The sequence below is a fragment of the Carcharodon carcharias genome, chromosome 1 (genome assembly GCF_017639515.1).
Source record: "Carcharodon carcharias isolate sCarCar2 chromosome 1, sCarCar2.pri, whole genome shotgun sequence".
In the NCBI taxonomy this organism is placed as follows: Eukaryota; Metazoa; Chordata; class Chondrichthyes; order Lamniformes; family Lamnidae; genus Carcharodon; species Carcharodon carcharias.
The window spans coordinates 22,902,545-23,190,902 of NC_054467.1; the positions used below are offsets into that span (position 1 = coordinate 22,902,545).

At 41.3% G+C, this 288,358-nt stretch overlaps 3 protein-coding genes and 1 long non-coding RNA gene across 12 annotated transcripts; 2 read left to right on the forward strand and 2 right to left on the reverse strand.

The window, feature by feature from the left end:
* Positions 1 to 49,404: 49,404 nt before the first annotated feature.
* On the reverse strand, positions 49,405 to 56,332 carry LOC121278258. The gene is made up of 4 exons (XR_005943086.1): positions 55,846 to 56,332; positions 53,915 to 53,971; positions 51,791 to 52,806; positions 49,405 to 51,591 (listed from the first exon to the last, which is right to left on the reverse strand). It is a non-coding gene; the product is annotated as an uncharacterized LOC121278258 (long non-coding RNA).
* A 482-nt stretch (positions 56,333 to 56,814) lies between these two features.
* On the forward strand, positions 56,815 to 146,932 carry LOC121278232 (uncharacterized protein KIAA0232-like). 3 transcript variants are annotated; one of them, XM_041188464.1, is made up of 11 exons: positions 56,816 to 57,017; positions 58,041 to 58,100; positions 88,519 to 89,021; positions 100,192 to 100,329; positions 116,865 to 116,934; positions 121,287 to 121,371; positions 122,683 to 125,974; positions 129,258 to 129,347; positions 131,235 to 131,343; positions 142,294 to 142,388; positions 144,446 to 146,932. In XM_041188464.1, the coding sequence occupies exons 3-11, from the start codon at positions 88,791 to 88,793 to the stop codon at positions 144,626 to 144,628; spliced, it is 4,293 nt and encodes a 1,430-aa protein (XP_041044398.1). In that variant the 5' UTR covers positions 56,816 to 57,017; positions 58,041 to 58,100; positions 88,519 to 88,790; the 3' UTR covers positions 144,629 to 146,932. The 3 variants fall into 3 exon arrangements, with proteins under 3 accessions (XP_041044404.1, XP_041044398.1, XP_041044389.1); XM_041188470.1 differs by lacking the exon at positions 58,041 to 58,100 and having other exon boundaries at positions 56,815 to 57,017; positions 144,449 to 146,932; XM_041188455.1 differs by lacking the exon at positions 58,041 to 58,100.
* On the reverse strand, positions 77,150 to 78,268 carry LOC121278250 (actin-3-like). The gene has a single exon (XM_041188481.1). It carries the CDS (start codon positions 78,266 to 78,268, stop codon positions 77,150 to 77,152), a length of 1,119 nt encoding a protein of 372 aa, XP_041044415.1.
* Positions 146,933 to 164,999: 18,067 nt separating the features above from the next.
* On the forward strand, positions 165,000 to 241,585 carry LOC121277314 (TBC1 domain family member 14-like). Of its 7 annotated transcripts, none has more exons than XM_041186619.1 (15): positions 165,000 to 165,256; positions 170,261 to 170,987; positions 196,160 to 196,283; positions 207,414 to 207,446; positions 214,874 to 214,992; positions 217,514 to 217,596; positions 218,201 to 218,318; positions 220,183 to 220,289; positions 223,870 to 223,950; positions 224,861 to 224,949; positions 228,426 to 228,497; positions 230,477 to 230,605; positions 234,758 to 234,867; positions 236,665 to 236,923; positions 238,288 to 241,585. In XM_041186619.1, exons 1-15 carry the CDS (start codon positions 165,124 to 165,126, stop codon positions 238,351 to 238,353), a joined length of 2,250 nt encoding a protein of 749 aa, XP_041042553.1. In that variant the 5' UTR covers positions 165,000 to 165,123; the 3' UTR covers positions 238,354 to 241,585. The 7 variants fall into 7 exon arrangements, with proteins under 7 accessions (XP_041042553.1, XP_041042564.1, XP_041042583.1 ...); XM_041186639.1 differs by lacking the exon at positions 165,000 to 165,256 and adding an exon at positions 169,534 to 169,619; XM_041186630.1 differs by lacking the exon at positions 207,414 to 207,446.
* The last annotated feature ends 46,773 nt before the right edge of the window (positions 241,586 to 288,358 follow it).

Genomic DNA, 288,358 nt, shown 5'->3' on the forward strand with positions numbered 1-288,358 from the left:
TTGATCCATAGCCCTTCAGTGAGCTCAAGTGCAACTCCAAGGGTTTTGTTTTAATGTAATTAGGGTTTCTCCCTCTACTACCCCATCAGGTAGTGGGTTCCAGACCCCCACCACCCTCTGGGTGAAAAGAATACTCCTCAATTCACCTCTAATACTTATATGATTACTTTAAATCTATGCCCCTGGTTACTGGCCTCCCAGCTAAAGGAAATAGGTCCTTCCTACCCACTCTACCTAGGACCCTCACAACTTTATATGTGTCAATTAAATCTCCCTTCAGCCTTCTCTGTGCCAAAGAAAACAATCCTAACCTATCTAATTTTTCCTCATAACCAAAATCTTAACATTAATGTTCTATACTGATCAAACATAACCTCCCTGCTCTTATGGTCTAGGCCTGAACTAATAAAGGATTCTGTTTGTGAGTTTATCTGTAAAACTCTCTTCGAGTTCAGCTTTGCTGAGTGGACATTGTAGGGTGGACAGTGCACCCATGCTATCTTTCTCCTGTCGGTTTTGTACACCAACTGAGTAGCTTTGAAATTTGCTTTTTTAGCTGCCCACTTTTTCTTTGCATTCGTGTTTCTGCTTCCATCCTTGGGGGCGAGCTACTGTCTTCCTGGACTGCCTGCCAGTTTTCTCTTCCTTCCCTTCAGTTAATATAGCATCTGTGATGCTTTCCACGAGGCCGTTGGCCATGACTCTTGTTTCTGGGTCGTTCTGTACTGCCATTAGTTCTTTAGCTGATTTCAGCTGATCATCCAGATTTCTGTGTCTAGGGATACTGGCCGGGGGTCGCACATTCCTCGCCGTTTGGGGACTGTTCCCCGTCACCATCTCTGCATCATCCCCTTCTTGTGGAGTTTCCGTTTCCAAAGCACCTTCTGTCAGGCTGCTTTGCGGTGTTGGTACGCTCGTTGTACTCTGCTCTGCTTTCAGGAGACATCTCCTCTTGGAAGCAATCTGCCTATTTGTTTTAAATGTTAGATGGACTGTAATTTGTTTGTTGACGTCTGTACGGCCTTCGTACTGCTTCATTAATTCTCTGAGGAGGTCCATTCCCTCTTTTGTCCATTTATAGTCTCGCCGGCCAGACTTTGCTTGTGGTGGGTGAGTTGCTAATCTTTTTGCCTTTCGTACTTCAGCGTGTTCATGACGCTCGTGCTGGCTGAGCCCAATTTACGATGTGAACTGCATTTCACAGTGTTCGCATGCATAGATCGTACCGGTGAGAGGTGGCCTTACCCCTTTACATTTGTTCAAGTGACAAGCAATGGAATGGTACTCGCCAGATTTTCTGCATTTGGAACATATCATACGAACGTGTTTGATCTGATGTCTCACGGCCATGTGTTTGCAGAACTCACCCACCCTGGAGGGTAGCAGATTGCACTGATTGCATAGCAGCCCATTAACAGGGTATTGGATCTCCACTTCGCTCTGAACGGTTCTGTCGTCACTGGGTGGCAGCACCACAGACTCGACGTAGGTTGGTGGAATACCTGTCTAGTCTTGGGGTTCCACAACCTCATCCTCGTCCAAAGCTAACGATCCCTTGAATTTTTTGTTATAAAAGGTCAGCGTTTTTATGGCTCTCGTGTCATCCCTTTTGCTTAGAGGCTTGACTCCAATACTTTCTCGTGTTGATCGTCGTTCACTACTGGGGGTTGCAGATCTTCCAGTCTGATTTGTTTCACTGGTTCCCAGGAGGGTAGGTAATTGTGTCTATATGGCCTCGAATCCACCTCGGCGGTTTGTGTTGAGGTGGACTTTTTCTCTAGTCCGTTGAACTTGGAACTAGCACTTGCGTAGCGCTTGCAATTTACGCAGTGGCCTGCTACAAAAGGGACAACTGCGGGGACATTTTTTCTCCAGGTCGCTTCCCAACCAGGCCACTCTGACCAACGATGGTCGTTTATTTTTATACGAAATTGCTGGTCTCCGCAGACCACAACTAACACAATGCTCTTTTGAATGTCATTTAGCCAACAAAACCTTTTCTCCCTGTGCCAACTCGGATAACGGTGACATTGTTACCAGCAAGAGGCACGACCGACCCTGTGGATGGCGAGAACACCAAACCACCACAGGTCAAGTAACTACTATCCAGACCGGCTCACTGGTGAGGCCGCCACCGTCAGAGTCATAGTTAACATTCAGGGTTCTGTAGATGTGCACTCCAAGGTCCCTCTGTTCCTCTACACTTCTCAGAACCCTCATATTTATTATGTGTTCCCTTGCCTTGTTTGTCCTCCCCAAATGCATTACCTTACACTTTTCAGATTGACTTCCATTTGCCATTTTCTGCCCATCTGACCAATCCATTGCTATTTTCTTGCTGTATGCTGTTTTTTCCTCACCATCAACCACATGGCAATTTTCACATCATCTGCTTCTTATGAAAATTATTGATATATACTGTGAATTGCAAGGGAACCAGTACTGAGTCCCGCAGAACCCCAATGGAACAGCCTACCAGTCACAAAGACATCCAATGACCATAACACATCCTGCCACTAAGCCGACTTTGGAAGCAACTTGCCACTTTCCCTTGGATCCCATGATCTTTTAACTTTCTGACCAGTCTGCCACATGGAACCTTGTCAAAAGCTTGCTGGAATCCATGTAGACTAAATCAAACATGCTACCCTCATCAATCCTCCTTGTTATCTCAAAAAATTCAATCACTTAGTCAGACACGAGTTTCCCTTAACAAATCTATGCTGACTGTCCTTGATTGATCCACGCCTTTCTAAATGATCGTTTATCCTCTGTCTCAGATTTTTTTCCAATAATTTGCCTATCACTGAGGTTAGGCTGACTGATCTGTAATTACTCAGGCTGTCCTTTATTCTCTTTAGAAACAACAATAAAATGTTAGCAGTTCTCCAGTACTCCGGCACCATGCCAGTAGCTAGAGAGGATTGGAAAATGAAGGAGAGCTTCCATTGTTTCTTCCTGCACTTACCTTTAGCAGTCTGGGATACATTTCATCTGGGCCTGCTTGTATATCCACTTTCAAGGATGCTAAACACTTTAATACTTTCTCTCTCACAATTTTAGTCAGTACAATATTTCACACTCCTCCTCATTAATTACAATGTCAGCTTTGTCCCCCTCTTTTGTGAAAGCACACAAACTATTCATTAAGAACCTCGCCCACTCCTCCCCGTCCGCAAACAAATTACCTTGCTTCATCTCTAATTGGCCCTACTCTTTCCTTGTTATCTTTTTGCTCTTTATGTATTCTTACATTTACTTTGATTTTACTTACCAATAGTTTTTTATTCCCCCTCTTTGCTTTCCTAAATTCCTTTTTTTAATTTCACCCTTACACCTTCTGTATTCCCCTAGGCTTTCTGTACCATTATTCTTTAGGTATCTGATATAAGATTTCTTTTTTACCTATCTTCCTCTGTATGCTCTTTGGCATCTAGATTTGAGAGTCCCACCCTTTTCCTTTGTGGGAAGATATATATTCTGAACCTCCTTATCCCCTCCTTAAATGCTTCCTACTGCTCTGACACTGATCTACTTTCAAGCAGCTCTTTCCAGTCCCCTTTTACCAACTGAATCTCAGCTGAGTAAAATTGCCTTTTCCCCAATTTATATCTTTAATTATTGGTCTTTCTTTATCCTTTTCCATTTCCACTCTAAATCTAACTGATTTATGATCACTACTACTAAAATGCTCTCGCACTGATACCCCTTTGATCTGTCCACATTTATTCCCTGAAACCAAGTCCAGAACTATCCCTTGTTTTGTTGGACTTGCTAGTTTAGCTACAAAAATTCTCCTGCATTAAGGGCAACACTATTTACAGAGCAGATTTCAAACTGGAGACAGGAAACCTTGCTAGACATATAGCAAGGTTTTCACCTTTACTGTCTTTTACATTAAGTATTGTCTGAGTGGAACACAGAAAGGAAAACTGGATGGGGCTAGATGGGGATGAGGGGGAAATGGCACAACTGTTACAGAATCTTTCCTCATTCTAAATGGAAGAAAAATCAGGTGACTTCTTAGGGACATGCAATCCACATTGTTAGATTTTCCTCTTTTTGGGCAGAATTTAATGCCCACCCCCATGGCAAGTTTGGTGGCAGGGCATTTAATCAGATGGGAGGGTATGCAGGTGGGGATCCCACCACCTTCCTGCCTCTGCCCTGATTAAGTCCATCTCACCCTGTTGTCAATTGAGACCCTTAAGTGGGTAATTAATGCCCACTTAAGGGCCTCATCCCACCGCCATTGCTATTCACCCAGAAGCTTGAAAATCAGTCACTGTCGTGGTCGATGCCTGACTGTGGGACCCAGCATTGGGAAGGGGGGTCTACAGGGAACCAACCCCCTGCACTTGCTGCTGATCCCCTCCCTCACAGGACTCCTACCCACGATCCCACTCAACCATGCTCTGGGTCCCTCAGCGATCCTGGGCCTCAGGTGGGTGCATTACTGGCAGCAGCCACCACCTCCTTGTGGCGCACTGAGCAATGAAGAGCTGCTGGCCTCTGAATTGCCAGTAGCTCTCAGCAGGTGGGACTTGCAACCCGGGAGTCCTTGATCCCAGGAAAGGGCCACTGCTCACCAGTTTAACCTGATTGGCACTTAATGTGGCAGGCCTTCTTGAAAAGACGCAATACCAGGCTCTCATTGGCTCTCCAGCCAATGGGAAAGAACCCATCACCGACACTAAGATCCACCCAACATGCCACCCAGGAAGGATTTAATGCCTATGTGATAAAGATGAAAATCTACCACAACCTGTCCATTTACATGCACTTGCCAGCAGAGGTCACCTGTTAGTTTCGAGTGAGACCTGTGACCAATATTGAACTCTTTAACCAAAGATATTAAGTTTAATTGTAAAATCCACAGGGTGAAATCAGCTAACTCAGCACAAACTCGGATTGTACTTGGGACCTTGCTGATCTGTACCAGGAGTTCCTTAGAGTAGTGTCCTATGCACAACCACCTTCAACTGCTTTATTAATGACCATCCTTCTATCATAGGATCAGAAGTGGGGGTGATGATTGCACAATGTTCAGCACCATTCACAACTCCTCAGATCTTGAAGCAGTCCAGGTCCAAATGCAGCAAGACTTGGACAATATCCAGGCTTGGGCTGACAAGTGGCAAGTAACATTCACGCCCCACAAGTGCTGGGCAATGACCACCTCCAACAAGAGAGCATCTAACCATCGCCCTTTGACGTTCAATGACATTACCATCACTGAATCACCCACTATCAACTTCCTGGGGGTTACTATTGACCAGAAACTTAACTGGACTAGCCAAATAAATATTGTGGCAAGAGCAGGTCAGATACTAGGAATCCTGTGGCAAGTAGCTCCTCCTGACTCTCCAAACCCTGTCCACTATCTACAAAGGAGTGTGAAGGAATACTCTCCAATTGCCTGGAAGAGTGCAGCTCCAACAACACTCAAGAAGCTTGACACCATCCAGGATAAAGCAGCCCGCTTGATTGGCACTACATTCACAAACATTCACCCACTCCACCACCGTCGCACAGTGGCAGCTGTATGTACTACCTACAAGACGCACTGCAGGAATCACCAAGCCTCCATAGACAGCACCTTCCAAACCCATGACCACTACCATGTAGAAGTACAAGGGCAGCAGACAGACACCACCACCTGGAAGTACCCCTCTATGTCACTCACCATCCTGACTTAGAAATATATCATTTCTTGACTGTGGCTGAGTCAAAATCCTGGACTCCCTCCCTAATAGCACTGTGTCTACACCACACGGACTGCAGCGGTTCAAGAAGGCAGCTCACCACCACCTTCTCAAGGGCAATTAGAGATGGCTAATAAATGCTGGCCCAGCCAATGACACCCACATCCCATGAATGAATAAAAAAAACCACCCTGTTATTCATTAGACAAATTCATTGAGCAATAGGAAGTGACCCATTCCTCATTTCATCTTCCAAATCAGAGCTTTCCAAATGTCATCCATCATCTGGATTACAGTTGTGCAGTCAATCAAAGCAAATGGAAGGCTTGTAGATATGTAATTATTTGACTAAGAGGTATTGTTTCCTTATACCTTACTGCTTATATGAGATCCTCTCCTGTGTGATACCGAATAACTCAGACAAAAAATTTTTTTCAGTGTGGCAGATATGAAGATTAACTTATTCAGACCAAATCTTTTTCAGTTCTAGCCTCTCTGGTAACCACAGGCCTGAAGTACGTCAAAGTTTACTGTTAAACAATAAAGGCTAGAAATTCCCATCGATTCCATCTGGAGGTAAATCTCGGCTGGGATGAAGGTTTACCCTGCCCTTTGCCTGAGGCTCCAATCCCAACCATGTTCTGGGGCCTTAGGTATTTGCATATATTGGGCAGAGATCTGCACCATTTATAGCAGCTGGGGCATGTGCCTTTGATGTGAGAGAGGGATTTTGCAGCAGTCTTAAACAATACAGGGGACCATTACTGGCAAAGTGAAGAAAGCAGGCAGTTTATTACTAGGTTATTTACTACAAGTTGATCATTCAGCAATCAATTGCTTTGCTGAAGTTAGTATTTTAAAATTGAAATCCCTTGAAGCCCATAGCAGTGCTGGATGGCAGGAGCACAAAGGTGGTCCTTATAACTAGGGCTGCTTCGATGAAAATGAGGGAAAACACACTGTATGATGTATGTCCCTCATTTTCAAGCCATTATAACATGCCCATCTATACAGGGGCAGGCATGTTATGGGCCTGCCTCCATTTTTATGCAGAGCTTTTATGGTCACTTAAAAGGGTGAGGGGGTTACCCACAAATTTTGTCTTTGTTTCACTGTTATATCCCAGTAATTTCAGTGCTTAATACTTTTTGATGTCAGGTTGAAGCAAACCTTTGGCTGTGTGTGCACCACTACAGTATATGGGGGAGAACTTTCCCCATGTCAGGCAGACCGGTCGCCACCTGCAATTGGGTCCGCGCCGCCATTTTGCGCAGGCAGGCCAATTAAGGCCCGCCCAGCGTAGTTCACGACTCCCATGCATAGCGGGAGTGGGCGGGTGGCGGCGGGCACACTCAGACCGCCCGGTCCAATGGCGACCCGGCGGCCTGTATAAATGAAGGCCTTTCCAAGGCTGCTCACAATGGCTGGGAGAAGGGCTCTGCAGAGGGGCAATGTTCGTGACACAGGTCCGAAGGGTAGGCCATCGGGGCAGGCCAGGCCGGAGGGTTGGCTATCGGGGTAGGCCAGTGGGGCAGTGTGCCCCTCGTTTTTCAGACGAGTGCCTAGCTGCCCTCCTGGAGGAGGTGGCAGCGCAGCAGGAGGTCCTTCTTCCGAGGGACGGAAGGCAGAGGCCTCCCCATCTGACCAAACGTGTGTAGGAGGAGGTGGCTGAGGGTGTCAGCTCCCGTGATGTGGTGCGGCACACATGGGTCCAGTGGTCCAGTGCCACAAAATGTTCAATGATCTCCTGCGCTCGGGAAGGATGAGTACCATGTTTCCTCAAGTCACTTAATGCAGTCGTCACCCTTTTCCCCCTAAACCACCCAGCATACCCCCCCCCCCCCCCGCCCCGCCAACTCTGAGTACAGTAACATCATTGAATCCCTCACGACATGGATCCCTCGCTGGGTGTGACAGCAGAGATTGGCCATGCCCAGTTCGCCCTGAGAGGGTTGAGCATGTGTTCTGAATCTGCAGCATGTGAGAGACTGACACCCAGAGTATAGAATGGGGGTGAAAGTCAAGGGTCTGCACCTGGGCAGAGTGCTGGAACTGCAAAGCATGTCAAAGTTAGGGTGCTAAAATGCTGGGAGGGGAGCTTCCAGTTGGCGGGGCACCAATCCATCTTCTGGTGTTTGTGCTCCACGTGCTTGTGCCTCTTTGCTTAGCAAAGTGACACTTTGTGGTGCCACATGTGAAGGAGGCAGCATTTGGGCAAAGGCGGGGGGGCGGGGGGGGTGGGGTCAGCCCTGGCTTGTTTGGGTGAGTGTGCAGCAGCTGTGGGGTGATGAGGAACTGGAGTCCTGCAATGTCCCACTCTGACTGGGTTGGCAGAGATGTAATGGGAATTCGGGTGCAGGCTGGACTAATCAATGCTCCTCTCTCCTTTTCAGGAAAATACTGTGCACAATGCGGGGGAACGAATGCAGACTGGCGGAGGGCAGGCCCAGTTGGCCATTCTAACGGCTTTCGAGCAGCAGGTCATTGATCTTGAGAGGTGCCATGCCTCCAGGTGGTGGTGGTGAGGCTGGGGTGCCACGGGGAGGTATGTTTGGCGAGCAGTCAGGTAACCATGTGTGTCAAAGAAGCCATGGCACTGCTGAATGCTCCTTGATTGAAGTTAACAACATGGATTTACCATTGATTATGGAACGATGAGAGCATAATGATCCGGAGGAACGGCATGCAAGTTGACATTGTCTGCTCTGTAACTAATCAAATGTCCTTTTCCTTCCTTTCAGCATCACCAGAGCAGGGCCAGGAAGAGGAGGCACAGGGCCCACCTCTCACCCCTGAAGCCCCCGAGCAAATGCACTCACCAGCGTCACACCATCTCAGCCAGGCAGGCACCAGCGCAGATACTAGCACCTCGGTGGGAATTAGATCTTCGGCCAGTGTCCCGGAGCACGGCGGTGAGGGCACTTCACACTCGCTTGTGTGAGGTCAGAGACAGAGAGTGCCCAGGGCATGAGGCAGCGAACGCAGGAAGTACAGCAGGGTATGTGGGACGATCTGGTGGAGATAAATGAGGCTATGCGTGACATGATGCCCATGCTGGAGGAGTCCTAGCAAAGCATCACCGATGCAATGAGCCTCATGACTGAGCGCCATGCTTCCTCCATGGAGAGAGTGGTGACTGTTGTGGAGAGGCACCTCCAGGAGAACAATCAGGTCCTCCTGGGGTTGTGCTCAGACCTGCAAGTCCTCACAGCGGCATTGGCCACAGCTGGTCAGTGCCAGTGTGGGAGATGGTTTGGGCAGCAAGTATCCCAGCTCGGTGCCCATCCATCTACGGTGAGCAAGGAGGTCAGAAGTGACCTCATGTTGGTGCAGCAGCTGCCTGTCGTCTCTGCGGGCTCCTCTCAGGGCACTCAGGATGAGAGCAGCAACTCCTCCATCCCTCTGCCAGTGACCACGGCATCCGATGAGACTGTGGAGAATCCAGCTGTAGAACTGGCCGCTACCTCCCAGGTAGGGCCATCAAAGGCTCCACAGGCTTGAGGACGTCCGCCAAGGTCACCGAGGACAGCACAGTGAGCAGGCTGTCTCGAATATCAGTGCCAGCGAGGGGACAGCTAGATGTAGCACCCGTAAGCGTAATTTTAAGGCACCTTAGGCACACTATGGGTTTCTCACTGGTGCTTTTATGTTGGCCCATAGTACTTAGTTGAAGACTTGATGTGATGTTCAACACCATTTTTGTTTTGCTTTATGAATTCACTTTTGTTTGCTCTATAAATTTTGACATGTTGCCATGCCTCAGGGTGATTCCTTACTTATGCATATGTACAGGAAGCCTGATGTTATCTGTGAGTTGTTTGACATTGAGCTTTATTGACAAGGGCCTTAGTTAATGTTATTATCCAGGTTGATTTAGCACTCAGATATCGAGTGTGGAGCCTGCAGCCCTGGCATGTGTTGAAGGTCCATCTGCGAGCTAGCTGAAGGCTCTTTGGGTTAAAGCCTCCTGGGTGTCCCTGCCTCCCTGTAACATGCCCGGTTCAGTGTCTACCCCCTCAGCGTTCTCCTATGCATGCTCATCCTCGGACTCACTGCTGGACTCATTGCGTGCAGCCGGAGCAACTGCATCCATACCCTCCTCGTCCACTGCATCTCCCCTTTCCAGCACCAGATTGTGGAGAGCACAGCATGCAACCACTATCAGTGACACACTATCTGGGGGGGTCCAAGCATTAGAAGCGCATCTTGAGAAGACCGATGGTTCTCTCCATCACAGCCCTTGTGGAGGCGTGACTCCTATTGTACCGCTGCTCAGCCTCTGTTCTTGGATGGTGGAGGGATGTCATGAGCCACCTTTTGAGGGGATAGCCCTTGTCACCCAGCAGCCATCCATCCAGTCGAGCTAGAGCACTGAAGAGCCTCGGCACCTGGGAGCATCTGAGTATGTAAGTGTTGTGGGAGCTGCCTGGGTACCTTGCACAGACTTGTAGAATCAGCATCCTGTGATCACACACTATCTGCACGTTCATGGAGTGGAAGCCCTTCCTGTTGACAAAGGCACTGGACTCACCTGCTGGCGCCTTGATGGGCCTATAGCACACTGGACACGGGGGAAGCCAGCAATCACCACGAAGCCTCTGGCTCACTCTGTCTGACTGGCATCATCCAAGTGGCAGTGGATGAAAGTCAATGCACGCCTGAACAGAGCGCCTGTCACCTGCTTGACACAAATGTGGACAGCTGATTGGGAGACTCCGCAGAGATCACCCACTGCCGCCTGGAAAGAGCCGGAGGCATAGACATTGAGGGCAGCTGTGACCTTTAGAGCCACTGGCATGAGGTGCCCACCCACACAGTTTGCAGAGATCTCAGGGCCTATCATCTGATAGATAGAGGTGACTGTCTCCCTTGAGAGATGGAGCCTCCTTCGGCACTGGACATCAGGCATATTGAGGTAGCTGCTTCATGCCTGTAAACTCTGGCAGCTGGATAGTGGCGTCTTCTGCAACTCCTTCCACCTTGCACTTCCTGTTGGCCCTGCACCCCTTGTGCCTGTGCCTCTCCTCCCAAAGGTGGCACCCCTGGAGGCTATATGTGGACTCCTGGCTTCCTCCCCCTTCTGGCCTTCCATTCCTCCTCAGTGGAGGTGCCTCCAATGGAATGCATAATTCCCATTCCCAGGCTAAGGAAAGGCTTCCTGAGAACTGGAGGCCCTAGAAATGATCTTGACTGTTGAGTCCTGACCAAAGCTTTTACTCCTGTCCTAGCAGCTGGTATGAGTTTTGAAGTCTTCCTGCTCAGTCAGGCAAGTATAAGTTACTTTCACACTTAAATCCCTCAAACATCACATTCGCAACCCCACTCACCCCTCTTATCCCGCCCGTGGTTGAGGTTTATACAAATGCCTCCTGGCCGTTGTGCCCATGTGACATCCTGAAGATAGCACGGGTTGCGAAAAATCAAGATCAATTGCTGCCTCAAGGGCCTTGACTGGCCTGTTAATTGATGGCGGGTGTGCATCTGAACTTATAGCGGCCGCCTTCCCAAATATCGCAATGCGCGCAGTGACGTCGGGACACTGGCCCAACATCACCGCACGTCATTTTACACAAAGGCATGCACACGCCCCCCCACATGCCAACGGGGAAATTCTGGCCCATGAAGAATAGACTTGATGGGATGCTGGCCTTTTCTTGTTTCACACTTTCTCCCGTTGTGACCAGGATGCTGTGAAGATTTTAGCCCTTTCTGTTCTGCAACAGTATTTCTACACCAGAACAAAAAAAAAAAATCTAATTAGAGTGGGAGCTTTCATGGAGCTGGTCCAACTCCACTGCCATGTCTCCACCACGAATATTGTTAAAACTCCTGATATGCATGTGAACATGGTTTCAGACACATTTCTGGTAAATTTATGGTGCCAGTGGCAGACCAGTTCTGAGAAAATTTCTAGCTTAGATCACAGTATTCTGAATATTGTGCACCAAGAATTCAATTCTATAATATGCCTCTTTAGAGGTTTATATAAATCAAATTTTTGGAAAAGCTACTGCATACAGAAAGGCTATGAGGTAAGGCACACATATATATTTTTTTGTTTTTATTGTTGATTGTGAGTTTTTAGCATTCATTTAAAGTTGGCCTAATGTTAGTGCTTACTTTTGCTCCAATTGCATTGGGATATGGGAACAAAAGTAGGCCACTCAAGCCTGTTCTGCCATTTAATGAGATCATGGCTGATCTGCGACCAAACTCCCATGCCCCTTATCCCTCAATATCTTTTGATGACAAAACTATACTAATCTCAAATTTAAAATTTACAATTGATCAAGCCTCAATTACTGTTTGTGGAAGAAGTCCCAAACTTCTACCACCCTTTGTGAGAAGTGTTTCTGAATTTCATTCCCAAAGGTTAGGCTCTAATTTTTAGACTAAGCTCTCTTGTCCCAGAGCAACCAACCAGCTGACATAGCTTTTTTCTATTTACCCAATCTGTTCCCCTTAATACCTTGAAAAGTTTGATCAAATCACCTTTTAACCATCCAAAGTCTACGAAATACGACCCTAATTTGTGTATTCTGTCCTCATAACTTAATCCTTGAAGTGGTTGATAAACAAAAAAAGTTATCTCATAAACCACAATTATTTTGTAGAAGCCCCTCAGTTGAAAAAAGACACTCTAAGTGATCATGCCATAATGTTACCCAAAATATTAGATCCCTCTGTTGTAAGCAGATCGAAGATTAATAGATTAAGCTTTAGGTCTTTAAGATTTATCAATGTCCATAAAATGAATCATATTGTCAGGGATACAAATAAGGTGTTTCAGTCTATCCATCATTCCAAAATAGTATGTGGACAATTCTGCAGACAGAAGGGGAAAAAAAGTAAGAAAGCACCCGCTATTCCTTCCATAGAGAAAGAAAGAAAATTATGAACTTTGGAGATCCAAAATAGGATTAGAAAATTAGAAAGAAAATAAAAGGCTAAGATTTTGGTGATTTCATTCACAGCAGTACTGCTGTTCCTCTGTCATTTCTTTTGTATTATGAGATATGGAGTATCCTGGCTCTTTGGATAATGGATACATTAGTATGATGAGTTGCTTAACCAATGACAAAATTTCAGTGACGTTATTCATTTAAATCAGATGATTGCAGATTAACAGAAAATGTTAGTCAGATTATTCATTACAAAAATGGAAAACTATAGTCTTTAATAATTACAAAAATACTGGAAAAACTCAGCAGGTTTGGCAGCATCTGTGGAGAGGAACACAGTTAACGTTTCGAGTCCGAATGACCCTTCAAAAAAACAAAGTAAAAATAGAAAAGGGGTGAAATATAAACTGGTTTAAATTGGCGGGGGTTGGGGGGGTGTGTAGAGCTGGATAGAGGGCCAGTGATAGGTGAAGATAACCAAAAGATGTCACAGACAAAAGGACAAAGAGGTGTTGATGGTGGTGATATTATCTGAGGAATGTGCTAATTAAGGGTAGAAAGCAGGACGAGCAAAGTACAGATAGCCCTAGTGGGGGTGGGGTGGGGCGAAGGAATCAAAAAAGGCTAAAAGGTAGAGATAAAACAATGCGAAAACAAAAATACCTGGAAAAACTCAGCAGGTCTGGCAGCATCTGTGGAGAGGAACACAGTTAACGTTTCGAGTCCGAATGACCCTTCAACAAAAGTAAGTAAAAATAGAAAAGGGGTGAAATATAAACTGGTTTAAGTTGGTGGGGGTTGGGGGCGGGGGCTAGAGCTGGATAGAGGGCCAGTGATAGGTGAAGATAACCAAAAGATGTCACAGACAAAAGGACAAAGAGGTGTGGATGGTGGTGATATTATCTGAGGAATGTGCTAACTAAGGGTAGAAAGCAGGACAAGCAAAGGACAGATAGCCCTAGTGGGGGTGGGGTGGGGTGAAGGAATCAAAAAAGGCTAAAAGGTAGAGAAAGAACAATGCAAAAACAGAAATACCTGGAAAAACTCAGCAGGTCTGGCAGCATCTGTGGAGAGGAGCACAGTTAATGTTTCGAATCCGCATGACGCTTCAACAGAACTAAGGAAAAATAGAAAAGGAGTGAAATATAAGCTGGTTTAAGGGGGGTGGTGGGGGTGGGGGGGTGGGGGGGGGCGGTTGCGGATGGGACAAGAAGAAATGGATTGAAGGCCAGCGATAGGTGGAGATAACCAAAAGATATCACAAACAAAAGGACTAAAAGGTGTTGAAAGAGGTGATATTATCTAAAGGAATGTGCTAATTAAGGGTAGAAATCAGGACGAGCAAGGTACAGATAGCCCTAGAGGGGGTGGGGTGAAGGAATCGAAAAAGGCTAAAAGGTAGAGATAAAACAATTTTTTATCCATTTCCTTAGACAGTTGAATATCATTTGATAAAACCATTTACATTTTTATCAGTAATTCAGTGTGAGGATCAAATTACAGCACACTTCTATTTAAGAATTGGGCTTCAAAATAGACTCAACTAGGGTTTGCCAGAGCTCATCCATTGAAACCAAGATGTATTGATATTAGAATTGTGCATTAATCTGACTTCAAATTGACTTAGTTTAATGAAATTTAACCTTACAATCACATTTTAAGAATTCAAGGTCCTGAATTTGCATGGGTCCTAATCTTGCCATAATTGCCAAGTTCATGCTCAATGCTACCTTTCAGTGTTAGCCTTATCACAGCTTCCAGGTTTACTTATAAATCAAATAATCTGCATGCAGCAGGTATGTGCAAGCAGCACTTCAGGTATATCTCTAGTGCCCACATGCCTCATAGCCCCAGACACTGGTCTTAACCTGCCCTGAGGAAAGGAGGTTTTTCAGAATAGGATTAGGCTTTAAAAGGCATTCAAGGTAGAACCTGAGTTTATAACACTATAAAAAGATGAATGGAATACTGGATTTTGTGAAAGGATCTGAAATATAAATTGAGGTGTAATGATTAGATTAATTTTAACCCCCAAAATTTGCAGGCTTGGGTCAGGTAAGAGGTCAAGGTGTTTTAACTAAGGCAGGATGAGGCGTGGGCCTGTTCCCAGGAAGCAGGATTGTAATTTAAATATTATAATGAGGCACGCAGCCTCATTTTTATACACCATATCCAAACTTATCTCTGGAAAACCCAGCAGCTACAGGAAGACGAGAACAGCTGGAGGTAAGTGCCTTTCCACATTCTTGCTGGATCCAGTGTACCTGCCTGTGGCAATAGGATGAGCACAGCACAGGTGCACTCAAATACAGCCTGGTATGAGGAAATACAAATACAAGGAATATTGAGGTTATTTTTATTAGAACAAAGATGAATTAAGGTGATCTGATGGAGGTATTTGTTATTACTAATGTTTTCACAGAGGAATTTGATCTGAGTTTAACCTTAAGAATGGAGGTCTGAGTTTCATGGGTACCATCTTTATCAAAAAAATGCTTGGCAAAACTTGTTTTGCCTTGTGTAAAACAATTCATCATAATACTTACACAAGACCTTTGCATGACACAAAAAACACACGCTCTTCTGAGTCATCGACTTCGCCAAAAAATTCCTACGTGTTATTATTAAGGCGGAGCCCTTTTTAAATATGTATCTCAGCCTGGAGATGGATGTCACTTCTCAATTAACAGCTGCTAATATATACAAATAAAATTATTTCTTGCACTTTCACTCTTGCACCCAGCAATGTGGAATTATGCCTTTTTGAAAATATGTATCTATCAACTCCTTCAGATAAAATAAATACTTATCTACATTATTTTTAAATATATAAACTTTATATTTAAAGTAAAGTTGATTTTTTTTGAGAGATGCCAACATATATGCTTACATAAAACATGGAAGGGTACATTTATTAACTAAATAGCGCAAATACATTTCAATTCTCTGAAAATTAACAAATCCACATCTTGAAGTAAAAGCAATCTTCACAAAGGGAAGCAACAAGAATCAGTGACAGTTTCTTCAGGATGGCTTTCAATAGCTAATTATATCTCACTGATTGACAGTAGTTGGCAGCATAAACTGTAATTAAAATGACATTTCAATTATGCTCGTGTGATGAGAATGCTTAAATATTTAAACCAGGCATTGATAGAATTCCAGGAATAGGAGGGGGATTTCTATGAGTAATTATCTGCTTGTAAATATTGCATTTCTCCTCTGACGAAAATAGCATAACATTGGAGGTCAAAAGTACAGTTGCATTATGCAATTTAACCACATTGCTTAAGGAATACTTTGTAAAGAAGGTGGTACAAATATTCAGTGCATCAGCATGCTACAACATGGTTAAAATAAATGAATTATTGCTGGGAATGACACTCCCCTGCCTATTATTTTACTGCAAACATTAACCCGTTTATTTTAAATGAGTTAGCTTGCTCCACCCCTCTCAGTTCATTTAAAATACTCATTCTCTGCCGCCCACCTTAGTATCATGCCAATTTTCTCACCAAGCTATCATTACTGCTTTACTCCTTCAGAGTCTGCACTGAACGACTTCTGATCTCAGTGATTTCAACCTCCATCTCAATTAATTATGTACTCTCTCCACTTACTGCCATCCTATCCTCTCTTAATTTCTCCCTCTATGTAAACTCTCAACCCAGTTCAAAGCCAATCCTTTGACCTTGCTATCTCACTTGGTCTCACTACCCCCATAGTATCTCTAAGGCCATCTCTAGGGTGGCCATCAAAACTGGAAACTGTAATGACATGTTGGGTGTGACGCCATTGCATATGGTGTGACATATGACATTCAGAGGTTTGGCATCATTTAGGAGACAACGGGGAGGGGGGAATAGTATGAAAAGAAACCTGTTTTTTGGAACCCCATTGCATGTAGGCTGCTACAGAGAGAGAAAGGAATGAGCACATGCTCCTGCTGGTGATTTTTACTGAGCTAAGTGAATTGAGGGTCAAAACACTGGACGTGGAGTCTTCCGGCACCAGATAGTGGCCAGACTGGCTAAAAACTGGACTGTCCAGTACAAAATCAGATGTCATGGTCATTTAGCTATTTTTGATCGCTTCCTTATATTAATCTGCATTTTTTCCTGCTTCCCTCCCTTCCTTCTGTATCTACACCTGAAAAAGGCTTTCTCCCAATTCACTTAAAACTCCACTTTAAAACTCCCCAACCATATAACCTTTAGTCCTCCATTTGAGACATGTCTGCAGCTACCAATATGTTCAACCTTAATCCTCATCTTTACTTTTGATGCCTTGTCCCCATTAAACCATTACTCTTTCTCACCCTGGCCATTCTCCCTGGAATTGCCCTTCATCTCTGTTCCTTTAAGTCCAAGGGATGCACACTTGGAAATGGAAGACAATTGGTTTAGTCGTTCATTGCTAGGTCTGGCTGGACTATTATCAGATCCTGCTCTCATCAGAAAAGTCTGCTCAGTATTCCAGAATCATCCTGGAAATCCAAGGTAACCTGTGCTTCTTTTCTCTACTGCAAATTGTCGTATTAAATCCCCTTCCCATGTCTCTCCAATGTCATCTTCAACAATAAGTTCAAGGAGCTCATGGGTTTGTTGGTCACTAAGCCTGAGACTGTAGGCAGTTCTTCAGCAAGAATGCATTTAACTTAAAGGCAACTGGCACTAAAGGGCCAAGCGACTGTACCGCAAATTGACAATCGTCAAAACTGGCCAAGTTTCATATCCCAGGAACCAACGGAACTTTTAACTAAACCTTTGAAACAAACTGGGAGTTGAAACAAAATTATTCAAACAGATACGCAGAGATGATGGATTGACTTAATGAATATGTTATGCAAAAAATAGCTGATGCAATCAGGGTGGGTGAAGGCACTGGTTTTGCAGCATGCTCGCTTATCTTGCAGGGTCCTGACTCTGCTCTCCTCAAATGCTGAGGTTGCTTGATGACAGACTTCTCCATTTAAATCGTTTAAGAGATGTTTTATCCCCACATGATGGGGTCCATTTTACGGGCTCTGAGCTTAGCTTTCAGCATGTCATTGTACCTATTTGAGACCTCCTATGGTCCGGCTTTCCATGTTCAGCTGGATGTACAATACCACCTTTGGTATGGAGGAATCCTCCATGCAAACAATCTGGCCACCCAGCGAAGCTGAGCTCTGATGAGCAAACTCTCGATACGAGATGTGCAGCACCTTGCAAGAACTTCAGTGTTAGGGATTCTGCCCTGCCATTTGAGCCAGGATTTTTCCCTCAACGGGCAGCCTCGGCTAGGGTGGGCGGGAGCAGTCGGGAAGCTGACCGCTGCCCGCGATCAAGGTGGACCATGATTTCATGCTGGCAGGCCAATCAAGGCTCACCCAGGGTGAAATGCATGCTTCAGCGCTCAGCACTGCCTGTCCGGCGGGATGGGGGAGGTGGGTGGAGGAGGTTGAGAGCACAAGTTCATGCATGCATGTGGGTACTTGCTGGAAAAGCTCCTTGAGGCACAGAGCTGCCTCAGGGAGATGAAGAGTTTTGAAAATTAAAAATAAAATGTTTTAAATGCTAAAAACATGTCCCCTATGTGACTCTGCTTGGCCTTTTTGCCTGCCCGCTAACTGTAAAGTTGGATGGGCAGCGAAAAATTTATTTCAATTAGATTGTTAATAGCCTTAATATGCCTGTTAATTGTCGGCGGGCGCGCTGCTGACTCCTGGGCACGGCCGCTGACTGAAATATTGCACGAGTGCGCAATGATGTCTGGATGCTTGCCCGACGTCATTGCACGTCATTTTACGCTTGTTCAGGTAGGGCGCACGTCCACCCAATGAGGAGAAATTTCTGCCCATGTTGTTGCAGATAGATCTTAAGCAGCAAAGGTACGCATCTAGTTGCTTTATGTGACAGAAGGAAAAATTCATTCGCCAACCTGATGATGCTGTTCAGCCCAGAATTATTCCCATCAAAACACTTTTCTATGTTTATGGACTATTTACAAACCCAGGATGTGGAAATAATACAAGATTTAAGATGTTACAATCAAAGGGGGAGTGGGGGTTGCGTCATTCATTGTCAGGCTGTAATTTTTGTACCAAAAAGCGTACGTTTAGGGACCAAGGGAGCAACTTGCAAAGATAACCGCAGGCAGGAGTAATTACCCGCACAGGAACATAGGAACATAGGAGTGGAAGTCGGCCATTCAGCCCAGCGAGGATGCTCCGCCTTTCAGTACGATTATGGCTGATCATTCTCTTCAATGCCTTTTTCCCACACTATCACCATATCCCTTTATGTCATTGGCATTTAGAAATCTGTCAATCTCTGCTTTAAACATACTCGATGACTGATCTTCCACAGCCCACTAGGGTAGAGAACCCCAAAGATTCACAAAACTCTCAGTAAAAAAAAATTGCATTATCTCGGTCCTCAGTGACTTCCTCTTTATTTTGAAATTGTGTCCCCTGGCTGTTGACTCCCTAACCAGGGGAAACATCTTACCTGCATCTACCCAGTCTACCCTTTAAGTATTTTGTAGATTTCAATGAGATCACCTCTCATTCTTTGAAACTCTAGAGAATACAGGCCCAGCTTCCCCAATCTCTCTAAATAGGACAGTCCTGCCATCCGAGGAACAAGTCTGGTGAATCTTCACTGCACTCACTCTATGGCAATAATACCATTCCTAAGATAAGGGGACCAAAATTGCACACAGAATGCCAAGTGTGGTCTATACAATTGAAGTAAGACTTTACTACTCCTGTACTCAAATCCTTTTGTGATAAAGTCTAACATACCATTAGCCTTCCTAATTGCTTGCTGCACCTGCATGTTAGCTTCCAGTGACTTATTGACACCAAGGTCCCTTTGTATATCTACACTTTCTAATTTCTCACCATTTAAGAAATAGACTGCACATCTGTTCCTCTATCAAAGTGGATAACCTCACATTTTTCCACATTATATTCCATCTGCTATGTTCTTGTCCACTCACTAAGTTGTCCAATTCCTCTCGTAGCCGCTTTGCATCTTCCCCACAATGTGCATTCCCATCTAGCTTTGTGTCATCTGGAAAATTGGAAATATTACACTTGGTCTCCACATCCAAATCATTGTTATATTGTGAACAGCTGGGACTCAAGTAGTGATCCTTACGGTAGGTACCCCACTAGTCACAGCCTGCCAATGAGAGAATAACCCATTTATTCATACTCTCTGTTTTCTGCCTATTAACCAATGCTTAATCCATGCCAGTATATCACCACCTATCCCATGTGCTTTAATTTTGCTAACCAACCTCGTGTGGGGGACTTTATCAAAAGGCTTCTGAAAATCCAAGCACACTACATCCACTAAATCCCCTTTAACAATTCTGTTCGTAACCTCATCAAAAAACTCCAACAGGTTTGTCAAACATGATTTCCCATTCCTAAATCCATGTTGACTATACCCAATCAGATCATTATTATCTAAGTGTCCATTTATCCCATCCTTTATAACAGATTCCAGCAATTTCCCTACTACTGATGTAAGGCTAACAGGTCTGTAGTTCCCCTTTTTCTCTCTCCCTCCCTCCTTAAGTAGTCAGGTGACATTTGCTACCTTCCAATCCGCAGGAAGCATTCCAAAATCTTTGGAATTTTGGAAGAAGATTACCAATGCATCCACTGTCACCATAGCTCCCTCTATTAAAACTCTGGGATGTAGAATATCAGGTCCCAGGGAATTATCAACCTTCAGGCCCATTAATTTCTTCAATGCAACCTTCTTATTGATACTAATTTTCTTCAATTCCTTGTTGTCCCTAGTCTCTTGGATCTTTAACACTTGGAGATTTCTTGTACCATCCTCAGTGAAAACAGACACAAAATAATTATTTACCTTCTCTGCCATTTCGCTATTCTCCATTATAAATTCTCCTGACTCTGCCTGTAATGGACCAACATTTTTCTTAACTAAACTTTTGAACCTACAGATAATTTTACAATCTGCTTGTGTTTTTTTTCCCTAGTTTACATTCATATCCTATGCTCCCTTTCTTTATCAGTTTCTTGGTCCTTGTCATGAAGCCATTAATGTATATAATATTTTGGAAAATATTTTTCTTTTAAAATAGAGGTTTAGTCTGCGGGTATGTCTTGATTGGATTAAAGACAGCTAGCCTGGGTGCTTTGATATGTACTAGTTTTGATATGTTAGAGAGATAAGCATGCATTTGCATTTTTTGGATAGAACATTCAAGAAGTGGGGTGAAAACTTGACGCCTTCCTAATAGCTACCAAGCAATATGCATATATTACTAATGAAATTGGTATAATGAATGGGGTTTCATTTTTAAAAGGTAAAGTTCAAAGAGACTGATGAGACAATGAGAACTTGAATTCAATCAGTGGTGGTAGGTATAACTTCAGTAGTTTTCGGGTGTGCAGGCAGAGGTAATGTAAGATCAAAAGGCAGCTGCAAGCCTCCAACTGGCTCCACAGTGAAAGAACCTCATTTTGAATTTGTCAGGTGAAAATTCTTTGCCTGGGTTTTGGTTAAGTCTATGACTTGCTGTTGCCTTAATGGAGATTAGTTTTGGAATTTGTTAAAGTTTTTGATAGTAGTAATTTGTAGCCATGTGTATGTATATTTTTAACCTGTGTAAATTAATAAAACATTTCAATAGTTTAATGTAAAACTGCAAGAACTGATGGTCTGATTCCTGAATTTAGAGTCACATCTCAAACATAACATTTAAAATTATAGGTTAAGACTGTTGTTTAAAGTTTCCCTCTGGGAATTTTAAATAACTCCATTTTACCAACTGCATCGGTCATAACAGTCCTCCTTTGCTGCATTCTAAAATGCTCCCAATGCTCAGGTTTACTACTATTTCTAGCAACTTTATAGGTCTTTTAATCTTATACAATCCTTAAGTTCCCCTGTTAGCCACGGTTGGCTGGCCCTACTCTTTGGGTTTTTGTGCCTTGAAGGAATGTATAATTGCTGTAAACTATGTAATAGTTCTTTAAATTTTATCCATTGCCTGTGTACCATCATATCTTTTAATGTATTTTCCCAATCCACATTAGCCAATTTGCCCCTTACACCTTCATAATTTCCTTTGTTCAAATTTAACACTCAGGCTTCAGATTGAACGACCTCACTTTCAGATAGGACAGACTTCCCAGAGTGATCATCAGGATGAGTACTGTTTGACATTAAGGAGAGTTAAAGGGAACAGCACATGTGGGTTTTGATTGAAAATGAAGGGAGCAGATGCTGATGTTTGTATGTTAACTATGTCAAAAAAAAAATCGTTGAAAGAATATGAAGTTGTGAACCTTGACCATTTTACCCCATCTGGACAGGTTTTGGAGTTAGAATATAAGAGGGAAGTTGTGGATTCACCAATCTACAAGACCATCATCCGATCAGCTATCTCTGTCACTTCCTTTCGCTAACCCACGTGGCTAAATCTCCAAGTCTCCCCGGCCCTATCCCTGAACTTGTTTCTTTCTGTCATTTCTCGTCAGTTCCTCTCCTGTCTTCTTTCATGCTTCCTCTGAGCTTATTTTATTCAGGAGACCCACCTCCTGCTCCCTTGACCTTATTTCTACTGACTACTACTTCCCTACCTGATTCCCATGCTAACTAATATTGTTAACAGTCTGCTCCTCAAATACAGTTACTCTCTCCTACAAATCTACCATCATCACTGTTCTCCTCAAAAAAATAAGCAACCTTTTGGCCCACCTGTCCTTGCAAACTACTACCCCATCTCCAACCTCTGTCTCCTCTCCAAAATCCTTAAACTTGCTGTCACCTCCAAAATTTGTGCCCATCTTGCCTGAAACTTCCAGAAGGTTTCTGCTTCTGCCACAGTACCAAATGGCTCTCATCAAAGTCAAAAATGGCATCCTTTGTGACTGTAACAAAGCTGAAGCTATCCCTACTCATTCTCCACAACCTGTCTCCAGGCTTTGGCATAGATGATCACTCAATACTCCTCCTCCTCATCATCATCCAGCTGGAGGAACTGCATTGTCTGGTTTCATTTTTATCTGTCTAATCATAGCCAGTGTATCACTTGCAATGGCTTCTCTTCCTGCTCCCACTGTTGCTATGGATTTATCCTTGCCCCCTCCTAATTCTAATCTGCATTGCCCCCTGGCATCATCCAAAAACACTTAAGTCCACACAAATGCTGATGACATCCAACTGTACCTCACCATATCTCTCGCAATGCCTCCACTCTCTCCAAATTGTCTGACATCCAGCACTGGATAAGAAATTTGCTCCACTTAAATATTAGGAAGGCCAGAAGTGAATATCTTCAGTACTCAACACAGACTCTGTTCACTGGCCATACTGACTCCATCCCTCATGCTGGCAACTGTCTGAGGCTAAACAGACTTTTTACAAACATAGAGCGGAATCGTCCCAGATTTGCACTAAGTGCAGTAGCGGGCGAGGAAAAGGACGTTTTACCCGCTGGTTGCAATGACAGTTTTTCATGCCTTACCGTCCAAAAACTGTCTCATTAATTATGCATTCCTGGGAAACACACTGTTTAGATGGCAGGTGGGCTCTCATGCACCCATGCCACCGCCTTGCCGCTTCATCATGATGGGTGCCTTATTTAAAGCACAGCCACGTGCACACCTCTCAGTGCTTCCTGCCCAGGATCTCTGGACCCAGGAAGACAAGGCCCCGATAGGCAAGAAGACTGCAGCTCCCCTGATTTAATGGTACGTCTCTGGTGCGCCTTTTGGATGCACTGGAGGCCTGCGTGATGTCCTTCACCCTTACTCTAGGTGAAGACCAGCAAGCAAGGTCACCAATTCAGCATGGGAGGTGGTGGCAGCAGTGGTCGATGTCAATGCCCTGCAAATGAGGACAGGCATCCGATGCCACAACAGGATGAATGGTCTCATCCATTCACCAGGGTAAGTCACTCTTCTCACACTCACAAACCAATCACACATCCACAGGGATCTCACACCTCAAGGGACAACATCACTAACTCTCACACGTGCCCTCACATCTCCATCAGGCCCACATTCTCTCGAGCTCGTGTCCTCATCCTGTCCATGACTCTGCTCACCACACACACATTCCATGCAGTGCCATCTGACCTGTTTATACTCTGTCTGTCTGTTTTTGTGCAGAAGAAACTGGCTTTGAACAGGAGGGAGAGGTCCCAGACTTATGGGGGAGTGGCCCACATTAGGCCCCTCACTCACTTCGAGGAGCGTGCCATCGCATTGACTGGACCGTGCCTGTGCCAACGGTGAGGTCGGTGGCAAACACCCTCATGAGGATCCTGCACCACATTGTCTCTCTGTCTCACTCTCAACACAAATGTGAGTCCTCTCTCTCCTACTTTTGACTCTGCTGCCATGCATGAATTACCTCTACTTTGGTTCACAGGGAACTCTGCCAAGTGACCAACGCCCTCAGCCAGCCAATCCCTCAGCTCCATCCATATCATCACCTCCAGCCAAGAGGACTCCTCCATTGAAGAGCCGGAAATAAGCAACCTCGAATGTCTGTCACAGTGCTTACCGACACCCTTCACCAGAGCAGAGACTCACACCTTGGTGGGACCTAAATGTAGAGCAGGCTCGGGTTCACAATCTGGTGGTCACCGCACGGACACGTATCTGCAGCCGGAGAATGCAGGTTCAGCTGAGCTCTCTGGCTCTCGGAGGACTGCTGGGGAAGAGGCATCTGTGAGGTCCGAGTCAGATGATGAACATCTGTATTTGGCCTTCCAGCTCATCGTGGTGCGCCAGCAGAAGACGGGGGAACTTCATGCAGAGCTGTTAGAAGCCCTAAACAGAGTGGCCCGCGAGTAGGAGGAATGCGTCCGCCTGCTCTCTGATGGAGTGGTGTCCACATGGACATGTATGGAGGTCACCATGGGAAGGATGGCAGATGCCATGGGAACCCTGGTCCAGCAAAACGCGGAGATGTGCACAGATCTGCACTCCATCATGGTAGCCATGGGTGAGTTCCTGCAGCGGCAACACGAGAGAGGAACGGGGCACCTCGATTTCCCTCACAGGTGCTCCTTCCCCATATGGAATCAGGCCGGGGCCCTAGAGCACCTGAAGGGATGAGGAACATCAGCAGCTGGGCACCCCTGGGTCATCCACTCAGGGATCTCAAAGGCCGTCCTCTCCCTCCGAGTCTCCTTTGCTTGTGACCCCCTCAACGTCATCCTCTGTCACCACAGAGGGAGCAGCTGGCCCACAGGAGGACAACCAAAGCAAGCCTGGGCCCCTCAAGGCCTCAACTCTCCAGGGGACATACGCTAAAGTCATCAGAGGCAACAGGATCAACTATTGCACAGGTTGTCTCCACCCTTGCTGTGGTCAGGGCAGCACCTAGGAGTCTAAAGTGTTCAAAAGTTAAGAAATTCTGATCACAGTTGGTTGCATGGGTGAACACATTTTGTCACTTTACAATCTGGAAATATATTCACTTTCACTGAATAATGTGTAATGATGTCTAAGAAAAGCAAAGAGAGAGCATGAAAAGAGGCTGGCAGTGCACATAAAAGGGAATCCTAGGGTCTTCTATAAGTATGTAAATAATAAAAGGGTGATAAAAGAAAGAGTAGGGCTAATAAAGGATAAAAAAGGATACCTGCATATGGAAGCTGGAGAAATGGTGGAGGTGTTGAACGAGTACTTTGCATCTGTCTTTACAAAGGAGGAATTTGCTACCCAGGCCGAGATGCGAGAGGAGGTAACTGGTACACTAGAAGAACTTACAATTGAGAGGAAGGAGGTGTTGGAAAGGCTATCTTTACTTAAAACAGATAAGGTACCAGGACCGGATGAGATGCATCCAAGGGTACTGAGGAAGGTGAGAGTGGAAATTGTAGAGGCACTAGTGATAATCTTCCAGTCTTCCTTAGACACAGGGGAGGTGCCAGAGGACTGGAGAATTACAAATGTTACACCCTTGTTCAAAAAGGGGTGCAAGGATAAAACTGGCAACTACAGACCAGTCAGTTTGACATCTGTGGTAGGGAAGCTTCTGGAAACTATGGTACGGGACAAAATCAATAATCACTAAGACAAGTGCAGTATAATTAAGGAAAGACAGCATGGTTTCATTAAGGGAAAATCATGTTTAACTAACTTGCTGGAGTCTTTTGAGGAGGTAACAGAGAAGGTTGATAAGGGAAATGCCATTGATGTGGTATACATGGATTTTCAAAAGGCATTTGATACAGTGCCACACAACAGACTTGTGAGCAAAATTCTAGGTCATGGAATAAAAGAGAATGTAGACACATGGTTAAGAAATTGGTTCAGTGACAGAAAACAGAGAGTAGTGATAAATGATTGTTTTTCAGATTGGAGGAAGGTTTGTAGTGGAGTTCCCCAGGGGTCAGTGTTGGGACTCTTGCTCCTCCTGATATATATTAGTGACCTAGACTATGGTGTGCAGGACATGATTTCAAAATTTGCAGATGATACAAAGATTGGAAATGTTTTCAACTATGATGGGGATTGGCTTGAACTTCAAAAGGACATCAACATGTTGGTGGATTGGGCAGACAAGTGGCAGATGAAGTTCAATGCAGAAAAGTGTGAGGTGATTCATTTTGGCAGGAAAAATATAGTACGACAGTAATAAAAATAAAGGGAGAACCTCTAAAGGAGGTGCAGGAACAGAGGGGTCTCGGTGAATATGTACAAAGGTCATTGAAGATGGTAGGGCATGTTGAAAGAGCAGTTAATAAAGCATATAGTAGCTTAGGCTTTATTAATAGGGGCATTGAGTACAAGAGTAAGGAGTTTATGTTGAATTTGTATAAGACACCAATAAGGCCTCATCTGGAGCATCGCGTCCAGTTCTTGGAGCCTCATGCAAGCACTCTCCCACACCCCGGATCCTTCTCTCATCACGCTCATCTCAATGTCCTCAGTATTTTCAATGCTGCGGCTGGGGTTCACTTTCAGTTGTCTATCTGAGCTGACCTGCATCTCCGCCTACCCACTGATCTCACTCCCATGCAGCACTTGTTCTCGCCCACCACGACTCGCGTTTCACTTTCAATTTAGCAAGCATGGTACATCTAACATTTTTCTTCAGGTCCCCAATCCTTCCCCCTCCCCCAGTCACCCATTTCCTTTCCCCATCACTGTCGACCCCCCAGCATCTTCTTCCACCTCCCCACCATGACCTACCAGCCACAATCCTTTTCTTTTGGGGATGTCCAGGTGAACGTTCCCTTCCTTCCCGAAAATCCCACCCCCATCCACCTCCCGACCTCCTCCTTTCACCCCCAGGGTCCGTGTTTCCCTCTGATTCCCAGCCAACCAACCTCACCATCCCTTCTATGATACCATCACACTCTCACCCTACCGTCTCATTCTGCCCTTGCTCATTCTCACCATTCCCTCGTACCATGTCCACCCCCAATTTGCTCCCCAGGAGGCAGTCATGGACTTAGTAGAGCCGTCCCTTTCATGTTCACCAGGACATCCCCTCTCCGGACTCCTTCCCCCCTTGGAACTCCTTCCCCTCTTGGAACTCCTTTCTCTCCCTGGGCTCCTTCCCCTCTCCAGGATCCTTCTCCCTACCCCCAAGAACACCTCCCCCAACTTGGAATCCTGCCCCCCCACACACTCCACCCCACCACAGACTACACCCCACCCAATTAGTCCTTCCCCCTTCTTGGTTTCTTCCTCCACCCTTATTTTTTCATCCAGCTTTACTCTTCCACCTTCCCGATACCTTCCTCCACTTTTACTTCTTCCTCCACCTTTACTCCTTCCTTCCCCGGACTGCTTCCCCTCTCTGGACTCCTTCCTCCCAGGATTCCTTTCCCTCTCCAGACTCCTTCCTCCCCCACCCCCAAACTCCTTCCTCCCCCTGTACTCCTTCCCTTCTCTGAACTCCTTCCCTTACACTTTCCTCCCCACTTACACCCACCTTCCCAGTTGCTGTCTTCTCCCCATTAACCTCTCCTCCTCCCATACTCCCTCCCCTCTAACCTCACTCCCCAAGAACTTCATTCCCCCCTCCCAACCTTACCTCTCCTGACATCTTTGTTTCCCCCTCCCAACCTCACCCCTCCCAAAACCTTTGTTCCCCACCTCCCAACCTCAACCGCCCCCCAGATACACCTTGTTCTCCCTTGAACCTAGACCTTCCTCTCCCAGCAGCCCCAGTACATTTTCCTCTGCCAAACACAGCTGAACCTTCTTCTTCACTCCCTCGATGATCATCCATTGTGAGCAGTCCCTCAACGGTGACTTTCCACCTTCCATGAGCTGCTTCACAGTGGAGCCATGTCCATTAAAATCCACCCAACATGTGAGGGATGTTCCTCTAGGGTCCCATTGCTGTGAGGCTCCAGCATTTTCTGCTCCTCAGATGTCTGTGATGTGAGCAAGGCCCTGATGGTAAGCCCCAACTTCTGCAAGTCACACTTGTCAAGATGTGTTCTGCACCAACGTGTTTTCCCGCCAACGTGGGTGAATGATCCAGCTTGGAAGCATGTCAGGAAGATAATAATTTTCATGTTATTGGAATCTATTGCAAAGTAGAATAATAGTGAGGTCTGTGTGTGTGTGTGCATGTGCGTGCCTGCCTGTGTGTGTGCGTATGTGTGTGTGTGTGTGTGTGTGTGACTTAATTGACTAAAAGGCAGCTAGCCTGAAGGCTTTGATGTAACAGAAGATAAGCTAGGTTTGAAATATTAAGTACGTAAACATAGGTGTAAAGGGAACATCTGCGTTTTTAAATAAACCAGGCTAGCTTGAGTTCAAAGGAGGGGGTGAAATGTTTCACTTAGCCAGGAGAAGTTAAGAAACAATGTGTGTTTATTTTTCTCACAGATTATTGGTAAAATTGGTACTTTGATGGATTTCTATTATTAGAGAGGTAAAAGTCCAAAGACATAGGCTGGGATTTTCCGGCTCCGTTGCGGGCGGGACCCACCACAGATGAGGCGGCGCCCCAGCCAGAAGTTCATTGACTTGCAGCGGGACTGGAAGATCACGGCGGCCTTCTTTTTGCTGAATTCAAAGCCCGCATCTCAAAATAAGCACAAATTGCAAATAGTTGTGGCAGCTGTTTCAAGTTTCCCTCCAGGATTTGGGCAGGTTGGCATTTACCATTCACCTGCCACAACAGGAGATGATTCCAGCGAGCTGGTCTTATGATGAGATGCAGATGTATTACAATGAGGTTCCAGACGTCCAATGATTGGAAATGGGGCCCGCCATTGATGGGCATAGTGGACGATTGCAAACTGGTTTCACAACGTTGTGAAACTGAATTTTGGCCTTCTTGCCATAGTGTCCGCTCACACCGCCATACACACCCGACACCAGCAAGCGAGGAAAATTCCACTCATCGTGTCATATCTAGTCCTGAGATGACTTTCCAACCATATATTTTCGCTCTCACCAAGACCACATATTTCCACTTTCACAATATCACCCAACTTTCATCTGCTGTAAAAAACGCTCATCCATGTCTTTGTTACCTCTAGACTTGACTGTTCCAATGTATGTCAGGCCAGTCTCCTACATTCCATCCTCCATAACCTTGAGTCATCTAAAACTCTGCAGATTGCGTCCTAATTTTACACCGAGTCCTGTTCACCCAACACCCATGTGTTTGCTGACCTACATTTGTTCCTAGTTAACTAAAGCTGGGGCAGAGTTGGGTGATGTTGCGATCCTGCAAATGAAGTCAACCCAGAACCTTTGTTAATGCAGTGTAAAGCACAATAATTGTTGAAAAGGCTGGACTTTGATCCTTGATAGGACGAACAATTTAGTGGCAAGTGTTGCTTAAGTTTGTTTTGACAATAGCAGCCCTTCACTAGCCATTTGACGTCCAATGTTCTTCAATGCTGAGCTGACTCCAATCAGACTGGAGTGAAGAATTTTCTGCAACACGATTAAATTTTGTACAACACAGGTTTCGACCTAACCACAACTAGTTTCCATCAGCTTAGTTGTAGCTTCACTGCTTGAAACAGTTATAAAACTATGCTCTAAATCTTCAGTGAGTTGCTTTTCTGTTTTTTTAGTAGAACCTGTGTTCTCAAAAGCATTTTGTGGTCAAAATAAAGCACAAATATATAATTCCATTAAACAGCTGCTGCAGCTTTATTTGTTATATAAAAATATTAATACAAGTAAAATTCAAAAAGCAGTTTACAGCAATGGTGCAGTCCATTTGTGCATTCACAGACATTGTCTAAGAAAAATAAGAAACAAAAGAGAAACAGCTGGGAACACAGGCTGATCAACATCCGAAAGCCAACAATGCTTTTTGTGTAACCCCTCATAACATATGTAAGGGAGGCGAGGAGTGGATCTTAACTCAACCCACGTGGGAACTAGGCTGGTAGCGAGTGAAAATGACAAGTTACTTGCACAACAGAATGCTGTGTAGCTCCTGACTTTTCTCATGTTAATGGAGGCTGCTAGGTAGGCATCGTAGCTGCCCACCCAATTCACATATGCTAATTGGGGTCTGACAGCCATTTTAACTTTGCCTTGAGCGTGGAAGTAACTGCAAATTTGCCACCAGATGAAGGCTGGAGGATCTGGAACCCACCTATCTTATTACTTTTCTTTCTACAACTAAGAGGACATGCTTGGGCAATATTTCACTTTGGGTAAATGCCATTTTAGTAGTTATACTGGAGCAGCTCAGCGAGAGGCAAGCCATTTCTGGAGCACAAGTCTTCAGCGCAACAACCAGGATATTGTTGGGGCCTATAGCCCTTGATGTATTCAGCGTGCTCAGCTGCTTCTTGATTTTACGTGGAGTGAATTGAATTGGTTTCTATAATGGTGGGGACCTTAGGAGAAGGCAGATATGGATTACCCACTCTGTATTCCTGGCTGAAGCTGACTGCAAATGCTTCAGTCTTGTCTTTTGCACTCACATGCTGGACTCGTCCATCATTGATGATAGCAATGTTCATGGAGCCTCCTCCTCCCGCTAGTTGTTTAACAGTCTACCATCATCCCCTGCTGGATGTGGCAGGACTGCAGAGACAAGATCTAATCCATTGGCTGTTGAAATCGCTTAACTCTATCTATGGCACGTTGTTTCCATTACTTAGTATGCATATAGTCCAGTGTTGTAGGTTCACCATATTTTTAGGTACACCTGATGCTGGTCCCAGTGTGCTCTTCTACACTCCTCATTGAGCCAGGGATGGCTTGATGGTAATAGTAGACTAAGGGATATGCTGAGCCATGAGGTTACAGATTGTGGTGGAATATTGTTCAGTTTAGTTTATATTGCCTCTCATTCTTCCCTCCAAAATACATTGCTTCAGACCTCTACATTAAATTTCATTTCCCATGTGCCCCCTGAAGTTGGTACATTTCCAACTTTTAGTGCCATCTACAAACTTTGAAATTATGCCCCTAATACCCAAGTCTGGGACATTCATAGTTATTCAAAAGAGTAGTGATTCTAATACTGACTTCTGGGAGAAAAACACATCTCTCTGCTTTCTGTCGCTTAGCCAATTTTATATCCAGCTGCCACTTCCCCTTTAACCCCATCAACTTCAGGTTTGCTAACAAGTCTATTATTTATCAAACAATGTTTGAAAGTCCATATACATAATATCAACTGCACACCCTCCCTTCCTTCATCAAATAACCCAATCCAAGTTTGTCAGACACAATTTGCCATTAACAAAATCATGCTGATTGCAATTTATTAACCCAGGTTTTTCTGTGACAATTAATTTTGTTCTGGATTATGGTCTCTAGATGTTTCACTGATATTAGGCTGACTGGCCTAGTTACAAGGTTTATCCTTCCTCTTTTTTGAAGAGGGGTGTAATTCCTAGTGTGTGTAATTACCTAAGGATTGGAAAATGGTTTCATTTTTACACACGCATACAGCTAAGTTGTTCTAAATCAGCTCTATTACAAATATGATTCTCGTAAAGGAGCAAGAATATCATATTAGTCCTCATTACCAATGACAGTACGGAGATTTGTAGTGCTCATCGTAGTATAATCCCTAATGGGTCACCTGCTCACCCTTTTATGCGGTTATTAAATCCCTTGGGTTGCTGAACTGCTTGAAGAAAAGGATTAAAAAGGTCACTGTGAATCTGCCGTCTGTTATGTATATTTTCTAATTATCAGTTGTTTAAAGTGACAACCATTTGCATATTGAAATATGAATGTATGTTGCATCTGGAGTTGTTACAATTATTTGAATATTCTATAATGATCTACACTTTTGTACAATTATTAATAATGGATTCTTTGCAAATAGTTCATGCCTCAAATTGTACTCTTTTTAAGTTAAAGTAAGAATTTAGCCCATAATGTCTCTTCCTATGTGGAGTTCTAATCATTGGATTTGGGTGGTTTCGAAGAAAGGTTAGAAGTCATTTATAGATCATGATGTTCAGTTAGCAGGTGCTTTGTGAAATGTTCATTTGCTGACGTTAACATTGGCTTCTGAAACAGTGCGATTGGCATCTAAATTGAAACTAGCCATGGAGTTAAATATGCAGAAAAACAAATGACAAATGATGTATTATTTAATTTACTGTGATCTTTGAAGGTACGGCAATACAGCAACTCTAATGCACTATGCCTTGCTTTTGGAGATGCTCTTCTGTATCTGTGATTCTTCAAATGGTGACTATTGTTATCTCAGCGGTGCCATCATATGGAAGCGCTGATGGAGGCCAATTTTTCTTTACAGGGAGGGGAAAATCAGGGAGCCAATTACTTGGGATCACCCTCTCACGTATCTTGGTAACTGGACATCTTACCCCTAGTTAACTTAGTGTGTGCGGATTTATGCCCCTTTCTCTTGGGCACTGGCTAATGTGTTTCATACACAACCTGTATTTATATAACGCTTTTAACATAAGAGGTCCCAAGGCGATTCACAGGAGCTTTACAAAGCAATATTAAACACTGAATCCCGTAATGTGGCATTAGGGAAGTTGCCCAAAAGCTTGGTCAAAGAGTTAGATTTTAAGAAGCATCTTCAAGGAAGAAAGAGAGGCAGAATGGAATTTTCCCAACCTGCTGGAGGCAGTTTTGGAGACAAAAACGGAAAAAAATTATCTCTGGTTGGGATATCAACTGCTGGCTTTCCAGGGACAGGCTGCACAACCCCTGTGGCTTAGGTGAGAAGTCAATCGAGGTATTCAAGAAGGTAATTACAAGCGAATTTGTGCATGGGTTCCCTCTTTAGCGCAAGTGGTCCACACTGTATTTGCAACCCAGCAGGTTGGAGAATGCAAGTGAACTGTGGGAAGAACTTCCTCAGTGACACTGATGAACTTTGAAGGTTTTGATTAGTTATATTGAAGAGCTCCAGCCATGGCCAGGTGAGAGGCTGCTGTTCGAGCACTTCTTCTGTCAGAAAGTACTTTCACTGCTTTGCAGGTGATTGATGACTGCTTGAGAAGACACTTCACCTGTCCAGCATTTCACCCACCTTCAGCTGCACTTCCCTGCTGCCAGGCTTTGGAGCAGCTTATTCAGCTCCACAATCCACCTCTGCTGAGGGTCAATGGCACGGAGCTCATCACCACCAACAGCAGCAGCTCCCCAGTTGCCTTCTCCTCAGCCACATGTCCTTCCACAGGCCAGGTGGGATGGACACCTGAGATCCCATTCCAAGGAGGGGAGACCCCAAAAAAGGCAGAGTATCAGCTCTCTTGAGATGTGTGAGCACCAGTGCCCCTGGAGGCTCAGGCTCGCACAGCAGGTCGCTGCTGACATCTGTGGTTTCATGCAGCAAGGCCTCATTCCCAGTGAACCAGGTGGGCATACATTGCCTGAGGCTGACAAGTGCCTGTCACACCCGGGTTAGCCCCAATCCTGTATCTCTGCCTCTCATCAAATTGTGTGTTCTCTTCTTCTACAAGGAAAGCAGGGATACAAGAGTGTCAATAATGGTTTGTATGCAGAGAAGGGAAAGACACCATTTGTGCAGGGTGACTTTGAGGCATGGGCACAAGAGGACAATAGGTTGATCGTTATTATGAGCGTTGGCTGCTCAGATGGAGGATATGAGGGACTTGCTGAGAGGAGTGAGTGAAGCTGCAAGGTGTTGACCTGATCAGGAGAAAGATGGGCAATTCAGAATATGCAGATTGGCACCTGAAGGTGTTATGCCACTCACCTTTCTTGGTGCATGGTCTTCAATTTGGAGGAAACACACTTCTCCTGCTGACTTACTCAGCCACTTGGATGCTTCGAAGAAGCTGCCTTCTTCCACCCATCCTTGAGGGCATTCAGCTCAGTGCAGTCCCTCAGGTGGACCCCGGCATCTTCTCTATTCATGTGTGCTTTGCAGCCTGAAAAATCCAAGTGCTGCTGAGCTTTATTGAAACATGCCGCAATCCCTTTCACCAGAAATACTTCCTCTGACTGGATGGTCATGTCATCGCGCCTGCTCTCCCTAATTGGTCGGGGAGCCCAGAGGCGAACTCTTAATTTGTTTGCTCAGGCGAAGAGCATCCAGAAGGTCTGGCTTGCGGCCTGAAAACAGTCTTGCTGTTGCGCCAGAGACTGAGGCGGTAAGATTCTGTCCGTAGAGTCAGAGAGGTTTAAGGAGGGAATTCCAGAGCTTTGTGCCTTCGCAGCTGAAGGCACGGCCACCAACAGTGGAACAATTAAACCACGGGATGCTAAAGAGGCCAGAATTAGATGACTGCAGATATTTCGGAGGTTGTGGAGCTGGAAAATATTACATAGATAGGGAGGGAGAGTCTATGGAGGGATTTGCAAACTGAGGCATTCAAAATCAAGACATTGAGAGCCAATGTCGGTAACCGAGCATAGGGTGATAGGCTGATTAGAATTGGTATGACAGGACAGCAGAGTTTTGGACAATTTCAAGCTTATGGAGTGTAGAATATTGGAGTCCGCTCAGAAGTGCATTAGGATAGTCAATTCTAAAGGTAATAAAGACATGAATGAGGGTTTCTGCAACAGATGAGCTGGGGCAGGGGTGATATTGGGCGAAATAACAGAAATGGAAATAGGCAGTATTAGTGATGGCACGAATATGTTCAGAGCACACTGTTCAGAAAGACAGAAAAAAAGAAATGTTTTATCCCAATATCTTTTAAAATTATAAATAGGCATGTGATAAGTGTATATAATTAAATTTAAAACAAAATTGAAAGATTCATTGAATTTCAGTTTCTTTTAAATGTTTTCACTACCTATAATATAAATTTTGTATATGACAAGTACACTAACTTTACTCCTTGTCACAATCATTCAGTTACACTTCTAAGTGCTGATGTTTATAAGATGTCATGTTTATCTATGTTAATCAATTGGTCAACAGTCACACATCTTCTAAAATATAGAAGCTTGCAAGCCTGCCAAGATGACATGTTGGTACTGCATCTCCCAGTCATATAACACAGATCTGCTCCCATTTTACTTTTCTAAATAAGCTCTCAAAAACAGACTTTGGAATTTAGCCTGTACCCCCACCCAGACTTAACCCCTGCCCATCTGTGGCCTTTCAATTCTGAGCCAAGGCCTACCCACTCTCTGTCCATCTGGTTCCCAGTCCTTAACTGTGGTGATCAGGCCTCAAACATAGCACCTTTGGCCTACCTGTCCAAACTCTTTATAGCCGCCAGCCTGTCTGCCCAGTTTCTAGTCCTTTGTAGTTTCTCAGTGCAATGTTCAGAAATAGGCTCTTGGATTTGTTAGATTTTTAAAACATATTGCAGCAACTAGGCTGGTACACCAAAATCCACTGTGAACGAGTCACAGGACAAAAGAATGGACCCCTGACTCAGTGTGAGCAACTCAACAGGAAATCTGCTATTAATACACTGAAAGTCTTGGGTGCTTTCTGTGTCAGTTACTTCCTCTAACATTGTCCCCATGACAATTTTTTGATATCAGCACTATGAGAACAATGTATCCAACAACTCACCACATCCAGTGCCACAGTAGATCTGTTGAAACACATTTGTGAGAACTGTTCATATAGCTAAAACGGCAAAGCACTCAAACTGCAAAGAATGATACCAAAACATGTTGTATATGTTAAAACTCTAATAATGAACTTCAGCTAAAACTTGAATAAAATACAAATTTCATTTAAATAGTTTGATTAAATATCACCTAGGGCACTTTTCTATAATAACCACAGATGCTGGACACACTCAAAAACACGTAATTTTCCATTATGCAATAAAATTTGAAACTGTAATTACAAAGATTTTTGCTGGGAATTTGCAATGTTATGGAGGTCTGCCAGAACTTCTGTCAGTATTGCCTGCCCTAATGAATTACCTCCAATCTGACAGATTTTCCAGATTCAAAGCAATATAAACATTGTCCTGGGCTTCTGGCGGCATTTCTGCTTTTATTCGAAGCCTGCCTGAAAGAGTCACCAAATGGCTGCAGCAGGTCTTGGGCACCAGCCATGTAGTGTACTTGGTCAGTTATGGAGTGGGCCACGCATTTGCATTTTGTTTTACAATGCCCTCAACCTATGCAAATTGCTACCCTGTGAATAGGGTGAGGAATTTCCATTATTTACATGTGTTTACAATGCATCCACTCATATTTTACAACCTTTGTCACTTCTGTGGAAAAAACTGACCTCAAAGAGAATTTCCTGATCATGCCAGTTGGGGTTATGCCAGAAGGTTGTGCATCTTCAGTAAAAAATTCTGCCCCATTCTCAATGACGGCAGAGCCCAGCACGTCAGTGCAAAAGATGATGCTGAATCATTTGCAAACACCTTTATTGAGAAGTGCTGAGTGGGTGATCCATCTCAGCCTCCTCCTGAGGTCTCCACCATCGTAGATGCCAGTCTTTAGCCAATTCCATTCATTCCAAATGATATCAAGAGATGGCTGCACACTGGATACTGCCAAGATTATGGACCCTGAAAACATCCAAGATGTAGTACTAAAGCCTTGTGCTCCAGAACTAGCCACACCCTAGCCAAACTGTTCCAGTGCAGCTACGACATTGGCATCTACTCGACAATGAGGAAAATTGCCCAAGTATGTCCCACCACAAAAAGCAGGATAAATCCAATCTGGCCAATTACCGCCTCATCAGCCTACTTTCAATCATCAGTAAAGTGATGGAAGGTGTCGTCAAGAGTGCTATCAAGTTGCACTTACTCAGCAAAAGCCTACTCATCTATGCTCAGTCTGAGTTTGAGCAGGGCCTCCTCATTTCAGCCTTGGTCCAAACATGGATGAAAGAGCTGAATTCCAGAGATGAGGCAAGTGTGATTGCCCTTGATATCAAGGCAATACTTGACCAAGTGTGCCATCAAGGGGCCCAAGCAAAATTAAAGTCAATGGGAATCGGGGAAAACTCTCCTCTGATTGGAAGCATAGCACCAAGGAAGATGGTTGTGGTTGTTGGAGGCCAATCTACTCAGCCCCAGGACGTTGCTGTATAAGTTCCTCAGCCTTCAGCTGCTTCCCCAGAACACAAGATCAGAAATGGGGATGTTCACTGATGATTGTAGTGTTTAGTTCCATTCACAATTCCTCACATACTGAAGTGGTCCATGTCTACCTGCAGCAAGATCTGGGCAACCTTAAGGCTTGGGCTGATAAGTGGCAAGTAACATTTGCACCATACAAGTTCCAGGCAATGGCTTTTCCCAACAAGAGAGAATCTATGCATCACCCCTTGGCATCCAATGACTTTATAATGCCCTCCATTATTAACATCCTGGGGGTTAATATTGATCAGAAATTTAACTGAACCAGCCAAATAAGAGCAGGTCAGAAGCTGGGAATTCTGCAGCAAGTAACTCATCTCCTGTCTCCCTAAACCTTTTCACCATCTACAAGGCACAAGTCAGGAATGTCACAGAATACTCTCCACTTGCCTGGATGAGTGCAGCTCCAACAGCACTCAAGAAGTTCAACACCATCCAGGAAAAAGCAGACTGCTTCATCGGCACCCATCAACTGCCTTAAACATCCACCATGGGTGCACAGTGGCAGCAGTTTGTACCATTTACAAGATGTACTGCAGCAACTTGCCAATGGTCCTTCACAGCACCTTCCAAACATAAGACCTCCACACCTAGAAGAACAAGGGCAGCAGACACATGGGACACTACCACCTGCAACTTCCCTTTCAAGTCATATACCATCCTGTCTTGGAACAATATCACAGGTACAATCTTGGAACTCTCTTCCTAGCAGCACTGTGGGCGTACCTACACTAGATGGACTGGAGGGTGGCAGTCCAACTTTACCTTCTCCAGGGTAATTTGGAATGGATAATAAATGCTGGCTTTACCACCAATGCTCACATCCCATGAATGAATTAGAAGTAAAGAGCTTAGAGATATTTTTTTCAAAATTGAAAGTGAACATGGAGGCAAAGTTTTTCTTGAAATTATCTAAAATGTATCGATAAAATGCAAAAAAATGTTCCAAAGGAAATTTACACAATACAATATTCAATGAACAATGCATACATACATCTATAAAATCAGGTGGAAAATTTTGATCGTGGCAAGCACCATGTTAGACATATCTATCGTAAGGGGCTTAGATTAAGAGTTTCAACAAAGAGCAATTGGTGAAACATAGAGCTTGAGTGACCTCAACCTCTGTACCTCTGTGCTGTGTTAGTAGGCACCTCCATTTCTCGGTGCAGAAACCAAGATATATAACAGCCATTTATAGTTCCCCCCCCCCCCCCCCCATCAAGGGTGCTGGTGGGTGTGGGATTCATTAAACAAAGGAACAATACATGACATTTGCAGTGCAGTTTTAAGAAGCTATCCATTACAGTCACATCATACGCCCATAAAGCATATTGGCAGATGGACAGTAATTTAAAAAGCAACATGAAATATGGACACTGTACCTTCACAAAATGGACTCCAGAAAGTCAGGGGATTTCTTTCATGGTTTCTGCACAGACATGTCTGGACATTTTAGGAAGTCACCTAAAATATAAATGGCCTGCCAGGTGTTGCTTGATTACCCCTTCACCATTTCAAAAGGAGAGATTTTAAGTGATAATGGCTGCTAGATTGGCTGCTCCATGAAGACAGAATTTCAAATAAAGTCTTTCAATGAGGATGATTATAGCTGGAATGTTGATGGGGCATCAACATTTCCCCACTGTGAATCAATTACATTGGCTTCAACCCATTTTGTGGACAATGGAATACATTAATACCATCATCACATGATTGTCACTGGCTGGCGAGGAAGCCAAAACCTTGTTAATCCACAAGAGCAGCCCACCAAGGCAGTCTGGGACCAGCACCTCAAAGGGACAGATCTCTCCCAGAAAAGGAAAAAAACCCTGTCTTGAAAAGACTGTCATAGCATGTAGTGAAGAAGGGCTAATTCATTTTACCTGCAAGATTATTTTTTTCTTCACCACAGAGGCTCGACCGCAATTTTGACAGTAAAGCCAGAAACTTCCAACCTCTATTTGTCTTCAAGGAACCAAAGGAGGATCCTTCAGGCCTGCAACATTTTCAAACACCATCTTAAGGACAGTTTAACCAAGTGACCTGTTCCCTTTTACTCTGTTTTACTTTTCTAGTGATCTAAGTGCAGATTACACCTTTGGAAGTCAATTTTTCTTGTGTGTGTGTGTTTGCGTTTTTGTGGAGGGTGGGTATTTATTGCACTTACATTTCAGGTGTTGTGAGAAATAAAAATCTATCCTTTCTTTAGATTTAAACTTACAAAAAAGCCTGTCCATGTCTGTTCTTTAAAGTCACAGCACTCAAGGGACTAAAGCACCCTCTCTCTAAAAATACATCTTGTTGTCAGGCAAGAGGCAAGAAAAAGGGGAAAATTATTCTACGTCACTTCCCATACATAACTGTCAGATAAACTCAAATAAATTTGTATGTCCAACAATAGCCAGTGGAGGGCAACTGTGAACAGCAAAATATACATTAAAAACAGCAAGTACCTTTAAGAGTAAGGACTTAACTTGCAATATATATTTGAAATGGACTTGGATATAACAAGCTCCATTGTACAATGAAGGCACTCAACTATCTTTCTACCATCTTACTCAGACCCACCTCTCTCAAGCCCCTCACTATATTTTGCTGTGAGACTTACTCTCAAAAAACAGTTAGATGACTTAATTTCATCCAATGCAATATTAAGAAGCCACTGTTGTTGGTCCCTGCCACAAATTCCACTCACTTGGCACTGATTCCATTCCTCTCTGTGGTCATTCTATCAGGCTGAACCAAACAGTTTGCAACTTCAGAATCCTGCTCAACCCCAATATTTTCTCCATCACAAAAACCATTTGTTTCCATTTCTAAAATATCAAAAGCCTCCAACTTTACCTCACCTTTCAAAAACCAAAACCCTCATATATGCTTTCATCATCTCCAGACTCAAATCAACCAGCATTTTCCTTATTGGCAGCTTTGATAAATACCAGTTATTCAAAACCCTGCTCCACATACCCTGTATGTTTACTAATCTGACTTGCCTCTCACCCCAGTCCTTGTTGATCTACAATGACTTGTTGATCTACAATGACTTGTTGGCTCCAAGCACCTTAGGTTTAAAATTCTAATTTTTAAATCCCCCCCATGGCCTTAGCCATCTTGTCATCACTCCTTCCTCCAGCCTTAAATCCCTCCTAAACTGTTTTTCTCACATCTCCAATCTCTTTTTCCCATCATTGATAGCACAGCCTTCAGCCTCATGGGTCCTACTGTATGGAAATCCTCTCCTAAACATAAAAATAAAAAACTGCAGATGCTGGAAATCCAAAACAAAAACAGAATTACCTGGAAAAACTCAGCAGGTCTGGCAGCATCGGCGGAGAAGAAAAGAGTTGACGTTTCGAATCCTCATGACCCTTCGACAGAACTAGGTGAATCCCAGGAAAGGTTGAAATATAAGCTGGTTTAAGGTGGTTGGGGGTGGGGTGGTGGTTGGGTGGGGGAAGAGAAGTGGAGGGGGGTGGTGTGGTTGTAGGCAAAAGCAGTGATAGAAGCAGATCATCAAAAGATGTCACAGACGGCAGAACAAAAGAACACATAGGTGTCGAAGTTGGTGATATTATCTAAACGAATGTGCTAATTAAGAATGGATGGTAGGGCACTCAAGGTATAGCTCTAGTGGGGGTGGGGGGAGCATAAAAGATTTAAAAATATTTAAAAATAATGGAAATAGGAGGGAAAAACAAAAATCTATATAATTTATTGGAAAAAAACAAAAGGAAGGGGGAAGAAACAGAGGGGGCGGGGGGGGGGGGGGGTGGTGGGGGTTGGAGGAGGGAGGTCAAGACCTAAAGTTGTTGAATTCAATATTCAGTCCGGAAGGCTGTAAAGTGCCTAGTTGGAAGATGAGGTGTTGTTCCTCCAGTTTGCGTTGGGCTTCACTGGAACAATGTAGCAAGCCAAGGACAGACACGTGGGCAAGAGAGCAGGGTGGAGTGTTGAAATGGCAAGCGACAGGGAGGTTTGGGTCATTCTTGCGGACAGACCGCAGGTGTACTGCAAAGCGGTCGCCCAGTTTACGTTTGGTCTCTCCAATGTAGAGGAGACCGCATTGGGAGCAACGAATGCAGTAGACTAAGTTGGGGGAAATGCAAATGAAACGTTGCTTCACTTGAAAGGAGTGTTTGGGCCCTTGGACGGTGAGGAGAGAGGAAGTGAAGGGGCAGGTGTTACATCTTTTGCATGGGCATGGGGTGGTGCCATAGGTGGGGGTTGGGGAGTAGGGGCTGATGGAGGAGTGGACCAGGGTGTCCTGGAGGGAACGATCCCTATGGAATGCCGACAGTGGGGTTGAAGGGAAGATGTGTTTGGTAGTGGCATCATGCTGGAGTTGGCGGAAATGGCGGAGGATGATCCTTTGAATGCGGAGGCTGGTGGGGTGATAAGTGAGGACAAGGGAGACCCTAACATGTTTCTGGGAGGGAGGAGAAGGCGTGAGGGTGGATGCGCGGGAGATGGGCCGGACATGGTTGAGGGCCGTGTCAACGACCGTGGGTGGAAAACCTCGGTTAAGGAAGAAGGAGGACATGTCAGAGGAACTGTTTTTGAAGGTAGAATCATTGGAACAGATGCGACGGAGGCGAAGGAACTGAGAGAATGGGATGGAGTCCTTACAGGAAGCGGGGTGTGAGGAGCTGTAGTCAAGGTAGCTGTGGGAGTCGGTAGGCTTGTAATGGATATTGGTGGACAGTCTATCACCAGAGATTGAGACAGAGAGGTCAAGGAAGGGAAGGGAAGTGTCAGAGATGGACCACGTGAAAATGATGGAGGGGTGGAGATTGGAAGCAAAATTAATAAATTTTTCCAAGTCCCGACGAGAGCACAAAGCAGCACCGAAGTAATCATCAATGTACCGGAGAAAGAGTTGTGGAAGGGGGCCGGAGTAGGACTGGAACAAGGAATGTTCCACATACCCCATAAAGAGACAGGCATAGCTGGGGCCCATGCGGGTACCCATAGCTACACCTTTTATTTGGAGGAAATGAGAGGAGTTGAAGGAGAAATTGTTCAGTGTGAGAACAAGTTCAGCCAGATGGAGGAGAGTTGTGGTGGATGGGGATTGTTCGGGCCTCTGTTTGAGGAAGAAGCTAAGGGCCCTCAGACCATCCTGGTGGGGGATGGAGGTGTAGAGGGATTGGACGTCCATGGTGAAGAGGAAGCGGTTGGGGCCAGGGAACTGGAAATTGTTGATGTGACGTAAGGTGTCAGAGGAATCACGGATGTAGGTGGGAAGGGACTGGACAAGGGGAGAGAGAAGGGAGTCAAGATAACGAGAGATGAGTTCTGTGCGATAGGAGCAAGCTGACACGATCGATCTACCGGGACAGTTCTGTTTGTGGATTTTGGGTAGGAGGTAGAAGTGGGCCGTCTGAGGTTGGGCGACAATCAGGTTGGAAGCTGTGGGACGAAGATCCCCAGAGGAGATGAGGTCAGTGACAGTCTTGGAAACAATGGCTTGATGTTCAGTGGTGGGGTCATGGTCCAGGAATATCTCCTAAATATATTGTTTTTTAAATTCTTTCATGGGATGTGGGCGTCATTGTCTAGGCCAGCATTTTTATTGCCCAAACCTAATGAGTTTTGAGAAGGTGGTGGTGAGCTGCCTTCTTGAGCCCCTGTAATCCATGTGGTGCAGGTACACTCACAGTGCTGTTAGAGAGGGAGTTCCAGGATTTTGACCTTGCGACAGTGAAGGAACGGTGATATAGTTCCAAGTCAGGGTGGTGTGTGGCTTGGAAGGGGACTTGCAGGTGGTGGTGGTCCCATGCATCTGCTGCCCTTGTCCTTCTATTTGGTAGAGGTCTCGAGTTTAGAAGGTACTGTCGAAGGAGTCTTAGCAAGTTCCTGCAATGCATCTTGTAGAAGGTACACACTGCTACCAATGTGCATCGGTAATGGATTGAGTGGATGTTGGAGGTGTGAATATAGTGCCAATCAGACGGGCTGCTTTGTTTCGGATGGTGTTGAGGTTCTTGAGTGTCAATGAAGCTGCACCCATCCAGGCAAGTGGAGGGTATTGCATCATATTCCTGACTTGTGTCTTGAAGATGATGGACAAGGTTTGGGGTGTGAAGTGATGAGTTACTCTCCACAGAATTCCCAGCCTCTGACCTGCTATTGTAGCCACAGTATTTATATGGCTGGTCTAGTTGAGTTTCTGGTCCGTGGTAACCCCAGGATGTTGATAGTGGGGATTCAGTGATGGTAATGCCATCTCTTTTGGATTCTCTTTTGTTGGAAAGGTCTTTGCCTGGTACTCGTGTGGCAGGAATGTTTCTTGCCATTTATCAGCTCAAACCTGAATGCTGTCCAGGTCTTACTGCAGATGGGCAAGGGCTGCTTCAGTATTTGAGGAGTTGCAAATGGCACTGAACATTGTACAATCGTCAACTAACATCCCCACTTCTGACCTTATGATGGAATGAAGGTCATTGATAAAGCAGCTGAAGATGGTTGGGCCTAGGACACTACCCTGAAGAGCTCCTGCAGTGATGTCCTGCGACTGAGATGATTGACCTCAAACAACCACCTTTGTGCTAGGTACGATTCCAACCAGCAAAGAGTTTTCTCACTGATTCCCATTGACTCCAGTTTTGCTAGGATTCCTTGATGCCACATTCGGTCAACTGCGACCTTAATGTCATGGGCAGTCACTCACACCTCACCTCATGAGTTTAGCTCTTTTGTCCATGTTTGGGCTAAAGCTGTAATGAGGTCATGAGCTGAGTGGCCCTGGCAGAACCCAACCTGAGTGCCAGTGAGCAGGTTGTGCCTGAGTAAGTGCTGCTTGATTGGCACCGTTGATAACACCTTCCATCACTTTGCTGATGTTCGAGAGTAGACTGATGGGGCAATAATTGGCTGGGCTGGATTTGTCCTGCTTTCTGTGGACAGGACATACTTGGGCAGTTTTCCACATTGCCAGGTAGATGCCAGTGTTGTGGCTATACTGGAACAGCTTGGCTAAGTGTGCAGCTAATTCTGAAGTTTTTAGGACTATTGAAGGAATGTTATCAGAAGACTATAGCCTTTGCAGGATCCAGTACATTTAGCCGTTTCTTAATATCTTGTGTTGTAAATCGAATTGGCATCTCTGATGCTAGGGATCTCAGGAGGAGGCCAAGATGGATCATCAACTTGGCACTTCTGGCTGAAGATTGTTGCAAATGCTTCAGTCTTGTCTTTTGCACTGATGTGCTGGGCTCCCCCATCATTGTAGATGGGGATATTTGTGGAGCCTCCTCCTCCAGTGAGTTGTTTAATTGTCCACCACCATTCACGACTGGATGTGGCAGGACTGCAGAGCTTAGATTTGATCCGTTGGTTGTGGGATTACCTAGCTCTGCCCATCGCATGTTGCTTATGCTGTTTGGCATGCAAGTATTCCTGTGTTGTAGCTTCACCAGGTTAACACCTCATTTTCAGTTTTGCCTGGTGCTGCTCCTGGCATGCCCTCCTGCACTCTTCATTGAATCATTGATACCCTGGTTTGATGGTAATGTTAGAATTGGGGATATGCCAGACCATGAGGCTACAGATTGTGGTTGTATACAATTCTGCTGCTGCTGATGACAGCACCTCTTGGATCCCCAGTTTTGAGTTGCTAGATCTGTTCAAAATCTATCCCATTTAGCACAATGATAGGCTGTTGCTTGACTAGAATGGGGGACAGCTCTCCCACTTTTGCCAAAAGCCCCAAGCTGTGACTAAGGAGAACTTTGCAGAGTTGACAGGGCTGAGTTTTCTGTTGTGGTTTCTGGTGGCCAGATCAGTGCTGGGTGATCCATCCTGTTTCATTCCTTTTTGTAGTGGTTTTCATACAACTAGGCCATTTCAGAGTCAACCACATTACTGTGGGTCTAGAGTCACATGTAAGCCAGACCAGGTAAGAATAGCAGGTTTCTTTCTCTAAAGGGCATTAGTGAACCAGATGGGTTTTTAAGAAATTTATTAGCTGCTGTGGTGGGATTTGAACCTGTGACCCACAGCATTAGCCTGAGCCTCTGGATTACTGGTCCAGTGACATTGCCACTATGCTACCACCTCCCCCTCCTTAAAAAAAAATCCTCAAAATCCATCTGTGATAAAAATTTTGGTCCTTTTTTAATACATTTTTCTTTTATTTCCTGTGTCTCTGTGAAGAGTCTTGAAGCTTTTTAAATATATTAATAACACTGTATAAATATATTTGATATGGATTCTTTTCAGTAGCTCCACTCGCAATATGGCTTTTCCTCTGATTTGGGTGAAAATTGGAATACTTTTTGCTCCCCAAGTGCATAGGTCCAAGCACTTGTGTGTTATGTTAACGATCTCTGTGCATATTGGACATTCTGCAGCCACTGGCTCTCAGCATCTTGTCTTCTTGGGAACCAGTGCACAATGCACACAGCATTGTTTGGGGCATCTTTAATGACATTTTTGGCCCCATAATATTTTCCAATTAATCTTTAAACATTATAGATTCTGGCTTGCACATTGATGGTGTCACATGAAAATAAATGCTACACAAAAGTGTCTACTCTCAGGTTGCCTCTAAAGGACAGTTTCGAAACATGAAACAGGACCACAGTTAACTTGAGAAAAACAATTAGGTACTCCTTTAATGACATTTAGGATTTAATTCAATACATTCCACTTCAAAGACCCAATCCCATCATGCTAGCTGCTTCAAGATTGCACGTTTGGGCTTTTTCCACAATACCATTGCAAGAAAAGTAAATGCAACGGCACTTGCAAAAAATAAAGATAATTCAGGATTATCGCCCTTTAACTGTTACTTTTAAAAATTTAAACTTCTTTACATTTCCTCGGTATTGTGTAATCAATTGCCATTTACCTTGTTTTGTACTATGTCCACTGCCCAGTAATAATTTTGGCTGAGATTTTTTTTTTAAATTTCATATTTGCCCTTTATAGTAAACATGTGAGATCTCATATTTTAAGACTGGATATGAATCCACGCCCCAAAGATGAAAATAGAAGCATTTTAATCCATGCATCAACCAGTTTCCAAGCTAAAGTATGCAGAATTTATAACAGAAATCCATCGCATGCCCCAAGGATTTAGCAAACAATAACAAGCTGATTCTTCACTGATCTTCACTAATACTTTGCCAGAGGAAATATTCATGTTTAATGATGCCATATAAATAGCCCTATTGTCTGCAACAATCAGTAATAATGACATTCAAATGACATTGCGTGCACTGGGACAACTGTGCACATGCATGGGACCTGAGGCAACGAGACTGATATTCAGTAACTATATCACAGTGCCAGTGTGTCTGCTATCTGGAGTTAAGCACGGGGCTTTGGTAGAGTTAAGTGCAGGGCTTTGGTAGTAAGGTAGTTTTATATTAAGTGTCACAAGAGCATGAACAACTAACAGAGAAATACATCATCACCAATCATGACATTTAATTTACATACTCCATAACTCAGGCTGTCCTGATGACATGGCAAGATACAAATCATTGTATTCACTACATTCAAGGGGCTTATTTATGTTATTCCAAATTGGCTCTAAGCCAATTCGAACAAACATCACAGAATATAAAAATGAAGATTATTATTCATCTGTCACAAAGACTGCTAAGTCATGCAAGATAGAGAATCCCCTACAAATGTATAGGAGGGGAAGGAATTTCTGTGGATTTCTCCCCAGCGTACAGTCACACCTCAAAGGAAACGACAGTGCAGGAAAGGGGAGAAACATGACTGTTCATCAGCAGGACAGGCTGAACTGAGGGAAAATAGAGGATGTCTTGCAGACACTCGTCCTATCCAATAGCAACAATATACTTTATACCTGTGACGATGAGGAGAAAGGCTATGGGGTGGCAGTAACAATGCTGACCTAGGCACCACAAGCAGAAGGTTGTCCAAAGGTCAGAAAAGCAGAATAGGTACATAGTATAGAAAATTCAAATATTAGGGGATAGCGTGCTTTGCATTCATGAATAAAGGGTCCGGAAGGATGTGTTGTCTCCCTAGTGCCAGGGTAAGGAATATCTCAAAACAGCTGGAAAGGAATTTAGGAGATGAAAGGTCTAGTTGTCCTGGTCCTTGTTAAGAGTGAAATAAGAAACAATGACCCTGAACTTTCTCATTACTTACTGGCATTCCGGTAGTGTAACCTGCAAGTTGCGTGTCAGGACCCCGCAGAAGTCTCAATCCACGCACGTGCCGCTAAAAGCATGCTGCATTCGAACTTGCAATTCAGGATTTTTGACCGCAACAGCACGTTGAAGGACTTCTATTTAAATTGATGTCACAGTGCTAACTTTGCATAGATGCCCTGGTGATAAGGCAAGTATTTCCATGGATTTCTTTATACACTTCCATTGTTGATCTAGGCAAAATACTGTGAATGCTGGAAAAACTCAGCAGGTCTGACAGCATCTGTGGAGAGAAAAACAGAGTTAACGTTTTGAGTCTGTATGACTCTTCAGGTTTGAAGAAGTCACATGGACTTGAAACGTTAACTCTTTCTCCCCACAGATGCTGTCAGACCTGCTGAGTTTTTCCAGCACTTTTTGTTTTTGTTTCATTCTTGGTCTAACTGCAGTAAAGAGAGGCATCAGACATTTTGGAATGATTCTTTAGGTGGGTGAATTTCTTTAAATATTTTTTAAAAATGTTGAAAGTAGTACTAATGTGCAGGAAGTGTAAGAAAGATAGAAATGCTATTCTTTTCACAACCTTTTCATGCAATTTTGCTGTTTGTTCCATTTAAAAGATCCTTTTTTATTTAACAATGTAAGCTTGACTCATAGAAGTGTCCATGTTTCAGCTAAGGTAATTTTATAAAATATGTTTACAATGCATTTTAAGGCAGTGTGTTGCATTTCTGTTCTAAGAATTCCTTTAATGCAATGTTGATCCTTAGAAACCTCTTAAGTAGTTGATGTATGTGAAAAGGAGCTCTGCTTTCAGTTACAATTATGTAATTTGGTTATTTCATATGCTTTAGAAGAATATAATACTTAAAAAGACATATGCAAGCCTTCTGTAAGCTGATTTGAACTTTCTCTCCAACAGGTATTTAAGAATCTAATGCAGATTTCATACTTGATCTGGAGTTATGCTCAACAACTGGTACATCACAATTGCTGCACTGCTTATTAAAACCAATCTACTTTTGTTGAAGGCTCGACGTCGGCAAAGGGACCACGAGAGGAGAGTCAGGCAATATGTCCGCTTGCTGAGAAAGCAAATCAATTACCCCTCCCCACCCCGCCAAAGCAAAGGATTTCAGAGGAGCAGTATGTCAGCAGACTACACTTCAGCAAGGAAACGATGAGAAACCTCTGAAATGTTGAAGGAAGACCTGAAGCCCAAATTGAAATGCCATACACTGCCTCAACACAGTGGGGATGAAACTCAGGACAGTACTGATTTTTTTTTTACATCAGTCTTTTCAACATGGGATTAGTGACATGTGCAACATTTTGCAGAATGCTGTGAGGGCCTGCATTCACCAGACAACTGAGGCAATTTTTCAACGGGCTTCGGAGTTTATTAGTTTTGACATGAACCCTATGACGATGAAGGAGGTCAATCGCATTCTACAAGATTGCTGGTTTCCCAAAAGTGATTGGGGCTGTCGATAGAATGCATATTCCATTGAAGGCACCAATAGATGAGACTGTTTCATTCACCAACAAGAAGGGGTCCCATTCACTGAATGTGATGATAGTGTCTGATGCCCAAATGAGGATCCTCAATGTGAATGCAAACAACCGGGGAAGTGCCCATAGCTCATTCATCCTGGCAAACTCAAAGTTGCACCAAGTCATGATATCACCACCAGTAATTACAGGATGGCTACTGGGTGATAAGGGTTATCCACTGAGAACGTGGTTTAGGACACTATTTCAGACAACCACCAGTGAAGCACAGGAGCAATACAACCATGCATATGTAGCAACATGTCAGGTGGTGGGGAGGACAATTGGACTTCTAAAGTCACATTTTCGATGTCTGGACAGGTTAAGGGGCATGTTACAGTATGCAACTGAGTGTCTCAAAGATTGTTGTAGTATGTTGTGCTTTGCACAACTTTGCCCTCCAACAAGAACTGAACCTTCACCCTGAAGATGACTTGGGGTCTGAAATGGAGGAGCTGGACAATGCAGAGCCTAATGCAGACATGCTTCCTGGAGCACATGAAGAGGCCCAGGCTCCAGCTGCTGCCAGGGCAGCTCAGGATTGCCTGGTAGCTTCTGCTTTTGGGCATTGAACTTTGAAAGTTCACAATATGTCTCTGCCTCCCTTCGCTCGAAAATAAGACAAGAGAACTGTTATGGTAAAGTTAAAACAAAAGTTTCATTTTATTTGTAAAATGTAAAAACATTGAGGTAGTTATTATTCAAAATGTCATACTGCAGCTGCTTAAGTTAAAGGTCACTGTATTGTCAAAAATTTAAGCTTTTGTATTTCTTACATGATTTTTGTGAATGTTTTTCATAAAACTATAAATGTGTAATTACAACATCAAAAACACAACTCTTAAATTGAAGATAACTATAATGGAATAACATAACTCAAACAACTGGAACATTTTTAAATGAATATACTAATAAAGAACACAAACCAAATGTAAAAAAGTTTACAGTCAAGTCAGTGGTCAAAAGCGCAATAAATGAAAAGCAATGAAAAAAACAATGAAAATATCCATCATGAAGAAAAGCGGAGTGGATGAGGTAGAGGAGGCAGTGTCGGAAGTAGAGGGGAGGGACCCTCATGCCTTCTGCTTCATCCCCGTGACGTAACCGCCTGTGTCTAAGGTGCATGCCCAGCAGCTGGATTATCCAAATGGGCCGGCTGCTGGGCAGAAGGTGCAGGTGCTGCAACGTTATTAGTAGCAAATGTCTGTGAACTTAGTGGCTCCAGGACAGAGGGTGCAGCTGCAGGTGTTACAATTTTAGTTTGAGTCTCTGTCAGATTCTGTGCTATTGCATAAGCTCATTCTGCCTGAGAAGTTTGTACATGCTGAGTACTGACCTCAGTCAATCTTTGCAGATGCTGGAAAACATCTGTTAAGGCCTGGTATTGCTGTTGTGAATTGGCCTCACATCTTTCACCCCTCTGTACCAGATCCTGATATAGGCGGTCAAGCAAGAACTCAGCATCTTACTCATCACCTGCATGGGCCACAAGTTGCCTGTGTGGTTGTGGAGTTGGGGGAGATTCTGCTGCCAATACTGCAGTCTCCTTACCTCCTGAATGTTCTGAGTGCCCTCCCTCCATCACAGCAGCCATATTCCCCCTCCCCAACCACCACTAAATTCAGCATCAACACAGGACTTTCCACAGCATCACCTGCAAAGTCTGAAATTTCACCCTCCTGCAAGGCCTCCCCCCCACCCTTGGCTGCAGCTACAATGCTGCATTGCTGCGATGTACTCGCCTTCGTTACATCCTGACCTCTTTCAGTTAAATCTGCTGCTGCACCAAACTCACTTGCTTTGGCGTCTGATATGACTGCAGCATTTGAGACACCAAAATAAGCACAATTAATTTTGGTAACAAATTAACTGCCATCTTGATGGCGTGAGTACTCAGCATTTTTTTTACCTCCGCTTATCCCCACATCTGTTATGCCACTGTTTCTCATGGGTTTGGAGAAACCCATCAGCCTCCATACATGCTCCTCCTGTTCAGTTAGATCCTTAATGTACGGCAGCCACCCTCCAGTCCATGAGCGCTCCCCAGCATTATCAACCAGCTTTATTTAAAGAAATAAATTGAATTTTTTTGCCTAAAAAAACTGATTGTCCTGTGACACATTTTACGACTTCTGGAGGCAGATGAAAGCTTGTACCCAGGGGGACTTTTTGTTCCATTATAACACTTATGATAAAGTCAGAGCCATCTCCAAGGTAACTGCATTTTGCGACACTTCTCAAAGTTAGCAAGGAAATTGCATGGTCTTATCAAGATTGCGTCTCCAAGGCACCTATTTTTTGACACCTCTCAAAAGTTAGCAAAGAAACTGTACTGTCTTATCAATACAGAATGGAACTAGTTCATTGCATCTCCAAGGCAATTAAATTCTTCACACCTCTGTAATGTCTTATCAAGATTGGATATAACTGGTTCAAAGTATTTCCAGGGCAACTACATTTTTGACACCTCAAACTTAGTAGACAGAACAAAAATTTCTGATCCTTCTTAATTTTTTGAAGTCACAAACTGGGATTTTAAGTTTCAGAAATTACTTTATGTATTCAGATACATACAGACCCTGGCTGAATGCATTAAATCATTCAGTTTCTTACAGCACTGATCCACTGTCCTAGGCACAATGCTGTTAGCATTCAGAACTGCTGCAACCTGTTTCAAGCCATGGTCTAAAGTTTCCTTGGAGGCTTAGATTTTCCTTGCCCGAGGATGTACACGCACCTTTCTTCCACCTTATTTAAAATATTCAATTCCTCATCTGTGAAGTTTTGACTCCTCTTCTTCACCACATTGTCACAAGTTGCCCTTTTCTAAATGCAAAGATTAATATTTTTAAGCACGCTACACTTAGTCATTTAACATTAGATTTAAAATAAGAAAAATTAAGTTAACTTATAAATCTTGAATAAAAATTATATCCAATCATTAAAAGAAATGATTACACTTCGAATGAGTTAATAACTGCATTAACAGTTTAAAAGAAATAGCAAAAAAAAAGCTGGGAAATACCTTTAAAATTATGGAGAGTCCTTGGGTTTTCACCTTGTCTCTCTAAAACTCTTGTGTCAAATGCTGCCCTCACAGGGCGTTCCCCACTCTGGTTGTGTCATTGGGGGCGTGGCTTCACCCGAGTTGCCCTTTGCTGGGACCAGTGAGAAGTCCTTCGACGCAGGGCCCAAGCACCTCTCGGGATCGGAATGGTTGGCGTAAATTTGCAGGGCAGGTAAGTACGTATTTTTTTGTTGATTCTGATGACAGTAGGAAGTTACAGCCCAATGTATTCACATTGGAAGGGTCACCAAAAGGATACAGAGGCTTAAAGGGTTAAATTATGAAGGCAGGTTGCATAAGGCTGGTTTGTACTTCAAGTTTTGAAGGTTGACTAAATCAAGCTACTTGATGCAGAGCGACCATTTCCGCTGGTCGGGGAACAAGTGGGCACAATCTTGAAATTGGATCAATTGAAATTTTCAAAACCAAGATCTATATAGTATTGTTAGGTAAGGGTATTAAGGGATTGTAGAAATAAGCAAAGTTCCTTGCAAGGTGTGCAAGTGCATGGTTTCTCAATGCTCAAATGTACTGTGCAGGGAACAAGCCACGTACAATGTTCCCTTTAAGATGTGCATGGCTGCATGTCAATCTTAAAGGGACCACACAGTGCAACAAGCTGCTTGTGCACAGCAAGCAAAAATTATAAGGACACTGGAGCTAAGGCAGGTACAGGTCAGCCATGGTCTAACAGAAAGGCAGTGTAAGCTCAAGGAGCTGAATGGCCAACTCCTGTTCCACAAGGCATAAAATTATGCGATTGCATATTATAATTGTACAATTTACTTTTTCAGCAATAAGCTTAAAAGAATACAATTTAGGATTATTAATACAGTGGGTGTACACAAAGTAGAGCAGAAAAAAACTGGCTGGTCCATCAAATCTGTTTAAACAGTCATGATAAAACTTAGCATCATCATGTCTCATGGGTTGTTCTGACTTGCAGTGATGTAATCTCCTGGAAGAGGCAAAATCTATTGAAAGAAATGTTAGGCTAGTTCGTAAGTTAAAGAAAATCTGGGAAATCTTTTTATGACCCATGTTCCATAGCATCAAATTGACTTTGAGGTTAATACCCAATATCCCATTTTCTTTTTGTACAGTGATATTAGGCACAGTAAGGAACTCCTCCAGCTCTTTCTTGAACTCTTACAGAATATTCACACTTGCCACAGGACCCTGTAACTTGTTCCAAGTGTCAACAACAATTTGCAAAAAGAAAAAAACTCCTGACATTTAACCTACTCATATGTTTGCATAGCGTATAAGCATGACACCTTGTTTTCCTTAATCTATTTCAAATAGTCTGTCCTGACAGAAAAGGGCCTAGTCTAGTGCCAAAAAAAAGCAAAACAATTTAGTCCCTTCATTAAGTTGAACGTTTCAATTAAATCTCCCAGAAGCCCAAGCTTTTCTGGAGTAAAAAGATCCAGCTCTTTAAGCCTATTGTTATAAAAAGAGCTTTTATAAAATGGGATTATTTAACTGGTCCTCCTTGTAAATGTTTTCTAAAATTTACAAATCGCTCACCACGAGCGGACCAGAATTGAACACATTATTTGTGATGAGCCTAGCTAAATTCTTGTACAAGGCCACTATAGCTCTTTGGGTTTTATACTAAATTATCCTCGCTATATATCATGCCACTCTGTTTGCCTGCCCAATAGGTCCCTTTGAGCACCAGTAGTACCAATCTCCAAACAGAACACTCCCATAAAAACGATCCTCTGCAAGAAGGCAACCAATTCCCTATTCAATCCAATATCAATCCTACCAGAGTCTATCTTAATTAAGTAAACTATTATGTAGCCCCTTGTCAAAAGCTTCTTGAAAGTCCAAATTAATGATGTCAACAGGGCTACCTTGCCCCACCAGTCTGGTTACCTTGTCAAATAAATGCAATATTTTCCAGGTAATTCCACCATTAACATAAAACACTGACAAAATATAATTAACAGATACTTTAATGATTATTTTTCAAGAAGAAATACAGCACTTGTTCCCATTTCTGGTTATCTTTGCAGACCCACCATCTTGTAACAATGACAGCTTATAAAACTGAGAGTACATGTTTCTGCTCACCTGCAGTCTGACCAAATTGGTGTGGCACATTGAAGATGTTGTGATCTTGTATAATAACTATATTCAACCAAACAACAGCAGGGAGAAAATAAAACTACATTGAAAACATAGGCAATTGTAAAAAATAATCTGAAATAAGAGTAACCTTGAGATTAAAAGCCAATTTATAAAGGTACTTCCTCTTGTTCCTTTACTTTTATTTGCTGCTGCCAATATGGTTCATGTTATATGATTAGAAACACCGTTTAATTAAAAAAAAACGCATCCCTTTAAGTCTTTGTTAGGAAAAATAAGTAGAAAAATTAAGTGGAAAGATCTATTGTAATTAATTTTAGTCTATTGTTTCTTCACAATACTGCATATTAGAGGCTTCTGAAAATCATGTAATTCCTCGTATGTACAATAACTTATTTTTGCTTTTAATATAAATAGGAAATGTATAATAAGAAACCATGTAACAATTTAAATTTCATTTTCGGCCTGACCTGATGCCTCTTTAATGTCCGAGTGAAAATTACTATTGGATAGCATCATGGGTAGATTGGAATTATTTTAGGTAAATAATTAAAATGCAACAATGCAAGATAACTTTAAATACAAATTGTAACGATGTACAAGTTGCAGGGTAGTCTCGGCAATCTCTCTGCGCTTTTGATGACTTCATGAAATACTAAGAACATATCTCCAAAGCAAACTTTATTGTAGGTGCAGTAATGGTAAATTATTTTCATTATCTGCATTTGGCAATTCAACCTTGTGCATAAATCAAAACTTTTCTCCCATTAACAAAAATATAACCTGTTGCAGCTGTGTACATAAAAGCCTAATTATGTATTTAACCCATGTGGCAGGCAACTATCATCTCTCCTTGGCTTTTGAAAGGGTGCAAAGGAGATTTACTAAAATGGTTCCAGGAATGAAGGATTTTAATGACAAGGGTAAGTTGGAAATGTTGGAGTTGTTTTCCTTGATAGAGGTACACAAGATTATGACAGGTTTGGATAAAGTAGACAAAGGTAAGCAATTGGTACAAGGACGGGAGGACACAGATTTAAGGGCAAGATCTTGCGTGCTGGGGGGGGGGGGAGAAGGGGGGTTGGGAGATGTGAGGAAGAGCTTTTTTAAAAAAAATAGCTTGTGATAAAAGCATAAAAGCAAAAAAAAACTGCAGATGCTGGAAATCCAAAACAAAAACAAAAAATACCTGGAAAAGCTCAGTTCTGACAGCATCTGCGCAGAGGAATACAGTTAACGTTTCGAGTCGGTATGACTCTTCACCGGAACGATGTGGAACTCTTCTGCCGACGACGGCGAATGATTTCAAAAAGGAAACTGGGTGGGCATTCGAGGATATAGACTTAACAGAGATATAAAACAAAAAAACAGAATTACCTGGAAAAAAAAAACTCAGCAGGTCTGGCAGCATCGGCAGAGAAGGAAAGAGTTGCTGCCAGACCTGCTGAGTTTGTTTCCCCCCCCCACCCCCCACCCAAGGTAATTCTGTTTTTGTTTTGGATTTCCAGCATCCGCAGGAGATATAGCGGGGGAAATGGGACCGATCCACAGAGAGCCCACAAGGACTCAATGGCCTCCCTCCCCTGCGCCCTAAAGGCTCCAAGCTTCCAAATGCTGAACTTACTCCTCCCCCCACCCCCCAACTCCCCTCCTTGGTAGGGAACACTTCGACAAAAGCGCATTTCCGAAGAAGCCGAGAGCAGTTTTTAAAAAGAGATAAAAAAAAATCAGACCCAAATGAAAAGAGAGAAAAAAAAAATGTTCACTAGTACCGAGTACCAGTGAGCTCACAATTGCAGCCATAGCAACTCTCACCCATTAACCCGCCTCGCTTTATAGTGCCCCGCTTAACATAAGAAATAAAAGACCGGGACAAAACTCCAGCACGCAAGGTAAGGCCCATCTGCATTACTCACCTCTGCAACACACGTTGCCTGTATCTCGGATACCGCTGACAAATAGTCAGGGGTTTTAAACAGGTCGCTGGTGGGGTTAACTTCATCCCAGGCGCTTCATTCTCTAAGGCTGGCAATCGGCCACCTTTGCTTTATTTTGACGTGCGCCACTCTTAATAAACGCGCACGTTTCAGCGGACTGGCAGCTTCTCCGCCCACCCCCATCCCCACATCTTTGCGACTATTTTATTCGGAGGTGATTGAAAACCAAAATATTAACATTTCTCTCTGTTATGCTCGTGAGAACCTGACGCGTTAATATCGAAGTTTATTACATTCAAGCGCGTGTGGCGCATTTCCACGATTTGTCAAGAATCCCACCGCAAAAGATCTTTCACAACCTCCCGCCCGCGTTATTTTATTGACCGCTGGACAAGTGATGCCCTGAACACATCCGTACTATACACCACAAAAAGAAAGAAAGCGTCCAGTGAGTGAGCGAGCGAGCGACCAACCGACAAAACCAACTGCCGCGCGGCGACCTCCTCCCTCACTGTACAGCCCAGCCCGCGGAGGAAGGCCTGCGGGGAAGGAGGCGTGGTGCGGCCGGGCGCGTGCGGATCTACATTGTCCGGTTTTCCTCCCTGGGCTCCCGGCCGCCTTCAGCCTGCGCGGTGACGTGAACGAGCGGCGGAGTGATCGACTTGCCAGGGAAGGGGGCGGGGAAGGGGGGGGGGGGGGGGGGGGGGGGGGAGAGAGAGAGAGAGAGAGAGAGAGAAAGGGGAGGGGTGGAGGAGGACGGGGGGGTGGGGTTGGGTTGGGTTTGGGTGGGTGGGGGAGGGGGCTAGGCTGGATTGGGCGGTGCTGCGGCGGCGGCGGCGGCCTTGTCGCCTGACTACGTGCTTCCCTTGGCGACGCGGGAGGGGGAGGAGGCCTCTCTCGCGCTCTGTCAGGCTGCGGCTTTCGGCGGCGGCAGCGGGGACAGGGAAAAGAAGGGGGAGGGGGGGGGAAACGTTAATCGAATCACAAGGACAAGCCGAAAGCAAGCGAGCGAGACCGCGGGATAAGGGAAAAAAAAGGCGATCCCTGCTTGCCAACAGCCGGACACACATACACGCACTCAGAGAGAAAGAGAGAGAGATCGGGGCCGCACATCCTCATCCTGCCTCCTTGTAAGAGGGGAAGAAATCAAGGTAACAGCGGAGGCCAGGCCGCCTCAAACTGCTCCTCTCACCGGTTGACGCACCGTTAGGGACGGGGGTGGGGAAAGGTGTGTGGAGAGGAGGAGGAGGAGGAGTGGGGGGGGGGGGGGATCGTACGTTCTATTGTGGCGAAGTTAACCCCGGTTGTGATGGGGGCGTGTTTGTGTTTTTAAATGTCAGCCGGCGGCCTCGAGCTGCGTCAGAGCGGTTTAAAAATTCAAAAAAAAACACCGTTTTAATTCGAGTGACAGGTCGGTCAAGCGTTGGATTTCGATCGCCACCCTGTCCATGGGGGACGCCTGTTTGGGAACGCCAGCGTCTTCTCTTTATGTTTATGTGTCCACACATGCGAATTGTCAGTGAGCGATAATGGTTTATTGGAATAAGAACAAGTGCGTATGTGTTTGATCCTCCCTCCCTCCCTCCTTCTCCCGCTGTGTTTGTCCTTATCCGATGGGGCCTCGCTTGAATTAATGGCTATAGTGACAACCTGACTTGATTGCCCTCCTCGGCCATTGTGACGTATGAGGACAGACGGGACCTTCAGCCAATGGGGAAGTGGGCCGGCCTTCACGTCAGTGCGTCCGCGGCCGCTTCCCGCCAATGGGCTGGGGAAGGGGCGGGTGTTTTTCCTGGTTCAGGTTCGGTGGAGGAGTCACACAGTGAGAAGGTGGGGTGGGGAAGGAGAGTCAGGGTTTATTTCGATCGGTTTAATTCATTCCTAAGTAAAATTTCCGATTGAAACATGCCAGCTTCCACTCCCCAGCCCCCCTCTTTCCTCTTTGCAAACGCCGCGCCGCGTGTGAACTGTATGAATAATGCGTCATGGCCGGCCTTTTAAATCCTCCGTACAGCTCGTAGACTCAGTTAAGCAAAAGGTCAAGTTCAAAAATGAGGGTCGAATGATTTTCTTTGATACATTCGCGTGTTGCCATTTGTAAAGCTCTTTTTTGAATTTTTAAACAGTATTTAAAAAACTGGTTTGTGTGACCTGTTTTTTTTTTTCCATTTAAGCATCCAGTGCGTTTTCCAGCTTGTCACGTTTCTTTGCTATCCACAAGGGTGTTAATACAGGTTGGCATGACCCTTCCTATTCCACATCTCATTTTGTTTTTGTGCCTCAGGCTTATTTATTCAGGTAGCCAACCCAATAAGAGTCCAAGGATAACAGCTAAAACCGAATTTTATTTTCCCGTCAATGCTTAGTATATGGGGAAGGTTAGGTTCATAATCTGGAGTGTTGAGTCGGATTGAGGCTAGTTTTGGGTCCACCTGATGCAGAGTCCGCTGATCATGTTTGCAAACGTTCTGATAAGATCTACGTTTTGGTGTACCAGATAATCTCAATTTCTGTATGAGGAACTGGTGACGTGAGTTCATTGTGATTTCTTTTTTGCAAAAGAATTGGATGCTCTTCCAATTTTCACCTTCACACTTGGGCACTGTCATTATTTTGACATCCCAGCTTTAAAAAGCAAGAACCAAATACCTTATCCTTACCTAGCATTTTTGGATTTTGCATACACAACCTTGTAATTCGGAGTTTAAAAAAAAGCCTCAAATCCTTTAACACAGGTCATTATCCCTGTCTATTTTAACACTATTCCTGGGACACCCTCGATTTTATGGCGATTTTATCAGGATTCTATGGAACGTTTAGGTTTAACTATCCGATCAGATTGTGGTGTTACTTAATGTTCTCACGAGTTTGTAAAGTGAATAGATTTTTCGGCACAAAAGTCCATTTAGCTTCTTTGACCTTTTGTAAGTTTAAAGTCATGTCGTTATGCTTTTGAGGCTCTAGTGGTAACCGAAGATCTAAGTCTAATTAAATTGTTAATGTTCAGTCAAAAAAGCATCAACTGCACGATTATCTCGTTTTATAAATTGTTTGTTCTATTCGATATATGAATGCTATATGGCAGCAAGTTAGAGCTTTACCAGCCTTATTTATAAACTTGTTGGGATATGGGGCGTGGCTGGTGGAGTAAGAGAAACTATGTAAAACCACTCGCTGTAGAGTTACCAAACTTGTTGCTAAACTGCAGCTGCGAATCGCGAAACCATGATGTTGACAATGCATTTCTGTTTCGACGTGATAACACTTGTTCCTTGGTATATCTTTTTATTGTAAAATAATTGAGGGAACCTAAAACGTAGATGTCGGAGTCCTGACAATAGTTGTACTTAGTTAAGGTAAAACACATTTTGAATGTAGGTTTATGAAGTTGTTTGGAAGAATTCTTCTAATTTGCTTGGTTTATTTTTCTTAATTTTTGAAATAATCCAGGATGCAAACTTTTAAAAACCATCCTGGGAGAACCATGATTTTCGTTGCTCTAAATTCTCACTTCCAAGAATAATTGAGTTGGGAGGAAAACAGTAATGTAGGAAAGAACACGAAGGAGTGACTTAACTGCTTAGTGTTGCATAATGTAGTTTCTGTATTGCAGTATCGGGACAGAGGTTTAATTGCTGCATGAATTAAAATCTGTAGTGTGGAATTATGTTAGCGGACAATCTTAAATTGTACAGCATGTTTCTTGGTCTGTCATTTAGAATTTGCTACTGTAAGAAATGCTATGCTTGGCTTGTGCTTAGTTGCCGGTATGGACTGGTTGGGCCGAATGGCCTGCATTTGTGCCGTATATCCAATGTAGTTACTCAAAGTACATTTCTATATACAACGTCATTTTATCATCAGCACTGCAGTTGCCGGGAAGTCTGTGGGAGTTGCCAATAATGCTGCAGATCATGCTCTGGAATCGTTCACTTGTGAATTTTCTGAATAATTTGTTAGTTTGACATTACTGGTTATCGTTTAGATATTTCAGGTAATGAACTTATATTGTTGTACCTTAAGTGATTATGTTCCCCACAGTTTAATTTGCCAGTTGGTTTATTTGGGGTGATTTTCATATATAAAAAACATTTATTTTCTTTCAAAAAACAGGTTAATTGGAGACTGGTATGATATTCTTTGACCACACTTAGAACCTTGAGAAGTGTATTCTTGGGCTTGTGATGCAGAATGCAAAAAAATTCCCTCTTGGTTTGTGCTAGTTTGCTTTATATTCAAGTATTCTGAGAGTGAAAGCTTGTAATTTTCACCAGAAGAGCAAGAGAGTACTATGGGGAGAAAGGAAATCAATGCTTTTATTTTTGGGAAGTGGGGGTAAAGAGGAGCCAAGATTGTCAACCATTATGGACGATTACCAGCTTATTTCCTATGTGATCACAATTCGGGAACTTGAATTTTAAAAAAAATTATTGTACGTATTACGGTCCTGGAGTATTTTGGTGTGTTGCACTGAAATTTGTATTATTTGTAAACCTGTTATTATTTGACCTATTAAAACATTTTTTATTTCGAACAAATGCTAATTTGCACAATTATGACCCACTTCCTTAATGGCCAATTGGTTGCAAGAAAAGATTAAATGATTATAGTTTGAAGTTAGTGCAAGAATGTTGTACAAATAGAGCTGATTGTTATTGGCATGTTTGATGAGGCACAATTGATCTCTCTTCTGAAAAGTTCAGTTTTCAAATTTAGTCTTGAGCTAATTAAGGGGAAAGTCACTACAGCAAATAATCCTATAGCAGTATATAGGATACTGTAGCTTATTTTTATTTGAACTTTAGACTATCTCAGTTTGTCAACATTTGGTTATGCATCAAGTTATATTTTGCCTTCTCACTAAGAGAAATCGAAATGAATGATGAAGGCCAACAGTGCAAGACATCACCAAAGTTAAAAGGAATTAAAGAGAGATGAGCTAAATCAGAATTAGTGAATATGAGATTCCAGGTTTGGATTTCAACCCTGAACAGTAGAAGGAATGAAAAACTCAAGGAGCAGAGTAATTTCACAATTTTTAGGTTTTTGAAAGAACAAATTCAAGTCCGAGACTGCAACAGAAAAGAAGGGGAGGAATTGCTACATGATAATGAGTATTGTTCTCTAGATCAAACATTTTTAGTTCAATAAAGGAGGTTATTCTTTATCTAGTTCTAGGGAATTAAGTGGAGCAAACAGGTAAAGCAAGTTGGAGGAACATTGGCAAAACAGCTATTAAAATGTAATTAGGTTTGAAATAATAGTCAAAAAGGAAAAGAAACAGAAAAGAGAAGCAAAAAGAATGGAAAGCTAAGTGGGTAGGAAGAAGAAAGACTAGCAAGGAACTGAAAAGAGACCTGGGGGGGAAAAATATAACCACACAAAGTAAAAATTAAGTTGAAGAAGTAGGACTGGTTAGAAATACAAAAGGGATGGCAGATAGGGGAGTACATTTTTGTTTTCATGCAGCAAAGCATGATCCTGGGAATTAAACAGTATGCAAGAAGGAAATAGTACTAAAAAAAGTTAGTGAAATTCAAAGTGGAATAAACATTGAACTTTGGTTTAACATCAGCAGCTTTCATTTATGTAGTGCCTTTAATGTAATGAAACATCCGTGGGCACTTCACAGGAACATTATTAAATAAGATATGACACTGAGCCACATAGGAGATATTAGATCAGATGACCAGGGAGGGAATTCTAGAGCTTGGGGCATTGGCAACTGAAAGCATGCCATCATTGATGGAGCAGTTAAAATCGCAGATACTCAGGAGGCAGAATTAAAGGCGTGCAGACATGAGAGTTGTGGGGCTGGAGGAGATTAAGTTGGAGAGCAGATAGGGCTTGATGGGATTTGAAAACAAGGGGGAGAATTTTAAAATTAAGATGTTGCTTGGCCAGGAGTCAATCAGTGATCAAACTTGGTATGTGTTAAGACACAGACAGCAGAGTTATGGGTGACCCCAAGTTTATGGAGGGTAGAATGTGGGAGACCTTTCAGGAATTTGTTGGAATAGTTAAATCTAGAGGTAACAAAAGCATCGATGAGGATTTCAGTTGCAGATGAGCTGAGACAGGGACCATGTTACGGAGGTTGAAATAGGTGGTTTTAGTGATGCCAATATGATGTCAAAATCTAATCCTGAGGTTAACTATGACACCGAGGTGCCAAGCAGACTGGCGTAGTCTCAGACTGTTGTCGGGGAGAAGTATGGAGTCACTAGCTAGGAAATGGAGTTTCGAGCAGGGACCGAAAACAATGGCTTCCATCTTCCCAATATTCAATTGGAAGAAATTTCTGCTCACCTAGTACTCGATGTCGGATAAGCAGTCTGATAGTCTAGCAACAGTGGAGGAGGAGTCAAGAGAGGTGGTGGTGAGGCAAAGCTGGATGTTGTCAGTATACATATGAAAACTAACACTAATTTTGGATGATGTTGCTGAGAGGCAGCATGCTGACAGGAAATAGGGGGTCAAGTATATATTACATTATTGGGGTCACCAGAGGTAAGATGTGGGAGCAGGAAGATAAGCCATTGCGAGCGATTTCCTAACTACAGTTAGATAATAGAACCAGGTGAGAACAGCTCCACCCAAGCATTGAAGAAGAATGATGAGGTCAACTGTGTTCAAGGCTTTAGATAGGCTGAGCAGAATGAAGAGAAAAAGTACATCTTTGTCATATTCACGTAAGATATCATCTGTGACTTTGATATGAGCTTTTTGGTACTGTGGCAGAGGTATATATCTCTGAGGCTGATTGGAGGGATTCAGATATAGAGTTTCAGGAAAGATTTGGGAGGCAACAACAATTCAGCGACTTTGGAGAGGAAAGAGAGGTTGGAGATCTGATGGTGGAGTTATGGTTTGGTTTTTTGAGGAGAGGGGATGAAGGTAGGTTTCAAGGAGAGAGGGATAACACCTAAAGAGAGAGAACTGTTAACAATATCTGCTAACATGTGGACCAAGAAGGGAGGTTGGGTGGTCAGCAGTTTAGTGGGAATATGATCAAGGGAGCAGGAAGTGGATCTCATGGACAAGATGAACTCTGAGAGGGCATGAGGGGAGATAGGAGAGAAACTCGGGGGGGAAAAGTGCAAGTTCAGGGCTAGGATGGGGGCGAGCATTAGAGGAAGTTTAGCTGCTTGGGTGAGTGGAAGGGAGGGACATGGCAGAAGCAACTGATCATCTGGTCTTGATCTTAGTGACCAAGTCCATGACCTGCTTGCATTTATTGTTGGAGGTGAGGGTAGGTGGGACAGGGGAGAGGGGTTGAAGAAGACAGTTTGCAGAGGGGAAAAAAAGCCAGATGTTGTCTTTGCAACCCAGATTGATTCTGAAATAATGACCAGTTTTAGGAGTGCCCAACAGTGTTTTAAGTGACCAGGCTTGGTGATGGATCCTTTGATGGCATATGTAGTTGAGGAAATAGCATAGGCTCTGACCACAATCTTCAGCAAGCAAGATGTGAGTTAATTAAGGACAACAGGCACATATTTATAAATTACAAATTGCACTGAAAAAATTAATCTGGTTCTTTACATAAGTAATGAAGCATGTTGATAAAGAAAATGCAGTGGTTATTGTGCAAATGGATCTTGAAGAGATGGTTTAATCAGGTTGCTTAGGTAGCTTGTTAAAATTAAGATATATCTCTACGTCTCCCTTCAGAATATTAATTCACTCTGAAACAATGGTCTTAGCACCCACAAACTTCTTATGGGTGATTATAATAACATTGTAACTTTGACTGAAATTTGGGTTATAAGTAGCAACACCTTTCCCCTTACTGATCCCTCCACAAACTGCTGTTATGGCATGTGGCCCTTTATTACTAAACAAAACCTTGGTTTTCCCTTTACTCCTTTTGGCATTGTTTCCTCCTTTGAGCACCTCACCACCTTTCCCTCATCCTGATTCCTTTAAATACCCTTTGTGTACTACTTCCCAAGGCCCTGAAATACTCCCATAGTTCATCCATTAGGTTCTACTGAATAACTTATCAGTCATTTGAATCTCATCCCGGCTTTCCTTGCCTGCTTCCCCCTGAATTCATTGCCTACTTGTTCTCCCCAGACACTCCTACCCATATTCATGTCCATCCTTGACCATAGTATCTCCCATGAATTTTCTATACAAATGGTCGTTTGATAGTACAGAACTTGAATATTGCTTGAAAAAAAGTCGACAAAAAAGATCTTCGTTTCAGCAATACTCAAATTCACAGTCTCAATCATTGGCAAGGCTACCTCAGATCATTTTCTTGTATCCTTGACCTCCTTCCATCCCATTTCCTTCTGCATTCCTGCCTGGAAAGAAATCTCTTTCCCTGCACTTCAAACTCTCAACTGTTTAATCTACTTGCTACAATACTTATGCAGTTCTTGTTAATTGGCCCAGCCACTTACTCTCTTACCTCTAGATATCTTTTTCCCCAGCAAAGTGTTTACTGTTTCCCATCCTGTTCATAATCTCCTGGCATGGCCTCCATCTTAATTTCCCTTAAGTCCAAGCGGTATAAGTTTAATCATACCTGGTATGCAACTAGTTTGGCCACGATCGTCCATGACCATGTCAAATCTATAGCTTAACCAAAACTCTGCTGGCCATATTCAATCCCACACCAAGTCCCACTCACCCAATGATTCCTGTCCTTGCTGACCTACTTTGTTTGCCTGTCTCTCAAATCCTCAGTTTTAAATTCCTTATGATTGGTGTTTAAATCACTTCATGGCTATGCTGCTCCCTACCTCCATAACCCACCCCAACCCATGCCAGGGCCATTAAGAGGGTACAGAAGAGATTTATTATGGTGGTGCTGGGAATGAGAGATTTTACTTATGAGGAGAAAGTAAGGAAACTTGGCCTGTTTTAATAGAACAGGGAAAGAAAGTTAATAGCCTGATGGGGGTGTTCAAAGTTGAGTGGGATCTGCTTCTGGCTGGAGCAGAGATCATGGTGTACAAGAGTCTGCGCCCCGTAATATGTCAGGCTCAGTATAGTCTGTGATACTGGTTTTGATTGCTTAAAGGATTCAGGGGAATTTTTCAGATTTTGCCCCTGAATTGGTCTAGGTTTTTAATCTTGTGGTTTTGTCATTCATGGGCGATGGTTTCGGATGGGAGTATCTGTATTGTATCAATAGTATGAGGCAGGCTAGATGAACCAGTTAGCTTTTTTTTCTCATATTGTCTCGCTTGTGAAACAGAAGGACAGACTCCAGAAGCTTGGGCACGTAATCTAACTTGATAATTCAATGCAGTACTGAGGGAATGCTTCATTGTTGGAGATGCCACCTTTGGGTAAAACCTAAATCCAAGCCCTGTCTGCCATTTGAGGTAGGCACAAAGTATCCAGTAATGCCTTTCAAATGAGAGTAGGAACTTCTCCTGATGTCCTGGCCAAAATATTTCTCTCAGCCAACACCACAAAAACAGAGATTATCTGGTCAAATAACTTGTTGTCTGTGGAACTTTGCTTCATACAAACTAGCTGCTGCATTTGGCTATATTACAACATTGACCATACTAGAAGTGCTTTGTTGGCAGTGAAGTATTTTAGTTCATCCTGAGACAGGGGCTATTTAAATACAAGTTCTTGTCAATGATAAAATGTTTCATCACTTGTGTGCCTATAATGCAGAAAACATCATAGGGTATGAGGGAATGTCTGCAGGTCAATAAAACAAAATCAAGACTGTGAACCAACCAGTTAGCACTATTTACCCCGTGATCTAAAACTGCTTTAATTAAACCACGATCGCTCTTTACAAACACTTGCAGTTCTTCAAAAGTAGTTATAAAGCTAACAATCAACAATTGACAACTACCGCAAAAGCAACAAATCAAAATGCTTAAATAGTTTTTTTCCTTGACTTTTCTTGAACAGCTATTTTGCTTCCATATATTTGTAAAACAATTTAACATAACAAACATGAAAACGTAAATAATTTGTAACATATATTCTTTAAATTTAGTCACAGTATTGCCAAACTTTTAAAAACTAACCAATATATTTTATTCACAGGCTTGTTTGATTCTTTGAGTTTTGGTCATTTTATTCAGCTTGCATCTACTCTTCCTAATAATTTTCAGTCTTCAGGTGTGTAAACCGAACATCTAATGATCTCCCATGGGCCATCCAAGCTCTTTTTTTTTAAAAAAAAGTGTTATCTGTGCGTGTTTCACTGTTAAAAGTGGTGCGAGTTATTTGTCCTGTCCTGATAAAGTTGTGTTGTGCGTGTTAAAACTGTGTTAACAGGTTCCACTCACATTTTGAGTGTCAGCAACAACGTAGAACAGAGTGAGGGAACCCAATCCCTGTCCCTCCCAGATGCCAAGCAATCTCATCTGCTTAGTTCTTTAAAATCTCAACTCCCCTTTAATCTCATCCCCAACCTGTCCCATGTGTTTTATTTTCGTGGCAGTCCTTCTCAGGAAGATGCAGGATTCAGCGCTATTTGTAAAGTCACATTTGTCAAGTTCATTTTATTCAGAAATTATCATATAGATGTGCTGCTTGAGAAAGGATTCACCTTCAGTCTCGAGGCAAAGATTATTCACTCTTTTCAAATCATCTCAATTGACACATTGGAATACAATATGAAGCATTCATATTGTTATTGAAGAATTCTAGTTAATGAAGTATTTGGCATCAGGATTTGCAGCTCCACCCCACAAGGTTTCTTTCTCTGAATTTAATGGCAGTATTCCTTAAAAATCGTGAATATTCTTCCATTTCACAAATTATATGATCTGAATTTTCTCTGAATAGGATCTAATGAGACTGATATTACATCATTATGTCTTACCTAATTTAATGCTCCTGTCATTATAGTAGTGCAGTCTCTCTCTCCTCCACAGCCACTCAGGAGATCCATTAATAACACTGGAGATGAGAAAAGTTGTGATGGGAAGAGAGAGAGAGAACGAACTTAGAGGACGTAGATGAGAGAGGGAATTCCTATTAGATGACGTGTTTAGGAATGCAAGAGAGGTGTTAGAATTGCCTTTCCCAATCTATACTGCATTAAATGTACTGTGTCTGCCACATGCTGCTTATTTGGATTTTACCGTTCTGTGACACAGCTATGCTGACAGCTGTGTATTTCTGCCACTAGATAAAAGCTTCAAATGCTGCAGATCCCCATATGTATAACATCACTAATGCATTCTGAAGGAAATTTGCTTAGTCCAAGATCACTGGTATGAGAATAATACTTGGTCTTTAACAGTCGGCTTTATGAATGAATTAAGAAGATACGATTGGAAAAAAAAAGCTGTTGATATAAAATATGAAACAGAGCTTATCGGAGGCAGGCTCAGCAATTGTAGTTAATGGTTTCTCTTTCCAATATTTCCACCTGGGCCTAGATTTGTATAGTGCTGGAATGTAAAAATGCCACTTTTGCAGCAGAGACTAAAGCCCACTTGGTCAAGGGGCTGGAGTTGCATAATGGCTCTAGACCGTTAGGTTTTTAAGATTAGTCTTGCTTGCCCAGTTCCATGAACACTGAAGAGAAAACTCACTATGTAGAAGAATGTTGGAGGTGGATTCCAGTTAGTAGCTGGAATTCAGTGATGTTGGGCAAACCAAATAAGGAACCAGGAGATGCTGATGTCTATGTTTTGTCTTTGAGCTGGTGCTGATACAAAATAATTCAGTATCTGAGAGGGAACTGTTAAAGCAGAATAATGATGAAGTTTGATTGTGTCGGTGAATCTGTTAATGGATGAAATGATAGATCAGTGGTAGGTATTCAAAAAGGAACTTAAGGTGATACAGAACCAGTTGTTACTTCCAAGGGGCAAGAGCACTACTTGGGGGAAAAAAAAACAGGTGTGGATGATAGTAGAGTTAAGAAACAACACAAATCTAACTGAAAAGTATGCAAAAAAGGAGCAGAGATCCTGGCAAATTGGAAAGAACAGCAAAGGATAACAAAATAGATTATAAGTAAATAAAGTATGAAAAGAGGCTTGCAAGTGATACAAAAGTCAACAAACAACTTTTACAGTTACCTAAGGAGAAATAGGGTGAGTGGTTAAGAGCAATGCAGGGCCCCTTCAAAACTAATAACGAGAGTATTGTTGATGGAAATAGGGAAATGGCAGACATGCTGAATAATTGCTTTGTGCCAATACTTGGAGTAGAGCAAGAGTTCAGGATAACGGATATTCCAAGGAAACTTATACTGAATCAGGGACTCAAAGATTAACGTAAGCAAAATAACTAACAAAGGAAATAATAGCACCAAAGAGCAATCCCCAGGACTAAGTGGTTTCCACCCAGGCTTTTAAAAGAAGTAGGTGAGAAAATTGTAGGCACCCCAACTATAATCTTCAAAAGTTCTTTTGATTCAGGCACTGTTCCCTTAGATTGGAAATTTTTTAGGCTATGTGAGAGTGGGAAACCATGGAACTTGATAGACCAGTTAGCCTAACATCTGTTGTTGGGAAATTAATACAGTCTCTAATTATGATGGAGTGACCGAATATCCTAAGCTTTCAGCTGATCGTAAGGTACGTTGTGCCTGACAAATCTGATTTGAATTTTTTGAAGAGGTGACTAAAGTAGTGAACAGGGGAATATTATCTATAGTTGTTTTTTATATAGACTGCCAGAAAGCACTTGATAAAGTCCCTCAGATTGAATTAAAGCTCATGGAATTGAAGATCAATTATTGATTACACCAGCTTTAATCTACGTGAAATGAGTTTGTGCAGCCTCCAACTTGGTTCTAGTCAGCATGGAGGCCAGAGCACAAAACTGTACAGGTTCTCAATCTTGATTTGAGATATGAAGATGTCTGGTGTGGAAAATGGCAACAGATTCATCCTGGTGCAGCAAGGAGTTTTCTTCAGAATTTTGGTTTAGGGACCTTGTTAAGATAGATGAAGAGAGATTTACACCCCATCAAGTTCTTCTGGACCTGACTAAATCATCCATACTTAGTGTTGACATCAGGTGCCAAAAATGGAAAACTTTCATTTTGCAAAAGTTGCTGCTTGTTTAGCATTATTGCCACTAAAAACTAGTTATAAAGACCCAGAAAGGCTCAACAGACATTACTAACATTTTTGCCCATACTTTAATTCCTAATGACTTGGATTCAGAAACTCTAAGCAAACTGGTCAGTTTTGTGATTGGGGGTTGGTCTAGTGTAATTAAACTGTGACACTGGGACAAGGGACACATTTGAAAGCCATGAAAGGTAAATTTAAGAATGGTAGGAAATTTTTGTAAGAGTTTTTGCTGAGACAGTTGGATGTTGTAATGGGGTGACTAAGTTTTTCTGGATGGATGAACAAAAATAGGTCTTCTACTCATTTATCTTGTGATCTAAAACATTGGTGTGTGGATTTGTAGCAGTGTGTTTGTGAATACATAATTAAACTTGCATTCCTGAAATGGCCTTTGTCATGCTGTGAAAGGAAATTTTTAATTCCAACATTAAAAGAATAGATATCTAAATTGTATACAATGGCAACAGTAAATTTTCAATATGTTTCAAATGAGAGAATATGTTGCCAATAAAGGCAACCAGTATTGGATTAAGAACGTAATAATAAAAGTAAATAGGTATTCTGGAGTTTGACATCGTTTTTACCTTTTGGGAGTGTAGCTTTGCGGTCTCGTTCCTCAGGATTGGATATGGTGAGTGATTGATAGTGGTTTGTAAATAACTCGTGAAAGCAGAAAGCTTGTTGGACAATTACTTCCATGATTTGTGCTATACACATCAAGGAAGCTGTGCCTTGTGGTCAGATTGGATTTTTATTACTGTCCTTTTTAAAACATTCTGCAACACTCAGTACAAATTTGATGTAACCATAAAAGAATATGCCAAGTAATTTTTCCAAAAATAATACTTTAAATGATGTTTATAATTTAAATGTTGGCAGTTCAATTCAGATTTTAAATGGTTTAATTGTTCCTGTGCACACGATTGTAGTTTACCATTCTTAGTGCAATTGGGTATAGGTTCTCACAGTGATTGTCACGGGCATCATCAGACAGATGTTTTGAAGGTTAAAGCATACGTGATGGCACTGACTACCATAAGACTAGAGTTATGTGCATTGGATCTAAAGACTAAAAGTTTATTTGCATAGAAAAAGGAACTATTCAATAATTATCTTGTGTTGGATGAGCAACAATTTCCTTAAACTAAATATTGGGAACACCAAGGCCGTTGTCTTTGGTCTCCACCACAAACTCCATTCCCTGGCCACATTTCTATCCCTGTCCCCTGCAACTGTCTAAAGCCAAACCAGACCATTTGCAACCTTCATGTTGTGTTTGACTGAGATAAGCTTTCAACTCCATCATCAAAACTGTCTACTTCCATCTTTGTAACATTGCCCAACGCTGACCCTTCCTCGGCTATTCTGCTGCTGAAACCCTGATCTCTGCCTTTGTTGCCTCTAGACTTGACTATTCCGCTGCTCTCCTGGCTGGCGTTCCATCTTCCACCCTACATAAAATTAAACTCTTTCAAAACTCTGCTACTCTATCTTAACATACAAAGTTCAGTTCACCCATCACCCTGTGTACCCTACATTCGCTTGCAGTCCACAATTTTAAAATGTTTTTCCTTGTTTACTGATCTCTGCGTGGCCTCCTTCCTCTCAATCTCTGTAACCTGCAACAGTTCTACAAGTCTTCAAGATCTCTGCCCTCCTCCAATTCTATTATCTTGTGTATCCAGTATTTTGATTGCCCCACCTTTAAAGACAGTGTTTTTGGTTGTCTAGGCTGCAAGCTCTAACTCCCTCTAACCTCTAACTTCCTTTGCCTCTCCGCTTCTTTCTCCTTTTAAGATGCTCCTTGAAGCCTACCTCTTCGACCAAGCTTTTAGTTATCTGCTGTTATAGCTTCTTCTGTGGCTCAGTGTCAAATTTTGATTAGTGCTGTTGTGAAGCATCTTGGAACATTTTGCTGCATTAAAGTCACTATATAAATGCTGGTAGCAGTAGTAGTAATAGAGATCATTTATTCCAGAGAGGTTTCATTAAGAGGATGTCTTGTTGCTCAGTGGGTAGTTCCTACCTTTGAGCCAGAAGCTCCAGGTTTGAGTCCCATTTCAGGACTTGATGGTCATGGAAGGCGCATTCATAATGCAGCCAAGCAGGTTGATTATCAACATACAAATCCTTCCAATGCACCCATGGCTGGAGGTAAGAGCAGGAGACTGTCTTGGTCAGCCATGCTTGATGCAGAGTGGTGCCTCTCAAACTATAGCCTTTGGTGCAGGCTAGCAACCTGTTCCAGGAAATGCGTGCTTTAGAAAGAGACGCAAGGGTGTGCTTTGTCTGCCTCATGTGTTGTTGAATGCAGAACCTTCTAAGTCTTCCATTGTGATCAATACAATGCTTTGCATTGTAAAAGCTACGGCTGGAGAGTGTTTGTTTGCTCAAATGCAAGTACTTCTCAAAGACTCTTGGGAATTTGTTGGAACTAACCTTAAAATTTCTTGACTATGCTGGATTTTAGAAAAAAGATACTTCATATTTAAGGCTTCTGCCATTTTGATTCCATTTGAAAATCTTTCATTGCAGCCATCACCTCCATCAGTTTGAGTCATAGAGGTCTACAACACAGAAAAAGGCCCTTCGGCCCATCGAGTCTGCGCCAGTCAAACCAGTACCTAACTATTCTAATCACATTTTCTGGCACTAAGCCCATAGCCTTGTATGTCATGACATCACAAGTGCACATCCAAATACTTCTTAAACGTTATGAGGGTTTCTGCCTCTACCACCCTTTCAGGCAGTGAGTCCCAGATTCCTGCCACCCTCTGGGTGAAAAAATTCTTCCTCTCATCCCCTCTAAACCTCCTGCCCCTTACCTTAAATCTATGCCCCCTGGTTATTGATCCCTCCACCAAGGGGAAAAGTTTTTTCCTGTCTACCCTATCCATGTCCCTCATAATTTTATACACCTCAATCATGTCCCCTCTCAATCTTCTCTGCTCCAAGGAAAATAACCCCAGTCTATCCAATCTCTCCTCATAACTAAAATTCTCCAGCCCTGGCAACATCCTGGTAAATCTCCTCTGCACTCTCTCTAGTGCAATCACATCCTTCCTGTAATGCAGATTCCAGAACTGCATGCAATACTCTAATTGTGGTCTAGCCAGCATTTTATACAGTTCCAGCATAACCTCACTGCTCTTATATTCTAGGCCTTGAGAATTTAAATATGACACCAAAGCTATGACATTTGTTTGGGCATTTGAGCTCACACCTGATGCAGCTGGTTCCACAAGCCAAAGCATGTCACTCATTAAGTCCAGTCCAACTGACAGCATCAGTTCCGATCTATGTCATGATGAGCCACCTTTGTCAGTCTATTGCTGATATTTCTTGACTGGCGCTGAATACCTCAGACAAACACAGCACCAACTGCAAAGGCACAGGTGGGTTCCTTTTAGCTTGCATGGCCTAGCACTAGTTGTTCCAATTTGGACCCATAAAAGTGTTACTTGTCATCATCTGGTGCCCAATTCTTCAAATACTAAGAGGCCAAAGACAAGGAAAAGTTTGAAGTTCATTGCTCAGGTATTCAACTGGACCAATAACATTTCAAATTGTTGCAATGTCTTGCACAAAATTTGGATGCATAGCCTCCCACCTGCAAACCTCAGTCCACAGGGCTTTAACATGATGTGTGGTTAGACAGCAATTTGGTTCTTTCAAGTGAGCAATTAGTTGTTTATTCTCCTGTGATAACCAAAAAATTGTCAGATTGCTTGTGGTGCATTTTTGCCAATTAACTTTGAAGGTAATCTGCAAGGGACAGTGATTTTTACAGTTCATTCTTGAGCATCCACTATAGCAGATTAGTGGAGTGATGCACCCCTTTACCAGGCAGTACTGTTTGGACTAGGCAAGCATGAAAAATGTTTTATTTGACAGAACTGCCCAATTATGGAGTCTATTTACCCAACAAGGACATCTCTTCATTCTGAGGCAGGAGTAATAAAACTAAGGGATATTGAATTGCCTGTATAATGATGTACAAAGCATCAAAACGGGGGACTTTGGAGGTAATAATTAGAACAGCAATAAATGCATTTATGCAAATGCTTTCACAGTCCCAAAGTGCTTGACCGGAGTATAATCTGACAATCCAAAGAATTTGACACTGAGCGAAAGAAGAAAAGATTAGGGCAGGTATATAAAATCGTGTTCAAAGAGGTGGATTTTAAAGACTTAAAGGAGGGATGAGAGGCAGAGAGGTTTAAGAGAGAATTCTAAGCTGAAATAATGGCCACTAAAGTGGGGCCAAAGGATGTCAGAGATGTGCACATGTCCAGAATTGGAGGAAGGCAGAGTTCTTGGGTGAGTGGTGGGGCGGGAGGAGGTTACAGAGCCAGAGAAGGCTGATGATATGGATAGATTTGAACACAATCAGAATTTTAAGTTTGGGGTGTTAGTGGGCCAGGAGCCAATGTAGGTCAGTAAGTGCAGGGGTAATGGTGAATGGGACATGGTGTGGCAGAAATATAGGCAACAGAGTTTGGGGGTCAGCTGAGGTATGTGGAGGGTGGAAGATGGGAGACTGGCCAGGAGAATATTGAAATAGTTGAGCCTGGAGTTAACAGAAGTCAGGGTTTTGACAGCAGATGGGCTGAAGCAGGGATAGAGAGGGACGATGTTATGGAGATGGAAGCATTAATGATGGGAAGAATATAGGGCCGGGAGGTCAACTCAGTGTCAAATAAGCAGAGATTGCAAGCAGTCTGAGAGTGGCCATGGACGGGTGTCTAGGGAATGGGTATATGGCCTCGATCTTCCCTTTGTTGAATTAGAACAAAGAAAACTACAGCACAGGAACAGGCTCTTCAGCCCTCCAAGCCTGCTCTGATCATATTGCCCGTCAACTAAAACATTTTGCACTTCCAGGGTCTATATCCCTCTATTGCCATCCTATTCATGTATTTGTCAAGCTGCCTCTTAAACACCATTATCGTACCTGCTTCCACCACCTCCTCTGGCAGCGAATTCCAGACACTCACTACCCTCTGCGTAAAAAAACTTGCCCTGCACATCTCCTCTATAGTTTTCTCCTCTCACCTTAAATCTATGTCCCCTAGTAATTGCCTCTTCCACCCTGGGAAAAAGCTTCTGACGATCTACTCTGTCCATGCCACTCATAATTTTGTAAACTTCTGTCAAGTCGCCCCTCAATCTTCGTCACTCTAATGAGAAAAATCCGAGTTTCTCCAACCTCTCCTTATAGCTAATAATCTCCAGACCAGGCAGCGTCCTGGTAAACTTCCTCTGGACCCTCTCCAATGCCTCCATATCCTTCTGGTAATGTGGCAACCAGAATTGCACGCAATGTTCCAAGTGTGGCCTAACCAAGGTTCTATACAGCTGCAGCATGACTTCCCAGCTCTTATACTCAATACCCCTGCCAATGAAGGCAAGCATGCCATATGCCTTCCTGACTACCATATCCATCTGCGTTGCCACTTTCATTGACCTGTGGATCTGTACACCCAGATCCCTCTGCCCGTCGATGCACTTAAGAGTTCTGCCATTTACTGTATAATTCTTGCCTGTATTAGATCTTTCAAAATGCATTACCTCGCATTTGTCCGGATTAAACTCCATCTGCCATTTCTCCGCCCAAGTCTCCAACCGATCTATATCCCGTTGTACCCTTTGACAATCGTCTTCACTATCTGCAACTCCTCCAACCTTAGTGTCGCCTGCAAACTTACTAATTAGCCCAGTTACATTTTCCTCCAAATCATTTATGTATACTACAAACAGCAAAGGTCCCAGCACTGATCCCTGCAGAACTCCACTAGTCACAGCTCTCCATTCAAAAAAACACCCTTCCACTGCTACCCTCTGCCTTCTATGACCAAGCCAATTCTGTATCCATCTTGCCAGCTCACCTCTGATCCTGTGCGACCTTACCTTCTGTACCAGTCTGCCATGAGGGACCTTGTCAAAGGCCTTACTGAAATCCATGTATATAACACCCATTGCCCTTCCATTGTCGATCAGCTTTGTCACTTCCTCAAAAAACTCGATCAAGTTAGTGAGACACGACCTCCCCTTCACAAAACCATGCTGCCTCTCACTAATACGCCCATTTGCTTCCAAATGGTAGTAAATCCTGTCACGAAGAATCTTCTCCAATAATTTCCCTACCACTGACATAAGGCTCACCGGCCTGTAATTTCCTGGATTATCACTGCTACCCTTCTTAAACAATGGAACAACATTGACCATTCTCCAGTCCTCTGGGACCTCACCCATAGCCAGTGAGGATGCAAAGATTTCTGTCAAGGCCCCAGCAATCTCCTCCCTTGCCTCCCTCAGAACTCTGGGGTAGATCCCATCTGGCCCAGGGGACCTATCCACCTTAATGTTCTTCAAGATGCCTAACACCTTTTTTGATCTCAACGTGATCCAGGCTATCTACACACTCTTCCCTAGACAAATTGACCACTAAGTCCTTCTCTTTGGTGAATAGTGATGAGAAGTACTCATTTAGTATCTCTCCCATTTCTTCTGGCTCCACACACACATTCCCACCTCTGTCCCTGGGTGGGCTTACCCTTTCCCTGGCTACCCTTTTGCTTTTTACAAATGTAAAAAAGGCATTGGGATTTTCCTTAATCCTGGTTGCCAATGATTTTTCATGACCCCTTTTAGCCCTCCTGACTCCTTGCTTAAGTTTCTTCCTACTTTCTTTATATTCTCCACAGGCTTCATCTGTTCCCAGCCTTCTAGCCCATACGAATGCTTCCCTTTTCTCTTTGACTAATCTCGCAATATCCTTTGTTATCCAAGGTTCCTGAAACTTGCCATGCTTATCCTTCATTGGAGAAAATTTCTGCTCGTTCTGTTTAATGTTGGACAAGCAACCTGACAACACAGACAGTGGAGGAGTTCAGAGGTGGTATTTAGACAGTTTGGTTTTGTCAGCATGCGGGTGGAAATTGATGGTGTGTCTTTGGTTGGTGTCACTGAGGGGCAGTGTGTAGATGAGAAATATGAGGAGGCTAAGGATAGATCCATGGTGGAACTGGAGGTAACAGTGCAGGAGTGAGACGACAAGCCATTGCTGGAGGTTTCCTGGCTATGACTGAATAGATATGAATGGAGAGCAGTCCTACTCTGTTAGACAACAGAGGAGAAAAGCTGAAGTAGGATGATGTGATCAACTGTGCCAAATGTTTCAGACAGTTTGGGAAGATTGAGAAGACTGAATGCACCATAGTCACATTATGCCATTAATGACTTTAATTTGACCCATTTCAATGCTGTGGCAGGAGTGGAATGCTGATTGGAGAGGTTCAAACTTAGAGTTGTGAGAGAAATTGGTATGGATTTGGTATGCAGCATCATGTTTCAAGGAATGTCAAATAATAAAGATATTATACAGTTCTATTCTGGTTATCCAGAAAACCAGACAGACATTGATTTCAGTGTATTTCAGAGCACCATCTTATCATTCAGTGATGCCATGAGATTGCAGTGATATGAGGAAGTTGTGAACATTTGAAGAACCCACATTCAGCTTGGATTTGGTATCACCAAAAATGATCTATGGGCTGAAATAGTTGACAGAAAAAAGATAAAGAGCAAGGTTTTTTCACCCAACTCTTTCTGATTCTGAAGTTTTTACAATTTCTTACATTTAATGAAAATTTGGGCCCGAAAAGTTTTCACACTCTGCAAACAATTAATTTTGAAATCATTTGAGTACCTGTTTCTTAAACACACAAAGACAGAAAATTATCACCTTTAGTTTTATCTAATTCATGTTATACCAGTAAATTAACTAAATTAATAATCTTCAGTTTAAATTTGTCTTCCAGCAGGACTATTAATGTTAATGCTGGCAGCTGAGTTCTTAATCAAATATACATTTACAGTGCAAGTTTAATATTAGTACAAAATTATTTCAACTTCACTCTGATGGTAAACTGGCAGTGTAAATTCTGAGTCAAGGACCAATTAATCCTAGAGGGATGTAGAGGTAGACTGTCTGGAAAGGGCACTTTTGCATTGGCTCAGTTTAACACCGTTCCAGTGTGGCATTCTATCTGATTCGCAAATTCCTTAGGGCTGGAGGAGTTGGACCCTTTTAGACGCTCTGTAAACTGCAAGTACAGTCAGATTATGCTCAAATGTAAACTGAATTCCTCGCGTTTGACCATCAAACAAAATTAGCATGGGTTTTGGACAATTTATTAAAGTATTTGATCTTACGCAGTCAAAATTTAATCAAACGGTCACATAAGTAATTCCTAAAAACACCTTTTGTTAATGATAGCTGGCCCATAATCTCTGTAATCATTACTAGTAACCCACATATCCTTAAATGCTGTCAAGCTAGTTAAAATTGAGGCACCCATCCAAACAGAATTATTCCTGTTTGGTGGTGCAATGACTTTAATTGGTAATCCACTGGGAACTTGGAATTTAATCTCCTTCAGCAATCTTTCTTCCAGACCCAGGAAAAGAGTAGAACCACCGGATAGTAATATGTTGCTAAATAGATCTTTCCTCAAGTTTATATCACATCTTAAAATACTGTCGTAAATCAATTTATGAATTCCAGGTTCTTCCAATCCTACAGTGGAAGTTGTAAAGAGTAGTTCTGGTGCTTTGAAGAGCTCCTTTTGGAGTGTGATCAGATTTCCATCAGGAAGTGTATACTCCTGTTGAATGTCATCTGTTTGACTTTTGGTCTCCAGCTGAGGATCAAGAGCAATATAACACAGTGTTTCCTTGATGTTCTCAAAGGTTTCCTTATAGATTGTATTTGGGATGTTTTGTCCGCTTTCCAATAGGAGTCTCCTCATATTTTCAGTGATATCATTTCCAGCCAGTTTAAGTCTTTTGACAGCATCGGGCAGGTAGTAGCCTTCGTAAATGGGTACAGCATCAGTTAATCCAAAGCCACTGTCTAGGACTATTCCTCTAGTCCTTCCTGATGCATAGAGTGCCAAAGTTGCAGGAATAGCCATGTAGATAGCTGGCACATTAAGACATTCAAACATGATTTCTGCCATTTTTTCTCTGTTAAAGAAAGAAGTCAGTGGAGCAGCAGTCATCAAAACTGGCCTCTCTTTTGATTTGATATGAAGTTCAGATGTGTAAACATGCTTCCAAAGCTTCTCCAAAAGTTCCCAGGAGGTTACTATGCCACGTTCAATAGGGTACTTAAGGCACCCACTGCCTCTCTTAGCTAGAGCCTTTTTTCCAAAATAAATTTCTGTGTGTGAGGCTTCACGTGTGTTTCCCTTGACTTTGAAGGTACCTACAATGGATGGTATGACAGATGTTGGAAGGCTGTCACCAACTAACCCGGATTTGCAAAGCCCAGAACCATTATCTATGATTACGTCCGTAATGTCCATCATTTGATGTGCAGAGAATCTTGTCACTTTGAACAACAAGTCTTACTTGCCTCTTCTGGACAAGCAGACACTCTGTAATTGCAACTAGAGCCAAAGACCTTTAGCAGGATAGATCATTGCCATCAAATGACTCGACAATAGGTAGCTATGTGACCAGTGAAAAGAGCCACTTCACAATAACTGACCTTTCAGTGACCTGTGACTCATTGCTACATATATCAAGACAGATCAATAATCTTCATTTTATTATAAGAAAAAATAGACAAGTAAACTACCAGATTCTGATAAGGTGGAAACCCTAGAGTGATGCCAAAGAAGCATCATGAATTGTCAGGCTATTTGTGTTCTCCAGTTAAGTTGAAAATCATTATTCTTTAGCTGGAAACTAGGTAGTTAGTTCAGTGAATCGGATGTCAGTCCTTTCACTTGGGACAGGGACAAAATAACCTGTCTAATTTCAGTTTATAATGCAGCAGAAAGCTTAACCAGTGTTTTTCAGGGAAATGAAACGGTTACAATGATGTAGGCTGAGGTTTTAGATTAAGATTTATTGTATTAGTAGTGTAATTGGAGATTGTAATTTCACAATCAAACAAAGGGATGAAATTAGTTTAATCCTGTCAAATGTGTCTTGAATTTAATTTGTTTTACAATCATCACTGATGGTAGTCCTTCAGAGTTGGTTACTCATAGATTCAAGTATACGCTGGAGTTGCTAAAAAAAAATTAAAGTGTGAAAAGCAGGATGATTTCCAATCGGAACATTTTTTTTATTGTTTCACATGATGTGAGTGTCACTGGATATTATTAATAAAGAGGTAGTACTCAAATTAATTTAATTGAAGTTTGGTAAATCCTCTAGACCTGATGAGCTACATCTCGAGTGCTGAGGGAAGTGATTATACAGTTAGTGGATGCATTGGTGGTTATCTTTCAAAATTATACAGTTTCTGGAAAGGTTCCTGCAGATTGGAAAGAAGCAAATGTAATCCCACTATTTAAGGAGGAAGGGAGAGAGGAAGCAGAGAACTACACCACACCTGTTAGTTTGAAGTCAGTAGTAGGGTAAATGTTAGCATCTATTCCAAAGGATGTGATAACTCGACACTTGGAGAATAATGATATGATTTGGAAGAGTCAACATAGATTAATGAAAGGAGAATCATGCTTGACAAACCTGTTGAAGTTTTTTGAGAATGTTACATTAGCATAGATGTGAACCAGTGAATGTGGTCTATTTGGATTTTCATAAGGCTTTGGATAAGGCCCCACACAAGAGGTTAGTGCACAAAATTAGACCAAGTGGGATTGAGGATAATATGGATTGAGAATTGGTTAACAGACAGAGAACAGAGTTGGAATAAATGGGTCATTCCCAGGATGGTGGCCTGTTACTAGTAAGGAACCGTAAGGATCAGTGCTGGGAACACAGCTGTTCACAATCTATATCAGTGATTCGGATGTGGGCACCAAATGTAATATTTCCATATTTGCTGAATTTACACAAAACTAGGTGGAATGTAAGTTGTGAGGAGGATGCAAGGAGGTTTCAAGGGGACTTGGACAGGCTAAGTGAAGGGGCAGGAACATGGCAGATGGAATATAATGTGAATAAGGGTGAAGTTATCCACTTTGGTAGAAAAAATAGAAAGGCACAATATTTCTTAAATGGTGAGAGGTTGGGAAGTGTTGATGTCCAAAGGGACTTGGGTATCCATGTTCATGAGCCACTAAAAACTAGCGCGTAGGTACAGCAAGTAATTGGGAAGGGAAATGGTATATTTGCCTTCATCGCAAGGGGACTTGAGTACAGGAGTAAAGATGTTTACTGCAATTGTATAGCGCCTTGCTGAGACTGCACCTGGAGTTTTGGTATAGTTTTGGTCTCCGTAGAAAAGAATGATGCACTTACCATCGACGGAGTGCAACAGATGTTCACCAATCTAACCTCTGGGAGTGTCGGCTTGTCTAATGAGGAGATAATGAGGAAGCTGGGCCTGTATTTTCTAGAGTAAGAATGAGAGGTGATCTCATTGAAACTTACAAATTTCTTACAGGGCATGACAGAGTAGATGTAGATAGGATGTTTCCCCTTGTTAGTGAAGCTAGAACCAGAGGACACAGTCTCAGAATGAGGGGCAGGCCCTTAAAGACTGCAATGAGGAGTTGGTGCATTGCATCTTGTAGATGGTACACACTGCTGTCACTTCTGTATTGCTGGTGGAGGGAATGGATGTTGAGAGTGGTGGATGGGACGGCAATCAAGTGGGTTGCCTGGTCCTGGATTGTGTCGAACTTCTTGAGTGATGTTGGAGTTGTACTCATCCAGGCAAATGGAGTGTTTCATCACCCTCCTGACTTATGTCTTGTAGATGGTGGGCAGGCTTTGGAGAGTCAGGAGGTGAGTTACATGCCAAATATGCCAGCCTCAGGCCCTGCTCTTGTAGCCACAGTATTTATGTGGCTAGTTCAGTTCAGTTTCTGGTCAATGGTAACCCCCAGGGTGTTTGATAGTGGGGAGATTCAGTGATGGTAATGGCATTGGATATCAAGAGGAGATGGTTAGATTCTTTCTTGTTGGAGATGCTCATTGCCTGGCACTTGCTTGGCACAAATGTTACTTGCCACTTATCAGCCCAAGCCTGGACATTATCCAGGTCTCGCTGCATATGGACATGGACTGCTTCAGTATCTGAGGAGTTGCGAATGGTCTGAACATTGTGCAATCATCTGCAAATACCTCCACTTCTGACCTTAATATGGTATGAAGGTGATGAAGCAGCTGAAGATGGTTGGGCCTAGGATACCACCCTGAGGAACTCTTCCAGCGATGTCATGAGGCTGAGATGATTGACCTCCAACAACCACAATCACTTTCCTTTGTGCTAGGTATGACTCCAACCAGCAGAGAGTTTTCCCCTTGATTCCCATTAACTTCAGTTTTGCTAGGGCTCCTTGATGCCACAGTCATATGCTGCCTTGCTGCCAAAGGCAATCACACTCACCTCAGGAATCCAGCTCTTTTGTATGCGTTTGCACCAAAACTATAATGAGGTCAGGAGCTGAGTGACCCTGGTGGAACCCAAATTGCATGTCAGTGAGCAGGTTATTTCTAAGTGCCACCTGATAGCACTGTTGATAACCGCTTCCATCACTTTGATGATTGAGTGTAAGCTGATGGGGCAGTAACAGGCCGGGTTGGATTTGACTTGCTTTTTGTGGACAGGACACACTTGGGTAATTTTCCACATTGCCAGTTAGATGCCAGTATTGTAGCTGTACTGGAACAGCTTGGTCAGAGGCGCGGCTAGTTCTGGAGCACAAGTTGAGAGAGACTTGGATGTGCTCGTTCAAGGAGCTCAAAGTTAGCATGCAGGTACAGCAAGTAATTAGGAAGGCAAATGGCATGTTGGCCTTTATTCTAAGGGAATTGGAGTACAGGGGTAAAGAAGTTTTTCCACAATTGTACTGTGTCCCATTTTGGTCTCCATATTTAAGGGAGGATACATTTGCATCAGATACAGTACAGTGAAGGTTCAGTAGATTGTTCCTGGGATGAGAGGGTTATCCTCTGAGAGACTGAGTAAATTGGACCTATATTCTCGAGCGTTTCAAAGAATGAGAAATTATCTCGTGGAAAAATACAAGATTCTGAAGCGGCTACAGGGTAGACACTGGGTGTTTTTTCCCACTGGCTTACATATCTAAAATGCATGGGAAAAGTCTCAGGATAAGGGGATGATAATTTGGGACTGGGATGAGGCGAAATTTCTTTACTCTAAGGCATGTGAATCTTTGGAACTCTCCACCATCTTCGGATGCTCTGAAGTTGAATATATTTAAGGCTGGGATAGACCAAAAAATCTGTCCATCAGGGAATCAAGGGGTATGGGGAGAGGGTGGGAAAGTGGTACTGAAGCCCAAGATCAACCGTGATCATGTTGAATGGCGGAGCAGGCTTAACGTCTATGATTTATCCCTGCTCCTATCTCTTGTGTTGTGCATTCAAGTATTGTTGTATTACTGGTCACTTTCTGGGTAAGCTTTAATCGTGTGTAATAGTGAGGCATTTAAATCTTGGGCATCACAGGCAAGGCTGATCCCGTCCTTGTCCTTTGTTTACATGCACTTTCCAGTAGGGGTCAGATAATCAATGGGATCAGAAATCACAACTGATTTTCTTTGCTTTGCTCAGGGGCCTTAAGATCATTTGTATTGGAGCCAATTGAGCTTCAGTCAGTTAACTCAGATCAGCAAGTCCTTGCATCAATTCTTAGTTTATGCTGTGTAGCTCAGCGACATATGCCTTTACTAATTAAGCCATTGAGAACCTCCACTTGGCAGTGTTAAAGACTGATGTGTATCTTAGCAGCTAAAATGGTTAATGACCCATTGAACATTGTAGATGAGTTACTTTTCTAGGTTGTTGTCAGGTGTTAATGGGAGGACACTGCTGTGAAAAAATAATCTATATATGATGTGATATGATGAGTTAATTGAGTTTGGGCTTTCTATTGGAAAACTTTTGAACGTAGTTTTTACCTAAAAATGATCAGATTTTATCAGCATACTTCTACCTTCAAAATGCAAGGTTGGCGTATAGGTAACCAGAAGGTTTAAAATTAAATTTTATAAGGAGGTGGTGGGAACCTGGGATAAGATATAGGGTAGTTTAAATCAGGTTTTTTAAAAAAGGTGAACCAAAAGTTTGTTAAACACAACACCGAGAATAGAAGGGAGCAAAAGAAAAATCAAGGCAAATTTAAGTAAAATTTGTAGTTTGGAATTAATTTGGTAATCTGTTTGATATTTTAGTAGTTTTGTTACTTAAATAGCACTTTCTTCATCATGGTTCAGTGGCTAATCAAAATTGTTTTGACAAATGAAAGTTTCCCCAGACTTCTTTGGCCTAACGCTCAAATTAGCACATTGAATGCATCATTTGTACGTTGCCTTTGAATGATAGAACTGTAATGCACAACTGCAGAAAGAAAAATCTCTTACACTGTACTGTTATAAATGACGTCTAGAGTTAACACTTCAGTTATGCTGGATTGGTTTTGTTGCATATGTTAATTTGCTTATGTGTATTTTGTGCCATAGTAAGATAAAACGGTGATACTTGCCTCGATCTACAAAATATATTTTTCAAGAACAGCTGGTTGTGATGCATAGGTGTCAGGCATCTGTAGAATTCCATTATTGTGTTTGAGTTTCCAAACCAAAATACTGAGAAATAAGCGGGCATAGTGTTTCTGTTCATCTGATATGGAATGCACACTCTTCCTGTAGGGGAAGTGCAGAGCATACATATGTAGAGCCAAGGATTAGGGAACCAGTTAATTGTGCACATCTAGGACAATCTTTCCCATTGTGGTATTTGGTTTTCAGGATTATTTGGAGGGAGTGGGAAGAATCTTAATTCATAGACACTGATCTATCTATCCCATTACTGAATTAATCAAGTAGGTTTTTAAAAATTCTTTCATGAGTTGTGAGCATCATTGATATGTCCAGTATTTGTTGCCCATCCCTAGTTGCCCTTGAATTGAGTGGCCTGCTAGGCATTCCTGAGAGCAGTTAAGTCAGCCACACTGCTGTGGGTCTGGTGTAATGTGTAAGCCAGACTGGGTAAGGATGGCAGATTTCCTTACCTAAAGGACAGTAGTGGACCAGATGGATTTTTATAACAATCGATGATAGTGTCATAGCTACTTTACTGAGAGACGAGCTTTATATTCCAGATTTATGAATTTAATTTGAATTCCACCAGCTGCCATGGTGGGATTTGAATGCAGATCCCCAAAGTATTAGCCTGGTCCTCTGGATTACTCGTCCAGTGACATTATCTGACATCACCTGAAAATGCTTTACAGCCAGTGAAATATTTTTGAAGTGTAGGCATTGTTGTAATGTAGGAAAAGCAGCTGTCAATTTGCACACAACAAACTTCCACCAACAGCGATGTGAGAATGACCAGAAAAACCTGTTTTTGTAATGTTGATGAAGCGAGAAATATGTACCAGGACATGAGGAATAACTCCCTTGCTCCTCTGCGAAATAGCGCCATGGGATCTTTTTCACCCACCCATCCAATCAGGCAGATAGGGGTCTCGGTTTAACCAAAGAAAACAGCAGGTTTGACAGTGCAGTCCTCCCTCAGTCGTGCACTGGAGTGTCAACCTTGATTTTTGTGCTCAAGCTCTGGAATGGGTCTTGCTGAGTCACAAGGTTCTGGGTTCAAGAGTGCTAGCTAGAAGCCATAAATATTAAATAGTCACTAATTAATCCAATGGGATATTCGGGAAAAACGTCTTTAGATATTGATTAGAATAGGAAAATACTATCATATGGTGTAGTTGCAGGGTCCTACCTTTTTCATTTTATGTATAAAATTCCTAGATTTGCAAATAGATGGAAGGTTGTGCAAGTTTGCTAGGAGATTGTGAGCGATGAAGGAATACAGAAAATCACAAAGACATAAGTAGGTTAAGTAAGCATATAGAGCAATGGCTAATGCAATTTAAAAGCATTGTGTGAAGTCGTACATTCTAGATGCAAGAATGGCAAAGTGGGGGGTTCATGATAGGCGAGACAAAGGCATTTAGGACCCAGTACATAAATATATAAACATTAATTAAGGTGTAAAAAGCCATAAAATTACAATAAAGGATATGAGAAACTTCTTTATATACACAGATGTGTGGCAGTGAAATCCACATCCAGGGTTAGTGGTTGAAGCCACTATAGACATTGGAGATTTGACTGAATAGGTCGATGAAGGAGAAATGGTTGAAGGGGTATAGGAACAATGTGAGTAATGCAATTTGAACTATTTGCTTGTGTAAATGATAAATGCCAACATGAATTGGTTGGGCTGAATGTTGAACTTTTTATATAGCATCAAAGACTGATAGGATGCTAGCCTTCAGTATAAGAGGCATAGATTTTTAAAAGCTAGTTTCTGCAGTAATTACATAGAGCACTGATCATACCTTATTTGGAATAGGAACAATTTAGATACTCCACTTTAGGAAATAAATATTGAATTTGGTCAAAGCCAGGTAACAAATCAGCAAGATGGTACCTGTAAATCAAATGACTTAAATGACTAAACTATGAAACTTGAGTTATATTCTCTATAGATAACACCAACAACCCTTCACAATTTCCTTCCAGGGGATAAACCATTCAGAACAAACCTGGTTTGATCTGGAACAGACTACACACTCTAGAAACGATGCAATTTCAGAAAACAAAGCAAATGTTATTACAAACCGGACATTGTATATACAAAGCTTTTAAATTGGGCTCTGGCATCAATCAAAAACCAAGGTCAAATTGACCAGAAAAGCAGTCAACCAGAGCAACAATACAGTTAGCAGAAGTCTGTCAATAATTCAGGCATGAATATTTTGAGAAAATAAGTAAATGCTAGTTGCTTTACAGAAGTGTAAATGCAACAAAAATATACATTGTTTCAAATTTTTTAACAAAATCTATAATTAATAACATGAAAATAATGCCAGAACAGAGAAGATATTTGCTAAAATTCTGACAACGGAACCAATAGGTGCTGACAAAAGGAAAAAACCTGAAGTATGCTTTTGGCATAAGGTTTCATGGGGCAGAGACAAAAATGGCTCTCAAATGGTGCCAATCTCTTAAAAGAACAATGTATCTATTTCTATTTTCATCACAATACTGATTCAGGGCGTAAGCACAAAAGGAATAGTCTAAGGTGGCTGTTTCAAACATTTGCATTTCTAAGGAGACTAATGTAATTCGTCTCCGCGTTGGGAAGCCTGACTTAATTCTTCTTAAACTTACCCCTACCTAAAACTATAAAGGCTAAAGCAGTTCTCAAGTACCAATGCTACCTGTACGTTTTTAAAATCTCTTATATCATTGCCATGCTTATACCTTGGAAGACAAATTGATTGAGGGATTTAATTAGGGGAGAATCTACTGCCATCTTCTCTCTGCACATCACAGAAATAATAAACTGTTTTAATGAAATAGTTGCAGAGATACCATGCCATTGCTCAGCAAGTCACAGGATATACCATTTGTAATATAGTTTTTTGTAGACAATGGCTAATAACTGACTAATGACAGGAGCATTATGTGGTGTAACACAATACAAAGTGTGGAACTCCCTCTGACAAAAAGTAGTAGATATTAGTTGAATTAATAATTTTAAATCTGAGATTGAGAGATTTTTGCTAGCCAAGGATATTAAGGAATGTAGAACCAAGGCGGGTCAATGGGGTTAGGATACAGATTAGCCATGATGTAATTGAATGGCGGAACAGAAACAAGGTGCCGAATAATCTGCTACTGTTCCTGCACCCCTATGACTAATGTGTCCCAATTTCTCTCCTATTTCTTCTAATAACCTTGGGTAGAAAGTGTTAGGCTTGGAAATTTACCCTGATTGGTCACACGTTTATTTATTATAAATCTGCGATCAATTTCTCTTACTGTTATGCTGAAATTTTATTTTCAGCTACTTGCTTCCTTGATAGAAAAATATAACTTAATTGATTACAAAGCTTTGATAAATCAGAAAGTTGAATTTTTTTGAAAAATTTCAGATGCCAACTTAGCGTGTCAGGAACTCAAGGGGGTAAATTATACAAAAAGCATTCCAACATGAAAAAAGACATATTTTAGAATAAAATAATTGAGTTTACTTGGGCAGTTGTGTTTTCTATGTTTGAAATCTCCAATAATGTTTTCTTCTGGAGTCTTCTCCCTCTTTCAGCCACTTGAGGCTTAAGGTTTTCTTCTTGTCATATGTATTGCTGTGCATGGAGCTTAACCAAAGAGCCAAACACAACTCCCAGCATGCACCATTGTCACACATCACACTGCCTGACAATTGTTGAAATGCAGCTTCAACTTTCTGTACTTCTGAATCTAATGAATATCACTTTTTTTGGTCTGCAAAGTTCATATGCTGCATTATAGATTGCATTGGGTGGTACTTGCAGATGCAGAGTACATCTTATCACTAAGGGTTGACAAGGTGAGTTTTTTCTTGATGGTTGGGGTATGGGGTCAGATAAGGAGGGTGGTTTAAATTACCTGCTGGATATTGGGAGATGGGGCTATCATTTTGTTGACATGGGCTGTAGGAGTTGGGGTCTCGCTTATCAACTAATGGTTTCAAAAGGAAACGGGTACTCTGGTTATTTAAGTGGTACATTTGGTTCATCCTAAACATGTCAAATGCTGTAGTGTCAAGTCACAGAAAGTGGTTAAACGCAGATTGTTGTGGCTATCTTTAGGGAAGGTTTGACTTTTCTCTGCAGGAGAAAGGTATAACATTTTGATCGATGAAGTAAAAAGTCACTGTCTTTTCAACACCCCAAGAGCTGGTTATGTTCTTTTCCGAAAATGTGGGGTAAAATTATTTTCATTTTTAGAATTAAATATTATAATTGTATAATTTCTGCTTTTAGAATGTAGGAATTACAATTCATTTGTCAAAGTGATTAAACAAACTATCCTGTATCTCATACACTTGGTATAAATAGAAAAATATCTGAAGCTCTACAGCAAAGCTTTATGTTGTATTTCTGTTAGAAAAATGACTAGGAGATTCATAATAGTTTATAAAGGAAACAAGTGGCATTTTACATTATGAATCACCAGTGTGTGGTGCACCCATGAATTATATATGTATAGCATTTAAAAAATTGAGCCTTACCACCATAAAAATCAGTTCTGTATATAAACAGCTACCTCATTTGTGCTGCAATTTTTATATAGGTACTGAAACTCTCTCGACTAATTTTGCTTGAGTTGTTACACCTCATAGAGAGAGTAATTTGAATTTGGATCCCAGTGGTGACAGATTGTGTTTTGTTGCCCCTTGCCATATTTTCAATCTCTATCTGGTTATCTATGAATATTTGAACCATGTTGCAGTAAATGGGTTAAATAAAAATCACCAAGTCAAACCTATTTCAGTTCTTTAAGAAAAAAATTCTGAATTCAGCATGAAAAGAATGAAAATCTTTACTTAAAGATTCCAATCTCTAACATTGATGAGATCTGTGTATCTATGGTTTCATTTTATCTATCAGAATTGCTTAAGCTAAAGTAGATCAACTAGAATTTAGTTCAGTTTTGCTGAATTGCAGATAGCGCATGTTAGATTGTATTATCGTTATTTCAATATTGATAGTGGTCCAAAGTTTGAGATTTTAAGAGTAACCCTTGCAAACCCTTATTGTATTTTTCAGGCTCTACTGCAAGTAGCCTTATTGTAACATCATGAAAGGCATCTGAAATTTTGCAAACACAGGAGAGTGTTTTGCTAGTTGAGATCATATTTCATTCACCATTGGTCATGCCAATAGAGTGAGACTTCCATCTATTGACTACTTGCAACTAGTATAAATGGTAGTCCAAGCAGTTGGTCTTCCATTACACCTGGAGTGAGCAGCTCCAGATAATTATTCAATACCTGTAAGGAAAATGCTGCAAGATTTAAGAATGCCGACGACTTAGCTTCATGCATCCAACCTGTGCAGTTGTTGTGGAAGGCCCACCATCTGAGGGATCCCCAAGCTCTTGCCAAGGCCCCACATCTGCTCCTGAAATGTCTCTCTTTCAAGCTTTGGGTCCAGTGCAGACCTGGTTAGGACAAGAGTTGGAGAAATGTGGGATCGATGCCATGATCTACACTCGTTACGTCCTCAGTCTTCTGCTTCATGACAGTTATGACTACGACATGCAGGAACAGGTACGCAGAGTAACTTTGTTTATAATTACAAAATTAGTCATTTTTATTTTAGTCTAGCAAGCAGCTTGTTTAGAGTTCCGTTGATTGTGAAATAAAAGGCTTCTATGATTTAACATTGTTTTCTAAGCTATGATATTGTTAATTAAAAAAAAAAATTAAATATAAAATTGTTGTTTTCTAACCTAAATATTTTTCTGAAAAAACTCTTCAACAAGTATGAGATAATTTACTTGTGTTAGTTGATTGATGGGTTTCTTTATTGTTGACCTCAGTATGCAGAGTTAATGTTACTTTCTTTTGGCTGTCGGATGTCAGGAAGTACTTCTTTGCACAAAAAGCTGTGGAAGTCTTGGAACAAGCTATTGAGCCTAGGTCAACTGAAAATTTCAAAACTGAGATTGATCGATTTTTCTTCAGCAATGGTATTGAAGGATACAGAACCAAGACGATTAGATGGAGTTAAGGTACAGATCAGGCATGATCCTGTTGAATAGCAGAAAAGGCTCAGGCTGAAAGGCTTAATTCTTTTCCTTTAATCCTAAAGTCTAGGAATACAACAAATAGCTTAACAGGCCAAAAACAATAATGTATCTCTGACTTTTGGTTCCTGGTAAACAATAGTATCAATATGATACTATTTTGGCAAGTAGTATTCCATGATGGTTTCCTGGATAATGTGTTTATGACCAACCATTGCAGTCATTAAAATAATTTGGAGAGATCAATGAACCAAGACATTCCATTCAATTCCAAACATCTTACTTGTGGTTTTCATTGGGATGTCTGGGATGAAGGCAAGAATAAGACAGGGAGATGGGCAGGGCTGATTAACATTTATACCTACGAAAGTAATCAAATTTTAGTAAAGGAATATCCTATGATGGATGGGATACTGTTATTTGCCTTCCTAGTGAATACTTCCCTAAGGTATTCATTTAATGATGACAGCAACAATAGCTTGCTTTAATATATTGCCTTTTATGTAAGAATAAAAACCTTGAGGCTTTCAGAGGTGTAAGGGAAAATGAATGCCAAGCCAAATGTGGGTGAGATTTAGGAGAGGTGACCAAAAGCTTGGTCAATAGCTTCAACCCATTTGCACTTGTAAAGCATCTCAATTCTTCTTTGGTAAACCTCTTGCTGTTCTGCTCTAAGTATTTCCTTAATGTTGTGTTTAATCTTCCAGCTGTCTCAATTTTTAAGTTTCTTATTTACCCCTTGGACCATTATAAGCAATTTTTAGTTCCTGATATATTATTCTTAGTGATCTTGCTCACCTTTCTTCGTACAGACTTGTCGAGTTCATTTTTTCTTGCTCACTTTGTATGCTATTCTCAATCTATTTAGGATCATGCTTGTTTAATCATTGATTCCTATTTCTTAGTGTGTAATCATCCTATCTGGTCAATGGTTTTTCCTCAAAAGATATTCTCGTTGTTCATAATTAAGGGAGTAAATTGTCCACTCTTATTCCTTTTGAAGTTGCCCTTTAAAAGTTGCCAATCTGCACATTGGTTTGTGTTAATGCCAGATCACGTATCGTCATGTTATAGTTGCGATCACTAAATTAAGCCTTTTCATCAGTTTGATGTATTTTCTCCAGATCACTTATTATCAAGTTGTATTATCATGTGAGTGCTTCATGTGGCATCCTTAATGAATGCCCAGAAAGTAGCTTTATGTTGCTAGTTCCAATTCTAGACCACTTGGTCATTTTGATCGTTAAAATTCCTCACTGCTATGAACTTCATAATTGCACTTCAGTTTTGCCATCAAAAGATTAACAAAAACTTTTTTTGTTTTGACCTCAACGGTAGTAAAATCTGGGAATTATTTTGCTCCTTTAGTATTATATAAGCTAATTTTCTTGCAAGTTTATTCTGTATCAATGCGGGGAGGTGGGGGGCGGGGGTTGAGAGCAGGGGAGAGCTTTTGTTTTTGTTTTTCATTGTGAAGGTACAACCTGGCTCCTGTGCATGCATTTCTGGGTTTAAAGGAGCCATGTTGGATGCTGGCAAGTAACCCACTCGCTGAAGTTGGGAATTTCATAATTGGATGTGATTGGGTGCTTTTTAGCACAATTATCAACCTTGGAAGATGTTAATGAGCTCTTTTTAAGTAGTTTTTTTTAACTTAATTTTAAATATTACTTGATTAGGATGGGTTTTCTGGGGCTCAAGAAACTGACTGGGAAAAACTGAGGTAAATTTGAGCTGCAGTTCAGGTGGGTATTTAAACTTATCCTTGTTCCATCTGAATTAAAGCTCATATTGCAGATGCTGTCTCAGTTGCTGCTGGTAAATGTTCAGTAGAGGGTTCGTGAGTACAGATTTTTTTTCAACCTTTTGAAGATCTGAAATTGACAAGGTCAGAATGGGAGGTGGCTTGGCTATGTTTGACAATACATACATGGAATGCCATTGCCATTTGTGGCAAAGATCACAAGTTGTGATGGGATCAGCACTTGTGGAGGTAGTGGATGGCATTACCCATACCATGGAATTTAGAGAAGACCCTCCGCTTTCTTGACTCCTCAGTTGCAGAACAATAGTAGGTTGTTGTTGTCCTGTCAGGTGGTGGCAGATATCTGTGATGACAATTGTCAGAATGAGCAGACACACTGATCCTCCACCCTGGCTGGATTCTTCCAAGTAGAGGCTCCCATTGATTGACGATCCAACCACTACCACAGCAACAAGAGTTTTTATTAACTGCAAGGAATATTCTTTTTCGTGCAGTGGGACATGCAGGCCTACATCAGATTTATTGGGAGCTGTCTAGATTCTTTCATACTAGGCAGTCCAACATCTCATTCTGAGCAGATTTGAGGACTGGCTTGTTAGAGGCAAAGGATCTGCCACATCAGACTTAACTCATAACACCAGTGAGTAACCCCACCAATGAGCGCTACAATGAGAGCCACATGACCACCAGGCGTGTCTTTGAGCAAACCGTTAGAATGGTGAATGTGGCCTTAGGTGCTTTGATATGACTAGAGATGTCCTTCACTATTGGCCGCCAGGGTGTCCAGAATGATAGTGGTTCCTGCGTGCTGCACAGTATCTCTCAGCAGAGATAATTGCAGATGAAGGAGAACATTGGGGCTCATCACTCATCTTTCAATGAGCAGACGAACGGGAGGAAAGAAAAGAATGAAGATGGGGCACCCATCCCCCGACCAGCCACTTGCACTGATGCCAGGTATGCCCTAATACACCTACTGTGAAACATAAATGAAATCCTGTGGGTTCACTCCTACCACTCACCACCCACTGCACACTTGCAATGGGTCCTGACACTTATTGCCATCCATCATGAAACAAGTGAAAGTTGAGTTAGCCTTCAGGTTGCAGGGATGGTGAAAATATGGAAGTGGTGCTAATCTATTAACTTAAAGTGGCATTATTTAAAAAAAGGAAATTTAACAACATAGCATTTCATTAAACGCCCATGTTAAAATATCTGGTGAATTATAATTTTTTCAACTTGATGCACAATGTAGGAAAGGAAGGGAAGCATTATGTGTGGCTTCGGTTCAGTTAGAGGTACGTTGCTTAGATCACCGCTCCAGGTTGCCCAGATGGTTAGGTTTACACCTCTTAATTTTTTGAGCCCTTGAAGGCCCTATCATAGACCGCTCCCCATGCATCTGTGCAAGAATAAACTCTGCCATCATAGAATGAGGTAGCATGTTGAGTACTGGATGAAGCAAGGCCAATGAGTTAGAAGTGGGAGTGCTTTGAATGGGATTCCCACTTCCACGTCCCCTTTTGCCATCATCTCTTTCCGAGATTTCTTTCATGCTCTGTGTGTAAACTATTGAACTGTTTTTTTTTAATTTGGAAAATTTAATATTTATTCAAGTGGCTGTAACTCCATTTGCAAAAAGTGAAGCATGTAATTAAAATACAAAGTGATAGCTTTGTTAAAATATTGAGAGCAAAATGAGAAAAGCCAATTTAGTTGGTATATCTTGTCCTGTTTATGTTGGTATCCACGACATGTTTGGACTGTATTCTTTTATTCTAAGCTTCTTAACACATGCAAAATTATTTTCTCACATATTTGAGGGGCAATAGACAGCCTGGTTACAACAGGCCATTTACCTTATGTTGGTGGTGGGAAGCTTGTAGAGTCCATAATGCAGAACAGAATTAATTGACAAGGTAAATCATGTCTGGTAAACTTGATTGCATTCTTCAAAGAAATACCAGAGGGTTAATGCTGTGCTATGAGGACTTTCAAAGATGTTTGATAAAGGGACATGCAAGACTTATAAGCAATGTAAAAGGTCATGGGATGAAATGGGCTGTGACAGTGCGGACACGAAACTAGCTAAGAGACAAAGCAGAGAGAGTTGTGATGAATGGTTGTTTAACAGGCTGAAGGAGGTACTTAGATGTCCCTTTAGGATTGATATTTAGACAAATGCTCTTTTTGATATACATTAATAACTTGGACTTGGGTATCAGGAGTATAATTTTGCAAAACTTGGAAATGTAATAAACAGTGCTGAAATGAGTAATAGATATCAGGAGGGCACAGACAACCTGGTGAAATGATGAAACAAGTGAAATTTACTTCACAGACGTATGGTAGGAAGAATGTGAAGCAATATAAACTAAAAGGCACAATTTTAAATGAGGTGCAGAAACAAATAGCTGGAGCTTCACATAAGTCTTTGACAGTGGCAGATACTTATAGTAAGACAGCACTTATAGTAATATAGCACTTCCAATGTATTAAAACATCCCAAGCTGCTTCACAGGAGCATTATAAAACAAAATATGTCACTGAGCCACATGAGGAGACACTAGATCAGATGGCCAACGCTTGGTCAAGGTGGCAGGTTTTAAAGAACATTTTAAAGGAGGAAAACGAGGTGGAGAGGCATAGGTTCAGATTCCAGAACTTAGGGCTGTGGCAATTGAAGTCATGACCACCAGTTATGGGGTGATTAAAATTGGAGTGCCTGAGGCCAGAATTAAATGAGTGCAGATACCTTGGAAGGTTGTGCAGCTGGAGGAAATTATAAAGGCCAGGGGGGTGAGGCCATGAAGGGCTTTGAAAACAAGGGGGAGAATTTAAAATCAAGACATTGTTAGACCGGAAGCCAATGTAGGCAGGTGAGCGCAGGATAAATAGGGGAATTAGACTTGATGAGAGCTAGAACACGGGCAGCAGAGTTTTGGATGGCTTCAGGTTTACAGAGGGCAGAGTGTGGGAGATCAGCCAGGATTGTGTTGGAATAATCAAGTCTAGAAATAACAAAGGCATAAGCGAAGGGTTCAGTAGCAGCTGAACTGAGATGGGTGAAGCTGGGCAATGTTGTTGAGGCAGAAATAGGTGGTCTTAGTGATGGCACAAATTTGTAGTCAGAAGATCTCGGGGTCAAGTATGACACAAAGATAGCAAACAGTCTGGTATAGCCAGGGAGAAGAAAGGAATTGGTAACTAGGGAACCAAGTTTAGAGTGGGTACTGAAAACAGTGACTTCAGTCTTAACATTTAATTGGAGGAAATTTCTGCTTGTCTAGTGCTGTATGTTAGATATTTGGTAGCAACGGAGAAGTCGAGAGAGGTGGCAGTGAGATAGTGCCGGGTGTCATCAGCATAAATATAAAAACTAATGCATTGCTTCAGGGTTGCTGAGGAGCAGCATGTAGATAAAAAATAGGAAGGAGCTAAGGATAGTACCTTGGGAGACACGAAAGGTAAACTTGGGGGAAGAGGAGCCATTGCAACTGATACTCTGGCTCTGATAAGATGGTTAAGAATGGAAACAGCTAAGAGCTGCCCCACCCATCTAGAAGATAGTGGAAAGGTGTTGAAGGAGGCTGGTGTGGTCACCCATGTCAAAGGCTGCTGATAGAGTGAGAAGCATAAAGAAGGATAGTTTATCTTTGTCACAGTCGGAGAAGGTATCATTTTTGACTTTGGTATGAGCCATTTTGGTACTGTGGCAAGAGAAGAAACCTGACTGGGGGGATTCAAACATTGAAAGGTGGACATGGATTTGGGAAATGACAATATATTCAAGGACTTTGGACAGGAAAGGGAGGTTGGAAATGGGGCAATAGTTTGCAATTACAATGGGGCCAAGGATTGGGCTTTTTTTAAGGAGAGAGCTGATGGTGGCAGATTGAAAGGAGAGAGGGACAACACCTAAAGAAAGAGAACCATTAAAAATATTGATGAACATAGGGGCCAGGAAGGGAAATTGGGTAGCCAGTGACGCAGAAGATGGGTAGTCAGTGGTTTGGTGTGAATAGAGTTGAGAGAGCAGGGGCACAGAATACAAAAGCAAGAAAGCTATGCTAAATCTTTATGTATTATGACTTAGGCCTCAACTCAAATAATGGGTTGAATTCTCATCCTGAGATGGAGGTGGATTTGGCAGGCTTTCTGGAAGAGCTGGAGCACCAAGCAGCATTCAGATTACTCACAACTTCCCACCCTCCGCAATTTTGGTGGAGGCATCTTCTTGAAAGTCATGGCAACCCGCCCAACAGTGGCGCTTCATCAATTAAGGCAGTTAATAAGCCACTTAAAGGCTGATTCAGAACTTTGCGACAATGCACAGGAAGCATGCTGGGCTGGCAGCACCTCTGAGGAGATGAGGGAGCTGCACAGCAGGACCCATCTAGAGAAGTAAGAACCATTCTTGACACTGAATAAATTATGGAATAAGCAGAGAGCAGCTTGTGCATAGGCACACAGTAGCCGTTGCATAAGTCAAACTCGCAGTGTGTTTCAGGTGGAGGCATTGAGGCTTTTGCGGGGAAGTACATCTGCAGAGATCATTAGGGCACAGCAGGTTTCAGACAGCCGTTGCCATGCAACTGGTGGCAAATGAGGCCATCCCTGGATGTGGTACCAAGTAGTGATGAGGACAGCTGCGTCAATGCATGGAGTCCCTTGGTTCAGAGGGAGGCAGAGGTGATGCCTGAGGGGCATGATGGTGCTGCAGCCACCAAAGGGTGTACTGCCAAAGATTCAGTTTCCTGGCCATGTCGGTGAATCAGTATAGTCAGAGGCTGCATCGTTTGAGGCAGGGCGTTACTGTGTGCCTGTGTGGAAGAGGATCTTGGGCATTGCCGGTTGAGCGGCTGCATCTGCCAGCTGCCATGAAAGTGACAGTGGCCTTGAACTACTTTGCCTCTGGTTCGTTAAAGGGGCAGCAGTGGACCTGAGTGGCATCTTACAAGCATCAGAGAGCGAGTATTGGATCAAATTGCCTTCCAGGCTGATGAGGCTACCCAGGCCCAGAGAGCCATGGGCTTGGCAACCATGGCAGGATTTCCTCAGATGTAGGGCGTGACTAGCTGCACCCATGTGGCCATCATGGCCCTGGTGGAGCAGCCAGAGACATTTATCAACATAAAGGGATTCCACTTCCCTAACGTACAGCTGGTGTGCAACCACCAAAAATGTTTTCTGCAGGTATATGCAAAGTTTCCTGACAATTGCCATGATACCTTTGTGAGGCAGCCACAAGAGTTCATGCCACCTGAGAGATTACGTGGATGGTTGCTAGAGGACAAGATTATCCATTTAAGGAATGTCTGCTAACATGTGTTCAACCCCTCAGTGAAGGCACAGAGTCATTACACTGCTACCATCTTAGCACATGGGCATGCCATCAGACTGAGAATGCAGATCCACTGCTTTGAGTATTCAGATGGATTCCATCCAGCATGCTCACTCAAGGGTTTCTGTGCCATCAGTGCAACTAAACACTCATGGCATGTATTCTGTGTATAGCAATATGATGTTCCTACATCCACTCAGCATGATGCCACATATCGTTTTTCATGAGGGTGGCTGCTCTTTCGATGGAGGAGTTCATGTGCTCGTATGCCAGAGACATGCTGAAGGCCCTGCTCGACCTTGGAAAACTCTGATGTTTAGGCAAATCATTTTGACATCTTCTGTTTCTGCTGCAGAAAGACTCACCTTGTATATGACCTCGAGGCTCTGCATCTCTGTCTAGCTGAGCATGGCTGGAACTCCCCCTTCCTTCGAGTGCTTACATCTGCATTTGCCTCCATCACTTCCTCCTGCTCACTCATGAAGTGATGGTTACCTTGTGCCATCCGTTCTAAACTTGTGTGAAACTCCATCAAGGTCAATGTGTCTGCGCTGATGGAGGATGCGCTTGACTGCTGCAATGGTGGTGCCTTGGATGCATTTACCTCCTCTGAACATGTTGCCAATGGCACAGTTTTTTTTTCTTCTTCATTCATGGGACGTGGGCGTCGCAGGCTAGATCAGCATTTACTGTCCATCCCTCATTGCCCTTAAGAAGGAGGTGGTGAGCTGCCTTCTTAAACCAATGCAGTCCCTATAGTGTAGGTGCACCGACAGTGCTGTTAGAGAGGTAGTTCCAGGACTTTGACCCAGTGACAGTGAAGGAACGACAACATATTTCCAAGTCAGGATGGTGAGTGGCTTGGAGGGGAACTTCCAAGTGGTGGAGTTCCCATATATCCACTGCCCTTGTCCTTCTAGATGGTAATGGTCATGGTGAGGAGCCTTGGTGAGTTTCTGCACTGCATCATGTAGGTGGTACACACTACCGCAGTGGGGGAGAGAGTGAATGTTTGTGTTGAAGGGGTGCCAATTATATAGGCTGTTTTGTTGTGGTTAGTGTCAAGCTTCTTGAGTGTTGTTGGAACTACACTCATCTAGGCAAGCGGAGAGTTTTCCATCACACTTCTGACTTGTGCCTTGAAGATGGTGGAAAGGCTTTGGGGAGTAAAGAGATGAGTTACTCACCATAGGATCCCTGGACTCTGATCTACTCTTGTAGCCACAGTATTAATATGGCTAGTCCAGTTCAGTTTCTGTTCAGTGGTAACCCCCCAGGGTATTGATAGTGGGGGATTCAACGACAGTAATGCCATTGAATGTCAAGGGGCGACAATTAGATTCTCCCTTGTTGGAGATGGTCATTGCCTGGCACTTGTGTGGCGTGAATTCAACTTGTGACTTATCAGCCCAAGCTTGGATATTATCCAGGTCTTACTGCATTTGGACATGGACTGCTTCAGTATCTGAGGAGCCATGAGTGGTGCTGAGCATTGCGCAATCATCAGCAAACATCCCCACTTCTGACCTTATGATGGAAGGAAGGTCATTGATGAAGCGGCTGAAGATGGCTGGACCTAGGACACTACCCTGAGGAACTCCTGCAATGATGCCCTGGAACTGAGATGATTGACCTCCAACAACCTCAAACATCTTCCTTTGTGCTAGGTATGACTCCAACCAGTGGAACGTTTTCCCCTGATTTCCATTAATTTCAGTTTTGCTATGGCTCCATGATGCCAACTTGGTCAAATGCTGCCATGTAGTCCATGTGTATAGGACATACCTGGACAATTTTCCACATTGGCGGGTAGACATCAGTATTGTAGCTGTACTAGAACAGCTTGGCTAGGGGCGCGGTGAGTTCTGGAGCACACATTTTCAGTACTATTGCCGGAATGTTGTCAGGGCTCATAGGCTTTGCAGTATCCAGTTCCTTCTGCCATTTCTATGTGATATCAAGAGTAAATTGAATTGGCCGAAGACCTGTGATGCTGGGGACCTCCAGAGGGGGCCAAGATGGATCATCCACTCTGCACTTCTGGCTAAAGATTCTTGCAAATGCTTCAGCCTTATCTTTTGTGCTGATGTGCTGGTCTGCCTCATCATTGAGGATGGGGATATTTGTGATGTCTCCTCTACCAGTGAGTTGTTTAACTGTCCACCACCATTCATGACTGGATGTGGTCCATTGGTTGTGGGATCACTGAACTCTGTCTATTGCATGCTGCTTATGCTGGTTGGCGTGCAAGTTGTCCTGTGTTGTAGCTTCACCAGGTTGACACCTCATTTTTAGGTCATCCTAATGCTGCCCTTGGCATGCCCTCCTGCACTCTTCATTGAACCAGGGTTGATCCCCTGGCTTGGTGGTAATGGTAGAATACTGACCATGCTTGCAAAACTCAGAACATATTGTCCAAAATTAGATGTGATTCTGTGATTGGACATCACTTATTGGACAATCCCGAATATGCCAAGAATTATACTAACTACCAATTTAAGAATATCAGTTGGGGTCGCAATGTGGCTCACTTATGCTTGCTAGAAGCTACATACATTCATATGTAGGGCTGGTCCTCTGCAGGCAAAAGGAATTTGTCCAGGCATTGTGCCTTTTTCAATTAAGCAAAAGCTTGGGGAACAACCATTCCCCATTCCCCAGGGCAACGCCTCAACCAATCAGAGTCCACTTGCTAACCAGTCAGCACCCTTTTTCTCATGCAGGATAAATTGTTCCCTTTGAAATTTGGTATTCTTGTCCTGATGAGTGCAATCCAAAAAGCTTCAACAGCATTTCTCTTTTTTCCGCAATACTCATGTTCTGTACTACCAAGTGACGACTTGAGTTTGATGGAGACTGGAAAAGCTGCGTTATTCTTGAGCAGAAAATGTTCAGGGAGATTGAATAGGTTATTTTTTATATTGTGAAGGGTTGTGATAGACTATATAGGGAGACACTGTTTCCACTGAGAGGATGGTCGATAACGAAAGCATACAGATATTTAGCAAAATAACCAAAGGAGAAATCATCACCAGTACTAGCTACAATGGCAAACCTGTAACAAATAGTGCTTTACTTCAGCTCAAAAATATTACTAATAACACAATTTCTAAATTGTATTCAAAACAAAAACAGAGTTACCTGGAAAAACTCAGCAGGTCTGGCAGCATCGGCGGAGAAGAAAAGAGTTGATGTTTCGAGTCCTCATGACCCTTCAACAGAACTAGGGAAAATTCTAAATTGTATTGTTTGTTTTTCACACTTCAAATAAAAAATACAAAAATTTCAGATACTCATCATTGTGCTTTCTTAAAATCTTGTACAACCATATTGATGTCTTTTTCAGACATGCATCTTGTATTCTGAACAAATTTCTACTGTCTGCTTCAATATCCCTCATAATATGAGTGATGTTATGCAACCGCAGTATCCCATTATTCTGTCCATGCTTAGTGCTCTTTATTAATGGATCGATTTATTGCATTTTACCAAATCCAGTACTCAGTTGAGCTTCACTTTGAATTATGAAGTGGTAATTTTTCTGTAGGCTAATTGTTCCACTCTAATTTTATGAAACAGGAAAATGACATCTTCTTGGGCTGGGAGAAAGGAACCACCAAGAAATGGGGAAGAGGAAAAAGGAAGTGTTCAGATCTGAGTCTTGAGGAAATGAAGAAACAGGCTGCTGTTCAATGTCTGCGTTCTGCTTCTGATGAAGTAAGGAGCATTGCAAATCTGAATTAAACTTTTGAAAATTATATGAAAAAAACTGCTGATTGGGTTTTTTCCCCACTGCTTGCAAATTTCTATAAGCATTTGTGCAAATCAATGTAGCAATGATTTTTTAGGAATAAGATTGGTGTTACTATTGCCACAGTTGTATTAACTTGTGGTTCTTGGTTATTTTCTGCTTTTTAGTTATCAACTAGGGTTGGCAATAAATGCTGGCCCAGCCAGTGAAGCCCATATCCCGTGAATGAATTTTTAAAAATCATAATCAGATAATACAAACATAAATTGTATTGAAGCTTTTCAAAACATTTAAAAAGCAGGTTTCTGAAGCATGATTATGTTGCAAATTTTCTGAATTCTTATATTATTGAGCACTGGTATATTCTTTACACCATCTGAGGAAAACCTCAAGTAAGCTTGATTGGCAAACAGAGAAGCATGAAAGTAGAATTTTTGTGGATTGGTAAGATCATTTGATCAATGTCCCAATATTGTGATCGGACCATTCTTAATCTTTTGACTAAGATAAAAGCAAAATACTGTGGATGCTGGAAATCTGAAACAAAAACAGAAAATGCTGGAAAAACTGCGGATCGAACAGGATCTATGGAGAGAAAAACAATTAACGTTTGGAGTCCGTATGACTTCTTCAGAGCTGAAGAAGAGTCATGAGGACTCGAAACGTCAACTTTGTTTTTCTCTCCACAGATGCTGTTAGATCTGAGTTTTTCCAGCATTTTCTGTTTTTGCTTTTGTTAATCTTTTTGACTGGTTGCTTAGCAGGGGTGTTAAGGCACAGCCGATGGTAAATGCTGAGTTGTTCAAATCCCAAAGGGAAACTTGAAACAACTGCCACAACTTGTTTTGTAATTTGTATAAATTTTGTGGTGTGCCTTGAATTCAGTAGTAAAAGACGACCAAGTCTTATAGGTTTTTACAAAACTAGGATTAAACATTAATTAATAAGAGAAATTATTTTAAACATAGATATACAGATTACTGCTATGATAACTTCTAAATCCCCTACTTATTCTGACTCCCAGTTACACTTTTGTGAAGGCAACAGTAAAACATAGACTTTAAAAGACCCAGACAAGGTGACACACCCTGAACCAGCCAAATTCAAAGTAGATTTTCTTAACTTCAGTTCTTTGAAAGCAGCAGCTTGAGGCGTAGATGTTGAAGGTTTTTAACACTTGTTAGATCTTAAAAGTGCCTACCCTTACACACATCCTTTATACATATATTCGCTCTTTTATACATATTTTCCCCTTTGAATGCAAATTCCCATTGTTTCACTATGTCTTTGGACTTTACCTTTCTGATAATAAAAATCTCTCATAGTACTAAGTTTTACCAGTAATCTTTGGGAAAAGTAAACACACAGTTTCTAAACTTCACCTGGCTGGGGGACACATTTCACCCCTCCTTTGAAAACAATCTAGTCTGGTTTGTTTAAAAATGCAAATGTCTTTTTACACCTTACATTCTAAACTTCCCCCATGTTAACCATGTTTACATCAAAGGCTTCAGACCAGCTGCCTTTAATCCAATTAAGTCTCTCACACATACACAGACACATAACAGACACAGGCACCACTATTTTACAATAAATTCCGATAGCATTGAGAATTATAATTGTATCAGCTCAAAATCATTATATTTCAGTGTTTGATCATCTCTATCCATACTTATCTAATTATGACCACAATAAAAGACAATATGCATTGTTCTTTTTTAAATGCAATTCATTAACAATATATTAACTTATTAAAATATGACATGTATCTGCTATTACATGAAGAAAAGCAGTTTTTTCATGCTTTGATTTAATCTGATTTTTAATGGTGCCCCGACCTGTACTACTCTGCCCACAATTCAAACGGATTAGCCAGCTTGTGTCTGTAGGGCTCATTCGTCTATAATTAAAAAAAACAGAAAATGCTGGAAATGATCAGCAAGTCAGCCAGCATCAATGGAAAGAGCAACATAGTTAATGTTCTAGGTCACTGACCTAGTATCAGCACTGAGTCCTCTCTCTGTCGCTGCTTGATTATTTCCAACATTTTCTGTTTTTATTCAGCTTTCCAGCCTCAGTAATGTTTTGCCTTTGTTTTGGGCTCATTTGTTTGTTGGCCATTTCCAGCATAGAATGGCACTCCTGTGGAATGCTGGCTGGGAGATTGTGGGCCTGTGGTACTTGATTTTAAATCTATTAATTATAGTGAATGGAAAATTTGACACAATGTCAGCAATTTTCCAGCCAGCATTACCCACAGGCGCCTGCAATGCCCAACCTTGGAGTTACCACTTCTATTGCTTCTAAATATTTTCCTACTTTCACCAATGAAAAAAAGCTGTGTAGGTTTTCTCCAAACCCCTCTTTCTGAATGTTGTGATGTCAAAAATTGAAAGCAGTATTTCAACTGTGGTCATGTCAATTGTTCTGTATAAAGTTAGATTAACTTATCAAATGTTTGAAAAATAAATTCTGACACTTAATGAACTTTGTTAATGGCTTCATGTTGACTGGATGGTTTCAGCTAGCTAATGGTACACACCTGGTCCCTTTCCTTCTGCTGGCAAATATCTCTACACCTCTGTCTTTTATATTTCTGTTCCAAAGGCACTACCCTATCTTTATCTACACAAAAGTCTACCTGCTTAATTTGAATCAATCCCTTTTGAATTCACCATGCTTCCTTACATTTGTCTGGCCAAACTACTAATGTGGCATATGTCCTCGTTTTTTTAGCTGATCAACAAATTACACTCACACAGCACTTTTAACATAATAAACAGCCCCAAAGTGCTTCACACTCTCACCCTCCCCTCCTCTTGGTCTTGCTTTCTGTCCCTCACTCCTTTCTCTTGCTCTCGAATCCTGTCTTGTACTTACTACCTTTCACACTTTTCCTAGTACTATCATAACCCCCCTTTCCACTTGTGCTCCCCTGTATCTCCTCTCACACTCCCCTCCTATCTCTGGATCTTCACTTCCCCCCTCTCATTCATTCCGTCTCCTGTTAATCCTTAAATAATTGATCTTTTTCCTATGAGCAGTGGTATAGTGAGTCCAAAAAACACTCATTCCTGAATAGCATGCAATAAAAACAAAATTTAGCAATGTCTCGAAATCACTGGCCTGATAATGCACTGTGCATAACATAACATACAGCCCTAATTATTGTGGAACAATGAATCCTTCGACTTGCTGTTAGCCATGCCATAGGCAATGTGCTAATTTTATTATTAAAATGATTGACCTACTTCCATTATGCGTTTTTATTACTGATCGCTGATCTGAGCATGCGAATAATTAAAACTGCATGCTTAGATCAGCTGAAAATATGTAGTGTAGAGAGTTCGTTGAAGTGCAAGGTTTAGAGAAATCAGGATGGTGTTATTCTTCCCACACCTCAGCTTTGAACAAATAAAAATGCCTCTTCTTTACAAAGCATCTACTAGACTATGATGCAAAACCACATTCAATAGCAATTTCATGATCCCTGTTACAGAAACATGAAAAATCACATTCAAAGGGTTATTCTCTCTGTCTGTCTCTCTCTCTCTCTCTCTCTCTCTCCCGCACCACTCCCCCCCCAACTTAGAGCACCTTTCACATCCTCAGGACATCTCAAAGCACTTCACAGCCAATTAAGCACTTTTGAAAAATAGTTTCTGTTGTAAGGAAACATAACAATCAGTTTGTGTATAGCATTGAGGAAAATGATCAGAAATCTGGTTATGCTAGCATTGAGCAATAAATAAGCGTTGGACAGGACATCCAACAGAACTCCTCTTCTTTGAATAGTTCTATGTCATATTGGCATGGATGGAAGATTGGCCAGTTAACAGGAAACAGAGCATAGCCATAAATGGGTCTTAGTCTGGTTGCCAGGATGTAATGAGTCGTATGCCACAGGGATCAATGCTGGGGCCTCAACTTCTTTCAATTTGTATAAATGATTTGGATGAAGGCACCGAAGGTATGATTGCTAAATTTGTTCATGATACCAAGGTGGGAAAGTAAGTTATGAAGAGGACATTAGGAGGCTACAAGGGGTCATATATATGTTAAGTGAGTGGGCATAGATCTGCCAAATGGAGTACAATGTGGGAAAATGTGAAATTGTCCATTTTGTCAGGAAGAATAAAAAGAAGCATATTATCTAAATGGTGAGAGATTGCAGAGCTCTGAGACGCATAGGGTGTGGGTGTCCTCGTGCATGAATCAGAAAAGGCTAATGTGCAGGTACAGCAAGTAATGAGAAAAGCTTATAGAATGTTATCATTTATTCTGAGGGAAACTGAACGTTAAAGTAGAAAGTACAAGACAGAGGACTCGAGAGCAAGAGAGAGGAGTGAGGGACAGAAAACAAGATCAAGAGGAGGGGAGGGTGAGAGATTGAAGCACTTTGGGACTGTTTATTATGTTAAAGGTGCTTTATGAGTGTAATTTGTTGATCAGCTAAAAAACGAGCACATATGCCCAGTTTGGCCAGACAAATATAAGGAAGCATGGTGAATTCAAAAGGGATTGATTCAAATTAAGCAGATAGACTTTTGTGTAGATAAAGATAGGGTAGTGCCTTTGGAACAGAAATATGAAAGACAGAGGTGTAGAGATATTTGCCAGCAGAAGGAAAGGATCCAGGTGTGTACCATTAGCTAGCTGAAACCATTCAGATACACACCTGGATCCTTTCCTTCTGCTGGCAAATGTCTCTACACCTCTGTCTTTCATATTTCTGTTCCAAAGGCACTACCCTACCTTTATCTACGCTTGTAAGTTAAACTGAAGCACATCAGTTGTACGGGGCACTTGTGAGACCATATCTGAAGTGTTGTGTAGTGTATTGGTCTCTTTATTTAAGGAAGAATGCAGATGCATTAGAAGTAGTTCAGAGAACATTTACTAAACTAACACCAAGAATGGATGGGTTGTCTTATGATAAAAGATTGGACAGGCTTAGCTTGTATCTGCTGGAATTTAGAAGAGTAAGAGTTGACCTGATTGAAACATATAAGATCCTCAGGGGACTTGACAGGGTGGATGTGGAGAGGACATTTCCTCTTGTGGGAGAACCTAGTACTAGGGATCACTGTTTAAAAATAAGGGGCCACCCATTTAAAGCAGACATGAGAAGAATTTTTTTCTCTGATGGCCGAGAGTCTTTGGAACTCACTTCCTCAAAAGACAGTGGAAGTAGAGTCTTTGACGTTTTCAAGGCAGAGGTAGATAGATTCTTGATAACAAGGGGGTGAAGGGTTATTGGGGGTAGGTGGGAGGTTACGGTCAGATCAATAATGATCTTATTAAATGGCAGAGCAGGCTCCAAGGGCCGAGTGGCCTGCTCTTGCTCCTTGCTTGTACGTTTGCACCCACCTGATAAAGCACGGCCTCACCTGAAAGTTAGGATTCTGACTGTGTGTCACTGCCTCAGTATTCCACTGAAGTGTCATTTTAGATTAGGTGTTCCCAAATTGGGGAGGATGCAACAAGGATATAAGGAGGATGCAAGGCTGGCTGATAAAGGGAACTCGCTATGCAACTGCTCATACCTAGACGAGGTGCAACATAAATCTGAATTTCTTGAATTCTAAAGGAAACAGGAGAAATTTAAGTTTAAATTCTTAAAGGTATTAATTCATACTGTCTCGTGGAGTGATCTCTGCACAGCATGGGAGGCTTGTATTCTAATCTAGAAGCAGAAGTTGGACCAATCAAAGCAGTTCTTGCTGGATAATAAATCTGTTCCTTTACACCAGCAGCAGCTCTGCTTGGCTGAACCTCTGCTTATCGAAATCAGGAGCAATTTAAAGGTGAGATTTCCCTGTGTGAGGCTATATCAGTTACTACTTTATTTTTAATTTTAAAGTTGCCCAGTTCCTTTAAAATTTAAAAGAAATTCATATTTTTGTTTGTCGGTCTGCCACAGAAATGTAGGAAGGTGGGAATAAGACTGCGTTGTGTTGCAGCTGCAGGTATCTAATATTATAGTTTGCTGCCAGTCCAGGTGATCCTTACCTGAATTGATATGTTATTTCATATTGAAGTGTTCCGAAGGCCTCAGTGTCCTCTAACTCTTGTGTTCTTTAGCTGGTCTAACTTTGATGATTGGTGTTGGGTAATTGTGAAGGGATGGAGTTATTTTTGAAATGTTAAGTTTCTGGCAGAAGAGAAGGAGGAAATACAATCTTCTATACTTGGGATTTGCATTACAATTCTGATGAAAATTGTCAACCACAGTGTGTTGAAATTCTTGCAGAAGATAACTTGAAACAAGTGAGTTAAATGGTCAATTCAAAAGCAAAATACTGGAAATCTGAAATAAAAACAGAAAATCCTGCAAATACTCAGCCAATCAGGTAGCATCAGTGGAGAGAGAAACAGAGTTAATGTTTTAGATCAATGACCTTTTATTCCATTCTGATGTATTTCCAATATTTTCTGTTTTTATTTAAGCTAAAATGTCACACACAGACCAAACGCCTGTCCTCTGAGATAAATCTAAATAACTCTTTGAACTGTAAGGATATTTGCAGCTAATGAATGAAGTTTGAAAGCTATCTTTTGGTAAAGTTTTGGCATTGCCCTTCAAACTAGAGGAGCAGTGCAGCATGTTTTTGACTAATTATAAATCAACACTGCCATCGTTTCCTGAGCTGGTGTTTTAGGGTTTTTCTAGACTATTTGGCCAACATAATTTATAGGCCTGATGAACTCTAGCTTTTGCAAGTTACAAACTGTAACATTTTTGTCTTTCACAAAAAGTACAGAGCGTTGTCAAAAGCTTTTACTGTGGACCAGGGATGTGGTGAAAGATGTAGCAAATTCTGGACATTGTCTTCTGTTATTGCGGACAGTGTAATGTCAGTCCTAAAAGTTGAAAGATGTAGTTGTGGAGCTTTTGTCTTTGCCTTGCAGAAAACATTAAATACTTTCCTCAGTGAGGCAAATGAATGCAGGATTTTGTCTTGGTTTGAAATTTGGTTTCAGAGAGCTTCAGACCAAAGACCAAGATTGCTGTGAGTTTAAAGTTGAATTTGATCAGTAATACAGGTGATTCTATTTTCAGAGACAATCTTAAAGTCATGACTCTTGATCACTTCTGACTTTCAATTCAAAAAGAGTTCCTAAGTTGTACCAAAGGACCATCGAGATTGTTGTCCACTTGCCTCTGCTTATATCTGTGTTCAGTGCAATTTTTTCCCCGTGTTTGTATCCAGAAAAAGTCTAGAAGCAACTTGAATGTAGAGACTGATTTTCATTTAAAATGCTCTAAAATCAAACCAGGATTCTCTGAACTATACACTAGCAAACTGGCTCATGCTACTCATTGAGGTAAATGCAAGTTATCAAATATTTTGTATTCAAGTTTATTCAATTATATAATTCTGCTGCTGTGCTGTTTTTGGTACTTGCTGTCTTGTTTTAAGCAAGCCAAGATTATAAAAGCCTTTTGCTCTGAACTCTAGCTTCACCCCTACTTCCCCTGTCTGCACTCACCAATGTTTTTTGCCCTCTCCCAAAGGCAACATTTTGGGCCTTTGCTATTGAGCAAGATTTATCCACTCAGCTTCCTTTACCTGCACTGAACAGAAAAACTGTTGCTGATCCACTGTTTAAACCCTCTCTTTCATTGAAGGAGAAAACAACTTTGTGCACTCTAATCCAAGGGAAACCATCCCTGGCCTATTGCCCCCTATTACAGAAAGTAGTTGACTTGGCCCTGGTAACCTGTTTATTTTTCCAGCACTAGTCATTGAAACATGCTTCACCCCTTCCTCCTCCTTGTGCATCTCCTATTCCTCCCTTTTTTTTCTCACTGTCCACTCTTGAATTATTTAGAAGTGAGAGTCTTGTCATTGAATAATCGTTTTACCCCACACCCCAACCCTGGCTCCATGTGCCCTTGTGAGGCTACTCTTCTGCCATTTGATTTCTCCTTTTACAGTATTTCTCATTCACAACCACAGCTGGATGTATTTTCCTTCTTCTGATAGCTGGCTGTTTCATTTCTTCTCCCTCTGCTGATCTGTTTTTTCCTTACCTCTGATCCTCCTCCTTTCTTGCCTTTCCTCTCCCAATGTTTTGTATGATCGTAATCTAACTTTTCACTAAGATTAAAAATAGAGTATGCTGCCCACAGTCCAATGTTTTGCAATAACTTGAATATGCTTTCATGTCACACTAAAGCAGAACTGCAGTTAAGGCTGAAGAATTTGCAACAATCTTCAGCCAGAAGCATCGAGTGGATGATCCATCAGCCTCCTCTGGAGGTCCCCAGCATCACAGGTGCCAGTCTTCGGCAAATTTGTTTCACTCCATGTGATATCAAGAAATGGCTCAAGGCACTGGATACTGCAAAGGCTGTGGGCCCTGACAATACTCTGGCAATAATACTGAGGATCTGTGCTCCAGAACTTGCTGCACCCCAAGCCAAGCTGTTCCAGTACAACCACAACACTGGCATCTACCCGGTATTGTGTGAAATTGTCCGGGTATATCCCATCCACAATAAGCAGGACAAATCCAACCTGGCCAATTACCACCCCATCACTCTGCTCTTGATCATCAGTAAAGAGATAGAAGGGATCGTCAGCAGTGCTATCAAGCGGCATTTGCTTAGAAATAACTTGCTCACTGACGCTCAATTTGGGTTCTGCCAGGATCATTCAGCTCCTGACCTCATTGTAGCCTTGGTTCAAACACGAACAAAAGAGCTGAACTCCAGAGGTGAGGTGAGCATGACTGCCCTTGATATCAAGGCAGCATTTGATCAAGTGTATCATCAAGGAGCCCTAGCAAAACTGGAGTCAATGGGAATTGGGGGGAAAACACTGTTGGTTGGAGTTGCACCTAGCACAAAGGAAGTTGTTGTGGTTGTTAGAGGTCAATCATCTCAATTCCAGGACGTCACTGCAGGAGCTGCTCAGGGTAGTATCCTCGGCTCAACCATCTTCAGCTGCTTCATCAATGACCTCTCCTCAGAAATAGGGATGTTCGCTGATGATAGCACAGTATTCAGCACCGTTTGCGGCGGCTCAGATACTGAAGCAGTCCACATCCAAATACAGCACTGTTATGGTATCAGTGTCATTTTTGCGTTGTTACCTAAGCAGTATTAATTCGAATGTTTATTCAGAAAAATTGCCATGAAAACATTGAGCTAGGGGCTTCTAGATTCAATAGAAGCAGCAGCCAGTGAAACATGCTGCCTTAAGTTACTTCATGTGGACAGGCAGCTGATCTGTGCAACAGCTGTTTAATCCTCGTCTGACATTCGTCATGCTAGAGAAACTAATCTGTCATGCTGCACGAGTACTATCTCTGGTCAAGGGCAATACTACATGCAGTGAAGCTTAAAAGTGTAACACAGCAGACTTTTCCAACACCCTGAAATTACGTCTGGCTTAAGGAGGTAAGTTTTATCAATCATCTCTTATGTTCAGAAAACAAACTAAAATCTGTGATATCTTGCCTCCTAAAATTATTTTAATACATACTGAACAAATTATCTGTTTCAGTTATCCATGTACTGATGTTGGATCAGTTGTTTTGTCTTCAGTTCACTCACTATGTATGTAAGTAAGGTAAACCTAGTGTGTATGCACTAGATAGCAAATATTTTGATTCTTGCACTCACCATCAGTTATCACTGCTGGTTGTTCACACAGTTCAGAATCTGATGAGTTTTTTTTTCTGGCTTGGTATTATACCTTATTTTATCGTACTCATTTCACTTAAGCTTTATCCCATAGTCCAGTGAAGTAGATTGTTAATGGCCACGTGTTTTATATATTTGTTGATGCAATAACTCTATTTATTTTAAAATGCAGCATCAAAGTAGGCTTTTATTTGGATGAGTGAATGTTATCTCTGAGCATGTCAGTCTAAAACAAGGAGGGAACATCTGAAGACAGTGATCATAATATCCTAAAGTTTAGGTTAGCTGTGGAAAAGGACAAAGAATAATTCAGAGAAAATTAATTAATCTGGAGAGAACCAGGTTCAATGGGGTGAGTTCGGATCTGGTGCAGGTAAATTGGAATCAAAGATAAAGGCAGACAAAACTGAATGAGCAATGTGCTGCCTTTAAAGAGATAATTTTGATACAGTTGAGGTACATTCCCATGAGGGGAAAGATAGGAGCAACAAAACAAGCACTCCTTGGATGATGACAGATAGAGAGTAAGATAAAGCAGAAAAAGGGTGCTTATGACAGGTGTCAGGTTGATAGTACAAGTAAGAACCAAGTTGAACGTAGAAAAGCAAAATGCTGCATGGCAGATGATACTTAATGCTGTGAAGGATGTTATTGGCAGGAGGGGATTTAATTTAAACAGCCCTGATTTCTCCTATCACGACTCGTCCGTAAACAAAGGGGTTTTGATTTTGATTTCCCTCTTGATAAGCGGTGGCATACTTCCCAATCCTTCACTTTTGGAGTGACCCACAGCAAACTTGAGATAGGGTAAACTCAGAGGGTTACTTTATTTACACACATTCAAAACATGGGAGGGGTTGTTGTTACGTAGTCCCTAGTGCATTCATAAAATAAAAGAAGGATAGAGAAAAAGATTTACAGGACAAAGACCACAGAGCAAAGAATTATTGTTTCAAGTGAGTCCAGAATCAAAGTCCAATGGAGTATTCCTTCACAGAGGTCGGAAGGCTGAAGACTGATGTTGCATAATTCACTTTTCTAGTAGAGATGACTTCCACGATGAGATAGGCATGCAGTGATGAATAAGTCTTGTAGGCACTGGTACAGAAGTGTAGAAGTTCCAGTAGAAACAGGGTAGATGGGGATCAGACATTCAGACTTGGTCCAAGCCCTTTGTATGAGCTGCTGCTTGTTAGATGGAAGATGGCAGACTGATTAGCAGTACAGCAAGACAATGTTGCAGGTTTCTTCAGCTAGGAGGTCATGTTACATGACTCCCACCTGTCCACTTTGGCTTTGTCTGGATTCTTGAGATTGTTAATGTCCCAACCATTAAGAATTTCAAAGTAGATTGGTAGCCTCCATTTGCCAGGCCTCGCTTAGAAAATGTAGATAGCCTTTTATAATTCCCTTTGAACTTGCAGCCACAGGTGTCATTAGCGTCTCTTCAGAGATAACGAAATGTCCACTTTTCGGAATTTGCCAGAAAATTCCTTTTGTTCAGGGTTACAGGCAGACATAGCTTCAGCCTTTTTAAAGCCTTTGTCCAGTTCTTAAAATTTTAAGAAGTAGCCATGTTGAGGTATATATACCCATCTATATGGTGCAGGAGCAGAGGGACCTGGGTGTATTCGTGCACAAATTGTTGAAGGTGGCAGGGCAGATTGACAGAAGCAGTTAATACAGCACACCGGATCCTGGACTTTACAAATAAAGGCATAAAGTACCAGAGCAAGGAAGTTATGATAAACCTTTATAAAGAACTGGTTCGGCCCAATTCAGGGCACCAGACTTTAGGAAGGATGTGAAGGCTTTAGGGAAAAGATTTACGAGAATAGTTCCAGGAATGAGAGATATCGGTTAAGAGAATAATTTGGTGAAGCTGGGCTGTTCTCCTTAGGGAGAGAAGGTGGAGAAGAGATTTAATCAAGGTGTTCAAGATCATGAGCCATTTGGACACAGTAGGTAGGGAAAGGAAACTAAGGTGATTGGCAAAAGAACCAATGGTGGCATGAGGAAAACCTTTTCTACACAGTGAAGTGGTCAGGATCTACTGACTGAGCGTGTGGTGGAGGAAGAATCAATTGTGGCTTTCAAAGGGGATTTGGATTATTTGGAGAGAGAAAATTGCAGGGTCATGGGGAAAAGGAGGGGAGTGAGACTAGCTGAGCAGTTAGGGGGAGATGGTGGCGTAATGGTATTGTCACTTGACTAGTAATCCAGAGACCCCGGGTAATGCTCTGGGTTTGAATCCCATCACCAACACCATGGAATTTGAATTCAATAAATGTCTGGAATTAAACGTCTAATGATGACTATGAAACCAATGCTGATTGTTGTTTAAAAAAAATCTTTTTGGGAAGGAAATCTGCCATCCTCACCTGGCCTACATGTAACTCCAGACCTACAGCAATGTGCTTGACTCTTAAAATTGCCAACTAGGGATGGGCAATAAATGCTGGCCTTGTCAGTGATGGCCACATCCCATGAACGAACTTTTTAAAAAAAAAAGGCAGGGATCTGGCTTGGATGTGATGGGCCAAATGGCCGCCTCCTGTGCTGTTAGCATTCTGATTTTTAAAAATATGCCAACAGGAAAGCTGTGGCTACTATTTAGGGTATAAATATGTAACTTTGGAAAAGTTGTGTAAACCCTGGAAAAACAGTGTAAATGTTTTCTTTTTCTGGAGATTGTATTGCTTTCTGCTGAAGCTAGAGCAGACAAAAGGGACAAATTGATGCAAATTGTGGCACAAGAAGAAGTAGGTTAATGTGGAAATGAAGTGTGTGGCATATAAAAAAACTTTTAATATATAATTAACAGATCTCCTTGGTGTTGCTCACTGTAAGTCAGGGGGTAGTCTATTTTATCATAATGAAGACACGTGTTCTGTCGGGAATAGTCAAATTTTATTTTAAATGGGATTTTTTTTGCTGCCTCTTTTGGGATTAAATCCTACAATTCAATCCATTATTATGTTAAACCCATAAACGAGTGTCCCTTATTTTAGAGATGTTCTTTTACCTCTATATTTAACTTATCCCACAACACTTTATAAATTGAGAATACAAAATAAAATGAATCGTAAGATGTAGTGTGCGCATTTCTGGTCACCTCATTATAGAAAGAATGTAGTTTCATAAGAGAGAGTGCCGAGGAGATTTATGAGAATGTTGCCAGGACTGGAAAATTGTAGCTATGAGAAAAGATCGGATAGGTTTGGGTTGTTCTCCTTGGAACAGAGGAGACTGAAAGGAGATTTGATTGCGATGTACAAAATGTGAGGGGCCTGAATAGATTAGTCAGTGATTGGGGGCATAGATGGAAAGTGATTGTTAGAAAGATTGGAGGGGAGATGAGGAAAAAAAAATTCCACCAAGAGGGTTGTGGGGGTTTGAAACTGCCTAAAAGGGCAGCAGAGGCAGAAACCCTCAATTAATTTCAAAGGTGACTGGATATGAACCTGAAGTGCTGTAACTGCAGGAGGCTCCGGACCAAATGTTGGAAAGTGGGATTAGGCTGGGTGGCTCGTTTCTCAGGTGGCACAGACACGAGGGGCCTGTGTGTATGGTAGACTTTCTATGATTCTGTTCTATGATTGGAGTTCGATATCAGCGGCATTCTACCAAGTAACTGACTTGAAGTAGGACTTTGTTTCTCCAGGCTGTGATCCCACCATAAATTGAGGTTAGCTAATTTTAAATATTCAGAGGCTGTATAAAAGCACTCTGCAATGCCTTGGATATGCTTGGAAGGTGTAGAACTGGAATATGTGGCGGTGGATAGACCCAAAAAGAAAGGGGTCAGTTAATATCTAGTGGAGAGGCCGAGACCTGTTGCAGTAGGATATAAAAACTTCCACTTAAAGAAGCAGCATGTAAAATACATGAGCGGCAAACTTCGTGGAACTGGACCTGAATGTTCTCTTGGAAGAGATATGGTGCAGAAAGTAGTCTGTTTGAAGTTCAAAGCCAGTGATCTGCCAGTAATGTAGGTATGTTGTGAAAGGAGGTGGCTGCAGCAGCAAAAACAATTACTAAAGCAGTTGATTATGACTCTGCAAAATGTTTTAATCAAATGTATCAACAAATCAACACAGCAGTAGATGCTGAGCGTTAGAAATGTTTTAACATCTGAGTAAGCAGTATGCCTTCATCCATTGCTATCGAGAAGTGGAATAACTGGTCCTTTGAGACTTGGCATTCTGTTCTGTGATCTATTTTTGATACAACTGGCTGCACTGGATTGCTGTGACTCAGTGTGCAGCTTGTCAGCTGATAGTGATCCTGTGATGTAAGAGGAAATGCAGAGCGTAGAACACCCAAACTTTTACCTGCTAAAGCAGGATGGTAAGGTGTTGGAATTTTATTTTTCTCTCTTTCTTTTTCTCTCTTTCTTTTTCTCTCTCTCTATCTCTCTCTCTCTCTCCCCCTCCCTCTCCCCCCCACCTCCCTCCATCTTTCTCTCATTGATTATAGTCTGTCAGCTTCTCCATGCTTCATTTTTCTGTTGTAAATGGGTACATAATGCAATCATTTGAAATGATGTTGACAGATTTCTGGGCGACTTGAAGTCAAAGGCCTTCAAACTAAACATGGTACAGATATTCACAGTAAGGTTGTGTAGATGTTTTTCAATTAGCTCAGCCGGTAAAAATAGAAACAAGGGCAGTATTTGATGGTATTTTTGACATGCATGTGTTGAATGGGTACAAAAGAAATTCTGTAGATGGATATATGCTTACAGAGGGTACTGAAATTGAATGTTTGGTCTGCCAGTTAAAATGAAACCCTTTATAATGCTAATTTTTATAACTTAGTGTTAAAGGTAATTCCATAACTCCATGTAACATTTTCCCTTTTATATAGGATTCTTGAAATTTCAGATTGCTGAAAACCTTAGGTATTTGAACAGCTGCACAAGTAATTGGCATGTTGTGTCTAATTGTCTCTTCCACGTGTCTTTCAATTAGATGGAGGATACTTAGTTCTATTAATTATTCTTTTGCCACTCTTTGAAATACCGGTTTAATGTCTCTATTTTGGGTGATCTCTGCCTATTGTGTTGACATCATATTACAAAATGCTTAAGTGTTCAGTCAAGTAATTAAGGTTTTGTAGGAACTATAATTATGTGCTTTGCGTATTTGTAAGTTCAATAAGTGTACAAAATATGAGGGCATAAATCTATAGTATGCATCAATTATAGAAGTCGGCTATGGTTGACATTCATAATTTCACTTTGCCATATGTAAAAATGCTGGATTCAGCAAATATGATGGCATTTCTCCCCTGAGAAATGAACAAAATAAATTATTTTGTAATAAAATGCTTTAAGTTTGTGTGTTGTTTAGCTTACAGAAATTTTGATTATACTCGTAAAGTGCTACCTTGCCCTGTTATCAGTAAGATTCCTTAGGAGCACTTTTCACTCTTCAGGACAACAAAGTTCTCTGTCATAGGTTATGGTTGTGGCTTTTGACACATGTGCCCAAACAATATTCTTTCACAGCTCTGAGCCTCCTGGTAGGGCTTCCACTAGATGATCCTGGATTTCATGCATCAAGTGCGAAGTTGATTTCTGGCAAAAAGGACAAACAGTCACTGGATATAGAGGACTCTGGCATACAGCAAATGCCACTGAATACTCTGACAAACCTGTGGTTATTGTCTTCCAGGATCATCCTGGAGTAGCGAGTGCTCTGGCAAAGGAGTGTGTGGCTTGGTAGCACTTGATGTTGTTCAGCTCGATGTGATGGGTTCAAAAACACTTGTGCACGATTGACACTCAGATCTAGCACCCCCCGCCCCCCCCAACCAAATACCCAACCCAAAAACCCTGGACTTGTAGCACAGGTGGTGTCTCTTCTCTTAATTTCCAAAAGAGAGATTCGCTGCCAAAGAGAGAGAATATGCAAAGCTCCGGTTAGGCTAGAGTATTGTGTCTTGTTCTGATCACCACACTTCAGGAAGGATGTGAAGATCCTTGAGAGTGTGTAGAGGAAATTTACCAGAATGATTCCAACATTGAGAGAATTTAGTTACAAGGCTAGGTTGGAGAAGCTGGGGTTGTTCTCAGAGTAAAGGAGATCGAGGGGAGATTTGATGGCAGTGTACAAGTTTATTACTGCTTTGGATAAGGTCAACAAAGGCTGTTCATATTAGTTGATGCTACAAGGACTAGGTCACAGATTTATGGTTTTGGGCAAGAGATACAAAGGAATGTGAGGAAGAATTTTTTTATGCAGTGAGTGCTAATGGTGGAAATGGACATAATGAATGATTTCACAAGGACTTGAGAGAAATAAACTTGCAGAGCTACAGGGATAGAGCGAGTGAATAGAACTGACTGGACAGATAGAAAAATGCAATCTCTCTGTCGGCTCCATCGGATTCTGAATTCTTAATTTGAATACTAAGCATTACGTAAAGCCACCACTAAAAGGATTAATGAAATGTATCTAGTGCTGATTGCTGTGGGGTTACATTTCAGGAATGTTTATATAGTACCTTATTACCATTCTGGAAAATGTCACAACCAGTATTTGAAATGCAATCACTATTTGTACAATCATTTTACACATAGTGAGATTCTACTGACAACATTGAGATGAATAATCATGTAGTGTGATTTTGGGGTGCTCGTTCACAGAACATTTTGATCCAGGATACTGCTTTGATCTATATTCCTTTTGCCCACAAACAATTCAAGCTGAATAGAATAGGAATTTTATGTGACCAAAATCATCTGGCACATGTTACCTCAGTAGCTGTTCTCCATAAATCTAAGAATTGTTTCAAATATTAAAGTAGGTTTTGATCGTTGTATTTTTTGTTTTCTTTTAGAGTTCTGGAATTGAGACCTTGGTTGAGGAGCTTTGTTCCAAATTGAAAGAATTGCAGAATAAGCAAAAAGGTATGTTTATTTCAAATTTGATAGTGTGTTTTTGAGTACTCGCTGTTGCAGCTGTTAGATAACTACAAGAAGGAGTAGGCAACAAAGGTCTGAATCTAAAACATCACATGACAAACCTTTTGGCAGAGTTCCAGAATACTACTAAGAAACCTGTAGCGTATACTGTAAAACTAACAAGGGTCTTTTCCCTTAGTTAGGTTCAAAAGTGCATGTATTGACAAGAAAAGGAAAAAATGGCATTTTTTGAACCTGTTTGGCTGTACTCAAAATATTAACTTGACACTCAAGAAAAAATTTAAATACTAACTTTATATATTACATAAAACAATTAGATATTTTCTTATTGATTAAATTTGTGTTTTGATAAATGTGCTTCAGCATTATTGCTCTTCAGATTTATAGGCAAGACATGCTCATGATCCTATGGAATTATTTCCAGTGTTTAGTTGGCTGTCTGTGGAGCCTAATGAGTTTGTTAGAAGATGCTTCTCTCCAAATTAAATCAGCTACATCAAAATCAACCAGTTTGTTTTTAATTCGATGGATGGGCTGAAAATTACTGCCCATGGTATGATAAAGAATGTGATAGTTCAGTGGCATACACTTCCTCCTTGTCATGTTTTTGAAGCAACATACATTTGCACAAATTTTTAGAAAGCACTGAAACAAAAGATGGTTAAGATGATAACGAAATAAGCATTGAAATTGTTGCCCCAAAGACTTAAGAACATAATTTTAAAAAATAGGAGCAGGGATAGATCATTCAGTATTTTGGAGCCTGCCTGGGCATTCAGTAAAATCTTGACTAATGCTATATAGTACCTCAACTCTATTCGACCCTCATATCCTTTGATTTCCTAAACATCCAAAGATCTGTTGATCTCTCTCTTGAACATACTCGATGACTAAAACATTTACAGCCCTCTGGTTTAGAGAATTCCAAGGATTCGCAACCCTTTGAGTGAAGAAATTTATCCTCATCTCAGTCCAGAATAACTGACACCTTATTCTGAGACCATGACCCCCAGTTCTAGACTGCTCGTTATCTACCCTGAATTTTGTTTCAATATGACGCTGAAGTATCAGGTTAATATTGTAAGATAAATGCAGCTGATTCTCAAAAAAAGGGAGTCTATGGTTTTCTTTACACTTTTCTACATTATAATCTGCTGGTTGATTTTGATGAAAATTTGTGAAAGCTATAATTTGTATAGGCTCGGCTGATAGGCAGATACGGTTCAGTCAAAAAGATTGAAATAAAGTAAACAATTTGTTAGCCTAAACTGCCAGTTCTGCTGGGTGTTTCCAGCATTTTTGATTACAATTTGTCACCCTGCCTCAGTAATTGATAAATGCCTCATCCATTGTGTTGGGAAATCCCTGAGTGTAAATACTTGGCTGGGGTTAGCTGTGACAAGGCCCTCCCTGCTGGTTGTGAACACTGATTAAGTTGTCATAAAAGCAAACACGACTGGTCAGGATTTTTGACAGCTGCTAGGTCAGGCTTTGGCTAGAGCCTGAAAGGTAAGTAGCAAGACAATATTTTTTTGTGTTCTGGTCAAGCAAAGTGCCCCACTAATATAGGGGAGCATAACATGCATTATTTTATATTGGTCCAGAAAGGCAACTTGTACTGTTTGAACTAAATGAGTTTGATTAACTGTGGCCTATCTATGTGTTAAGTTGCTGTCTGAGAAATAACAGTGCTTAATGTTTGAATGTGGTCTCATCTCATTGAAATGTAAACAATTTGCCTGCTGAAAGACTGGAGTATATATGAAGGTACATGCAAAAGACAAGAATATCCAGTTTTGTATGTCAAGGGAGTTACCTTTGTTATATCCCCTGGGTTACATGATTGCATGATTAGATATCAGGCAGTGGTAAGCAGTGTACCCTATAAATTGTTAGTGCACAGGTGATTTATTTAAGTGTGCAGGCCATTATAAAATTTTTTGCCCAGAAATTTTAAAGGTCTGACTTGTGCCTGACATGTGCAGAAACTTTTGGGTTGCAATGCAGCCCTACACCTTTGAGGAAACATGGGTGACTCAAGCTAGACACATAAGAAATGTGGGGATCTACTTGTGAGAACATCTGACTCCTTGGAACCTGAATTTGTAACATTGCTTTAAGAAACTGCAGTTAAATTATGGAAAATGCATCTAATTATTCCAAAATGTCTCTTTGTGACATAATAATGCAGATAAGTGGTAATTTTAGTAGTGTTATGATGCTCATTGAGCTTCATTGTCATGTTGTGAATACATAGCATCAAAGGTGATGGAGCATGGGTTCAGTACACAATCCTGACACTGAGAGATTCTCAATTTTGGACATATGTCTACCAGAAGGCAGGATTTGAAAAAAAAAATCATGCAATGTGGAATTTTTTTTTCTGGGTGATTGGTGTTTTTCTATTACTTAAACTCACATACTGTAATGTTTAAAACCAGACAGTCTGAAATACAAAACTAAAATGATTATTTATTTTACATGGGAAAACTCAGAGCAATAGAAGGATAGGGAAGTCTGAAACAAATCCAAGCCATTTGCTCCATTAAGCCTTTCCATCTGTCCCTTGTCCAGTTAGCCCCACAATCTTTACACAGCCCATTCAATCCCCCGCTGGATGAAGCTAACCACAGGTAATAAATACTAACACATCAATTAATACCCTGAAATTTATTCCAGAACCAAAATTAAGCCAAATTTTACCTAACTTTGCTATTGTGAGTTAACTCTCCTCAATTGCATTCCAATTTATGCTTCCAGCAGTATACCTCCCTGTATATATTTACATTTTTTGGTTAAGATATTTTTTATTCAGCTTTAATCAACAGTGTTGAATTCTGCACCAGCATCATCTTGTTCTGTGATCTAAATTAATTACTGTTTATTTCTATCTGCACCATCATAATAAATTTTAAATAACAAAAATTAACTGTGGATCCTCCAGCCTCCAGTCTTTTAAACAAGAAGAATTAGTGTAGTTCTTGGAGTCTCTTTGTAAATTAAAATCCCTATGTCCTAAAATCATCAATTCATTCTAATATTTATTTTTTTACACATGCATGTTGTGGAATGAGCACTGCTGTCTTTCCCATGTTTATTAAGTTGATTTGGGTATAATCACCCTACTGTCTCTCCAACCTTACAACACAGTGCCACCACTGGTTGCTAATCTTGCCAGCCTCCTTCGCACCCCATTAACTACCCCCGCCACTAACCTCATGGATTCCACCGGTGGATAAGGAATCATAGCCCCTCTTGGCGACATCTTCCAGAACCTCTGTTCACTTGTCAACAGGTTCATATTGTTGATGACATCAATGGCTTGACAGAAACGGCTCACAGGCGATGTCACCCCTCATTGTCTAATGCCTACACCAATTTTCTCATTGATACGCCCTCACTGCTTTGCTCACTTGCCACGTTTATGGTGTGCATCTGACTTAGGCATTCATTGCCAGATTTTGGCTGGCCATTGGCACATGCTGAGTATTTTGTGTTTGCACCAATTTTTGCATTTTGAAACTTAAATTAAATAGAAATGCCAAAAAAAATCATTGACTTTAGTGAAATCACTAAAATAAATGTCAGATTGCGTAAATATGACAGTTCTTTGAGCCCTTTCTCTGTCCTGTCCTTGAGGATTTTTTTTTTGTTTAGTTTTCCCCAGATATAGTTTTGATGCACTGCTGTTTGGGCATATTTCATTTTACTGTTATCACTCTTCTCTAGAACTTGGATAGTTCAAAAAAAGAACATAATTCAATTACAATATATAACCATTTCATAAATGTTTAATGCAAATGTTAGTTAAAATATGTTTATTTAAGTACTTATTTTACTGTAGCTTCTGAAACATTGTATGCTAAGAGAACATGAAGCAGTGGACTCATTGTATACAGCTTTGGTGTTCCTGTGTGGCACCAGGCACAATTGTCAAAAGTTTGAAGAAGTTTCCAACAGCTATTTTACAAAAAAAAACTTACGAGCCCTGGTGTAATAATGGCATTTAAGACTTGACTAGACACAATGCACACTATTTTCACTTGTGTGTTTGGCTTTATCCATTTATTTACAATGCTTGAGTTCAGAATCCATGTGGATATCTTATAATATAAGTTGGAGTGAATTTAGAAGCAATCAAGAAGATGCGATAAGGCTCTCAAAGTTGTTCTATGTATTAATCAAAATTTCAAGTTTTCACCATGTGCTCCTATTTCTTTCTACTGAACTATCTCGCATATTTCCCTTTAATGCTGGAAACATAATGAGGAAAATAGCAATCATCTATATAAGAGTAACTTGAATTTATTTTTGTCTTTCTTCTTCCCAAATTTCAGAAGAAAAGCAAGGTGGTAAGAAAGCAGAAGGATCTCAATCTCCTGAAATTATAGAATCTCCTTCCACCAAGGATCAGGTAGAAATGTAAGTATTAAACTTAAGGTTCTGTTTTAGAATGCAGTTGACATTTCAGGGCACATTCTGACTTTCCATTTGTTGTTAGTTTTCTTTCAATGCATTTAGTGTTTCTAACTCCTACAAATCTTGTTTTTTTTTAAAGTAAATCAATGTGTTTACATTGTGTAGATCTGGTATCATTGCTTGTATATTGATATCTGTATTTGGTGAAAACTACTAGAATGTTAACTTAGAAAATAAACTATTAACGTGATCATTGAATTCAAAGGTAACAAATGTAAAACAATTTATAACAATGATTTGGATGTGGACATTAAATGTAATATTTCCAAGTCGGCAGGTGACACAAAACTAGGTGGAAGTATCAGTTGTGCGGAGAGTGCAAAAGTGTTTCAAGGAGCTTTGGAGAGACAGAGTGGGCAAAAATTTGGCAGATGGAATACAATGTGGAGAAATGTGAAGTTATCTACTTAGCTAGGAAAAACAGAAATACAGAGTATTTCTTAAATGGTGAGAGGCTGGGGAATGTGAACTTCAAAAGGACTCGGGTGTCCTTGTTTGTGAGTCACTGAAAGCTAACATACAGGTACAGCAAGTAATTAAGAAGGCAAATAGTATGTTGGCCTTTATTCCAAGAGGATTTGAGTGTAAGAGTAAAGATGTCTTACTGCAATTATATAGAGCCTTGGTGAAACTGCAGCTGGAGTATTGTGTGCAGTTTTGGTCTCCTTACCTAAGGAAATATATACTTGACATAGAGGGAGTGCAACAAAGATTCACCAAAATAATTCCTGGGATTGGCGGAGTCTTCTATGAGGAAAGATTAAATAGACTGGGCCTTTAGTCTCTGGAGCTTAGAAGAATGAGAGGTGATCTCATTCAAGCATACAAAGTTCTTACAAGGCTGGACAGGGTAGATGCAGGAAGGATATGTCCCCTGGCTGGGGTGTCTGAAACCATGGGATACAGTCTCAGCACAAAGGGCAGGCCATTTAGGAATGAGGTGAGGAGGAATTTCTTCACTCAGAGGATGGTGAATCTTTGGAATGCCCTGTCCCAGAGGGCTGTGGTGGCTCAGTCATTGAGTATGTTCAAAATTGAGATCAGTAGATTCTTCATATTAAAACCATCAAGGGATATGGGAATAGTGCAGGAAAATGGTGTTAAGTTGAAGATCAGCCATAACCGCTTTGAGTAGTGGAGAAAGCTTGATGGGCTGAATGGCCTACTATTTCTTATGTAAAAGATGACTCTCAATAATTAAAAATGTATATATTGTCATCTGGATCATTAAACTCATTTGCATTTTATTTTTAGGTATTATGAAGCATTTCCACCTCTTTCTGAGAAGCCGATCTGTCTGCAAGAAATCATGACAGTGTGGAATAAGACCAAAGCTTGTTCATTTTCTGGTGGTTCTTCTTCATCTGCTGCTCCACAAACAAGCACTGATACATCCTCTCCAAAAGATTGCAACAGTGAAGGTGAAGGTACTAGAGACCGAACAAATGAGGCGTCCATCACTACAGGCAGTAGTCGTATGTTCAGAAGAAGTAAAAAAGAGAAAGAAAATAGGCATAATAACAGCTTGCCAGAACAGAAACCCACTACAGGAAAGAAGCAGATCAGACACAGGTCAGAAGGAAAGATGCGCCCTCGTTCATGGTCCTCTGGCTCCAGTGAAGCAGGTTCAAGCTCAAGTGGGAACCAGTATGAGTTAAAAGTTCCCACCAAAGCTGTCAAAATCAGACATAAGATGAGAGAAACTGCTCGGAACAAAAAGGGGCGAAATGGACAAGTTAGGCTATCTTTGAAGTCTGTCGACAAAGATGATCGAAAAAGCACCTGTGGGAGCAGCAGCAGTGGACCTACCAAACAGCTGTGCAAAAAAGGAAAAAGGTTTGTGAAAGAAACAAGAAGGAAAACAAATGGCAACAGTGGTACAAAAGATCTTAGCAATGAAAGTGGAAGAGAACAAGAATTCAAAGAAGAACCATTGTGGTACACTGAACCAATAGCAGAGTACTGGTTCCCTCCAAGTAGAAAAAGTAAACTAGAAACTGCATACCGGAATAGTGTAGCTGCTAATGATAGTGAATCTTTGACTTTGGAAGAGCTTTCGGAGACGATGCAGGGTCTTTGTATTAGTAACAATAATTTCCAAACATACCTCGCAGCAGGTGCTTTCGTTGATGGTCACTTTGTTGAAATGCCTGCATTATTAGATGAGGCTAATGACCTCACTGGGACCTCAAGCTGTTCTAATCCCAAGGACAGTGATATTTTAGATGATATGCATCTATCTGAATTTACTCACTTCTATGAAGTGGATATTCATCAATCCATATTGGATCCTCGTGCCTCAAATTCATTGCAAGGAGAGAGTCGAATTTTAAGCATGATTCGACGGAAAAGTATAGAGCAAACTGATTTTGAGGCAGACTGTTGTATAGTGTTAGATGGACTACAGTTGACGAGGGAAAGTGCAATATGGACAGATTCACAAGCTTCTCTTGATGCAGAAGGATTGTTCTTAAATGATCTTGCAAATATAGCTCAATTTTGGGAGTGCTCTAGCTCTGATGAAGCAGAAGGGGAAAGCTTTGCTGGGGATTCCCCCATTACACTTTCTCCTATTGTGGATAATACAGTGTGTGATGCAAGTAGCAGTACTGGCAATCAAGAAGAACACTTTTCAGAAGCAAATGAAGGGTCTGGTTTAAACTCCACTTGTTTTTCTCTGTTTGAAGTGCAATATGATAACTCTACTTCACCATTCTGCTTTGATGGACTTAGCCTGGGAAATCAGAATAGTGATATTGGAGGCTGGGCAGATTTGCCAGGGAAATCACAGTCTCGTTTGCTTATATGGACCAAAAATAGTGCCTTTGATGAAAATGACCACTGCTCAAATCTTTCAACACGAACCTGCAGCCCATGGTCACATTCTGAAGAAACACGTTCAGATAATGAAACCTCTTTTGGTATTCAAATGGAGGAGTCCACTAAATTTAATGCAGATGAGATTGATTGTATAGTCCCTGGCATTTCGTCCAGCCTTCTCGATGAAGACCTTTTAGATTTATTGCATGAGGACACTCATTCACAAGCAGATGGAGCTTTACGAAATATAACAAGCATGACTTTCAAACAGAAATCTAAGCTGGAGTCGGTGTGTGGAATTCAATTGGAAGAAGAAGAAAATAAGGAATATGAAACCGTGGAAATTTTTGCAGAACAGATGGCCAGTCATGGGGATAGTTATGGCTCAGAAGTTATAAAAGACATTTGGACAGCCATAGCAGAAAATGATGCTGTAACAACACTAGATGTAGAACGATCAGAAGAGGATTTCTTTCCTGGTGAGGTGAATGGTTGCCATTGCTGTTGTTTGGATATGGCAACAAAACAGGACATCCTGCAAGAGCCTCTTGAAAAGGCAGTGCAGAGGTCTGAATATCACTTGTGGGAGTGCCAGAAGGAAAACTTGGAGGCCCAAGCTGTTGCAACTGGGGAACTTACGGAGCTAGATGTAGGTGATTACACTGCACCTTCTAAACCTTGGGATATTGGTGCTGACAAAGAAAGTGCTTTCATTCTTGGTGGTGTCTATGGAGAACTGAAAACATTCGATAGTTGTGGAGACTGGGGAGTAGTTCCCCCTGACCCTGCAAAAAGTACTTTATTGCAGTGTGCAGCTTCAGATGTTGTGACCATAGCAGGTACCGATGTCTTCATGACTCCAGGTAGCAATTTTGCTCCTGGCCATAGACCATTGTGGAGATCTTGTGCTTCATTCACACCATGTGACCAGACGAGAAAAGGAGATGACAGGTTAAATACTGAGTTCTCTTTCATCTTCCATGAAGATTTATTAGGGAATTGCAGTAATTATCAGAGTCAAGAACCTGGTGTTGAGTATTCATTTTCCTCCTTTGACCTGAACAATCCCTTTTCACAAGTTCTTCATGTGGAATGTTCATTTGAACCTGAGAGGCTTGCAACATTCAGTCCAAGCTTTAAGCCCAAATCTATACTGTGTTCAGACTCAGAAAATGAAACATTTCATCCTAAAATATATAGTATTGACAAAACACAGTATAGGGCTATTCGTATCTCACCGCGGACTCATTTCCGACCTATATCTGCCTCTGAGCTTTCACCAGGCGGAGGAAGTGAGTCAGAATTTGAGTCTGAAAAGGAAGATGTTACTATACCTGTACTCTGCCAGACAGATTTGTTTGAGGATCAACAGGCAGACCTAAAGCCATTGGAAGAAGATGCTGAGCGAGAAGGACATTATTATGGAAAGTCGGAGCTGGAATCAGGAAAATTCCTGCCTCGATTAAAAAAAGCTGGAATGGAAAAGAGTGCTCAGACTTCACTGGATTCTCATGAAGGATCTGGCGGTCTTCTACAGACAGAACAGCAGTGCCCAGAATGTAATTTACAGGCATCAATGGGATGCACCAGTGTGAATAGTTGTGAAATAGATTTCAAGTTGAAGGTACCATGTGATAAATTGGAAGCATTCCAGAATCGTACAACAAACAGGAGCTTTTCTGGATTCAGTGAGGGAACTGGTGTTAGAGCAGCGTCGCTACAAGAAGTGAGTACCACTGTTCCTCTGTACATTGCAGAAAATAGTTTGCCAACACTTGCAATAAACTGATTTTTGCTACTTCATTTATTACAGAGGTTATAATGAAAGAATATTTCAACCAGTTATTGTTAATAATTATTCCATTGATCATGTTAACTAGGCTACCTTTTAAGACTCAATGAATCAAGATTGCACAATCATTGTTTAAAAAAGCAGTTGTTCTCTTGTTGAATTGATCACAGCAAGTCAAAGGTTACTCTATTGCAAAAGGGTAACAGATTGTAAAAGTAAGGAGAGGGTGCACGTTTCCACTGAGGAGGGAATAAAAACAGGAGTTCTGCTTAAGTAGTGAAGTAACTTTTTAAAATTAGTTCCTGGAAAATGGTGGTTGCCTTATCCAACGCTGAAGAATATAAATACAGTAGATAAATAGTTTGTTCCCTTCACAGTCCGTGAATAAATCTGTACATCTTACTTTGGCACTAATTAACTCTGTGGTAGTAAATGGCCAGCCACTTGTCTGTCTACTTAGGGTATGTGTTTTTATAGTAAGGACCAAAAAATATAAAAGTTTTCTTTAAGAAAAACTACATAAATATATAATAAATACAAAAAAAATGTATTTTACCCAGCTTTAGTTACTGGTTGTTCCAATGAATTAGATTACTGCAGAAAAGTAGTTTTAAAAATGTCTGTAGTTTAGATCCCTCTAATAATCAATGCATATGTTTCAAATTTCTTTCAAAATGCCTTTTAAACTTTAAGCTGGAGGGAGGAACTGAGCTAACTTTGATCAAATACAAACAGTGATTTGTTCATTTACATGACAGCCAATTATGTTAAATACAACTATCAATTATGAAAATTCCAAACAAGCTACCAGTAATCTGTCCATGGAGTTTAATGAACAGAAGGCAAACTGATTAAAGCTTCACAGAAAAACGTCGACAGGCTAACACCCATAGTCAGAAAAGATTGCAGATTTATAAACTTACCCATATAATAATAGTTTTGTTTTAAATCATGACTTTTCCAAGTTAGAGGAAAATAAACTTTCTGCTGTAAATATATAAATATATAACTCTTATACCACTTATATTTTTCACTAATTCATTGTACAGTAAATTTGCTCAACACCTTGTATTTAAGTTAAGTTCTGATTTGATGGTCTACAGCTTTTGGAGATTGAAGTCAGATATTGGGGGGAAAATAGCACCTCATAACAATTACCAAAAAGTGTTAGCTCTTTCAATTTCCTGGTGCATTATCAAAAGCTTACTTGGATCTCAAGACAATGCCGTTCTTAAAGGTATGAGGAGTTGGAACCCACTCAAGGATATGAGGAACAAAATATTCTAGAGTAAAAAGGTTTGTAAAGATGCATAAAATAACCTGCAATATAAATATTTTTTGTATGCACTATATACATTTGACTATGTAAGCTATTAATTGTTGGAATCTTGTGGTATCATTGAATTTTGTCAAATAATGACAAAAATTTGCTTTTAAATACAATTACAGAAACAAAATGTTGTTAGTTGATTGATACCAAAGTTTTAACATTCTTGGGATTTTCTGCCAGAACCTAAATAGATCCCTTCTGTCTGTACTGACTTGTCTCCACTGTATTATTGGAAAGCAATTGTGAAAGAATTCTTGAGATATGAGCAATGCCAATACGGCTGCATTTATTACCCATTGTTTATTATACTAAGATGGTGGACTGCCATCGAGAAAATGTCTTTCTTTAAGCCACTAAGTTTGTGATACTTGAAGTGAACTGTGTAGTATAAGACTAGAGTTAAATGTAGGTTAGAATGGGAAGAAATAACAGGTTCCCTTACCTGAAGGTCAGGCATGAACTTTATAGGCTTAATGTCAGGCCAGATCTTTATTTGCCTCATTTAATATTACTAGATAAGCAACCATCTGTGTTTGTAAATTTTATCCTCATTTTCTGATTACTGTACATAGATATAAGTAAATTAATTAACTTTAACTATGTTCTTTATGCCTCTCAACATTTTAAAGGCCTGGATCACATCTGTATAAATTTCCTTCTAAGAACAAGTAGAAACAAGTTTAGTTGAGTCTCTTATTTTGCACTCACTCTCACACATGATCTCTCACTTCTACTGAATCTGGTGCCACTGGTGCATGATGTTAAGTCTGCATCAATCTGATACTCCCTTACTTTGCATGCATCTATACATTTTCTAGTAGATGCCACTGGAAGGCAATTAAGAACAGGAACCTCAGTTATATTGTTTGCTCAATTTCACCTTACCAGGACTGGGGACTCAAAGCATCGACCCCATTGCTAAACTAGCCAAAATCAGTTAGCTCAGAATAAAATTGGGAACGACCCATAAATCTTCCTGGTTTTTAAAATTTTAATTGCCCCAATAAGCTATCAGAAAGCTTCAATTGTTTCACAGAAACAGAATGATCTTGTCACTTTACTGAATTGCTCCAGGTACATTAATTGCCCTGTAAAGGTAGGTTCCTAAATTTGCTTAGAGTTTTAAAATCCCCAGAGTGTAGGAGAAGTTCTGTACATTTGAGGTAGTGATGATTTTGGGGTCACAAGCCAAATGAATCTTGATTATACTAATAAGGCTTTCTATATCAATTGGAGGGCCACATTTTTCCAACTCTATTAGATACCTTTCACGTGTCTATGGAAGAATGTTTTATTGCTGTGGTAATAGTGATTGTTTTTGGAAAGGTTTAATTAATTTTGAATTAATTAAAACAAAAGTGGAAAAACTTGTGATTTGCTGTTGATGACCAAGCTTGAAACATTGGCCTAAGAAATCATTGGTTTTGAATTGTCTATGACATTTCCTAAAGCTAAATTGAAATTAAGCTACATACATTTTCATATAGAAATGTTCAATCTTTTCTTGCTGCAATGTTCCTAATGAAATATTTGAGATTCTTTTCCTCCATATTTATACTCTCTGCGCCTCAATTGAAGGTGTTGACCCTCATACCTTAGTCTAGTGATCATTCATGTGTGAGCTCTGATGGCCTGTACTTGCAAGCCACTCAACTGCAAGGGTTATAACTGTCAAGCAAGTGACAACAAAGTCACTCAGTAATAAGGAGCTGGAATCTCAGCCAATTTTTCTTCTCACCCAAACTCAGAATGTGAGATTAATTATATCAACCTTATTATTGCTACAGCTAAGAGCATCTAATCTGGATTCCAACATCAATTCTGGAATTACAATTTATACTAACTGCTCAAATTTCAAGCCAGTCACTTTGCTTCACTTATATTTAGGCAATTTTCCAAGAAGATTGGCAGCCTGCAGTCAGCGTTCAAGGAAAGAGCGGTCAATACAATGAGCCAGAATCTGCTGTCAAAATAACGGTGAGGCTCATGATGCTTGCCTTTATTCATACATAAATATTACAGCAACTTCAGTTGAGAGTCAGATATATGGTTAAATGCAAAAATCTAAAAGTTGCTGTCCGAGTTGCGCCCCTCCACCATTAGCTATGCGAAACTGGGATTTCCCTGCCTGTTTCACCATTGATGTGCATTGAATGTCATGAAATTGCTGTTTTTGTATGATAGCTACAAACTAAACCTGTCGCAGATATTTTAAGTTAGTAATTGGTGCAAGTACCCTTCAGGGAATCAACCCCGTTACTGAAGTGTAGAGCCTTGTTCCATCAGGTTTTGAATTTTTCAGTTTTTTTCTTCTTTTTATTTTGTCTTTTTCTCTATTTCTTAACCCAGTCTTTCATTCCCTCTTTTTCTGTACCTGATTACACATCGGATGAACTATTTTGATTCACCCTTCTTTTCAATTAAGTCTCGTTGTTTACAGAGATATCCTGCTGGTTGCCCCGGTCACTTTGTGGGCAACACTGTTTTTGAGCTGAAGGGTATGTCTAACTAATGTTAGATGCCTGCGACAGCAAAATGTGGCTCAATGTTCTTGCCTTTCAGCCTCATATCTGTTTCCAGATAAAAGTTGTTGCATTGCAACTCACATATAGCTGCAGTGCTGACATCCTCTGGTTTGGACAGTTAGCAAATCTGTTAAGAGTCAAGTTTGCAGCGGTCTTCCTCTTAAGAGTAAGGTTTCAATATGTGTTACAAGAAACCTTTGCAAGAGATAATGCAAGACCTGAGATTTGTAGCTGCCCACTTTTGAACAATCTCTTTAAATACAGATCATTTTTTCCTTAAGAATGTGTAGCTTCCCTTTTGTGAAATGTTGCATATATATGGCATATGGTATCATAGAGCAGCATTCCCATGAGGATTTCAGTAAAGTGAAACATTCAGCATGTAAATTTCTTCAATGTTGTCTGTTTGGATTATGAAGCACTTTGCAGTGTAATTCTAAATGTTGTCAATTGAACTGGGGTTATGTCTGTAAAAGCACCCTTGTAAACTGTCTATCCACAAATCCATTATCTGTACACTGTAATATCAAAATAATGATTTGTGAAATGGCTGATTGAACATAATCAGTATTGTTGTCAGGATGGGAATCATCTCTGCTATTGAGAAAGGTGCAATGTTCAGAAAAGGCTGTAAATTGTAATTTAAAAATAACTATATATACGCCGAGTTGCATTAGAACCTGCTCCACAATGTTAGCAGTTGCACAAGGCTTAAACTAGAATGTAGAGTTAGTCTAATTTATATTTCAGTCATTGCTGATGGTGCATTAATGCCTTATCTATAAGGAACCATTACCTTCTACATTATATCTATAAGATACAATAATTGATGACTATAAAAGGAAGTTAGTGGTTAAGCATGAAATTAATATGAGTGGTGAATGGAAATAATGCCTGAAGCATGTCAGAAAGATGCTAATTGCTTCCCTGTATTGCTAACTGTTGTCAACCAGCTTTATTGTAATTTACCTAATTGGCAGATTACAGTTGGCACTTTAACAAGGGTGCAGGAGTTGTAGAATTAACTATTAACAAAAGTGCATTAAACAGTATATGGCTTGTGCTGATTACATGCCCAGGGTGAAGGTAGTCATAATACTGATATGCAATATTTTGGTAGAAATTAGTCAGAGAAATGAGAAATGAACCAATACAGTAACTTAAGTTTTATTTGCCTTTTATTTTTCTCTATCATTTCAGTGACAACTTCTCAAAAACATTGTACACTGCGTACAAGCAATAATTTGTAAAGGCTAATCAAAATACTAAGCTCCAATATCGATGAAGAATGACGACATTTCAAAACATTGTACCGATTTTATTTGTCCTGTCATGGCAGGTTCCCTCTTCAGACTTGAACCAGCAAGGGAAGAATGACTGCAAGGAGGAACCAGACTGGTGGCGAGAAACACTGTACCCACAACCATTTTCTGGGATCGAGTGTGCAGGCAAGTCAATGATAAAATACAGATATAAAGTAAGATTAAAAACTGGAGAAGGGGAAAGAAGTTTTTAGGAACAAAGGGGAAAAAGATGGATTTTTCACCAATACACGATTCCCTTGTAGAAAGGGTAGGCAGTTGAACTGTTTCTAGACCTGTAATAATATTCTGTCTTGAGTGGCAATTCAGAAGTCTGAGATCATTACCTGACTGCCCTGTCCGCTGAGAGATGGCCTGTATTGCAGTGAATGTGACTTTGACATTGACAGGAATGGGTTACATAGGTGCGGTGTTGGCATGGAAAACCCAGAAGTCAGGGTTCTCAGCATGCACCTTTTCCCTTGACAGATTCCCCATTAGAGCCTGCAACCTGTTATTTTTTTAAATTACAATTTAAAGCAGTTACCAGACATTGCATCTTTCTTGATAGCAGAGATGATTCCCATCCTGACAATTGATGATAATGCTGACAAAACCTGCAGTTGTTGCTTGGGAGCATGGGAGAGGGGGTTCCAAACCTCAGTCACAGGAGCTTTTGTATGGAGAGCATAGGAGGCCAGGAGGAAGCACTACTGCTTAAATTAGAAGCTGTGAGCCTCCTTAAATTATTTAAATTGCCAACCAGCCTCCTAGAAGTGGGTTGTGGCTACCTGCCCCTTGTCCCATCTCTGGTAAACCTAGAAGTGGGTGGGTTGGGTTCAGATTTTTAATTTTTAAGGGCAGAATTTTACGTTTGGCTTGCGGGCATGCACCCGGCATGCCAGAATGTAATATGACGCGCGATGACGTCGGGCGTACATACTGAAGTCATCGTGCTTGCTCACATTTTGTTCGGCAGGCATGCGCCAGAGTCAGCTACATGCCTGCTGATAATTGAAAGGCCTATTAAGGCCATTAATGAACTAACTAATTTCAAATTTACGCTGCCTGTGCAACCTAATGGTTGGTGGGCAGGCGAAAAGGCCAAGCAGCTTTGTTTTTAGGAAACCTCATCCACGAGTGGGATGAGGCTTCCTAAAGCAAATAAACATTAAATAAAAATTTTCTTTGAAAAATAAAAACGTATCCCATCTCATTTTCCCTCAAGTGACTGTGTCACATGTTTCATTAAGTTTTTAATGTATTTTTGTTTTTAAAAAGCGCTTCAATCTCCCTGAGGGAGCTCCGTGCTTCAGGGAGATTGAAGTGCTCTTTCGCTCTGGACCCAACTCTCCCTCCTCCCCCTGCCTGCACAGGTAGCACTCAGTGCTACCACTCGCGATTCACGCTGGGCGGGCCTTAATTGGCCCGCCAGCGTGAAATTGCGGTGTGGAGCCAATTGTGGGCAGTGGTCAGCTCTGCGTCCGCTCCCGCTGAGTCTGCCCGACCAGTGTAAAATCCTGGCTTAAAGTTTTATCATCTCGCTTTCCCAACCCAAGTCTATGTGAATCAGATAACTCAAATATATAAAGATGCCTCCTTTAGGCAGAATATTGAGCTTGAATTCCTGCTGACAAGAAATGCTGTCGTTCTGCCAGTGGATCAACCCTGGTTCAATGAAGAATGCAGGAGGGCATGCCAGGAGCAGCACCAGGCATACCTAAAAATGAGCTGTCAACCTGGTGAAGCTACAACACAGGAATACTTGTGTGCCAAACAGCATAAGCAGCAAGTGATAAACAGAGCTAAGCAATCCCACAACAAATGGATCAGACCCAAGCTCTGCAGCCTTGCTACATCCAGTTGTGAATGGTGGTGGACAATTAAACAACTCACTGGAGGAGGTGGCTGCAGAAATATCCCCATTCTCAATGACCGGGGAGCCCAATGAATCAGTACAATAGATAAGGCTGAAGCATTTGCTACAATCTTCAGCCAGAAGTGCCGAGTGGATGATCCATCTCAGCCTCCTCCTGAGGTCCCCAGCATCACAGATGCCAAACTTCAGACAATTCGATTCACTCCACGTGATATCAAGAAATAGCTGAAGGTACTGGTTAGTGCAAACTGTGGGACCTGACAATATTCCAGCAACAATACTGAAGACTTGTGCTTCAGAACCTGCTACGTCCATAGCCAAACTGTTCCAGTACAGCTACAACAGTGGCGCCTACCCGGCTATGTGGAAAATTGTCCAGGTATGTCCTGTACACAAAAAGCAGGACAAATGCAACCCGGCCAGCTACCACCCTATCAGTCTACTCTCGATCATCAGTGAAATAATGGAAGGGGTCAATCAACAGTGCTATCAAGTGGCACTTGCTTAGCAATAACCTGCTCACTAATGCCCAGTTTCGGTTCTGCCAGGACCACTCAGCTCCTGACCTCATTACAGCCTTGGTTCCAACATAAACAAAAGAGCTGAACTCCCGAGGTGAAAGTGACTGCCCTTGACATCAAGGCCGCATTTGACTGAGTGTGGCATCAAGAAACTCTAGCAAAACTGGAGTCAGTGGGAAAACTCTCCACTGGTTGGAGTCATACCTAGCACAAAGGAAGATAGTTGTGGTTGTTGGAAGTTAGTCCTCAGCTCCAGGACATCACTGTTGGAGTTCCTCTGTATAGTGTCCTCGGCCCAACTATCATCAGCTGCTTCATCAATGACCTTACTTCCATCATAAGGTCGGAGGTGGCATTGTTCACTGATGATTGCACAATGATACTGAAGCAGTCCATGTCCAAATGCAGCAAGACCTGGACAACATCCAGGCTTGGGCTGACAAGTGGCAAGTTGGGTTCATGCCACACAAGTGCCAAGTAATGACCATCTCCAACAAGAGAGAACCTAACTATCACCCCCTGACATTCAATGGCATTACCATTACTGAATCCCCCATTACCGGAATCCTGGGGGTTATCGTTTACCAGAAACTGAATTGGACTAGCCACGTAAATATGGTGGCTACAAGAGCAGGCCAAAGGCTAGGAATCCTGCGATTAATAACTCACCTCCTGACTCCCCAAAGCCTGTCCACCATCTACAAGGCACAAGTCAGGAGTGTGATGGGATATTCCCCACTTGCCTGATGGAGTGCAGCTCCCACAACACTCAAGAAGCTTGACACTGTCCAGGGCAAAGCAGTCCGCTTGATTGGCACCACATCCACTAATGTTCACTCCCTCCACCACCGATGCACAGTAGCAGCAGTGTGTACCATCTACAAGATGCACTGCAGGAATTCATTAAGGCTCCTTCGACAGCACCTTCCAAGCCCATGATCACTACCATTTAGAAGGACGAGGGCAGCAGTAGATGGGAACACTACCACGTGGAAGTTCTCCTCCAAGTCACTCACCATCCTGACTTGGAAATATATCACCGTTCCTTTACTGTCACTGAGTCAAAATCCTGAAACCCCCTTTCAACAGCATTGTGTGTGTACCTACACCACATGGATTGCAATGGTTCAAGAAGGCAGCTCAGCTCCACCATCTCATGGGCAACTAGGGATGGGCATTAAATGCTGGTCCAGCCAGTGCAGCCCACATCCCATGAATGAATAAAAGAAAACTGCCAAGATATTGGTACCAATCTAGCACTATGGTAGCATAATGCTTATATTACTGGGTTAGTTGTCCAGAGGCCATGACTAGTAATCCAGAGTTGAGAATTCAAATCTCAGCATTGTAGTTGGTGAATTTGAACTCAGTTAGTTTAAATAACTCTGAAAGAAAAAAGATAGTCGCCTTTACAGAACCTATGAAACCATTGGATTGTCATAAAAACCCTACCCAGCTGTCCATGAGGAAAGAAAACCTGTTGTCCTTACCTGGCCTGACCCACAGCAAAGACGTTGACTGAACTACTCCACTACAAGAAAAAATATAAGAATTGAGTATAAGTGTATAAAAGTATAAGAATAAAACCAGACAGACTACCCAGCAAGACATAAGGGATTGGATGATTGTTTATTCTTTATAGTTGCTGGGTCAGAATAATGGAACTCATGACATGACAGCACTGTGGAATACCATCACCACACGGAATCCAGCGAATCATGAAGGTGGCTACTTTTTAATATTTATTCATGCAATGTGAGCATTACTGGACAGGCCACCATTTATTGCCCATCCCTAATTTGCATTTGAGAAGGAGATCAGTTGCCTTCTTGAACCGCTGCAGTCCATGTGTTGTATAAACACCCACAGTGCTGTTAGGAAGGGAGTTCCAGGATTTTGACCCAGCGACAGTGAAGGAGCAGCGATATATTTTTGAGTCAGGATGATGATGTCTGTGACTTGGACGGGAACTTGCAGGTAGTGGTGATCCTGTGCATCTCCTGCCCTTGTCCTTCTAGGTGCTAGCAGTTGCGGATTTGGAAGGTGCTGTCCAAGGAACCTTGGTGAGTTGCTGCAGTGCGTCTTGTAGATGGTACACACTGCTGCCACTGTGCGTCAATGATGGAGGGAGTGAATGTTGAAGGTGGTGGATGGGGTGCCAATCAAGCGGGCTGCTTTGTCCTGGATGGTGTTGAGCTTCTTGAGTGTTGTTAGAGCTGCACTCATCCAGACAAATAGAGAGTATTCCATCACACTCCTGACTTGTGCATTGTAGGTGGTAGACAGTCTTTGGGAAGTCAGGAGGTGAGTTACTTTCCGCAGAATTCCTAGTTTCTGCCCGGCTCTTGTAGCCACAGTATTTATATGGCTAGTCCAGTTCAGCTTCTGGTCAATGTTTACCCACAGGATGTTGATAGTGAGGGGTTCAGGGATGGTAATGCCATCGAATGTCATGGGGTGATGGTTAGATTCTTGCTTGTTGGAGATGATCATTGTCTGGCAATTGTATGGGGTGAATGTTACTTGCCATTTATCAGCCCAGTCCTGAATTTTGTACAGACATTGCTGCATGTGAACACGTACTGCTTCAGTATCTGAGGAATTACATAAGAATTGCAACACAGGATGAGCAGTGAATACTGACCTTGCCTGAAATGTGAAAGAACAAGTTTGATTCGGGTGACATAATCCTATCTGCACATCTTCCTTGTATCTCTAGTACTTGACCCAGTGACCTCGGAATCTAAACCTGGTTTTCCTTCTTTTTTCAAGTATTATTTACCCTCCATTCTGTCCTGCTGCTTAAAATTGACCAGAAACTGAACTGGACTAGCCATATAAATACTGTGGCTACAAGAGCAGGTCAGAAGCTAGGAATCCTGCGATGAGTAACTCACCTCCTGACTCCCCAAAGCCTGTCCTCCATCTATAAAGCACAAATCAGGAGTGTGATGGAATACTCCCCACTTACCTGGATGAGTGCAGCTCCAACAATACTCAAAAAGCTTGACACCATCCAGGACAAAGCAGATTGCTTGATTGGCACCATATCCACAAATATTCACTCCCTCCACCACCGATGCACAGTAGGAGCAATGTGTACGATCCACAAGATGCACTGTAGGAATTCACCAAGGCTGCTTCGACAGCACCTTCCAAACCCATGACCACTTACCATCTAGAAGGACAAGGGCAATAGATAGATGGGAACACCACCACCTAGAAGTTCCCCTCCAAGTCACTCACTATCCTGACTTGGAAATATATCGCCGTTTCTTCACTGTTGCTGGGTCAAAATCCTGGAACTCCCTTCCTAACAGCACTGTGGGTGTACCTACACCACATGGACTGCAGCGGTTCAAGAAGGCAGCTCACCACCACCTTCTCAAGGGCAACTAGGGATGGGCAATAAATGCTGGCCCAGCCAGCGAAGCCCACATCCTGTGAATGAAGAAAAAAAAAACTGCTGCTTCAAAGTTGATGTGCTTCCCTTTTCTCAAACTTCCACTCCCAGTTCCATAGAAGCAGTTTAATTCAGGACTCCTAGGCATGGATGCAAAAGAGGCTTAATTATAAAGTTTTGTTCTAATGGCTCATGTCAATTTTTTGCCTTGCCGTTTCTCTTAAATTAGTGCTGCCAAGCCTTTATTCAGGTCCTCATCATAGTAGTTAGGAACTGTATGTATGTTGGACTGAGACCCATAGGGCTTTCTTGTATTGTTTTCTCCTCCTCTGCTGTGTTGTCATCCAACTATTTTCTTTGCTTCACTATTTTCTTGCCATGGATGTGCACCCTCTGAAGCGTGCACTCCAGAAACCGTGGGCTGGAATATCATTTCAGTTTTGGGAAATAAGTAAAATGGGATGCTACCTCCCACTGCCTCAAATCTACTGCTTTCAAAGTTAAATGGGTGTAGTTAAGCTTCATTCTATTTTCCCATAATTCTACCACAAGTCTGACCGATACTAACGGTGCTCTTAAGTGGTGGAATGAACGACAGGGTTGTATCTTTGAGAGAGGTATCTTTGAGAGGGATAACACATTGAGGAGATTATTGCTCTTCAAAAGAACTGCAGAGACCTGATGAGCTGAAAGACAACTTTGTGTTATACTATTATTCCATCTTTTTGGTTGCTGGAGTTGAAGGTTTGTCTTCTTATGTGGGCATATCAATTTAAGCTGTATGATCTGTTCTGTCAATACTTTTAGTATCTTGTTTATGGCCATCTGTGGATTAAGTACAGTTGTGGACTGGGGGCATTGGCAATGGCAATCTGTCTTCTGTATTTGAAGGAGGAGGGCAAGATTCAGAGAGGAAGACACAAATAATTTCCCAGAAATACTAGGGAACCAAAGGCCTAGCGCGAAGGAGAAATTGAAGGAAATTAGTATTACTAAAAAAACAGTGCTGGAGAAATTAATGGGACCGAAAGCCAATAAATTCTCAGGGCCTAGGGTACTAAAGAAGGTGGCCATGGAAATAGTGGATGCATTGGTTGTCATCTTCCAAAATTCTGTAGATTCTGGAACAGTCCCAGCAGATTGGAGGGTGACAAATGTAACCCCACTATTTGAAAAAAGAAGGGCGGCGAATAAACGGAATTACAGACCGGTTAGCTTAACATCAGTGGTAGAGAAAATGCTAGAATCTATTATAAAGGATGTGATAATAGGACAATTAGAAAATATCAATGGGATTAGACAAAGTCAGCATGGAGTTAGGAAAGGGACAAACGTACTGGAGCTTTTTGAGGATGTAACTAGCAGAATAGAAAAGGGGGAAACAGTAGGTGTGTTGCATTTGGATTTTCTGAAAGCTTTTGATAAAGTTCCACATAAGAGGTTAGTGTGCAAAATTAAAGCACATGGGATTGAGGTAATGGATTGAGAATTGCTTAGCAGAGTAGGAATAATTGGGTCTTTTTTAGAATGGCAGGTGGTGACTAGTGGGGTACTGCAGGGATGAGTGCTTGTACCCAGCTATTGACAATATAAATGATTTGTATGAGGGAACCAAATGTAATATTTCTCAAGTTTGCTGATGACACAAAACTAGGTGGGAATGTGAGTGGTGAGGATGTTAAGAGGTTTCAAGGCAATTTAGGCAAGTTGAGTGAGTGGGCAAATACTTGGCAGATGCAGCATAACATGGATAAATGTGAAGTTATCCACTTTGTTAGGAAAAGAAGAATGGCAGAGTATTATTTAAATTATTATTTAAATAATTTCCCAATTATTTAGATTGGGAAATGTTGATGTACAAAGGGACATGCGTGTCCTTGTACACCAATCACTGAAAGCAAGCATGCAGGTGCAGCAAGCAGTTAAGAAGGCAAATAGTATGTTGGCCTTCATTGCGAGAGGATTTGAGTACAGGTGCAAGGATGTCTTACTGCAGCTGTACAGGGCCTTGGTGAGATCACACCTGGAGTGCTTTGTGCAGTTTTGGTCTCCTTACCTAAGAAAGGATGTACTTGCCATAGAGGGAGTGCAGCAAAGGTTCAGACTGATTACTCAGATGGCAGGATTGTTGTATGAGGAGAGATTGGGCCGACTAGGCCTGTATTCACTGGAATTCAAAAGATTGAGAGGGGATCTTATTGAAATGTATAAAATTCTGACTAGGCAGGACAAACTGAATGCAGGGATGATGTTTCCTCTGGCTGGGGTATCTCAAACAAGGAGTCATAATCCTTGGGATATGGAGTAGGCCACTTAGGACTGAGATGAGGGGAAATTTCTTCACTCGGGTTGGTGAACCTGTAGAATTGTCTACCACAGAGGGCTGTGGAGGCCAAGTCACTGAATATGTTCAAGAAGGAAATAGATTTCTAGACTCTGGAGTGAGTGGGAGTATGGCGTTGAGATAGAGGATCAGCCATGATCGTATTGAATGGTGGAGCAGGCTCGAAGGGCTGAATGACTTAACCGTTCTATTTTTCTATGGGCAGGATATAGAGTTCGGTGGGGGTCGGGACCCGCTCGTTGACGTGGGATGATGTCGGGCGGAACTCCCAACATCACCCTGCGTCATTTCAATTTTCAGGTAGAATCAGCTGTGCGCCCGTCGACCTGTCAACAGCCAATTGAGGCCATTTAAAAACTAATTGAAGTAGTTAAAGGTCCTGCCCATCCAACCTTAAGGGATGAGGTTTCATGCAGGTCTTTAAAAATTTAATAAAAATTTAATTAAAAGTGATGGACATGCCCCAACTCATGTGATATTGTCACATGAGGGGACATGTCAGGGAAATTTTATTTTTCTATTTCACATTTTTGAATTTGGTGCCGATCTCCCTGAGGCAGCACTGAGCAAAAGAGCTCACTCTCGGCTTAGGGAATTTCCCCCACCGCCCGCACAGGGAGTGCATAGCGCTTCCTGGTGGACATCACGCTGGGCGGGCCTTACTTGGCCTGCCCACATAAAATAATGGCGCGCCCCCAATTGGGGCCGCCGCTTGGAGACGCGTTCACATGTGCCCGCTCCTGAACCGCCCCCCCCCAAATGGTGTGTGTGTGTGTGTGTGTGGGGGGGGGATTCTTCCCTATGTTTCTAAATGAGGCTAGAGACTCCTATAGCAAGGCACCACAGAAGATGTTTGTTTCCCTACATACAACTATCCACTAAGAGTTCACTTAGATTTCTCAGCACATCACTACATCAGAGGTCTGGCTCCTCACTCCCCAAGCTCCAGCCTCTTGGAAGATATGTCAACTGCTGGCTGAAGACTGACAGCTCACTTCCCCCTGGGGGATAACATTAATCCTTCCAAACAGCATCTGGTAACTTTTACCGTATTAGTCATGCTGCAGCTTACAACTGCAGAAAGGTGCTCTCTTGAGGTAGGTTGCACACGCAGAACCAGAGAAATAGAAAACTAAAGCTATCCAATTCTAATGATTAGTCGGGTTCCACAGGTGCAAGGAGGTAGAACCCCCTCATTTCATCAGCAAAGACTTACTTTCCATTCATGTGTAGTTAATGTGCAATGCAACCACCTTATTTTGCATGTGAATGGCTGCTATCCAGGAAGCTGTTATGACCCTTTCATCATGCAATTTTCCACCTTACGAGATATGATGCAGTGCCATGTTTCAGAATGGTTGATTGGTAATTGGGTCTATCCACAACAGTCATGGATTCTGACTCCAGTAAAGCTTATACAGGCTGAGGGGCATATCAGATATAGACTAGGTCAGACAGTTTTTGTTTGGTTTTGGGGATGTGGGTACTGCTGGCAAGTCAAGCATTTATTGCCAATTGTTAAGCTGTCCGTGGGCATTGGGTAGGCATTTTGAAGTTTTGTGTTAGGTATCTGATTAATTCTGGTTCAGCCCTGCAATAGACCCCAGCAACAGTTATCAAAAATCATTGTAGTTGGCGCTATTCTATGCAACAACAGAATGAGAAAAGTTTGCAGCTTCGGTAAGCTGAAATAGATCATGTAGGGGTGATGCAGGGGAGCCCCCTATCTCTAGAATATGAGCATGTGGAACATGATAGCCAGCAACTGGAGAAATTAAGGGGACATTCCATTTAGTCAAGCACTTTAAATAAAAGTTGACACACAATGCCTTTTTGCTTTCATGGAACAGAAATTTACGTTTTCCTTCCTATCATCCAACTGCAGAAGTTGCAAGCTTGCACAGAAATGAACTATGTGGGCAAACTATGTTTACTTGTCAGAGCAAAATTCACTCAAACATACTCAATCTACTTACACTCGTAAGCAAAATAAGTAAAGTATCAATAGAGCAGTCTGGTCAGGCACAATTTGAGTGTTGTATTCAGTTTGTTATTAAGGCAAAAGGAAAATATTGAAGCCTTGGAAACAGTGCAGAAAAAGATCACAGGTCTGATCTTCGTATTAGAGACTGGGTTATAAAGAAATGTTAGGAAAACACACTTCCAAAAGAAGGTGATTGGGATGGGACCATGTAGAGGTACATAATGTAGAAAATGTGAATGTAATGCATTTCTTAAAATTAAACCACAACACTAGGACAAGGTACAAACTTATAAAAGGCACTTTCAAGGCTAATGTCAAGACCGATTAATTGCTATGTGGATTGGCCTTAATAGTGGTTAGTGGAGGCAAAAACTCGGGCATCATTCAAGAAGCAAGTTCAGTGTTGTGTTAGGATGTTGTAAGATTCTATGGAAAGAAGAGCTGGATGAGCAGAATGGCTTCCTTGATCTGCACTTATTTTTGCAATCTGAGCCTCTTTACGTACCTGCTAGATGACTCAGCTGTCATTCATCTATATATGGAATGGCACTTTATAGCTTTGATAGGTGTGTAAAAGCTATTTGCATTTTGCTGAAATCGTGGATATGTTGCAACACTTGGTTTGTAGCAATGCAGCCAGATTTCAATCTCTGATAATAGGTGGGAAGAATTATGGTTGCATGACTTTTAAGTGTAACCCTGCCTTTCTAGCCAAAAGCAAAATTCTGTTCCACCAATTAAAAAGTCACTGGTAAAGCACTTAATTCATATAAAGCAATTTTTAAATATTTAATTCTACATTTTTACATTACATCATGCATCCCAACTCATGCCTGATTTCTGTTTATCACTACAAGTTCAAATTAAAAATATTATTCAATTTCTTGATTTTGTTATAAATCTAAGGCAATATTTTTTTTAAGAACAGCTAAGAAGTTACTCTTGTTTAATAATGTTTTTTTTTAGAATGCTACACTGATGCCAAGGAAAAGGATGGAACTGAGTGTCCAATTTTAAGGGGACATTCACACAATGGCGATTGTCTTCTCCAGTTAGACCTGGTAAGTTAACTAAGTGTTAAAGATCTGTTTCCAAAGATAAATGTTTCAATTTTACATTGAAACATAAATCCCTTAACATGAAATGACAGTTACAGTGTTTATTTTAAACTGTTTTTCTTGAGAACTGAATGTTCAGTATCCGGTACAGTTAACTTCAGAGAGAAGTACAAGACCTATTGCATTACTGAAATTTTGCATAGATGAAGTCTGAGTAGAATTCACATTTATGGTTGTGCAATGACATCCGTTTCTTAATCTAGACTTGCATCTGCTAAAAGCATATATTCTGTTTAACCATTATTTTAAGACAGTTGTGCATGCTGTCCCTACTTTTACTACCCCAAGCACATTAGGCCTAAAGCCTGTGCACAAAATTCATTAACACCCATCATATCCAAATAAACATTAACACTTCCCCTCACACAATACATAAATGAAGCATGCTTGCTCTATTTTCATTGCTATAAAGAAAGGTAGAACAATTAAAATGGTACACTATAAATTAAGGTTTGGATTTTGAAATGTTGCTCACACATCTGACACATTCTGTTGAAAATGTAGAAAAAGAGAATTCCGTTCAATGAGATACTGTTGCAGACCTTTTATAAATGTTAAATTATCCTTCTAATGTAATTAAGAGAACAACTGAAGGTAATGAAGTGGGTTAGTGCATTGTTTTTTAAGCTCAGGGCTAGGTTTGAATCCAGCTCAGGCAGATGGGATGAAGGTCTGCCTTCTCTACTTATTATAAGGATCCTATTTAAAGTGAGCTTGGCTAGTCTAAGCCTATTCCCAGTGGCTGCAAAACTTATCCTAAATTAGCAGAATTGCAGGGGAGGTGGTGAAAGAGAGACCTGAAGAATAATGAACATTATTAACGAACAAGATTAATGTACACTACTTGTGTAGAGTAGGGGGAACATTATCCTATCTCAGGCTCATACTAAATGGGAATGTTTGGAGCTTTGGTTTGCCAGAAGAGGAAATATTTTCTAATCCCTGCATTCCACCCCCTCAGCTGCCAAATAAAATTAAATATAGAACTTGAAATTGGGTAACTTTGTTAGTATTTTAACCTATGATGAATATAACATACTATAAGTAAGCATTAACAAGAAGTCTGACTAAAAAGGTGTTTCAAAACATGCAATTTAAAAATCAAATCATCTGCCTTTTGTTTAGAGTTTCAACAGTCTTATATTGTGACAATCCAGAAACTTCAAGCATGCTGCGTATCTGCATAAATATAGCTGAGCTAGAGGATTTACATTTTATCTTTTGCTCAGAAACCATTATTCAATGCAAGCTATGTTTTCATTCAAATGTTAAATATTGATCCAGATTCTGTAGTAATGGCAGTAAAATTGTCAGTATTCATTACAACTGTGAAACAAACAGCAACTTCTGGCACCTGCATATGCAGAGTTAAACATGGAAAGCCAGAAGTTGCTTTCAACGATTCTGCTTCTCCATGGAGTACGCTGTTGAAGTCCTCGCAGGTGGAAATCTTCAGAAATCACTGAATTGACATGAACTTCCATTTATTGTACTCTGATCTTGCTGGAAAAAACTCCAGTGTATTGTTGAATGAGTCGTAACTGGGTTTCTAACAGCCAACTAAAAGTCGTAATTGCCGCTGAATGATCTCTGGTTTGGCATCTGTACGAATTCTTCAATGTAATTGGCTGCTGAGCTTGCTTGATGACATTATGGTTGCTGGATTCTGGGATCCCCTTTAGTTAGCGCCAGAATCAAATTAACCTTGGGGAAGGTGAAATTCATGGCTAGATCTTTGTGGGCAGCTTTCTTCAAGATCAGTGGCAAGTGCTGCCACTTCACCATTGACTGCAAAGTCTGGGTCATTAAGAGTAGCTGCCGTGAATGCAACCAGAGCAGGAATGATCCATCAAACCTGGAATAAAATGATCGCATTTTTATTATTTCTAAATCTAATGGAAGGGAAAGTTATTTTAATTTCAATAAGTGATTCAGGAAAGAAAAATATGAATTGCAGCTTTAAATAGTGAAAATTTTAAAGTTATATTTTCCTATCTCAGCAGACTACAGCAGCCTGTGAGGTGAACTGCAGAGTAGAGCATGACGCTAGAGGGAAGTCAGCTGTCATCCGCAGGAAGCTTTTCTCCAGTGACTGTTCAAGCTCAGATGAAACTGCTTCAGAAGGCGGAAGTGACTGGGATGACCCTCCAGATGAAGAGCTTTTTTCTCGCACACATCTTTAATTCTGCGCAGCTGTTTCCAGCTTGAAAGCAACGACCCTTATAATAAGTTCACAACTCTCTTGTTGAGAACTTATTGCTCTTTTAAAAAATACTTTAGTTTTCTTTTCATTTAACTGCTTTAGATAGGTATTTATCTTTCTCTTCTTGTAGGTTTCACTGTTAGGCATTGAATGCAATACCATGACAGAAAAACTAATTAAGATAGTTTATTGAAACCTTGGCTTTTTCAACTAGTATAGGTTGTGTTTGTCAAAGAATGATTGTGCATGTGCCTATCTTACTAGCATCAATGCTTATTTTGCTGATTAATTACTACCGCTTTCATTACTACTGTAGGACTACCACTGTCACTAGGACTACTATGTCTACTACAACTTCTGCTATTCAGAGGCTCTTAGCATATGGCACAGTATAATGCTTTGTTAAAGAACTGGGAGATAAATACTTCAAGCTAAACTTTTCACATAACTAGATCAGTGCCTTTCTGAATGCAGGAGAACAGCATGGATGAATAGACTTAAATCATCTAATTGAAACCTGTTATCTCACTTCAAAGTAGGAATGACAAGATTGTGCTTTAGAGCCAGAATAAGTATAAATACTTTTTTTCCTGAATGATTCTAAATGCGTTTGCATAAAATTGAGAAGTTTAGTGAGTATGGCTTGTGAACTACTAACTGTGAAAGCCCAGGATTTTACAAAGTTGTGCAAAGGTTTCAGTGTAAAGGTTTGGGTTGATCAAACAGAATGAGACTAATTTTACTTAGAGCTTAGGCATCAGTATTAAACAGGAGGGTGGTAAAACCGTGCATTCTCATTGTGTGAGAAATCCTGAGCCAATGCAGTTAGTCCATGTTGTGGCTGTGATTTTGTAGATCTTAGCAGAATTCGTTTTGTGTTTTGGAGGGGTGTGAGGAACCATTCTGGCATTTACTTGTGCTGACTACAAGAACCAAGTGTAGACTTAAAAACTTAAGAATCTCATTTACATGTGTGACTGCAGTAGTGATTGTTGCTTCATGTGGCTTGCTTTGAGGTTTTATTTTCCTTATTTTGTAACACTGGTGTCATAAACATCTCTTTGACATCATAATGTAATTGAATATTTTTCACACCCATGTGCTTTGAATCTGCAAAATGAAAAGCCAAGGGGAACAATATTCTGGTCACCAGGTGCAACTAGTCATGAGTGCTTTCAACTTCATGACTGGCAACCTGGATCCCATGACGGTAATCGCTGGTTACGACAGAAATCAAAAATTCAAGTTAAGTTTTCTTGAACTTGAATTTATATTAGGAACAGAGTAACCACAGAACTTATCATGGTGATAATTGATATTATAATAAGAAAGTAGAAGGATTGAGTTGAATTAGCTTTGGGATAAATTCAGCATCCAGAACTGTTCTAAGCTGCAACATTATTTTTTTTGTTGGCATGTATAAGCCAGATGTAAAATATGGAATAATAGTTTGCACATAAGTTTGTCAGAGATGGCTATTATGCTCTGTGCAGTGAAACAGTCAGCAGTTTTAAGCATTAACATTTTAAATCTTACAAAACATTTATCAGGGCCCTTTCTGTAGACTAATTTTTGATTGGATATTTTATTTGAAACGAAGCTTATGTAAACTAGCAAAAACAAATGATACAGCTTTAAGAAATTCATAACCATTATTTTAAGTAGGGTTATAGAATTTTTTTAAATGGCTATGGATGTTAACCAGAACAGAGGATTGAAAGCCTTCTCTAAATCATATTTGCTTAAGTTATGATTTCTTTTTAGAGCTGCTTATACAGATGAGGGAGGACTTCAAGTCAGGTGATGCATGAGCCTGACAAAAAGAGAAATATAATGTTGTATCATCTTGGGAAAGAAGAAAAGGCTTGAGAAGTGGGTTAGGGAATAATGAAATGTTTACACATGTCACCTGTACTAGTTTCCATATTTACAAGATTCAAAAAACAAAAAAGCAGCATTCAATTGGGATAGTTTGAGAAATGTGATTTCAAGTTTCTTATGGTCAGGTTTTCAACTGAGTGGTTTATTGAGAAATTGCAGGGAAGGGGAGTTTTATTTGTCATCTATTGCAAGCAGGTTGAAAAGAGAACGTAGAACTCACTGTAGAATAGTGTATACCATAGCACTGAAACCTGAGTTCCCCATTTCTCAGTTGTTAGCCTTTTTCTAATTTTTGCTTAAAGTGGTTGTATTGTTCTCTGATTTCATGTACACCAGAGTAACTGATTTTGTTTCATTGTGGAATTACTTTACACCTAAATAAAGACTCAAAAGTAAAATCCAATTAGCAGTAATTTTCTTTTTTTAATGTTGATCTCTCTTCGTACAATATTCATTTAAATACCATTTTTAAAAATGTTGTTACGTCAGGGACATTCACATATTAACCAACTATTGAGTTATAATTTTGAGCAGTGACTTACTCAAGGGACATAAAGCAAATCTGTCTGTTTAATGTTTTAAAAAAACCCTCACTCTCAATACAATATTGACAGGCTCTGAATTCAAACGTCTGTAACCGCTGGTTTCTGAGAATTAAAACTAAGCCACAAACATTCCCAGATATATTGAGTACTGCTATAATTTTCTTCCCTAATTTCTCTCACTTTTCATCTCATGCCAAAATTGCTGACATTTGATGGGTTACCATTCTATGGATAACAGCACTTGTCTAGTCTTTCTCAAAAATAGCCGTTGTTTCTGTGTCAGCAGAATCAATCCTATCATATGCACTGCAGGAACTCACCAAGCCTCCTTTGATAGAATCTTCCAAATCCATGACTTACACCAGCTGGAAGAACAAGGGCAACAAGTGTATGGGAATACCACCACATGCAAGTTGCTCTCCAAGCCATACACTATCCCGACTTGAAACTATATTGTCATTCCTTCACAGTTGCTGGGTCAGAATTCTGGAACTCATTTCCTAAGAGCACTGTGATTGTACCTACACCACAAGGACTGCAACAGTTTAAGAAGGCATCGCACCATCATCTGCTTAAGGCAATTAGGGATGGTCAACAAATTATAGTTTGCCAATGATGCTCACATCCCCTGAACAAATATAAAAGAAAAAGCATCAGAGCCAATATTGATCCCGCTCATCATCTGACAAGTGATTTCCAGTACTACACTCAAAATGACCACTATCCATATCTGCAGAATTACTTTTATTGTTTACTGCCTTTAAAGTCTGCTGCGAAGCTTCCTAAAACTAACATTTTGAGAAAATGTATGCTTAGAATGTATGCTTAGAATGTATTTTTATTAGAATGGCCCACGGATTTCACTTTAAATCCTCTCAAAAATGAGACAAATTATAGATCTTCCTCACAAATGAAACTGCATCGTCGGTCTTCGCTATGAGTTTTTGCAATGCTACATATGTGACATACAGACATACAAACATATGAAATTGGAGCAGAACTAAGCCATTCAGCCCCTCGAGCCTGCTCCACTATTCAAAGAGATCATGATTGATCTGTTTGTTTTGAATTCCACATCCTTATCTACCTCCTAATAACCTTTGATTCCCTTGTCTAACAAGAATCTATCTATCCCCACCTTAGAAATATTCAATGACCCTGCCATCTGAGGCAGAGAGATCCAAAATCCCATAACTCTCAAAGAAAAAAATTATCATCTCTGTTCTATAAGGGCAACCCCTAATTTTTATACAGTGCACCTTGTTCTGGACTCACCCACAAGAGGAAACATCCTTTCCACATCATGTCCACCTTGTCGATACCGTTCAGGATCTTAAATACTTAAATCAAGTCACCCCTCGCTCTTCTAAACTCCAGTGGAAACGAGCCCAGTCTGTGTAACCATTCCATGTAAGACAATCCGCTCATTTAAGGTATCAATCTAGTAAACTTCCTCTGAACTGTCTCCAATGCTTTTACATCCTTCCTTGAAAAAGGAGACTCAAACTGGGCACAATTTTCAAGATGGCGGTCTCACCAATGCCCTGTATAATTGAAGCATAACATCCTTATTTTATGTATAATTCCTCTCAGAATAAAGGATAGCATCCTATTAGCCTTTTTGATTACCGGGTGTACTTGCATAGTAACTTTGTGATTCATGCACTAGAACATCTAGATGTCTCTGCACCTCAGAATTCTGCAGCTGTTCTCTGTTTCAGTCATACTTTGCTTTTTTATTCTTCCTGCCAAAGTGAACAACTTTGCATTTTCCCTCATTATACTCCATCTGCCAGTTTTTTGCCCACTCTCTCAACCTATCTATATCTGTCCTGCAATTTCCTTATGACATCATCACAACATACTTTCCTACTTATCTTGTGTCATTTGCAAATTTAGCTACCATGCCTTCGCTCCTCTCATCTAAGTCATTGGTATAAATTGTAAAAAGGTGAGGTCCCAGCACAGACCCCTGCAGTACCCCATTCGTCACATCCTTCCAATCAGAAAAAGACCCATTTATGCATACTCTGTTTTCTGCCAGCCAATCTGCTATCCATGCTAATGTTACCCCAACACCATAAGTTTTTATGTTCTGCAATGACCTTTGATGTGGCACCTTACCAAATGCCTTGTGGAAATCCAAGAACAGTATGTCTACAGGCTCCCCTTTATCCGCAGTGCATTTTACTCCTTCAAAGAATTCCAATAAATGGGTTAGACATGATTTCCCTTTCAGAATGCCATGCTGACTCTTCCCGATTACCTTGATTTCTCAAAGTCTCCTCAATGATCGATTCTAACATCTTCCCCATGACAGACGTCAAGCCTATAGTTTCCTGTTTTCTGCCTCACTCTCTGAATAGATGGGTTATATTTGCTACTTTCCAGTCTGATGGAACTTTTACAGAATATGTATAGAATACTCCTCTGATATTTAGCCAGAAGCATCAAATGCTTTGCCTATACCATTAAAAACAGTTAAACTGGTAACATCATATCTGTTGAAAAGATTTAGACCCAAATGTTAATGGGGAAACAGGAAGGATGCAGAGGAGCCTGGAACTGGACAGAGAACATGGCAAGTCCAGGGACTTCAAGGTCCTGCCAAAAGACCAAGACCATGATTGGGGCTGCAGGGGCTCAAGGCCTCTCGGCTCACAAAGGGTTCTATAAGGAATTGATCTCCAATACTTAAAACGGTTTGTACCTCCCATCTTGGATTTGCTGTTGGGCAACCATCAGAGCAGGCCTTATGATGTATAGTTGAACTTTACATTGTGGCACTAAATTATGTTGTAGGGCAGCAACGTTTGAATGTTAATTAGGCCTCTGTCTTTTATGAAAGCCTTATCAATGGCCTGAGTTGAGTTGTAAAATTTAAAATGTATAGGAAGTCAGCAGGTTGGAGCTTGGAGGTAGTTTTTTCTCCCCTCCCCCCCAAAAATTATGATCTTTAGTTTTATAGTACTCCTGCTGGGTGGCGGGAGTGAGGAGGTTAATACTGGAGTTTTAGAATTTTGTCACTAGTTAGTCCTTAATACTACAGGGTGAAATGTGTTGGAAGTTAGAAAAATGGAGCAGAATTTATTGAATATTTATTTTTGGTCTTGTTAAAATGATATAATCCTGTTGAAATAATAAAAACTGCCAGATTTGTGTATCGATTAAAATTATAAATAATTATATTACAAAGCGTTACATGTAATGCTGTGGTCATGACACACTTTTGAGACCTTGATATCCCAGTGCAAGCTAAGGAGATTAAAGTTTCTCTCAGAAGGTTGCAAGAATCCTTTGTGAAATCAAACTGGATACTGTTCTGTGATAATGACGAGACGGATCTAGAAGGATGAGATCAAATAGGCTGAAGAGCCTCTGTTCTTGTGATCTTCAATGTGCCTCTGAAATTTGAAGCAGAGTGAATGAGTGTCTGTTGAAACACCATCAGAACTTTTGTCTTAAAAGTCTGACACTGCAGTGTGGCAGCTTCTCAATCCTTTCCAGAAGGCATTTGATTCCATAAGGTGCCACATAAAAGGTTATCGTACATGATAGGAGCTCTTGGTATTGGGGGTAATGTATTAGCATAGATTGAGGATTGGTTAACACAAAGAAGACAGAGAGTCGGGATTAATGGGTGTTTTTCAGGTTGGAAAGATGTAACTAGTGGAGTGCCACAAGAGTCGGTCCTAGGGCCTCAATTATTTACTGTCTATCATAATGACTTGGAGGAGGGGGCAGGATGTCATGCATCCACATTTGCTGATGATACAAAAATAGGTGGGAAGGCATGTTGTGTTGAGGACATGAGGAATCTGCAAATGGATATAGATAGGTTGAGTGAGTGGGAAAAAACTTGGTAAATGGAGTTTTATGTAGTATAGTGAGAGGTCATGCACTTTGGTCGGAAGAATCAAAAGGCAGACTATTATTTTAATGGAGAGAGACTCCAAAAAAGTGCAGCATGCAGGTGCAGAAAGTAATTAAGAAGGCAAATGGAATTTTGGCCTGTATTGCTGGAGGATTGGAGTTTAAAAATAGGGAAGTCTTGTTACAACTGTACAGGGTGTTGGTGAGGCCGCACCTGGAGTAATGTCTACAGTTTTGGTCCCCGTATATACTGGCATTGGAGGCAGTTCGAAAGAGATTCACTAGGCTGATTCCTGGGATGTAGGGGTTGACTTATCAAGAAAGGCTAAACAGGTTAGGCCTTTATTCATTACAGTTTAGAAGAACGAGTGGTAATCCTATTGAAACCTACAAGATTCTGAGGGGGCTTGACGGGGTAGATGTTGAGAAGATGTTTCCCTTCATGGAGGAATCTCGAATTAAGGGACATTGTTACAGAATAAGGGGATACTCATTTAAAACTGAGATGTGAAGGAATTTCTTCTCTGAGGGTAGTGAGTGTCTGGAGTTCTCTTGAGGGTTGTGGAGGCTAGATCACAAAGTATTTAAAAGGAGGTAGAAAGATTTTTGAAATATTGGGGATTTGACACCTATGAGGAGCCAGCACGAAAGAAGAATTAGGCCTGGGGCAGATCAGCCAAAGTCTTATTGAATGGTGGGGCAGGCTTGAGGGGCCAAATGGCCTACTTCTGCTCCTATTTCTTATGTTCTTATGCTCTTTCATGAAAACCCCCAAAGTACGTTGTTGAGAAGTTATCAGTTGACCGGGTGGATTGGTAGAAATTGAATCTCCCCATTTGTAGTTGGGTTTTAAAATTGAAGAACTTTAAGTGAGTACTTACTGGAAAACCTACATGTTAATTGATCCCATTCCCATCAGAAATCATGAATTAATAAATATGGAGGGATGTTGATTTCCTGTTACCAGATGGGTCTAGTTGGAATATTTCTTTTTTTAAAAACTGCCTGTGCTAATAAATAGATCTATATTTTCTTTAGAACCCCTTGAGTAGGATTCAAGTAGGAAGAATCTTGTAGGTAAAGGTAGGAAGCAATGTGGAAAATCTTGGCACCATAATAGTGAGAAAGTATTTGTAACGCATAAACTCAGTTGCGTTTTCAGATCCTTGGAAAAGTGTAACTTTCCATTTGGATGAAGAGATTTGTATGTGCAAGAACACTGAACTGTTGAAAGACCATGAAAGATAATGATTTTTTTCGGTGCTGTTGAGATTTACTAAGATTTTGCCATTACCTGGCCAGATTCCTGATCCTGGAATTGTTGCTCTGTGCAGCCTAATGAAGAAACCACATTCAGAATGTGCACAATGCCTCATAACTTGATGCTCCTTCTTTGTTGAAGTAGAATATGATTGTACTTGCCAAGGACCAAATACTGCTGATGATGACACTTTTCCATCTTTCTAAATAATGTTGGCAAATCTGGGCCACAAAATCCTACAGGCTAGATATACAGGATACTTCATCAGTAGTGTGTTGCCCCAAAGTCTGGTAGCTCCATGTCTGATGAGTGATTCTGACTCCTGTTAAAATGAATGCAGCTCCTCTCTGTCAGTAAGTTGACTTGAATGGGCTAGGTGAGGAAAGAATCGAATAAAGATTTTCTTTTTAAAGTCAAAATGTTTCTGAATGTGATGTTTAGTGGGCCATTGGAGTACTTGGAGCAAAAAATTCCTTTTCTCTAGCATTTCTCGACTTTTTTGACAACAAAGCTCCTGAGCCAGTCCAAACATTGAGGAAAAATTACACTCTGCTCCCAAGCTGAGATATAGCAGCTGATCTTGTGAATTGTTAAGCCAAATGAAATTAGCTTATTTTAAATAGATTTTTCTTTGTGTGTAAATCAAAGGAACTGCCTCACTTTTCTTTATCATAGAAATATATGGATAGTGGTTGACCTATGTCCAGGTATTAATTATACCAAAATGGATTATCTCAAATTTATCTTTGCAGATTGGCTTGTTGCAATGCCTCTCTTTTGAAAAAAAAGAGGCCCTGCCTTAACTGAAGCAACTTAAGAATCAGAAATTTAAGTAGAAACTGCTTTGCTCACGTAAATGGTGCTTAAAATAATTCACCTTTCATAAATGATCTGGTTAAAATATAATGCAGCTCCTCAATTCCCAACATTGCAGGATCATTCTTAGGAATGAGAAAGAGAGTGCTTAGCCACTGGCATCTTGCTCGGGGGTCCCTTTTGGATCAGAAGTGGGAGGAGGGCATGAGGCCTCAGATCCTGCAGGAGGGAGGAATAGGGGAACAAGTGGTATCCATCTCCTCTGCGGATACAAGATCTCCTCCACCAAGATTTCCAGAGCTGCATTCCAGAGCCTATGTGCCTACACCCTCAATCCCTGAGCCATCCTATGATGTGCCGCCAAAGAACATCACAACTTTAATGGAAGTCCATGGGAGGAAACCACATATACTGCTAAACCTGCAGGTGTCTGTTTAGCACCTCTAGCTCAAACTATGGAAATCAGCAATTATGACTGAAAGTGTGTGCTAAATCTGAACTTGGAAACAGGCTAGTCTTATTAATTAGCACTGTATGCATTTAGCATCCATTTTCACCCTATGGCCAAAATAACTCCTTAATATCTTAAGACCACTACAATAAAAATAACATCTAGAAAGATTAGGAATAACAACAGAGCCAGATTTCAACACAGTATTTTATAAATACAACAATTAGACAAATAAATAATTCTCAGTAATCCACTTGGGCTAGAATTTTCCCATTGGCGATTTGGGGGTGGGCCCGCTCGCTGACGGGAAAATGATGTTGGGAGGAACCCCCAACGTCATCCTGGTCCATTTAAATATTGAGGTGGGTGGACAGCGAAAATAGCTGTCCGCCCACCGACCTGTCAATGGTCAATTAAGGCCATTGACAGGATAATTAAGATCATTAAAGACCCTGCCTGTCCAACCTTAAGGCTGGCGGGCGGGCCAGGAGCCCCAGCGGGCTCCTGATAATACATGAAACCTCATCCACTGGCGGGATGAGGTTTCATGTCTGTTTTTAAAAAGTTTAATAAAGTTTATGTCCTTTTTATTAACATGTCCCATCTCGTGTGACATTGTCACATGAGGGGGACATGTTAATAATTTTTATATTTTTATATTTTTATTGTTTTTTACACTGTCAGTGATCTCCCCGAGACACCACTTAGTTTCAGGGAGCAACGCGCTCTTTCGTGCACATGTGCAAAAGAGCGCACTTTGACATATGGGGAATCCCTCTGCTCCCCCCCTGCACAGGAAGCGCAAACTTCCTGTCAGGCAGGCCACTGGGCAGGCCTTAATTGGCCCGCCCACTCAAAACGGCGGTGGGCCCCATGTTGGCAGCAGAGTTCGGCTGCCCACCCACTGCCAAGCCGGTGGGGTCCGCACATCCATCAAGGTAAGAATTCTGGCCTTGGTCTGTGTTTCAAATAATATATTTAAATTGTATAAGTATAAACAGTCACTGTTTTCTATCGACTTGGGAGACCAGCTATTGCTTGTGCTTGAATACTGTGTGGGCTTTAGGTTCTCTACTTATGAACACTCATGCCAACTGGGCCCTTACTAAGGATGTCAACAATTTATTCTCATTCCCACAGGATGGGGGCCTCATTCTTCCTTGAGAGTCATGACATCTTCATTTAGGGGATAATTTTTAGTGCCAAAAACAGATGGGAAGAGCGATGTAAAAAAATCCTGTAAAACACCATTTCTGGATTTAACGGAGGTGAGATGTGGGAGTGGGTAGGGGCAGGCAGCCAACATGCTCACAAGACACAGGGTTGGCCATTTAAATATATTGGGAGCCTCATATTTTACCTCTTACAAGTTTAACCTTGGCTGGCTGGGTTTCTCAAGCCTCAGAGGACAGCAACTGGGAAAACTTAAGCGTTTATTCAGCACTGCTCTTGGAGCAGGAGTGCTTCCCCACAGCTCACTGAATCTATCTTCTTCCCTGCCATCAGACACACTCCCCTCTCCACCAACCCACAAACCCCTGCCAACCACCCCCCCACACACACAACCTTTTTTACACTATTCACCCCAGCGAGTATCATGGCCCTAGTTTTTCTGATCCCATCCTTATCCCTTCTCTTATCTCACTCGTACCCATCCCATCATCATTCTTCTTTGAACCTCTGCAGTGCCATTCTTTTTTTGTAATCTCATTCCTTGTTCCCTACCAGTCTGTCACCTCCTTTGTGAATTCCCTAAGTTATCTCTTTCTCTTTTCTAGGTTGAAAACCACACTAATTGAATCTTCAGATGCCTCAGTCATCCATCTACATTTTGTTTGTGAAATACCCATGACTATGTTTCCTCTGCTGACATGATAAAGCTCTGAAGAAGAGTCATAAGGACTCGAAACATTAACTGTTTTTTTTTTCATTCCACAGATGCTGCTAGACCTGCTGAGTTTTTCCAGCATTTTCTGTTTTTGTTTCAGATTTCCAGCATCTGCAGTATTTTGCTTTTATGATAAAAGTTGGTCATGGTTATGAAGATAGGTTGGAGTCATTCCATTAGATGGCATTCATTTGTAGCATGGTGTTTCCATTTGTAGAGCGCTTAATTAGCAACATCCAAACGAGGTGGATTATTCGTTAAGGTTACATGGTAAACAAACAGTGAAGGATTGAAAAAGTGCCAGTGAGCTTGAAAGCTACAAAGCAATATTTTATAATACTATAAAATGGCACAGGTGGTAGCTGTCTATCCAAAGTGAAAGGACAATAATCTGTACCAATTATTTGTTTTTTATTGAAATTACACATTTGAGATTTATGGTGTAAGACCGTGAGGTGGAACTCAGAGACTAGGATACGATTCTTCACTGACCATTTGCCACATGATTATTTGCAGAGGTCAGCTAGGTACATGCAACATGGAAATTTACTGTGTACAGTCTGATGTCCTATAGAATCACAGAATGGTTACAGCACAGAAGGAGGCCATTCAGCCCATCCTGTCTGTGCAGGCACTCTGAAGGAGCAATTCACCCTGCAACCATTCTCTTGAATCTTTACAGCAGCCTGTCTAATGCCTTCAAATCCTTCTTAAAGTGTGGTGCCCAGAACTGGACACAATACTCCAGTTGAGGCTAAACCAGTGTTTTATACAGGTTTAACATATCTCCTTTGCTTTTGTCCTCTATGTCCCTTTTGATACAACTCAGAATGTTGTATGCTTTCTTAACTGCTCTCTCAACCTGGCTTGCCACCTTTAATGACTTCATACGTATACACCCAGGTCCCTCTGTTAATGTAGCGCCTTTAAAATTGTATTCTTTATTTTGTATTGTGTGTCTGCACACGTTCTACCAAAATGAATCCCTTCACACTTTTCTGCATTAAATTTCATCTGCCTCTTGTCTGTCAATTGCACCAGCCCGTCTATGGCCTTTTGAAGTTCTACACTACCCGCCTCAAGGTTCATGGTACTTCCAAGTTTTGTATCATCCACAAATTTTGAAATTGTGCCCTGTAATCAAGAAGCATGTGAAAGCACAATATTGACTGCTTGGGAGCAAGTGTCCTGTCTGTCCTTTGAACCAAGTACAGTTTAAAATAGAAAGATTTCACTGGGTGGTGCGGATAGCATTTTAAAAAAAAGACAGATGCAATTAGCACCAAAACAAATAAAACAATGAAGTGCTGTCTATTGTGCCAATGTCAAGTCTCTGAAGTAATTTACTATACAAAATATGCAGCTGTCAAGTTTCATTCCAAGAGTTGTTGATATTTTGTGTGTTAGCAACATCAAGTGGTGTAAAATTGTTACTGCAACATTTTCCTTTCCTAAATCGGTTTAGAGTTTAGGATTTTTTACTTGAAGTTCAATGTTAAGCAACCTCCATTACAAGATGATAAATGTATTGTAAATTATTTACTAATCGGTATTTAGCATTTCACCCATAAGTACATAGAAAACCAACTGGTTTATTTCAAGTATGTTTCAAAAACTGATATGATTGGAAATAAGGCACTTGCGTGGTCCGAACTTGCTGTTTTGCTACAAGAATCCAATTGGGTCATGAACTATCCTTTTAAAACCATATGTACATTGAGAAGTAAAATCAAGATATGTTACTCTAAATTATATGACTGTCCTAACTAATGGCTGAGACTACAAGAGCTCAGTAACTAGAGACAGGAAAATCCCTAGGATGTTATGCAGTGAAGATATAAAGATAGATTTGTAGGTTATGCATGAGTGTGTTTGAAGACCTTCCTATTTTAGACAGCATTTAATCTTGGGATTAACTCTGAGAGAAGACATCCACCTCAAGAAAATGTATGCATTCTAGGTACGAGGTACAAAGCATTAGAATTGCTTAGCCAGTCTTTGCTGCTGCTTGTATTCTGCCTCCCATTTGTATAACCCAATCCAAATAGCTCTGTTGGTAATAATGGCCATGGAGGTGGAGAATGCTATTTCTACAGTTAACCAATAACAGCAGCAATCCTCAACACAAGTTGCTCAATATGTTGACAGTTATGATTTCATTAATGACGGGTGAGCCAGGCATTACACTTAAGGGTTCAGGAACCAAGATTTTGAGTATTACAGCAAGTTGCAAGTACAGCATTTGTTACCGAACCCACTATCTTGAGATAATGCAACATCCACCTAACTGAACATCTTTTATTTGTACAAACTATTTGTTTGCTAACAATATCCTACAGACTGATCTCTATCCTTTTCTGCTCTTTTAAAATATTACTTGCTTTAGTATTTGCAATAAAATATTGATTCATAATTGTTTTGCACAATTTCTATTTTTATTTTAATTGTGATTGAGGATTGCCCAAAATGTCATTTTTTTTCTGCTATGATTGCATCAAGTAGCCCCATCCTGGCTGAACTCCTTATCAGATAGGATTCCAGAATGTGCATTTTCAAGGAGGAAAGTGCAATAAAAAATTATGATAATTGTGATACTGTCATTTGTTGCTTTGGTCTTTTGCGCTTTTCAGTCCTTCAAAGAACAACAACTCATCTTTCAATTTGGCACTTTACAGCCTTCCCGACTCCTCACTGAGTTCAACAATTTCAGACTATAATCTCTGCCCCATTTTGTTTCCTTTTCTTTATAAGAATGGTACCGGGGATGAGGGACTTCACTTATGAGGATTGATTGGAGAAGCTGAGGTTGTTCTCTTTAGAGAAGGTTGAGGGGGAGATTTAAAAATGACCAAAATCATGAGGGTTCTGCACAGAGTAAATAGAGAGAAACTGTTTCCATCAGTGGAAGGAGTGAGAACCAGAGGACGCCGATTTAAGGTGATTGGCTAAAAGAACCAAAGCTGACCTGATGAAAAACCTTTCTGTACAGCGAGCAGTTAGGATCTGGAATGCACAGCTTGAGTGCGCTGGAGGCAGATTTAATCACAGTTTTCAAAAAGTAGTTGGATGATTATCTGAACAATACTGATTTATATTTATATAGCACCTTTAACACAATGAACTATCCCAAGGTGCTTCATCGGAGCATTATAAAACAAAGTATGACACTGAGACACATAAGCAGATATTAAGATAGATAACCAAAAGCTTGGTCAAAGAGGTAGGTTTTAAGAAGCTTGTTAAAGGAGGAAAGCAAGGTAGAGAGGCGGAGAAGTGTAAGGAGGGAATTCCAGAGCTTGAGGCCTAGGCAACTGAAGGCCACCAATGGTGGAGCAGGTATGATTGGTAATGCACAAGAGGCCAGAATTAGAGAGGCGCAGGTATCATTCTGTGGAATTGGAGGCGATTACAGAGATAGGGAGACGCAAGGCCACAGAGGTATTTGAAAACAATGACGAGAATTTAAAATCAGGATGTTGTTTGGTCAGGAGCCAATGTCGGTTAGCAAGCACAGAGGACAGCGACTCGCTGTAAGTTAAGACATGGGCAGCAGAGTTTTGGATGATCTCAAGTTTACAGAGGGTAGAATATGGGACACCAGCCAGGAATGCGTTGGATTGGTTGAATCTAGGGGTAATGAAGGCATGGATGAAGGTTTCAGCAGCAGATGGACTGAGACAGAACCATGGGGTAAAAGCAAAATACTGCAGATGCTGGAAATCTGAAACACAAACAAAAATAGCTGGAAAAATTCAGCAGGTCTGACTGCATCTGCGGACAGGAATACAGTTAACGTTTTGAGTCTGAAAGACTCTTTATCAGAACTAAGGAAAAACAGAAATGAGATGAAATATATGCTGGTTGAGGGGGGTGGGACAGGAATCATGGAATGGTTACACACAGGAGCCATTCAACCCGGTATGCCTGGGCTGACGGGTGAAATCGAGTGATGTTACAGAGGTGAAAATAGACGGTCTGAGGGTTGGCACAAATATGAGATCAGAAGCTCATCTCAGGATCAAATGTGGCATCAAGGTTGTGAACAAACTGGGTTTAATCTCAGGCTGTTGTGAAGGAGAGGGATGGAGTCAGTAGTTAGGGAATAGAGTTTGGAGCAGGGACCAAAAACAATGGCTTCAGTCTTCCTAATATTTAATTGGAGAAAATTTCTGCTCATCCACTACTGGGTGTCGATAACACTCTGATAATTTAACAACGGTAGAGCAGTCAAGAGAAATGGGGCAGATTTTACACTGTCCCACTGGTGGGTTTGTAGGTGGGATTGAATGTAAAATTCCTTGGATAGGTTTCCTGGTGGATTCCTGGCCTCTCTGCAGTCTTATGCTGGGGTGGACAAGGCCTCAGATGGCCTGTCTGTCCTTGCCCCAACTGAGGCCCTTAAAGTGGCCAATTGACCACTTAAGGGCCGTTTTCCTTCCAGCCTCAATTTTTTGGCTGGTGGGTGAAGTTCCCCTACCTCCATCAGCAGTCGTCTTTTAACTTCGGGCACTCCCCCAACCCCTTTTAAGGTTCAGTAACGGCAGGACCTCCCTCCCCTCCATCTGACTTCTCTGTGGACATCCCAATCCCTCATTGTACATAGCCCCAACTACCCCCCTGCTCCCCCCCCCCCCCAAGGCGTTCCCTACCCTCCCTGCACTGAGACCCCAAAACTTATCTCTTCCTGGAATCCTGGGATTTAGATTTTGGGGACTGCTTGCTTTCAGATTGGCCAGTAGCTGTCTGAGGTGGGACTTCTTGCTGAGTGAGGTGGAAGTCCTGCCTCCAGCCAATTAACACTCGTTGGAGTTAAATCACTATGGGGCAGACGGCATTGGCAGGGAGGTGTTCTCCACTGACTCTTTGGATGGCAGGAAGGGAAACCCTGCCATCCTAAAAATCCTGGCCATGGTGATGAGGCAGGAGGCAGGGTTGGGTGTTGTCAGCGTACAGGCGTAATCTAACACTGTGCCTTTGGACGATGTAGCCAAGAGACAGCATGTAGATGAAATATGGGAGGGGACCAAGGACTGATCCTTTGGGGACACCAGTGGTAATGGTATGGGAACAGTAAAAGAAGCTATTGCAATTCTCTGGCTACAATTAGATAGATAAGAATGGAACCACGAGAGCTGTCCTATCCAGCTGGACAATGGTAGAGAGGCACTGGAGGAAGATGGTGTGGTCAGTCATGTCAAAAGCTGCAGGCAGACTGAGAAGGACGAGGAAAGAAAGTTTACCTTTGTCACAGACACATAGGATGTCATTTGACTCTTTGATAAGAGCCGTTTTGTTACTGTGGCAGGGAAGGAAACCTAATTGGAGGGATTCAAACATGAAGTTAGATGGGGAATGTATTTGGGAGGTGACAGCACGCTCAAGGACTTTGGAAAGATAGGTTGGAAATGGTAGTTTGCAAGGTCGGAGGGGTCAGACTTTTGTTCTGAGGGGTGATGACAGCAGATTTAAAGGAGGGACAACACCTGGAGAGAAACGTTAACAATATCTGCTAACACGGGGCCCAGGAGGAGAAGTTGGGTGATCAGCGGTTTCGTGAAAATAAGATTGAGGGAACAGGAGCTAGATCTCATTGACAAGAGGCCATGCGGGGAGATAAGAGACAAATTAGAGAAAGATGCGAGCTCAGGGCTTGGGTGGAGAGAGCATTAGAGGAAATTTGTCTAGATGGGCATCCCACATGAGTCGGGAGATTGAAAACAGAGGTTATTGGGAGATTGAAAATAAAAGGAGGGGAAGCTGAAGAAGAGCAGCCAGTGTGTGAGCGGCCCAGTGAAGGAGTGGAGCTTTGAGGCTTTGGCTTGAGAGGCTTCGGTGAGCAGAAGCTGAGGACGAGCTTGCTCCCAGTGAGGTAAGGCCGGATAAGTTCCTTTAATTAAATTAGGAGTAGGTAACGGAGGCAGCAGTTAGGGCAGTCGAGTGCTCTGAATGCAGCATGTGGGAAGTCTGGGACAGTCCCTGATGACTACATCCAGCAACCAGCAACAGCTCCTGACAAACCGAGTTAGGGAACTGGAGCTGGAGCTGGATGAACTTTGGATCATACGGGAGGCAGAGGCAGTAATAGACAGGAGTTTCAGGGAGACAGTCACCCCTAAAAGTCAGGAGGCAGGTAGCTGGGTGACTGTCAGGAGAGGGAAGGGGAATAGACAGAAAGAGCAGAGCACTCCTGTGGCCTTTCCCATCAACATAGGTATACCGTTTTGGATACTGTTGGTGGGGATGACCTACCAGGAACAGTTGTTGTGGTCGCGTCTCTGGCACCGAGACTGGACCCTCAGCTCAGAAAGGAAGGAGGGAAAAGAGGAGAGCAGTAGTGATAGGGGATTCGATAGTTAGGGGGACAGATAAGAGGTTCTGTGGGAGAGATTGAGAATCCCGGATGGTCTGTTGCCTCCCTGGTGCCAGGGTCTGCGTTATCTCGGATCGAGTTCTCAGTATTCTCAGGAGGGAGGGTGAGCAGCCAGATGTCGTGATCCATGTAGGGACCAATGACGTGAATAGGAAGGAGGAGGAGGTCCTGCAAAGAGAGCTTAGGGAGTTAGGTGCAAAGTTGAAGGACAGGACAACCAGGGTTGCGATCTCAGGAGTGCTACCCGTGACATGTGCTAGTGAGGCTAGAAATAGGAAGATAATGCAGCTAACTACGTGGCTAAGGAGATGGTGCAGGAGGGAGGACTTCATGTTTCTGGACAATTGGGCTCTGTTCCAGGGAAGGTGGGACCTGTTCCAACAGGATAGTTTGCACCTAAACTGGAGGGGGACTAACATCCTTGCGGGTAGGTTTGCTAGTGCTGCTCCGCGGGGTTTAAACTAGATTTGCATTGTTAGAGCGGTTAGTGAGGTGGAGGAGGATAAAGGTCAAGCGAGGAATGCATGTTTTGACAGAAATCAAAGGTTTGTATGTGATACAAATATTCTCAGGTGCATCTATTTCAATGCAAAGTGTATTGTTGGAAAGGCAAATGAGCTTAGGGCATGGATTGGCATGTGGGATTATGACATTATTGCTATTAGTGAGACTTGGTTGCAGGAGGGGCAGGACTGGCAGCTCAATGTATCGGGGTTCTGTTGTTTCAGACGTGATAGAGGGGGAGGGATGAAAGGGGGAGGAGTGGCATTATTAGTCAGGGAAAATATCACAGCTGTGTGTGGACAGGACAGCCCGGAGGGCTCATCTACAGAGGCCATATGGGTGGAGCTGAGGAACGGGAAAGGTGTGACCACATTAATAGGGTTGTATTATAGACCACCCAATAGTCAAAGAGAATTGGAGGAGCAAATCTGTAGAGAGATAGCAGACCGATGTAAGAAACAGAAAGTTATGATGGTAGGAGATTTTAACTTTCCACAAATTGACTGGGACTCCCATACTGTAAAAGGGCTGGATGGCTTGGAGTTTGTTAAATGTGTTCAGGAAAGTTTTCTAAATCAATATATAGAGGTACCAATGAGAGAGGATACAATACTTGATCTCCTATTAGGGAACCAGACAGGTCAGGTGACAGGAGTACGTGTAGGCGAATATTTTGGGTCCAGTGACCACAATATCATTCGTTTTAAGTTAATTATGGATAATTAGGTCTGGTCCTCGAGTTGAGATTCTAAATTGGAGAAAGGCCAATTTTGTGGAAATGAGAAAGGATCTAGGAAGAGTGGATTGGGATAAGTTGTTTTCTGGCAAGGATGTGTTCAGTAAGTGGAAGGCATTCAAAGGTGAAATTTTGAGAGTGCAGAGTTTGCATGTTCTTGTAAGGATTAATGGCAAAGTTAACAGGCATAGGGAACCTTGGTTTTCAAGGGATATTGGCGATCTGGTTAAGAAGAAGAGAGAGGTGTTTAGCAGGTATAGGCAACAAGGAGCAAATGAGGTACTTGTAGAGTATAGAAAATGTAAGAAAATACTAAAGAAGGAAATCAGGAAGGCAAAAAGAAGACATGAGGTTGCTTTGGCAGATAATGTCAAGGTAAACCCGAAGGGTTTCTACAAGTATATTAAGAGTAAAAGGATAGTAAGGGACACAATTGGTCCCCTTGAAGATCAGAGTCATCGTCTATCTGTGGAGGCTCACGAGATGGGGCAGATCTTAAACAGTTTTTTTGCATCAGTATTTACTCAGGAAACTGGCATAATGTATAAGGAAGGAAGAGAAGCAAGCAGTAGTGTCATGGAACATATAGAGATTAAAGAGGAGGAGGTGCTTGCTGCCTTACAGCGAATAAAGGTAGATAAATCCCCCGGGCCTGACATGGTATCCCCTTGGACCTTGAGGGAGACTAGTGTAGACATTGCAGGGGCCCTGGCAGAAATATTTAAAATGTCCTTAGCCACGGGTGAGGTGCCGGAGGATTGGAGGGTAGCTCATGTTGTTCCGTTGTTTAAAAAAGGCTCCAAAAGTAAACCAGGTAACTACAGGCCAGTGAGCCTGATGTCAGTAGTAGGTAAATTATTGGAAGGTGTTCTGAGAGATCGGATATACAATTATTTGGACAGCCAAGGGCTGATTAAGGATAGACAGCATGGCTTTGTGCGTGGTAGGTCGTGTTCAACGAACCTTGTAGAGTTTTTCAAGGAGGTTACCAAGAAAGTAGATGAAGGAAAGGCTGTGGATGTTATCTACATGGACTTTAGTAAGGCCTTTGACAAGGTCCCACATGGGAGATTAGTTCAGAAGATTCAGACACTTGGTATCCATGGAGAGGTTGTAAACTGGATTCAAAATTGGCTGTGTGGGAGAAGACAGAGAGTGGTAGTGGATGATTGCTTCTCAGACTGGAGGCCTGTGACTAGTGGTGTGCCTCAGGGATCTGTGCTGGGACCATTGTTGTTTGTTGTCTATATCAATGATCTGGATGATAATGTGTTAAATTGGATCAGTAAGTTTGCTGATGACACTAAGATTGGAAGCATTGTGGACAGCGAGGAAGGCTTTCAAAGCTTGCAGAGCGATCTGGACTTACTGGAAAAATGGGCCAGAAGATGGCAGATGGAATTTAATGCAGAAAAGTGTGAGGTGTTGCATTTTGGAAGGATGAACCAAGGTAGGACATACACAGTAAATGGTAGGGCACTGAGGAGTGCGGAGTAACAAAGCAGAACAGAAGGGTCATGAGGACTCGAAACGTCAACTCTTTTCTTCTCCGCCGATGCTGCCAGACCTGCTGAGTTTTTCCAGGTAATGCTGTTTTTGTTTTGTTTTTCTGTGCTGTAGTGTTCTGTGGTTCTATGGGCGAGTGGAAGGGAGGGACATGGCAGATGCAGCTGATCTGGTCTCCATCTTAGTGAAAAGAAAAAAATAACGTTGCAGAGCTACAAGGAAAAGGCGTAGGAGTGGGTGAATTGCTATTACAGAGAATTGGCACAGACACAACAGGACGAATGTCCTCCTGCTTTGCTATAATAATTTTACGAATCTCCCAACACAAGCCCAACGACCTTTTGCCGATTATGCACCAGCAACGCCTGCGCACTGCCGGATTTATGCGCGTATGCGTGCTACCAGTCCAGCCGCGCTGCTCAAACCCCGCGCATGCGCAGCTCGCGCCAGCTTCTCGATTGCTTCGGTTTGAATGGGTGGAATGACTCGACGATCGATTGATTTCCCTTTTGGCGTGACATCAGTAGTTTTCAGTATGGCGGCGGCGGCGGCGACGGGAACGGCCACCACAAGGCCGGAAAGAAACTTCCGGAAAGCGGCTCGGAGCTGAGCAATCAGCCCGCCTGAGCCGAGCTCCGAGGCTGATGGAAGGTCGATCCCAGGGTGGGCCGGGACCCGAGCAAATAAGCGCCGCCCCGGGCGGAGCCCAGCCGGCCGGGTCTCGGTTTAACGGCAGCCCGAGCGATGCCCCGGGCCCCTCTCCTTTCCGGAGGGCAGGTGAGAGCTTCGGGATTGGACACCCGCCGTCATCTTACCGGGGCAGGGGAGCGATGGGTGGGGTTTTACTGGAGTCAGTCACTGGCAAACCCCCCGCGACCCAATTCCCTTCCGCCCGCCCCCTCTCCCTTCAGAACTTGACTGTGTCTTTTTGGGGACATCAAGCTAATGATTTGAAAAGATGAATTGAATTGTATTTTGATGCTTTTCATCACTTTTGCATAATATCATTATTATAAAAAATAACTTTGCGTCCTTTTGCCAAATTATTGCCCCCCGAGAAGCTTTCTGTAAAGAGTTCTCCCTCAGGCGCACCATATTGTGAATTAAAAGCAAAGCGCTGGAAATACTCTGCAGGCCCGCAGCTTCTGTGGCGGGAGAGACAAGGTTAATGTTCTGAGTCCAAGAAGATTCTTCTTTGGAACTTTCCCAGTACTCTTCTGCAAAAGTGTCATATTCAACTTGAAATGTTAACTCTGTTTCCCTCTCCGCAATGCTGCCAGATCTGTTGAGTTTTTCCAGCTATTTCAATCTCAGCATCCACAGTATTTTGCTCTTGCTATATTTTAAATAGATTGACAGAGTCTGACTAGTTCATTTTCACTGGTTCTATAAACATTTGCTTAAGTTAGTGATTCTGTTTTTTTAAAAAAACCATGACAGTATGAGTGGTTTAAACCGCATATGCCATAAAGATCCTGGTTTTGACTTTGGTTTGTCCTGAATGAATTGATGTTTGCCAGGCAATAGTAGGGGCTTAGACCTTTTGGAAGGGAAGGAATTAGACACTCAATTTTGTTCACATCTGGCATTTTACACTGGAATGCATGTGTGAGAGCTTTGAAAGGGGGGCAAGGTTACATGTCAGTGGGGATTGACTTTTGAGTCAGAAGGTTGTGGATCCAAGCCCCATCTCAGGGACTGTGCACATAATCCAGGCTGACACGCCAGTGGGACCATGTTTTATGTAAATTGGCTGTGTATTTCCTACATTACAACAGTGACCACTTCAAAAATTTGGCTGTAAAGTGCTTTGGGATATCCTGAGGTTATGTTAGATAAATACAACTTCCTTTTTATCCTTTTGGTTGTGATTGTCTTGTTTTTGTCTCCAGTCCAGCTATGGACAATCACCGTTAAGGTTCCATAGATATGGTGATTTGGCTGAGTTCATGGAAGGTGCTTGTCACTTCACCATTATCTATATCCCAGCATGGAGTTAATTGCTTCAGGCAATTGGGGTGTAATGTTTAGTTATTGACCCTTTGTCACCTGCCCCTTTTACCCTGTTTGAAAGAGGAACCTTGTGTTTGGCCAAATGTTTATTTGATGGACTTTCTTTTTGGAACATGGCTGTTGAATGTTGTGAAGATTATATGCTGACTTTTTATATAGCTGAAGAATCAATGAGCTCTTGCTTTTTTTAAAAAGTGCTTTTGGATACTCCAAGTAAAGAAAGTGGTTTTAAACTTGATTACTGAGAAAACTAAACTGATGCTGTGGTATGAGAGTAGTGAAACTGTTAAGTTGTGGTTTTTATACCGATAAATCTTGTTTATTTGTCTCAACCTAGTGATATTTCCTTTCTTCACAGTTTCACCACTACCAATTTAGTGAATTTGCTACTTTGTAAATTTAAATGTGCATATGAAAGTGGCAGTGGCAAACCTAATCTAATTGTATGAAGAATTTAAATTAATTTCCATATTGATATGAAATGCCTGGAAGAGGAAGTCTTGCTCTGCTTCAGCCAGTGTAGGGTCAAAATTGTCAACAGCAATCCTCAACCTCTAACAATTACTTGTTGACTGGCAATGTCCTCTGCCGATGCTAACTTCCTATCAAGTGCCCTACAACTAACTCCTAACTTTCTTTCCTGGCAAGATCCCCCTTAGCATATGCCTTCTGACAAATGCTATCTCCTGGCAAGTGTACTACATTTAATACACTTCTTTGCAGGCAGCTTTTGCAATAATCAGCCCAAGTTGTGCACCTGCGTCAACACAATTAATTAGGTCCACCCAAATGTTTGCAATTCTTGACCAATGGGGAGAGTTCTTCTGGCTTCACTGCTACAAACTAACCTTAACTTGTATGCTTTGCATACAACTCTAATCCTCAGACCATACTTCTGTCCAATCAGTATCCTTTGGCTTCTGTTTACTGCTAATGCGAGACTCACTGGAGCCCAAATGTGCAAACGTATCCCAGCTACAATCTGAGTTCACTCCCAAGTTTTTTCCTCAAAGCTACAATACAGCACTTAAAGGGATGCCAATTTAAAGACTTCTTAACACCATTCCAATAATTTATACAAATTAAGGCTTTTCATCAGTGTTTATGTACAGTGCAATTTGATAATTTAAGCTTTATTAATTACATAAATGTGCCAGTGAGGTGAAGTCTAACAAAGGTTGGAAGAGATTTAATAGCGGTGTTCAAAATTATGAGGTGGTTTAGGTAGCTGATGGGACAGAACTATTATTAACACTGGCAGCTGGATCGGTAACCTGAGGACATCAATTTTAGATCATTGGCAAAATAGTTTGGGGGGGGGGGGGGGGGGTGTGCGGTGGTGCAGATGAAAATGTATTTTTTACTCAACCAGTTGTGATCTGGATAGCAATGCCCAAAAGGGTGCTTGAAGGTGTTTCAATGTAACTTTCAAAAAAGAATCAAAATTAATGGTATATTTGAAAAGGAAATATTTGCAGGGCTGAGAGAAAAGTGCGGGGGAATGGGACTAATTAGTGGCTGTTTCAGAGCTGGCTCATGCATAATTGGCCAAATGGCCTCTTTCTCTGCTGATCATTCTGTGATTACAATTTGAATCTAGGATTCCGTGGACTAGGACATACAAGACAGAAAAAAAGGCTGTTCTGCTGAACCAGTCCAGCTGAGGTTTATGCCCCACTCCAGTCTCCTCCCATCTTTTCTCATCTAAATCTACCATCATAACCATATGTTCCCTTCTCCCTCATGGATTTAAGGGAAAGCTGGACAAGCATCTATACTATTCATTTCAGTCACTCCCTGTGGTAGCAAGTTCCACATTCTTACCACTCTTTGGGTAAAGAAAATTCTTCTGAATAACCGATTGGATTTTTTCTAGACCAGCATTTATTGCCCATCCCTCATTGCCCATGAGAAGTGGTGCTGAGCCATCGCTGCAGTCCATGTGTTGTAGGAACACCCACAGTACTATTAGGAAGGAAGTTCCAGGGTTTTGACCCAGCAACAGTGAAGGGATGGCAGTATAGTTCCAAGTCTGGGTGGCGTGTGGCTTGCAGGAGAGCTTGCAGGTGGTGGTGTTCTCATACATCTGCTGCCCTTGTCCTTCATGGTAGTAGAGGTCATGGGTTTGGAAGGGGCTGTCAGAGAAGTCTGGATGAATTACTACAGTGCATCTTGGTACACATTACTGCCATTGTGTGTCAGTGGTGGAGGAAGTGAATGTTGAAGTTGGTGGATGGGGTGCCAATTAAGCAGGCTGCTTTGTCCTAGAGGGTGCCAAACTTCTTTAGTGTTGTTGGAGCTGCGCTCATCCAAGCAGATGAGAGTATTCCATTACAATCATGATATGTGCCTTGTGGATGGTGGACAGACTTTGGGGTGTCAGCAGATGATTTCTTGGTGACTGCCTTATATTGATGGCCTCCAGTTATACTCTTCCCCACAAGAGGAAATGTTCTTCTTAGAGTTGTCTCAAAAAAACAATACCAGTTTTGTATCCATCCCAGGATATGCTCTCCAATCTGACAGAATTCTATCTTATAAATTAGCATTCAATGTGAGTCCTTTTAAAAGCTTTTTAAAATCCGTGAATACGATGTTAACTGGGCTACCTTTGCAGAACCTCTTCAAAAAAAAAAATAACTGGGTTGATGCAATATGATCTACTCTTCCAGAAGTAGCAAAATAGCTATTTAAAGCCTTAAACCAGTGTGACTCCTTGTACTTGGAAATGCAATTCTTATTGGGAGGGACAGAAAATAATAGTCACAAGATTAACTTCCTCATTGATAGATGTGAAAATGAGGAAGTAGTTTGCAGTTGAGACCTACACTACTGCCTAAGAGAAATAGCCTGGAGTAGTAAAATAATCTGTTAAGAAAATAACAGCATTTCTTTATTTGACGTTGAATGAAAATTGCAATGTTTGAGTTGATACTGATGACCAAGAACTAGAGTTATTTCTATGGTACTCATCACCAAAAATCATGTTGGCATCAATTGCTTCAGATAAGTCTTTTGAAAAAGAATGTTATTGTGCTCATCAAGATGTGGAGGCTATCATTGCAGGGGAAATAGAACATCTTTCAACTTCTGGTGTCTGGTCTCGGGATTGAGCATTCCTCATTAGGTACCCTTGGCAAGATGCAAAGCATAGCTTCCTTTAGTCTACATTCATTACAATGCTACTGGGAACTTTTTGCTTTTCGTACTGGTCTTTTATCAACCTCTTTAATTTTAACAACTTTGCACTGCATCTAGTAAACACTGCATTCAGACGTTTCCAGCAGGCTTCATGAATAATTATGATTGTAGAAGATACTTTGGTGCCATTAATCTGGGCTAGATTTGAAAGAACTGGCACATTGTACTAATATGCGATGTGGTTCAGCTCACTTGTCTTAAATTAAATACCTTTTCCTTCTCTTGCATTTTAAATGTCAAAAGTAATAGGAACCTCATGCTGGTCTGTAATCAATGTATGTTGTCATTTTTGACGTGATTGTTGATATTTGGTTCTAACTAGATAGTTAACATATTCTCTGAAGGAAATAAGAAAAACATTCTCACATTTTAGCAACATGATTCAAAGAGCGTTATTGAAATAGTTATATTTTTTAATTTGGTATGAAAAACTGTTTTTATAATCTTTGTTTATAGGATTACCAAAGTTGTTAATTGTGTGCCTTTTTAGTATTGCTTTTAATCCTGCTGACTTTTTCATACCTGAGATTCAGCCTTCTGTTTCAAAATGTTGATTTTTTTTTTTAGGTACATATAACAACCCACCTAAGATACTGGAGGGCACAATTTGCACGGACTTCTTGACCCCTGCTGGACAGTGTGTCGATAATTGTGAAGTTGTGAATTTTCAAAACTGTGAAGTAAAGGCAATGTGGTCCTTATCTGTACCAAAATACAAGCACAATTTGCACTGCTCTAGGTATGAAGACAGCAATAGCCTTAATTCTGAGGACTCGGGCATTCCCACATTAGAAATTGGAAATCCAGAGCCCATCCATTGTGGTGTGTTAAATGTCAGAATGAACAATGCTGATTTATCCCAAACAACTGGAATGGCACAAGATAAACTTGGACAAGGTTCAGGTAGTCTCCCACCTGGCATGTGCTCACCAGCTATCCGTCTTGAGACTGACAATGCGTTGCGAAAATCTTCAACATTTCCTCGATCTGGTTATGATAATGTGAAGCCTTACAGTCCATCAAACAGAGTAAACAAGGCTGATGATATATCTGTAAGCAGTATTTCAAGTCTGAGCACAGAACTGTCCACAACCCTGTCTGTTAGCAATGAGGATATTCTAGATAGTTTGGTCACCAGTAACTCGAGTGCAATTGTAAATCTGGAAACTGATGAGGCACAGTTCACTGATATCAGTCTAAATTCTTCGCGAGACAGCTACAATCAAATTAACAGTCCTTCAGAACAAGAGACCAAATACAAAAAACTGGGCACACTTGCCAGCTTTTTTACCAGGTATAGTCCACTCCAATTAGTTGTTTTTAAACTTTGACTGCTTTTCTGGAAGCAGAGAAGGAGGGGTGGGGCTGGTATGTTTGCTGTGGATATTTTTGTACATTAACTTATCTCAATTGCCCTGAGAAGATGGATACTGGGCTGCCGCCTTGAACTATTGCAGTTCGTGTTGTGAAGGTGTGTCCACAAAGCTGTTTTTTATTCTTAAATAATATATGTAATGTATTACAGATGTGCTTTTGTATTTTTTTTTCCTTTCATGGGATTTGAATGTCTCTAGTGAGACCAGAATTTATTTTCCATCCCGAATTCTTTTTGAGAAGGTTCTGGTGAGCTGCCACCTTGAACCTCTACAGTCCATGTGGTATAGGTACACCCACTGTTAAGGTGTTTTCCAGGTTTTTGACCCAGCAACAGTGAAGGAACTGTGATATTGTTCCAAGTCAGTATGGTGTGCAGCTTGGAGGGGAACTTGCAGGTGGTGGTGTTCCTGTGCATCTGTTATCTTTGTCATTCTAGGTGGTAGAGGTCGCAGATTTGGAAGGTGCAGTCGAAGGAGGCTTGGCAAATTGCTGCAGTGCATTTGTATATAGTGTGTTGGTGGTGGGTGGGGTGCTGATCAAGTGGGCTGCTTTGTCTGGATGGTGTCAAGCTCCTTGAATGCTATTGGAGCTGTACTTATTCAAATAAGTGGAGAGTTTTCCAGCACAATCCTGACTTGTGCCTGGTAGATGGTGGACAGGCTTTGTCAGGGGGTGTGTGTCTTGCTGCAGTATTTACAGCCTCTGGCCTACTGGTCCAAATAAGTTTCTGGTTAATCCTAACCCCCAGGATGTTGAAGGTGGAATATTCAGTGATAGTAATGCTATTGAATGTCATGGGGAGATTCTGTCTTGTTGGAGATGGTCATTGCCTGGCACTTATGTGGTGCAAATGTCATTTATATAGGGAGTTCCAGGATTTTGACCCAGCAGTGATGGAGTGGTGATATATATCCAAGTCAGAGTGGATGGAGATGGTAGTGTTTCTATGCACCCACCACATCTGGATGTGGCGTAAGTTCTTTTGGAGCTACTGCCAAAGAAGCCTTGTTGAGTTTCTGTATTGCACACTGTGGTCATGAATGGAGGAGTTTTTCTTCATTGTGTGCAGCCTGCTTGTTGCATTGCACGACCCTTTTAAGTTTGTTGTGTGGCCATGTTTGTGCATATGTTAAAGAGAATGTTGCTTGTGCATGAACCTCTGGTTTCGTTGTGGGGTACATGGTGAATTGCTGTACAGTTAATCAGTTTAGTGCATTTCTTGTGCCTTGTAGATGGTGGGGAATTAGGAAGTGAATTACTTGCTGCTGAATACCCAGGCTCTGAACTGCTTTAGCTGCTATTGCATGCCTGTGGGTAGTCCAGTTGAGTTTCTGGTTGTTGTTGCCCCCTTCCCCTTGTTGATGATGGGAACTCGGCAATAGTTAAATCATTAAATATGAAGGCCACTGTTAGGTTGTCAGTTGTTGGGGATTGTCATTGCCTGGCATTTGTGTGATCCAAATGTGACTTGCCACTTGTCAGACCAGACCTGGATGTTGTCCAGTTCTTGCTGCATGCAGGCATGGACTGTTTTCATTATCTGAGGAATTATGATTGTACAGTGCTCAGCTCTAATCATCAGCAAATAGCTCCACTTCTGACCTTGTATTAAAGGGAAGGTTATTGGTGAAGCAGTGGATAATGGTTGGCCCCAGGACACTGCTCTGATGAACTCCTGCAGTGATAACCTGGGGCTGAAATGATTGGCTTCTAACAACCACAGCCAATGCTAGGTATGACTCCAGAATTCCAAGGTTCACAACTCTTTAATGAAACAGTTTCTCTTTGTCTCAGTTTTAAATGGCTGACCTCTTATTCCAAGAACCCGAGTGTTGGGAAACTATATCTTCAAGAACTTTTCTTTTAAAATTTCGAAGGACATTGCATTATTTGGACACTTTTTAAGAAGGTCATAAATTCATCTTGGACTGTGAGCAAGCATGCTTTTTCCATGAAAACGTGACCTGCATGATACTTTAGAGAAATTTGTTTATTTAAACTGCAATCACTTCAGTTGATTGGAAACAAAAACTTTTAAAGGCAAAGGTCTGGTGATTTACTGGAAATGACCTGATGGAGGAGCTTTATGTTTAGAACTTTTTTTGAACTCAATTGGGAATGAACTAAGAAGGGGAAAAGCTGCCTAGTTTGTGCACTCCTTGCCTTGATTGAAATCAAGTGTGGTTATCAGTATTCAGCTAGGAATCTTGGGGGAACTTGTCTGTATTTGGAAACTCGAGAGGCTGAGACGAGAAGGATTGATCCAGCTTTATTTTCTTCAGTGCTGACGCTCCGTTGGTGAGAATCTCCAGACATCTACTGGGTCTAGCAGCCTGCCCTTGCACCAGATTGGCAGCATCAAAACCCTGGGAACCTTATGCTTTTTATTAAGTTTTTCTTCAACCGCCCATCTCTGCAGAGACCCCATTTGTTTGTACTGTGCCTGTGTGCGTGTGCTGGGATATTTTAAAAGGGATAGATAGTTACAGTTCCAGATTACAACTTATGTGTTAACCAGTTCTTCTTGCAACTTGTTTTAAAAAGAAGTTTTGTTTTATAATAAATCAATCATTCTGAGTTTATTGAAAGGAGCCTGGTTAAAGCCTCCTTTATTCTGGGTCTAACAGTAGTGGAGGTAAGTAATTGGCCATTTTGGTAAGTGAATTAAACATTTACACTAATGGTACGACCTGTAGATTAATGGGGCTAGATAAACTGCGCGCTCCTCCCATCTCGGTTTTAACATAGATTGGGGGCTCTTGTGGAATTTCGAAACACAGACAACGGATGACTGGACGCAGAATAATAATAATCGGTAAAGGATAAAGGGACAGATACCAGATTTCTTACACATTAGTAAACCAAAATGGCTTTGGAAGTTACTAAGACTTTTCTAGAGATAGAAGATTTATCCCTGACAGGTTTACAAAAAGTAACCAAGCTAATGGGCTTGATGGATAAGTTGGAGTTACAATTAACTGTAGGCGCTAGACATAGTTGAGGTAATAGCGCAGTGTTTTAAATTGGAAAGAATACAAGAGACCACGTTCTTCAGGGAGTAAATTGAGTTAGCTAAGATTCAGTTGCAAATGAAAAATCTTGGATTGAACGAAAAAGAAAGAGAATTGAAAAAAGTTTGAATTAGAAAAAAGAAGAGAAATGGAAATGCAAAAATTTGACCTCCAGAGAGAAAAGTTAGCAAGGGAAGGAAGAGAGAAGGAACGAGAAATGAAATACCAGCTTAAAAGGTTGGAATTTTTAAAAAGGCCTCCGATGCTGAGGAAAATTCTGATGACAGGAAAACCACCCCCAACCCCAAGGCCGTTGGGGAGATGTTTAAATTTGTACAAAGCCTTCTAAAGTTTGAGGAAGGGGATGTAGAGGCATTCTGTATTTTGTTTGTGAAGGTAGCTAAGCAAATGAAATGGCCTAAAGAACATTGGACATTGCTCCTACAGAGTAGGATGCTGAATAGAGCTCATGAGATCTGTGCATCACTTTCAGAAGGGGTTTCTGTGGATTATGATGCAGTAAAATAGGCTATTCTAAGTGCATATGAGTTGGTCCCTGAGGCATGCAGGCAGAAATTTTGAAACATAAAGAAACAGTCTGGGCAGACCTACATTTGAGAGGGTACTGCAAAGTAATTTTGACGGTTGGATATGGGCATTAAAGGTAGATACAATGTATGAAGCCCTTGGGGAAATAATTCTCCTAGAATAATTTAAAAATTCACTTCCTTCAGCAGTTAGGACCCATGCCGAAGACCAGAGATTGCAACAGTTAGACAGGCAGTGTAGATAGCTGACAATTATGAGCTGGTCCATAAATCCAAATCCTTTTTCCATCATCCCCAGAAACCCGAGAAGGGTAGAAGGTGGGAAGGTGAAAGGAAGGCAAGTAGCTCGGGAAGAAAAGGGACAGCTGGGAACGCCCTGGAAATTTCTCCTTAGGCCAGAAAGAAGGAGCTAAGCGTGGAGGCAATATTCGAAAGCCAAAGTGTAACATTGTAACAAGGCGCAGATTGCTGGCAGTTGCGCGGGAAATCAATGGGACTCATTGGAATATGTAAGGGTGATTCAGGAAAAGGAGCTCTAACTGAAAATATGACAGATCAAGTTGTATCGTTAAGTAAAGCTGTGAAACCAAGTGTGAACACTGCTGAGAGTTCAGGAGAAGCGAATGAGATACATGAGAGGTATAAATAATTTTTATCGAGAGGAAAAGTAACTCCTTATCCCTCAAATGAGACAGCCAAACCTATAACTATATCAAAGCTATAATTATATCAGAGATATGGGAACCACCCAAACAGTTTTGCTGGGGAACGGCATAACTTTTCCGCCAGAGAGCTCATTAAAAGTCAAAGTTTTAATAAATGGTATTGCTGGGAGTATATACTTGTATCTTTGTACTGGGTGCACTTGGAGCGTGACCTTTTGTCTGGGACAGTGATGGTAGGGGTTGCCCAGGAGATATTAGGTAGATGGATTTGACTTACTCCTGTGAAATGATTTGGCCAGAGCGAAGGTAGTAGTTTCTTCCAAAATTCCAAAACAGAAAGCCCAAGTAAGGTTAAAGAGATGGAGCAGTTATAGGAATTGGTTCCAGGAAATTTTCCTTTGTGTGTGATGACCTGAGCAATGGCCAAGCAAAGTCAATGATACCACAGACAGATATTTGGCTAGCTGAAGCTACCTTTAAAGACTTAGATCATTCAAAAGAGATGTCTGATAAATCTTCTCTGGTTGAGGCTCAACAAGTCAATCCGGGGTTAAAAGTAAGATAGCACAATCAGCCCAACTGAAGCTGAGGAAGTCCCAGAATGTTATATTAAGGGGATACTGATGGATAGTGGAGACCTGCAGGCGAAAATTTGTTCATCAGGTAGTGACACCGCCCAAGTATCGTAAAGAGACATTACAGATAGAACATGAAATTCCCATGACACGGCATGTAGGGATACAGAAAACTCAGATGCAGATAAACTGACATTTTTACTGGCCAGGCCTTCACAAGGACATGGTACGGTTTTGTAAAATGTGAAATATGTGCCAGATGGTAGGAAACTGCGACATACAATCAAACTGGCACCCTTAATTCCCATACCAGTTTTTGAGGAACCGTTCAAAATGGTGTCATTAGACAATGTGGGACTGATAGCAAAAACTAAAGGGCGACGCCATTATATCCTTACTATTATGGATATGACAACTCGATTTCCAGAGGCCATCTCTTTAAGAACAATTACAGCTAAAGTAGAGAAGGTAACCTAATTTTTTACTCGATATGGATTACAGTGAAGATCCAGTCAGGTCAATATTCCAATTTTATGTCTAAAATTTTTTCAAAACATAATGAGTAGTTTGGGTGTAAAACAGTTAAAATCCACAGACAGAGGGAGCTTTAGAGAGGGACTGTCAATCCCCCAAAACAGTGATTAAAGCATATTGTCATGACTGGGGAAAAAGGACTGGACTTTATTTGCTACCCGAGATTCACCAAATGAATCTACTGGTTTTAGCCTTTTGAATTAATTTATGGACATGAGATAAGAGGTCCTCAAGTTGATTAAAGAGAAGTTTTTAGGGCAAAAGCACAAATCCTCTGTTAGATTGTGTCTGTGTTACAGGGGCCTTCAAAGTGCCTCAAGAACATCTTGAAGTTTCACAAACAGTAACGTGAGGCATCAGAGGGGACTCTGTTGAGCCATCGAAGTGCTTGAGAATAGCTAACTAAGGACTTCTGTGATATGGTGGAAATATTAAATCAGTTCTTCTCATCGATCTTCATTCTTGATGCCTACCAGAATTCCATGATGTTGCTAAAAATAAAACTTTATTAACAAAGATAAATGTGTTGTTTTAGATATAATTAGAAACCTTAAAATCAACAGGGTAACTGCGTCAGATAATATCTACCCAAGGGTCCTTGGAGGTGGGAAAGTTGCTCTGAGCCCCTTGTGTGTATCTTTAACTCACAGAGCTCTTGGATGTTTCCCTTAACCTGGAAGGAGGCTAATGTACTCTTCATCTTTGAAAAAAGGGAGATATGACTTATCAAGATAACCAATAGACTGATTAGGTTGATATCAATAATGGAAAAGAGGCTTCAGGGAGTCATCAGAGATGGCATATATGACTCCTTGGATAGAGAAAGGCATATCTGTGTCATCCAACATGGTTTCAAAAAAAGTCAAGTTCTTGCAAATGTGATATTTTTTGAAGAATTCACCAAGATAATGGATGAGGGAAACCCAGTAAGACACCCAAGTAGATTCCGAAAAGGATTTTGGCAAGTTATCCAAGAAGGATCTTCCCTACAATACAACACAGTTGGCTCACCTGATCCTTCAAAACTTCTGTCTCTCCTACAAAGCTGAAGTCAGAATTGTGATAAAATACTCATCTGGATGAGTACAGCAAGAGTAATGCTTGAAGCCTGATGTTAACCATGACAAATAAGTTTACTTGATCAGTCTCCTAGCCACTAGACTTGGTCCACCCCCTGTACCACTGTGGCTGCAGTATGTACAAAGTATACACATCAAGCTGAAATTAGATGTGAAAAAATATTGACACAGTTATTAGTAACAGTTAAAGTAATAGCTTTTGAATATTCTGTATAACATAACAATTGGTTTTGTAAGCCTAAAAGTAGTTTTACTTGTATATCACTATGACCATTGGGGGCAGAGCAAGTGCAAGTTTGAGCAAAATGCATTGTGATGATATGCTAAGATTGGCAGTGAGGTTGAGTGTCTTGAGCTACAGAAAGATATAGACGGGATGGTCAAATGGGCAGAGAAGTGGCAGATGGAATTTAACCCTGAAAAGTGTGAGGTGATACACTTTGGAAGGAGTAATTTGACAAGGAAGTATTCAATGAATGACATGGCACTAGGAAGTTCTGAGGAACAAAGGGACCTTGGTGTGTGTGTCCATAGATCTCTGAAGGCAGAGGGGCATGTTAGTGAGGTGCTAAAAAAGGCATATAGGACACTTGCCTTTATCAATTGAGGCATAGATTACAAAAGTAGGGAGATCATGTTGGAGTTGTATAGTATCTTGGTGAGGCCATAGCTGGAGTAATGTATGCAGTTCTGGTCGCCACATTATAGGAAGGATGTGATTGCACTGGAGAGAGTGCAGAGGAGATTCACCAGGCTGTTGCCTGGGATGGAATGTTTAAGTTATGAAGAGAGGTTGGATAGAGTTGGGTTGTTTTCATTGGAGCAGAGAAGACTGCGGGGCAACCTGATCGAGATGTACAAGATTGAGGGGCATGGACAGGGTGGATAGGGAGCAGCTGTTCTCTTTAGCTGAAGGGTCAGTCATGAGGGGACACAAGTTCAAGGTGAGGGGCAGGAGGTTTAGGGGGGATGCGAGGAAAAACTTTTTTACCCAGAGGGTGGTGACAGTCTGGAATGCACTGCCTGAGAGGGTGGTGGAGACAGGTTGCCTCACATCCTTTAAAATTTACCTGGATGAGCACTTGGCACGTCATAACATTCAAGTCTATGGGCCAAGTGCTGGTAAATGGGATTAGATAGGTCAGGTGTTTCTCACATGTCGGTGCAGACTCGATGGACCGAAGGGCCTCTTCTGCACAGTGATTCTGTGATAAGGTACTTCAACAGCAGCACTTTCCCCTGCATTGTGCCACCATAAATGAGTGACTCACCTGCCTTTCAAAGCCATTCCACCACCTACAAAGGCAAAGGTCAGTAGTGTTTTTTGAATTATTTCACAGGATATGGGTGTTGCTGGCTAAGCCACCATTTAGTGCCCATCCCTAATGGTCCTTGAAGATGCTGGTGAGCTGCTGCCTTGAATTGCTGCAGTCCATGTATTGGTACACCCACAGTGCTGCGAGATAGGGAGTTCCAAGATAGTGAAGGAACGGTGATATAGTTCCAAATCAGGATGATGTATGGCTTGGAGGGGAACCTGCAGCTGGTGGTGTTCCCAAGCATTTGCTGCTCTTGGCCTTCTAATTGGTAGAGGTCGCAGGTTCGGAAGATACTGTTGAAGGAGCCTTGGTGAGTTGCCATAGTGCATCTTGTAGATGGTGCACACTGCTGCCACTGTATGTTGGTGGTGGAGGGAGTGGATGTTGAAGGTGGTGGATGGGGTGCCAATCAAACAGGCTGCTTTGTCTTGGATGGTGGTGAGCTCCTTTAGTGTTGTTGGAGCTGCACTTATTCAGGTAAATGGTGAGTATCACACTCCTGACTTGTGCCTTGTAGATGATCGGTGAGTTACTCTCTGCAGAATCCCCAGCCTCTGACCTGCTCTTGTAGCCAGAGTATTTATATAGCTGGTCCAGTTTGGCTTCTGGTCAGTGGTAACCCCCCAGGATGTTGATAGTGTGGGATTCAGCAATGGTAATGGTATTGAATGTTAAGGAGAGATGGTTAGATTCTCTCTCATTGGGAATGGTCATTGCCTTGTACTTGTGTGGCATGAATGCTACTTAACACTTAGCAACCCCAACCCAACCGAATATTTTCCAGGTCTTGCTGCATGTGGGCACAGACTGCTTCAGTATTTGAGGAGTTGCGAATTGTGCAATCATCAGCGAAACGACGCCCCCCCCCCCCCCCGCCTCCTCCTCCTCAAGCAAATTCTATGATGGAAGGAAGGTCATTGGCGATGCAGCTGAAGATGATTGGGTCTAGGACACTACCTTGAGGAACTCCTGCTGCGATGTCCATGATGATTGACCTCCAACAGCCACAACCAGCTTCCTTTGTGACTCCAACCAGTGGAGAGTTTTTACGTGATACCCATTGACTTCAGTTTTGTGAGGGCTCCTTGATGGCACAGTTGGTCAAATGCAGCCTTTATGTCGAAGGCAGTCACTCACCTTGCCTCAGCAGTTCAGCTCTTTTGCCCATGTTTAGACCAAGGCTTTAATGAGATTAGGAGCTGAGTGGCCCTGGACCTCAGGAGGCCTCATGTGACTTCAGGAGAAGGCTGAGATGGATCATCCGCCCTGAGCTCCTGGCTGAAGATTGTTGCAAATGCTTCAGCCTTGTGATGGAATGCTCTCCATGTGCTTGGATGAGTGCCGCTCCAACAATACTCAGCTCAACACCATCCAGAAATTGATTGGCATTTCATACACAACTTTAAGCATTCACTCCTTCAACCACTTGGTGCACACTGCAGTCATGGTGCCCATCTACAAGGTACAGTGCAGCAATTCACAAAGGTTTCTTCAATAGCACCTCCAAAACTCATGACCTCTACCACCTAGAAGGACAAGGGCAGCAGGTGCCTGAGCATCCCACCACCCGCAAATTTCCCTCCAAGCTACACACCATTCTGACTAGGAAATATATAATTGTTCCTCCCATTGTTGCTGAGTCAAAATCCTGGAACTCCTTTCCTAATAGCACTGTGGGAGTACTTTCATCACACGGATAGTAGCCGTTCAAGAAGGCAGCTCAGCACCACCTTCTTGACGTTTAGGAATGAGCAATAAATGCTGGCCTTGTCAGTGATGCCCAGATCCTAATGAATCAATTAAAAGAAAAAATGAGGAGCACAATGTGGGAACACCACCACCTCCAAGTTGCACAACTTCCTAACTTGGACACAGTTTCATTCCATCATTGTTGCTGGTTTAGAATCCTGGTATTCCCTACTTGATGCTACCATGGAAATACTATCATCAGAAAGTCTACAATAGTTCAAGAATAAAGCCCACAGCATCTTCTACACAATGAGATATGGGCAATGAATGTCGCCTTCCCAGCAGATACCCACATTCAATGGATAAATGTAAACAAAGCTAGTGAGTACTGAGTACTACTCCGAAAGCTTTTTACACTCAAATGCCTTTGGAACTCGGTTTAAATCTTTCTGCTCTTTGCATAGATTAAAATGCATAGTTTTATCACTTGTGAACCTTAGTCATGGAAGCATACATAGTGGTTGTGGGAAATCTTGAATTTTCCTGTTGGTACATTTGTTCATCTTTTTTTAAGTCTTTGGCTTAGGAAACCATTAATCAAATCTGAGAAACTTTTACACTTGGTAGTCTTCAATTGAAGCTCAGCTGATTATAACATGATTGGAAGTTTCTCTACCTTTATCCTTGATCACAAACCATTTTAATATGTTGTTAAACAGTTCATTTTAAATGGTCCAACAGCTTAAAATGCAAAGAATAATTTGATACTAATGTGTAACAACACACTGGAAATTAAATTCCTTTAATTTATGAAAAATATTTGATATTTTTAGACATTCAGACAATTGATGATTTGGATTGTGTCTTAAGGTTGCAAAGCAAGATGGTATATAAATACTGCATCTATAAATAGATATTTATTACTAGCTTTAGTATTTTCTGCAACACATGGAAATGTTATATTTGGTTTTAGGTTAACGATGTAGAGGTTGTTCATTAGCCTTGAATATTGTGAGCACTGCTCCATTTAAAGGGTTGAAGGGCAAAAATATTTTATCTTGGCACTATAGTCTCATTTGCATTAGCCAGAGATGAAGATCCATTTACATTCATTCTTTAGGTGAAACTCACTTGATTATGACTTTTATGTAATTAGACTGTAATTGGTGGTTATTCCCTGTCTTATCTACACTTGGAATTCTGTAAGACCTGATCATCTTTCCAGTGGCTCAGAACTCCTTTTTCTCTTAGTCTTTTGGCAGCACCGAATCCATTGAATGTACAGAGCCAGTCTGACACTAAATAGAGAAAATGTCAGCATCAGATGACAAATGGATAAAGCTGAGGTTAAATGGGATCAGAATGTCATCACTCTGTGTATACTTAGTCTATATTTCTAAACTGGAATTTAGAGAGTTAACTGGGTGAGAAAAGAAGTAACACTGAGATTTGTGTGGCACTGCACTCCGAAACTAGACTTATTAGCAAAATGAAACGACAACCCCAAATATGACTAAGTTACATGCCTTGCTACTTTTTTAAAAACTGATTAGGAATGCATAGCTGATTGATTTTCACTATAAATGACAGATATCATGGACTCTGCACTGTTGCAGTATTTTAAATACCTTTTTTCAGCAATACACAATGTATGCTGTCAAAGCTTTTCACCTTGCATGTAGTCCTACACAGTGGGGCACAGTCCCACGATCGAGCGAGCATTTATGCAGGATAAGATTGGTAGTAGGATTACTAATTTACACTGTGCTTGTTCTGAGATATGTAAATTTCTTTCATTTTTCTCATTGGTCCCTTTGTGCTGCTATATTGCCTCAATAGATGACCCGCTTGAAAGTAAACTCACTTAAGCAGAAGCAGTTTGGCACCCCAATAATAATGCTGCCAAACACACAGTAAATCTCTCTAACCATGTACTCTTCTGAAAGCGAAGAGTTTGTTCTCATGCATGGCTTCAATTTTGGTGTGCCTTTGTCAACACTTCAAATGGGAAGAGGTATTTGCTTAGTTCCAACTCCTGTCTCCCCAGCTACCCTGTACAAACCAGCGTTTTATGAAAACGCTGAGCCCTTGAAAGCACACCTAGTTGATCTAGCAACTGCATGTTGTGGGATGCCCAATGACTTGGCCGATTTTCACATGCGGTGCGGATGTCTAGTAGCAAGGTCTTGAGGGCAACCCAGACATACATATCTGTAAGCCTAACCAAGGGACTGAAATAGTCATCCTTAAGTGTGATTATATCAACACAATGCATCCGGTTCTTAATGACGGGTCCAAATTCTTTTCTATTGGACCTGATGCTAAGTATGACGACACAGCCCTGTTCAAAAGCCAGTTAGAAAAATGTTTGTTGGGCTTGTGTAAGATTAGCAAACTGCCTGATGATGTAAATGATTGGATTTGTCCTCATGGTTCATTGTGTCCATGTTTGTATGGACTGACCAAAGCGCACACAAGTCATGTCCCTTTATGCTCTACCCTATCTATGACTGGTTCTGCACAGCATGAATTGGTCAAATGGTTGAGCAAGTTGCTACAACCAGTTCTGAGCAAGTTTTCCACATAAGCTGAAGAATTCCTTCATCTTCACAAAGCCCCATATAGGACTTGTATATTGAAAACAATGCCATGTCCATGTGCTCATTTGACGTTGCTAGCTGATTCATTAATGTACTGCTCAAGGAAGCCATAGTTGTTTGCAACACGTCAGTGTATCATGATGACCTCGATGCATGCCGTCATTGTTTGAACCTGTATTCATTGAACTTATGAACTCAGCAACTTGCTCTGTTGAGTTCAGTTTTCATGACACCATATATGCCCGGTGGATGTACTGTACTTAGATTTCCAGAAGGAATTTAATTAAGGGCTATGATAAAGGTTATTGTGGGAAATAAAAGCTCATGGTATGGGGGTAACATATTGGCATGGATAGATGATTGGCTAACAGGAAGCTGACAGGAAATGAGCCTTTTTCAGGTTGACAAGATGTAACCAGTGGCATGCCACAGGGAGCTGGAACCTCAACTGTTTATAATTGATATAAATGACTTGGATGAAGGGGTGGAAGAGATGGTTGCCAAATTTGCTGATGACACAAAGGTAGGAAAGTAAGTTGTGAAGAGGACATAAGGAAGCTACATAGGTCAAATGAGTGGGCAAAGATCTGGCAGATGGAGTGTAATGTGGGAAAATGTGAAATTGCCCATTTTGGCAGGAAGAATAATAGAGAAGCATTTTATCCAAATGCTGAACGATTACAGAGCTCTGAAGTGCAGAGGGATCTGGGTGTCCTAGTGCATGAATCACAAAAGGCTAGTATGCAAGTACAGCAAGTAATTAGGAAAGCTAAAAGAATGTTATCATGTGTTGCAAGGGGAATTAAATGCAAAAGTAGGGAAGGTATGCTTCAGTTGTATAGGGTACTCGTGAGACCTGGAGTACTGTGTACAATATTGGTCACCTTATTTAAGGAAGATGTAAATGCATTGGAAGCAGTTCAGAGAAGGTTTACCAGACTAATACCTGGAATGGGTGGGTTGTCTTATGAGGAAAGGTTGGATAGACTAGGCTTGTATCCATTGGAATTTAGAAGAGTGGGAGGCGATTTGATTGAAATATACAAGATCCTGAGGGGTCTTGACAGGCTGGATGTGGAGAGGATGTTTCCTCTTGTGGAAAAATCTAGAACTAGGGGCCGCTGTTTTAAAAACAAGGGGTCGCCCATTTAAAACCAAAATGAGGTGAATTTTTTTCATTCGTAGGGTCATGAGTCTTTGGAACTCTCTTCTTGAAAAGGTGGTAGAAGCAGAGTCTTCGAATATTTTTAAGGCAGTGGTGGATAGATTCTTGGTAAACAAGGGGGTGATAGGTTGTCAGTGGTAGGTGGGATGTAGATTTCAGATTACTATCAGATCAGCCATGATTTTATTAAATGGCAGAGCAGGCTCGAGGGGTTGAATGGCCTTCTCCTGCTTCTTGTTTGTACGTTGGTGAATAGATGGTGTTGCCATGGGATCCCTTCTAGGCCTAGCTCTTGTCAACATCTTTGCCGGCATCCACGAAACACGTCTTTGATTGAATGACCCCTAACCTCTTACTCCTTGCATATTTCTGATAGGTAGGTGATACTTTTGCTATATTTGAACCTACAACTGCATGTAAGAATTTCCTTACACACCTTAATGGGCTCCATCCTGCGCTCAAATTCGCCTTTGAAATGGAGCAGTCAAGTGAATCCTCTTTCTTTGATGTGCCAGTTGAGAAATCTGCCTGTGGGTTCTATACTACTGTTTAACGCAAGCCCAATTTCACTCGTCGGTATACACCTTGGGATTCCTACAGTTCCACATTCTATAAGATTGGCTTTATCGACAACTTTATAAGTAAGACCCGAGCCATTTGCTGACCATGCAAGCGTGATGCTGAAATAGGATGCGTCATAGTTATCCTGCATGATAATGGCTCTCCTGATCAGATCATTTCTCGCTGTGTATCACACAAACTCACGAATGGGCCTAAGGCTACCACATGCGGTCCTGAAAAGTGTCATGTCTACCTCAGATTACCCTGAGCAATTTGAGCAACAAGTCAAGTTGACCGTTTCATGCTGCTACTATGCAATAGCAGCACAAGTGGTATTCTCCAGTAACAGGATGCTGCATCAAGCCAAAAAGACGTTCTTCCTACTACACAAATGAGTAATGTGGTAAATGAATTTTGGTGCTGTTGTGATGCCAGGTATGTAGGCTGTACGTCCCAAGACTGAGGGATTGTATCAAACAGTGTGCCCCTTCCCTGTTCGCAACAGGCAAAGTACTGACTGTAGTCAACCAACTTGTGCTTGTAAAACTCAGAACATAGTTTCCAACATTAGATGTGATTCTGAGATTGGACAACACTTGTTAAACAATCCTGATTGTGCTCAGAATTTAACCAATTTAAGGTCATCAGTTGGGCTCACAGTGTGGCTCACTTATCTGCGCTAGAAACTACATGTATTCACACACACAGCCCTGTCCTTTGCAAACAGAACATGTCTATGCAGTGTGCCTTTTGAACTAGAAAGCTTGAGGGACAGCCATTCCCTGGTTCATTCCCCATGGCAATTCCTGGACCAATTTGAGCTGACCTGCATGGTTTGAATTTAAACAAACGCTTGGGAGTTAACTGTTTCTTGGTGCATTCCCCATGGCAATACTGCTACCAATCAGAGTTCCCTTGCCCAACTAATCAGGACCCTCTTCTCATGCAGTATAACTTGTTATTCCCTTTGAGATTTGGCATTTTTGCAAATCTGTTCTGATGAGTGTAAGATGAAAAGCTCAGAGAGCATGCCTCTTCTGCTCTGCAGTACACAAGTTCTGTGCTATCAAGTGACTGTTCAAATACATTACAAGATTTTTTCAGACGGTCTCTGATAAGTGATGTGAGGCTTATGTAGCAGAGTATATGCATAAATTCCCTCCAGACAACTGTCATCCCTTCCAACTGTTTCCACGATCCCCCATGTTCAATGTTCAACTCAAGGTTATTTGTGGTTACAGATTAGAAAACTCCAAGATTCCTGGCCCAAGCTACTGCAGCAGATCTGCACAAGCACTTACAAAGCACAAAATATTAACCATAAAGTTAATTTAACTGCTTTGGCAATGTTTTTCAAGAACTTAATTATGCCTGAAATGATCTGTGAGCAAAATCACGTTTTTGTTCCAGTAAAAGAAAAAGACTGGGCTGTCTGTTTTTGGGGGCATCAAAGATTTCACAACCTTAGAGGAGAAGTGAGTATTTCTGGTGTCCTAGCCAACATTCCTCATGGAAAAATAATGATAAGCAGATCAACTTCTTTGCTGCCTCCAGGTTCTTGCTGTGTAGAATTGGGATTGAACTTAGCCATGTGCAGCACTCCTGAGGGCATGAATTATGTTGCATTGTAAATGCAAATTCATCCTATTTTCAGTCAAGCTGTCTGGGGGCGGTAGGTGCTCCCAGACAAAGGCTTAGAGTCACTCAAGTCTTTTTGTGGTTGACAATTGTTAGATTTGTATTATACATGGAAATTACAGCATGGAAGCAGGGCATTCAGTCTGATCAGCATTTTACCATTTACCTGAGCAGATAGTCTGATCTTACTTGCCTAGCCTGTTCCCACATCCTTTTATTTGCTTTCCTTCATCCATCTAGCCAATCTAATCTTGACTGTTGGCATAGTTTTTTCCTCAACAACTAACCCTGGAAATGAATTTTAAAGCTTCACAAGTCTCTCTAAAGAACTTATTCTAGCTCCCTGTACTAAATCTTTTACATTTAATCTTGAAGTCATGACATCACATTTTTGTTCCTGAAAATAGTCCATCTATCTACCCTGTCACATCTTAAATAATTTTAAACACTTCTGTCCTATTACCCTGCAATCTGCATTGTCCCAAGAAAAAAATACTCTTTCTCCCCCCTGCCCCCCGAGTCTTTGCATTTCTGTTTGGTCACTTGGTAGTACAGAACTTAAGTATTTCTGAAAAAAGAGGCATGTTGTCGAAGCTTTTCATCTTGCACTCATCAGGACAAATGCAGGAATGCCAAATTTCAAAGGGAACACAATTTATACTGCATGAGAAAAAGGGTGCTAATTTGTTGGCAAGTCAGCTCTGATTAGGTGAGATGTTGCCATGGTGAGTGCAACAGGGAGCTATTGTCCCCCATGCTTTTGTATTTATATTTCCTCATTGAAAAGGCTGTCTCCATCTCACAATATCTAAGGTGGGGAGAAGAATGTACAAAAGTGGCTAAAAGTAAAAATATTGCAAATACTGGAATCTGATACCAAAACGCAAAAACTAGAATCATAGTAGCTCAAATCAGCAGCTACAGGGAGAACACTGTTTTTCAGCATTTTTTTTCGGAGCTGCTTTAGGACTATGCTTGGAAACCTGGTGTCCATGAATAGACCACTGCTTGTGAGGTGTTAAAAATTATCCTGTCTTGTTTCGATCAGCTGATCTTTTAGGGAAGTTTTACTCTTTTTCTATCTGTATGACTGCAGTGTTTAAAGCTCAGAATTATCAGGAAGACAATTTAATACGAAACTTCCTCATTCAGCAGTCTTTCAGGGTTTGTTTTGACAGCTATTTGCTTGCCTAACTTTTTATTTGCTTGTTTTTGGGACCATTTTGTTTTTGGTCTGCAGTATATCTAAATTTCCCTATATCAAACTATCCCTTCCATCCTCCCTACCATCGATGTTAGTTGGGAAAGTTTTTAGATAAATGCAGGATCACTAATTGTAATCTGACACCCGTGAACAGCTTTTATTTAAAACTGAGTTTGTGTGCAGGCCTTCTCATTGCAATCAGCCACGCCCGAAAGTATTGTGCCAATTTTCAGGCCTGCTTTCTCTAATGTTAGTATTGTACTGGGTTGCTGTCGAGGCACTGAGCTGGATTTTCACAAAGCTTAGTATTTTTATTTTCAACTACTTTTCATAAATTCATGTGTAATAAAATGACAATGGGGTCCAAGATTCTACTCCTAACTTAAGAATGTTCAGGAGAATGACTGAAGTATGGACAGGCCCGAAGCTGGAGAAATTATTGGCTTTAGTGATTACACAAAAGGGACATTGACTCCTCTTTCAAAAACATGGCTGCACCTTCTCTACTCTTATTGGTAGACAGGCATAGTGCTTCTGTGTATATATAATACTGTGTAAATGGTGGTGTTGGAGTATATGTGTGTCAATGTATAACAGTGCAATAGGCATGGTATCGGTAAAGAGCTATGTATAATTGGACAACTTTGCATATTCTGGAGTTGAGTTTCTCAAAACTAATTTTCTTATTTGGCATAGTATCAATGGGAAGAAAGGAGACAAGTATTTGGGTCAAAGTAGTTTTACTGAAAGCTTTTGTGTAATCTTAATTTTAAGTGCTGCTGAATGATATGAAAAGGTTGAACAATAAAAATCCTTGTCAAAAAGACAATTACTATTGAAAGTTACCAACTGTACTGTACAGCCTGAGCAAATTTCAACCTGATATATGTAATTGTCAAATGGTTTCTAGTTTATAGACCAGAAATATCTTTTTTACAATAATTATATGGCTTAACCGTGCAATCAGTTTGGCCTTGAGCTGTAAATTGTTTGTGCAACTAAGCTCTGGCTCAGCTGGATTGAGCATCTGAGGAAGGTGTTTGGTTCTGTTTCTAGTCATTGCTCAGTTACTTGACAGATCAGAGTTACCATAGATTAGTATCCCTTGATTATTAAGAGATGAAATTGTCCATGATTTAAACTTCCAATTGCGCTCAAGCAATGCCAAATACGAGAGTGTGCCTGTAAATGATGGATGAGGATAGCGTTGGTTTGAATGAGATACCACCGTACTCTCATAGCTAAGCTTGCTACTTAGGCTGATAGATGAATAATAGTCGCTTGTGCAAGGTATTGAAATTGAACAGGGTCTATGTGAAACATAGCAAGGAAGTAACATCTGAAGAAGTGAATACTGAAAAATTAAAGGATTCCTTTACCACTACACCTGCCTTCCTTCTCTCTTGCTATGTCTACCTTCCTTTTCTCTTGCCTTGTTAAAACATTGTTTTTGTTTGCCAATTTAGCCTCCAGACTTTTAAGGACCTATCAACTACTCATGCTTACAGTACTAGCTTTTAATCTAAGGGGATTTTTTTTGGCTTTTGGCAGCCTGAATAAATAGCTCTGTGTAATAGTGACTGTACTTGTATCACGGATGTGAAGATGAACAATGTAAGTGCAAGTTTCTTCTACCTACGGTCACATATGCATTCAGAAAGTCCATACATTTTCCTGGGTTTGTCAGAATGCTGAGATTGTGACATTTTGCAATATAAATGCAAGTTATTGTAATTAAGTAATGCATTCTTATCGGGACAAAGCACTTAGGAGCAGGCCATTCAGCCCTTTGAGTCTGCTCCGCCATTCGATAAGATCATTGCTGATCTGGCTGTGGTCTCAACTCCACTTTCCTGTCTGCCCCCCATAACCTTTGATTTGCTTGTCTATCAAAATCTATCTTAACCTTAAATAAATTCAATGACCCAGTCTCCCTGGCTTTCTGGGGAAGAGAATTCCACATAATAATGATCCTCTGAGTGAAAACATTTCTCCTCATCTCTGTCTTAAAAGGGAGACCGTTTATTCTTAAACTGTCCCTAATTCAAGTCTCCGCCACAAGAGGAAACATCCTCCTGGTATCCACTCTATCAAGCCCCCTCCGGATCTTATTATTCAATAAGATCAACTCTCATTCTTCTAAATTGCAATCGGTCTGGGCCCAACCTGTTCAACTTTCCTTCATAAGATTAGCGCTTCATGGATTTAAGTATTTGGATGTTCACCTGCGATGCCATGGCACGCAAGGCTATGGGCCTAGTGCTGGAAAATGGGATTAGGTTGGTTAGGTACTTGTTTGATCGGCGCAGACTCGATGGGCCAAAGGGCCTTTTTCTGTGCTGTGGAGCTCTATGACTCCATGCAACATTTATTTTCATGCATTGAGACTACTTTGTATGAATGTAAACACTAGGGATGTCACTTGAATGGGAGAGAGAGAAATTACAAATTTAGTGAGAGTCTTACATTGACAGATATTCTCAAATCAGGAATTAGGATGAGACTTCATAAACTTAATAAGGTCCTTTCAGTGGGCAACGACAGATTGATTCCATCCCAGTAGTCTGGACTGGATTTGAGCCTAGTTTCCATTTTCCTTTTAGCTTCAGAAACATTCCAATGGCATTTTGAATTTATGGTGAACTCCAGATAGGAGGGGGAAGCAAAGGATGGTCATTAATGTAAATAAAAGAAGCTAAAGTCAAAATATATTCCAAAGCTATTTGAACAACCTTCTGTGAAATTCTTTGATTCTGATTTATAACCAAAAGCAAGAGCTCTATGTTTTGAAAATTGTGAATTTTAATGATTCCAAACTGAAACTGAAATGTCTCCAAAGAAAACAGTGGAGGCATTTAATCATGGCTGAAACAAGGGCAGTTAGAATTGGGCAATAATGCTGACAATCCTATCCCATGAACAAATTTTTACAAATCTCATTCTAAGTCTCTGCGCATCAGTGTAACCTGACTTATATTGAAATTCAGTCTTAAAACATGTGTCCGTTTTTATACTGGGCCATATCTCCCAGTCTCCGGATAGTAGGAAACCAGATATGCAACCGAAGATGCGCTTTGGGACCCTGTGGTAGTCCTGGCACCTTCTGATGAGCAATTCCCCTGCACCCGGAACCCCCTGTGAATGTCTCCAACTCTGAGTTAGAGTCGGAGACTTCAGGCTTACCTTCATAGTTACCCAGGAAATGTTAAAACCTAATCTAATACCTGGGTAACTACACAGCTGACCCCCAATCACTACCATCGACTGCCCCACCCAACCATCTCCTGATCACCTGACTACCCTGCCTGACCCAACGACCTATGCAGCCACCCACCTCTCATGCTCTCTCTCATCCACTCATCCATTCACTAACATTAAGACTGTGCCATACTACAGTATGTCCTGTCTTCCCTTGACTCTATTGCATTCCGACAGTTACCTAATGGGCAGTACGTTGCGCATTTCTGTGAAAGCTGGGATTGGAAGGCTCTGGTGGAATGCACAACAGCTTTGGGTCAGTGGGATTTTCGAGCACAGTGGCAATCTGACCATCATTGCCACTGCTCGGAAGATCCACACCATTATTTTTTGATTTACGTGTTGCGTCAGGTTTACAGAGTTGTTTGGGGAATTCTGCAACAAATAAACATAAGCAAATGTGAATTTCTCACAATGAATGCCAATGACAGTCAAAACCCACTAGCGCCTTCTTTGCTATTGCCCTTTGACTGAGATTTGTCTTAACAAAATCTTATGCAGTTCCACCCAGCTGAATGATGGTGGAAAGGCTTTGGAGGAGGATGGTGTGATCAACCGTGTGGCCAATGTTTATAATGTGTACCTTAGTTAATTAAGCATTCAGGAAGTGCATGGAAAAAGCAGAGGCAAAAGAAATGACCAGATGGCGGAAAAGAGAGCCCGCAGGTAGGAAAGAACATCCGTCCATCCCGGGCTAATACTGTTCATCTATGCCAGCTGTGGGAGGGACTGTCATTTACGGCCTCTACAGCCACAACAGACGATATTCATTACAGAGGCACCATACACTCTGGGCACAGTCCATCATCTCCTGCATGGGTGGATGCCATCATAGATAAATAAATCATTATTTTTTTGTGCAAAAATGAAATAGTTGTTTTACTGTGAAAATAAAATCAAAAACGTGAAAAGGGAAACCAATAAAATTGCTGAATTATTTTAAAGTTGCCATTTGGTTTGTCTGAAAGTAAGATGCCCTGCTGAAAATAAATTTCTCATATGTAAGTTATTGACAACAAAATAATTAAGCTCAGCAGGTCCGACAGCATCTGTGGAGAGGAAGACAGAGTTCATCAGAACTAAAGAGATAAAGAAATGTGGTGAAATATAAGCTGTTTAAGGGGGGTGGGACAGGTGAAGCTAGGTAGAGGTTGACAGGGCCCTCAACCTTGTCTGGCCCATCTCCCGCGAATCTGCCCTCACACCTTCCACTTCCTCCCAGAACCATGATAGGGCCCCCCTTGTCCTCACTTATCACCCCACCACCCTCCGCATTCAAAAGATCACCCTCCGCCATTTCCACCAACTCCAGCATGATGCCACCACCAAACACATCTTCCATTCACCACCCCCCGGCCCCCGTCAGTATTCCGTCGGGACCGTTCCTTCCGGGACAACCTGGTCCACTCCTCCATCACCTCTACAACTCAGACCCCTCCCACAGCACCTTCCCATGCAACCGCAGAAGGTGCAACACCTGCTCCTTTACTTCTCCCCTCCTCACCGTCCAAGGGCCCAAACACTGCTTTCAAGTGAAGCAGCACTTCACTTGCACTTCCCTCAATTTAGTCTACTGCACTCGCTGCTCCCAATGCGGTCTCCTCTACATTGGAGAGACCAAACACAGACTGGGTGACCGCTTTGCGGAACATCTTTGGCCTGTCCGCAAGCATGACCCAGACTTTTTTGTTGCTTGCCATTTCAACACACCACCCTGCTCTCAAGCCCACATATCTGTCCTTGGCCTGCTGCAGTGTTCTAGTGAAGCTCAACGCAAACTGGAGGAACAGCACCTCATCTTCCGATTAGGCACTTTACAGCCTTCCGGATTTAACATTGAGTTCAACAACTTCAGAACGTGAACTTTCTCCTCCACCCTCACCCCCTTTTTGATCCCCTTTTTTCTAATAATTATTTTTTTAAAATATATTTTTCTTTTCCCACCTATTTCTATTATTTTTAAAATTTATTTCCATCCATTGTTTTATCTCCACCTTTTAGCCTATTTCGATCCCTTCCCCTCAACCTCACTAGGGCCATCTGTCACTTGCTCATCCTGCTTTCCACCCTAAGGTCACCATTAGCACATCCTTTAGCTAATATCACCACCATCAACACCCCTTTGACCTTTTGTTTATGACATCTTTGGCAATCTCTCCTTTGCCTTCACCTATCACTGGCCCCCTATCCAGCTCCACCTGTCCCACCCCCCCTTAAACAGTTTATATTTCACCACATTTATATTTCTCTTTAGTTCTGATGAAGAGTCAAATGGACTCGAAAAGTTAACTCTGTCTTCCTCTCCACAGATGCTGTCAGACCTGCAGAGTTTTTCCAGCAATTTTTGTTTTTGTTCTAGATTTCCAGCATCCACAGTATTTTTCTTTTAAAATAATTAAGCTGCCACCTTCTGATAATATTGGGAAGAGAAGTGTTTATAAAGTTGTGATGTGCTCTAGGAGTAATTAATCTTACTGTCATGCATTTTCATGTGCAAAGGCACCTTTCTTGACAGCATCGAAAATAAGCACCATTTGGTAAGCCTGGAGTAAAATAGACTAGTGACAGTGTTTTGCCAGCTAATTTGAGTCCTTTTAGAGCTTTTTAGTTAGAAACTATTGTAGATTTAATGTAACTGGACACTAAGCAAATACTGTGCCAAATAAAGTAGTGTCTTTAACTACTCAGTTATGAGGCTGCTTTAGAATACTTAGGGGAAAGCTAACAATTCTTTATTTCTGTCAGTCAAATTGTTTTTTCATATAATTCTGTACTCATTGTCCTATTGCCTGTGATCCACTCCCTCCTAGGACTGGGATCAATGCAACATGTTACTGTTTTGTTCCACATTTCAGATTGTTTGTTAGCAATGCCACCTGAGATTTGTTTATTTAAAATACGTATTTATTTTCCCTATTGTATAAGCTTAATTGAAGACATTCAACGTACAAAGTGTGTGCATTGTCTGATAGCTAAACCTTGCAGCCTTGAAGTATATGACCTTGTGATTCACTTGTGATGCTACAAAGAGTTAGAATATATAAATAGTGAATTGATTCCACAGGCTCAAAGTTCTCTGGTGCTTCACTCAAGCAACCGCTCCTTGTATAAGCTGGGTTTTGGCAGGATTATGACTATTATGGGGTAGTGAGGGAGAGGTTTTGTCCACTTGCAATGTCAAATGTGCATACACAGCAAAGATTGCAGATAGTGGTGGGGACCTTGCCAATGGCTGTTTATCGCTTGTCCTGGCAATTAATGAGGCCAGCATAGAATCAAACTGAATCTGACACCTTCCTGATGTGACTAGATTTTTTTTTAACCAGTGCTGTTGGTAGCAACATTTAATGTAAAGGCTCCAGCCTGACCAAATTAGATCAAGAAGCCCAACTTTTTGTGGATCTGGAAATGGCTGTTGGATTCCATGCCTCCTTTATGGAGTTAGCTGTGGCTTAATGGTAATGCTTTGACCTTTTGAGTCATAAGGATATAAGTTCAAGTCACACTCCAGAGACTTGAGCACAAAATCTAGGCTGACACTTCAATCTAGAACTTAAAATACTTCAATATTGGAGGTGCTACCTTTTGGATGAGGATGTTAAACAGAGGCCTCTTCTCTCAGGTGGATTGGAGAGATCCCATGACACTATTCAAAAAGAGCAGGGGCATTTTTCCTCGTGTTCTGGCCGATATTTATCTGTCAGCCGCTAAACCTAAATACATTATCTGCTCATTATCACATTGCTGATTTTGGGACCTTGCAGTGCACAGTTTGGCTGCTGCATTTCCTACATTATGATACTTTTAAAAAAAATTACTTTATTGATTCTAACATGCTTTGGGGTGGCTTGAGGTTGTGCTTATATAAAAGCAAGTCTTTTTGCATCAGTGGTTAAAAATGTTCTATGGATTTGTGAATTTAGGTGTTTGGTTTATAGGCCCACCCTTCATTTAAGTTGTGCATCATGGTATCAGGTAACGCCAATTGTGCATAACTTTGCAAATCTAGAGCTTCTCTTTCAAACAATCTCCCAATTGGTCCACAAGAATGGTAATAGCGATGAATTAGCAGTTTATAGAAGCCACAGGTCTCTATTTGAGTACTGCTTTCATTGGTCCCGAACCATATAACTCAAATTGGTAGAGCATTTACAATTTTTATTAACTACAGTATTTTCTTCCATTATCAATATAATGCCGATGCAATCAAAAACATTTCTCAACGGCAAAAGAAGAAAAATTGTTGATAACCTTTCAGACTATTGAGCGATTAATTGAATTTTTTTTTATGGCAAACTGCATCTTGCCATTTAAATATCTTTGCATTCACTAAAAGCCATCAGAGTTCACAAAGCTGTCCAATAAAATACATGAAATTTCACTGAGCTGTGAAAAGGTTATTATAAGTGATGTGTGGTCCTTTCTCCTGTGTTCAGATAGATGTGATTTGAGACTGGTGTAAGAGATGTCAACTTGTGTAAAGAGTGTATAAATCCTCGTCGTAAAGCAGGAGTTCTGTAATAAATTTAAGCACGCTGTTTTCAAATCCACATCATTTACTTTGTGGTGGCGCGTGTTCCATACCACTAGCAGCAGAGGACAACTGTACATGTGTGAGTTTATGTAAGAATGTTTGTTTAACGGTTGTAAATTCGCCTGTCACTTCTGACTCATAACTTCCCTGATGCCTGGATAAGGCCTATGCTGGTCAGAAAATAAATATAGCTGGTACAGGCAAGCTGGACTGCTCTGCCTACCCACAATTGGAACAAGTACTATAAACCACAGTTTACAGCAGCTCATGGAATTTCAGCAGTTGAGATTTTTTTCTTATACTGTTTGATTCAGTGCCACTTCTCTTCCATAAATGCCAAGCTTGGAGTTCTGTTTCTCTCTACATTGCAATTTTAATCTGTCATCTCTTTTCCAGATGCTAATGAACCTGTACTGTGTTATTGATCATTGTTTTCAGATTTTCATCATTTGCAATTTCTGTTTTTTATTTAAATTTACCCCCAGACAAAGCCTGGGCAACTGTATTTTTGAAGCAGTTTTTAACTGCTTCAAAGGCAGCAGTGCCATCTCATTTAACTTGCAACACTGCTGTTGAAGTTAGCTGGAATGCAAAAGAGGCATTTTTGTTTACTCTATAAAAGAAATACCAATGTTGGTGTTCATGTGCTAGCCATCTAATTAGACACTTGTTAAGTTCTAGCTAATAGCTGTTTGCTCTCATTTTGCAGGAGTTTGTTTGCTAAGAAGCTCAAAGAGCCCGTACCATTAGAGCAGAATACTCAAGGATGGAAGTTGTTTGGGAGGATACCTGCCAAGGAAAGCCCTCTTAAAGAATCCAAGAAGGTTCAGCAGGTACATAGTGGCAATGTGTAGAACCAAGCCTTTTTACGATAAATTGTATGTCAGTGTTCTCATAGTCGCAGTTCAAAAAAGATGTTTCATGTTTATATATGCTTTAGAAAAACAATTACAATGAAAGCATATGCTGACGTTTGTTGCCTGTGATATTTGCATAGCATCAACTGGCTTGCAAGTGCAATAAGTAGTATTCTGCAATATGCTGATGTGAAAAGATTATTTTTTTATTCAGGAAGGCTGAATCTCTAACTAACAAATCAATCTCTCAAAGTTTGCCTGTCTCCCAGAACCCTATTTTGTGATGAGTAAATGTCAAAAAACACAAAGACTGATATTATTGCAACTAGAATGAAACTCTAGTGAAGGTGACCCAATGATTATTTGAAGTTTCAAAAAAACTTGCCTGTTTTAATACACTTAAACTCTAATACTATCTGGATGAGAAACTACAGTATTTCAAAATTATATTCATTTACAATTTTTAAATTTTAAACTGACAATTTCAACAATTGTGTGTGTGGCTTAAAATAATTGAAAATGTAATCTGCTATATGGTATAATTTTGTGCACTTGGACAAATCAAGATCACTGAAACTCAGCTGATTTTCCCTGAAAGCCACACTAGTGTAACTGCTGAGGATTTTTAAATCTGTTTTGGAAATTCAGAATGATTTGTAATCTATGACTCAAATGAAGGGGAAAGCCCAGGCTCTGAAACTAAGCCGTTATGTTCTGTATTCATAATTGTTTGACACCTGAGATTGAACGACATTGCAAGTCTGTTTCTAAAGTGCATTATTGGGTAAAGCCTGTTGTAACTGATTCAAGCTTTGGAGATTTTGATGCAGATATTGCCCAGCTTGACACCAGTACTTTTCCATGTCCATCTATTCAGTTGTAATGTCCAATATTTGCTTTGTAGTCCCCTTCCAAATCTTGCAAAACTAATAAATATCGTGGCAAATTATACAGCTGTTAAAACATTTAAATAGAGTCTGGTAACTTGTGTGAATTTTGTTGTGATAGGTCAATACTTTTGTTCCCACTGAAGATGTGCAGTTCGCTCTTCTGAAGATTAAAAAGAAGAAACTACAGCTAAATCTACACAACGTACTTAATTTTTAAAATGACATTATTTTTACAAAATTCTGGGATTCTGGGGAGAGAATTTTGCTGTTTTCTTTCCCCCTTAGAACCTTAATGAGAACAGTAAAGGTTGAGTTTGTGTGCTGGAAAGTAAGGAAAAGGAACTAGGAATGGAGGGGTAATGCACTTGGGGAGGGCTAACAAGGCAATGGATTACACGCTGAATGATAGGACCCTGGAAAGTACTGAAGATCAGCGGCACCTTGGTGTGCATATTCACAGATCCCTGAAGGAAGCAGGGCAAGTCGATAAGGGGGCTAAGAAAGCATATGGGATGCTTGCCTTTATTGTCCGAGGAATTACAATACAAGAGCAGGGAGGTTATGTTGAAACTGTATAAACCGCTGGTTAGGCCACAACTGGAGTACTGCGTGCAGTTCTGGTCACCACATTATGGGAATGATGTGGTTCCATTGGAGAGGGTGTAGAGGAGATTTACCAGGATGCTGCCTGGCTAGAGGGTCTGGGCTATGAGGAAAGATTGGATGGGCTGGGGTTGTTTTCCTTGGAGCAGTGAAGGTTGAGAGGGTACCTAATGGAGGTGTATAAGTTTATGAAGGGCAAAGATAGGGTGGATAGGAAGGCACTTTTTCCTTTAGTATAGGGGTCAAAAACTACGGGGCATAGATCTAAGGTAAGAGGTAGAAGGCTAAGAGAGGAGTTGAGGAGAAATATTTTCACCCAGAGGGTGGTGGGAGTCTGGAATTTACTGCCTGAAAAGGTGGTTGAGTCAGAAACTATCATAACATTTAAGAAGTATTTAGATATTAACTTGTGTTGGCGTAGCCGCCAGGGCTATGGGCCAAGCACTGGAAAATGGGATTAATGTAGTCAGATTTTTGTTGACTGGCGTGGACACAATGGGCCAAATGACCACCTTCTGTGTTGTAAATGTCTGAAAATTCCTCTGGGCTATTCCTTCCAGAAGCTCATCTTGATAAATTGCAGGCTGCAGCCCATCCTTTCATAAATAAAAATATCTTTATAAACTTGAATATTTTTGATTATTGAAAACAACATCTATGTTGAAGTCATAAATTTTGTCCAGTGGAACTCTTCAATGTGCCCAGGGTATTATACAGGAAAGAGGAGGGCAAAGTAAGGGTGTACTTTCTGTTTTGTGTCACTGATGTTAGAGTTGATAGTTTATCATTAGGAACAAAACGACCTTTAAACACTGCAGTGGAATGTACTGCTTGGGAATGGAAGGGACCAGACTTCTAGTGCAAATTATTAGATAGCCCTGTGGAATTGCCTCTGGCGTTGGCAGGTGTCCTTGGGGTGAATTGCTCTATGACTGTTTTGGAATGAGTTACTCAGTAAATTCCTGGTCAAAGACTAGTAGAAATTGAAGTTACCAGCCCTGACCTGCCAGTTTTTAATTTTTGCATAATGTTATTTACCTAGTAGAATGCAACTGACTGCACCCTGTGTGCTAAGAGCAGTCAGGCGACAATATTTGAAGTATTCCATATATTCTTTATAACAAAGCAAAGTAAATGGTGCAACGATAGCAATCAAATTTCCATTCTTCTGCTCCATGGTTCAATATTGAAACTGTATACATGTACATTGTAAAGTAGCATGGCTTTTATCCCAAGGGAGGGAACGTCAAGCGGTTGTCATCTTTCGCAAATTTAAACTCAAACTTACCCATAAAAAATGGGTTTCATTTTTTAAAAAAAATTGTGTATTTTGCTATTGAAGTTGTTGAGGGGTTTTGGTTCTGAAGTTGGAAGACATTTTAATAAACTTTCCCTGATGAGGTATAGCACAGCCAGATGCAAACTGTATCTTAGTCACTTCCAACCTTATCTTAAATGGCCTTACTGCAGTAAAATGATTTTCTTTAAATTACTTCTAAAGGATGCAAACTTTGATCTGGAACTGAGATGAGGATGGTTCTCGGTAAGGGGCCAACTATGGTGGTTGATGATTTCAACTTAACGGAAATTGACCGGGACAATAATATGCCTACTGGTAGGACACATGAGGGATTTCTGCAGTTAAAAGAAGACTGCTTAATGACTCAGTTGATGAAGGAGCCAATAGGGAGAGAAAGCATCCATAATATGAATGAGTAATAGAGATAATCAACATAATACAAAATGGGCAGCAAGTTAAGTAATAGAAGAAAGGGGATAGTAGCAACATGGATATGAAATTGATTGAGCGACAGGAAACAGTAGTGGAGAATGCTTATTTCTCAAACTGAAGGAAGGTATATAGTGGGATTGGGTGTGTAGGGCACAATTTAAAAATTTGTGGTTGACGCAAAACTTGGAAGTATTGTGAACTGTGAAGAGGATAGTGATAAACTTCAAAAGGGCATAGGCTGGCGGAATAGGCAAACAAGTGGTAGATGAAATTTAATGCAGAGAAGTGCAAAGTAATTTATTTTGGTAGAATGAGCAGAGGCAATGTAACATAAAGGGTACAATTCTAAGAGGGGTGTAGGAGCAGAGGGACCTTGGGTATCTGTATATAGTTCATTGAAGATAACAGGGCAAGTTGAGAAAGCAGTTAATAAAGCATATGGGATCCTGGGCTTTAATAATAGTGACACAGAGTACAAAAGCAAGGAAGTCATGATGAACCTGAACAAAACACTGGTTTTATTGTGTCCAGTTCGGGACACCACATTTTAGGAATGACATGAAGGCATTAGAGAGGATGCAGAAAAGATTCACAAGAATGGTTCTAGGGATGAAGGATGTCAGTTACCTGGGTAGGTTGAAGAAGCTGGGGTTGTACTCCTTGCAGAAGAGGAGATCAAGAGATTTCATAGAGGTGTTCAAAGCCTCAAGGTTCTGGCCAGAGAGTGGGAAACCTCTTCCTTTGGAGGAAGGATTCAGAACCAGAGGATGCCGGTTTAAGGTAATTCGCAAAAGAAGCAATGGCAACATGAGGAAAATCATTTTTGTGCAGTAAGTGGTTAGGATTTGAATGCACTGCCTGTGTGTGTGTTGGGGGAGATTGAATTGAGGCCTTCAAAAGAGATACGGAGAAAAGATAAAAGCGTGGGACTAGGTGAGTTGCACTTGCAGAGATCAGGCACACACAAGATCGATTGATAGCCTGTACTGTAAAGTTCTATGACTCTGTGATTACATTTGAGTTAATAATTGGAGAAGGTATTAAGAGTTAAATTTTAAGAAAACCACCATTAAGCACTTGAGAAGGCTTGGAAGAGTGGGTGGAAGGTTTGATTCTGTCCAAAATAGTGAGGTAATCCTGCTAGTTTGTAAACCAATAGCACAACCCTTGGAATGTCTGTAGAGCGCTGGTTGTCACAATATGAGAAGGAAATTGCATCTATTAGAAGGATGCAGAAGAGAGCAACCAGGATGCTTAAAGGGATGATGAAGAGCATTTATGTAAATTGGCATGTTCTCAGTGGATATAGAAACACTTGAGAGGTGTTAGGATTGATCTTTTTAGAATTCTAAAGGGATTAGATAATGCAGCCCAAGAGAAGCTTTTTCCAGAACAATAAAACCAGACAACGTGGCCTGCATTTGATTTCAAATTAATTTGCGGAAACGATATTTCACTGAGCGGTCTATCTATGGAATAGACTTACCAGGGAGATAGTGAAAGCAGTTGATATTGATTCATTTGAATACAAATTAAATAGAATTTGTGCAGAAATATTTTGCCATTTCTAACATGACATGTGGTAAGTGTAGCAAGTTTGGGAGGAACAGCTGAGTTTGATGGTTCCCAGAGCTTTCCACCACTGGGATTTTGCTAGCATCATACCTGGGTGCATTGTAGATTAATTGATATTGATTTCTATTATTAGTCAACACTCTATTATCATTGCACCATTTATTAGAAAGTGAACAAGATGGATCTTGGTCTTTTTCTCTGCTAATTTCTATATTTATGCATACATTGACCTCCCTTACGGATTTTGGACAACTTGCGCTAAATTGCAGCATATTTTGAATGGACTTAAAATGACCCAAATGCTCTACAAAGGGTCTTTATAGCTCAAAGAAGACAATGCACACACTCTTTCAGGATTGACTTGATTTGAATGTGGCTTTCAGAGATGAAAGTAAAATCTATTCTGCTAAAATATTCTGCAACCAGGTAGTGTAAAAATTTTGACCATGCACAATGTTATTGTAGGAGAACCAAACGAGAATGTAGGGCAAAACAATGCATTTTTTCTGGAGTCAAGTCTAGCTCTGCATGCTCAAAAAAATGCATAATTAAGTGACTGCTGGAAGATGTGGAATTGGTGTTCCTTACAAAGCAAAAATGAAGTTGCAAATCATAGAGCAGGATGAAATAACAGTTATGAAACCTTTTTTGGAATATTTTCTATTCTTCCTTTTTACATTCTAACACCGGGACAAAATGCCTGCCTGTAAGCAGGAAGGGTGCATATCTGGGCTACATGGCATGACAGTTTTTTCCTCTACTTATATGGGATCTCACCTTTGGAGTTAATCATGTGGAGGACTATGGACTACAGACCTGCAGCCAAACATGTAGAAATTGACTAAAATAATTCTTCTAATACTCAGTGTTATTTTATTGGGTTTAGACTCTATTATGGACTTCAATTTTAATTGTGTTTACAATCAGGAACTTGCAGGGGAATTGAACAATAGGACTTTGAAGTGGGAACATGCAGTTTTGAGATGTTCTCTGCTCAGTTCCTAAGCAGCTAAAGAGAAAACAGAGGAAATAGGCAGCATAATGCAGTCTGGATAGTTGTAGATCCTTGCATCTTATTAAAGTGGGATTTGGTGAAGGCAGTCTTTCCACCCTTTTGGCACAAATAAGAAGCTCAAGCAATCTGAACAACAAGGCTAGTTAAAGTAAAAAGCAATACCATCATAACTCCTTAAACTCCATAAAATTTTCCTTAATGCAAAGAAAAATTTAGTGCTCCCATTTATGAACATGTACTAATGAGCCTCCTATGGTGAGTGCATGTTAACTTCCTGTGGCCCTGTGGCGGGGCTTGTTTTGTTATGTGCCTTTTGAAATAAAGACACTCAAAACAAACTTGAAAAAATCTCCAATAAAAGTATTAATGTTTAATTTACGGATAAAGCACCACCAGATTACTTTAGCAAACTCAAAATTTCACAGGCAGAAAAATTGAGCCTCTGCACCATTTTGAAATTTTTCAATCGTCTCACAAACTTCTGATCCTGCTGCTGTTTCTCTTCCTTGAAGAAGACATCTTTCAAAGGTTGTATCTGTGGCAGGGAAGTTGCTTAGCCTCATGCATCTCATTTGGAAACATCATTCTGATGTTTGAATCCTTTAGTAGTATATTCCAATTCCTCCACAAAAATCATGCCAAATGCTAATCTGGGCAAAATAATTTTCAAGCCATTCTCTTTCTTACTTCTCTCTTCACAACCCCATCCCCCAAAAATATAGAAGGCTCCTTCCAAAACATGCAGTAATAGTCATTGAATGAAACATCCATCTTCAGCTAAGTGTTACATTCTTGTTCAAAAAAAGATATTTCACCTCCCTTTGAAACAAGCTTTTAGGAGCACCTACTTAGGATGTGGAAAAGTCACAGGCTAAAAAGTAATAAACCCAGAGGGCATCCACCTCAGAATACCGAAGAAAATGGATGAGGCAGTGGTCGGGATTTTCTGAAAGCCTTCAGAAACCAGAGCTGCACAAAGAACTGAATATCTAGTTCATGGTTCTTTTGCTTTAGCATATAACTTTTAGTTTCAGGAATTAAAGTTTAACTATAGTAAATGGGATAAATGCAACTAAAGTAGCTTGGAGTCTACTACACTTAAAATGTTGGGGCCATGTTGCTTTAAGAGATTAACAGCAGGAAAGGTATGATCTTGAAACTGCAGGTGAGCTTACTTAGCTGGAGACATGATGTCTGCACTGCTTGCAAAGAGGTGCAGTCCAGAGAGTTGTTTTTGTTTATGAAGCTAAATTAGATTTTTTAAAAAGCATTTTAAAAGCATTCAGTGAATCCTGAACGGCTGTAAAACTGATTTACTTCAGACTGAAAAAGAAATTGTAGATGAGGGGTAATTAAATTAAAGATCGATTTGAAGGTAGCCCAGGGCAAGCTATGCTGTCATGGAGATGGTTGGAGCTGAAGAAGGCTCTCTTTACAGTTTATCTGGGTGTTTTCTGGGGGAGGTTTTTAGTTGCAGTTTGTTCTTGTGTGGTTTGCATCTCTCTGACAAATTTTAGCTAAAATAAATGACGGTTGGACCTCACTGTACCCAGAGGAAAACACTAACTTTATCATTGAAGGCAAGTGAGGCTTAATCTCAGTTTAAATCGTGTGAGGAACTGAAATTGATGCTAGTTTGATGCTAGTGAGAGAATCTGCAGTAGGCCTCAGTGTCTTATTGCAAAGGAAAGTAATCAACAAATTAGCTTGGAAGTATTGAAAAGTAACCAGAACAAGGGACTGAGGCCTCCACAGTCAAGGGAGGGTAAATTGAAGTTTTATCTCTGAGATAAGCTGGAGTTAAGGAAAATTTTCCGGAGAACTGTGCCCTGGTTATGGGTGCTCCCTAAATAACTCCAAGATTGATGTGTCTTATAAGAGAATTCTTGGGGAAAGTAAGAAGTAACCGTGAGTGCATAACATATATAATTACAAGATTTGACTTGTATTTGCTTTGTTTAATTTGCCCTATATACAATAAAGTTTGGGTTTTGTTTTAAAAAAGTGAAGTCTTGTAGTGTGGATCTATTGGATAAAATGAGACATTCAGATTTCTCTTTAAATGTTAACGGCCCCTAACCTATAATACTTGTCACCTGTCAGCCCAAACCTGGATATTATGCAGCAAGATCTGGACAATATCCAGGCTTGGGCTGACAAGTGGCAAATAACATTCGTGCCACACAAGAGTCAGGCAATGACCATCTCCAAGAGAGAGTCCAACCATCGCCCCTTGATGTTCAATGGTGTTACCATCACTGAATCCCCCAATGTCAAAACCCTGGGGGCTCCCATTGACCAAAAACTGAACTGGACTAGCCATATAAATACTGTGGCTACCAGAGCAGGTCAGAGGTTAGGAATTGTGCGACAAGTAACTCACCTCCTGAATCCCAATGCTGTCCACCATCTACAAGGCACAAGTCAGGAGTGTAATGGAATACTCTCTTCTTGCCTGGATGAGTGCAGCTCCCACAAGACTCAAGAGGCTTGACACCATCCAAAACAGTGCAGCCCGCTTGATTGGCACCACATCCACAAACATTCACTCCCTTCACCACCGACGCACAGTAGCAGCAGTGTGTACCATCTGCAAGATGCACTGCAGGGATTCACCAAGGATCCTTTGACAGCATCTTCCAAACCCATGACCACCACCATCTAGAAGGACAAGGGCAGCAGGCAGATGGGAACACCACCACCTGGAAGTTCCCTTCCAAATCACTCTCCATCCTGACTTGGAAATATATCGCCATTCCTTCACTGTCGCTGGGTCAAAATCCTGGAACTCCCACCCTAACAGCACTGTGGGTGTACTTACATGACATGGACTGCAGCAGTTCAAGAAGGCAGCTCACCACCACCTTCTCAAGGGCAACTAGGGATGGGTAATAAATGCTGGCCCAACCAACGAAGCCCACATCCCATGAATGATTTTTTTTAAAAAGACCGGATCGTAACAGTGCCAAATGTTGCACCCCTGTTCGAGAAAGAGATAGGTTCATGTATGATAGACCAGTTGTGTGTAATTATTTTGTACCAATAACCATGGGATGGAATTAATCACATGGAAAGGCATGGATTATTTGGGTACAATCAGTATAGGTTTGTAAAGGGAAAACTTAAAACAGGATCTTGGAGGTCTGATGCTGCATTGCTTATTAAAGCCTGGAGAATCTTACTGAGATTCAGGGTAATTCCAGGAGCTGAAAGTGATGAAGGCATACTCTTAAACCCTAGGTAGTCGCCATTTGCTTGAGAATGTGATCTAAAATTCAAAAGCAAACAAATCTAGACTTGGAGAGAATAGAAGTGAGCTGATGCTCGTTTGAAGGTTAATGAGGTGGTGCTGAATTTATCCAAGTTGTTGACTGGGTCATGACTGGAATACTGCATACAATTATAGAGCATTATTGGAGCCTTGCAAAAGCTATCATGTAGTTTCAATATAATGATACCCAAAATAAGATGTTACAGTTATCAAGAGGCTTAAAAATTGGGCTTTTTGAATGGCATAGAGAAGATGATGAGAGGACAACTGATTGTTTTTGTTACTTGGTGAGCCAGTAACAGGAAGACTATTATTAGAAGGTTTATTATTAATGGAGGAAGTTAGCATTTTCCTTTCACAGAAGATTACCATTTATTTATTTAAACAGGAGAAATTGAAATAATACAGGAAAAAGACAGGAGAGAGAGATTAGGAAACAGCTCCATTTGAAGAATTAGTACCATGATGGGCACAATGTGCTGAATGATTGCCTCGTAGTGTAATTTTTATGATTCTATAACTGCTACTGCACATAAAGAATTTGTTTCTCGTTGCTTTAGTCATGTTACTGTTTGTGGTGCACTTGATACTGAGGCTTTTGAAAAGCGTAGCTGTTAAAAACATTTATACTTAGCTTATTGTGCCATTTTTTAAAAAAATGTGGCAGAATAAGCAGTTCTTTTGAATTGCTACATTATGTATAGTAGGATTCTATTTAAAAAGTGATCAGTTTCACCTTACCAAAGATTCTCCTCTTAAAAACCTGATACCTTTGGTTAACCTATTTACTTATTTTCTTTTTGAAAACAGTAAAATTTTGAAAGTAACTTGGTGTATTCTAGAATGTGATGTAGGAAATCCAAATATTTTCTTTTTAAAATTTGTCCAATGGATATTCTTGCAGCTTACTGATTGGCATCAATGATAGAATTACATCTGGCAGATCTGTCCCTGTGCCCTATTATGTGCCTATTTTGACTAATGCTTATATAGAAATTATATGATCCAGTCAGAGACGATAAGCGACCTTCATAATTTCACCTAAATACTCTAGACTTCTAGGTCTATTGTAGATATATTGTGAGATTCTGAGACAATTGTTCCTGCTACCTGTTCCTTACCCTCAAAGGACTGAAGACAAATCATATCCTGATCCTCTGGAAATATCCAAATACATAAAATGAATAGGAGCCAGAATAGACTATTTGGCTCTTTGAACATGGTCCACCATTCAATAAGGTCGTAGCTGATCTTCCATGTGAACTCCACCTTCCTGTGGAATACACAGACCCCTTAATTCCCAAAAATCTGTTGATCTCTGTGTTACGCCCCCATGAAGGCATGTCTTCATAACATCTAACATGAACCGTGTTTGTTTGGAAGCTTCCAGAACTGTTGTTTTATTTTTTTTTAAATGACCACAAACAATGTGACTAAGGTAGCTGCCAGGGGTCAGGTGACTTGTAAAAATTCAACATAGACAATACCTCAAGCTTCCAGAAAGTTCCTAATTGAATCACCCTGCGACAGAACCCCTTTGTGGAGTTCACACCTGCCTTTGTTTGAGGTTTATTCCAAACTCAAAATCAATGGACTTTAGACTTAATGTGTCTAAGTTTGCAATTTAACAAAAAGAACTGCAGAAAACCAGTTAACCACAAGTGGATGTGAAGAGCCATCCTCTACCCCTGTTGCGTAGCGGTGGGTTTCGGCTTAAAGCCATTCTGGGTGGACATTAGCTGTTGATCCATGTGACCGAAACTGGCTTCTGACCCCAAATACCTTTATGAACCGTAAGCCCAGAGAGACCTAGGCAGCCTGCAAAGAGCACCACTGCAGAATATCAGCTGCAGACCAAGGCAGTAATGTGAAGCCTTTTTAAACTTTGAGGCTGCTACATCTTAAAAATGCCTCCTAGCCTGACCCTGTGCCTAACCTTGTGAACCTGCTGAATGTCATCTCTTTGAGGAAATCTTGCAATAATCCTGATATCTGGCTCAAGAACTCATTTCTTTAACAGGCCCGCAGTGATGAACCTTCCAAGATGAACCAAGTATGTTAACTGTTAATTACTCTTGTTTACAACTTGTAAAAATGCACTATTCTCCCCAACTATAATTCCTCTCAAGTGTGTGTGTGTGTGAGAGAGAGAAAATACTGAGTGAGTGACGTAGCGTTTAGACTTTAAAGGTGAATGCGTGAATAAATAATTCTCTTTATTTAAATCTGCAAAAGCTTATTGCTGTTAATCAAATTGCATGCTCAAGGGGGCTCGCGCACATGCACACACCTTTGTTTCCAAAACCACACTGATTATAGACAGTAGTGGAAAGGGTAAATTGGTTTCAGTTCTCTGCCACCCCTGTCCGTAACATCTGTGTTCAGTTTACTCAATGACTGAGCACTCAGCTCTCTGGGGTGGAGAATTCCAAAAATTCATAACCTTTGAGTGAAGAAATTTGTCTTCAGTTCAGTTTGACATGGCCAACCCCTTATTCTGAGACTGTGAACCCCAGTTCTAGACAGGGAAGCATCCTTTTTCATCTACGCTGTCAAGCCCTTTAAGAATATGCTCCAATTGAATCACTTCTCATTCGCTAGTATTCTAGGGAATATAGGCCCAGTCTACTCAATCTGTCTGCATAAGACAACCCTCTGACCCCAGGGATAAGCCTAGTGATCCTTTATTGCATTCCCAGAAAGGCAAGAGCACCCATGTGTCCTGGTACAACATTTCTCAGTCGCGTTGGAAAAAATATTCTGTTCTTCTATTTTTCCCACCAAAGTGGGTACTGTACATTTCTCCACATTGTAACTCATCTACCATGTTGCCCACTTATATAGCCTGTTTGTATCCCTTAGTAGTCCCCCTCCTTCCTCCTTGCAGCTTCCCTTTCCCACCTAACTTTTTATCCTAGGAAAAATTGGATATATTACACTCAGTCCCCTCGTTTGAGTCATTGATACAGATTGTAAATTGATGAGACCTTACAGTATCCAGCTAGTTAAAGTCTACCAATCCAAAAATGACCTGTTTACTGTCTTGTTAACGAATCCTCAACTTATGCTATATATTATCCTCATCCCATGCCCCATGGGCCCCTAGTGCCTCATCAATTTTTGAACAAGAAATTTAATCTATCTTCTGTCATTAATTAACGGAAAGCCCCTTCCGGGGCTAAATCTTTCTTGAAGGAACACTTTTTTTTCTTCTGTTTCTCGTTCACCTGACACCTTTTTTGGTGAAAGGAAATCATAGTTTAATACAAAAAGAAAGAAGCTGCAATTACTGGAAATCCAATTTTAATTTTATTGCTTGCATTCTTGTTGAAGTATATGTATGACGTTCAATTAAAGAAATTATTGGTCTGGCTGATGCAAATTAGAATATAAATAAAATGTTGATATAGTTCAGGCAGACCTTAATGCATAAATGTTTATTACAATCACTCGTAAGTGAGGGAATGCCTCTCAGTTCAATGAAAAGATTTGATACCCAGGATTTAAATACAAACATCCATTTGAATTTCATGTACGTTTTAAAAATTTTTTTGTTATGGCTTATTTTCAACCTACATATCTTCAGAGATCCAAAGTAGTTGGAAAGGCAAAGGGACTTTGTAGATGGTGAACGGCAAACTTGTATACAAATTAATGGCCAAGATCCTGTTCTGGGGCCAGTTTGAATTTTAGTGCAAGAGATTAACTCTTTTTATTTATCTGGCGGTATAAATTTGTTCTTCATGTGTATCCGGCTGAAAGCAAGTTCTTCTTGGCTATTTGTTTACTAATGTTTCATCATGAACCATTTTTCTTAGCAGTTTTTTCCCAGTGGTGATTTGTCGTTGCCTTCCACACTCGGGGGCAGGGTGAGGAGGCATCCTCCAGTCTATTTCAGCCAGAACGGGAACCAAATTTGTATTTTATTGTAAATCGATTTTGGTGTTATCTATCAATTTCTTCAATTTCATTCTTGGGCTTATTACCATCACTGGGTATTTAAGGCAGGCAAGGTGACAGTGTCTCCCCACCCTAACTTTTCCTTGTCCCTGTCTCTGATCAGTGGGATGAGATTTGGTCCCCAGCTGATGGTGCTCACTTGTTTGTCTTTGTCTTTATTATATTAACATACAGGGAACCTGATTAGCTTTTTGTGATTTATGCAATACAGTATGTTGTACAATTTTATGTACAATTATCAGTTAAAGGCTTAAAATTGATCAGAAAATATACTTTGTATGCTGGCACTTGGTTCAAAATTTTGTTTGATCCAGAGAAACTTTGGAAATCCAAATTTTTTCTTCTTGCATATCAAATATAAAATTGCCACAATTATTTTCAATGGTCACTTGAATCTGACTTTGATTAAATACTTTCTCTCTAAGATAGGTTAATAATGCCTTTGCAGTAGGGATTTTAGCTTAATCCTCTGCTGTGCTACTATAGTACATCAGCAATTGTATGCAAATCTAGGAGGCCATGTCGAATTAATTTTAACCTGACGCTTTCCTAGCCATGATATGGGGCTAAGGCATTACAGGAGAAATCTGAGAGAACTGATTGGATGTTTCCTCTCTGCAGATGATTAATATGGCTGCAGCCTTTTTCCTCACTGACGGTGGTTAACTGCAGATCTCAGTGATTTTATGCTTGCAGTGGTATGAACTGGGAGAGAGAGGGAGGGAAGGTCACGACAGATGAGTTAGCTAGCCCCAAATGCTGTCGTGTTCTTGAAAGAAAAAGCAGTTTGAGCTTTAAGGCACATAATGAAGGCTTTTCATTGTTGCTTTCCCCTGGATTGTTCTGAGGCCAGCTTTCATGGTAAGTACACACCTTAAAGCAGTGTTGTTAGAACGCTTGCTGTTTATGCAAGATTACTTCCTTTAATTACAGTCTATAGGTATTGAAATTATTATCAATAAGTTTTTTTTGATCCAGCTTTTCTTCCTGTTGTGCTCAGCATACATCAGGAACAATGATAAATCGTTTTGTAGTTGACACTGCTTTCAGCTTCATTTCATGAAGATCTGAATCATGATTTGTTCCCAACTTCCATGGGGAGGGAGTCTTTCCGAGCGGATAGAAATGGCACTGCTAGAATGTATGAAGAAAGTCACGAACCCTAGAATTACTTTATCAAATTTTGTAAGTCTTTATTGTTCAAATTCATTTTCAGCAGGGTACCTTGTGCATTTTCTTTGTGTTGAACTTGGTACCAATGATTAATTGTATGTGTTAACTGTACCATATTAAATACTTGCTTAGTACTATATTTCAATCAAATTAAATTAATATTTTTTCTTCTCCACAAACTGATAAAAAATATAAAATTTATAAGTTGGTTTGTTTGCTATGCATATAATTAACTGTGCAGTGGTAATCATTTAACGATTTAAGTTTGTATTTCCATGCTTCAGTAGGTGAAAGAAGGTAGCCGACTGTTTAAAGGGGATACCTAGTAAATCTGATAGTAGTGTTGACGTATTATTTACTTCAACAGGGCGCTGTCATGCAAATATGTGGGAGGGTAAGGGGAGATGATACAACGGATGCAGTCAGTATATGGGAATTAATATGCTTTAAATGTAGTTCAGAACCACATTTGTAGAATCAAGAATAGATTAATTTACTACATGTCTTTATAAATAGTGAAGTACTTTTCTATCTGTGACGTGTATGAGAATGAATTTCTTTTAATTACATTTGCAGGTATGTTGTATTGTGATAGTATATCTTGTCTTGAAGCTGTTTGACTTCAAGAAAAGTATTGAACATGATGCATCTATTAAGAAAGTACACTAGACTCAATATTTGTGGGGAAAAAATTTAAAGAAAAGCAGAATGTTAAGATAAAATTGAAAACCTGATATTTTTGATCAATCCTGTTTAAAGTGTATTATTATTTGATTCATGTAGATTTTCAATGTACTATGATGTACTTTAAGTTTTCTGATTAAGTAACTTTGGATTGATTTACTATTTTGCAACCTGCCGGGGATAATTTCAGCTTTCTTAACAGATCAGCTGTGATCATTAGATTTTGTCAAAGTGACTCGGTCGGTCTCTTGGAAATAATTTTTTAAATGAAATGTGGGCTGTGCCCAAGCTGATTAGTCATGACTAAAAGGTATTAAAATTAGGACAGGAGAATAAAAAATGACTCATCTACTGTTTTCTTAAAAGCTGTTTGGGTAACATTGTTGAAATGTGCAATGTTGAAGGTTTTGTGGGAAATGTGGTCACTACTGGCATTTTTCTTTTTTATTTGTGTTTCTTTACTTTAGGTAATAAGAAGAGTATAGAATGGAAGCTTGTCTGCCAGATGGATATTTACAACTCTGTGCTCCATTAGGATGAATTATGTAGGTTTCTGCTTGCTGGGTGGCTGAAGTGATAGAGACGCAACTAGTTCAGCCATTAAAGTTACATAGTCTAGCTTCCTATTTGGTTCAGTTTATAAGTTCCACTATGTGATGAGACATAAGGTGCAGAAGGTTCCTGTGTTCACATAACTGTGCTTGACCCGGCAATAACGGCAGCACAGTTGCCTTCAGTACCTACTGAGTTAAAGAAAATAACAATTCACTTTAGATTTCTTCTCCTGATTGATGCTATATGATCTGTGCTGGGGAGTATGTTTGTGGGTGGTTGAAGAAAAAAAGATTTCACTCAATTTTGCCTTTGAGTCTTTTTGGGAAGTCAGAAGCTGTATTCCCAAACAAAATACTTTGCTTGCATGATCTTTTGGGTTTTAGCATTACTCTCTCAATAAATATTTGTAAGTGACTGATTAGTATTCAGGCCAGATAGTCCGGTTCTCAGCGTTTGTGTCTAATTTGTAAGACTGTAAACGGCTTTGGTACAGGAATTCACCTTGTTACATTCTTTTTTCTGTCATAATTAACCATTGAGCATGACCAGATGGAATCCTTATGCATAGCCTGAACTGCCATTCCTTGCTCAAGTATCCTGTTGCTGTTTTAGCTAAAATGAATAAATGAACATTTCAAATTAAACATTTAGATGTAATTTGTGATTGATTATTTGAAAAAAAAGATATGTATTCCAATCTGTTTAAATGTGCCATTGTTGTCCATGTAGTCAGTTTCCCAGCAACTTGAATTGTAATTAAATATTCCCAACTAAAATAATTGTTTCCATCTTCTGATTGCAGCTTATCATTTATTTCATTAGAGATCGGCATCTTTTGCTTGGTTCCTATGAACATCATACTTCTTTGCTAGTTCTGCTTCCAGACATGACTGCAAACATGTTTGTGTGCCCATCTCAATCAATATTCTGTTTCAGTGTGAGGGGGTTACAATGAATTATTTCCTTTCTCAATTAATTAATCTCTGAAATTAAGGAATGGATTTAATAGTGATGGTAGAGCTGCAGGAAGACATGGATGGAATGACCAAAAAATTGTAAAGATATTTAATACTTTGGACTGGTTTTTACTGAAAGAAAGGATATCAGAGAAGAATCAAGTAGTCTTTGATGAGATGAATGATATTGTGATAGGTAAAGGAAAAAATTTAGATATATTAGTTTATCTAAGAGATTGCAAGACGCCAGGACCTGATAGTATTGGATCCTGCAGAAGCTGATAAGAAAATTGCAGAGGCCTTACAAATTATGTTTAAAGACATTATTGAGTGTAGATGTGTTCCAAATGACTGGGGGAATAGCCAATGTAGTACCTATTTTTAAAAAGGGGAGATAGAACTATTCTGGGAAATTACGGGCCAGTTAGCTTAATATCAGCGATTGAGAAAGTTTTTTGAGACTTTAGCAATGAAATTACCTCACGTATCTAGATAAAGAGAAATAGTTAGAAGTAGCCATCACATGCTTCAAAATGGGTGATCCTGCTTGATGTACCTAATAGAATTTCTTGGGGACAATTACAGGCATTGTAGATGGGATAATTGCACTGGATGTGGTGGATATGAACCTGAGGAAAGGCTGTGGTATGGTATCACATGGGATTACTAGAGAAGATTAAAGTGCATGGAAGTAAGGGTAAAATAGCAAACTGGATCAAAAATCAGTTTGAAGGAAGAAAATAGTAGAAGTGCTGCCAGCTGAAACCCAAATTACTAGCTTCAGAGCTGATGTGAATAGTTCACCAGAATATTCTCTACCATGTCTCCCACTCTAGCTAAAGGATACCATGCCTGTTTGACTGTACATACTGCACACCTCGCTCAAGGAGAGCTATTTCTTCATTTTAGCTAGTGCTGACAAATATCAGAGGTTGACTTGATTATGAAGCATAATCTATCTGCACTTGTGATCCGCAACTGTGACTATGAAATTGAATTTTATAGTTATTTAATCTAAGCACTGTATTAAGACCGATCACTGTTGTAATCTGGGCTGCTAACTCTGATGCCCTTGCCTTTTTAATGACTAAATCTAACTTCATTGTATCTCGTGTACCCCTTCATATGTCTCGATCCTAAATTTTGCTTCTCAAGTTACATAGCTTCAGTCACTACCCAGACCCTTGGGCAGGCATTGTCTTTAGCTACTTCTGCATTCCACTTCCTACTACGTGTGATAATTTGCAGTAACCAAACTGATCATGCAATATTTATACTTCTCCATTGCTGTCCACAGTGAGGAATAGGCTTCACTATTTTGCAGTAGAGAACCAAAAAAGCCAGGAACCTTGGCATTCCCAAACACTTTCTGTAGTAAATCTCGATGGAATGTCAAGATAAACTTGCCAGATCTTTTAAGATGGGTATCCCAGATGATGCTTTTTTAAAAAAATCTGGCTAGCTACGTCAGCTGCGCACCCACCGAACTGTCAAAGGCCTATTAAAGCCATTAACAAAGTAATTAAAGCTGTTAAGAATGCTGCCCGTCCCACCTTAAGGTTGGTGGGCAGAAGGGCCCAGGCGACCTTTGCATTTTTCATGAAACATCATCCATGGCCTGGATGAGGTTTCATGAAGGGTTCATTAATTAAATAATTTTTTGAAAAAATTAATGGACACATCCCAGCTCACATGATATTTTTACCTTTATTACATTTTTCACAACTTAAACTAATATCCCTGAGGCACCCTCGTGTGCACGAAAGAGCGCAAGGCCCCGACTTGGAATCCCCCCCACCCGTACTGGGAGCGCACAGCGCTTCTGGGTGTGTGTCACACTGGGTGGGCCTTAATTGGCCCATCTACGTAAAATGGCGACGCACACTCGATCAGGGGTGCCGATCGGGATCGCGCTCGCTCCCGCCCGCCCTCGCACAACCCCCCTGACGGGGGAGAATTCAGCCCCGTGATTCTGGCACAAATTGCATCCAGAAGAGTGTCATATTTTTTCCTAGACATGTTTGGGTCTATTGTAGACTAATTGATAGTAATTGCTAGCATTTACTTGAAGATAATATTTGGTTTATGGCTTATAAACTTTAACATTAGTTAGTAGTCTTGGAGATAAAAGTAAATTATTTACTTTATACAGGAATATGAAGAAAGATCTAGGAGAGCCCAGAAGTCCCCCTCTCCGAATCAGAGTGTGAGGAAAAACCTTGACTTCGAGCCTCTCTCCACAACAGCACTTATCCTTGAGGATAGGCCAGCGTAAGTACCTAACCTTTTCTCTCATTTTTAACATTCAACTGCAAGAAGATTGTATACCCTAAAGTACTTCCTGTTCTCCTGTGATGTATGAGATGAAACTATATAGTGTGAAGATCAGATTGAGTTTATTTTTTTGACTACATTGCTAAATTGGCTTGTTGTATGTTCCTATTTGTAAAATACCAAGCTATCTTTTTATTGTGTGAAGACCTAAAAAGTGAATTGTTGGATTGACACCAAGTTTTTCTAGCCCTTTTTTTGAAGGGGGAGGGATGGTAAGTTCCAAAGTTTGAAGTTGTTATTTATCCATTATACTTAAGGAGAATATTGAAGACTGGTAAATACAAAATTGGTGCCAAAGCTCTAATGCTAATTTACTATATTCTACATATTTATTATTGAAAATGAGTTAATAGATCCACTTTGCATGGACCAAATAATTATAATAACTCAACGCTTTCAGATTTTAATTACCGAGTGTGTGGATAGAGAGGTGCACAAAAATAGGCTGCGATGCTCTTGTGATTAAATTGTCTGAATGCATTCATCATCTAACCTAAGAGGTGATAAGATAAGCAATCTGTTTGAGACTGACCAGCTTCCTAAGAAACTGCACCCCAGGAGGTGCCATCTGTCACAGTGGTGACAAGAAATGTATTTAAAAACTGTGGCAAACCAATGCTATATCATGTTATTCTACACAGCTTAATGAGTAAATCATTACTCAGTGTGGTACAGAGCCATTCAGACCATAGCACAGTGGAATTTCACTGCCTGGCCTGCCAAACTTTTGTGCTCATTGTTGGGACACTGTTTAACTTCAACATACTTGATTTAGGTGAGAGGCAATAACCATCAACCAGGGTTGCTACTATTCATCTAGAGTTCCCTCACGTTTTTTGTGTAGACAATGGTTGAAGTTGAGATTGAGCTTGGCTATGATGCTCCAATGGACAAATAGCCTGCTGACACTCTGCTTATGCTTGCATGTGAAGGATGCCATGTTGCGGTACCAGTGGTGCTTCTCTCTATGGCAACATGCTCCAGTGAGTGATGCCTTTGGGGAGATAGCAGGTAGGAAGCTGAAGGTAAACTATGTGATAATATAACTTTTAAACCATTAGTTTCTTGCATCCAGCTTTATTAGGACAAAGTTAACACTTGTTGAACACTTATGTTGAGTCAAAATTGTTTTGAATCATTTGAATAGCAAGTTATTGAATGCTCTCAAGAGATGCTGTAGCAAGTATTTATAGCACAGATGTTTAGTAGAACTGAGAAACAAGTACTCCCTGATTCTCTCTTTCAATTCCCTCACCAAAAGAAATAATAAGCTCAAATTAAGGCTCAAGGTTCTTAGTTTATTTAACAATTTAAAAAATAAATCTATGCAGAACTATGGGATAATAAGCCAAAGTGTTTGTTAAATTACTTGTGCAGAATCAAATCTTGAGGGGATGAGTTGAAAATAATTGACAAGACACTTGAATGATGGCTTGCAGACTCTACTGCAGTGCTGTAGTTGGAAGGGCTTCAGCCTAATTCTCCGATGGCTTCAGTTTCAATTTGGATAGGATGTAATAGTTTGGTGGATGGGCAAATGAGTTGCAGGGTGACAATTAGGGAGAAGCATATTGGGGATCTGTTGGGGCATGTGGAATAGGTGGGTTGAATTCCCTTTACAAAAGTTGAGCAGATAATCTAGATTGATAATTCAGCCTATTACTAAGGGAGTGGGTGCATTGTTGGGTTGATTTTTGAATGAGGTGTTAAAATGAAGGCCCAGTCACTATCTTGGGTACATTTAAAAGCTCCCATGACTACTGGAAGGATAGTGGACTTGATATGCTATCCTGCTCGACCAACAATAACCACCAAATTGGTCATTTTCTCATGGTCCTTCATGGGCCTTGTGAACAACCTTCTGCTTAGGTATTGCACTTCAAAAGTATTTCACTGGTTGTAAAGTACCTTGGAATGTCCAGGGAGATGTAATGTGCTGTTCAAATCTATCTGTGTTGCTTTCTTTGAGTAGAGTAGTGAAAGAAGGGGTTTTGAGTAGTTGAGTGAGAATAATAAGGAGGTAGTGAGCGTTTTGTTTTTTTTCTTCCTTGGTTCCCTCTTCTCCTGTGCTATGGAGACATCTCTTGCTTGCTATGTTTCATTGGTTTATTATAGCGCACTCGTGCATTTGCATCAAGTTACTGAATTTCTTAAGCTAAAAATACAAAATTCAGTCTAAGCTGTTTTATAATTTTATAACTATATAGTTGCATTTGATGCACTGTTGCATATTCTGTACGCTCAAGCTCAAAGTTAATATAAGAATGACAGTTAAAAAGCAATTTTGTATTCTACATCATATTCAAATGCATGTCAGTTGCTGAATTAGTTGTACCTTTGCTGGAGACTGATTATATATTTTGGACCCAAATGTTCATTGCGCCTGTTTTCTATTTTGAACTGTTACAATTGTTAGTAAATTAACAAGCACTGAGTAACTAATTTTATTTGTCCTCAGGAATCTCCCTGCAAAACCTGCAGAAGAAGCTCAGAAACACAGACAACAGTACGAGGAAATGGTGGCTCAAGCGAAAAAACGAGGTTAAATGCTAGTTTTCTCCATTATTGTATAGCTGTATTTTTGTGGTAGTTTTCAGGGAGCTGTCTTTATGCTAAGTTTTATGCCTAGGTGATGTGAAGCAGTATTTTGTTATTCCAGGTTTCTTTTCAAAATTGGGGTCTCTTTTTTTAAAACCTCTCCTGCCCCTGCATTTCAATAATAAACTTAACCTGAACTTCCTGGTGGGAAATGCTGGGATTAAATCCATTTTACTTTCCATTGACCAGTGGGTACAAAATAGGCATCCAGTGTTTGATCCTGTCAGTTTTCAGCCAGGCAGATTAGGTCAATGTCACTCCTAAGATTTTATACTGTATGCTCATTTGCTGCAATTAAAGATGTATTCATAGTTGGTAATGTTTGTGAATGAAAAATAGACGGAGGTTTTGGGCATCTTGTTGATCAGAAGTTTGTGCAGATCATCTATTAAAGTGCTTGGATGATAACTTTTTCTGTTGAATTGTTTTGTGCCAAAGACTTGAATTTGAGCCCTTTTTATAGAATGTCACTGTTCTTAAGGTGTTTGGATAGAAAAATGCCTTCAAATTGCTGAATATTATATTAAGCTTTTGTTGTTCCGCATAGAACAAAAGGATGCTCAGAAGCGAAGGAAGCTGCTGGAAGACAGGTGTAAGCTGGAAGAAACTATTGGTAATGCTGTGGTTACCTGGAACAATGAAATCCTACCGAACTGGGAGGCTATGTGAGTGAGGAACAAAGGAAAATTCTTTAACATTGCTTTAACATTAAGATGGCTTGTGTGAATGTTCATTAGATTTTTGGCACTGTTGTGTGGACTACATACTGGATGTAGAATTTTCTTTAAAGTATTTGTTAGCTTGCAATTTTTATGACAAGAGGAGATTAAAACTCCGAAATTTCTCCCAATCATATAACACACTTAAATTTATCGGTTACTTTCCCTACTAACTTAATTGTCATTTCAGTAAGACATGAATTGTTTTCATTTTTTCCTGAATTTTCCCACTCTTTTGTTAAAAGAGCTAATGGGCCGTAACCTCCGAGCTCCCCAGCATCGGGTTTGTGGGGGGCGCACCCCAGAGATGCGGTGGGGAATCCCTCTGGGAAGTTCCCAGGTAAGGGTTTGCATGGCAGTTGCAGAAATGCAGTTTAAATTGCAAACTTCAGATAGTTCCACCAGGGTTACACCAATAGTTACCCCTTCTAACTTCTGGGTAAATACTGTGAAGACCAGACCAATCCCCACAGCCCTAACTCTCCGTGCCCCCCCCCCCCCTGCAAACAGGGGACTCCCTCATCTCTGACTAACCAAGCCCCCCTCCCCCCACGGTATTCCCCACCCGCTGACCATTCCCCCATCCACACAGGACTCCTCACCCAACACCCCCTACCCATGGGCTCGACTCTTACCACCCCCCTCCCCAACCGGACCAAATCTCACAACGCCCCCCCCCCCCCCAGAAATTCCAGCCCCGTGAATGTATGATTCACATCCTTCCAATGTCTGACCACCCCCCCGCAGTGTCATCCCCCCTTCCCCACCTGACCTCCGAAAACCTCCATCCCCCAAAATCCTTTTCACTTACCTTAGGCACTTACCTTCTCCCTGGCCTGTCAATTTCAATGGGATCTTTAAACTTACCTGCTTTACAGCAGCTAGTACTGTAAAAAGGGGGCGTGTCCTCCTTCAATTTGACAGTGCTGGACTTCGGAGACAGCTGTGCTGCCTGGATCTTACTTGGCTTGAGTTGGAAGATCAGGTGAGACAGGCAAGGAAGAAATTTGGCATAGATAAGTGGGCACGGAGTGATAATCCGACCCTGATTGCCACTCCAAGAAAGTTACGGCTCTGCCTGCTGCCGAGGTAGAGTTTCAGTGCCATGCTTGGCCATTCCGCAAGTGCAAGCCTTCAAAACAAGTGGCGTTTGGCTTTTTGGGCAAGAGGGAGGGCATCAAAGTGAGCCGCATTTTACCAGAGCCAAATGGACACGGAATGCATTTTCCACAAAGGACCCCTTTAAGAAGCTCTGCATTCTAATGACTTTTCTCAGTTCTGCCATTTGGAAGAAAAGGAGAAATGGTGGAAGACTTGTAACTATAAGAGACTGTCCTTTAAGTTTCAACCTGTGGATGTAAAGCTTCCTCTCACCCAACCCTTTATTTTGTACCCCTAATTTGGTCTGGAGCTATTTTATCTTTTAGTTCAGATGTCTCTCTACTTATGCGATCATTTGGTCTTAATGCTGCCTCATCTGGTAAAGGAGCTGAGAATGCAGTCCAAAAGGAAACATTCTTGCAAGGTGCAAATTTCAATAAAAGAACAGTCTCGCAGGAAATTTCTCCTAATGGGATAGGAATGAGGTTGGAATTCTTTCAGAGAATGTTTGTCATAGGTAATCTGAACATGGGTAACACTGGCATTTATTTTGGCTAAGTGACATGATTTGGATTTATTAAAAATTTAACTTTATCCTGGACAACATTTGAAAAACAACAGTGACTTTGTTTCTTGTATGTATGTTTATAGTTATTTAGATTTATTATCTATAGTTGAAATAGTTTTTTTAATTTAAAAAACCCTGAAGGTGTCATTCTCGTAAAGTTCGTGATCTCTGGTGGCAAGGTATTCCTCCAAGCGTAAGAGGAAAAGTGTGGAGCTTGGCAATAGGCAATGACTTAAACATTACTCATGGTGAGTGTTGCACAGCTACCTACCTGTAATTGTATAGATAAATTTAAAACATATCTGCACTGTTTTCTAGATAAGGACGTTAGTGAGTCTCTCTGCTTTGATTTCAAAGAAATCAGAAATTATGTTTTGCTATGGTTTTATATAGCTGATGAGAGGGCAAGTTTAGAGAGAAGTACTAGAATGCTGGATGGGATGAGGAGGGAGGTGATGTATCTGATCTGTTAGGCAAATTATACTTGAATCCAAGAGAATTTCTAATCCCTTTTTTTTTTGTATCTTCATACTTTTCCTGTACACACAGATTCTCTTACAATCCTTTTTCCTGCCTGTTTGCGGTATGCCTTCCATTTTCCTGCTGTTTACATTTCTAGCTTATCTGTCTCAATCACTGAATTATATTTCTGTCTCCTGGCTTGGGTTATAAGTTAAGATCTGCTGTTGAGAAATGTAACTGTGGACCAGATTAAAACCATAGAAGGCATATACAGTACAATTTACCAGTTATGAGTTAGTTCTAGTTGCTTTGTGATAGTGATATAATGTTTATTCTATTTTCATCCTATTAACTGTGATATGTTTCTCACTCTTCTTCCCTACCCTGTTTCAAAATTTCTGTTTTCAGGCGAATGCACTGGTTTCACAGAATATGGAAACATAGAAAATTCACAGTGCAGGAGGAGGCCTGTGCCGTCTGAAAAGGCTCTATCCCTCCTAATCCCACTTTCCAGCTCTTGGTCTTGTAGCCATGTAGGTTACGGAACTTGAAGTACATGCTCATGTATTTTTTAAATGTGATGAGGATTTCTGCCTTCACTCTTTCAGGCTGTGAATTCAACACCCTGGCTGTTCACTGGGTGAAAAGATTTCTCCTCAGCTCCCCAGTAATCCTTTTGCCAATTATTTAAATCGATGCCCTCTGGTTATTGATCCCTCTGCTAATGGAAATGGATCCTTCCGATCCATTCTTATCTTGGCCCTCAATTCTATACAGCTCAATTAAATCTCACTTCAGTCTGTTCTGTTCCAACGGAAACAGCCTCAGTCTGTACAATCTTTTCTCATAGCTAAAATTCTCCATTCCTGGCAACATTCTCATAAATCTTCTCTGTACCCTCTCTAGCGTGATTGCCTCCCTTTCTGCACTGCGGTGACCAGGACTGTATGCAATAATTTAGCTGTGGCTTAAGTAGTGGTTTATGCTGTTCTAGTATAACTTCCCTGCTCTTAAATTCTGTGCCTTAGCTAACAAAGGAAACTGTCCCATTTGCCACCTTATAATCGCCTTTTCTACCTGTCTTTCACCTTCAGGGATCTGTGGAGATTCACTTCAAGGCCCCTCTCTTCCTCTGCACTTCAGTATCCTACCATTTATTGTGTATTCCATTGCCTTGTTTGTTTTCCCCACCCCACCACCTTATACATCTTTGACTTCAATTCTATTTGCTACTTTACTGTGCATCTGACCAGTCTGTTGATATCTTCCGCAGACTATACTTTCTTCATCACTAGCAGCTGCGCGGCCAATTTTTGTGTAATTTGCGAACTTCTTAATGCCCCCTATGCTTAAGTCCAACTTAGTGATATACACCTTAAAAAGCAAGGGAAGTATTACTGAGCCCTGCGGAGCACCACTGGAAGCTGTCTACCAGTCTCAAAAACATCCATTGACCACTACCCTTTGCTTCCTGCCACTGAGCCAATTTTGGATCTAACATGTCACTTTTACTTTGCTGACCAGTCTGCCATGTGGGACCTTGTCAAAACCTTGCTAAAATTTATATGTGCACTGCCTCAAATGTGTTAGCATCAACTACCCTCCTGGTTACTTTCTCAAAGAATTCAGTCAAGTTAGTCAGATGTGCTCTTCCCTGAACATGCCAACTGCCCTTGATTAATGCATTCCTTTATAAAGGACAATTTATACTGTCCCTCAGAGTTTTTCCTGATAATTTGCCCACCTCCAAGATTAGACTGACTGGCTTGCAATTACTTGGGCTATCCCCTTCTTCCTTTTTGAACGACGACACAATGTTAGCAGTTCTCCAGCACCATAACTGTAACTCGAGTGAGTTGGGAAATGATGGTCTCAGCTTCTGCTATTTTCTCCTTTGCTTCTCGTAGCAGCCTGGGATACGTTTCATTCAGGCCAGGCAATATACCTACTCTCAGAGATTAAACCCCTTAATATTTTCCCTTTTGCTATGTTTATTCCATCCAATATTTCACACCCCTCCTTAACTACAATGCCTGCATCAAGCCCAACTTTTGAGAATACAAATGCAAAGTATTCTTTAAGAACCATGCCCATGTCGTCAGCAGGCTCCTTTTTGATCTCCAGTAGGCCCAACTCTTTCCTTAACCACCCCCTTTTTTTTCAGTTGTAAAATATCATTGGGTTTTCCTTGATTTTACTTGTCAATATTTGTTCATGACCTTTTTTTGCTTTCCCAATTACCCTTTTAATTTTACCCCTGCACTTTCTATACTCCTCTCGGTTTTCCACAGTATTAATTGCTAGGTACTTGGCAAGCTTCTCTTTCTGCATTATCCTGCCCGATGTGCTCTTTGACATCTACAGGGCTCAAGATTTGAGAGTGCCATTCTTTTTCTTTGTTCTGAACCCTCTATCTCCTCCTTGAATGCCTACCACTGCTGAAACATAGCCTTCACATAGCCATTTCCAGTCCACTTTTGCCAAATTCCATCTCCGCTTAATAAAATGGGACCTTCCTCAATTCAAAGCTTCTAGTTTTGTGCTTCTCCATAACTACCATAAATCTAACTGAATTCTGATCACTACCACCAAAGTGTTGTCCCACTGATATCCCTTCCATCTGCCCAGCTTCATTCCCTAAAACTAAATCCAGAACTGCTCCTTCACTTGTTGAGCTTGTACCTGCTGCCTGCAAACAAATTCTGCTTTAACACTGTGAAATGTCGTTATTCAAGCCGCAGTATCAAACTAGTTTGCAAACAGAAGTCTAGATTTATGCTGCTTAGATTGCAATTATGTAATATCTTTGTGATAGTGAAAAGCATTGACATGAATTTGACACAAAACAAAAGCGAAATACTGGAGGATGTTGGAAATATGAAATAAAAACAGAAAAGGTTGGAAATACTCTGCAGGCCAGGCAGCATCTGTGGAGAGAAAAACATTTAATTTTTTAGGTTTGTCACAGATGCTGCCTGACTGACATGGATGTGACATTTTTTGGGGTGATATGTACATCCCTACACAGGCAAGACTGGTTTCTCATCTTTCAAAGCTTTTGAGTATTTGTAACACAAGTAATTTATGATTCTTGTATTCTGTTGAGAGCCACACTTTGTGGTAGCAAGCTTCTCTGAGGCACCTAGTTATGCAACAACTAAAATGAGATCAGCTTGATTCTAAAGCACATTGTGATATGTATTTCTTTCTTTGCCCTGTTCCTGAAATTGGCATGCTATTTTCATCTAATGTGTTATAAAATTGTTTCACTTCAATTAAATCTTTTTAATTTAAATTGAATTCTTTTTCATGTTTGAATTTCTTCAGAAATTACAAATTCACTTTTCAAATAATTTTGTCTTTCAGAACTGTATGATATTTGCTTAAGTCGGGCTAAAGATAAATGTAGATCTCTCAGTACAGCACACTCTGATGTTGACAGTGAAGGTATTTGTTTTGAATGCTTAATGATGCTCCTGGAGGGGCTTGAATTGAAGTAGTATGTTCATTTCGTATTTGTTACTGTTACAAATATTGCATTTCTGCAAGCAGTCAATATTAACATCAATTAAACATATACCATTCAGTGTCGATATTAATAAGGAAGGGTCGACCCTTAGGCTTGTTTGGAGGTCTTCATAATGGATGAGGGGGTGGGGGAAGAGCAAGGGATGAAAAAGAGAACTGAATAGTTTTAAATGATTAGTTAGGCCATCAACAGCAGACTGCAACATTCAGCAAGCGCTTGATAATGCGTCGGAAGCTCAATCCTTCCTTACTATCAGTTTAGTATCTTATATTGAGGCTCTTTTTATACAGTTTCTCACCATGCATCTTGGTATGAGGACGGGATAGTCAGAGCTGGTAACTGATCTCATGCCCAACTTCTTTGTGTGATTTCATCTAGCAGCCTATGTAACAAGTACTATAGCTCTAGTGGTAGGGTGACCGAAGACACTGAATTTATGGTCTGCTGGTTTGATGCCCAGTCACTTTGATTGCTGGACGGATTTTAAACCTAACCCTACCTTCAATCTCTACTGGAAACGAACCTGTTCAATTCCTTAGTGGTCAACGACAAAAAAATCAAATTAGTTTTTATAAAATTGAAATACTTTTTTTTCCTAACTGGGAAACATAGGAAATTATACTTGATATTCTTTAAAAAAAATGTATCAGCTACCATGTTAGCAGTGAATGAATTGTTTAAAAAAAAAAGTCCTTTCTGGTATCTCAATACTTAAATATTTGGTTGTTCATTGAAGAGTCTCATTTTTGCAGCATCACAAACTAAGCTACTGAGCAATGTGTTATGTGGTATAGAATAATTGTATATGTTGCTACTTTCCTGATCTAGGATTATCTGTAGCAGACAGGGAAGCCAGTCTGGAGCTCATAAAGTTGGACATTTCTCGCACCTTTCCGAACCTTTGTATATTTCAGCAGGTAAATGTTTTCAACCTTTTGATTTGTGGAACTGAGGTATGTGTACACACATACCTATGTGTGGATACTAAAATGGTGGGTGTCCACCCAGTAGATTGGTCTTGGAAATATCTGTACTGAATCATTACAGGTCCAAACAATTGTCCAGATACAAAATATACTGGAAACTGAGCTTGTTAACTTGACTTTTAACTTGTTGAACATTTAATGATTAGGACATATCTCAGTCTCTTAGCCCTCTTCTACCTGGTGATTTCCAAAGATGGACTGCAGAGCTTGTACAAAAATATCCCCAATATTCTATCGACATAATTCTCCACGTAGATCTTTTTATATAATGAAAGCCAGTTTTATATCATCACAGAATTGTATAAAATGTAGAAACTTAAAATGTAGGCAATTATTGTTATTCAGCTTCTATAGAAATATATTTGATCTTCCAGATAGGCTTTCCAATTCTACTGTAATAAACTGCAAAGTTTTAACAACTGCAACACCATTGTCCAGTTCTTTGCTAGATCATTGAACAATGATTGTCATTTAAAACAAAAACAGAATTACCTGGAAAAACTCAGCAGGTCTGGCAGCATCGGCGGAGAAGAAAAGAGTTGACGTTTCGAGTCCTCATGACCCTTCAACAGAACTAGGTGAATCCAAGGAAGGGGTGAAATATAAGCTGGTTTAAGGGGTGTGTGTGTGTGTGTGTGTGTGTCTGTGTGTGTGTGTGTGTGTGTGTGTGTGGGGGGGGGGGGGGGGCGGGGGTGGGGGGGTGCGGGGGGGGAGGAGAAAAGTGGAGGGGGGTGGTGTGGTTGTAGGGACAAACAAGCAGTGATAGAAGCAGATCATCAAAAGATGTCACAGACAACAGAACAAAAGAACACATAGGTGTTAAAGTTGGTGATATTATCTAAAAGAATGTGCTAATTAAGAATGGATGGTAGGGCACTTAAGGTATAGCTCTAGTGGGGGTGGGGGGAGCATAAAAGATTTAAAAATATTTTAAAATAATGGAAATAGGTGGGAAAAGAAAAATCTATATAATTTATTGGAAAAAACAAAAGAAAGGGGGAAGAAACAGAAAGGGGGTGGGGATGGAGGAGGGAGCTCAAGACCTAAAGTTGTTGAATTCAAAATTCAGTCCGGAAGGCTATAAAGTGCCTAGTCGGAAGATGAGGTGTTGTTCCTCCAGTTTGCGTTGGGCTTCACTGGAACAATGCAGCAAGCCAAGGACAGACGTGGGCAAGAGAGCAGGGTGGAGTGTTAAAATGGCAAGCGACAGGGAGGTTTGGATCATTCTTGCGGACAGACCGCAGGTGTTCTGCAAAGCGGTCGCCCAGTTTACGTTTGGTCTCTGCAATGTAGAGGAGACCACATTGGGAGCAACGAATGCAGTAGACTAAGTTGGGGGAAATGCAAGTGAAATGCTGCTTCACTTTAGTGCCCTGCCGTCCATTCTTAATTAGCACATTCATTTAGATAATATCACCAACTTTAACACCTATGTGTTCTTTTGTTCTGTTGTCTGTGATATCTTTTGATGAACTGCTTCTATCAGTGCTTGTTTGTCCCTACAACCACATCACCCCCTTCACTTCTCCACCCGCCCCCCCCCCCCCCCCCCCCCCCGGCCCCCACCACCACACACCTTAAACCAGCTTATATTTCACCCCTTCCTTGGATTTACCTAGTTCTGTTGAAGGGTCATGAGGATTCGAAACGTCAACTCTTTTCTTCTCCGCTGATGCTGCCAGACCTGCTGAGTTTTTCCAGGTAATTCTGTTTTTGTTTTGGATTTCCAGCATCCGCAGTTATTTTGTTTTTATCTCTAATGATTGTCATTTATTGGATCCCCATGGGGGAACTGTAAACCAAAATAACAAAATTTACCAAATGACCTCCAAAGAAGAAATTACGAACAAGATTTCACTTTTTGCAACTTTTACTGTAACTCAAATCCGAATTAACTTAAATTATACATAAATTAACAGGCATATGATACCTCAAATTAAAAGGTAAATTTCACTTTAAACAGTTGATACAACAAAATACATCTCATGCAACCACAAGCATTACCTAGCTACACAGTTCCACAGCATACAGTTCTTTAATTCTTGCAGGGCAGGTTGGATGGTCTATCCAATAACAGCTTTCACATGTGAGTTTCACGACCAAGATTATCATCAGCAAGGCATACTTCTAGAACCCTCTCTGCCTTGGCTCACAACAGTCCTGATGGTGTAGCTGTCCAGAATTTCTTTTCAACCAACAAACCAATAACACCCTTTTCATGGTTTGGCCACTTCTGGGAAAACACTCAGCTCTTTAGCGTGTCTCAGGAATCCGCACAGCTTTCCAGTTTTCAGACCTTTTTAGCCATCTTTTACAGTAACTCCAGAAGCTTCTGCCTCCCATTCACCGAACAGAAAAAATGACTTCCTGAGATGGATTTGTAGCTTCTCCTCAGAAGAGTTTGGTGTATTCCTGTTTCTGTATCTTATGTGCTTTCTCTTTATGTTTGCATTTGGGCCTTCAACCTCCAGCTTTTCTGCTTGAAGCTCTCCTTTGTGTCTGGCAACATGTCGTCTGTATCTTCACTTGCTGTTGGTACTGGTTCCAGGTCAAAGGTCGCCAGGCTACATGGAGAATATTTTTTATCCAAGAACATTACAATTGTTCCCTTTGTAATTGATGCAAACTCATAAAAGTCGTTTCAGAACATCTTACAAACAATTGCAGATTCCAAAGACATTTTAACGAAATTACAAATTTTCCTTGCTGTACTTAAGCTCAAAGGCCATCATACATCATTGATATAAGAACGGCTTTCTAATGGGCCAAATTACTTCCTTTTGTACTGCAATGTTCTATGTAGTTTTTAAATCTATATATTGTGTAGTATTGTGCTGTTTTTAAGCGGGCTCCATTTCTAAAATAAAAACAGAATTACCTGGAAAAACTCAGCAGGTCTGGCAACATCGGCGGAGAAGAAAAGAGTTGACGTTTCGAGTCCTCATGACCCTTCGACAGAACTTGAGTTCGAGTCCAAGAAAGAGTTGAACTATAAGCTGGTTTAAGGTGTGTGGGGGGAGGGTGGAGAGAGAGAGACACAGAGAAGTGGAGGGGTTTGGTGTGGTTGTAGGGACAAACAAGCAGTGATAGATGAGGACTCGAAACGTCAACTCTTTTCTTTTCCGCCGATGCTGCCAGACCTGCTGAGTTTTTCCAGGTAATTCTGTTTTTGTTTTGGATTTCCAGCATCCGCAGTTTTTTTGTTTTTATTTTTTTTTTTGTTTTTATCCATTTCTAAAATGATATACTTAAGAAACTTCACATACTGCATTCCATTTCAAGTTAGTCCTGTTACAGCAGCCTTTAACTAAAATTATATTTGTATTGCCATCTTTTCTACAGGTATTGTGTCTTGAAATATCTCTTCATTACTTTGGAATAAAACAAACATCTAATTATTTTCACAGGGAGGTCCATATTATGATGTACTACACAGCATTCTAGGTGCATACACCTGTTACAGACCTGATGTAGGATATGTAAGTCTCTTACATATTTGCCATGCTTTCAGCTCTCTACTGCTCTCTCCTTTAAGATTTTCCTTAAAAACTACCTTTTGACCAATTTTTTTTGGTCACTTGCTTTGAACATTTCCTTCTGTGACTCAGTGTCAAAATTTGTTTGATATCACTCCTGTAAAGCACTTTAGGATATTTACACTAACAACACTGTATAAATGAAGGTTGTTTAAAAATTAAATGAACTACAATGGTTAACAGAGTTCTTTGTTTGATTTCAAATCTATAATGAGCTTAGAAGTATCCACACTACCTCTAGAGAAAGGTTGAGAGTGCTTCCCTGTAATAATAGTCAAATTTTAGTTTAATCCAAGGCAAACTAAGACGAAGCAAATTGAGCAACCAGCAAGTCAATCACTATAATTCCTTTATACATCCTTGTGATGTTGGCAGAGCTCTGAGCGCAGGTTGTCTGTTTGGGAAGGATCGTGGTGAAGAAGTAAGCATTTGGGAAAATGCAATGAGAAGAGAGAGACATAATATTGCTAATTTTTAAAAGCTGCAAATGCTGAAAATCTGAAATAAAACTAAAATGCTGAAAATTCACAGAAGGCTTGTTGACAAGACAAAGGACAAATTACTATTTTAGGTGTAGATCTTTTCAGTACTGACAAAAGGCCCACATGAGAAATCTTATCCTTTCTGTTTACAAATGCTACTGTAATGCATCTTTTTCTTCTGTCCAAAATTGGTGGTGTTATTATTTGTGCTGACTATAATTTTGATGTCCTTGTTACTTTGAAAACATTAATGTGAGTGTGAAGGATTAAATCATGTAATTTCGCTTATCCAGACCAATGGGTCAATATGCTGATATACTCCAAATCTTGGACCTTTCCATATATAGGTTTAGAAAAGTGACACGTGCTTCCCAACTTGCTTCTGCTTTGTTGGCATTCACACTTTGCGTAGAGGGAATTGGAATATCCGTTGCCTGTATCCTCTTCACCTCACTAGCTAACACTTTGCTGTGTGATTTTTGAGTTAACTCGTCTGAAAGTCAAACTTAGTGGTAATTTCATTGCTGCGCATTATTGCATGCACCTGTTTCTGTACCATAATGTTAGCTCCAGCATGTTATATTGGAGTTGGTCTGTTGTACTCCAGTATTAGCTGCTTAGGTGGTTTCACCAAAGATTGACTAGATGGTTCAAAAGTGTAATTTAGCTGCTCTATAATAGGATCTTCATGTTGCTTCTGTAAGTTTCAACGTAAAAATCAGAGTGTGACGAGGGCTTTAGGTCTAATTTTGTTGCATGGCAATGGATGGAACAAAAGCTGCCGCAGTACTGTACTGTACGATTGCCTGTGGACTATGTTAGCACTGAAGAGCAAGGTGCCACTGAAGAGCAAGGTGCCACTGAAGAGCAAGGTGCCACTGAAGAGCAAGATACCACCTAGATAGTGACATCAGAAATTATTCTGTATAGGAGGCATTAAGGTATTTAGCCGAAGTTAGTTGTATCTGTTGCGTTAGGATGCAATTAGTAACTCAGTGTCTATTGAAAAAAGTATGCATTTTTTGGGAGGAGAAAATGAAATATTTGGGTATCACTTGAGTGTGTTGTAAATGCTTTAATTTATTAATATCAGTTATGTGTGAAAGATATACTTTACAATATTTTGATTTAGTGTAAAACTATAATTTGTTTAGTGCTAATGTTTAAGTAGCAATATACAATGTGTGTGACATTGACATAGATAGTATTGTGTTTTCTTCAATCATTAAATTATACGTGCAGCATTTATAACGTTACTTGGGTAAATTAAAAGCAATAATTCAATCTTAAGATTTTGAAGTTAATATTTGAACTGTTCTCTCTTGTTCTGTGATCAACTTTCTGATTTAGTTAGTCTTGTAATTTGTTTCTGTATAAAAGTTATTCACGTGACTAAATTACAGCCACTATATGTTAACTCTGAATTTTATCTCTCAAAAGGTACAGGGAATGTCATTCATTGCTGCTGTGTTAATTCTAAACCTGGATACTGCAGATGCCTTCATTGCCTTTGCTAACTTATTGAACAAACCATGTCAAATGGCATTTTTTCGTGTGGACCATGGCCTTGTGAGTATTTCAATGCCTTAGTCTTGTCATTATGAAAGTTCCTTGGCTAACGCCAGTTGTCTAAGGAAGCTGATAAGCTTATCATTTTAAATTGTGTGATTAAGTGGCAGAACCAGAATTTAAGTAATATTTTGCCCAAAGAAGGCTGGTCATCATCACTTTCTCAAGGGCAGTTAGGGATGAGCAACAAATGCTGACCTTGCCAGTGATGCTCATATTGCATGAAAGAATTTTATTTTAAAATGGGCAAGTTTTATTCATTCTCAGCTAGGATTTTTTTTAATTAAATATGGAAAGGTAAAAGAAAGGATAGAATTAGATACAGAGCAAATTATCAAGATTTTGTCTGCAATGCAATACAGTATTAATGAACTGAACCCCTGCATATGATTTTTTCAGATTGCTTTTATTTGCAATTTTGTAATATTACTTTATGACATGGTGCAGAAACTAATTGACCGTATACAAAAACTTTTTAGTAGTAAGGTTTAATATAGAAATGTGGGTATTGTATACAGAAATTTTAATATTGTTTTAAAAAATTACTGAATGGTTTGATTTAAAATAAAAAATTGCTTAACAATGTGTAGAGTATTAAAACATGACAAGTTGTTTACAGCATAGCCAGTCTCTGCTTAAAGTACTGAATTGCTGCATTATACCATGTGCCAAGCCCCAGTTGAGATGGTCAAAAGGTTCATGCACCTCTGCAACCAATCTCTAGAAGGTGCTGAAAAACAGAACTCATTGCTTGAGAGGGGTGGGGGAGAGTCAGAAGAGTAGAGAATATCTCCTTGTACACAACTGCCTCTAGTTTCAACCAACATGTACAACCAACTCTAGCATAGCAACCTTGGATCGTTTTCCATCCCAATCCCTTGAGTATTCAGGCCAGTTAGTAGCAGTACCCAAGATCAACTAATTTAGCATATTTTGGAGATTGGACCAGAGATCCTACGAATGTGTAAGGCGCTTTGAGTCACTGGGTAAACTTACTGATATTAGTATAATTGTAGCTATTACTTTCAAGCTAAAAATATGCATGTAGTTAAGCATTTTTAGAAACATAGAAACATTGAAAATAGGAGCAGGAGTAGGCCATTTGGCCCTTCGAGCCTGCTCCACTATTCATCATGATCGTGGCTGATCATCCCACTTTCTCCCCATATCCTTTGATCCCTTTCGTCCCAACAGCTAAATCTAACTCCTTGAAAACATACAATGTTCTGGCCTCAACTACTTTCTGTGGTAGTGAAGTCCACAGGCTCACCACTCTGGGTGAAGAAGTTTCTCCTCATCTCAGTCCTAAATGGTCTACCCTGTATCTTCAGGCTGTGACCCCTGGTTCTGGACTCCCCCACCATCGGGAACATCCTTCCTGCATCTACCCTGTCTAGTCATGTTAGAATTTTATAGGTTTCCATGAGATCCCCCCTCATTCTTCTGAACTCTAGCGAATATAATCCTAACCGACTCAATCTCTCCTCATATGTCAGTTCCGCCATCCCAGGGATCAGTCTGGTAAACTTTCGCTGCACTCTATCTATAGCAAGAACATCCTCCCTCCGATAAGGAGACCAAAACTGCCCACACTATTCCAGGTGTGGTCTCACCAAGGGCCTGCATAATTGCAGCAAGACACCCCTGCTCCCGTGCTCGAATCCTCTCGCTATAAAGGCCAACAAACCATTTACCTACTTTACCGCCTGCCACACCTGCATGCTTACCTTCAACGACTGGTGTATGAGGTCACCCAGGTCTCATTGCACATTCCCCTCTCTCAATTTATAGCCTTCAGATAATCTGCTTTCCTGTTTTTGCTATCAAAGCAAATCACATTTATCCACATTACTGCATCTGCCATGCACTCAGCTTGTCTAAAACACACTAAAGCATCTCTGCATCCTCCTCACAGCTCACCCTCCCACCCAGCTTTATGTCATCTGCAAATTTGGAGATATTACATTTAGTACTGTTGCCAGAGGTCACTGGTAACGGCTATTGGCTTAGTACAGAGAGGAGAAGAGTCAATTCTCTCTCAACTCTCAATTCGCTTTATTCATATCGTTAGATCATCTATATATAGCTTATATATCTGGTTAAATATAGACATGCAGTTTACAGCAGGTTATACAGTTTTATACCCAAAGCTAGGATCTAAATGCACACCCACTAGGTTTCTCTGACACTCCCTGAGTGGTCACAGAATATAAAAGCTAATACCCGAAAAAGAGAGCTGACGTTGGCCAAGCATTCCGTTCTCTCTCTTTTGCGTCTCTATATTGCTGGCGTAGGTTCTTCTACTTCCGCAATGGTTGTTCTCTGGAGTTCTCGCTGCCTCCACGCCCGATATTCTCCATTCTTATACTGAATCTTATCTCTTCAAACTGTGCTGTCTCTCTCCCGTTGGTTTAGGCTTGCTTGCCTATGGCATCTTCTCATTGGCTCTGTCCCAAGGACTTAGGTACCTCATTACTCCTTTCCCAAATAAGGACTTGTGTCTTATCACATTCCCTTTGTTTTTCAAGAAACTCAGCTACTTCAAACCAGCGACTGGACTCTGGTTACTTCAACTCAAAAGTTGCTTTTGCCTGTGTCAGCAGTTCGGGTGCAGCCCCTGGCCAACAGTTCCTTCAACTAAATCATTAATATATATTGTGAATAGCTGGGGTCCCGGCACCGATCCCTGCGGTACCCCACTACCTGCCATTCAGAAAAAGACCCCTTTATTCCTACTCTTTGTTTCCTGTCTGCCAACCAGTTTTCTGTCCATCTCAATACACTACCCCCAATTTCATTTGCTTTGATTTTACACGCTAATCTATGTGAGACTCTGTCAAAAGCCTTCTGAAAGTCTAAATAATCCATATCCACTGGCTCCCCCTCATCAACTCTAATAGTTACATTCTCGAAAAATTCCAGTAGATTTGTCAAGCATGATTTCCATTTCGTAAATCCATGCTGACTCTGTCTGATTCTGCCGCTGTTTTCCAAGTGCTCAGCTATTAAATCTTTTATAACGGACTCTAGAATTTTCCCCACTACCGATGCCAGGCTGACTGGCCTATAATTCCCTGTTGTGTCTCTACCTCCCTTTTTAAATAGTGGGGTGACATTAGCTACCCTCCAATCTGTAGGAACTGTTCCAGAGTCTACAGAATCTCGGAAGATGACCACCAATGCATCCACTATTTCTTGGGCCACTTAAGTACTCTGGGATGCAGATTATCAGGCCCTAGGGATTTATTGGCCTTCAATCCCATCAATTTCCCCAACACCATTTTCCTACTAATACTGATTTTTTTCAGTTCCTCCCTCTCACTAAACCCTGTGTTCCCCAATATTTTTCATGCAAATCTTAATAGAATTTTGATATATAAAGTGCAACCTGATATAAATTACTCTTCATTTACTGAATAAACAAAAATGCTGTACCTGTTGGCTGCCTTACCAAATATAGTCGCAACAACTTAAAGCATCCATGTTTAAATCGGACAGCTGCTTTTATTTGTCAAAAAACAATAACCTTTATCAATTTACATTAAAGTCCATTTCAAAGTTGCTGCTAACAACATCTTAAGTTTATTTTGGGGAAAAATGCAGCTGTGCTTACTACTTTGTAGGGTGAAAAGACAGGTTGTTTTAATCTGGTGGATACAAAGGTAGGTCTGGGCACTATATATGTTAAAGAGCCTGGTTTGTCAAGCTTAAAAAATGGGCATGGATGGAGCAGTTAGACTGAATGACCTAGATAAACCTTTATAGATGAGAGCAAAATGTATTCAGAAAACCTCAGTCCCTTAAATACGAACAGGAACGTTTGCCAGAAGTATTAGTGGGTACAAGGTTGAAAATATTTTATACTGGCAATTGCAGGTGGCAGACAAATCATGTTCATACTAACATGCCTGCTTTAAGCTGTATAGCATTGTTTTATGAATAATGTTATTGCAAATTACGTTTTAAAAGGCTTAAAGGTTGTTGGAGAAAGTTTCAGTGACTAATTGATGGTGATCTGAAATTGAGACTTTAAATCTTGGTAGGTTAAGTATTCTTACTGGTCATAGCTTATTCTAATTAATAGGACTATTGTTTAGTTTTTTTGTTATTGTAACAATAGTTTGATGCACACTTTTTCACCTCCCCATATAGATGTTGAAATATTTTGCAGCCTTTGAGGTATTCTTTGAGGAAAACCTACCAAGGTTATTTGCACATTTCAAGAGAAACAATCTTACCCCAGATATTTATTTAATTGACTGGTAAGCAGCCTTCTCCCTGCTGTCTGAAGCTTTTAATGCTATATTTATGTAAGTTTCTCTCGCTGTCTCTTCTGGTCGCGGCAGAGGGGTGTTAATTACTAAAGTTTAAACTATTTTTAGACGCGCTCTTTCATTGAGCTTTTCTTAAAATAAACAGCTCCTTGAAATGTTGAATGATTTGATTCCTGGAATGAAAGCATTCGTTAATCCAATTCTCATACAATCATATATGCATGGTGCCTAAAAGCTTTTGGCTCTTATTTAGTTTACAAAAGGATAATCTTAGAGACAATTCTAACTAACATGCTGTGTTAGAAGGCGAGGTATAATTGAACTCTTTCTCAGGGTGGTGTACTCCCTCACAGTGATTGGGGAAAGCTAATGGGAGAAGTTCCATTTTCTTAAGCCAGAAAGGAGCGATTTGAAATTCATTTATTTAAATTAATGGGGCTTCTAGTTCATTATTTAGCATGTTTGGAATTTTTTTTTTTTGCTATGGGTTGGGAATGCTTGTTAGATACACCAGACTTGCCATGGCATTAGAGCATTAGACTACTGCATATATACATAATTGAGTTCCCTTTTAAATTTATTCATTCTGTCTTTATCTTTAGATTTCCCTAATAAATTCTAATGTCCATATTAATATGGAAACTAATTGTACCATCCCCACCACTAACACTGTTGCATATTAAACTGCCTATATAAGTTAAATAATGCTAATCATTATCTAGTGTCATGAGAGTCAGTTACAAAGGTGCCATTTATATAAGTTTCAGACAGTGCAAGAAATGGTTACCCTGTACTTAACTAATTAAAAGGTTGTGTTGATTTCGGTCAAAAGTCAGGTGTTCATACAGTTTCAGTGAGCTGTTCACGCTTTGTTGAAGTACGATCACTTAGTGATGAGATTCTAACAATTGCTAAGTGAAATTTCCTGCTTTTTTAAAATAAAACTCTGGTTACTCCCCTTTTTGCTTTTATCATCCACTGTGTACAACAGGCATATCACATTACTACCAATACATGAGTTGTAAATGATGGAGGCTGTTTAAGTTTGTTATACTATAATTATACCCTTTGGCGGGTAATAGCACTGCAGCACCTCCACTGATGGAAGGGTGTAATTACAGTATGACAAATTTTGAATAGGTAATTTCTATTATAAACATGGACATTGACAGTTATTATGGAAAAAGTCGATGGATGGTGCACAAAGATGTAACATTTGTATTACATTGTGCCTATTGTTTCACAGATTTTATGTATTTGTGTTGTTATTGAACATTTGCAATCGGTTTATTTTTATTATATCAAGGACTTATGAAGATTGTAGAGAGTGAAAGAATTGACATGGACAAATGTCTGCCTTTTCTTGTTTAAGCCCTGATACTATGAAGGGCACATGTTCATTTTTCAGTTATTTTTTAAAGTTGTTTTTCCTTAAAGTATCATATCTGTTTCTATAAATTGTACAAGTGGTCCCACTGGACAAATAAAAAACTGGGAATTCTACCATGTTCATGTTAAGGTCCTTATGTAGGAATAGGGCTTCCTTCAAGTGTTAAGTAGACGTTTAACAGGAAATGTTTTGAAACTGGCATGAATTTGATGCACTAAAGGGAAAGCCATCTGGATTGACTTGAACAGCACATTTTTATTGGTAGAACAATTTTCTAAAAAACTTTGTTGCCAGGTGTCCATTATTCTTTGCTCATTTTGAAACAAATATTTGACTGCGACAAGTAGCACTGAAATGATATTGAAGGCATAATAATTGTGTTTAATTCCCTTCAGGATCTTTACTCTCTACAGCAAATCTTTCCCTCTGGACCTTGCATGTCGTGTCTGGGATGTATTCTGCCGAGATGGAGAGGAATTTCTTTTCAGAACTGCTCTGGGGATCTTAAAGCAATATGAGGATATTTTGACCCAATTGGATTTTATCCACATGGCACAGTTCCTGACCAAACTCCCTGAAGATATGTCATCTGAGGATCTGTTTGGAGCCATTGCAACTATTCAGTTGCAGAGTAGGAATAAAAAGTGGGCTCAGGTGCGAATGAAGTAAAACTCTTATCAACATAAGAGGGAAAAATATTGTAATTTATTGATGCTAAGCATTTTTTTCTTCTGTTGATATTCAAATTGAATTATTGAAAAAATAGGAACTAACTTCCAACTTTTTTCAACAGAATATAAGGCATTTGGTATAACTGGGCTGAACTTTATTGCTTGTTTCAGGACCCTGATATTTAGCTGAAAAGTGGCCACCTAGCCCGTACTTGCCTGTTGTGGGATTTTTTTGGCAATTTTACTTCTGTTGGCCCCTTATTAGCCATCTGCGGGCCCTACATCCTACTAAGGACAGTGATGGGCTACTGATGCTGCCGACAGAATTAGAGGGCTAACAGCTCTGAAGCCTTAGCAGCACCACCAGGAGAGGTGGGTGCTGCTGATGCAGATCGGAGATCTTGGGGGCACCTTAAGATGGATGCACCTTTGTTGGAGGTAAGTACAAATTAAAATTCAGGATGGTCAAGGGGGCAGGCCCTGCTGATCATAGGGCAGAGCCCTCTGGGGAGTATCGTTGGGGCCCCGGGGTTACCTTACCTGCCCAAGGTCTCCTCTGTGGGCCGTGGAGTCTCAGGCTCTCATGGCTTCCTGGACTATTGCCTTGTCCTTTCTCTGGTGAACCTCATGTGAGCCCTTCTCAAACACACACAGACACACACACACACACACAAACACCCCCCCCCCCCCCTCAAAATATTTAGGTTAAAGCCCTCTCTGGAGTCCTGGTTACATGATACTGGTCCTAACACAGTTGAGGTGTAGGCCATCCCCAACGGTACAGCTCCCTCTTTTCCCAGTACTGGTATCAGTACCCTGTGAATTGAAATCCATTTCTCCTACACCAGTCTTTGAGCCATGCGTTCAACTCAGCTCGTGGCTCAGGCAGTGATTCAGAGATTTACTTTTGTGGTTCTGCTTTTTAATTTAGATTCTAGCTACTCATAGTCCCTCAACAGAACCTCTTTCTTATCCTGCCTGTGTCATTGGTACCCACATGCATCAGGACAACCTTCCCGTCCCACTCCAAGTTTGTCTCCAGGCTAGAGGAGATGTCCTTTTAACCCTGAGACCAGGCAGGCTACACAGCCTTCGGGACCCATGCTCTCAGCTGCAGACAATGGTATCTATTTAAGTATATTGTTCCCTATAACAACTACATTCCTTTTTACATCCACCCTGCCCCTCCCCACCCCCCCACTTGAATGGCTCCCTATACCACAGTGCTGGATCAGTTTGCTATCTCTGATACAACTCTATTCATCAAGACTTAACTCCAATAGATAACCTGAAATTCTGCAGTGGTTTCATGAGTCTTAAATATTTTTTAAAAATTTTCTCTTTCAGGTATTGTCAGCACTGCAGAAAGATACAAAAGAGGTGGATAAAGGAAGCCCAGCTCTGAAACGATGACCTGCATATTTGAACGTTTGAAGGCAGTTTGCAGTACATTATGTCCGCTGTACTCAAAAATGCAAATCAGACTTTGTAAATTGCAGTACTGGGGTTCTTACTGTGACTTACAACAATCCATGAGTTATCTGATATATTGGCCTTAGCCTTAAAAGAATACATTTTACATAATTGAAATCAAGGATGCAGCCTTAAGAATATTGAATAGCCACATCTCCTACCTATCACGTGATGTTACTTTAGTTGAACAATTTTAAACTTCATTAATGTAGTACAACAGAAGTGCTTACTTCAGTTGTGTTTGATAAAACTTTATATAAAGCATTTTAAATGGGTGGCATATAATATACTGCCAGCAAAGTCACAAATTTGATCAACATGTGATTTGCAAAGTGCTCATGTCCACTCTTCCAGAACATGTAACAAAATGGGTTCATAAATTTGAGAGCATAGTTCTCCTTTCAGCTCAGTCGCCCTCACTTCATGTCACTTATGTCAGGAGATTTAGGAAATGTTGAACTTAAACCATAAGTTAGTCTTTCCAACCGTTTTATAGCTTTTTATAGCTGGAAGCATCTAACTTCAGCTCAGTTTCAAAGAAATTTTGTACTTCACCAACCCCTGTTTATAGCAGTTTTTTAAAAATGGAGAACTGCATTCCTAGTAATTTGACCTACATCTGATCTCACCTTGAGTTAAAGGAGAAGACAGAACTGTGGCTGCATCCATTCATCATAAACTGTTTAGAATCATACTAATGAATCGTTCAATAAGCTTTACTTTACATTGAAATACACTCTCATTTTGCTGCTTGTGCAAACAATTACCAGAGTAATGTTAAACTTAGTGAATAATGTATAAAAATATGATTTTCAGTAGCAAAGCAAGTGTTTCTTTTTGCAGGTCATGCACACTGTAATGCAGTTTCTACATTGGCATTATTGTTATAAAACTTTCATATTTCAATTGTGGCCAGTGCTACAGGAACATGATTACATGTATATTCAAATTGTATGCACATTAATATTTCTGATCTTTCCCCTCCACTTCTTTCCAAATGTGAAGTTTCTCTGTTCTCCTGAAATTAATAATTAGTATGGGTAGACTTGCATGGTAGCATACCCAAGTGCCCCTGGTTCATTTTGAGCCTAAACAGTGACAGTTGTACGCATTTCTACAATGGGGCATAACTGACATTCACAGTTGCCCCCTTTGCATCCAACATGCATGTTCCAGCACGAGTCTTTCGATACTGAGTATGAGCACAGGCCAGTTTTTTTTTCTCATCAACCATTAAAAAATGATTTCTGTATCTTACTGCAAGCCCACCATCTGTGTGCAGAGATCAGTTGACTTGCACAAACCAGTGCAACTGTAGAGGCTGTTTAGCATAAACAAACACTAAGGTACTTCTGATAATAAGATAAGACATGCAGAAGAATCTAGCCTAGTACTGGATTGAATCCTAATTCTGTTAAGCTTTGTTGTTTGGTATTGGAATTTTTTAGTCCTGATACATGTTGGGATGAGTTCTGAATTAGTGCTAATGTGCAATATGTTCATCAGGACAGTCGCTGATTAATACTATGTCCAGTAACATCCTGACCTGTGAGCTCTCACCAAAAGTTTAAACTGGCAAAGTCAAATTGCGTGGCTAGATTTTATGTTCTATGCTCACAGGGGTTAAAGAGGTCGACTTTTGCGAAAATACTTCCCAAAGTATTACATTCCCAATTAAACTCAAACACTGCTCATTTTTCACCTTTACAAGGCTTTATGATTAACGTACAATCAAAGGGTATGTGTGTTTAAATTTGCCATCTCTATTTGCACATCTGAAGACATGAGAACTTCGGGTTTATGAACAAAAAGATGTGATGACCTCTTGAGTCTCAGTGTCAGTTTGGTTTTTGTACATGTGATCTGAAATTTCCTTTTGAGGAAAATAGATGGCTTCACTATCACCTGTCTTGTAAACTGCTTCACACTTTGATCGTTATGCAGACTCCTCAGTGAATTGATCTGTTGTAGGACTTAAATCAGCAGAGACACCAAATTGTTGGTATATCTGGAAACCTTGTTTGTAACCAAATGCAACAAGAGATTCTATATTTTCCAGGTTTAAAAATCTGAATTCAATGAATCAAAAACATGTAATGTTACACACAGTTTAGGAATATGTTTTAATTTGGGTAATATGCAAAATTAACAGGTCAATTTAACGATTATTTATCTGGGTTATGCAAAACTTTGTCACCAAAAGTGGAGGTACAGTACAGTAAAGAGGTACAGTACCGTGCACAGGACCACTATCTCAAGGAGGAAATAGCTATAAACTAAACCTCTCCTTTCCCACTGACTGCTGTAGGAGATGGTGAATAGTTGGATATCGAAGGCCTGTTAGCAGAAAGTGGCTTATTTGCACTTGTGTAACACAATACCTTATATGTTTGTATAACTGGTATTTGTGAAGCTACTTTTTTCCCCAGTTGTTTGTGTGCAGTACTTTTACCATTTAGTGCTTTGTATAGATGTCATCACACAATGAAAAATTATTGTGGTAGTGTGAAGAGTTAAATGCTGCAATAATTAAATATTTGCACAGTTTCTTTTGAGAGAATTCATCATGAAATATCCCTCATCTGGAGTGTAGTTGAGAACTTTTACTTTGATTAGATTTGAGGTACTTAGTGACAAGCAATGCAATTACGATGTATATATAAGTCTCAATCAAATTAGATTTTTTCAAGTTGTACAGATTGAAATGTTTAAAGACTGTGTTTATATCTATTTTGGAGGACCATGCACAGTACCCTTTCATTTTAACTGCAGTGTGATTTGTTTCTTACATTTGATTTTTTTTTTTGAGACGGGTAACACTCCTATTTTCTGGATTTTGCAAAGTTTCTGCTGTTTTGCCACTGGAAGTGATTTTCACACATTTTAAATGTGCTTCATTAATTGTACAATCATTAGAATGTAATTGACAGTTTCAACATTATGAACTAACATTTTAAAAAGCACGCCTGTAGTTTTAATAATGGTACATACTCTATTAATCCTTGCAGTATGTTTGGCTGTAAATGCTTTAAACTGAGCAAACTGGGAAGTGTTTACTCAGCTGATGTGAAAGGAACTATACTAAGTACAGAATATAAGACTTTCCTTCAAATGTAAATAAGATGTTTTCCTAAAAGAAATAACTCTGAATAAAGACAGACTGATAGTGAAATGTTTGGCCTTTGTCAGTCTTTAATAAGATCCTGCAGCACCACACCCATGACCCTGTTTCTTTTGTTACTAAGTTCAGAAAATGTTCTGGAAACCGATTTAAATCAAAATAGTTCATTGAGACACTTGTCGTCAATATGGTAGATCATAAGAAATAGGAGCACGAGTAGGCAATTCGGCCCCTCAAGCCTGCCCTGCCATTCAATAAGCTGATCTGTCCAAGGCCTCAACTCCGCGTTCATGCCAGCTCCTCATAGCCTTTAACTCCCTGATATTTCAAAAATCAATCTACCTCCTCTTTAAATACTTTGTGATCTAGCCTCTACAACTCTCTGGGGTAGAGAATTCCAGACATTCATTCCCTCCGAGAGAAGAAATCAATCCAGAGCATAACTGTCAAATGATGGATCAAATGTTATGGCAGTGGCTTCAGGGAAATTTTGGCAACTTGGACTTCAAGGCACCAGCACTAGTGAAATATATGCGCAAAGCTTTTCAAGATCATGGTAAATCCTAATCTTGAATTTTTGTAGCATTGCTTCAACATTTTTGTTTAAAATATATTGCAGCACAAAAATACACATTGAACTTTTTGCTTAAATTTTGAATATAGAAATCTGAAGCTTGGGGTCTATTAAATGCCTGTCTGGTGGTGATAAGCTTGCAAGTTATATTCTATATTGACATTCAGTTTCCTTCATCTGATGACAAATTCAACATTCCGTAGAGCAATCGAGTGGAAGTCAATAATGAAGAATCAATCAGCCTACTAACTTGTCTTTTCTGTCTCCCTGCAATGGATAGCAGTCAGTGTAGATTATTCTTTCTAGTGATATTTCTTTCTCTTTTGAACTTTACTATTGAATGCTTTCAATTGCATACATTTTGTTTTTTAATCAGATCTTAACACATTCTAAGAACTGAGATACTCCCCTGTGAAGTTTTTAACAGTTGCCAGGTTGTGTGCTGATTGTATGCTTATAATCAGTCACCTGATTACACTGCAGCAACGTAGCTACAATAGCTTCTGATGCATTCAACCTAGAACTCAGCTGTTTAAATTATCACATTACCAAATTACCTTAAAACACAAATTTACACTCTGGATCCTCTCACAACAGATCCAAGCTGTATACAATGAGGATTTGACAGCACGTGGATCCAGATTGAGACCTGACTCTAGTTTTGCTACCATTTTCATGTCAAGGTGCAGATTAAAACCATTTAGCACCAGTGAGCTCTTGACTTTCTGCAACCTTTTAAGCCTTATTAAACCAGAGGTTTACATGGCTGTCCCATTTGTAAAGTATTTAATGATTGTAGATATAAAATATATTTTAAATGCAGGGATGTCTTTCAGATCATTGTAGCTTTTCATTTTCAATCATCCTTTATTACTAAAAGCCACTAAATTTCATAAAATTGCACTATGTAATAGTTATCAGTTTTCAGAACACACTCTTATTAGTGATAGCCATGACTTGGTCAGTAGCACCATTACTTCAGACTGCCCTCAGACTCCAGGACAGGCACAGCAATGGCACATTGGGGCCTGTGCAGCTCTGAAAACTTATGACTCAAATTCCTTTCTAACCACATGAGAGTTCTTTCACATCAGTCTTGGTGCAGGTAAATAATCCCTTTCTTGCCAGACCAAGCATCTCCCATCACTTTTTCTGTGGGCAATTGACAGTTTGAGAGCAAACTGCACTTTTCAAATAGGATTGCCTAAAGTGTAGATCATTACTGATGGTGGTTGTGCAGCCCTGTGCTTCTCATAATAGGGGTGCATTCATGCATCACAAGGACTTTTACTCCATGAATGAGTAGCTTCTCTGTGACTATCAGTACTGCAGCATATGATGAATACTTGTTCCAAGGCATTGATAAAAATGCAGTTAGAAGGCAATCTACCATACTATCTTCTTCAGCCCTGACCCTGAACATCTCTATGGCTGCAGTGTGCCCATATCTGCCACTTAGACCACACAAGGTACATGATAAAGAATGTCAAATCAGCGCACATGTCAATACAGCCTTTACAAAACTTTTTGTATCTTGTCTGGTATATTCTTCTTGAATTTGCCACCTAGCAGGACTAAGCTGTGGGGCACTTGAAGAAATAGTGCGATGGAGGGAGGGGTGGACAACCTAAAGATGCAGCTAGTCACTTGATAGTACAGAACTTGAGTATTGCTGAAAAAGGAGACATGCTGTTGAAGCTTTCCTTCTTGCACTCATCAGGACAAATGCAAAAATGCCAAATTTCAAATGGAGCATCAATTTATACTGCATTAGAAGAGGGTGCCGATTGGTTAGTAATTGACTCTGATTAATCGAGGCATTCTAAATTGTTGTGCCCTTTGAAATTGGCATTTTTGCGTTTGTCCTGATGAGGGCAAGATGAAAAGCTTCAATGACACATCACTTTTGTCAGCAATACTAAATACCCAGGTGCTTTGCTAGATATTAGACTCATTCATCAGGTCTTCTAAATATGTCATTAACCTACTGCGTGAATACCCTTTGCTACATCTTCACAACGACCTCAAGTTTACCTTCAGTTCATATAGGATGCCAGAGTGACCATTTCTGCAACCTACTGATAAAGTCTGCAGCACCCTAAGAAGAGTACTAGGGTGAACTGAATCGAGATGGAAGAGAATTTAAGGCAAGAGAGAAATGAGTGGCAACATGATTTTATTTATGGCAGTGTCCCCATGTTTGAGATGGAATCATTTTTTTTCCTAAGTTGTCATGGATACTGCCATTGCTTCCAGTACCTGATCTTGCTTCTTCATTGTGAAACTTCACCCATTATAGCCAAATGGGAATTCTTAGTGTTGCGGTTATATTTGGAATACCCCTGCAGACCAGAGTTCAGGCCGGGAGCAAAGCAGCAACAGCCAGGCAGCTGCTGCCACTTACTGTACCCGTTTCCTTTTTTAGATTGAAGGTTTAAAGTTTTTAAAATGTCTGCAGAAATGCAGCATGTTTGATGTATAAAATAAAATGTAAATCTCCATAGAAGCAGAACCCCTTTACAAATAGCAAGGGTGGGGGGGGGGTGGTGACATCATTTTGAGAAGTTTGAAATGACTCCTGATGGCCACGGAGGACCATCTCTTTTGCATTGGACAGAATTTAGAGTCATTTAGGTTTGCTACAAATCACAAATCTTGTCTTAAGGTAATTTTGCTGATCTTGTTTATTTTTCTCAACAATAATTGTCCCCAAGCTCTCAGAGCACCAGCTGCATTGTTATGATAAATAGAATGTGGGCACCTTACTGTCAGGAAAACAAGGAGGCTACACAGGCAAGTCAGGGGTGTAGTAACAGCCAAAGTGAATTTACCTGTCACAATATCCCTAAATCAGAAGCAATGCAGCCAGTGAAAGATTTGGCTCTTTTATCATTCATTCCTATTCCAGGTAATAACTTTTTACCCTATTATGAACATAGGAGCAAGAATAAGCCATTCGGCCCATCGGGCCTGCTCTGCCAAATCACGGCTGATCATCTACCTCTATGTTATTTTTACTATCCCTGTATCTCTTGATGTCATTAGTATCCAGAAATCTATTGATTTGTTTCTTGAACACGCTCAATGATTGTGCTTTCACAGTCCTCTCGGTTGGAGAATTCCAAAGAATTACCAACCTCTGAGTGAAGAAATTCCTCCTCATCTCAGTCTTAAATGGCCTGTCCCTTATTCTGACACTGCCTTCACAATTAAAGTCCTCAATTTGCATTAGTCCTCTTTTCTAATTTAGAAAGCTGAATTTTGAGCCATTTTGCTTTCATCTTCACTTTCCTCTGTTGCTCTAAGTTCTCCCTTTTAACTTTCCTCAGCCTCTTTAAGGTGCTGCTTTACTAGCTCCTAACTCAATTATTTTTCTCATACTTGCATCAGTTTTGCTATCACCATCTCCCATTCTCTGAGGTAAGCATTTTCACATTTCTACTCAGACTTTGATATTCCGCTCTATCTGAAATGTTAGAAGTATTGGGTCTGAAATTTCCACCAGATTTTCTAGTGGAAAATCAGTGGAGAAATGGTCTAAATAGGTACAGTAGGTTGCAGCATATAAGTTGACCCCCATTTTTCAGCAAATAAATATAGTATAATAAGTATAGCCATAATCATTATGGCTCTTTTTGCATTAAGAGTCATCTCAATTTTTCAGCTCAGAGATATATTTTTAGTATTATACTTGCCTTGTAAGTCAGCTCATGGGATCAAGCAGGTGACACAGGCCATGTTGCCAAGAAGATCTGCGGGGACTTAAGATATGTCCACACAGAACAGACGACTCATGGCGACTGATGAACAGAAATGGTCCTCCTGTTCCAACACCGGTGGTTCATATTTTATACTCTGCGTATAAGTCGACCCTCGTTTTTGGAAGGATTTTTTGAAGCTTCAAAGGTCAACTTCCCGCAATCTACGGTAGGTGGTGATGGGGTAGGTAAAGAGAAACTTTTCTGTGTGGAAATTAAAAATGAAAAAGATGTAAACTTGGAATTAGAGCTAGGTCATTTAGGAGGGAAATCAGGAAACATTATTTCACACAACTAATAAAAATCTGCAATTCTCTCCCCATTAGGTCTGTGGAGGCTGGTGGACAATTGGACCTTTGAATCATAGATTGACTTTTGGTAAGTAAGGGTATCAATGATATATAGATAAGGTGGATAAATAGAATTGACATACACATCAGCTGTGATCTAATTGAATGGTGGAGCAAATTCCAGGGGCTAAGTGGCCCAATCCTGCACCTAACTTCCTTTAGAACCTCTGACAAATGAATAAAGACATTACAGCGCTGAAGTGAATGCCTAGATTATGTGGTCAGCCCCTGCAGTGGCCATTGAACCTATAAGCTTTGATTTAGGGCCGAGAGTGCGACAACCTTGCAGAATATGCAGTATTGCAATCATGGGCAGAATTTTCCACCTGTTGGGGAAGTTCAGGAACGGGCATGCCCCCGATTGGCGCCCTTGATCAGGAGCACGCCGCCATTTTACGTGGGCGGGCCAATTAAGGTCCGCCCAGTCTGACGTCCACCAGGAAGCACTATGCGCTCCCTGTGCAGGGGGGTGGGAGATTCCCTAAGCTGAGAGTGCACTGTTTCGCGCATGTGCGTGAAAGAGGGCACTCATCTTCCTGAGGCTAAGTGCTGCCTCAGGGAGTTCAGCGCCAAATTCAAAAATGTTAAATGTAGAAAAATAAAATTTCCCTGACATGTCCCTCATGTCATACTGTCACATGAGTTGGGACATGTCCATCACTTTTAATTAAACTTTTGTTAAAATTTAAAAACCTACATGAAACCTCATCCCGCCCATGGACGAGGCTTCATGCTTTATCTGAAGTCCACCAGGGCTCCCGGCCTGCCCGACAACCTTAAGGTTGGACAGGCAGGTCCTTTAATGAGATCAATTGCTTTTTAAATGGCCTCAATAGGCCGTTGACAGGTCGGTGGGTGCACAGCTGATTCGGCTGCGCCCCCGCTGACCTGAAAATTGAAATGAGGCGGGGTGACGTCAGGAGTTCCACCTGATGTCATCCTGTGTTATTTTACGCGTCGGCGAGTGGGCCCCCCTCCCCACTCCCCGACCTCAATATCCTGCCCCACATGTTAAAGTGCAAAACACTATATTGTGTGCTGAAGCACAAAATTAACAAGAAATTTTGAGTACTCTGGAATGTATTACCCTAAAGAGCCCGCAGTAAAAGTCTAATCCTTTTTACATTAAAATGTTGCAATGTACAAACAAATTTGTATTTATATAGCATCTTCATGTCATCAGGGAGTCCCAAAGTGCTAATGAATTGCTTTTGAAGTTCAATCAGTGTTAAGTAGGCAGCTGCAGCAGCCAGTTTGAACACAGCAAGGTCTCACAAACAGTAAGAAGACAAAGCACCAGTTTTGGTGGTATAAGTTGAGGGATAAATATTGGCCAGGACATCAGGGGAACTCCCCTCTTCACGTAATGTTTTTGGATCTTTTGCATCTACTTGGCAAGGGATACAGGACCTCAGTTTAACGTCTCATCCAAATTATGGCCCAACAACAGTGCTCCCTTCTTGCACTGAAGTGTGGCTTAAGCCCTGTGGTGGAGTTTAAATCTATGACCTTCTAATTCAAAGGCACAAGTATGACTACTGAGCAAAGACAAACACTAATAAGCTGCTTAGAGTATACTAATCTAATCATACATGATATGTCTTGTTTCCGTGACATCCATTGTATCCAGACAAATCAGGTTGTCCAATGGAAGCTTTTATGTCATGGATAAATGAGTTCATTGGTTGAACGAACTCTAACTGCACACTTTCCTATGTTCTCATCAATTGCTGCTTGCAATCAATAATAGGGAGAGGCTAATGTAAGAATAAGCAGTAATGGTTTATTGAGACATAGGGCAGAGCACCAGATCATTTAAGGTCACTCAGAAACCTCCAGAACTAGACAAGACAGAAATAGTTGCCTGCGCTGTACAGTGATTCGTCAGTGCTGTCACATGATCAGTACATTTGCATTCTCTTAATGGGACAGGGTATCTCACTTTACCACATCCCTCCCCCTTTACTTAAAAGTACAGCAAACAAGCTTAGAACACATTCACTATTTGTACAATAACTATTTACAGGTCAAGTTTCTCAGGAGGCTTTCTTGGACATGTTGAACGTCTCAGTTCAACAACCTCAGCTAGTTTTTCCGAGACCTCCTTTTCAAGGGACTAGTCCACTAGTTTCCTTGGTGGAAATTGGCAGGTTTGTCTCCCCGACCCCCTCAGGTCCCATAGGCCCCACCAATGCTTCCAAATCATGTAACCTGTCCTCAGTTAGCAGCACAAACTCAAGCACAGGTGAAGACTGCATTTCTTCTTGTGGGACTGGTGTTCTTTTGCGGAGATGACCCACATTTTGTCTAATTATTCAGCCGTTTACCGATACATTATAGGAGAGGGATCCAGTTACTGCATTCGCCTCGCCTAACAGCCAATTGGGCCCATTTCCAAATTTCTTCATGGGGACAGCATCTCCCACCGTGAAAGTTCTTTCGCGACCATGACCATCGTGCCTGGTCTCCTGTACCTCTTGGCTTTTCTCTATATTCCCCTCTAAATTTGGCCGGATAAGTGTCATGAGTAGTACTGCAGGGGCAATGCCGGTTATTGTGTGTGGCTTGGTCCGGTACATGAACAAGAACCGGGACAATCTCGTGCCGATGGAATCCCCTTCCATCTTTTTCATCCCAGATTTAAAGGTTTGGACTGCCCGCTCAGCCATGCCGTTTGGTGCTAGGTGGTGGTGTGAGGTTTTGATGTGGGTAATGCTATTAAGGATCATGGAACCTGTGGAGCTCACTGCTGGTGAAAGTGGTCCTGTTGTCGGACACGTGGACCTCCGGCCACCCGTGCACTGCAAAACTCTGCCGCAAACGGTCTATGGTGGCGGCTGATGCGGGCGACTGGACTTCATAGACATCCATCCATTTGGAGTGGGAGTCAATCAGGAAAAGGAACATTGTGCCCAAGAAGGGTCCCACGTAATCGACGTGAAGGGAGTTGGAGTTGCTGTGCGCATTGTTGTCTGGAGCAATGGACAATGACGGTAGAGGCTCCAACATTCTTTCCATCACATGGCTGAATAGGAATATCTCCCACTTTTACCTGCTGCCATTGGCATGCTGGAAGGCTTTGTAGGTGGATAATCAACCTGTTTGACCAGGTTATCAATGCACCTTCTTTGGCCATCAAGTCCTGGGGTGGGACTCAAATCCAGAGCTTCTGGCTCAGAGGCAGGGACGTCACCCACTGTGCCACAAGACTTCCTCCTTATAGATATAGGACCCATCAAACATTTTCAATTTTTCAGTTGGATATGAATGATCCCTTTTGCACTGGCAATATACCGGCACTATTACTGAAGACTTGTGCTACAGAACTTGCCACACCCCTAGCCAAGCTGTTCCAGTACAGCTACAACACTGACATCTACCTGGCTATATGAAAATTGTCCAGGTATGTCCTGTACACAAAATGAGGGAGAAATCTAACCCAGCCAGCTACCGCCCGATCAGTCTACTCTCGATCATCAGTAATGAAAGGGGTCAATCAACAGTGCTATCAAGTGGCACTTGCTTAGCAATAACCTGCTCACTGACACCCAGTTTGGGTTCTGCCAGGGCCACTCAACTCCTGACCTCATTACAGCCTTGGTTCAAACAAGGACAAAAGAGCTGAACTCCCGAGGTGAGGTGAGAGTGACTGTCCTTGACATCAAGGCCGCATTTGACTGAGTGTGGCATCAAGGAGCCCTAGCAAAACTGGAGTCAATGGGAATGAGGGGAAAATTCTCCTTTGGTTGGAGTCATACCTAGCACAAAGGAAGATGGTTGTGGTTGTTGGAGGTCAGTCATCTCAGCTTCAGGACATCACTCCAAGAGTTCCTCAGGGTAGTGTCCTTGGCCCAACCATCTTCAGCTGCCTCATCAATAATCTTCCCTTGCTCATAAGGTCAGAAGGGGGGATGTTCGCTGTTAATTGCACAATGTTCACCACCATTTGCGACTCCTCAGGTACTGAAGCAGTCCATGTCCAAATGCAGCAAGACCTGGACAATATCCAGGCTTGGGCTAACAAGTGGCAAGTAATATTTGCACCACACAAGTGCCAGGCAATGACCATCTCCAACAAGAGAGAATCTAACCATTGTCCCTTGATGTTCAATGACATTACCATCACTGAAACCCCCACTATCAACATCCTGAGGGTTACCATTGACCAGAAATGGAACTGGACTAGCCATATAAATACTGTGGCTACAAGGGCAGGTCAGAAGCTAGGAATTGTGCAATGAATAACTCACCTCCTGACTCCCCAAAGTCCATCCACCATCTACAAGGCACAAGTCAGGAGTGTGATGGAGTACTCTCCAATTGCCTGGATGAGTGCAACCCTTACAACACTCAAGAAGCTTGACACCATCCAGGACAAAGCAACCTGCTTGCTTGGCACCACATCCACAAACGTTCACTCCCTCCACCACTGATGCACTGTAGCAGCAGTGTTACCACCTACAAGATGCACTGCAGGAACTCACCAAGGTTCTTTAGACAGCACCTTCCAAACCCACAACCAGTACCATCTAGAAGGACAGGGGCAGAAAATAGATGGGAACCACCACCACCTGAAAGTTCCCTCCAAGTCACTCACCACCCTGATTTGGAAATATATCACTGTTCCTTCACTGTCGCTGGGTCAAAATCCTGGAACTCCCTTCTTAACAGCACTGTGGATGTACCTACACCCCATAGACTGCAGCGGCTTAAGAAGGCAGCTCACCACCACCTTCTCAAGGGCAACTAAGTGTGGGCAATAAATGTTGGCCCAGCCAGTGAAGCCACTCCGGAGAATGAATAAAAAAATTTATTCCAACAGGATCTCCCAGTTAATGTCACCAAAACAGGTTAATTGATCATGTATCTCTTTGCTGTTTGTGGGGTCTTGCTGTTCACAAATTGGCTGTCATTTTTTGCCTATCGAATAACAGTGACTATGCTTCAAAATGATTAACTGGCTGTGAAGTGCTTTGGGAATTTGAGGATGTGTGAGGCACTACATAAATGCATAGTCCATCTTTCTTCCGTCTTTCATCTTTCATTGGTGGATATTACGACTGTGATTGGAGGAGTGCACGCATTATCAAGCCCCACTACTCCGCAGGCCATATCATTAATTTAAATGTTTAATTTTCTCACTGAAATGGCCAATTGTGTACCTATACTTCTAGTACCAAGAAGAGTAGAGACTCTGACCAGGCTTCTTTCAAAAAAGTCAGAATGATTAGTTTATTTTAAAACAAAACTTCTTTTAACAAGTTGCAAGTACTGGTTAACACACAATTGTAATCGGGAAGCATAACTATCTATCTCTTCCTAAAAAAATCCCCCCAGCACACACACACACACACACACACACACACACACACACACACAGACAAACAAAGGGCAAACAGATAGAGTCTGTTTGCAGAGATGGGCTTTGGAGGATGGATGTTATAAAATATATAATAAAACCCCCTTTTTTATAAAACTAAATTAAAAGTTTTTATAAAACTAAATTAAACACTTATTAATTAAAAGATTGTAAGGACATACATATGTCTATAAATTACTGCTATAATAGCTTCTAAAATCCCCTAATTAATCTGACTCCCAGTTACACCTCCGTTAAGGCAACAGTAAAATACATAGGTTTAAACAGATCCTTGGCAAAGCAAACTCTGGACAGTCACAATCAAAATGAGTTTTTTCCAGAATTACCTGGAAAAACTCAGCAGAACGTCTGCTGAGGTTTTCCAGGTAATTCTGTTTTTGTTTTTATTTTGGATTTCCAGCATCCGCAGTTTTTTTGTTTTTATCTCTGAGTTTTTTCCAGCTCTGGGTCCTTGCAGACAGTGGCTTGAGGCTTACATGCTGGAGGCTTTAGATCTTAGAATCTCTTTCCTTTTTACCAACAGCCTTCTCTTCCTTTATACATATTTTCCTCTTTGAATGCAAAGTTTCATTGTATCACTAGGTTTTTTGAACTTTACCTCTTCTAACAATAAAACCCTTTCATAACACCAATTTTATTAGTAAGCTTTGGAAAAAATAAACACATTGTTAGGCTTCTTCTGGCTAGGTATAATATTTCACCCATTCTTTTAAATAGTTTATATAAAAAATGAAAATTTACCCGTTACACTTCACCTTCTAACTTCTCTATATTTTCCTAATTAACATTTCAAACCTACTTCTCTTCTATACATCAAAGCCTCTAGACCAGCTGGCTTTAATCCAGTTAAGACACACACACACATAGTCACCTACACACCTACATACACACATATAGACACCACTAGAACTCGATTTTAAAATAATTTTCAATAACATTACAGACATTATTATATCTTCTTGACAAAAAGAAATTCAGTCTTGAGAGATATGATTCTAACAGTGGGTCAGAGTTTAGAACGTTTTTACAGTTGAACAACATTTGCTTCATTTTTTTAAGCTTTACAGTCAATCCATCTGAGCCTTTGATCCCCAAGCCTGTAGGCCTCATTGTAACCTGTATGAACATCCCTAGCTGGTGCTGCTGGGTCATAGGTCACCCACAACTTCAGTGCAGGTCAAACTGATAATGTTGTCCAAGGGACCAAAGAAAAATACACGCTTAACACATATGATGTGGCCTCTCACATTACCATGAACATACTGGATTGTTCAGAGAAACCACACTAACTGTAAGTGGAGTTGACCGTATTGCCAAAAATGTTTCACTTCCCCTCTCTTTTTTCAAATGTCTTAAAGCCAATAATTAATGGAAGGGACATCTGCCTAATCTTGGCTCATGAGTGAAACACTTCGTTTTGATTAGAACTAGCAATCTAATTCTGACAAAATAAACTTGCAGATTTTCAAACTGTCTCCTTATGCATTCCCAATTTTGCTCCTTCAGTTGCCAAGGCCCTGAGCTCTGGAATTCCCTCCCTATGCCTTTATGTCTTTCTCCTTCTAAGGCACTCCTTAAAACATACCTCTTTAACCAAGCTTTTGGTCACATGACCTAATTTCTCCTTGTGTGGGTCAGGTGTCATGCTTTGTTTTATAATGCTCCTGTGAGGCACCTTGGGACATTCATTATTGTGGTAAAGTGGAGTACCATGTACCTTTAAGAGAATGCAAGTGGACTAACATGTAACAGTACTACTAGTCACTTACAGCACGGGCTACTGGTTAACTGTAAATCTAGAGCTGGAGGAGGTGGTTTTGGGAGCACATAAGGACTTAGTGCTCTGCCTTCTGTTGCAATAAAGACTCACAGTTTGTCCTTACGTCAGGCTCTCTCTGTTATTGATAGTGAGCATCAACTTACAGGTGTATACGAAGGCATGTAATTTGAATTTACTCAACTGGGGAACTTTTTTTATTCATTCATGGGATTTGGGCATTGCTGAACAGGCCAGTATTTATTGCCCATCCCTAGTTGCCCTGTTCAGAGAGCATTTTAAGAGTCAATCACATTGCTGTGGGTCTGGAGTCATATGTAGAACGAACAGGTAAGGACAGCAGATTTCCTTTCCTAAAGGACATTAGTGAACTAGATGGGTTTTTACAACAATCAGCAATGGTTTCATGGTCATCATTAGACTTTTAATTCCAGATTTTTTTAAAAATTGAATTCAAATTCCACCATCTGCCATAATGGGATTTGAATCCAGGTCCCCAGAGCATTACCCTGGGTCTACTGGATTATCAGTCCAGTGACAACACCACTATGCCACCACCTCCCCAAACTCATAAACTCAAGACATAAAAATTATATTAAAGGCACTAGATAAATATAAGATTTTGTTAGTCTTGTTGGAATTTTAATAAAAGTTCATTTTCCTTGACAACAAATGTCACTATTATGAGGTTTGGTTTCTGTTTTAAGAAGGTAGAATTTACATTTGAGGTGGTGAATGGCCTTGTTTTTCAGTAACTTGAGACCAGTGACATTGGAGCTAGAAAGAGGCATTATTAAAAGATTTAAATGCTGGGGCAATCCAGTTGAAACTCTACTCTGCATGTTTTGTTGGTGCTATTAGAGTTGATATGAGAAAGTAATACAAACACTTTTGGAAAGCAGAAAGAGGGCCATTTGCAGAGCATGGTAGCATTGCCTGGCACACAAGTTTTTAAATCTATTTTTGCTTGGGGTAAGCAGCAGTCATCAAAGAGATACAAAGTAAGAAAAAAAATCAACTGTGTGCTGCTTGTGGTGAAGTTATGAATACAGCTGCGATTATAATTTCACTCCAAAATAGCAAACAAAGGAAATCCAAAAATGTTTGTATTACTTTCTCATATCAACTGTAACAGCACCAACAAAACATGAGGGCATTCCGTGTTGAAAAGTTATTTCAAAGTCACTTGTGGGCCTAGCAATTTGAATAGGGCTCATAGGAGCGATTTTGAAATGTAAAACAAATGTTATCTTCGTTCTTTTGATTATTTTCTGCGTTTTCGCCTATTCTGCGGCTGCAAGGGTGAACTGGTCATCTGATCGGTGTTCCATGTTCTGTAAATTTTTAAAAATTCATTCACAGGATGTGGGTGTCGCTTTTTGGCCAGCACTTATTGCCCATCCCATGAATGCCCCAATGGTGGGCCTCGCTTTCTTAAACCGTTGCAGTCCATGTGGATTATAATTTTCATAGCATGTGGCACAACTGAATGGCTCGCTGGGCCATTTCAGATGGCATTTAAGAGTCAACTACATTGCTGTGGGTCTGGAGCCCAATGTAGGCCCAGACCAGCAGGTTTCTTCCCCTGAAGGACATTCAGTTGGGGTTTTACAGCAACCTGGGAGTTTCATCACTATTATTAATATTAGTCATTCATTCCAGATTTCTTTCATTATCTGAATTTAAACTTCTCAACTGCCATTGGGGGAAATATTTGAAAGCACGACTCCAGGTTATTAATCCAGGCCTCTCAATTACTAGTCTTAGTAACATATGCTATCAAACCTGTTAGTTAGCTCTTAGGAGACGAGTGTGAACAGTTTGGGTTGACCCACTTGCTGATTTATTTACCTCTCTTCAGCTATGGGGAAAATTTTCCTCTGTTTCACTATTTGTGGTGCGTTCATAAATGTCAGCAGAAGGAAGTTGGTCATGATTTCTCTACCAAGGAGAGTAAGGAAAAACTGGGGCACAAAACTGCCTCCTGTGGTGTCGGTGACAGTGTGCTGATAAATGGACCCATTGTACCTGTCACCTACTGGAGTACTTTTTCAATCCCTTCCTTCCTTGAAACTACTGATTCATGATCTGAAGAAGAGTCATATTCAACTTGGAATGTTAATTCGATTTCTTTCTCCACAGACGTTGCCGGACCTGCTGAGTTTTTGATTCATGATGGGGTTTGGTTCCTCAGAAATAAACCACCGTCTGCTATTTTATCCAGGTTCTTCTGTGATCCCAGGTATTGAGATGCAATGGGCTATTTGACAATATGGGGTGTCACAACCAATTCCCATACACTTCTGATTTATCGCTGACACACACTTCCAGCAAACATCCCAGGATTAGGAATGCAATCCCTGGCTGATTCCTCCTCATCCAGTCCATTGCCGCTAAGTCCGCTTGTAAGGGCCATACATTAAATATCTTAAACTTAAAAATATTCACTCTTTCTGCCACCAGAGCAATGTGGCTGCAGTGTATACCATCTACAAGTTGGACTGCAGCAACTTGTCAAGGGTCCTTCTACAACACCTTCCAAACCATCGACCTTTGTCATCTAGAAGGGCAAGGACAGCAGATGCAAGTAAGCCTGAAAATCCCCTCTAAACCACACACGAACTGGCTTGGAAAAATATCACCATTCCATCATCACTGCTGAGGCAAAATCATAGAACCCCTCCCTAACAGCACTGTGGGTGTACCTACACCACATGGACTGCAGCAGTTCATGAGGGCAGCTCAGCACCACCTTCTCAAGAGCAATTAGGGATGGGCGATAAAAGCTGACCCAGCTAGCGACATCCACAACCCATGAACAAATAAAAAATACTGTCACATAGGTAGAGATCAGTTAACTTAATACAGACTGTTTCGTTCAATTCAATACTAGGTTCAGAATTTATAAACTAACAAGGAATTGAGATAAATGAACTTTAGAGTTAGCAGTCTTGAATTCATAAAGGAGACATGGGGTAGTTGAGGGGCTTTAATTACGTAGTGAAGATTTGTGCAGCAGAAGACACCTTCTAATCTACATTTCAGAAGTCCCCATTGAGTTCCTCACTGTAATTCTGGAATTAATAGTCCTGTATTCAATTTACTCACATCAGTTCAAACAAGGGCAACTTGGGATAGGCAACAAATGCTGGCCCAGCCAACGAAGCCCACATCCCATGAATAAATAAAAAAAATATATATTTTTCTAAAACCTCCTTTGACTCTCTGTTCTACTGCTCCTGTTGCTAATCTACTCTACAATTCGTAGGAACAAGAGTTGGCCATTCAGCCCCTCAAGCCTGCTCCACCATTCAACTTAATCATGGCTGATCTTCAACACCATCTTCCCGCGCTATTCCCTAAAAGTGCTGCCTATATTTCTTATTTTCATTTGACATCTTTATCTCTAAACTGTCTTTGAGTCCTCAAATCCTATGCCCAACAAAAGAAGGTTTCTTGGATCAAAATCCCCTCTAACAATGAAAATTTTCAAACCCTTTACAAGCTGTATGTACATACGTGCACACGCATGCACACACATACTTCCCTGGAGAGTAAAACCTTCGGAAGTAATGATGTATTGGTAATCCTGGCTATAAAGCCGCTGGTACTTTGTGTAATGTTAATGACTGGTTGACTTATGTCGCATTGTTGCAGAAGAAAGATTGGATACATAATGCTTGTACAATACCAACAATATTTTGGTGTTCCTAGTTTTGTCTGATTCATTCCATTGAACGGGCAATGGCCTTTATGTGCAGACATGGATTTATTTCAAATTGATTTTTTTCAATTAGGAAAAGGCAACAGAAAAAGGTTTTCATTTAGATAGCATCTTTCACAACTTCGGGAAGCCTAAATGATTTCACAGCCAATAAAATTCTTCTGAAATGCAGTCACTCTTGAAACAGGAAATGTGACAGCGAATTTTCACACAGCAAGGTCTCGTAAACAACAATGTGATAATAGGCAGATAATCTACCCATTTTTATTTGTTGATTGAAGCATAAATCTTCCCCAGGTCCTCGTCAAATAGTGCTCTCTGGTATCTATTACACACACTGCAGAGAGCAGCTGGAGACTCAGTTTATCATCTTATTCAAACAATTGCACCTCTCACAATGCAGCACTCCATCAATACTGCACTGCAAGCTTAGATTGTGTACGCAAGGCTCTGGAGTGAGATTTTGACTCACAAAGTTCTGGCTCCTCTCCAAAAGCAACTCACTCCCCTATCCTTTCCCCAGAGCCCTGCAATTTTTTTTCACTTCAAGTGCTTATCCAATTCCCTTTTGAAATCCACAGTTAAATCTGCCTCTATTAGAGTCTCAGACAGTGCATTCCAGATCATAACCACTTGTTGTCTAAAAATTATTTTCCTAATGTCGTTGTTGCTTCCTTTGCCATTCATCTTTCATCAGTGTCCCCAGTTCTCAACCCTTCCACCGAAGGGGACAATTTCTCTCTATCTACTCTGTCCAGACCCTTCATGATTTTGAACAACCTTAATAAATCTCCCCTCAACTTCCAATTCACAAAGGAAAACAACCCCAGCTTCTCCAATCTGTCCACATAACTGAAGTCTCTTATCTCGGGAACCATTCTCGTAAATCTTTTCTGCACCCTTTCTAAAGCTTTCACATCCATCCTAAAGTGTTGTGCCTAGAACTGGACACAAAACCCCCAGTTGAGGACAAAGCAGCGTTTTATAAAGGTTCACCATAATGCCCTTGCTTTTGTACTCAGTTCTAGCAAAGTGAAATTTGGCTTTCCATTGTTTTACTTTGATTTTGTCACTCACTCTCCTGATACTGCTTCTGGCTTCAGTCATTTTTTAGCTATTAGAAGAGTAGTCTTGGGCCATTGTGACGTTAGTCGTTGAACTGCACTACTTTCCGTGCCTTGTCCATGCAAAACACCACAAATCTCTTCTGGTATACAGAGGGTGGCCAGTCCAAGCTCAAGAATTGTTTCAGCTGAGATGAGAGGGTTTTGTTTAGACTCTACTATCTGGAACTGTAGATCTTTCTTGTTCCCATTGCATTGCGCTCTCAGCTTAGTGTGTACTCTTGGGGCGAGCATCGTTACATCAGGTAGCCTCAATATTACCTATGGCAGCTTCATTTTTGGGTCACCATCATGATCAACTTCACCCAGGTCTGCGAAGCTCATGATATTGTATATGGCGCTGATGTCCGTCTGGGAATGCACATTGACTTGATGTTCTACTTCTGCAGTCATTGCTCCCATAGTCATAGACAATTTTTGACCTCGAGACTTGAGGTACCAACCTGTTCCAAGGTGTGGAGTGATTCATCAGAATCATCACCTGACTTCTCTCCAGCAACCATCTTTATAGGCTTGGTTTTCTTCTTTCCAGGAAAACACTTGTGTGAAAAATGGTTCAGCTTCTTGCAGTTAGAGTACTGCTTTCCCCATGCTGGACATGATTCCTTTTCTTTTGTGTGGTGTCCTCCACAATTTTTATATCCAGTACTCTGGTTTTGATCTTTCTGTTAGCCCTTTTGTAAACAGTTCTTCCTTTTCTCCATTGTCCTGTGTTTCGAAGGCCTGGACCACCTCTCAGCATAGTGCAAAGGCTTGTCAGTTCCCCCATCAATACTCTTCAGCTGATGATTCACAACCTCAGAGTCCCTGCACGTGTTGAAAGCATTCTCGACAGTAAGTTTCTCTTCTCTCAGCAGATGTGTTCTCACAGCAGGATCTCTTGTTCCTTAGGCAATCCTATCTCTGGTCAGATCATCCTTCAGTTGCCAAACTCACAGGGCAGGATTTTTATGTCCCGTGGGTGGGCGCACACCCAACCTGATCGGGCGTAAAATCGGGTGAGATGACGTTGGGCGAGCATCCCGATGTCATCGCACACTCGTTCGGCAGGTGTGCGCAAAAGTCAGAAGCGCGCCCGCCGACAATTAAACCCCTTAACGGGGCAATTGTCTCCGATTTATTTGTGGCCTGTCCAACCTTGCGGTTGGCGATTTGGCCAGGCAGCCTTTGCATTTTTCATCAAACCTCATCCAAGGGCGGGATGAAATCTCCGTTATGACATAAAATAAAAATAGATATCTGTGGACAGTATTTTTATTAGGTGTATTTTCAGGCGCTTGCTAGTGATGCATGGAAGTTTTTTGCAGCTTTTTATAGCCCTGAATACGCAAGCTATAGTCCAGAGTCCAATTTTTTTTTATTTAGAGTTGGACATTGTTCAATTAAACTAGACCGAGTTTAACTGCTGACAATGATGTAGTTAAGAAACCATTGTATAATTCAGGTCAACGCAGAATGTCTCATCATTGTCCAAATCATGCCAACAGTTAAATATTGAGAGAAAATAAAGCACCATAAGATGGACTGGCTTCACTAAAACCAATCAAAACATTACTGACCAAATGGACACTTGATAAAGAATATCCAAAGCATGAGAATGAATGCAAAGTATAACTTTGTTTACAAAATTGTACATTCTATCTCTGCCTGGTCAGAGATTGATAAAATAATTTCTGATTGAGACAAATTTGCTACTTTTGATTTCCACTTGCACCTTAGGTAGCTGCAATGACCTGGTTTTCATGGCAACCTGCCTATGTCATGGAGGAACTGCATACTTGGGTGGTGCCAATGTCACCACATTGGCATCCAGGCCAGAGTGAAGTGCTGACTTCACTCTTAGTGAATGGGGATGCTCTGGGAAACCCTAGTGTAATCCCACATCAGTAGAGTGACTTCAGGTCCCTGGACTTGGAGCCATGGAAGGAAAGCAAATCTAGGACTCTATAGCATTAGATTATGGTCAGTGGTTTATGCATTCCATGTACGTTTTAAAAAATTGTTTATGGGAAATGGGTGTCACTGGCTAGGCCAGCATTTATTGCTCACCCCTAATTGCCCTCATTCAGAGGGCATTTAAGAGTCAACCACATTGCTGTGGGTCTAGAGTCACATGTAGGCCAGACCCGATAAGGATGGCAGATTTCCTTCCCAAAAGGGCATTTGTGAACCAGATGGATTTTTACAATAATTGACAATGGTTTCATGGTCATCATTAGACTTTTAATTCAGAGTTCACCATCTGCCTTGGTGGGATTTGAACTCTGGTCCCAGAGCATTACCCAGGGTCTCTGGAATACCGATCCAGTGACAATACTGCTAAGCCACTGCCCCTCCATGAATATTAATGTCTCACAGTCACTACCATAAAATGCACCTCCAAACATGTGATCTTAATTCTAATAGTCATCTGGGCAAATAACAAAAACTAAAATAGTTATTTGGTAATATAGAACTTGAGTATTAATGAAAAAAGAGACATGATATCAGACCTTGTTGTCTTGCACTCATTAGGACAGCTCACAAGATAAACCATCAGTAAAGGGAACAACAATTTATGCCGCAAGAGAAGAGAGTGCAGATTGGTTGGCCAGTGGAACCTGATTGGTAGAGGTGTTGCCTTGGAGAATGTAGCAGAGAACAGTTAACTGTTAATTGCCAAACTTACGTTCAAATTCAAACCAGGCAGGTTGACTCTGATTAGTCAAGGCATTGCCATGGTAAAGAACCAGGGAATGGCTGTCCCCCAAGCTTTTGTTTAGTTGGAAAAGCCGCAATATGTGGACATGTTCCTTTCTCTGCAAAGACAGGTTCCTGTGTGTGAATATATATTGCTTCTAGCGTGCATAAGCGCAAAGCCTGTACCAATCAGGTTCCACTTGCCAACCAATCAGCACTCTCTTCTCATGCAGTTGAAATTGTTGCTCCCTTCATTGTTGGTTTATCTTGCAAGTCCTGATGAGTGGAAGATGAAAAGCTTTGACATGTTTCTTTTTTCAGAATTACTCAAGAACTAAAATATTCCCAGTGCATTTTGAAGTTTAATTGCAGCTGTGATTTAGCTGAAACTCCATTGACCAATACATTGGAAATGGAATAAATACCTCTCACCCTCCAAGCTCTGGTTTCAAACAGTATAAATACATGTGGCTCTTCATCAAGACCAAAGTACTTAAAAACAGAAAATGCTGGAAGTCTGGCAGCATCTGTGGAGAGAGAAACCAAGTTGATGGGCTGAAATTTCAATGGGAACTGGGACACTGACACTGGGCTCATAGGGGAATCCTGAGCTCACCCATGTTGTTAGTGGCCAACTGATGCAGCCTTCCAGGAGGCGGCGCCCAATTGGCCACCTCCGCATTCATCTCTGATTAAGGACAGTGATGCTGGAGGCCCAACCAAAGGGCCTGCACTGACATCAGGCCGGTAGCCCCGCTAGGAGAGGTGGGGACTGTTGAGGCAGGCAGGCAAGCACGAGGGGCTTCAGCATGGAGACACCCCCAGTTGCCTGCATTGAAGGCATCAAATAAAGAGGTCCAAAGCCAATAGGGCCATCCTGGTGAAGAAGAAACCCATCTACAGGAGTCGCAATGGATATGGTTGGAGCCTATCATCCATGCATGCCTATCATTGTGGCATTGAGCCTCCAGATCCAATGGCCATCTGGCCTGCTGCTCAATGAGGCTGGCTCAACTAACTTGGCAGCCTCCACACTTGGCAGCAGGCGGCTGCTCTGATGGTGGGAATGGCTTCTAAGTGGTACCTCAATTGCCTTAATCTACTGCCTGCCTCCGAGGATTGGGCAGCAGCTCAATTCCAAGTCAGCTGCTAGGAAAGTTGCCTGGAGGAGGGAATGCATCAGGGATCTGTCCCAATGCAGCTCCCCTCTATTTTCCATATCCATCCCCCAACCCCTGCCTCCAACACAGCCTCCACGGAGCTCGGAAAATTCATCCAATGCTTTAGATCAGTGAGCTTTTGTCAGAACTGATGATGGGCCATTGACCTGAAGCATTAACTCTGTTTGTCTCTTCAGAGATGCTGAGTATTTGCAGAATTTCCTGTTTGTACTGTGGATCTTCATCATTCGTAATCACACTCCATGATAAATGGGCCAACAAATATTAGTTTAAACCAGATTAAAAATATATAGTTAATCTCTTAAAAGCTCACTGGATAAAAAGCACCTTGTGGAATGTCACTAGGAAGATGTCTGGTGTGATCCAGGGTTCACGCTGTAATAGCTGGACTCTGGACATGAGTTACTGACTTCAGGAGAGGTGGAGTAAAAGAAAAAATCAGAGGGAAAAATCTTTTAGGTAGTCTATTTGTTTGATGTAGATAGAATATGCATTGAGGAAGGATGATGTGTGGAAAAGACATCAACTGTGTCAATCAGTATAACTCACTTGTGCAATAGCTTCGCTCTAACATGGTTTATTTCTACAAAACTTCCTGTCACTGGCATATATCCAAAATATAACCTTATCAGGCAAAAGTGCACTCTAGTGGCTTCTGCTCCCTTTATTGGATAAATTTCTGATGAGACACACCTATTGAGGCAAGGCAGAGACTAGAATATGACACTGGATGGTAAGAATTTCTCTGCAAGTAAAGCAAGTTCTGTGAATGATTTAATAAAGTCTTTTTTTCCTTTTCATTGCAACCCCAAGAACAGCAAAGTTATCATAAATATGTTGCTCATCACCTTAATGGTTTTGTAAGAGGAAGTTGGTTAACCACAACTTTTCACTTCTTCATATTACTAATGATGCAGGAGTATCATCTGAAAATTCTTTGCTTTAATGGAAGAAGCACTGACAGTCTGTACAATGTGGAACTTGGAAATTACCAGAAGGTATTATCTAAAAATGCTTAAGGGCAGTTTGAATATTAGTGGCTTATATACAATAAGTGCTTGTATGACTTAATGCTAATGTGTGGTGCATTTTGGATATTTTAAAATTCAGAAAGAATAGTGACTTCGCTCTAATATCAGAAATGGCTCAGTTGCTCAAATCCAGCTACCTTAAACACACTGCCCTATTGTTGAATGAAAGAATAGCATTTATAAGCAGTGGTGCATGCTTTGGACAATAGTGGTTGTTCTGTAGAATAGCGACATCCAGTGGCTCTGCTGTGTATAGCAGCCAGATGAGCTCTGCTTGCCATTTCTCTTCTTGCTGGTGACCACTGTGCATTTGCATCAATTACTTTTTTGTAAAGAGGAAGGCAACTGTTTACAACAGATTGCAAGTCTCAATCTTTAATAACATCAGTTGAAAAGAGTCTGCTGATGACATGGCCTTTTGTTGCAGAGATCTTGTCATTGATGTAGCTGTACCCCGGGGCAGGAGATAATGGTTAGAAATTCTCATTCATTCAGCATCTAGAAATAGTTATTTCAAATTTTCAATAGCCCTGTGCACTGCTGCAGAGATAGAGATGATGAACTTCAAAAGAAAAATGCTGCAAATATAAGTGCTTATTGTTGACACAGAATGGTTGCTATGATTTCCTAAATAAAAATAATCCCTGCACCAAAAATTTCACGACAACTCATTTTGAGACTTGTCAACAACGGATATGGCATAAATAAATGCAAGCTATCTTTCATTTTCATGGCATACCTTTGCACAAATTTGTCACATCCTTAATACAAAATTAAATGCCAGCTGTTTGTGAGTTGGCATTTCAAAGGATAAATAGAGAGGGGTAAGGCCATTTGATCCATCACAACTGGCCTATCCAGAAAAACACACTCTACCCTTACCACCTCATCCAAGTGTCCCCTAAACGGTCCCAATAATTTTAGCCTTTTATCCTATACTTGGAAATAAGTTCCCAGCTGCTCAGTCTGTCTGCAAAGAATTTCCTGAGACCAGTCCTAAATCTGTCTATTGCCAGTTAAAGCCTATGTCATCTTTTCCTGCTGTCAGAAATAATGTTCTGAATTTACCTTATTTATACTGTTTCCTATCTTATATACCTCAATGGATTCATAGCCTAGTTGCCCCTCTTCAAGGCACAAAATAGCCCAGATTTTCACACAAGACAGTTCTGTGTTGCTTGGGATCAGTCTCGCAGTTTTCTCTATACTACCTCCAGGACTTGAAGGTCCAGCAGGTACTTGGGGACACCACCGCCTGGAAGTTGCTCTTCAAGACACACTCCTGACTTGGAAATATGTTGCCGCTCCTTCACTGTTGCTGGGTCAAAATCCTGGTACTCCCTCCCTAACAGCACTGTGGGAGTGCCTACACCCCACATGGACTGTGGCGATTCATGAAGGCAGCTCACCACCACCTTCTCAAGGGCAAGAGAGAATAAAAGAAAGTGTTTCATTGGCTGAAAACTACTTTGCAGCCCTGAAATTGTGAAAGGCGCTATACAAATGCATGTCCTTTCTTTCTTCTTCAATTTAATCATTCAGAGAGTAAAGAAAGAAAGGACTGTAACATGGGAAACACAGTGGCCAATTTGTGCACAACAAAGCCCAGCAAGCAGCAATGTGATAATGACCAGATTGTTCATTTTTTTTTAATGATGTTGATTGATTCAAAATAGTGTCGTGGAATCTATTACGTCCATCTGAGAGGGAAGTCAGGACATCTGTTTAACATTCCTGGCTGTAGGACTGGGCAGTCTGTAAATGCAGTTAATGTGGAGACCTTGCCGAATTTAATGGCTGTCGGGTAGGAAGGCCAGTGGCACAGCCCCAGCTGAGGAACGTATAGGAAGGAGGAAGAGATCACAGGAGGGAGGGTAGAGAAGAGATCACAGTTCGAGTGAGTGACTGTGGGTCGGGGTCTTCGGACAATGGGTTGGGTAATTTGAACACTATTTGTAAATAAGCAGTGGGACACAAGTTCTAAGCAGCAACAGGTATATTAGGACTGCTCATCGTGAGATTCTTCTTCACATAAAGAATGACTGATAATTGGGATTGGCAGAGTGGTGGAGGTAAAAACCCTGGAATCAGTTCAGAATCAATTAGTTGTTGCAATGGGTGGTGTAGGTAGTTCTGGGTGGATGAATTAAGATGGGACAAATGGCCTTCACCAACTGTAAGTATTTTGTGATCTTGTGAAAATACTACATTATGGACAGGGGAGGAGAGATAAACCAAAACCTCCAATTCCCTTCCTTCCTGTCCGCAATCAGTGTGGTTTATTTTTGAAAAGGTAGATGTGTGTGTTTCTAAACATCCAATCATGTGCGGTCAGTTTAAAATCGCCAGCAGCAGACTTTTGTGGGTTTAAACAAAGGGGATTATTTATTCACACACTAACCCCAAAAGGTCTAAACGTTACACTCACACTCCAGAAAGATACAATTAAAGAAGATAGTACGCTTCTACAAAAATTAAATCCAAGGAATAGCTAACAGTTCATGTGTTTTTGGAAATCCCATGAAGGAAGAAGCTTTTACCACTCTTGAGTTGTAGCTCACTTAAGTTAGCTGGAGTTGGATATGAGGCTTACTGCACGATTCCTTTGAAGCGAAGAATGCTCAGAAGGTCATGAAGTCCGACATTTGTGACTGTTGTATCAGGAGGTCCAATTTCTTTACAGGTGAGATCAGAGCTGGGAGGCAATTTTTTTTGAGAAAAGACTTTTAAGCCTCACGATTCATAAAAAAGCAAAGGTGGCACAGCTTTTTTCTGCAGCTGTTGTTTTGTCAGTGTTATTATGCTGACTACTCTCTTCTGAGTTTTGGGATAAAAGGATTTCTGTATCAAAGAACCAGTTTCAGTCACATGGTCAACAGCCATTGATATACAATAGAAGGTAGATGGTGATCTTTCACATTAACTTGTGGATAACAGGTCTTGTCAGCTTCCGTTTCTTACCTGGAGACATAGTGCGGGATTTTCTGCACCCGCCCGCTGCCTGGACCTTCCGGTCCTGCCGCAAGTCAATGGACTTCAGGCAGGGGCGCCGCCTCACCTGCAGTAAGCCCCACCCATGACGGGGCTGGAAAATCCTGGCCAAAGAGTCTAAGAACGCATTGACTGAGTGTTTTGGAGGTAGCTTTGAACAATGGCAGGCATGAACTCCACAAGGACTGCTGTCTATACATGTCCATTCAAGTGGTGGGGGAGGGGGTGCGAGAGAGTCCCACCCATAAATATTCAATTCAGAACTTTCCAGAAGCTTAATAGCCTAGGTTGAAGTTGCAAAGGTTTTCAGCAACCATCTTAACAGTTCCTCAATGTCCATTTTTAAATAAATAAAGGCAGTTCCAGAAACTTCCATATGAGTACAGTCAATGTCTAGAGTTATGAATATGACATGCCTTTTACTGGGTATGACAACTAGTTAATGGCAATTAGGTTTTCTGACCTGGAGGGTGGCCTGACTTCACGTACCATGCTAGAGCAACCAAGTTATAATGGAAAGAATGACATACGACAAAGACCACCATGAGAACATAATGTCTACATTGGCCATGCACAGGGAGGGTTACACAGACCAGGCCATTGTTTTTTCTAACTTCCCTATTAATAAAGTGTTCAGTTTAAATTCTCCAGGTAACCAATGCAGTTTACATTAATGCAGCTACTGAGAGTGGCTGCTATCTGATTGGAGCTATTACCCAAAGATCTGACAAAGTGATTGATGGTTTACTTTGCATTAAGGTTAACGTGTAGTGCACTGTAGGAAAGGATTTGAACACCAGTGAACATAAATTAATATGAAAAAGAATGCTTGTGAGGCAACATTGAAGGAAATCTGCTGGCCTTACTTGGCCTGGCCTACATATGACTCCAGATCCACAATAATGTGGTTTACTCATAACTGCCCTCTGAAATGGCCCCAGCAAACCACTCAGTTCAGGGGCAATCAGGGATAGGCAACTAATACTGGCCTCACTGGCGATGCCCATATCCCATGGAAGAATAAAGAAAAAAATACTTTTAATATATAACGAGTAGTAGCGGGATATTCTTAAATTACCACCGAAGATCATTTAAGTGGACAGATTAACGGTGAATTTTTCAGGCAAGAAACAGGAAGCTTCCAGTGAATTTGAAAACGCTGGTGCCATTTGTATAATTTTGGGGAACCTGATTAGCATTCCAAGCTTTCCAGCTTCACAACCAGCCTAACAATAATCAGAAGTACTGAGGTCAAAGTTCCAAAGGTTAAAGATAGGCTGGAGCTTCCGTCTGCCCATTTTCACTCATCTTCACCCATCACAAGTCTTGAGGATGGAGTACTTCAAAAATGAACCATTAATAGCACTAGTGGGACAAATTCTTGAGCAATGTCTTTCCAGTTGATGCAAGGAGATGATGGAAGTGAGTGCTGGGCAGTCTAATCTTTCAATCCAGAGGTACCACTTTTAAGTGGCTGCTGCTCCCAATATGTGTGGCTGATATCCTAATGGGAATCCATCTCTCTTGGATCAATTGCCAGTAGGATATGGCATGGTGAGGTTATTTCAAGTCCTTGCACAGCCAACGTGCCTCCTTCATGGTTTTCTTACCACTGGACGTACAATAGGTGGACCTGGCAAGGTGTTTCAGGATCCTTGCATTCCAGCACCAAATATGAATTCATGATGGGTAGACTGAATTACACGAGGGAGACACCTGTGTCTCCTCCATCAAAATATCTTGTTACTGCCAGAATGTGTCAGAAATCCTGCTACAATTATCATCCTAGGACCCAGGAATGTTGGTGCTTTTCTTTCTAACAGGAATCAATAAGATGCTTAAACCTAAACTGAAGAGCCAAGCTGGGGTATTTTGATCTCAATCTTGAAGTACCATGGGACATTTTATTATGTTAAAACCATTATATAAATATAAATAGTTGGAATTGTGTTGGCACACATTTGTATCATTTTAAAACCACTGGGAACCATGGTCAAAGAAATGTTTTTTTAAAAATGCTTTAGGAGTAAGTTTTTAATAACTACCAAGGTCTCAGATAACAATATGATATTCTGTGTGCAATGCAAATGTATTTTTTTTTCTCTGAAAGGTTCAATTTCTCAATTTTTTTTCCAAGAATTGCTATTACTACTATGGTTGTATTCCGCAGAATAATAAAATGCCATGTTTTCCTCCTGTATATGTTAACTTTTGTTGTAGTTGTCCTATTAGATAACCAAATCCACTGCAATGTTCTCAGTGTCCAGTTCTTCTGTACTGAATAAGCCCTGAATTTAACTAATTCACAATGAACATATTGGAAAAGCATTGGCATAACCAATGGTGAAAGGTATGAACCTTGGGAAGCTGACTTTAATTTCACAAGAGTCCATTCACATGGCAAATCATATAATCTGGCTAATCCTGGGTGCTAATATATGAAATTGCATTGTACCTTAACAAAGATAATGGATGCTGAATTACAAATAATGCATATTGATTTGACAAGCTACAATTTTTAACTGATGGAACCAAATCAACGTCAACATATCTCAGTGTCAGAAGTAATTAGATAACTTGACATTTATCAGTAATGAGCAATGGGTATACTCTGGAGGCTTGGTATGTGGAAAATGTTATTAGTGGGTCCTGTCTGTTTTGTAATATTTATATCAACTGAAGTCATGTTGCTTAATTTGTCATAACCCTTCAATAAACCGTATATAATGAACGTTAATACCATCCAAACTGATTGGTGAAATTGAAACCAAGATACAGAGTTCTTCTTTTATCTAGAGAGTTGATTGACTTGTTCAGTCTCACAGCTCTCCTTCCATTCAATGCAATGTCCCAACCATCTCTTATTTATATGTGCTCAAAGACAATTAATACCCATCACTTGTTTTTTTAACCTTAACAATGACATTAACAAACCCTAATAATGTAATTAACAAGACAGTAACAATGAGGTTGTCATGTTTCTGTATTTCCTTGACCATTTTTCCACAGAAAAGATTTAGAAAAATACCTCCTTTTAAAGCAATTTTTAAAAGAAATTTATTGTCATAACTATTATTGTAAAGGGGACACGCAGCCAAAAGCTGGTTAATAGACTAAGGATCAGTTGTTTCTGTCTAAAAAAAAGAAATGGTCCCAGTTCTGATGTGTAATAACTTGATAGAGTAGCTGGTTTGGTGAAGAAAAGGCTGCATTTTATTTAGGAGACATGTAGAAGTGCTTGTACTCTAGACGCGATCACTCCGTCAGAAGCCCCGTCCACCAATTACCTACGCAATAAGCTTAATGGTCAAAGCCCCTGTTATTACATCACATGATGAGTGAATGACAGGAGGGAGGGACAATACATCTAGTTACTACAATTCCTCCCCACCCTAAGTTTCTTACATTTACAATAAAAAAAAGTCAGAAAAACCAGCAAACATTTGTAAAGTCTCTGGTGATTACGAATCAACTTTCTGAGGAGCTCAACAGAGACTGTTAGAGCGGCGTAGCTCTACCGAAGAAGGTTCCTGAACAGGATTAATGGGATCTGGAGTTGCACTAGGAGATACATGATTGGACCTGAATAGTTCTTTATTTGGCAACTCATTAGATACATCTGGGTTATCAGCTTTAGGATGATCACACAGCTCAGAAATCGGGCCCGCAAATCAATCAAGGTTGATCTTACATTCATTGGGATGTTTCTCTAGTCCTAATATGATCTGTATGTTAATATAGAATTCTATCTTTGACTTTCACTTGAAAAGATAATGGACAAAGTCTCTGAAATGAAGGCTCCTGGAGACAAATAGGGTCCATTTCCAAAATTATCCTGGATCGCCTACATGGAATGTACAAATCTTGCTGTGTAGATCGTGGTTCAATTTTTGATTATTCTGGCTCTGTGTTACCTTCCCGTCTTAGATTTGGAAACACCAAGTGCAAATGACGTTTCATCAGTAACTCCGACTGTGTTGAGCCTGTAGTAGTATATTGTGTTGTACGGTAACAGAGAAATCTGGAAAGGCGAGACTGCAGAGTACCCCCAGATGACCTCTTCATACCAGCTATAAAAGTCTGGACAGCTCTTCCGGGGAGACCATTGGATGAAGGATGCCAGGGAGCGTTCTTTATGTGCTGGATACCGTTAAGGTCCATGAATCTCTGAAATTCCACACTGGTGAAAGCTGTTCCATTATCAGAGACAATAATCTCAGGTAAACCATGCGTACTGAAGGAATGACGCAGCTTTTTGATAGTTGCGGCTGAAGTTGGCATTTTTACTTCACAGACATCAAGCCATTTTGAATGTGCATCGATGATTAATAGGAACATGGTGCCTAAAAATGGTCCCACATAGTCAATATGTGGACTAATCCAAGGTCAACCAGGCTATTTCCATGGGTGGAGAGGAGCTGAAACAGGTAGCTCCAGGTGTTGCTGGCAAAGGAAACAGCGTTTAACCATGTTCTTGATGTCACTGTCTATTCCTGGCCACCAGACATAACTACATGCTAGCATCTTCATCTTCAACATGCCTGGATGTGCAGTGGATCTCTGCCAAGAGTGACTCTCTACGCTGTGAGATGGGACTACGACTCTTGAGCCCAACAGCAAAATTCCATCTTGACAACTCAGTCCAGTGTTTCCGGAATAAAATGGTCGTAAGTCATCAGACACGAGTGTTCTTGGCCATCCTTGTAAAACAAAGTCTTTGACTTTTGACAGGACTGGGTCTCTGCTCATTCAATTCTTGATCTGTTTGGCACGTACAAGTGATGAATCGAAGAGATTTAACAATAACACTAACTTTTGTGGAACCGGTGTACTGACAAGACTACCCGGTAATGGAAGATGACTAAGTGTATCTGCATTGGCTATATTTGAGCCAGGGCAGTATGTGAATGTGCACTCAAAAGCTGATAGCATCAAAGCCCAATGTTGGATCCTCAAGGAAGCTATTGGCAGAATAGCTTTTCTTCACTGAACAAACCTCTCAGCAGCTTATGGTCAGACACAATTGTAAAATGTTGCCTGTGTAGCTATTGGTGAAACATCTTGACACCAAATACAACTGACAACCCTTCTTTTTCCAGCTGAGAGTAGCCCTTTTCAGTTAGGGAAAGTGTTCTTGAAACATAACCAATGGGTCTTTCTGATCCATCCGCCATTTGATGTGAAAGAATGGCTCCTACACCATAAGGAGAAGCATCAGATGTCAATGCCAGCTCTTTAGATGGGTCATAATGCACCGACAAGCATGGTGACTGAAGTAGCTTCTTCGCTGTTACAAAGGCTTCTTCTTGCTGTGAACCCCATGAGCAGCGGTTGTTCTTTCTCAGCATCAAATGTGGTGATGCCAGTACTGTGGAAAGATTAGGTAAAAATCAGCTATTGTAATTAATCATATCTAAGAAAGATTTAAGCTCTGTCACATTAGAGGGTGATGGTGCATCTTTAATTGCTTGGATCTTGTCTTCAACAGGACGCAGCCCCATAGGGCCCGCTCTGTGACCCAGGTAGGTTACCTCCGATGCTTGCAATGTGCATTTTTCTCGCTTGAAATGCACACTTGCTTCCATAAATCATCTCAGCACTCCCTCAAGGTCAGCTAAATGTTTAGCTTCAGTCAGTCCAGTGATGAGAACATGATCCAAGTACATGACCACATGTGGAAATCCTTGCAGAAGATTCTCCGTGGGTCGCTGAAAAATAGCGCATGCTGATGAAACTCCAAAATGTAATCGGATGTACTGGTAGAGGCTTTTATGGGTATTAATTATCACGTATTCTTTTGACTTGCTATACAATTCCAATTGCTGATAGGCATAACTCATGTCCAGTTTTCCATATGATTTGCCCCCTGCTAAATTGCCGTACAAGTCATTGATTCTAGGAATGGGGTATTTGTCTAACTGTGCTGCTTTGTTGACTGTCAGTTGGTAGTCACCACATAGATGTACAGTCTGGTCTGGCTTGTCAACTGGGACCAAGAATTCAAGCCACTCAGAAAACCGGACAGGTTGAATTATTCCCAGGTTTTCCAACCTGAACAACTCTGCTTCCACTTTTTCATTTAGTGAAGAAGGCACCGGTCTGGCCTTGAAGAAACCTGGTGTTGCCTGTGGGCTGATGTGCATTTTAGCTTGCATGCCCTTCCGTTTTCTCAATTCGTCTTGAAAAACAGTATCATATTTCTTCAAGGATTCTGGAATTCCATCAGACTTCAGACAGAATATTTCTGACCAGTCAAATTTTATTTTCTGCAGCCAATTTCGACCCAAAAGACTGGGTCCCTCCCCCTTTATGATTATCACAGGCAGTTGGGTTGTCTGTTGTTTGTAGCAGACTGGGACAGCAGCAATGCCTTTGACCTGGATTCTCCAGCGTAAGTTCTCAGCTTGGCGCACACCGCTCCAATGTCAATGGCTGACTCCCTTCACTGGTGTACTTTAGCGAGTGCTCACCAACAACAATAGTTGAAGCACCGGCATCCACCTCCATCTGCAGTTGCTTGCCATTCACTTGTGCTGTCACTGTAATAGGCTCAGGTTTAACAGCAGCCACATGATACAGAGAGTATACGTCAGTAGTAGCAGGCTTAGTCTTTGCTATATCAGTTAGCTCAATTAGATTCATTTGTTGTTTTGCTGTTTGCCTATCCTTTGTTCTGCACTGCCTAACCAGGTGTCCATTCATGTGGTAATAATTACATGCTGCCTCTTTGAATCTACAAATGTCTGCTCCATGATTTCCTCCACATCTGTAACTAATGCATATCTTATTAGCTGATGCGTTACCATTAGGCTTCCTGAGTCTCCGTGCAGTGGTCGTGGAATCACATTTAAGATCTGCTGTTCTGTTTCTCGTGCCACTCTTAGTGGCAGTTTCCTGCTCAACCATGGAGTGCGGTGCCATTATCCACATGCTGCAAAGCCTGCGAGTCTTTCTGTGCGCTTGAAATCGATGTCAGATTTGGCTAGCAAGCGGCACTATATGGCGCTGTCCTTGACTCCGCATACAAGCCTGTTCCGTAGCTTATCAGTCAAGGCGTCCCCGAACTCACAGTATTCAGTTAACTGTTTCGGATTTGCCACTAAGGTAGCAATGGACTCTCCTGGGGCACAAACTCTCGAATTAAACTTGAAGCGCTGAATGATCACAGACGGTTTGGGCTGAAAGTGCGATTTCACGAGTTGCACTAACTCGCTGTGCAACTTAAAACTGGGCGCGTTTGGGGCGGTCAGGTTTCGAATCAGGTTATATGTTTTGCTTCCACAAGCGCTCAGTGGGATAGCTTTACGTTTGGAATTTGTAATGCCAATATAGTGAACTGTATGAAAATATCATTGACTATTTTGATTACGTCACATTGGTGCACCCTAGCTCCCCTGTGCTTTACATCTGATGTGATTTTGACATTTAGGCCGGGATTTTCCATGCCTGCCAGTGTTGGGCGTGTTTGGTGGCATGAGCGGACAATCCGGCACAATTGTGAAACCAGTTTGCGATCGTCCGCTCAGCCCGCAGATGGCGGGCTGCGTATCCCGCCACCAGAAGTCGGGAACCTCGTTGTAATAATCTGCGTGTCATTATTAGGCCAGCCTGCTGGAGGTGTCCCCCCACCCCACCTCCCCTGCTCCCCTCCCCCCTCTTGCTGGGTTGTCCACCCAAGTCAGCGGGAAGACACACCGACGCGTTTCGCAACAGCACATAAGCAGCTGGCATCTGACGGGCTGCACTTCACTTGGCGCTTCAAGGTTTGTTTGCCAGCTTGCTTCGGTCAGCACTCGCAGCACCACGTCACTTTTAGGGGGCCTCACGGCAGACATATGTGGGTGGCTTTTCAATGGCTGCAAGGTTAGGGCTCGCTTGGCGAAAGGGAGAAGCGGCCTCAGACAAGGGAAGAGACTGCAGGAGGAGGGCTGTACTGGGGAAGGAGGGTAACCCAGTGGGCAAGGTTTTTTTGCTCGAGCATGAAATAGCGCGCGATGGCGTCGGATGAGTGACCTGATGTCATCACGCATTTGCGTGATAATTCGGCGGTGGGCGCACGCGAGAGTCGGCAGCATGCCTGCTGACAATTAAATGGCCTATTAAGGCCATTAAAGTAGCAATCGAGAGCCATGTTTCGCTACCCATCCAACATTTGGGTTCGTGGGTGGGCAAATCGGCCAGGTGGCCTTACATTGTTGAGTCAAGCTCATCCAAGGGCTGGATGAGGTTTCCAAGATTAATTAAAAAACAGATAAAAATGTGTGGACATAATTTTCAACATCCAAATGTTGAGATGACTCATTCTGACGGGTGGACATTGTTTTTGGATTTTACATTTGGTTTTTATTGAGCTTAAATTTGTTAGCTCCTTGAGGCAGCTCTCTGCCTTCAGGGACCTTTCCTTCCTCACTCCCCCACACCCGCACTGACTTCAGCGCTCGCCCTCTTCCCGCTGCCACCCCGGCAGTGCTGAGCATTTCAGCGCGCCTTTCACACTGGCTGTCCGTCAACTGAAATCACGGTCGGGGGGACCGATTGGGCTGCTTCCGGGCGAGCTCACCGCGCTTGCCTGATGACCCGAAAACCCTGCCCAGGGTGTGGGGGTGGGCACATGGTGATCTGTGCTCGTAGCCTCAAGGTGATGAGGGCTGAGGAGGCAGTCTCCAGAGGAGATGAGGCCAGATGGACATGTGAGGGTGTGTGTGTGAGAAAGGGTGGTGATGTCCCTTGAGCTGGCAGTGAGTGGGCTGCCAGTGAATGTGTGATGGGTTTGAGTGTGTGAGTTTAGAGTGATGGGATGGTTGTCTTACCCTGGCTGCACGGATGAGATCATTCATCCTCTTTCTGCATTGGATGGCCAACCTCTTCTGTGCAGCATTGGCACTGATCACCATTGTCATCGCCTACCAAGCCTGGTTGGTCATGCCACTGCCCATCCTGTGGCCAGAGCAGGGGTAGAGGACACTGCAGCAGGCATTCCAGTGATGCGTCACTAAACCTTTGGCTTCAGTGTTTTTGCCTCTCATGGACATCTTCCCTGCAATAGTTATGGTCTGGAAGCACTGAGATGTGTGCACGTGCCTGAACTTTAAACATGGTGCCCGGCATGATGAAGTGGCGAGGTGACGACCTAGCGGGCAATGAGAGCCCGCCCGCCATGGAAATGGCTTGTTTCCCGGGAATGCACAATTAATGTCAGGCTTGGGATGATACGGCGTGAAAAGCCGTCGTTGCGGCCAGCTGGTAAAACACCATTTCACCCGCCCGCTGCCGCACCAGGACAAATCTGGGATGATTCCGCCTTTGGTTTTCCTTGATAGTTTGAGTTTATTCAGTAGCATAATATTGAGTATATGCCACTGAATAAACATGAACGTTAAAAAAACACTTGATGACTCAAGTTTGTCTCAGTGGGTAGAACTTGTACTTAGTGGTTTACCCAGCGGTTAGTGACCTCAGGAGTAGAGGAGGTAGTGATCACTTATCACAATTGTGCTCATTAAACTCAGAATTCTGAGAGCTTTTCCTATGAACTGCTTGCACACAGTCACATTCGTCATATTGGAACAGTATTCTTCTGCCTTATTCGGGGTTACCTTGAGCTCACAGTGTGATAGCTCTGGGAAGTCCTTTGAATGCAAACTTCAAGCATCCCGTACTTCTGACAGAACATTTTGACAGTGACATTCCAAACATAGAGCATACCATTCTATTAACGTACTTAGTCCTTTTCTTGATTTAAAAAAAAATTCCTTCTTATGCAAACCTTGGGAAAAATTTTCCCCCGCGTTGGGGTGGGGTGGTGGGGGCGGGGGAGAGATTGAGAGCGGGCGCGCCTCCTATTTACGTGGGCAGGCCAATTAAGGCCTGCCCAGTGTGACGCACGCCCGGAAGCGCTATGCGCTCCCTGTGCAGGTGAGGGGGGGGGATTCCCTCAGCCGGGAGTGTGCTCTATCACGCATGCACGCGAAAGAGTGCACTCATCTCCCTGAGGCTAAGTGCTGCTTCAGGGAGATCGGCTCCGAATTAAAATTTGCAATAAAAACAATAGAAAAATTTCCCTGACATGCCCCGTCATGTGACACTGTCATATGAGTTGGGACATGTCTATAACTTTAACTGAAACCTTTATTAAAATCTTAAATGCCCTCATGAAACCCCATTTCATGCTTTTTCTGAAGCCCGCCAGGGCTCCTGGCCTGCCCGATGACCTTAAGGTTGGTCGGGCAGGTCCATTAATGATTTTAATTAGTTTCTCAATGGCCTCAATAGGCCGTTGACAGGTCAGTGGGCGCACAGCTGACTCGGCTGCGCCCCCCGCTGACCTGAAAATGGAAATGTCGCAGGGTGACGTCGGGAGTTCCACCTGACGCCATCCCGCATCATTTTACGTGTCGGTGAGCGGGCCCTGCCCCCGCTGGCCAACCAGAAGACCCTGTCTGTGGTCTCCAGTAGAAAATCCGTAGGAAAGCAGAAATGGCCATTGGAAAGATTCTCATACAATAGTTGGATAGATTGTACTGCCCCCTCCTTCTTTGTTTACTGGTAGATGTTGCTGATGCTTGGTTCTTTTCATTCGAATGTGAACTTTGGTTCCTCATTGGTAGCTTGTCAGTCTTTTTCCTGGATTTGGATGCTCCCTCCTTCTTAGCTCCAGTATCTTATTGTTTTATAACTGTGAAATTTGAGACAGTCAGTTGAGAGAAATTTACATGACATCCAAAATATGGCACTGGATGTGTGATGTGACCAACAAGATGCAGGCTGGATACTTTATGTATACGAGAGAAATAAACATTTCAGCCAGATGGAATAAAAATAACGCTACGCATCTTTTCCCTTTAATGGTTTAAGAAGTCATCGGCAATGTAGGTACAAAATTGGTAATAATCCAGAAAGCATTAAGGGGGAATAGCTTTGGGTGCCCTCTGTGATTAGCGTGTATTTTGGGCGACTGTGTTTTCCATACTGTCCATTATCCTAACGGAAGAGAGCTTTCGTGTGATATGATGATGCAATGCTATGTAAACTGGTGAAGAGTATAGAAGCACTAATGGAATTCAAAGGAACATGAGCAATTAGTCAATAGATTTAGGAATGATGGCTTTTAAAGTGGATAAGTTTAAGATTGCGTACGTTAAACGTTGATATATAAAAAGGGGCTGTCCATTCGCAAAAGTAGGATTATAGTCCAGATGAAAGGTCACAACCTGAAAAGTTAACTCTGTTTCTCTATCCACAGTTGCTGCCAGGTCTGCTGAGTATTTCCAGCATTTTCTGTTTTTTATTTCAGATTTCCAACATCTGCAGTATTTTGCTTTTGGGTAGGGTTTTAGTGCACGATAATTTACTACATAAACTCACAGACCCAACGAGGGAGTTGGCGTTTACTTTTCTGTGGACCAAAATCAAAGATGGAAGTAGTGACATGGCACCTCACACAGTCCTCCCCAGGATAGTGCTAACGGTTCCACAGTGATTCTGCAGACTTCTCTCTCTTTTGATCATTGTTAATCAAGAACAATTTCCCCTCACCAAGGAGCTACCAGCCACCATACCATTTGTGCGATGGCCCTTTACCTTGCTCCTGAGCCAGAAAGCTACCTTGTCACAGGTGAGCTATGGTTTTGACCCATTTCCCATTTGTCCACAGTGAGCTGTAGCTCACAGGCGCTTCACTAGACCCAGGGTCTATAGATGGCGCTTGTCATTCCTGCAGTTGACTGAGAACCAGTGTTGCCAAAGACTGCGCGTGACTAGGGAACTGATTGGTCACATATGCCTCCTGCTGCAGGATTTGGCACCATGGAGACATGGAGGGCATCTGCTGCCAGCAGCAGTGAAGGTGATCATGGTGCTCAATTTTTATTCCAGTGGCTCCTTCCAGGGCTCCGCAGCTGACATGTGTGGGATCTTGCAAGCCTCCACACACAAGCGTACCCAGGAGGTCACGGAAACCATCTTTGAGAAGGCACAGAACTTTGTGTATTTCGCCCAGGATCAGGAAAGCCAGGAAGCAAGAGCGCTGGGATTTGTGCAGATCTCTGGTTTTCCATAGGTGCAGGGTGAAATTGACTACACTCACGTGGTGCTTAGATCTCGGTGGCAACAAGCAGTCAACTACGTCAACTGTAAGGGCTTTCACTAGCTGAATGTTTAGTTAGTGTGCCACCACCACAAACACATCATACAGGTCTGAGCATGATTCCCAAGGACCGTCCATGACTCCTACATCCTTAGATGGTCTCAGATCCCTGATATCTTCCAGGGTCCACAGAGGCTACAGCGTTGGCTCCTTGGGGACAGGGGCTACCCACAGAGGATGTGGCTAATGACGCCTGTGCACTGGCCTCAGACTGCAACATAGCGAAGGTATAACGAGGCTCATGCCGCAACCCAGGCTTTAGTGGAGCAAACAATAGACATCTTGAAAATGAGGTTCCAATGCCTTGACAGGCCAAATGAAGCACTGCAGTACGGTCCACTGAAGGTGTCACACATCATCTCAGCTTACTGTGTGCTACACAGACTGGCGCTGCAGTGGGGGGAGGACCTGGCTGCGGGGGAGATGGAAGAGCTGCATTTCTCCTCCAATGCGGAGGATGTGGAAGGGGATGAGGGTTATGAGGTCCTCAGGTACTCAAAGGTGAAGATATCGGTGATGAGGCCATCGCACTGATCAGTGAGGCAAGCACACCCTCATAGCTGCAAGGTTTGTGAAGGTGAGATGCAGTGAGGAGCCCTGACATCCACACCTTGCATCTGCGAATATTTGACTCCTGTGTGGCTGATGCTAGCACATGTAGCCTCAGTGCTGATGGTCATGTCTTGGAGTAGCAGCAGAGGCCCTAACAGTCACTAGGCTCCAGGAGGATGATGACGATATGCAAAGGGGACACTCCATAGATTTCCACATGGCTTCTGTGAATGTCTGACTCCTGTCTGCTTGTGCTCTGTGATCAGGGTCATTTCATGGAGACGCAGCTGTGAAACTTCAAAGGCACCTGATCCTTTGTCAGCCTTCAGCACCTGACCCCTTCAGGACCACACCACCACCGGCCACAGATGCTAATGAAATGGGGGCCATCCCCACCTCAAAGGTGCTGAGAGTGCACAGAGAATGCTGGAATTCTATGATGTCTGCCCACAACATTCTGGCAGCAATGACAAGCACCATCGAGGTGCAGGCAACCCTGGTGTGTCCAGTGAGTATGAAGCCGGACTATCACTTTGCTATGAAGGTTACACACTGCACAGAGAAGAGCCCTAGACTGAGACACCTGCCTTTATTTTGTGCAGGAACTAAAGTTTCACATCTGAGTGACATGAACACTGCTCATCATAACAAGGAGCCATAGGCTGGGAAACATTCTTGGTAGTTTATTTAGAATAGTCAACATTATGTACAAGTGATTAACACCCATACCCAGGCTGTGGAACTACATCTTCTTAATCTTCCTAATTCTGTCGCCTATGTCTTGGTGCTCCACTGACATCCACAGTGCAGTTGGACTGCTTACTGCTACGCCCTGTCTGTGATGAACTTGGTGGGCGTTCTCTTGAGGGCCGAGACCTGGAGGGCCCTGCCCTTCTTTAGGTGCCCTGCTGTTGGCCAGCTGCACCCTCCTCAGCCCGTGGAGCTGGAGCTGCGGGAGTCACAGGAAGAGAGGATTTGGATCAGCCAGACATTCCCAGAGTCACCTAGATGGATGGCCCCGGCGTGTTGAGCTGCTGGTCCTCCTCCCTATGGGTATCCGATGGCCCCTGGCTGACTCCTTGAGGAGAAGGGGAAGCTGGAGTGAGATCAAGCTACCCTGCACCCCTCTCGCGTTGACACTGTTGGAGGCCAACTATGGCGTCAGCAATGGAGTTCAGCCCGTGCAGCAGCACAGGACCGATATCCTGGACCAAAGTCTCCATGGTGCTGCTATTCCGCCAGTGCTAACCTTAATATGTCGGCATGCCAGTGCTATCGCCTCGGACTGAAGGCCGACAGACTCCTCCATCATCCCTTGCAATCTGAGGAGTGCACCAGACACCCCTACCTGATGTTCCTGTGATTATCTTTGCAGCTCCACCAGCTGATTGAGGACCGAGTCCAGAGGCTCATCATCTGACTCAGACTCAGCAGTTTCCTTGCCTCCAGCAGTCCTCTGAGTGGCAGCGAGCTTAGATGTCCCTGCCTCCGCCTGCTGCGGAATAGATTATGTGCTGTGCTCACCAGGTTGTGATCCTGAGGTTACTGTACATCTCAGTCCCACCGAAGTGTGTGATGCTGCGCTGATGGACAGTGTGGGTGAGCGACGTGATGGGCCTTCAACAGTGCTGCCCTCAGGGTCCTCATGTGAGGTGCTCTCAGCGCTGGGGTCGGGCACAAGGTTCCCTGAGGCCGAGATGTCAGACGTGCCTTGGAGAGAAATTTGAGATTATTAGTGTTCCATGTTGAACATAGAATAATGGATTCAGAGTAGTGTTGAGAGAGGGATCATGTGGTATAGGATCCTCATGTGGGTGTTTGCCACCAACCTCACTGTCACCACAGGAACAGCCCACGTCCTCTCCAGCCAGCTCCAATGAACACAATGAAGACCTTGATGTCTGGCACTCCACTCCTGGTCTGGGACCTCTCCCAGCAATTGTGCACGATCTTGTCCTGCATAAAGACAGAAGGAGAGAATGTGAGCAAGGCGCATGCCAGGCCAAATGAGAAGGATGCCAGTCGTGCATGTTTGCTGAGTGGAGCCATGGACGGAATGAAGAGGAGATGAGGCCAGTTGGAGATGTGAGGATGTGTGTGAGAGAGCGAGTGGTGATGTTCCTTGAGCTGGCAGTAAGTGAGAGGCCAGTAAGTGTGCGATGGACTTGTGAGTGTGTGAGTTGAGTTTAATGAGATGGTTGACTTACCCTGCCGGCTCGAGTGAGATCATTCATCCGTTTACCGCACTGAATGGCCGACCTCTTGCGTGCAGCGTTGGCAATGACCTCCTCTGCCACCGCCTCCCAAGCTGGATTGGTGAGACTGATGGGCCTCCTGCGGCCAGAGCAGGGGTAGAGGACTTTGCAGTGGGTCTCCAAGGCATCCAGAAGGCATCCCAGGGATGTGTCACTGAATTGGGGAGGTGGGTGCTGTAATCTTCCTGGCATTTGGGGCCATATCCTCACCGGAGCAGTCCTGGGCTATAAGCATTGAGAAGTGTGTAGGCAGCTGTATTTTAAATATGACGCCTGACATGCAGAAATGGTGAGGTAATGGCTTGATGGGCAAATTGGAGGCCACCCGCCAGTGAACCAGCGTGTTTCCTGTGACTACATCATTTATGAGGTGGGAAGGGGGATGATATGGCGTGAAAACCCGCCATTGTGGCCGGCGGGTCTTCACGCCTGCTACCATGCTTAGTGAAAATTTCCAATGAGTATAAAACCTACCTCCCAACCAGGAGCAAGAAATCCACTTTGCTGTTAGGTAATCCAGACTTAATGCAGAAAGCTGAGGGTGGGTGATGATTGTTGCTGACTCCCCTCTAGTTTGAATTAAATGGCCACTGGAGTTTACCTCTCTGGGCACCCAATGGGGAGAAAGTCAGGTTTATTATTGATACAAATATCTAGCACTAATAAGGCGGAATAAACTCACATACTGTCTCAAATAAATCATCTCTCAGATTGTTTATAATGTTTCCTAGCTGTTCAATCATTTATGAACTGTAGCACTGAATCTGCCAGTCTTGATGCAATGATATGAATTACACCTGTTACAGCAGACATTGGGAGGAATTGGCAGATTCAGCTAGAAAAGAACATAAATAATGTAAGTAACAATTAAGTGATATTTTAGGGTGATCACTGGATAGAATGGGCTTCAGCACAGGAACATTATTGTTCCACTTGTGAGCTGTGAATGAAAATTGTTTTGAAAATAGCACTGATAGGAAGGGAAATGATGTAAACTTGTGATAAACCTATGCAGGAGCAATAAAATCACTTGCATAGACGAATTTAAATCACAGATCCATCACAAGTTTCATCTGTGGTGAAGGTTATATCCATCAAATGAATGTGCAGCTCTTAATAGATTGTCAAATTTTATTTCTCTGATCTTCTAGGCCACATTTCGGAAGTCTGATATTATTTATCAGTTTAAACATGGGTGAAATTGTGGTTAAGGTCTTCAATAGCACGTGGTCAAATTTGCTGATCTCAGCCAGAACCTTTCCAGATAAATGATAACATTCGTTTGATGCTAAGGCCCCTCTCTTGGGCACAGTGTGGCCCATTTGTAGCATAGTTATATTTATAATTATTGTTTTAATCTGAGGAGAAAATTCAGAGAGAGAAAAAAGCTGATGCATGCTGTGAGATTCTTGACACCGCACCGACTCAGACTGTGACATTTCAGTTGTTGACACTTTTCATTGGCAGAGTCGTTGATCTGGAAAGATTCAGCTACAATTAAAACCTTAGGGTTTGGGAGAGGCTGAGACCTGTGTGTTTAGAGGTTAATGAAGAAGATAAAGGACAATTCTCTTACGTAGGTTTAACCATATTATTATGGCATATGTCATTTCTTATATCTTCATTATGTTAAAATTACAGAAGCTGAGTATTACTGAAAAAAGAGACACTGCAAGCCTGACTGTCAATCCTAAGTGTGCAAAGAATTACGCTGACAACCAATTTAAGATTGTCAATTGGGCTCACAGTGTGGTGCATTTGTGTGTACTGGAAGCTTCATATATTAATACACAGGGCTCTATTTTTTGCAGACAGAAAGAACATGTACACACATTGTGCCTGTTTCGGCTAAACAAAATAATTGACAGCCAATCACTGACTCATTCCTCAGGGCAATGCCTTAACCAATCAGAGTCAAGCTGCCTAGTTTAAATTTCAAATAATGCTTGACAGTTAACTGTCAGTCACCAACACTGCTGCATTCTCCATGGCAACACCTCCATCAATTATAGTCCACCTACCAACCAATCAGCACTCTCTTCACATACAGTATAAATTGTTGTTGTCCTCTTATATTTGAATTCTTGTGAAGTGTCCTAATGAGTGCAAGACAGAAAGTTTTGACATGGCTCTTTTTTCAGCAATATGTTACAATTCTTACTTCCAACATTAGAATTTTCAGTTACTGAAAAAATTGCAGCTGGAAGTAATTTTTGAGTGATTTGATTGATCCAGTTCTGTTTTTTAAGAATTACTCACTGCTTATTGTTCAGAGTTTTGATTTGTTGTTGTTTGAGAATGCAAAATTGAAACCATTCAATTGCAAGAAATTTGCAGCTCAAGACGTGTAATGGTAAAACTATGAGGATGTATTTCTAATCATTAATATGCAGCATTTCGCAATGCTTCAAGTTCAAATTACATGTGGTGTACTGTGATAATATTGTGCATTTTAAAATTATTCTCTGATGGATTTGTGTATAGAGTGCAGAAAATGTACGAAGAAGCTTGTAGCAATAAACTAACTACATAAGTCATCATAAGATGCTGAAAATCTGAACTAAAAACAGAAAATGCTGGAAAAATGTTTCAGGTCTTTGTCCTTCCATCTAATGAAACATTCTAATGTAAGGTGATCAACCTAAAATGTTAACTCTCTTTCTCTGCACACAAATGTTGACAGACCTGCTGAGTATTTCCAGTATTTTCTGTTCTTGCTTGTTATGACCACGTGAGGAGGTTTGAAATGACACCCCTATTCTGCTACTCCAGGTTTGGCCATAACAGGATTTTTTGTGGATTTAGAAAGGATGTGCTTTACCAATTCTGTAAGAATCCCACTATTTATGCTTTTAAGTTGTAAAGCATTAGGCAAGCACATTTTCTCAGGTTAAGCAAAGAACAAGATAAGTTTCTTGAAACTATTCCTGAATTTTAAAAATAGGTAAATTGCAACAACCATTCATACATCACATGCATTCGTCTTGGCACACGCACACACATATATTTATTTAATATATACACACACACTACTACAGATGACAGAGTAAGAGGATAGGTTTATAGAATTTTTATAGTTTATGAAAAATAAAACAGGACTATATGGTTAGCTGTTCCTTGGCTTTCTTAATATGGTGGTTCCACGTTATGGCCATTTTGTTCAGTTGCCTTCCTGGTTGTAGTTGCCTGGAGCAGATTTCCATGTTCTATTCACAAAAGGTCTTGGTCCACAGTAGATTTCTCTTCTCAGGGTGGTTGCCTTGCAAAACCAGGCACAATACTTTCAAGAGAGAGGCGGAGAGGGCATACAGCTTCAGCAGCCCGTGTTTAGTATAGCATTGTCTTTTTTTCTTTCTCACCTGCTTGGTCCTTAAAAGTACCTTGCTGGATGTATATTCCAGAGAAATTCTATTAGTTCATGGCTGCTGCAGTTATTGTTTCAGAACACGTAATTGCATTTTGATGTCTCATCTCAGAAACATTTGAGCAGTCTCAGGATGCTGTCAAGCCAACAGGGTTTGGGTCTTTTACACTTCCCAGGGGGTTGAGTGTCTGTTTTATTTTTCATCCCACTTGGTGGAATGCGAAATTGCGTGTATTGTATCAATCTGAGCAGTTTCATCATTGTCTCTATAGGGTTCCAGTGTTTTTTTTTTAAATTCAGCTAGATAAAGAAAAATTAGAAATTGTGTCTTTCATCCTCAAAGCATGTTACACAAGTAATCAGCTGAGTCTGGTTTTTGAAACTATATTATTTCAGTAAATATAGCAGCAGCTGTAACAGACACTATAGTTTGGATTTTATGAATCATTTATGAGTTGGATTAGAAAATATTATTCTCAATTTTTCTACACTTTCCCCTCATTTCTGAAATTATTGATTACTTGTTGGGATGCTGTATTGCAGGCAGCAAGGCAGACTTCCACCTCATTCGTGTGGCCATCAGTCATTGCCATTATCAGCAGAATATTTGACTACAGGGGAATCACAGTTGACACCAATCTTTTTCATTCACACGCACGCAATTAAAGTAGGAAGCAGGAAATAGAAATAGAAAATGCTGAATACACTCAGCAGATCAAGACACCAGCTGTGGAGAAGGAAACAGAGTTAATGTTTCAGGTCAATGACCTTTCATCAGAATTGGAAGATGCTACAGATGGCATGAGGACAGAAAATGCCGCAGACACTCAACAGGCCTGGCAACATCCACGGAGGGAGAGACAGGGTTAACGTTTCAGGTCTGCGATCTTTCATCAGTGAGCTGCTTTAAAGCAAATTCAGAGTCTAGAAAAGGGGATGGGTTGGAGAGAGGGACAAAAAAAATATGCTCCATGATAGGATGGAAGGCAAGGAAATTATGGGCAGAATATTGCTGTCGGCGTGCGGGGGCAGGCGTGACACACCGACAACACTTAAAACGACGCATCCCGACATCATCGTGTGTCATTTCAATATTTTGTTCAGCGGGCATGCGCCGGAGGTGGCTGCAGGCCCACTGAACTGTCAATGGCCTATTAAGGCCATTAAAAAATAAACTTACCTTATTAAAAATGCTGCCCGTCCAACCTTAAGGTTGGCGAGGGGGGCAGGCTAAGAGCCCAAGCGGCCTTCGCGCTTTTCAGGAAACCTCATCCATGGGTGGGATGAGGTTTCCTGAAGGTTTCATAAAATAATTAAATAAATTTTGCTAAATTGACAAACATGTCCCAGCTCATGTGGCACTGTTGCATGAGGGGGCATATTTAAATAATTTTTTACTTTATTTATGAAAAAGATTTATTATCTACTTAGTCTCCCTGATCCTCCCGTCCGCACTGGTAGCGCTGAGCGCTACTGGCCACGCGTTAACCTGGGCGGGCCTTAATTGGCCCGCACGCGGAAAATGGCGGCACGCAGCCAATCCCGGGAAGCGATCGGCTCCGTGCCCGCCCACGATAGGCAAGATTCTACCCTATAATATGAGACAAAAGAAAGTAGCAATGGGACGAGTGTAGAAATGAGAGATAAGTCCAGATGAGGTATAAATGGCTAAAGCAGATTAGCTTAGGGGGTGGAGGGAGTCCAGTAGGGGCTTCACTGGATAAAGTTAAAGCATAATTTTTTTCCTCCAGAGTCCAGCGGCACTGAAGCTAATTATTCCACTTATATCTTCGGCACGAATGAGATTGAACTGAGGACCTTCCATTTCTGTTTGGCTCAAATACCAACTGGATAAACTCAGTGACCATTCAGAGAAGTCAAACATGAATTAAGTTTTTCAGAATGTATTTGGAAATCTATTGGTACTGTTCTACGTCCCTGTTTCCTTAGCTGAAAGGCTAATATTGGGAATGCCATTGAGTAGTACAAACCCACACTCCACTGTTTTGTGGACCACAGCTTTGTAGCACCAAATAAATGCTGTGTCTGCGGCCTGCGATTTTAAACTAAATTATTATGTAGTAACAGTGGTTCCAGTGCTCCATAAATACCAGCCTTCCTACTTCATAATGGCACACTGCCAACTGTTAATGATGAAGAATGCAGAACATCATCACAATTATGCGCTGTTCCAAGGACAGCAGAATCTAATCCAATGAGTCATGGATATTTGTATGCTCTGTTCTTCTGGTCATATATACACTGTGCCACAAATTATTTATTTTCTTCCCTTTTAAGTTATAAATCATGTCTTTTAATTAAAGATATTTTTCATCTTGTGATTATTCTGGTACAATTCCAAAAGCACACAGTGACAGACTTATATTGTCTAACATGCTAATTGTTTATTTATGATACAATCACATATATGTGACATACATATCTGACAGGTGCAGATCACTGACAGTAAAATATATTATACAAGAACTTGAAAAAAATCAAGAATTCGCAAAATAAAATCTGCTCAAATGCCACGGAGAAACCACAATGTCACTAAACAACACCACCATCTAGGGGTGGGGAATGAGATAGTCAGATGTTTGGTCATGTGATGGCTTCTCTTACTGTTGCAGAAGAGATTTGGCATTAACAATGGAAACATTTACATACAGCAGAGAAGATAGAACAGATGAATGTGACAGAGCTGAATATAGTACCACAACAAAGAGCTTAGAAGCTCCTCGAGAGGGAGCAGTGTAAAGATTATGAGTAGTTTGTCTCTTTGCCTTGGGCGCAAAAATCCACAGCCATAACACACCAGCATAAATGTTAGGGTGCGTCCTTACACTATTAGGCTGCAATCACTCATTCCAGAGCTCTTTACCTCTATTGCACAGAACTATGCCAACCTTTGCCCCATTGTTCTACCTTATAAGGAAGCTGAATGTTTTACTTAATATTTTTTGCTTTTTGAGAGTTCCAGACCATGGTCCAAGCCTGAACCTCCAGGTTAGCCCCACAATCACCATTCAGACTCGTGTAATTTGGTAGTGCTGGCACATTGAACTCTGGCCAGCCTGGGGATCATACGACTTCTGGCTTGGGAGTTCCTTCTTTCTAAACATACCCTCTCTCACACTACTGACCTTGTTTGAAGCTGGAGGAGGCTCTACCAGATAAAGTTAAGGACCTGACATTTCTGAACCCTGACCTATTTTGGCTCCAAAACTGGACTCTTGTGAAGTTAGGCACAAGAAGGAAGGACTGCGGAGTTTTGGCCCTGCTGTTTATAAACAAATTTAGGAGGGTGTCTGGCTCTGGAGAAGGGTGATATGGACTCCAAACGTTAACTCTGTTTCGCTCTCCACAGATGCTGCCAGGCCTTCTGAGTTTTTCCAGCATTTTCTGTTTTTATTTAGGAGGCTACTTAGTACATGGTATAAAGTTTACCAGTGACCATAAGTAACACAATTGGTGGACAACTGTAAGAAATTGAAAGCAATCCAGCCAAATTAGAACAATGCATTACAATAATGACTGCACTTCAAGAAGTACTTCATTGACTGTGAAGTGCTTTGGGCTATCCAAGGCAATGACAGTTGCTGTATAAATGCAAGATAATTTGTTCTTTCTTTCTTACAAGATAAAGTGAGCATTTGTGATTTGATAGATGAAAATCCCATTTTAAAATGGGCTGTTAATTGTAGGAATGTACAAAGTCATCGGTTTACAATGGCAGGGTGTTCCATTAACAAAGGTGAAAAATAAATTGGATTTGAATGGCCATTCACTGAAAGTTCAAGCGAGTGAAGCTATTATGTAAAATAGTCACATACTGGGGTAAGCCTTGAATGTGTTTTGAGTATTTTAACCTTGTCTCATTCACTGAACATACCATGTTCAGAACACTGGGCACTTTAACTTTGGATGGGCAATAAC

What these genes read in the sequence shown, in the direction of transcription:
- LOC121278250 (XM_041188481.1), bottom strand. Translation starts at nt 78,268, where the DNA reads ATGATGGACATTACGGACGTAATCATAGATAATGGTTCTGGGCTTTGC.
- LOC121278232 (XM_041188464.1), top strand. Translation starts at nt 88,791, where the DNA reads ATGCATCCAACCTGTGCAGTTGTTGTGGAAGGCCCACCATCTGAGGGA. An exon ending in ACCAAGGATCAGGTAGAAAT is followed by an intron (nt 121,372 to 122,682) that starts GTAAGTATTAAA and finishes TTTTATTTTTAG; the next exon opens with GTATTATGAAGCATTTCCAC. An exon ending in GAGCAGCGTCGCTACAAGAA is followed by an intron (nt 125,975 to 129,257) that starts GTGAGTACCACT and finishes ACTTATATTTAG; the next exon opens with GCAATTTTCCAAGAAGATTG.
- LOC121277314 (XM_041186619.1), top strand. Translation starts at nt 165,124, where the DNA reads ATGGAAGGTCGATCCCAGGGTGGGCCGGGACCCGAGCAAATAAGCGCC. An exon ending in GGCTCAAGCGAAAAAACGAG is followed by an intron (nt 217,597 to 218,200) that starts GTTAAATGCTAG and finishes TGTTCCGCATAG; the next exon opens with AACAAAAGGATGCTCAGAAG. An exon ending in ACCTTTGTATATTTCAGCAG is followed by an intron (nt 224,950 to 228,425) that starts GTAAATGTTTTC and finishes TTATTTTCACAG; the next exon opens with GGAGGTCCATATTATGATGT.